Below are 258,618 nucleotides of genomic sequence, written 5' to 3' on the forward strand. Positions count from 1 at the left end.
AGTAGACCTCCAGAGCACATGAAAGCTGGTTGTAAGACACCCCCATTAGGCAAATACACCCCCATTAAACCCCCATTAGGCAAAGAAGCCAATGTTCAGAGCATCATTCAGGCCTTGGAATGTCCCTCTGTCATCTCTCATTAGTAAGGCTAAGTGGAAAGGCATTTGTGTGCCTCTTTTGAAGACTTCGAAGTATGTAAATACAGTGCATGTTTGAGTTTATGATATGAATGATGGAGAGACTTGTTCCCTGTCTGGATACCCTCCAGACATAAAAGCAGCAAACACAGCAGGCTGAGTGCTTTGTCTGTCCAGCACAACTGCCCTGGAGTGCCATTTGTCATCATACAGAATTGCATGCTAAGGAATAACATAAGACATTGTGTTCAGTCCCATCTATCTATTGCAGTAAGCACTAGGAGGTTTATATTCCTGAAACCTAATCTGTGCACTTTAGGTTTAGCATTGTGTACAATACTTTAAAATTGTATTAAACTATTAGCAACACTGTATTTTTGCAAAATTACAGTTTTTATTGGCTGAAAGATTTATCTTTAGAGTACTTTGCTGAAGAGTTTTGTGTTCAGGGAGTAAGGGAATGGTCAGCTTTCAACAAGTAAGAAAGCCTATTTGCTCTATACTTGAAAAAAGAAGGTCATCTGTTTAATCCATGGGACAAGCCCCAAGAGAATTAGACCTTCCACAAGGGTTCCAGCATCCTCTATTCCACTGTGCTGCTACTCTAGACTATAGTTTAGCAAGGCATATGTAACAGAAATGACTTATTTTTTTTAAACTGCAGGTTTTAGATTCTACTTTAACTATAACATATTTTATCTTATTTTTAGCCTTTAGACATTCACATATGGACAACTGACAACCCCTTGAGAAACTAATGTGGGCAATTACTGAAACTGGAATCAGATTAGCTACTGCAATTATTGATACAAGACACTATGAGGTGTTCTGTGATACTTTTCTGTGAAAAACAGAGGAGGCTGTGATAATAGAAGGCTCACACTTATCTTAAAATGTTGTTCTGCTGTCATTATACAACTCAGCAAATAAGTGCTAAAATAAAAGTCCTGAATACAATTTACACAGTCTATAGAATTAAAATAAATAAATGCATATATAAATGAGTTTCTGTGACTTGATGTTTACACAGAAACAAAGCAGACAAGTGCATATAGACAAGGAGGGGAAGCTCTCCTGACTTCTTGTTACATTTATGCCATAAACCAACACAAATATCATATCCTCAGATCCTTATACAAACAACATGCTACAAACCCAGTCACATGACCCATCACAAGACCTGCTACTTCCTTCATGTGATATACTGTAGTTGTAATTAACAACCACCTATTTGCAATTATCACAATTCTCATAAAGAATTACATCAACATAATAAACAATAGTGTGAGTAATGTACTGAACAGTGACAGTGTCAGTGTCTGTCTTCCAATGGCCAGTGAATGTGGCTTGGAATGGCCTTTGTTTGGTCTGGAATATTTACAACAAACCACCAAAACTGGGTCCATTCTTGAAGCAATCCATAAACAGGGCTGCAAGTCATCCTCTGTGATGGCATTACTGGAAATCAACACAAGCACTGACATAGAAACTGAAAGAGAACACTAAAAGTACTCTATCTTCTTGACACACGTCTATGCTCTGGTATCCTGCATAGCATCAGTACATGATACATTACCTGTCTGTTGATTTTTATTTTCTTTTACCCTGTTGGATTTGTCGACTTTGTTTAATAAAACCTTGCATTTGCATCCAAAACCCTGTCTGCACCATCTGAATGATTCGTTTATGGCAGACCTACAGAACAGAGGAAACACATTTATAGCTCACTTTTGGCTGATGTGATTAATGATAATGTTCACAATGCTAGTGTGGTGTTTGTGTTGGAACCTAAAACCAAAGTGTGTCCAGAACACATAAAAAAATCTGCAAAAAACAAATACCAACACAGGGGTCATAAAATGTGACCTAATGCATAATAATTGTAACTCTATTGCTATGTGAGGATGGCAGGGTTCTTCTTTCTAAGTCAAATAACTTTTCTAGATTTCTGTTACAAATCTGCATTGGTTAGTGCTTTAAATATGCCATGGTAGTATATAAAATAGAAATATATTTGGGTTAAATATTGATTTTGTGCTTTCTTTTCATTCAGAAACCTAAGGCAGGAAGTGTAATTTAATCATAGTGTGATTTAGCAGCAGATCACATTTGTTTAGCAAGATCAATGGTAAGGGGTCCTTAAAAGGCTGTCAGTATTTGTTTGAAGAGGTCATTCAGAGAAGGTCATCCTGCCTTATCCCTCAGTAACCACTCAACATTGAAGCGCACTCCTACATGGACAGCATAAACATGCATATCATAATTAAATATGAAAATATATAAATATGTGATACAACAGGATGAATGATTTGATGATGAGATGTTTAAATAATTAGACCTCATACCTCAGCAGAGACCTTTGCCTGATTCTACCTCGGCTTCACTTTCATCATAAATTAGAATAAAAACAAATTTCACAATTGCATGAAAAGCTAGAAATGAACTTTCACTTCAACAGATGTTTTTCTACTGTAGTTGTTTCCATGTAGAACTGCTTTCAGAAGTAAGGGTTTAGTTATTAAAGAACTCTTGAGAGTTAAGTGTACATATATTTAATTTAATCTCTATCATTAATTATCAAACCATTTTTTTAAATCATTTTTTGAAAAAAAAAAACCAACTTTTAAACTCTCACTGGATTCAGATCTGGGGAGCATGAGGGCCTGTTAATCGCATTAACACCTCTATCACCAAACCTTCTTGGTTGCAGGTACTGTCTCATGCTACAAGTAATGATGAGGACTCAAACAAACAACAAACTAGATTGAAAAAAATCAGGAAGTATAAGGAGAGAGCAATTGTGGCCACCACCTGCAAAATTTCCTTTTTTGTTTTTGTCTTGCTGTTGCCTCTCCCGTGCATCTGTTGTTATTTTCATTTGCTCCAAATCAGGTGAAACACTCACAATCACTTATGCATCCTAACTGGACAGGCTGATATCCCTGATGCTTAATTGACTTAGTGCTATGTTGTAATGATTAAGTGTTCCCTTAATTAGTTACTCAGAAACACTTCCAGATCATACCTAATTTGGCTTTAATATTTCTGTAAGCAACAATAAATATTTAAGATGGATGACATTACATGACCGTTATATGAAAAGTAATTATCCTAATCAATTAATTTTCACAGTCAGTTACACATGCTACACCGAGGATTTGTGTGTTAAGAATAATGAATACTCTCTCACTCTCACTCATTTTCTACCGCTTATCTGAACTACCTCAGGTCACGGGGAGCCTGTGCCTATCTCAGGCGTCATCGGGCATCAAGGCAGGATACACCCTGGACGGAGTGCCAACCCATCGCAGGGCACACACACTCTCATTCACTCACAAACTCACACACTACGGACAATTTTCCAGAGATGTCAATCAACCTACCATGCATGTCTTTTACCCGGAGGAAACCCCCGAGGCACGGGGAGAACATGCAAACTCCACATGCACAAGGTGGAGGCGGGAATCGAACACCCAACCCTGGAGGTGTGAGGCGAACGTGCTAACCACTAAGCCACCGTGCCCCCCTAATAATGAATACATGCTACTTATTGAATAATTGTTTAACATCTCACTGTTATTCAGAATATATAATTAACACCAGCATGCATATATTCATGACCTCCTGGTCAAAATGTGAAATATTAATTCAAAACAAAACAAAATAAAACTGTGGGGAATGTTCCAGTAGAGGGCAGCAACTTACAAAACACATTTCGATGTTAAGGGAACTAGTTCCCCTTTCCTCTGGGATACTGTTAATTACATGTGCCAGCAAGGCTTGGGTGGACTGGTCTCTTCTTAAAGGCTGTGAAATAATTTTGAGGCTCCGAGCTAAGACATCATCTTTCCAATGTAATTAACTTCCAGGGTGGCCATACATCCAAATGAAACACAAGGTAAGCGTGAACATTTAAATTTTTTTTTAAATTATAACCATAAACAGGCTTTCATGCTGACAGCTTTTCTTTCCTCACCAACTTTATTACAGTATCACCCGTCATACTGATAAAACAGATTTCGTTAAGGTTTTTCCCTTATGTGTTTCATTAGTCAGTGGGTGTCTCGTACTGACTTGTGTGCATGTGTTTCTCTCTTCCTTGTTCCTAGGTGGAGCTGTTTCCTATCTAGGAGTGTTGTGTGCTAGAGGATGGTTTAAAAGAAAGTGAAAATTAATTTATTTATTTATTATTTATTTCTACCAGGGAGTCCTGGCCAAAATGGCAGCACACAAAAACAGTTCAACACAAAAACATTTCACAACAAACAACACACACACACACACAAAAAAGTCCTGTCCTGCACTCAAGAAATGGAAGGAGAGAGAAATCTTAAGTTTTATACCATGTGATTGACTGTTGTAGGGTATATTGGACTGAGCTTTTGTGTGCAAGCATGTACTGTAGTAGTCTTTTTTGAGGTTTTCTCACTTGTCTGTAATGGGCTAAGTACTTTTTTGTTGATTGTATCCTTTTCGTCGATTGTATCTTTCTTGGTTTTAGAGCTAGTAACCTTAAGAAAGCAAATTGTGTTTTATTGTTCTTTCTTTTTCTTTTTTTTGGAGGTTAGTTTAGGTTTTGCTGTAGAGATAGTGGTGAGTTATATTTGTTGTTTTGGTGTTTGCTAACATCTGGACCAATGGCTTTGTCATGTATTAGTGACTGTAATATACATCTATCTTAATATATTTGTTATTGGATGGCAATCTAATGTGGGGATCATTTTGTTTTGTCTTCTCCCCCACCAAGAGAGTAGCAGTAGTAGAAATGAAGCTTGGACTTGTAGAAACTCAAGTGCAGTGAAAGTTATGAATATACTGAATGTTAATCCTAGAATATTTCATCCAGCAATCAGCTCTCATGAGCTCTGTGTTGCATGTACAGTGACTTTCTTAGCTCTGTCATTGTTAAACTATGGTATACCGCTGGCTGTAGATTTAGACATGATGTGTTTTCAGGACTAGATTAGGCTCTGATTGAGTTCTAAGAGAGAAAACAGTGGGGTTTGAACAAGTACACACTTATCTTCTATTGATTTTCCTTTGTAGAGAAATCTTCACTCAGTAGTATACATGCTGAGATATCAGCCCTCCTGTAGTTGAAGGAGTAAACAGAGGTCCTCTCTGAGAGAGATGCAGTCTCTCTGCATGGTTGCAGTCAGCTCTTGTGTACAGTGGGGTCCTGTTATTTATTTATTTTTCTTCATGATCAGTGTTGGAGTGAAAGCCACTAAATTATGGTTTTGGGCTTACTTGTCCCTTAGTATGAAGGCTCATTGTAAATCAAAAGGTTTGTTGTATCTGAACACATTTATCCTAAGATGAAACATTTCTATCTGATAGGAGGGACTGCTTACAGGATGACAAGCTCCTATCCACAGAGCACATGGTCTTGATGATTATGAAAAAACTGTGGAAAAAACTATATGCTTTGCCCTTTAAAGTCACTGGATATCATCTGAACACAACTCAACTGAATTCTCTGAGAGAATTGAGACTGTGTTAGAGAGCACTCATCTTCAAAGCACCAACTCAGGGAATATCTTCATCACTCCAGTAAAGTTGCAGATATACAGTACTGTATATGCCAAGGTGCACTGAAGCTGTTTTGGCAGTTTGAGGACCAACACTCAAAAAGAGATGTTTCATCCTTTAATTTGTCACCCATCTATATATTATTGTTTGCAATGCAAGTCTACCTAGATATAATGAATATTAATTAATTAATAAACTATTAGCGAAAACTTTAATATAGAATTTATAATATCACAATATGATCTCCAATAGTTTCACATTTATTATACAATGATGAATATCTTAATTTTTTTTTCTGCACTACTTGTGTGACTAGTTTTATACTGGCTCTGTTTTGTTTCTAACTAACACACAGTCATGGATTCAGTGGTAAAATGCCTTTACAACCACAAAATGCTCTGAACAACCCAAAATGCTCTGAATTTGGATTCTAGTGTCATGTAAACCTGATACGATAATTTGAACATGTCCGTGTACTCGACGTGTTTCAGGGTCAGTTTCTCAGCGAATTTTTTTTAGTAAATGTGGAAATGTTAGTAAATGTATTGCAACAGCTATATATGGTTGAAATGAAAATAAAAGCCTCTTCTTCACTCAAAGAATGCATAATATGCATACTCAAAAATTAAGTATGCATACTCAAAAATTAAGTATGCATATCAGCCAAAGCATGTGTACTTATTTTTAAGCATGCATACGTAAGCATATACTTAAGCGTGCATACTTCCACAAGCCATCAGACTCCTCAATAACTTAACTGAACTGTACTGAGCACAACACACACATGCACATCAACTGTATGGACTGTACAGACCTACACCAAATACACACTCTAACAATATACATCCATCAAACTGTTTACATGCTGTTTTGCACACTGTTTTTTCTCTTTGCACATGCTGTCTCACATTTCAGTTGATTGCTGTTTTGCACAATCCTTTACAATACCTCAGGGACCTGCTGCTATAATACTAATATAAAGTGGGAGAACTGTGTTACGAACAGATAAAAAGAACTATTTCTTTATCTTCTTAATCTGAACCATCTGCAAACTTTTCGGCTTTCTTCATAATATGTATCAAACATGTCTCTGTAGTTGTTTTCACTTTCATTACACTGTTCATTCGATTTGGCAAGATTTTTTTTGGCAAGATCTTCTTCATTGAGCTTTTTGTACAGTATGTGTTCTCCCCTTCTGCTGTTGTGGATTGTCCCAAAATAGTTTATACCCACACCTTTATTATCTCTTTTGAAGACTGTCCTGTGCTCATCTCTTATTGAAACCTTTCTCTTTTTTTTAACATGCTTAGTACAATTTGACTTATATATACAGAAAATATAGTACAAGAGTAATGACGTTTAACCCCAATGTCTGTGGTCACCCAAAAGAGGATGGGTTCCCCTTAAGTCTGGTTCATTTTAAGGTTTCTTCCAGCTTTTCCTTGACATGTTGCCTCTAGTTTGCAGTTTCATTGGAGAACTAAATCTATATCTGGATTACAATAAAATGTTTTGTAAAAATGTCTGTTAAAACGCGCAAGTAAAAGGAATTCAATTCTATGGATTTAATTACCAGGAAGTAGCCGATTTAATCGTCTTTTTGTACCACAACACTGCAAATATTAAGAATTGCCTGCAACCAACCATTGTCCAAATATCCCTCATATTAAAGGAGCTTCCCTATAACCATACAAGCCGGTTTCATACACATTTCTAAAAGCCTCTTCCTTCCCTCAGAGAGGAAGAGTGCAATTTAGTCAAGGTCACTTGTTTCGGTTTTAATGGATCTGTTTTAGACTGAGGCAGATGTGCCCATGTGATGGGGCTGCCAGATCCTCTTTCACTGCTGTAGCTGTCATCATCAGTCAAAGCCTTTCCAGTTCTGTGGTGAGGGCATATAAGATACCCACACAGATGTTCCTGAAGAGCTTCTTAATCTTAAAGGAAATGCTTATCCAGCAATGTTTGATGCATTGCTGGATGTGCAGAACTGCCTTCAGTAAATATATCAGTATTTAAAAAACACTCTAAATGTACCAAAAGAATTTCAATTAAATGCACTGTGATGTGGCTCAAACATAAATAAAATGTACTGGGCTTGTAATGACTATTAATCTTTAAAACTGTACACAGCATTTTTGCGCAAAAAATTTGCTTGATCCTTGATGTGAAATTTTAATGACTCTCAGTCTTTAAATTCATACTCACTGAAATGATTTAAGGGCATAATTTAACAGAGCAATTTAACACAAAAACATGGACTAGCACAGCTACATGGGGACTTTTAAAGGAAAATTGGTTAAAATATTTTTCTCTTGTAATTTTACATATTATTAGCATTTAATAATTAAAATAATATGTGAAATTGCATATTTTACATATTATATAATAAATTTAGCAACAGGGTTGCAAGCCAGTGACTTCTGTGCCGGTCCCAAGCACAGATAAATAGACAGGGTTGCCTCAGAAAGGGCATCCTGCGTAAAACGTGCCAAATTTAAACATGCTAATCGTCAGTGGAGTGTTGTGTGAAAGAAGATTGACAGCAAGAATTAAAGGAAAGGTGTACAAGACAGTAGTGAGACCAGCTATGCTGTATAAGTTAGAGACTCTAGAAGTGAGGAAAAGAAATGAGGCAGAGATGGATTTAGCAGAGATGAGGATGTTGAGGTTCTCTTTTGGAGCGACAAGGATGGACAGGATTAAAGGGACAGCTCAGGTTGGTTGTTTTGGGGACAAGGTCGGAGAGGTTAGATTGAGATAATTTAGACATGTGCAGAGGAGGGAGAGTGCTTATATTGGTAGAAGGATTTTAGAGATGGAGCTGCCAGGAAGGAGGTCAGGAGGAAAGCCAAAGAAACGATATATGGATGTGTTGAAAGAGGTTAATTGGAGAGTAGAGGACGCCAAGGATAGAGTTAGGTGGAAACAGATGATTCGCTATGGCGCCGAAAGTAAAATAAAATTGCCATTTAATAATTATTTTATTAAATGAGCCAAGGTATCTTTTGTAATTGATGTAGATTCTGTAGACAATCAAAGATCACTCCAGCAAAATTAACATTAATTATTTTTACAAATACCTTACTTGAGTTATCATTTATGGCAAAGTCCCAGCTATCCATGTCACAACACAGATCAAATTGCAACAATAAATATATATTTCAGACTTTAACAATTACCTGCAATACATTTTTTGCAGTTTTGTTATCCACAATTATAAATGGCTTTATCCACAAGTACAAATGTCAGCATCTCGCATATATGGTTGTAACTTCTAGGTTAATAAGACATGATATAATTTAAAGAATGATTCTTTTGTGTTTCACATAACACCGAGATTAAAAACAAAAAACTTTACATTTCACCCCAATGTCATCATCCAAATAGGATTAAAAAAGGTTGTGTAACATCATACCAAACTTGTTAATCAGATTTGCTTCATCCACGTCTATTTTTTTTCTTCTCTATTTAAAAGTCAGGATTTGTCATGGGTGTCAGCATTGCTCTAGTTACGATCACAGGATTTATTTCAACGCTTGAATAAATGTTGAGGGCAGTAGAAATGTGTGCACGCCGTGTGAAATTTATGAGAGGTGCTTGACTCTCACAGAAACCATTTCACTCTGTTAACTCTGCCAGAGAAAGTCATCGCCCAAACTGTAATATGCTTCTGAATGTCCTGTCTGTACTTGTTAGCCAGGTAGAGAACAGATTGTAAAATCAGTTTCTAATAAAACTAACTTGAGTTAAAGCACATTCTACCTTCTTCCAATGGAATAAAAGCATCATATATAAATACACATATATACTAATATTCTGTAGACTAACAATTTGCTTTCAAAATCATCTCAGTTGCTGATTAAAACATCCAGAGTATCATTTGATCGGAAAACATGGAATCAGCCTTAACTGTATGTTGTCGGCATCTGCATAATGGCTCTGGTAGAGGATGTTTTAATTACAGATATGAATAGAAACTTTAAATTTGCATTTGTTTGATAGTTATGGGCTTAATTACAAGAAAAAGCTTCTTGAGCTAAGCTGTGAATTAGGACTGAAGTACAGAGAAGTTGCGTTGAAACCTTAATTGCTCATCAGATGGAATAAACAAGCTTATAAGCAAGATTTGTGTTTCTTTTTTATGTGACATATGGTTTTAAGAAAGTCAACAGCAAATGTTTTCTTTTAGTGGATCAGCCAAATATAATACTTAATTATGTACTGCTTGGAAAAATCTTTTGCAATTGTGACAAGCATCACAAGAATTTTCACTGACTTCAGTTTTATAAACTGTGCAATATACAACACAACTGCACACATGTTCATTTTAACATTAGGGAGATGTGCTTATCTGGTGTTTTTTGGCAAAGCACAATAAAAAGCTGATGGGCCTCCAGGTTTATAGAGGCTTCACTACAAATCCATGCAAGTTTAAATCCAAAGGTTCTCATGTTGTTTTATTCATGTTGGGAAAGCCAGATATTTGTGTATTTAATGCATAGTCCATTCTTATGGATCTAAATTCCAATGGACTTGCAATCTATGTTAAAAAATCAACATATGAGAAAATGGATACATCTGTGACGTTTTCTCGTTTTTTTCTTTCTGTTTTGTGTTTCTAAATGCCAGTGTTTTGAGTTTTGATGAAGTTCACATGAATAATTTATTCTAGTGTGCATTAAACATGCATGGATTTATTACTTAATATAGATACTGAGAATTTGATGGTCTGTATTCAGTTTGATCACCTTAGTCTTTTTCTATATAGATTTGATGAGGCTTCTATGTATTTACAGATCTACTGTATTGGCTTCAGGTCCACCTGCTTATGATCACTGATCAGGATAACACAATTGCTGAAGACAATTGAATGAAATTGATAATCAGATATAAATTATTTAAACTGTCGGACATGGTGAGGATGGTGGGTTCATATTTGTTCTCTCTATGCACCGAACCAAAGCTAAGCATCTGCATACTCCAGCAAAACTGACTGAATGTCTGCTCCTGGGCTCAACTGAATTTATTCAGCTGGGAATCTTCAAATAACATTGTTTGTTTGGTTCACTGCCTAATCTCTGAAATTCACATACAAGAGTTAAGCTGTTTTTAGTATGCCATTTTCCTCATCTCTCTCCATCTCTCTGTATCATTTTGTCCAAACAGGATTATTCCACTTGGCCACAGATAGTGGGGAATTCTAATGAAGGCCAAAATTATTTTGACACGTGTGTGACCTAAATGATAAGAGAAAAAAAGTTTTATGTAATTTCTGCTTCACTGCTGTCACAACTTTACCATGAATGCATTTTTATTCTTAAGTTCAGATCAGACAAAAATCTGAATTTGTGCATGTATATTTTATAGAAAACGTCCCATTCTTATCTGCATATCTTGGTATGGGTATAATCAGAACTATTTTTAATAAATTTATGACAAAAATATTTAAATACATTAACAAAATAAATAAAAAATAATAAAATACAAAAAATACAAAATACATTTAGAATTGAAGACCAACTATATTTATATATAGCTAGCTTTAATGTTGTTACGTAAACGGATACACCACCATCATTTTAAAGATCTGACTATCTCATTTCACAGGTAATGTGAAATGAGATGTAGTTTGAAAAATGTATGAATATTTGTTCATGAAAGAGATGTTTTTTCCATATTTTTTTTCTAAATTGAAACAAAAATGCCAAATCAGATTATGACCTTTTTTTTTTTTTTCTTTTGCAGTTTAAAGAACAGATTACTGTGTTCAATGTGTTTTTACAGTATAAAAATCGTGAAACATATCTACGTTTTCAAATTAGAAAAAACCTACAAAATTTCTATTTGTTTTTTATTTTTACAACGCTGTACTACTGTTAATGCTACATTGGTCAATTAACCTATAGGTTATAACACGAAAAACACCTATATGTGTCTTAATCAGTAGAATAAACTATGAGTGACAAAAATCCATGAATGCTGAGAGATTTTGGAGATGAGTAAATGGGTCTTACTGAAACACAGGCACTTCTTTAAATGACAAAAGACATTCATATAAGAAGAACATGCTCATATAATGTATATACATTCATTCTGCAAAGATATTCTATAACATTGTGCTTTTGCTATCAACGTGTGTTGCACAATAATACTGTGTGTATTTCTGTAAAAAAGAGGGGTTTGGATGGAGTTTAATGACTTTCATTCAAATGTTTTATTTACCACAGTTTGATAGAAATATATTTAAATATTAGTTTAAATCAGCGTTATTTTTGGTAAATATATGCCTTACCTACTGTAGGAGAACAATATAGACTTCTGTCTGCAGAGGAAAAGGCTGAGATGCAGACATGGACCTGGAAATAATGTTTTTCAATTAAGGCAATATATATTATGTTGTATACATTGAAGTATGTTGCACAGCTACACAAAATAATCCACTTTGCTTTATAGTTAAAATTCAATAGTGCATTTCCATGTTCACATACATAGTTCCCCTTGCTTAGGTTTTTTCTCATCCTACAGAAACTTTATCAAATTAACAATATATTGCATGTTTTTTTTTTTTTTTTTAAATATAACGTTTTGCACCCTTTCTGATATAAAAAAATTTAGTGAGCTTCAGTTGAGAAAATTGGAAGTTTTAATGCCAAACTTGAGCTACTGTAAGATATCGTCATAAACAAATTATTGGTATTGCAGATATCCTGAAATTATAACACTACCGAGTGACAGGATGCAATCCAGGTTAACATACTTGTTTAAAAAAAAAAAAAGTGTAAAATTTTCAAATTTTAAAACAAGTGTGTGTCCCATACATCAACTCACTTTTAGCTTTCATTAATCCCACCCCAGTTTTCTCATTAATACTTTGTAAACTGTGATATTGTACACACAAATCATACATGCTTACAAGCATGTTAAAAGTAGATCACACACTGGAGAAAGTAGTAAATATTTACAAATAATAAAGTTCTTATTGATGTCCTCTGATGCTGACTGTAGAGAATCCCTGCCCCATGGTCTTCTCTTGAGCCTCTGGAAAATACTAACACTGTATTTTCCATATAGTCTGAGATGTCTGTATTCTTTCTGGTAGTCAGTAATGTGATTTTCCAGACTGAATATTTTGACATGAAGCATTATGCAGTTTTGTCCTGTTGCTCCACACGGCAGTATTGTAGTTTACAGTGTTGTGTAGATGTACACAAAGATAATAACAACCAAGTTGAGGATCGTCCCAATAATGCCTAGCATGGCCAAAATGGTTTCCTCCTTGCTTTCCTTGTCTTGAATTCCTTTTTCCTCATCACCATGAGAAGTGTTTACCATTTTCTCTGAAGTAGTCTGCAGTTGCCTTTTCAGTCTGATCTGTTAAAGAAAAACACAAAAACACAAAAAATCAGTAAACCATGTCAAGAGTACAGAATGCTAACCCACTCAGGAAGTTGTACTTTTGTCAAAAAAGAGCAATTCTCATGTAATACATTAATTAATTAATGTTAATTAATGAATTAATTAATTACCTTCTCCAGGGCCTCCACATCTGAGTGCTGATTATTTCATTAATTTTCTCTTAACTGACATTTAATACACAGTTAAATTGATAATTTATGATAGTATGTTATCTAATGCAGCAAATAACATTAATTAGATGGTTTATTTTACTGTGTATCTAAAATGTATGTTTAGTATGAAGGCTATTAATAACTGCTCATGTGACTATAACTTGTTCCTTTATCATCTAATGTTGTGTGATCGATTTAGGTTTTTTGAACAGGTGTATAATGCAGTGTTTATGCTGTATATCTAGCACATAATAATAACTTTATGCTGTAAATCTAGCACAATACAGCAAGGCATAATTTATAAACAATTTTAATACAGGTTTCATAACTAGTACTGGGAATTTGTTATCTATTTCATTTTTAATTTTTAAAATAAATAAATTGTTAAAAAAACGACCAATTTAATCAGTATCAGAAATCAGAACAAGTATTTTAAGTACTGTTCTTGCTTAGTTGTTTCATGCATGCTGCTCAGGTTTTCTTAAAGCTTTTACAGTTTGATGATTTATTCAAGGCAAGAAAAAGATTTTTTCATCAAAAATATATTAATTTCCAACGTCCACTGAATAATATATGCTTACTGGCTGAATATGTTTTGGAACCAAAGAAAATATATTGAATACACATGTACAGTTTACTTACCAGTTCTTTCAGCAAGGTAAAAAGTTTACAGTTTTTAAATTAATTATTTACACTCATGTATTTGTCCTTAACAACCTTGTTGTGAATTATTTTATTTTATTTCAAATTATGACTGATACACAAAAAAATAAAAAATAATTCAAATACACTTCAAGTACATAATCTTTTTTTTTTTTTTTTTAGTAGTAAGTAAACACATCTTCTGTATTCCTACACTACGTCTTGACATTGCAACAGGCAAAATGTTGTCCCGAACATTCCATTTACATTTCAAGTAACATCAATCAAAGTGTCAGTTCAGAGTCTAGTTTATTTTGTGGTTTGTGATGGAAGCAGTTGTAATTAACACACACACACACACACACACACACACACATACACACACACACACAGATTGCTAAGGCTCATTTGCAAATACACCACTGGTGCACTTTAACTGATGCCATAATTAATCTATGGTGGGATTTGGTCATATTTCTTAACCACATTCTATAGCTTTGCAGCCAGATTTATTAATAATACAAATGGTTATAAAGACATGGAGTTTACCAGTTTGTTATGTGATGCACCCTTTCAGTAGCTGTTTTGATTATAATATTTGTTGGTACGTAACTCTGGAGTATGGGAGATAATTGTTTTGATTTAATTTAGTTTAGTTCTTGTGTTTATTTATCATTAAGAAGGTAGAGAATTTTTCCACCATAGCACTGCTCTGCCCTAGGGCATGTTGTGGATGATGGACTCGGCTGGCCGTAAACTGTGTGGTCCTTTTGTTTGCAGCAATTAAAATGCTGATATGTATGAAGACAAGTAACTTTTAATTTAAAAAATCAGTTAAGGGCAAAGTTACAGTGTGCACAAAACTGTTCTTTTTTTTTTTTTGCAAATGACAGATGGCATTACAAATATATCATATTAAATTGATTCCTCACATGGATGGACCAGACAATCGTGGACGCAATTGTCAACTAAGATAGCATTTTAAAAGAAAAAAATGAATTGATGTAAAGATGAAAATTTTCTGTCTCTCAAATCTGTCTGACAGTGTACATCGAGATCTGTCTTCACAATCGTCACATCACACTGTATGATTGTCGCTTGATAAAAGTGAATAAACTTAGTTAAACTTATAACTTATAACTCAAAAAGGTACTGAATCATCCCTAATATTTGTACTATATAAAAAAAAACACCCCACAATTGGTAATTTGACCATAATTTAAAAAATTCTCCACTAAAACTGATTTTGCATTGTTGACCAGTAATTATTCTTAGAAATGAATCTCGGTGAGGCACAAAGGAATTAACTTTTTATGATAAAACCATCATGTAGCAAACCTTCAGACAAATAAGTTTATAATAAAGCACTGTGTGTTCAACCATGACAGGTTTTATTTCTACAATAGTAATAATATAAATGAATGTGATGAATGCCTGAATGTGTTGAATCATGTTTCTGGAAACAGTCGGGAGAAACAAGCACACGGTAAAACCATATAATGTTGTGGTTAATAGTTTAATAAATAGGTAATTTCTTATTTCCTTTTCAGTGAGAATCAACCGAGAAACAGAAATGAAACAAGGATTTTTTGGATCAGATACTGGAAATCTTGGGAAACTGTACATTGATACATAAATGCTGTATAGCCAGAAAATGGCTGGAAAAAGACAACTTGAGCAAGAACTACAATCATTCGTTTTCACCCCACAAGTTTCTTAATGTTTTTACCTTGGTTTTATTTAAGGCAGTTAAAGGTTAATTATGTAACTTGTTTGAAAAATGTATTTACTTTGTAAACAGTACTGTATATGAACCATATGTGTCACATATGTGTCACACACATTTCATGTATATACAGTATAAAAAGCTCTAGTAAAAGATTTCTAAGAATAAACTTGATTTCCCCACCTTTATGGAAGGTATGACATGCTTCAAGAGAGGTTGAACCTGTATAGCAATTCCCCAAAAAGAGGAACAGATCTGTGCACCGAAGCCTATCACAGCTGGAGAATATTGGGGCAAAAAAGCATAACGGAGAAAATGACAAACCTGGAAAAACAGTTTACACACAGGCTGAATGGATTTTTCTGGAGCACTGAGGTGTAACATTTGTTGCCACCTGAATATTTCTGTGTATATAGAATGTCTCAGGACAATAACCTGCTCTGTCAGAAAAAGTTGTTCTTGGCATTGGATTAAAATGGAAGGAAAATATATGTAAACATTTCAGATCATTCAACTACTGTATATGAAGCTAAATATAAAATATTGTGATCATAATTTTAATTTGCTCACAGAGCATCTAGCAACTCATCACTTGGCTTTCAACTGAAAGGGCAACAGTAATATTACATCAGTCAAATAAAATTATTTTTATTTTTATTTATTTATTTTCAATTAATTCATATGTATTTTATATTGATTTTGTGTTTTACACAATGTGATCAGTGACACAAGCTACATTTAGTTTCTAGTCACCACTTTGGCTTGATTGCACTTGTTCAGTAATGAGCAGGCATAGAGTCTTCAGCATAAGCGTGTCGTGACAGAATGTATTCGCTCTTACCTTGCACTGCATCAGGAGGAACATAGCATGGGGCATGCTGGGGGGGATTGCCTTCTTGGATTGTGAAGACAACCCAGGCAACTAAAACACAAGTTAACTCCACTCATTCTGTATCTGTAAAGAGGTTCCAGTGTTAAAGAGGTTGTCCACTTTCAGGGTCCCTGTGTTCGGTTGCTTCCTAAGGCAGCTCTGTAATTTCCTGCCCTGTTTCATTTCACTTGTGCTTCTGTTTAGTTGTCAGCAGTTTCTTTAGCACAGCTTGAAACCTTCTCCCCATCATTTCTTCTTCTTCTTCTTCTTCTTCTTCTTCTTCTTCTTCTTCTTCTTCTTCTTTTATTTGTAAGATAAATCCCAGTTGAAAATAATTTAAAGCTTGTGACTGAGTGAAAACAATACCCAGAATGATCTCTCTTGTTCTATCTCCATTACCAAGTCAGAGAAAGTCTTTTCTTTTCTCCATGGCACAGACACGTTGTTAAAACCTCAATCCAAATTGCTCTTCTAGTGCAGAACTAGTTTCAGACTGCACTCCGTGACTTGAGCATCAAAACTATGAGACTAGTTAAGTCACTTTAAGAACCAAAAAGCAAAAGGATGAACAGAGTAAAAAAGAATGAGAGAGTAAATCGTCCTCTTGGGTGATGTGCTGTGAGCTGTGTGAGGAGCGTGTGTTGTTGAGGGAAGTGTAGCTCTGGTGCTGATGTTCCTGCTGCTACACTCCAAAAGCAGCCGGCATCCCCAGCTCCCTCTGCTGTGAATATCAATGCAGCCTGGGGTTGCCTGGCAACAAACGCAGGAGAGCCACGGAAAACCCGGGGATGCGAAGTGTGTGTGACAGCGGGGTGTGTGATGAGGAGGAGGGTCTCCTAAATTGCTCTTCCTGAATTTCCCTATTCCTTTAGAATTATCTCAGCCACCAGGATAAGCCAGTCATTAGTGGACAGCTTAATTGGAATAAAACGAAGCACTACTGGGGCTAGAACTCCTGTCTACAACCATCAAGTCTAAGTGAGGCTGGAGGTTATAATGGATATAATGAGTCAAATCTTTATATGAGGTTTTAACAACCTTATCCTCAGCACAATACATTTTCTTCCACAGGGAGAGAACATAATAACTTTGTTCTTAAAGGAACATCCTACTAAAGGAAAGTCTATCTCCGGCTTTTAAACAGTCACTATACTGTGGATCAGCACAGCAGGTTTTATCCTCTAAAAAAACAATTCAGGAGATTTCTCCCATTAAAATGTTATTGACTTAAACTGAGCTGCAATAATGCAAATGGAACCTATGAAAGAGTAGATTTTTATATTTTGTGTTTATTTAATATAAAAAAAAAGTTTAATGCCGATACAAATATAAATTAGTATATATAATAATATATATATTAAACAATTATATAATATAAAAAAAGATTATATATATATACTGTACATACATATCTTTTTTTTTTTTACAGTTACTTATTACTTTTTTAATAGTGGAAGCCATAAAACAATTCTCTCTTTCTTTGTCTCTCTCTGTCTCTCTCTCTCTGCCTCTCTCTCTCACACACAAACAAACAAACACACACACACACACACACACACACACACACACACACACACACACACACACACACAGACAAATACAAAAACAACCAAACCTCTCCATCAAAGATATTTCCTTTCCCAGAAACCTTTGTGTTTACTTAATTTCCACTTGAGTTTAATGCTAAGACTTTAGAGCAACACAAATGGATGTTTTTTGATTAATGCTGTCTGCACATCACTGATCAAATTGAGGTTTCTGCCCCATAAAGTTAATACAAATTAGATAACTTCGTAGTACATGCCTAGTGACCCTTGATTTGATTACTTCCTTGATGTGATTACACAGATTGTATGTCCACCATTTTACATGGACAATATTTCTTTCTGTGGGTAGGATTTTTAGTTGAGGTAAAACAAAAAGAAATTATTTAAGGTTTATGTTGCTTTGCAAATGAAATGGCCTGGAATGGACAGCAATTAAAATAGAAATATTCGCCAGACTAAAATCACTTCCATGCATAATTTTATTGCTTGCTCTCACACATCCCATGCCTCTAACTAACTTACTCACAGATCTGGCTTTCACAGGGATATTTTCTGTTACTAATTAATCAGACAGAACAGTAAAATCATTTTTGTCATCTATTAATCTAATCACTTACAGTTTCCTAAATGCATGTTCCATAACAATGAACAAGCTCTTACTGCTCTTTCTGTCAGATTTGCATGACAATTTGATGCATGAGGCCAATATGCGAGCCTCATGGATTACATTTTGTACAAATAGTGTATGTCAGGAGAACTTGCTGATAATATGATAATATGACTCCTTTGAGATCTGTAGGAGAGAGCAGTGGGACTCACCTGACAGTGCCTTTGATGACCCACACGGGGAAGAAGAGTTTGCACGTGTTTGCGAAATAAAGACAACAAGATCTTGGTGATGTTTCGCAGTGATGCGATTAGTCCTTTCCAACCAAGTTGAAAAGGGCATTGCGGACATTAAGTATTAGCTCAGGAAAGGAGGGGGGACACCTCTAGTTCTACCATCCACAGCACAATTTTCAGTTGACCAAGGATAAAAACACTGACCTTGCTGTAAAAAGCTACTATAGCGGTTTTAGGCCCTCCTGCGCATCGATAACAACTCGCACACAAGCTGTAGTTTTTTATTCATTTGGAATTTTTTGCCTAATCACAAAACCCTGGTGAATTTTAAGCACTGTCTTGCAATATGTTCTGAAACAAAGTCATACTGAATCTTTGGAGGTCATTTTTTTCTTGAAATTGAACAGAAAATTCAGAATGATGTCAATAAAATGTATAAACCTTGAGTGGATTTGGGTACTGTAACATATGATGTATGAACTTATGTTTGTCACTGCTGCCATTTTCCCTCATTAAGCATAAACATGATGTGTGGGTGCGTGTGGGTGTGTGAGAGAGAGAGAGAGAGAGAGAGAGAGAGAGAGAGAGAGCAAAAGGAGTAGCAAGCCCCTGTTCTCTGTCTCCTTCTCAGCTGACCTTGGCAGAAGTACATCACTTGATGGCAGGCAGAAACGCATTTGAATGATCCACTAGAATTTGTATGAATCCTGACACAGGCAATGAAAGTAAACAGATCCTGAGTAAATGTACACTTTAGTGTAATTGATATGTTTCTCATAAAATGTTACAAAACTTCTAGAGACAAAACATTATTGAGAATAATGAAGATACTACTACTATTATTACTAATATTTACTGTATTTCAATATGCATTACTATACACATATGATAGAGTTCCGATAAAAAACATGAAAAAATGTTTATATAACATGTCTTTTTATTTCTTTATTAACTATTCACTCCACTATTTAAGGGACAAAAATTGAGTTAAGTAATTAATTTAAGTAATTAACGGGGTCTTAAAAAGCTTTTTGAAGAACCTCAGATATTTAGATTTGGATTTTGAAATGATTTGTAAAGATCAATTACTTTTGACATATTTGCAATGTAATCATTATTTCAAATTTGATGGCAAAATTACTCAGCTCTCATTCGTTTCCCCGTCACTAGACAGAAAGTGAATTTCACTGGATAACTCTGGATGACAGTGTTAGCTATTTAATAAATATACTGGACGATTTAAGCCTAACATCCAAAAGTGTGAGAGGACATAAGTTTTTATACGTATAAGCATATGTCTTTGTCTTTATATGAAAGTAAGAGGATCTCTTTTATTACTTATATGATTTGTGTGTGTGTGTGTGTGTGTGTGTGTGTGTGTGTGTGGGCAGTGCCCTGCGGCTGAATTTTCTTATCTTGTAACCAGGATCCACCGAGGATCCGTTGTGACTGTGATCAGGATACAGTAGTTACTACAGATGAATCGCTGAATGTTTATCAATACACTTATAAATTACCGAGAAATCTCTTATTATTTGTCTGCTAGTCATCTTTTGAGAGGTATATTTGATATAACTATCTATATAATATAATTATATCTATACTATATAATTCTATAAGTTCTTATAGAATTAAATGTTTTCCTTGGTGGTCCATTTGCATTAGAAACTATTATAAAGCACCATTCAAATACTCTGTCATTTATTCATGAAGCCCATGTGTCAGGCAAATGGATGACTTTAATTGTCTCAGAATAATGAAACGGACATTTGTGACACTGTTACGAAGCACAACATTCTACTGCTTTCTACAGTACTCACTGTTCTCAGGTCTCAGATCTTGAATGTGCTCATAGTAAAAATGAACAAATAGATTCCAAAATAATGCTAAGAATTTTTAATCATTGAACACACAATCATAACTGAATAATGTTCTCTTTCATCTTTTTAATGTAAAGGCAAAATCACATATATTCTCAAACATTACTCCATTTTTTGAGCCTTGAATAAATTCTCCATCATTGCTCCATCACTGAATGCTTATAAATGAGTTACCTTTCAAATTAAGTCTGACCAGACATTGTACTTTGCCAATAAATACATTTTGCAATAAAAACAATACGTTAAAAAAATTATATATATATATATATATATATATATATATATATATATATATATATATATATATATATATATATATATATATATAAGCCATCATTAGTTCCATAACGGACTCCTTGAGCACTACTTGGCAGTGCACAAGTTATGAATGACAAAATATTACCTTTAAGTGCAAATGTCAAAACATGCATAAATTCTTTAGTTCTTTAGTACTTCTGGTACTGTATGTGTGGATGAATGTCTAGTGAAATGTCAACCGTATTACAGACCAGCAGGGACTTATAGTGTCAGGGACGCGGGGATAAAAACGAACCCAAATGCAGGACTGCTTAACAAAAACAAGGATTTATTAAATAAAACAAAACAGAAACACGGACTCAGGACAAGACGACAACAAAGACACCAGAACAAAACCAAAAAAACAACATAGTATTCCTCGCTGCTCAACTAAATAGACAAGACAATCAGAAACATGAGGAAAAGGTGTGCAGAAGCGGGCAGGAAGAGACAAGGGCGGGGCAGACACGTGAACACAGAACGTAAACAAAAAAGCACATGGCCAAAGTCCGGGCTGAGTCCTGACATATAGACTTATTAAATGGGAAGCTATCGTCCCACACATTTGGGTCAACCTCAGATAGGCAAATTTTTGTGTATGCATTGTTTTATTCTTTATTCTTTCTGTGAACTTCTCTTTAGCATATATTTATAAGGATGGCTTAAAAGGCAGGAAAACAAAGATCAATAAAAAGTAGTTAGTGTCAGATGACTGAATGAATGACTAAATGTGTATTAAATATATTTAATTGCAGAGTTATATTTATTTCATTATAATGTTATGCACTATGATAATATGTGCTGCCTGCAACTTGTCTATTTTTCTCTGTCATCTGTCTCTATCACGGGTGTACTGGATCTAAAGATTGTGTCAGAATGATAGTGCTGCTGGAGAAGGAAAAGCATGCTTATGACCTTTTCTATATTTGGCCTGCTGGGTAATAAACATGCACAGTTCACCATCTGCCACATAGCGCCTTTTATATGGCAGCTAAATGATCATTTCTAAAATTATTTTTTTCTCCCTTCTGCTCTTCCCTCAAGCTCAACTATGCAACTTTAATGCATCCTGTCATCACATGTTGAATACAGACGTGACAGGCTCAAAAAAAGAATCTAAAGAGATTTGAATATCAGTCTGTCTTGGCCAAAATAGCTGTATGGTAATCTGTCAGTTTCCTAATGAACATCACTTGTTGGAGATTAGATATTGACATACAAAAAACATAAAGTATCTTGCAGTTGGATTAGTGAAAGACCAAGGCAGATCAGAAGATCCATGGTATTAAAATGCAATAAGAAATCTAAGCTAAAAGGATCTTTCAAAATTCTGCCTGAATCTGGGGGCTTAACAATGGTCCTTATCCAAAAGAGGAAAGGCATATTCTCTCTCACTTGGGGATTAGAGGATCTAACTTTGGCAGCAGTTCAAACCTATCCTCTAGATCTCGACCACGTCAATAGCTCAATAGGTGGAGTATCGACTTGTGCATGAGACACAGCCACCCATCTGCTTTTTGCCAGAGGATATTTGAGGATGTGGAAGACAACGAGAGGGTTTTACTCCCATTGCCAAATCTCCAGCATAGATGCACAAAGGCACCACACTGGTCTGGCAGGAACCAGAGAGGCCTATAAGCGAGAACCTCTCTATCTTAAGGTCTCAGAAGAAAGGACAGAGCTTTGATCTGAAATCTCAACATTTTCAAACACATTTAAAAATGTCTTTCTTCTGAATGACATTGTGCAATGAAAACTAATGTTTAGCATTAGCATTAGCATTTAGTGTGTGTGCCCTGCGATGGGTTGGCACTCCGTCCAGGGTATATCCTGCCTTGATGCCCGATGACGCCTGAGATAGGCACAGGCTCCCTGTGACCCGAGGTAGTTCGGATAAGCGGTAGAAGATGAATGAATGAACTAAACTGTAATTTAGGCTTCTAACATATTAGCAGATAACAGTATTTTGTTCACATAATAGCAAAACGTTTCTTGAGTCAGTCATTGTTGAAAAGCAGATTACTATGAACCATATATAATCATCTTTTTCTCAAAAGACTGTATAATTTGCAGAAGTTGAGGCAACTTTGTGAAGAGTTGAAATTCTAAACATGCCGCTTCTCTTTCCCTTAATAGCAAGCTTTTGCAACTCTTGAAACTTGCTGCTCTATTTGCAAAAAAAAAAAAATGTTTTCATCAGCACTTTTAAAAGAATTCATTAACGCCTATGGGCTGTGATGAAAGTCATATCCTAGACCTATAATTTCACCGAATCCCATTAAAATGTTTATCTATTTGGAACCAAGAAGTGCTTGTATGTTACCTCTCAGCATTCTCAATTAAGGTCAGCATTTCAGCATACTGTATACTATCCTCCCTGGGAATTGTTGTCAGTGAACATTAATGCCATAGGTTTCCTGATTAATGTCATACATGGCCTGCACCTAGTGACTATTAGTACTTCAATATTACAATAATCCTAGTTCAGTGTAGACAGAGGGAAAACAATGTGCAGACATGAGCACTAATCATTAACACTAACAATTAAAATCACTCTTCATTGAAGTTTTGATCTCTATTGATTTTCTCTTTGTAGGCTAGATCAGAGGTGTGTTGATTACGTTTAAAGCCACTAACTGACTCTAGTAGCCAAATGAAACCCTTTACATATTGCATTCATGTCCCATTGTTGCTTGGTGCTTAGATAAAACACGTCAGAGCATTTGCTTGCATTTTGCTAACTTCTTTGGGAAAGGGATATAAAAAAAAATCTAATAATAATAATAATAATAATAATAATAATAATAATAATAATAATAATAATAATAATAATAATAATAATAATTACACTCATAACCAAAGCATATAATTAGAAAAAGTTTGTACTCGGATAATATATCTATAGTTAAATATTATATTTTGAAAAGGTACAGTTTATCTGATGTATATCATCATAGAGCAGAGATTTACTGACTATGCGCATCATTGGTACATCATTGGAGAAAATAATTAAAGGATTAAGCTCACCTGACTTCTTCTCACCAAAGGCAACAAAGCAATATACTGTATGTTAGAAACACAAAGTGATCTCTGTTAATAAGATCTTGTATTACACCAAACAAGTTTAGAATCAGAATTATAATTAACAGGAAGACAAGAGATTAGTATTCACAATGTCAAACACCCTGCTAATCTCTAAAAAGAATTCTCAGAGCATCTGAATTGCTAAAGGAGAGAATGTTCCTGAGTGTGGTGCAAAGAAAGAAAACCACAGTGAGATTCTTTGAAAAGGTTGCTATTGATTGTAGTTTAGATGATACATCCATTTCCAACAGTTTGTCTACAAAGGGATGGCTGGTTATTAAACAACAGGAATGACAGTGAAGCCTTTCGATCACTAGAAATAGAACCAGTTGGAGTGACATGTTGAAAAGGTGATAAATAGGAGCAGAGATGAATGAAAGACATTTCGTAAGAAGTGAAGTAGGATGTGGATCATGTTGACAGGTTGCATTAGATTAGGCTGTGAGTCAAGATTTAGCCTGGAAGGCAGTTGACATGAAATAAGTAGTAATCTTATTTCTATTTACACAAAATTTCCAACACAATAATAGAACAAAGAAATCGAAAAAATGTTCTGATAAAATAAGCAACAAGATTTAAATCAGCTTTGTTTTTTACCTGAAATTTTAGGTTAAGCTGTAGACATGTGACAATGATCACAAAGTAAAATGTTAGAAAAGTGAGGGACAAAAACATGACCATTCTGGACATTGTTGTCAATAAAGTGGCTTTATTAAAAACAGAGCAAATATGTATGAAGACAAGAGGATAGGAAGAAGAAGGATGTAAGAAAATTCTTTAGTTGCTGGTTGAAATAATGGCAAATGACTGCCAAAAGCTATAGTTAACAGACGCTAAAAAGCCCTGAACACCATACAGTCAACAGAACTGACAGAAATGCAATAAAATGAATGTAGGATTGACAGCAGCATAAGTCAAGTTGAAACACACCCATCCTTTTAAAACATAAATCTTAGCAAAGTGAAAATATTTCTTTCTATGTGATCATGCAAGTTATATGTTGGTTTAATCCCATTTCTAGACATGCATCTCTAGAAATAAATGTTTGCAATGAGCAAATAAACAAAAATACATCAAAGTTCTCATTATCAAAATCATCATTAATATGTACTGTAATTGCTATGAAATCAGCTAATAAAATCTGCCAATAGAACATTAAGACAATTTAAGTTTGTAATTAGAAAAATGTCTTAACAAACAGCCTTAATAATCTAATATTTGTTTTCTTATTTTGTTAATAAGAGTCTCATCATTTAATAATATTAGACATATTCCCTGTGGTTAAGCTATTTACGCTTGCAAAGATATTTTTTATAGTCAGCACAGAGCACCTAGAAGAGAGAACCGATAAGAGAAACTCCACAGACAAACATTAAGTTTGTATGAAGATGTATGGAGTTATGCATGAAGGATTCAATTTATGACTGCAGAATTAATAGAAGTTAATTTCTTCTCCTCATGATGTTGGTTGTAATATTCACAGAAAACACTTTAATTGCAAGTGTTTGTAAAATGCTTAATTGAGTACTTGTATAAAACTTAATAAAATTGTGCCTATAAAGCCTAAGAAGTAATGGTGTCCCTGAATCAAAGTCATGCACTAGTGTACCCATTAAACTGATGCAATACAGCAAATAAACCATAAATCATACTAACTTCACTGCATGTGGGCAGTTCTGAGAGTTTTCTCATAAATCTTAGTTTGCTTAACAAATAACAGGCTTACATTTAAAGTCTTCTGTAAATTTGCTCGGATGTGTCTGATCTTTGTGACAACTTTATGTAATGACTACAGTAATTGATGCCCATTCTGCCGTAATTACATATAAATGACATAATAGAGCATAATCATTCTCTGGCCTAGATTTACAGAATTAGAGCTCTTTTTATCCTTACAGCATATGAATACTTGCTTTGTAAGCACATCTAAAATGTTGGTAAAATCACTGTTTAACATTGCATTTCTAGCACTCTTTGTCAATGCCAAGGCCTCCAACTATCACTACCTTCCCCTTCAGGCACAAAATCAAGTTTCTGGTTCAGCAATCCTGATGATAATCTGACCCTGGCTGGTTTAGGTGGATGAGAGAGTCCATACTTTCAGAGGGCAAGTAATGAATTCTCTGTCATTTTAATGCACTTCACCTATGAAATGAAACAAAATGCAGACCGGTCACCTGAGGAAAATCTGAGTGCTGAAAATATTTACTGATAAGTGTAAATTTAAAACACTAGCTTATTGATATATCTTAATATATAACACTGATTTTAGATACTTTATCTTCCATAATGATCAAAGTAATGCAGCCTTTCTTCTTATTTTTTGCCATGAATCCTCTGTCTTGATTTTCAGTGTAGGTGTGGAACCTCTTAGGAATTTTCCTTGGAACAAATTTCCACCCTAATCTTCCCAAGCGTTACCACTCAGAGACCCTGTTTGTGATGAGTACAATCTCCTTAATTCTGATTTTCTTATATAAATTTCGATAAAGGGGTCACGGTGGCTTAGTGGTTAGCACGTTCGCCTCACACCTCCAGGGTTGGGGTTCGATTCCCGCCTCCACCTTGTGTGCTTGCATGTTCTCCCCGTGCCTCGGGGGTTTCCTCCGGGTACTCCGGTTTCCTCCCCCGGTCCAAAGACATGCATGGTAGGTTGATTGGCAGCTCTGGAAAATTGTCCCTAGTGTGTGATTGCATGAGTGAATGAGTGTGTGTGTGCCCTGTGATGGGTTGGCACTCCGTCCAGGGTGTATCCTGCCTTGATGCCCGATGACGCCTGAGATAGGCACAGGCTCCCCGTGACCCGAGGTAGTTCGGATAAGCGGTAGAAGATGAATGAATGTAATTTCTATAAATCATTTTTTCTATATTTGTGTACACATGTTGAGTAGACAATGCTAGAAAAAGGCAGAAAGACAGCATATGAAATGCCAACATTTGCTTTCAGATGCAGCAAAGTTTTCAAAAAAGAATAAATTTTTAATTCCAAGTCGACTGCTAGAAAAAGTAATTAAAAAATGTCCTATTAAAAGTTATTAGATTGGTGCAGTAGTGCTGTGTAATACATTGTTCTGTACATCATAGGCACACTGTCTGTATTGTACTGGAAATTTGTTTTGGAAATTTGGAATTGATTTAATTCTTAGAGATAATTTAAGATCTTGCAGGCTATAGAGTATTTCATGATTTAACGCTAAACCAAATGTCATTACGTGAACATGGGACTGCGCGATTCCTGCCCAAGTAGGACTTTATCAACACTTTGTTGCAGTTCTCATTTTTACGATTAGACACAATAATACCATTATGGAGTTTAATGTGGCTATCACACTGCCCCACGTCTTCTCAAAAAGTGGGTGAGCAACCACTGAATAAATGCTGTATATTCTCAAAAACACTTTTTATTACAAAGCTATTTTTTTCGTGATGTATATTCGATCCTATCTAGTTTTAGATATAATACTAGTTGATACATTTTGTTTATTATTTTGGACATATGTGGAGTGGCATTTTTAAATTTTCCTAGACTGTCCCTGTCTTGGTGTGTCCTTGGGTGACGCGTTTTCTGGACGCTAAACTCCAGTCCCAACAAACATTATGTGACAGACGTTTCGACAGTAATAGCTCTGTGGATGTTGATGCAAGAAGACACAGTGGCTTCATTATGCATTTGAATCGAAAGCTTTCTCACAGACATTGTAACAACAAATAAAAGGGGCACAATAACAAGGTGACATAAGTTTTTTCTCTAAAAAATGTTTATCGGAGGTTTTTAGCAATTACATTATTATTGTCTTGACTGTGCATCTAATTCTTCTGCGGTGAAACAGATTACCCAGCAATCATGGTGTTCAATCAAGCATGTATAATAAGGCTTTGTTGTGAATCACAAATGTACAGCCCAGATGAGCGAGTGAGACTAAGGTATTCTGTTGAATATTTCAAACTGGAATTCAAATTTAATTATTTCTCATTATTTTGATTTCTGTGATATGGCTTTCCTGAGATGGGAAAAAAGAGCTTGAGTGAGAAAAGACTCAAATGTAGATCATGAGCTAGGTCACACTTGGAGCTTGTTTAAATAAAATCTAAGCACGGTGAACTGTAGCTGAACAGTGGTCTGATTAGGCTAGGTTTAGAGAGTGCCCTGGCAGAGCATGTGCTTTTCCTGTCATTGCATCCTGACTGGCCCGGACCAGCGCAACGATAGCGGGATGATTAATTATGGTACTGATGAAATGTGATAGCTGTGGAAATGTCAACGAGATGACACCACTCGTCAGTATGATGCAGCGGGGAGGACAGATCACACGCAGACATCTGGAGGGATGTGGAGCAGCAGGCGCTTTCTGCCTCCGCACCGTCACTGTTTCTGTCCTGTGTTGCCTATGCTTCTCTCTCTGCTCAGCTCATGTTCCTGAGAGAATGCTATTTATACAGCTAATACCACAGCAGTCACTGCACTGACATTCATAAGGCTGGTTAATCTGGCTGAATCTAAATCCATTTGTTGCATTGTAGATGTCCCTCATAAGCATAGTTAATTCAGGAAAGGATAAATATCTATAGCATTCAGTGGTGGTATATTTGCTTTTACAACAAATACAAGCTCAGTACCTTTGGAAGTCTGCTTTTAGCTTCTGAATGTTGGCAAATCTTTTAAAAGAAAACAAAACAGGAAACACACAAACCGTCCCCAAAGAATTTGGGAATTCCACTTACCAGAATAAATTAAATCAATGTGATAGATACCAGAGGAGCTAAGATTGTGTCCAGTTGTGTATTTGAGCATTCTGTGTGCCACTTTAACTGTGTAAAGCCTATTTATATTAAACACAGTCTCTTTCCTCTGCACTCATCTGCTCCATTTTGGAAATACATCTGTGTCAAAGGTATATAAAATATCATTAAACATCTGTGGATGAAGCAATTTATTTGCTCAAAACACATCAGAGCTGCTTAATTCACCATGGACCTCATCATAATATCTGAGCAAGATGACTGAGGAAATAAAAATTAAATGTACTTTGTATGCAATGAGTAAACTGAATGTCCATATGGACTTCTGCTACAAAGGATTTATTTATTAATTTTTTTGGTAACACATTGGTATTTTTTGTTGTGTCACAGGTTAAAAGTTTGAAGCTTTCAGTCTCAGACATGGGCTTTTTCATGGGTTTTAAAAGGATTTTCTAGCTTAATGAAGGAGCTAAAGTTTAATTTGTTGTAAAGCAAGTAGACAATGCAAGATTTGAGCTTCATTTGCAATTTTAGTAGCTACACTTCTTAGGCAAGATCTTTTAGAAAGCATGCAATATTCAATTCATTATTTTTGGACATGTGGAGAAAAAAACACTGCAGTCATTACATCAGAATATAGCTGGTGGAAAAAGTAGAAGGCTGCCTACACACAATGGAGCTAAACCTGGCATTCCTGGAAAAGAGCAGCATTGCAGCACTCAATCTGCTTCATTTACAGCCCTCAATCAGCTTAATACAGTCTTGTAAAGCTCTTGGATGACAGTCTAATATGCTGAAAAACTTGATACTTGCCTTATGTGTACATTTACAGTTAATTGTAAGTTAATGCATAATTATTTTTGTATCTGTGCCTAGTTTGCTTTTCTACGACACAAGCAGATTTTATCTTTTGATTATTATCAAATCTGAGCATTTAATCAGTGTGTCTAAATAAAGCAGTCTTTTCCAAATTGTTGCTCTAATTCCTTTGACATTTGTGAATAAACACATATCTGATTCCTGGTCATAAAATGTTATATCATCGGAGTCCACACATGACTGTACAGCAGGATTCCTTAACAAAACCCAGTGTAATAAACAAATCCATAGCTTTTTGTTTTGCTTCCTTTGTTTTTCTTATTTAACCACTGTTAATTGCTTCAAGTACAAACCGGTCTAAAATATAAGAATGTATTAAAATAAGAATTTAATAAAATACATATAAAATGATATTTTAATTAAAAATAATTTTCTAGACTGATCCAGGTTTTAAGTAAAAATAATAAAGTAAAGTTTAGTTAAATATCAGAGCAATAATTCTGCATTATCACCTTAATTCTCTTTGCTTGGTGACAAATTAGCCAATAATGAGCCATTATTATACCAAACCATAACACTGCAAGCCATGTAGGACTAATTGAATAGTAGCAATTAAGAAGATGTGATAATGAAACCCTGCTATATGATTGGCATTAGGATAAGTGGAATATTGAATGTCACAAATCACAGCAGAGTGAAGAGATGCTATAGAATCCCAAAAACAAGAAACTAAGTTAGTTATTTGGCCAGAATGTGTGTGAATGTTGCTTGACCGGTGAATAAATTGAAAAACAATTTGAGTAATAATTGTATCAGTGCTGACTAATCAGTAATCTGGTGATAACATTTGTGACCTCTAGTGGCAGGGTATGAAATAGCTGGTAACCACGTGCAAAATATGGTTTACAAATGTAATGCAACCTACATGTCTCTGCAAACTACGTGATTATAGAAATTAGATCATATTTCTAAAAGCAGAATTGAGATTTGTTGTACGAAGCAATGGAAAACAAGACATAATTAATGAATGCTGTTAGTAATGGACCAGTAGAAATATTGGTATCTTCAGGTATCTGAAACGTTATTCTTCCCAAAGATATTCTTAAAAATATATCTTTTTAAAATAATGAACTGACAGCTCCAAAGTGTTAAATTGGGTTAAGATGTGGTGAATGCAAAATTCATATTATATTTTTAATGCTCATGTATCGCTACATTTATGGCATTTGTCAGATGTCTTTTACCAGAGTAACTTCAATTTCATCTCATTTTATACAACTGAACAATTGCTGGACCTGGAGTTTTAACTCACCACCTTCTGATATGTAATCCCAACACCTTAATCACTAGACTACCATATCCCACCAAAGCATTTAATGAGACTTTATGCCCTGTGGATTGGGTGGGTGTCATCATGAAGACTATAGAAATGTTTTATTATTGGATTTTATATTGCTCAGTAAGAATACTTTATTCACATCACTCATTGAACAAATGGATCCAAACCATACCAGAAATATATCCCTTACAGCATAACAGAGCCCCTACATTTTTGTTTAATATGTCACCAACCTGTATATTTATTCAAAATAATTTTTCCCCCTTTGTAAATTACTGTGTAATGAATTAAGTCCATTGATAGCCAAAAGGGTTGCTGTTAATTTGGACTACTTTTAGCTCTTGGGAAAGGATGACCAGTTGTAGGGTGCAGTTGCTGTGGTTGTGGTGAAGTATTGATGTTCATTAATCATGCTGTAAAGCCACCAGCTGCAGTTCTGTGAACAGGAGCGCTGACCAGGGAACAGGACGTCTCCTCATCCTCTGACCCAGCACAGGGTTTGTCCAAACACAGCAACTTTTAGACATTAGAGAGGGATGCCCTGTAGCTGAAACAAGTTGCATATGAGCCTTGAAAGGCTAAACAGACAACTTGCTTAATGAAAAATAAAGCAAGCAAAGCAATATGGCTTCTTAAATTGTCTCACTGTGTCAGTTTAATTTTCTGGTTCTGGATCTGCTAAAGCAAAGCATCTGCTCACCAAAAATCTTTTATTACACAGAAATGACAATGTATATTACTCATATCTAGTCGCAATGTGATAAGCAACTAATATAATTAGTTAGAGATTATCTTTTGATGGATTTGTGTTTTATTATGAAATGTTTACAGAAATTTGTGATGATATTTTTAATGGTATCTTTGTTTTTTAATTGTATTCATTTTCAAGAAAAGTTCAGTACAGGATTTTGCCAGCATATTTTCCAGGACTTTCCTGGTTTTCTATGACAATCTATGTTACCTATCTATGTGCGTGTGAAAACAAATGCACACAAATACGCACAAACAAGCAAGCAAGCAAACAAACAAACAAAGATCTTACTAAGTATTTTTTCTGGAAATATGAATTAATCTAGCAAACTCTAATGTCTCATTTCTGTCAGGTTCACAATCTTACCCCAATGTTATTAAAAGAAGAGCCAAGAGGATGGAAATACACTCTAGCATTGGTGTGCCCAGGTCTAGAATAAAACAGACTTTACTAGAAATTGCTTTATATAACGAGGCAGATAACCTGTGGTAAAGAGACATCGAGCCTTGAGGAGGAGAAAAAAAAGTAAACTAAACAATTATTATCCACATATCAGATGCAAAACAGTGTAAGAACATAAAATGATGAGGGTGAAAATCCAGTTTATCCATGAAGAAGTTTATTCCAGCGTAGCAGTGACAAAATGCATGAAGTACTTTGGGTTCATCGGAGTAAAGAAGAACGCAGGACAAATCCAGCTCAACCATTTTATACTGTTTTTCCTCTTTCTAGGGTTTTGCTTTAAATGTGAGCATAAGAACTGAGTGTATCCAACATGGGTGGGTCATACATTGTCATCTAGCCAGTTGTCTTTAAATGTTAATCATGGTCACATACACCTTGGCTTGGTATTGTTATCACCCACATGGTCAGGTGAAACTATTGTTTAAAGAGTAATCATGGTCACAAATGCTGATTATTTAGTGATGGTCCTTGATGTCCTGCTGCTGCTCCCATACTAACAAATGATCACGGTTATTCATTTTCGAGTTTGAAACGTATTGACTTGTGATATTTAAGCCTTTTTGGGAATGAGTTATTTCTGATGTGTATCTTAAAATGGAATCTGGGTGCCTACAATCTGTAATTTCTTACAACACCCAGCAGTGCTTGAGACTATAGATTTTGGTAGGACAGGTGAGCATTAATAACAAAGCCTCAAATCAAATAAGATAAAGGGGCTGTCTCACTTTAATTAATAGGTTACTATCTAAAGTAGATAGAGTAAAACCATAATAAGGCAGAATCCACAACATACTGTCATCCAGCATACAGTCTAGCAACTCAGTTTGAGCTGTTTCTGTTCTACCTTCAACCGGTTCCCTGGCTAGTATTCTGTTCTCTTACCACCGCAGTCTGGCTTCGATTCCCAGGTAGAGAAGCTGCCCAGACACTGTGGCTTTTGCACAATTCAGTGCACTCTCAGTGGTGGTCCAAAGCCTGGTTAGAAATGAGAGTTCTGCATCAGGAAGGGCATCTGGCATAAAACCTCTGCCAAATCAAATATGTGGATCAAATATGCAGATCTGCTGTGGTGACCCCTAACTTGAGCAACTGGGAAAAAAGCTGAATAAAAACTGTGTCGAAGGTAATACTTTACATGTATTTCTGAAATATAAACATACTACAATATCTACAATACTACCACATTATACCCTTTTAAAATTATGTAACATGATTAGGATTTAATTAAAAAGCAAAAAGTAAAAAGACCTTCTCAAAACATTCAAATAAACAAAAACAAACAAACAAAAAAGAAAGTAAATTAGAGTAACTAAAGCTTACACACAAATGTATTTATTTTTTAATTTTTTTATTTTTAAATATGTGTAAAAGAAGTGTCTTGAAGGTGTCAAGACACTTCTTTTACACATATTTAAAAATAAAAAAATTAAAAAATAAATACATTTGTGTGTAAATGAAGGTGTCAAGTTCCTATAAAGATAATAATTCTGAAAGATTAATATACTATATATTATATAAAGTTAAGTTCACACTTATCAGAGACCTGATTCCAAACACTGCCTTACTATGTGGTTACTTACCAGCTCTACGGTTTTACCTGTACAAAAATAAGTCACTGGAGACCTCAAGCATGAGTAGAGTAATTTACTTGAGTCTGTTGCTGTTATGTTATGAACATCATGAACATTCATTTATTTTGATAATTGTTATTAGTATCTTGTGCCTTCTGAGACATGAGTCTAAACATTTTAAAATAACGATTTAACATTCATTACCATAAAATGGTTTTATTTGGCTTATGGGAAAATTTGCACACATCACCACCTGCTGGAGATTTGTTCATGGACATTTTTTTCATAGTGACTGAAAACCTTTAGCTAGTCTAACCTTTAAATAATAGATACAGAAAATGGAAAAATACACAGTACAGTCTGAGGACTAGTATTAAGTGTACCTCTGTTGAATCATCTTATAAAATCACCATACATTCAATGACAGCAAAAGAAACCACTGGATTTGTCTAAAAAGAAAACATCCCCAAAGTTACATTTTTGCCATCTATGTAGTTTATTTATCTAAAACTCCTGTTCCAGATTTTTCACACAATTGAACTAAACTGCATTCAACAACAACAACAAAAACTTACTCTTCCTAAAGGGGCATGTAACCATGTCTGCTGTTTGCTTCACTTCCTGCTGTGACCATACAGCGACATTATGCTGCAGTTAGGGCAAGGCGCTGTGCTTGTCCAAGATGCTTCGTTCCAATACAATTTGGGCACTGATTATTGTTCCATCATCCAACTCCACTGGGGCTTGGCAGCACCAAAAGCTCACCATCTTGCCATTCTTGCCATGATACAGTATGCATAATGTTTGGATACACATGAATTTATAAATTCAGAAATTTGTTGTTGTTACACTCATTGTTACACATCCATACATTGTTACACATCCATACAAACAAGATGTAATGTGTCTGTTCTAAAGACACAGTCATCCATGGGGCTCTAAAAAAATGTATAAACTGATAAGGCTTTTGTTCCCTAAAAAAAAAATTAATTATTGTGACCTGCATCACAAATACTGTATAACTATATATACATTTTATTCAGCTAAATTGATTGTTTTAATTATATTTTCCTGCTGGTCATAAGAAGTACCCAAAATGAATAACTGTGGGATGTACTTCTGTAGGTACATAGCCTCCATGGTGAATGCCATACAATCTCATGATTAGGTGAATGTAATTTAACCATACTATTTATAACACTAGTCTGTCATGGAAAAACTCTCATACCTTTAGTTTGTTTATGATATTAAAAGAAATGAATTGTATTTTAAGAATTTATATATTTTCATATTTTCCACCTCTTTGGTTTTATTCTATATTGATTCTCAGCTGATATAAGTACATTTAAACCTTTTGCTCTATTCTTTGCTTCAGCATGTTGGGTGACAGAAGGCTCTTTTTCTTTGCCAACTACCTGAAGAGAATGATGTTATGCTCATCCTCTGCTCTGTGGGGTTCCTGTTGGCGACATTTCTCTGCTGATTTTAATCTGCCTTATTTTTCACAAGAATTTAATGTGATCAATGTTTTATATATATATATATATATAACATAACATTGATCACATTAAATTCTTGTGAAAAAGAAAAAGAGCCTTCTGTCACACACACACACACACACACACACACACACACACACACACACACACACACACACACACATATATATATATATATATATATATATATATAGAGAGAGAGAGAGAGAGAGAGGTTATATATACAGTATATATACATATATTTTTAAATGTATATGAGTATGTTTAAAAATGGCAGAATACACAATACATATTTATTGTAGTCATATATGTATTGTATGTATTGTAGTCATATATGTGTATCTACAATCGTAACCATATATGTATGTCACATATGGTTAAGATTTCATGGTCAACTTCTCTGAATGCCTGATTTTACAGTTTATTTTGAAAAATTGTGTAACAATTTTCACCATACTATCACATTCACTATTATATTCAGTGTTTTTATTTAACCTAAATTATATATGTAAAATAATTAACAGGTTAGAAAAACAAAGAGTTCACATTAATGTAGTGCTTAAATATGAAAGTAACAAAGTATGAGTAATTGTATATACACAATATTGTAGCAAATTAGTTACTTGTACAAATTGCCTAACTGCATTACTTGCTAATATGATGCAAAAAACTGAAGAAAACTTCCTCTAATACTAAGATCAGTTTTGCCCAATCCTTGAGCATTTTTATAGTTTATAATTATTTCTAAATACTTCTTTCACACCAATAGGGGGTGCTGCAGCAGCATATTAGCAGTGTTATTTCTGCACGATAGTCTAAATAAATTAGGCCAAAGAGTAAATCTTGTAATATGTCACAATAATTTCCTTTTTGTAAGTTGTTACAATTCACCCCTGTTTCTGCCAGCTGCTGAAACTTATTTCTGAATGAGATGTGTTAGATATGTGTTATCTATATGTGTTAGTTTATAGCTATGCTTTTTTTTTGTATAAATGTCTCCTAACACAGATCTTTACATGACTGGTTTATTGAGTGCTTATACTGTTACCTTGATGTGTCATATTAATATTTTATTGTGTAATTGTGCTACATAAAGGCAACATTGTGTGATTTCCCACGGACCCGATCAGTAAATGTGATAAAATTTACCCAGCTGACAATTTTAGGTAAAAAGAAACTTTTCTGTATGGTTCATATCAGCAAGTCATAATAACATCACATTATAAAAAGGTTATTTTTTATAGCAGTCTAACCTTCTTATGACATTACTGTAACGTTTCCTGTAACATTCTCAGATAGATAGGGTATTCAGGCAATATAAAATGAAGCGTATATCTAGTTTTAACAGTTTCCTTCTAGACACAACAGTCAAAGCACCAAAGATACATATGAATCTTGAATTTCAATTGGGGAACATGTCTTTGGAAGAGGATTTGATGTTCCATAATGTTCTGATTTGACATTGACCTGATACAACTGGATTCTAGTAAGGTGTTAATAAAGTTCAACCATTAAGTAGATGAAACTGGTTGACAGCAAGTAGTCCTGTTTTAAGTTCGGGAAGTTTGCAGTGCCCTTTTTCATTGTGCCATGCTTTGTTATGCACTTCTCCAGCAAAGCTTTACCATCCCATAGAAACAACTTGCCATTGCCAAATATAAACTTCTTACTTCGTGAACATTCCACAGATTCCTGTGTTTTAAAATCCAGCCTGTGATCTCAGTCCTCAATCAGGTCTTTTACATACAATCAATTAAAAAAGATCAAACAGTCTTACATTCCATTTAAATTTGTCTATACAGTTAAATGCCATACTATACTGGAGGTTAATTGTTGCATAGCCTGAAATGTAGAATATTTTTTTTCTCAGCAGATTCGGATATCCTGTGTAAAATACTTACAATGGACAATATGTTTGTAATAGCATACCATAGCATATTATCAAGTTACATCACACCGAAATTACAAACAACAGATATCTCTTGTATACAATATATGGTTTTACACAAATTGAAACCATAAATGTTATAGGTTTATATGGTGATATTCTGTACATCGCTTTTAATTTCAAAGTAACTTGACAACATTCTTGTTCAATACACATAATTTGGTTTATGTGACCTTGAGTGCACCATGATTACAAAGAAAAGTTGTCCAGTAAAAAAAAACTTTGTGATCAAAGTTAAAAGCACACTTAGAGGATATTTGCTTTGTAAAGGCTTAGGCCTCTATATTTAACAAGACAAAGAAGCACTTGTCTTGCAACATTACATAAGAAACTTGCAGCTATAATTAGAACCATTTAATAGAAAATTATTACTTCAACAGAGGACACTGATTATTGCTGTGAAAGTGATGATAATGTAGAGAAAATTAGGTTCAGATATTTGATTATGTTTTAGTAAATACAGTGTGAGGACATTCTTAGTTCAACATAAATACAAAGTCTGTCTTATAGCAATGCACAATTCCCATAGCAGCCATTGGGCTGCGTAAATTGGGTCATGGACACTGAGATTCCTGAGTGACAGGTCAGTTTTGAGTCAGTGTTGGACAGTTCATTTCTATCCATTTGATTTTATTACTATCCTCCAATGGTGCATCAGTGAGCCTCATAAGGAGGTCTCCACACATGAACTGTTTCTGTGGAAAGAGCGGTGATTTTGGCAGCTCTCACTGCAGTGGACAATGAGAACCGGAAAGTAAAGCGCATCTTGGTAGGCTGGAGGGTCATCCTCAGTTGTGGCGATATGTCCAGAGAGACAGCGTGTGTTCTCGCTGGGGCTCTCAGGCTCATCCAGGCTGCCACTCCTCCAGAAACAGCTGCGGCGTGAGCCATATAGACGGCCCAGTGAAAAGCGGCTACTGCTAAATGGAAGGCGAGGGCTTGCATTGCAGATGCTTAAAGCACTACGGGAGAAAACTGAAGAGCTGCTGATGGCTCGATGGCATCGCTCACAGTTTTGCCTGAAACCTCCTGAGCGCTGCGCTAGGTCCATCAGGCCCGCCTCTGAGTAACTGGGCACCAGCTGTTGGTTGGAGCGGATGTGCCATTCTAGCTCAGTGCTGTCAATGGTGTTGACCCTGGGAATGCGTCTGCAGTATGGATGCTCTTCACATGGTGTCATTGGGATGTAGTCTGTTCCGAAAAGCTTTTCCACACGGTAGTGGGCGTAAGCTGTGCGATACTCTGTCAGCACCCTCAAAGGCCATGAGAATGTCAGGAAGGCAGCTGTCCAAAAGACATAGTTAGAGATGTACCAGGGGTGGTTGTCTGGATTTGAGAAGGCAATCATGTACTCTTTGAAGTCTACATTCTTCAGGTGCATTCCCTCCCGGGCCTCCATATAATCATCAAGACCTTCATTGTCAGTAAAGAACCTGGCCCGCTGAGTAAGGTAGGAGTTCTCAGACTCCACATTAGCAAAGCTAAAGCACTTAGTGAACCTTAATTTGGTGATAGGTGATTTATCCAGGCCAACTAACTGCTTGGAAACATCCTTCACTCCACAGTGGCCATAGTCAAATTCTGCTTCAGCCACATGCGTGTTCACCCTCTCATGATACACCTGAGTGGTGGTGTAGGCATCACCGTTGCGGTAGCGTGTTACCTGTCGCGTTCGCCGGACATAATGGTAGCTAATGGCTTTCCACCAAATACAGGGCTTGGCCTGTTGCATCCTCTGCACCCTTTCATAGATTCCTTCTACATCCACTTTGTACTGTAGCTCGTTCCTTGCATGGCAGTGCCAACACTCCACCAAGTAAACCACATAGAGCATGACAAGGAATGCTAAAGGGATATAAATGTAACCATCAGAGCATGGACTGTCATGGTATATCATGGACTTTCCTTTGTAGGCACTGTCGAAGCTTAGCCGGGTGACCTTGGTAACATGGCACCACACCATGGCTCCCATGCACCCGTACATGAGCATGGAGAGCAAGAGGCATTTCCAGAACACTTCTCTGCACAGGGACTTGCTCAGAGACTGTTTCAGAGGCCTTTGCTGCATGTAAACATGGGGACAAAATACAGCACGAAAAGATTTACACAGGGGAAACAATGACTCATTAAGCTAGTTGTAAATAGCAAGTTGCAAGGAATTACTCAAGGGTGAATGCTGATATTACATAATAAATTGCAGTGGAAACGGTTAATTGTTTTGCATGGCAGTATCAGAACATTGCTGCAAGATTACATTTATTGCTGCACAGAATTGATGGAACACATTTAATGCAATAAAGGATTATCATCCCAACTGTACCAACACAAACACAGGGGTGCTACAGGATAGGCTCAAAATCATGATTTTGTGCAAATGTCATGCATTTGCTCATGTGTTTACAGCAGTGGTTTCCAAAACGAATAAACTTACATAAGGTGACTGTCCATATTCTAAATACTGCACGAATGACAATGATCTTGGTCTGTGCACTAGTAAAATGTGCTATTTGCTTATGTCTGGTACAGCATGATGATGGAGGAATCAGTCTGTTTTCCTACCTCCTCTCTCGGGTTGTCTGCTTCCTCCTCTAACGCGGTCGCAGTGCTGCTTTCACTGGCTGTCGCAGCCGAGCCTGGCGGGGACATGATACAATGATGCACCGAGGATCACCGTTCAGAGATCAGAAAAAAAATATTAGGTGCTTAATCGTTTTTATAAACGCGAGACGATTTCGTATTAATAAACGCAAATCGATATTTTCTGGTCTGCTTCCGTTTGTTTCCAGTGTCGCTGTACAGCAGTGTCAAATCTCCGCCTGATCTTGATTTCCCATGACATCTCCAACCGAAACAAGTGGCACCAACTGAATAACAGGAACACACTTAAAGGACATTACGGAGAAAACAGTAAACATGCGCTGGAGACCTGAGCGATGCGTGTTTAGATTGTAGGATGTGGTGGATTCAGGATGCAGCCTTAGTGCGCCGCCATGTCTCCGGTGTGATAAAGACGACGCGTTAAGACGGATTTTAAACGCCATTAAAGTAACTACAGCAAGATTAGCCTATTAACCACTAGTGCTGATTTACTAGGATTTACACATAGCAAACGAAGGTTACCAAGGTTAGAGGATACTTAGTTATTCGGCGGCAGGTGGAAGATGGGGAGCACGACCTTGTGCATGGAGGATGGAAGACTCCACTCTTTCAGCCGACAGCAGATGTCGACAATTGGGCCAAATTCAATTAACGGAATTGCCTGGTTTAATCAAACATCCGTTATTTTATTGACCTGAGATGTAAAACAAGACAGGTGTTTTTTTATTTACCATCGCCATAAAAGCACCATCCTAACACCCTTACACACTTACCCTAACACACCCCTTTTTATGAGTTTGTGTTTGTATCAACAAATTGTTTACAGTCCAACAGTCCAACAGCAAAAGTCTTAGGCCCATGTAAATTAATGCTGCAAAAAAAATGATGCCTTACAAATAATAACATAAAATATTTACATATTTACAATAAAACCTTTCGTAAAGAGCTGAAACAAAGTAAATATATATTTGATGTAACTATTCTGTCTTTAAGTGTCAGTAGTCAGTGGTGCACATTTATACAGTTTTATAAGAAGATGCACATTTGTTGTGTTTTTGCAGGTGATGTCTGAAAACTATCCTTGTATGTTACTTTCTTCAATGTTTTTCTGTAACATTTTTAGGCTGAAAATAAAATTTTTAAAGATTTTAAAAATGTTTTTAAATGCTTTATTGGCATAATACAGATGTCATAAACTAATTTAGAACAAAATGACTGTTTAAAAAAAACAATTAAAAAAAACGTTGTATGAAAGTCAAAGGCAAGACTTGTGGAATTTATTCCAGAGTTTGTTTTGTAAGTCTATTTAGTAACTAACTTTTAGGACTTAAGAGTTATAGTTAAACTCTTAAAAAAAAGTTCAGCAATTATTTACCATGAATTAAAAAAAGAAAATGATAAGAGAAAAAGTGGTTATGAGCTATAGCGTAGTACTTTTTACTTACATTCAGCAAATATAACAAATAGCCAACCCAGTAATTATATATCTTCTAAGTGCATGGAAAAACAGAAAAAATCAATAGCTCTCATAACTCCTTTTTCTCTCTTTAACATTTTTGATTGGCAGACCAGTTTGAACTTTAAAACTCTGAGTCAGTTAAAAAGATTTGGTGATGTAATTTGCTGAAGTAGAAGTAAAATTATAATTGTCCACTAGATGACAGCATCACATTGTGATTGTTTCAGTTTTATCCCTCCATACAGGGGGTACTCAGATATCATTTAGAGGTCTACATTTCCACAGAAATGAAGGTTTGTATAGGACAAAAGAGCCTAAATAGATCATGAACTCATTGAGTCAAACAATAAGCTTCCTGAAGAGCAAGGCTTCCTTGACGCTCAAGCAACTCTGTATGGCCTATGAGACGACCGTCTGTGCTTTCACTGAGAATTCTGTGACATTTTTAACCTGGATATTTTTACTAGGAGAATTCAGGGACATTTTTGAGAAGTTGTAGCCTGTCTCACTCTGCAGCTGCATTATGGCTTCATAACTGTTCTCCCCTCTTGTGTAGCTATGGAAGGTTTATCAGGTTTATCTTCACAAAACCTGCTTTTAGATGATCAATTGCATTGTCTGTTGGCCATTGTCAATTCCACCAGCCTGTGACATGGACATAGCCTTTGTCACAGTATAGTTAGGTTGTTAATAAGTCTTCAGCTGGTCCTGCAGCTCTTCTTTTTGCAGTGAAATCAGAACAGGGAATTCAACTTTTTTCTCTGCCATTTCATCTTTTTATTTTTTATCAGTTCACTCACACTGTTTCATTATTGCGGCATCATAGAAAGCTTTCTTGTGTTTCTTGTGTAAGAGAAGCTTCTGTTTCTTGCTCTCGCTGTGTCAGTGTTTTTCCACTATTTTACTATTAGCTCGATTTGCTTTTGCCTTTTTTCATTTTTGTGCTTCTTACGTCCACGTTCTGTGATTTGATTGAAATTTGCACTTGATGTTAAAACTCTTACCAGTGGTCACAGTTACACCACCAAATAAGCCCATCTTCTCTTTGCCAGAATGAACGAACAGTTTTCCTTCCACTCTTATTTACTGTAAATGAGCGTTTTTCATTGTGTTCCTTTCATATTAACACAACATTTTACTTTTTTGATTAACCAAATAAACTAAACAGCTTTTGACAAACACAAGCTATTAAACTAGCTGCCTATCTCAGGTATTTCTGTTGCCATAGATACAGTACTGTTCTTTTTTTGTTTGTTTGTTTGTTTTCCCACAAGATGTTTGATTAAAGAATCTGAAAAGGACAAGGCACATGCGGATTTCACATGGATTGGGAGGTGTTTGATCAATCTGACATTTCTCCTTTGTCTGTCATAAAATACATTTAGGTCTGGACTATTTTCTCTTTCATTTTTATAAAAATAAAAAAAGTCCATATAAAATTGTTGCACCCTTGGAATTTGGAAATGGTTATGATGATAGCAACTTTCTGTAGCTCTACGTATAGCCATCATTCCAATACAGTGCCCTTCTTAAGTGATGGCAGCCTTCATGAAAATGAGCAACTATTCATTCAACTTTCAATCTCTGCTTTATCCTGGTCAGGGTCATAGTAAATCCTCAGGCAATCCCAACAACACAGGGTGCAAGTCCAGAGCATTTAACCCCAGATGAGATGTCAGCCAATCATGGGGCACCAGGCACATACACATTCATACCTTGGGGCAATGTACTGTAGCATAGACAACCTGCCTACCTGCATGTTTTTGGACAGTGGGAGGAAACCAGGGAACCCGGAAGTAATCCATATGTGTAAGAACAGAACTTGTATAACTCCACACAGGCCTGAGATCAGAATTGAACCCAGGACCGTACTGTTGCTCTCTGTAAAACAATGGTGCCTGCATAGCAAAAACTGGTGCAATAAGATGCAATAAAATTAATTAATTAATTAATTAATTCATTCATTCATTCATTCATTCATTCATTCATTCATTCATTCATTTATTCATTCATTCATTCACAATTAGTATTTTGTAATGCTTGCCTGAGCATTGAGTTTCTGCCTGTAAAATCTAACAAATTTGGTAATATGTATAGTGGTCCATAACATGAAGTCTAATGGACTATGGAGAATTCAACAAATTCAAGCACCACTAAACTGTCACTGTTGGGTCTTCATATGAAATCACTTAACAAGTGGCCTGAGGAGATCTGAGAAGTTACCATTTTCTTCCTATAATTTTTTTTGAATTTTCCGGGAATTGGTATGTTCAGTTCTTGAGTCTTTCTTTGACTAATTTCTGTACCTACCTACCTTTTGTCATTTGCTAGGGATAGAAATTCTGTGATACAAATGGGAACTGAAAGTTCCCAGAGATCAAATCTGCAGGAGAATATAGTTCAAAGCAAACCAATTTCTGAAGTCTGCATTAAAGGAAGAGGCAATAATTCATGGTAAAAAATTTGGCATTTCCCCCCATTCTATTTTTTTATTTTTATTTCTGCATTCTGATTTTGCAGTCTGTACCAACTGACATCCAATTCCTTCATGGAATAAGACATATCATATTTGTAAAGTAAATCTGGATATATACATTATAAAAGAGTCAAGTATGCAATTAATTGCAGAATTATGTAAGTAAGCAATGAATATACAAAGAATATATTTGAACTTTTTTATTGCCATATAAAATACATTGAGTAACTCCTTAACTATAACACACCCGTAGTAGAAACAGTAGTAGCACAATATGTTGTCATAATTCTTGCTTGCTTAGTTCTTGGGCAAATACAGAGCCTGAGTATATAAACCTACCAAAATGTACTGAACTGATGTATTGAGTATGTTATACAGTATGACATAAATGTTTGTAACTCACATTTTGTGATTTAAGAGCTTCCGGTATATGACAATAGTCAGGGTGACTTTACAGTCAAAAGCATTCATCATTCATGTTCCTGAGATCACATACAATGCAGCACATACATCACATATTTTGTGTTTAGTTATTAATAAAAGAATTGCAAGCAGAGTAATGTGATAACACAACATCTCTCTTGAGCATGTGGTAATATTTTGTTTTATAGCATTTTTTAAATTTCGTATAACAAAAAAACAATATTTCTTGTGTAAAAGTGTTACTAAGCATGATCCACTACTTTAAATAACAATTACACATTGAATGCATTGGCTAGCAGTTCACTGCCTTTTAGAATGTGAAGAAAACAGAACACCAGCCAAAAAAGCACCTTGTTAAGTGACTTTTATAGAGTAAATATGTTCTAATAATATCTTTAGATTGAGGTAATATCTTTCTAATGATTCATCGAGTGCTTGTTCTTTGAAACAATTACATGCTGACCTCTCTTTTCATGAAAAAAAAAAATCACTTGAGATTTATGGAATTATTCAAATTGAATTCATGCATTAGCATAAAAATTAAATAAATATTTTGAGTTTTACAGTGTGTGATAAGTTAAAAAAAAATTCAATTTAATTTTCCCTTTGTAAAATTTCCCCCGACACTATAAAATAATGATTTTGAAAGGAGATGGCATCCCCATATGGGAACAATGTCTCTAGAAACAGCAAGGCAGGAAAATGTCACACAGTGACATTTTCTACAGTGGAAAATGCTGTACACATGAATATAGCTATAGGTCTTTTACAGCAAAAGCACTTTCCTCATATGATTTCCACAGAGAACAGAAGCTTACAAACAGTTTCCAGCTAATTATGGAATATATTGGTGATCTTTCAGCAAAAGTTCCTTAAATGGACAATGAGTCTAATCTTTGACTAACTTAACGCATAGGATTTGTTTAGTAAAAGGCCATTTCTGATGCAGAATGATGGTAGTTTAGCATACAGCAAGCTGAGCCTAAGTCTGCTCCTCTTTCACACAGTTTTAAATGCTTTGCCAGGCAGCTAATCAATACAACTATACTAAATGCTACAATACTGACTCATTCTCAGCAGTGAGTTTTCATTATTTACTGGCTGCTCACTCATGTAATAAGTACCACAGATTGATATTGGTTGAGTCATTCTGTTCTCAGCTATTGTGCAGCTGCCAGAAGTCTTAACTCGTACCGATTTCAGGATGATTTTTTGGAAGCCAAGTTCAAATAGCACTCAGTCACCCTTTTGTGTCTGATTTTCTTTCTTTGTTTGGTGTGAAATTGAACTGCAGTGTCATTTTTTGTGTATTTGCTGTAATTCCAGCTGAAAAAAAACTTACCTTCTTACCCTTTAAACTGAGATCGGTATCCGGTGTATGTATAAAATGTCACATTTAACATGTTATGTCAATTATGTTATGTACAATTATGACATTCTAGATGTCATGCCAGAGCCAAAACATTTCTGTATGTCATGTTTTCTTGTCAATCTGGAATGATAACTTCTGCATTGAATCATATTTGCATATTCAAGGTTCAAGATTCAAGTTCTTTATTGTCAATACCACCATACTGTACTGTATGTGCAGACATACAGTACAGAGGAATCGAAATACTGTTTCTCCTTCTCGAATCAAGTGTTTACATTAAAAATACAATGTAGAGAGTTTGTATAACAGATTTGTATAGATATAACAGCAGTGTACTTGCAATAAACATAAAATAAATAAACCGAGTGAATATATCTCGAAAATCTGAATGAGTAAATGAGTAAATGTAAACAGTGACTTGTAAGGTGCAAATATTCATCTAAATGTATGTAAACATTCTGAGAACTGAGTATGAAGGCATTTGTAAAATGCAAGACATATAGCAGTAGTATGACAGTAGTGCAAAAAGACTGTAATGTAATGGAATTTACAATACAATATTTGCATCAAAATGCAGAGAGAGGGTTTATGGGTAAGAGATGCACTGACAAAATGATGAGCAGTCCTGCATAAAAGCTCGTCATACATATCTATAGTGCTGTGTGTCAACAAGTCTTCTGGTAAATGGCAATTTATTTATTTTGTGAATATGATTCTTTAATCTTTAATCAAGGGGGCACGGTGGCTTAGTGGTTAGCATGTTCGCCTCACACCTCCAGGATTGGGGGGATTCCCGCCTCCGCCTTGTGTGTGTGGAGTTTGCATGTTCCTCCTGTGCCTCGGGGGTTTCCTCCGGGTACTCCGGTTTCCTCCCCCGGTCCAAAGACATGCATGGTAGGTTGATTGGCATCTCTGGAAAATTGTCCGTAGTGTGTGATTGCGTGAGTGAATGAGAGTGTGTGTGTGCCCTGCAATGGGTTGGCACTCCGTCCAGGGTGTATCCTGCCTTGATGCCCGATGACGCCTAAGATAGGCACAGGCTCCCTGTGACCCGAGATAGTTCGGATAAGCGGTAGAAAATGAGTGAGTGAGTGAGAATCTTTAATCAAATATGGCATCAAGAAAATGCAGCACTATAATGAGCAGGAAGCATCCAAAAAAGTGCTGATGTGCAGTAAGGTAAGGGAGAGAAATGTCATGCTGTCCAGCTCCTTTATCACTGCTGTCGGCAGGAAATGCATACTCACACATAACCATATTTTGTTTTTGTAGAAGAAGATAACTTCAAAAAACTAGTCTTTCTGTTCATGTTAAACTAGCTAATGTGTCCATATAGTATATGAAAATTATATTTACTGAAAACATAAACTGCATTTTAGAGACAGTAAGCAGTCAATGCTTATTATACTATATTCTCTTTCAGGACATAATTTATACATTCGTCTTTGACCCGTCATTTTAAGAAAACCTCAAACTGCATACAAATTTTTTTTTCACATTTCCTTTAATCGGTGGGCTACACTATGGGCTACATTTCTTTATGGTGTTTTCAGAGTACACAAAAAGTTTGTCAGTGATCTGTCAGCTCAATTTCCAGCTGGAAAAATGCTGACCTGGCCACATTTTCATTTGTGGATAAGTTGATAGACTTATTGATATACTGTGCTACATTTTTGGTAGGAATGGCACAGGATGACAGGTTCGGCTACAGCTTGACATCTTTGAACTCTGTGACTACTGATAATGCATGCAATTAGTCAGTCTGGTTGTAGTGATGCCAGTAAAAAAAAAAGAAAGATAGAAGTTGGAAGATACACAAGCTACCTAGTACATTCCCAGATTGTTGTTTTGCATTTACATGTTCTGTTTTTGGTTTTAGAAATGTTTTTGACAAGCAGTTATACCTAAGGATTTGCACTTTAGGGGTAAAACCTGTCTACATACAAGAAATGTGTAGATATAGCACACACAAAACTATGCTAAGGTAACTCCCGGGGTCATACCTGTATTTAAAAGGTGGGTGGTCTGCCGTGTAACAGACAGTAGGTCTGACCTGATGTGTTATGAGAACAGATGTCCAATGAATAACAAGTAAAACCATGGTCTGTTTAGCTAGTATGGAACTACAGTCCAGCAACAGTATTTGCATAGTCTAAGGAATGTGTTCCAGAGTCATCCATAAAAGTGACAGTGGTGAAAATCATACATCTGTTGATTTGGCCAATCATGCACCAACAAATTCTGGCCCAAATACTTGAACCGTACAAAGCAGTGAGTTGTCCGTTTGTGAGCAGATTGACTTCAACTGTGATGTAAATGTTCCAAATGAACTGAACCACCGTCTTGTGGATTGTCAGTCTGTGGGCATAGGCTTGCTGTAAGACAGTGCATCCATTGTCTGATTATATACCAGCTCTCATTTTCTTTACACGTTCAGCTTTTTTCTATAGCCAACCATTTATCCATTGGAGTTGCTGCTGTCAACATATATGACAAATGAAAAAACTCTATATCTGGGTGATTTGGCTACTCATATATTCTGACTGCCTATATGATAGAGACAGCTCTGTCTTCTGCTCATTTTATAATAAAACTTTATAATGTTTGCATAGTGGAGTACACACAGACCCTCTGTACTTCACGAATGATTTAGAGAGTTAATCCTCATGAACTTCTTTAGGAAATATTTTATAAACATACAGTATGGTTCCCCAACTAGAAGGATCCTGGACTGATACTGTATGTCTCTCTGCTTATGTGGAATCACAAGCCCAACGTCCACAGCCTATAAAAGTGGAAAAGTACTCCTTTTATTCTTTATACCACCCTGCTTCAACCTAAGGTCAGTGGTCACATTCACCTGAAGCTTTGTTAACCCACAGAATGCATGCATGTTAGAATATCAGTGCATCTCCTTGCACCATGTCTTCCCAAAAACTCCAAAATATAGAAATCAACAACAACAACAACAACAAAAAAAAAAAAAAACAGTTTGCATTGAGTTGATTTTTGTTTAAAAAATGGTGGTAATGGTTCAAGACTGCTCATATAAATATTAACCATATTTAATCTTATACATGTATTTTAATACCAGATGTCACAGTGTGTGTTGATGTTAGCTACAAAATAATTAATTTTGCTTTATTAAAAGCCAGGTAAGCCACATAATTAAGCTTGTAAGTTTGACTAAAAACACTCAGATAGATGTGGAACATTCTGGGTCAACTGTGCAAAACCCATTTACTTTTTTTTTTTTTTTTTGGAAGAGTGTGTTCGTCACAGAAGGTGCAACAAGCCAACAACAAGTGATGGTGTTCAGAGCAAACCTCCAGTAGGGCAGGAAATTGGTCTCTTGGCAGCAGAGCACAAAGCTGCAAATGGACAGCAAGTGTAAGGCAGGAGCGAGACCTGAGGTAGCAAGGTGCTCCAGCTGAGATAGGACGAACTCTAACAGCCTGCTGCAGCTGATAAACTGCACAAGCTCCTACACCAATCAAATCCCAATCACTGCTAATGGCCATGCAGCCCTACAGTTTAAAACTGCTCTGGGTTTATTTTAGGACTGCAGACTAATCTGTTGGATTCACTGAACCTGCTTTGAATAATATAGTTCATTTGCATTCTCTTCCACTTAAACAGCTCTGGACACAATCAAGTATAACAAGAACCAAACAACTGCTTCATCCCTCAGCAGTATATTATTTATGTCAAAGAACTAATGATCTACATAAACGGGTATAAACTCATTGGGGATTTCAAAAAATTAATTTGTGTTCATTGCTTTGAGATTCCCTCCTGTTTTAGTGGTCTTTCAATCTCTCCAGAATGATCAGTTTTAAATGCAAACACGCCCTCGCTTAGTGAGATTCATTTAATCTTAGTTAAATGTGGAAAAAACCCTGCTTGCTGTAAATTTTACAATAACTTCAAGCTGCAGTGGAGCTGTAGTAGCACTCATGCACAGTTGTACAAGCAATTTAAAAGAATTAAAATAATAACAATATGAAATCTGTAGTGTAGGTAGATAAAGACCTTTCTAAATAAAAGCTTGGTTTAAAGAGCAGTCTATGTTGAAAGGAAAGGAACTAGGTGTGGACTACCACTAACACATTTTAATAGGTGTTCCATTTGGCTGGGTGTCCTTTTTGGAGCCTTTTTGGCCTTAGCAGAAGTGTATACTTCTTGTCAGACCATGTGGAAAGACTAACAATAATGAGCATATTGCTTCAGCTTTAAACAATCTACAGAGTTCATCTTTGGTTTTGTACCTTTAAATTTTTATTCAGTTAAAATCTCTCATATAGGTTTCATAGCAGATACCCACTTAAAAAGCATGAAGGTAGATTACAGTGCTTTTCACAGCACACTCATGGGCTGTCAAAATCCCCCCTAAAATAAAAAAAAACGTGTAAACCCTCTCAACTATAATCAAGCACCACTTTTTAGCTGCTTGTTAATGGATCCCACATCGTATATTCCACACAGTGTTATAGAGAGTGGTATTAGTGAAAGAGAGATAGGGAAAATCAGATGACAAAATGAGCAATGTTCATTTAAACTAACTGCCAACATTTACAAATCCAGTCTGCATGGTGTTTGATAGCAGGAGCAGCAATAGAGGGAATAGCATTGCACACAATGGACCATGATGAGGTGCCGGAGGTAGAGAGAGAAAGTGATTAGTCCTTGCACAACTCTACTGAATTACAGAGGGGATAAATACCTCCCTAAGAAGTATAAATGTAATGACAGAAAGGAGAAGAGGAGAGAAAGAAAACACCTTTAATTTAAGGGTACAGAGAAGCTGACTTAGTGATGTTGGAAATGATCATGATGCTTAGCAAAAAGTAATTACACGATTCCTTTGTGGCATTTATTTACAGTCTTTTAATAAGCATTAATTTATGTTTTGAACGATGGAATGAATTCATTCCAATCCAGTCTTCCACGAATCCCCAGTGTTTACTCTTTTGTTCTATTAGAGCTTCTAACACGATTGTCTTAATGAGAGTTTGTAGAAGGAAGATGACCTGGGGAAGATCTGTAACAAGATCTGAATTAGGAGCTTATTAATGAGCTAACATTTTAGCGTTAGCCACAAATCTAATAACAATTACATAACTATTGTTACAAAATAACTCAACACAATTTTGTAACACTGGAATTATCTCAGGCACTAAATGTTCAGCCAATAAATCCAGACAGTCACAAGCATGAAATAAATAATAGAACTAATAGCTTTTGTTCTAGTGTAACTTCTACACTGTTTACTTGGACTTTATATAGAGTATTAGGATTTTGGGGACTTTGATGGTCATATATTATCAAATATATATTCTGTAATATATTTAATATATGATACATTTAATAATATCTTTTTTAAATTAAAAAAAAAGTGTTGTAAAAATCTTTTTATCTTGGCAGAATATTACTTTTTATGCCATAATGTATATGAATTTCTCTTATATACTATGGTACAAACATATCATAGTGGCAGTCATTGCATATTGCGGTGTATGTTATAGGATCATTTTTAGAGCAGTTTGAAATGGTAACTCTCTAGCTCCTTTGCTGTGCATTCTATTTATGTACAAATCCTGAATTCTAATACTTCAATGACCTAAAAATCATATACTGTACTTCAGACCCAGTGTCTCTACATGGTGATGGTACAGCAGCTGATACAATTGGTCTCATGACTACCAGTAGTGTACCAGAACCCATCACCTTTGGCAAAGATCTCAACAACCTTTATGTGTTTTGACACCTCAGATTTCTCACCAGATTGTGTGAGTCTCCTGGACTCCCCAGCCTCAGTTTGAACACTTTCCTAACCAGGAAGGACATCTATTTACAGCTGCTGCAGCGCAAGCCAAACAGGGCAGCACTGTTGGAAAGAATCCCTGACTGGTTGCTAAGAACCTGTGCCCAGAAGCTTTCACTCATCCTTCACTTTGTCTTCTTCAACTTGCAGCTCAAACTGCAGTTTAATGAAAAACATCAATTATCATCAATGTTGCAAAGAAAGTCCACCGATCAGAACTGTGTATCAGTTAGCCTGTAGCTCTTACCAACTATCATCAACTTTCCTGTCCTTAAACAACCTTGCTTTTTGTTATTTTTCACATTTGGATCCCTATAGTTTTTCAGATTCTAAACAGAGACACGGATGACAGCGTGACCTGACTTCATATATTCAAAGCTGTAGTAAAATCACTGACCAAATCAGTAAGAGTTAATAACCCACTGACTCACACATTTATCTCCAGCATTGAAGCACTGCAGGGCTTTGTTCTATGAATATTTCTTTATAAATTGTACAAAAATAAATAATAAATTATCCCTGAGTACTTAAATAGATGAACTCAGGAGCAGGTAACAAAAATTCTAGCAACTTCACCAGATGGGGAAATTATATTTTTTTTCTGTAATTCACTTGCTGCCATTGATGGTGATGTTCTACCTACCTCATTTTTGCAGCGATAATAAGCCGAGCCCATGTTGATGTAAATGACCCAATAGTTACATTTACTCTGGCCTAATCTTTTTTGCTCAAGGCCTGTCTGTACAAGAGAATTGGATTTGCCAAAAGATAAAATACCTGCTTCTCTAATAATGAAGATTTGCTACTGATGTTAGAAGATGAAACATAGCTAAACTCAGAGGTGTGTAGAGTATCCAAAATCTGTACTCAAGTAAAATTACAAGTACTTCTGGAAATATATACTCAAGTAAAAGTAAAGATAACAATCTTATTAGTTACTTGAATGAATGTAAAAAAGTTTCCATTGAAAAAACTACTCAAGTAGCTAGTCACTAGTTACTTCTGATCTTCTTGATATAAAAGCGAAAGCCCAGAATTTCAAACTACTCTTCTTACACACCTCACACACCTCTTCTTAAAAGTCTCTTTGTTCTGCTTATATAAAACATAGGTTGAAATAAAGTAACCTATCTCAGTCCAGTGATGGGCACATTAACATCACATAACCTGTCATTTGCAATAAAATCTCAAACACACCCAGATGTTTTTCTAACAGTTAACTCTGTCTTTATTTTCACATTCACAACACAAACATGTCAGCATCTGCATTTAAACAAGTTAACAGAGAACAAAGGAGAAGGTGTGTGTGCAGAGTGTGTGTTTGTTATTATGTTTGTGTATGAACTTGTTTATGTGTGTTTGTGCTTCAGTATGTGAATGCTCTATATTTGGTAATATGTTCTTTCTTGAGCAATTAGCTTTACAAAATTTTACTGCTGAACCTCAGTAGTAATTGGCTCTCAAGATATTTACAATGCAATAAAATACAATCCCGTTTTTATATTGTATGTAAGTTTCTCACTTTTGTGAAGTGTCCGGATTTGTGATTCAATGCAAAACGTCACAGTATGCTGTTCACTTTATGGAGCTGGACTTCTTGTAACGTACTTCAATGCGTTTTGATGCACAGAGCAAGCACCGCATTATTAAACTCTTCTTTTTGACATCTTGGAGTGAAAACATAAACTGAACTTGAGGTCACGGGTGATCTGCCTCCGACAAATTTGAAAAAAGTTAACGGTGAAAAGAAATGATTTCAATAGCGCTAGAAACCACTAAGTATGGAAAACCTTTTGTGAATTCTTAAAAGAATCCTTGACTAAAGAGATTTTGTTTTTATATTATGTTAAAGGTGAACTGCTAATTTATAATGAGTCTTTTCAAATTAATTTTGGTTCCTGAAATATGATAAAGTTGCTGGGTTCTTATCTGCATCCTACTGAAAAGGTACACACAAAAATCCTCTCGGTAATGAAACCAACCAATTAAAAACAAACGTTAAGGTCAAGGTACTCTACAGCCTTTATTCTCTGCTGGCCTGGTGTCTTACAGTTTTTTCCCCACCAAACCAGATGCAGCTCAGGTTGATAATTAGCTATAGAACTGGGTCTATGAATCACTGTATTGCTGTACTGCTATTTATCCTGGTCAGGGTTATAATGAATCCAGAGCCTTTCCCAGAAACACTCAGCTCTATATGCGAATACACCACTGATAGGCCACCTGTCCATCGCAGTGCACCACGCACACACATCCCTAGAGGCAATTCACTTAATCCAGTCCAACTGCTGGCATGTTTTTAAAAGGTTGGAGAAAACCAGAGATCCTGGAGGACATGCTAAAAACATGAAAAACACAAACAGAAATCCATGCTCTAGATCGAACTGTGAATACTATCCCCTGCTAGATGTTTATTAGTTCTTTTAAAGCATACCAAATGTTGCACCGTATGTTTTCATGACTGCTGTAGGCCCACTGATCTCACATGTATTGATCCTCCTTTAATCCAGTCACGTGGTGTATATTGATCTTACCAAGGCATTCATGTGGAAAAATAAATATATATATAAAGTAAATATAACCACATTTAGTGAATGAGAAAATACACCTACAGTACATATCTTATACACCTACACACCAAAACCTCAACCCACCACAATAACAGCTCTTTTAATGCTAGAATTTTTTGCTATAAAAAAAGCACAAGGCTCAAAGGCTTTGTCTTCTCTAAGTAAGGTGACTTTTTTGGAAGTGTAATGAATATAATGCAGTCTGTCCCCATTCTGGACAGGAATAAGGCACAGAAGTAGAATAAATTAGTCCTGTCTGAAAAAAAGACTTATTTTTAGACTTTGAAATGTCCTACTCCATATGCAAGCATAGGTGCTGTTTTATATTGCAAAAGCTCTATGAGAAAAGGCTAGCCATTTGTGACCTGTCACATTAAGGACATGTGGAGCAGAAATAGGAACAGAAAAGGCTAAACAGAGCATACTGGGTTCTTTGCACATTCAAATGTTTTATTTCAGCAATAATACAGTTTGTTCAACACTGTTTTGTGTGTATTTACATTCTCTGCAACATAGCTTTTTATGGTTAGATCCTTTGAGTTAAAATACTGAAACATTCAGTGAATGAAATTTCACAGTGGATACCCTGACTAACACTACAATGTCAGCAAATGCCAGCCTGATACACAGAGATTTCCCATGGCTGTATAGATGTGGTTTCCTTCATCCATTATAAATAAGTTCAGGATCTAAGCTCCTGCATTTTGAAAGGCTTTTCTTTTTACCCCACTCATTGCTGTTTGATGTTACATATGTACAAGGTGTTACATCCACACGCCAAAGAATGTGCTTCAGATGAGAAGGTTCCATTATCAGCAAGGTGTACTAATTAAAGAGTTGTTTCTTGGGAATTTGCACGTGCCTTTATTCTGTCTGTACTCTCAGAGCGTAAACCAATACTGGAATATAATCCACTTTGTAGCTGCTTACTGGAAATGTTAATGTGTACAGTCTCCTTTTCATAAACAGGCAGAACACAGACTGTGTTTGTTAAAATAGTTATAAAATAGTTGTTACTAATAATGTTGGCTAGTTATTTTGAGCCTTGAATTCTACAATATTTGAAATATGTTAATATAAGTCGTGGAGGTATATATAAGTTTATGTGAGAAAATAGACCATTATTATTTTTGTTACGTATATACTGTATTTTATGAAAATATTCTTAAATAACAGCACATCCAGAACTGTTTTTCCCTTATGCATTAAAACAAACAAAACAATGTGTAATATGAACCTGTGATTTGAATTAAAATTCAAACTGCTGTTAGAGCTGTAGAGCTCTTATAGAAAATGAATCAACACCTTCTGTCTGATTTGAGATTTCAACACCATTAAGAGAATAAATTATACATCAAATGTGTTTTTTTAATGGTGTCTCTCAGATATCTTGACATATAATTGAAATAAATTATTAGTTTTTTTGCTAATAATTTATGTAAAAATATATATGAATAATAATAATAATAATAATAATAATAATAATAATAATAATAATAATAATAATAATAAATTAATATTAGCAGTAGTATTGTATCAAGAGCAGCCAATATAAAGAAAATGTTCACCACAGTAGAGAAAAGTATGAATATATATAGCCTTGCAGAAATGCCTGAAATGGAAAAAAGTTCTATATAGAACAAGTTAAGGCTTGCAGCCCAAAACACAGTGCCTGACAGAGTTTAAAAAATGTTGCTTTATTTGCATGTAAAAAAAAAAAACAGTTTTTGCAGTATTTTGCAGTCCTTTATGCCTGATTTATGCATGAAACATGCATCACATCCCACAATATATACGCCATACTATTCCCTCATATTGTTGCTTAATATTTGAAATTATAGAGCATACAAACTCTGATGGGGGACTTTGGCTGAAGATCTAACCGTTTGTATCTCAACTGTACAAAATAAGATGACGTTCTAAAGACAGTAGTTCTATAGTTTTCTCATGGGACAAGCAGGGAAAAGATTTGAATGATCTGGAAAGGACACAATAAATAAAGATAAATCAAGATATTACTTCCAGCTGGTGCATGGGTTTCAATTCTAAATTATATTAGAACTTTGTCTTTTTTAAATGATGCAAAGGAAAAGCTAATGCCAGCTACTAACAAATTACATTCCTGATAACAGTTTATGGACTGCAGCAAAAACACAGTTGTAAATGGTCATGTTTCCACAATGTATTCTTTTGATGGTTGTGTCTTCTATATAAACACTGTAAATATACTACATCTACTACTACTACTACTACTACTACTACTACTACTACTACTACTACTACTAGAGATCTAGTAACTTTCACTGTGATGAAGAAATGAACACTGCAATAAGACCCTAGAATTGGCATTCTGCTAGTAATGATCAAAACAAGCTAATAAAATATTGTGTTTTATGACCATTCAAAATGAACAATGCAAATACAGTCTGCAAATACATCAAGATGTTGAATGGCCATTGCAGATTGGACATTGCAGTATCCCCTTTGTGATGTATCAGTGGAATTGCTGTATACTGTATACCATTTAATTTTCATTTTTAAAACCAGATGAGCCACCTTCAAATTATAGCATGCTGGTCACACTATCATACTTGTATATATTAAGTATTCTTCATTTGCTCTGTAGCTTCCTTTACATGCATTTGCTGCATGGTTTTTGAAAGGAAAGCAATACTCAAGGATCATTGGGTTACATATCTATGTATTCCTTAATGATATTTCAGGAGTAAATCATGCATGAAGAATAGATCCTTTTGGATTTATGGTGACAAAGAAGGTGTCAGCATTAAAAAAAAGAGTGTAGGATAGGGCTTAAGATGAAGAGGACATCAGACACCATGACTAAAATACAGTATTTGACCAAATTCCCACCACATCTTGCAGGAACTGTAGACTGTGCAGCAGCAGACAGCTTTATTTGGAACTGCCTCAAAGACACACCATAGCCTCTATGAATAAACTTGAAGTGAATTAATAAGACTGCAAGAGTTCTAGATTTTCAAGTTTTCACCACATACTGTGGTCTATATACTGTTTCAGTCTCTTACAAAAGAATGCCTGAACACAGAGAAATAATGCTATCATCCGTTTTTTTAATGTGTCCTATGCCAATCATAATGTATTCATGATCATTGCCACCACATTCAAAAGAAAGAACTCCCCCCTGCTCCAAACAACTCTTTATTATGGGTATTTGTAAGGGAACCTGCAAGGAAATCCTCACAAAAAACTGTCAGAAAACATATTCTAAGTATTCATGAGGACCCTAGAACTTATGCTAGGGGACTGGGGGCACAAAGCAAAGAACACACTTATTCACACACTGTGGACAATCAGCTACAATGCACGGATTTGAACTGGGAGAGGAAACCAGAATACCCAGAGGAACTCATTGGGAGAACGTGCAAACTATGCACACAGGGCAGAAATGGGAATCTAACCCCAAATCCTGTATGTGCAAAGCAAACCATTAGGCCCAAAGTCACATAATTGACACAATTCTTGTGAAAATAAGAGAGTTTATGCATTCATAAAAAGTTTGAATGTACAACTGTTTATTTCAGGTGTACTTCACTAGAAGTCTTCAGAATGAGAACTCTCCAAATTCACTGAAATATTTGCATTATATTTCTAATTTATAGGTTTTAAAATAATAAAAATATTAATTCAATACTTCAAAATGTATAATTATAAGAAAACAACCAACAACTTGGTGTTGTCATACAGCCTATCACCAATCATACAACTGTTACAACCATGATTATTCTGTAGTTATGTTTTAAATGTTTTATTTCTCTTATACCACAGCAAATTTTAAACTTTAACTGAAACTATTTTTACTTTTATTTCACTACCGGAGATATAACACAAAAAAGCAACTTATGTTGATTTGTGAGGGTTATTTAGGGTTGTACTGACTTAAAACAGAGTAGCTTTACCTTCTAATTGTTACAAAGTGCTGACACCTTCAGAAAAATGATAAATAAACAACGTAGAAAGGCCGTCATTCAAGTCACAAAACAAATTGTTACTATAGAAATTATAACACAGAATGAGTTCAATAATAAAAGTGGGTGCTTTGCCTTGCAGTCAGAAGTGCAAGAGCCTGTACATCTTTCATATATTCCTAGACAATCTATAAAATCTCTTTAATAAATCAACTTTAAGTAGATGAGTGTCCATGTAATGCTTCACAGCCTGAACCAGATAAAACCCAAAAACTAAACCAATAGCTACAATTCTCTACATTTGAAGATAAGATAGATAATAATCTTGCAATAAACATATTAGCATGCTAGGATAGATATATGTATTCATATTATTTGCACTTTCATTTTCACACTTGGATGAAAAACCACCATGACAAAATACATGACATGTTCTCAAAGTTTCTTCCTTATAGTGATACATGAACATAAATAAATCTACAGGTTTATATCTGATAGATACTGATTAGAAAGATGTCCCACAATAATCCTTATGTATCTGACTATAGATTATACAGTAGCATTATTTAACCAGCAGTGTCAACTTTTGCATCTTACTTTGTCTATCATCATAACAGCTTCATATATTTCCCTGGAGTATGAAGACAGTGCAGGATCACAGCAGCACTTCCAATAATGCTCTCTAAATCTAAATCTAAAGCCAGAGAAGACCTCTGTCCTGCTGTATTCCTCCACTCTGTGTTTTTCCTGCTCATTAAACTCTCACAACATTGATGTAATGTTTAACAGTGAGTAAAACGAAAACATGCTCTCTCAAAAGGCTTAAGAAATTCTGTTTTCACTGCAATTCATCAAAATGCTATGACATTTTTTATGGTTGCAGAGGTGTACTTATTTAGTCTTGTTGCAGCTTGTCACTTTCTAAAGTGTTTTGTTTTTTAGTAGGAGGATTGCAGACAGGGCACATCCATACAATTTTTACAGAATTTTATTTTATCATCAAATGAAAGACATTCTTTTCTGCTCCATAATCTCTAGAGATCTTCAGAAGTGACACATTTTGGAACAAAATGTTTGTACTAACAAGGACTAATTTAATGAAGAAAAAGAAGACGACGAAGAAGAAGAACCAAGAACATTTTGCTTCACATACACAAACTCATTAATACTGCTTTCAGAAAAAACATCTTTAATTATCAGTATAAACACCTTAATAGACTCATAAGACAAACTGATTTAAATGCATTGGCAACACTCACACTTTATATGAGCATGACAATAAGGCTATAGAGGTTATTTAATTAAGAGAGCACTGTGCAAGAACATTAAAGCTGCTCATGAAGCTTCTTATTGCTCATTATATATTCTCACATGCATACATCAGAAGACATCATGCTCACAACACACAATGAGCAAATATAATGCACTTTTCTTACACTATGGCTATTGAGCCTACAGTATCTTGAGTGCACAAAATACAATGGCACTTTAATTAATTCTCAACATTGTGAACTCTCAAATCGTGTTCAGTTTGCTGTCTTAATTTTATGTCACCATTAATCCAAATCTCTATGTATAATATTCACTTCTTAAATGCAGATTTATTATATAAATGAATAAAACGATATGTGCCTACAGTCCACTCTGAAGCTTCGCAAGGCCAATTCATTTGTTTGTGTTATACACCAAAGGTGAATAGGAGATATGAGTTTAAAATTTTCAGCCTTAATTTCCTTGTATTGACATATAAATATGTTAAACAACATAAAACATTGAACCCTTTGTATTAGACCACCCACTTTTAGGTCAGCAAATTTGTAAGAACAGATATCAATTCTCAAAGTTAAAGTAATAAAACTTCATATTAGGTTACATGAATCCCTTGCTTGTAGTAACTGCATCAATGGTTTCTGCTTCTTTCTGCTTTTCCTTTTTCTGCTTTTACTGAAGATTACTACAGTTGCTATTTTTTTCTCGCGGGTTGAGGGATGTGAGGGTGGTAGAGGGTTCTTCCTTTGGTCTCCTCTTCGGAGTGCTTTGTTGTGTTGCGGGAGTGTTGTGGGTAATTGTCTTGCTGCATGATAGTTCCTCCCAATTAATTTGGATTCATTTCTCTGTAAAGTGGCAAACAAAATCTTCTTGCAAATGTCAGAATTCAATTTGCTGCTTTCATTAGGAGCTGCATCATCAATAAAAATTAGTAAGCTTGTTTCTTAAGCAGCCATGCAATCCCAAACCAGGACTCTACCACCACCATGTTTCACAGATGAGCTTGTATGGATCATTAAAACAAATCCTTTCTTCCTCCACACTTTGACCTTTCCATCACATTGTTAGAACTTAATCTTGGTCCCATAGCTTTTGTGGCTCATATCTGTATTTCTTTGTGAATTCCAATCTAGTCTTCTGATTCTTACTGCTGTGGTTTGCATCTAAAGGGAATGGCCCTATATCACTGCTCTCTAAGTCTTTTTCAAACAGTAGATTGTGAAACCTTCACTCCTGGCCTGTGGAGGTGTTTTTTTTTTTTTTTTTTGGTGGTTTTCCTTCACAAATCTCACAGTGATTCTGTCAGCAGTTGTTGTTGTTTTTTCTTGGCTGACCAGTTCGATGTCTGTTGCTCAGTATACCATTGGATTTTGTCTTCTTCATGAAATTCCAAATTGTATTGGCTATGCCCAAATGTTTCTGCAATTCCTCTGATTGATTTTCCCTATTTTCTCAACTTCAAAATGACTTGCTTTCTCTCCCATAGACAGTTCTGTGATCTTCATGTTGTTATATCCTTTTTAACAACAAATGCAGACTTCACAAGTGAACCGAAATCTAAAACCAATAGTGGATGTTTAGAGTTATTTATAGTGTAAACAATCAATCTAACAGAAGCCACATGTTCTGTATATGCTCACCTAAAAATTGAGTGGTCTTGTACAAAATGCAAATATAAAATTAAAAAAAATGCAAATACCTTGCTATGAAAGCTGAAATTCCAAACTTTCTTTACAGATGCATCTTTTCTTGTCCACAGCAAAAAATATTAATTGGCTTTGCAGTTCTTAGAGTTTCGGAGTATACTTATTCTTCAATTCACTCTTTGAAAAACAACCGACTTTGAAAATGAAGAAAATGAAGCAGCCAGACAGAGGAACCTATGGACTGAATATACTAAAATAAACATCATTAAGTATGGCTAATTCCTTTTATACCTCCTCGGCATGCTGATCAAGCTTTGCCTTATATTCAGAATTTATTGGCCACATTTTAAAGGGTATAATTTAGTATTTCGTTAATCTGTCAAGTGATTGCTGATTAGCATATTGCTAAGCCAACCAAGGCTGTATATTATGACCCTAATGAAATGTGATGAATAAAACATCTCTTGACTGAGAGATGTTATTTGTAAAAATATTGCTAATTGTCAGGTACACCCCACTGATCATAGATAACAGACAGATAAATTACTTGAGAGCATATTTCTCAGTTTTTTTTTGTTTCCTTAATGAGGAATGCTCCTGGCAATATTTCTCCTTTATTCTCAAGAAACTAAAACAAGACCCATAGTCTGCTAAATATTAGATGCACACACCCTCCCTCCCAAAGCAACAATATTTTGATCCCAGATGAAATTGGTGGTCTTTCACAAACAGACCCCTGCTGACAGTGTAAATGGGAACTCGCTTGGTGAAGCCCTGGTCACATCCCACAGCCGCTGGTTTTGAGAGGCTGCTCTGAATCCCCAGCAAGCCTCATCTATATTGCTTGAAATGAGAACAATATATAAAAGACAACAATGAGGCCACAGGAATGGAAAAAATCAGCATCTGAAGAAAACGTGAAAAGAGTATTAAGTTTCTCTGCTGCATTTCACAAGACTTAACCTCAGGGGTATGTTGCAAAATCCACAAAGGTCTACAGGAAAGTGAGAATACTCTCTCCAAGTGAAAGGAGGCACATTTTAGATAGAAGTACTAATTGTCACTGATAAACCTTTTAACTCAGTTTAGATTTCTGATAATGTCCTGTTCACTATACATTAATAAAATGTGAATACATGTCTTATGAAAAAGTGAAGATAACAATCCTATTCCATCGTAAATAAATGCACTTTTGTTTAGTTTTTCAGAGCTGTGCACGGTTGCTTGATATTTTCACTGCTCTTAAAGATACATAAATATTCTACTGATGTCCATTTGTTGAAGAATCCATTTCTTCAGGAGGGTTTTTGATGCAAGTCAAGTGTTTTTATCAGTATAAATGAGTTGGGAGCAAGAGGCAGGGGGAGGGAGGAAAAAATTATGCTTTCATGCTAAACTGTTGATGCGGTGTTCCCTGAAAATGTGAAATATCTTCCCCAGGGTGACTTGCATCCTGACATGCAAGGAATAACAACCATTGCGGAGGAGGTGAACAAAGCTGCCTCACAGGCTCAAGCGAAGGTGTCTCCCACCATCTCAGTTAACTGCTCTGTCATGCTGCATTCCACCGAGCATATCAGGATGAGCGTGGTGCAAATTTAGGCCCCGCTGCCTCCTTTTGCCCTTGCCAAAGTTGAGCCTGTGTGGTGTGCAGAGGCCCTTCTGTTAGCCACCCCATGTGAAATGAATGTTTATCAGCCAGGCTGTCTAAGCAGCAGTGACTGGCTCTTTCTGAAGCCAGGGCCGCTGGATCTGCCTTTGGCCCTGTTCCCAGCCACGCTTTACCTCCCACATCACATTGCACAGAGAAGGAGCTGAAATGCACTTTTACCACTCAGCATGTAGGTTGCAACATTTGACACTTGTTAAAGGTCTTTTGAGAAATTCGATGTATGGCATTATTTGATAGTTTTTTTTAAGCTAATCAAAAGTGAAACTCTGTCACACATTATTTATATCAAACAAAGCCCTAATTAAATTATGCTGAAATTACATTAAGCTGTAGGAAAAGCTTGAAGTCATTACATCAGTTTAATAAATCTTAATAATTCAACATAATCTACACTGAGATTCTGATAACTATAAAGTGTAAAAACATTCGAATAACAACAAAAAAAAAAACAGCTTGACTGAAAGCTGTAAATTGATATTGCATTAATGAGATGTGGGTTAAGACTGGCTTACATTATTTATTATTTGTAATTATCATCATGTTTAAGGTCAATGTCATAATTCATCCAAATAGCCACAGAAACAGTTATGTGGTACATCTGAAATTGTTGAGAATGTTCAGCGTTCAATAAATCTTAGACGGCTCATTTACGCACAGCATCCCTCTGTTATTAGTTCTGCAAAACATATATAAAAAAACCCACTGATGTACTGTGCTGCTTCATTATCTACTCCATGCGTTTTAATGCAGTTCGTCTAGGAGCTGTCCAGTACAAACAGTGCTGATGTCCTCTAGCAGTACCAGTCAATCTCTTCTCTCATTCACTGCCTGTCAGGTTTCGCGTCACGAGAACTGATGCACCACCTCAGAAAGCATTCGAGGTTTTTTTTAAATACCAAACCGACGAATTACTTCGACTATAAAGAGAAACGGGCTATATATACAATATCCAATCAAAGTTCGTTGCTCCTTAACGCATCCAGGGAAATGTTATACTCCCCAAGACTTACAGACGCACGGCACTACATCATGACGACGTTATAAGCGCGCGTAAAGAGTCGAGGCGTCGGTGATTACAGTAGTGAGCTGCCATATACCCTTCACCAACTGCACGCACACAACTTAGGACAGAAACGCATCGACCCAAACTTCCTGTCTTATTGGAACTATCTGGCGTTTTACAAGGCGGAAATTAGTACTTGTACGTTTATGTCACTACTTCTGGCGGCTCGCGAAAAAAGCTGGAGCTGTTCTCATTGCGCCCTGAGAGGATATTTCGCTTCCTGTGCCAACTTGGACGTTCCGAGACTGAATCGTTGACGTGAGCGCGATGTTCGGCTCCCTGGAAAGTGAGCGACCCTGAAGCTCGTTTTCTCTCTCTATCTTTATCTCTCTCTATTACCGGATAAATGTGCGAGCGACGTGCGTTTGGATTGAAGCAGCGGCTGCGCTGGAAATGAACACGGCCGGCAAACGTCGAGCCGATCCGCTCGAGCGCCCCGGCAGCCTCTGGCACCCCACATGGGTGAGGAAACCTGGGCTCTCTTCCTTCAAACACACGCTACTGATCACTGAGCATGTTTGTTTATTAGGCTGTTGTAAGGGCTGTGTAAACTGGGCAGAAATTGGATTGCTGTATCAGTGGCTGATCCAATATAAACACATAACGCGACTTTGTAATGCATAGAGAGCTGATAGGATACGTTAATAAATACGCATTAATAAATGAAGCTAAATGTGGAATTTAAACATGACGAGCATGTGAGGGCAAATCTCGCTTTACGAGCGTTACAGAAAGCACAACGGAGAGGCTTATCTTATGTGAACATAGCTTCATTCACTTATTGGCTTCCGTACTTTAATGCAGTTATTTAGAATCACGTATATGGCAGTATGAACCTTAAAAGTACCACCATGTACTGTAAGTAAAAAGTGTTTGAGGTAAAGACACACAATCAGTTAAGATGAATAGTAATATAGTATAATTCTTTGGGGATGGTGGACTGTCTTTTTCTGTTTTGTTTTATTTTTTCTACTGTGGATTCCTTGTCATATATATATATATATATATATATATATATATATATATATATATATATATATATATATATATATATATATAATATGTATATGGTCATTTTACATTCTACATCTTTGTAGATTGCAGACCAAAGCTGTTTGTGTTGTGTAGCTTTGTTTTTCATTTTCTTCTTCGGAGAGATATGATGTGAAAAAGTATATTGACTATTTTCTCTTTTCTCTTTTCCCGATTTCTACAGTCGTCTCATAGAATTGTACTTGCATTACAGTTGAAGTGATGATGAATTTTCCCCATAAAGCAGGAAACCACATGCTAATAATTGCCTTACTATTAATAGCGCTGAAAGAGTGTCTCATTTAGTATGACATTGTTAGGGATGCTTTTTTTGCTGAATAGGTATGCTGTTGGTGTTGGCAGCACTAAATGAACTCAAACAAATCTGTATAGAATATTAATTTATTTCATAAGATTTTGCATAATATCCTGCTTAAAAAATCCTAATTTTCTTAAGTAATAATTTTTGACAGAGTAAGCAAGAACACACTTGCCAAAGAACAACTCTCCTTACCACTGAATACAGGTTAGATAATAATAAATCTGACAGTGGTGATAATAAGCTCTGAGCTTTAACACTTAAATGTCAGAAACTTCAGCAAAGTCAAAGCAGCTAATTCCTTATGAACCATAACTGTAAGGGGGATTTTCACACATTTCTCCTAACAGCTGTGCATGGAAGGGAGGTGAGATGTTGCAGAGGTTTACATATGGAATTTGTAATTGGATTTAACAAGAGAACTTCAAAGGCCTTGACCTGGGAAGGGAAAACACAATAATTGCATAAAAAACATCATATTCTGTACCTCTGTGTTTAAAGCCTATTTTATATGAAATTTTATATCTTTATCTGAGCATGGTGCTTATGTATAAGACTCAATAAAACTCAGATGGAAGTGCCAACAATTAGGCGTGTGTTATATTCAGGTCATGTTAATGCAGCAGTTGATCAGATTCAACTTGCTAATTAGACATATTTCCCAGGATGGTATTTCTTCATAAACCGTCACTAGATTTACATGATCTATACTGGCTGATGAGATTTACTGAACAAGTTGTTGTTGCTAAAGACTTTTATTTAAATGGTTGTTCAGTTATAAAGGGTTATATATAATATATGCCTGTATTACTAGGAGGATGTGAGTAATGGATTATTTAAAGCACAACTACTTGTGTGATGGGCAGATCATCTTTCTAAGAAATTATTATTAAAGACAATTTGTCACACTCATGACATGCAAATTTGTATTTTCGGATATTGAACTGATTTGATGGCATTATTATGGCCTAATAGATCTCCCATTAATTCACATATTTTTTGGTGAAGATTCTATTTTAAGTGTAATTTTTTAAACATCTTTTTCCTCTAAGGTCTATTTACCCATTTTCTCATTTCTACAAGTGCCAGCTGAGCTAATGACGGTCATAAAAATCATTGCAGTGTTTTTGTGCCCTGTATTATTTTGCCATTTAAATTGTGCAAACAGTACAGATAATTTTCAACATGAATCGTATTATGTTATGCAAGATGTGATGTACACGTACACAGACAAAGACACAATAGAATAACAGGATTTCTGCAAAGTATAGCATTCACTAGATGAACCACCAATTTAAATAGGATTGCACACTATAATATTTGTTGATACCTTTCGCAGCAGTGGCCTTTGCAATACTAATACTGCAACAGTGTGTAATATGCAAAAGGGCACACAAACAAACCATCATTTTTTATTGTGTTCTGTGAGCACTGTAACCCACTGTAACCTCAGAGGGTCCAGAAAAGTTTTTTGTGAGTGGTTTGATAAATCATAGCACTAGTAAGATAAAGAGAACACAGAAACACTTTGTTTCACACGTTATGAAGGACTTCTGCCCAAATCTGTTTTTTTTTGTATAAACTCTTCTAGTTCTCTGTGTAACAGAACAGAGCACTGACTCTATTCTCAAGAAAATATTATGCCAGAGTATAAAGAGCCAACACACTATACCGAATGATGGACATTTTTAGAACAGCATGTATCCTTTATGCTTTACTTGTTAATAGCACATGCATGACTTAACATAAATGACAGGGAAAACTGTGTAATGCGTTAATCTATATTTGAAATTCATGTTCATCACTGTGACATTAGTCAAAGACCTTAAGTATTACACTGCCTTTATTAGAACTATAGTCTAGAGTGTCATACACATGGTGCATTAAATAGAGGCAGTACAATAATCACTGATTATTATTAATTACTAATAAGAGTACCATTAACTTCCCAGAGTTGCTTATTTCCCTATAACTTCATGTACTACAGAGTGTTATTCCTTGTACATGAAAGAATTTCTCCAAGGTTGCTCTCACTCCCTCACTTCCATGGTTGCATTGGAATTAAAGCCTGAGGTGGGAATATACACTGGATAGGATGGCAGTCTATTAAGGGCTTCATGCACACACACCTTCACACCATCATTTACACCTAGAGGTAATTTGTGGATCATTTACAGACAGTAATGTTAGCTCGGGTATACTGGGAGGCAGCAACACTACCCGTTGTGCCACAGTGCTGCCTCAGTGATCATAGTATTGATTTTTTAAAGACATATGACATGTCAAATTCTTTATCTATTTAAAATAATTCTTCATCTAATTTAATAATTAGTTCCTCTGATCACTTACTTAAACAGCTAGAAATAATCATTCATTTTTCATGAGATTCTTCTCTTTTTTCCTCACTCTCTAAAGTTAAAAAGACACAATTGCAGTTTTTCTGATAAACCACAAAGCCCAACTTTCACTACCCTATAGTCTCTCCCATAGATGAAAGCATAAAGGAACTTCTTTACCTCAAAGTACCACTAAAATGTGCTACACTTTTTCCATCAGTATATCACCATTGCGGCTTTCCATTTAAAGTGGCATTTCATTTAATAACTTTTATTTTGTAGTACTTGCAGACATCCTGCTCAGTGAAGATGCATTTTGTCCTAATCTAGAATTAGTATGCATGACTCATTTGAATCAGCAGATGCATGGGCTGTATGATTAAACTACCATGAGGAATTATAAAAGATTAAATAAATAAATAAAAAATTGTGTGTATGTTTTACCTACAAGTAAATGTTTTAATTTCCTTTTTACTAGCTGATGGGCAGTGCATGAAAAAGTTACAAATTGATTTGAATGGTTCACTTTTTGTTTGATTGTTTTGTCTTTGGGAATTTGAGAGTTTGCTGAACTGTCCACTGCTGATTGATAAAACTTTTACAACCATAAATTCAGTGAACACTTACCCTGGGACAGGGCTGAGAAACAAAATAAAAAATTTATTGTTTAGCTTCAAGCTGATTCAAGCAGAACAGGACATTCTTCAACTCCAACACCAAAATGACATTTTTAAACCATTTAGAGAGCAATAAAAAGGCCAATATTGTATTTACATGCAGAATAATAGGTTTAATATAATTAAATAGGGCCAGGGTCACATATGGCAATTTCAGATAAGGACATATTCACATATACTGTCTTTGGAATTTTACTCTATACAACTATGAAATATTCATTCATTCATTCATTCATTCATTCATTCATTCAGTCAGTCATTCATTCATTTATTCATTCATCTTCAGTAGAAACTTTTTATTGGTTAGTGTCAGGTGGACATAAACCCTGTCCCAGAACAATTGGTGTGAGGCAGGAATACACCCTGAATGTGATGTCAGTCCATCACAGCGCATCATGCACACACTCATTTACAGCTAGGGTGTAGAAACATTAGAGGAATCTCATGCAAACACTGGAAGAACATTCAAAACTTGTACTAGTATCACAAACAGTAACCTGAGCTCAGGATTAATCTGGAGAGTCTGGAACTCTTTAGTGGCTACACCACACTACTGTTTGTGAGACAGTTCACCATAATGATATATCAGTATAACTGATTATTAGCACATGCTAAATTTAAACAGTAGATCATTAAGTGTGTTGTTTTAATTGGTTGTCCAAATCTTTTAATGTCACGATTGCAGATGCAGACATGCCACAGTGCTTCTAAGCTTGCTAATGATTCTCCACTTATTCCTGAGATCAGCTGTATTAATGTGGTTTACTGACCCGATGTAAGAGCTCCACACCTTCATTATTTTTCTCCACCTCTCCGTTACCTTTTTATTCTAATGCATAGTAGACAGTTTAAAATTTTAATACGTGCCTGATACATTTTAAGCTTTATTGTGCCATGTCTCTTGGTCATTTTTTACTAGACACATGGCACCTTTTACAGTAAAAGAGAACAATAGCAAAAGGGGAGACTGTTAGTGATTAAGATGACATTTCTTTATGTTTTAGAGGTCGATATTATTAAAATGGTGCTGATGCTTTTTTAATTATGCAATGTATGCACATCGTTTGTCTTTATCACGAAGAAGGAAGGCTAGATGTTTTTTGTTGTCTTCAATATATTGAATTAAGAAAGAGTTTCTTGTTAGCATCAATTTTCAAACCGTTTCAGTACTAATTACCTTTGAATCAACTTTGACAGCTTTGCTAAGCTAAAGCTGTTTTGTGTTTTGCAAAAGCACTGTAGCATGTCTTAAATATGGTTCGATTAAAGTCACATAAAGAGTATTCATTCAGGTACTTACTGCGTGTCAAATGCCATTTGGCCAAAAGATTTAGTAGTGTTATGTTGTAAATGAAGATCCCTGGTGACCATCCTAATAGAAGTGTACCTGGAAGTTGAGATTAGTCAATTTCTTTTCTAATCACTTTGAAAACTCCCTTCTGTATGATTCTTAGAAGAACGATTATTCAGTCTCAAACTTTATATGATTTCTGTCCATTCTGTGATTAGCAACATGGACAATCACAGTTGCTGCACAGAGCCCAGAATTACAGCAGATTCTGAACACGATTTACACCTCACAGATTCAAGTAACTGTACGTCTTTGATCTGTGGAAAAATACTGAGTTTTAAAAGGTGTAGTAGGTGTGATGCACTACAAGCTGTGATTACCTTTCCCTATCAGTGACTTTATGGATTAGAAAGAGTGTTTTTAATCTTGCACTACATGTTATATTGACTATTTATCACCTGTCCCTGCTGTGGAAAAAGGCAATATTCTTGGCTGAGGATCTGTGAGAAGCGTGCTTGGAGGAGTAGAAAATTATCAGGGCTGATCTCCAGGCAGCAGCTGACCTCCAGTCTCCTTCGCAGTAATGCTTTAAATGAGGCAACCCTGTCATCAGATTCTCTCTCTTTTTTTAGAAGGGAACAATTTTTTTTGACATACCTGAAGCAAACTTTCCTGAAAAAGTCAAAGGGCTGTGTGCTTTAATTTTTTTAAAACAGGTCAGACCTTTTCCTCTTTAGTAATGAAATCAGGAATATCCTCAGGCAGGACTTCAGAGATAAAAGCAGAGCAGAAAATGTCAATAGATGCATACATTTACCGCTTGGTTGATTTTACCACATCCACCCCTCATCAACTCCCATGCTTCTTATGCTGCATTTCACAGCTATTGAAATGTGTAGTAATGGAAACTAGTGCACACGCTATGCATCAGCACAGAGAACACAGCATGGTCTTTTCTCTTGGGCCCTGATTCTGCAATTTTTTTCATCTTTATAAACTTTTAAGTGAAACAGGTGATACATCAAACCTGACAAATGCTGCAAGATGTTTCATCCACAAACTGCATTTACTGTGTGCATACTGTATATTCTGATAGCATTAATAAAGTGACTATAGACTGTTAATTAGTTACCATTTGTTAGTTGTAATATGCGCACCGGGGTCAGCGGGGCAGAAGGGTACTCGTAGTTCATCATCAGAGAATCCTGCAGTAATGTACTGACTTAATTTTGCTTGCCATGCAGTGTAAATCTCAGGAGGCTAATGCAGTCTGGTGCAGATCCCAAAGTGCAGAATATATTTGTGTTCTCAAAGATTCAGTCTATGATTCAAAACTTTGATTAATTATCTTGTCCCTCTGGAGTTAGAGGTGAAGCCACTCGACCTAAATGTGCATGTCTCTTAAGAGAAATGGCCCCGGTGCCAGGCAGAGAACTAGTCCATGACAATCTAACTATATGTCTACACCAATTAATGTCATGCTCACGTGCGTCAGATATGCATACAATGTGTCAGCTAATGGTTTATCGCTTACCGAATACTTAACACACTTTATTTTTCAATAACTCGGGTATTTTTATATTGTATTTTTCACAGTAAGGTCAGTAAAGAAGACAAGGAAATATGTCCACAGGGCCATATTTATCTATGCATACTGTAAGAGTGCCTCTGCTTTAGATACTGTACTCACTGACATCCTCAAGACAATTACAGACTCAGGAATGAAGATCTACCTTCATGACCAGTACAGATCTGTTTGTATTTTGCTCACGTATTGAGGAATATTTTTCAATTTACCAGCTACAGTAATGTGTGCCTGGGATTAATTTCGGAGTCTAACTAAATTAACCGGAAAGCTTTACGCTATCTGTTCTTAGCACCTTATTCTTCTTTAAGAGGTACAGACCTGAAAGCTTGTTTTACTTAGTATATATTTAGTTAATCCCTTGAGAGCATTGTCTCTCATCTGGAAGAAAAAAAAAATAAAAAAAAATTCTGAGGCAGGAACTTTTCCAGAGATGAAAAATTGCAAACATGTTTGTTCTATGGAAGATTTTCTTATTTACAAATGTCATTCTCACTAAATTAAGATATATTTCAATGTTGTCAACTTTGACGTTTCGGCTGTTGAATATTCTTTGTTTGCATTTGGAAGCCAAGAAATACTGTGGCTACAACATGTTGGATCAGCAGCTATTGAGACTAATACAATTTAGAATGTTGCATGGAGGTTTCAGATATGAAAAAAAGTCTTTTTTAAAAGTTCTACACATGACTCCTGTAAAATCATTCAACTAACATTCAAATTTTTTTTGCTTTTCTGTTTACAGACAAAAACCGGACTCGCCCTTTTGTATGATGAAAAGACAAGTAATACTTATGACATCCGTTTAAAGTTAACTAAAGAGATATTGACCATACAGAAGCAGGATGTGGTCTGCATAGGTGGTGGTGCACATCACTTAAATGTAAGTACTGAGGCCTTGAACTGCACAAAAAGATTTAATTTCACAGATGCTTGAGCTGCTTTAGATTATTTCTAAGAGGCAAACATGCCACATTTTCAGCTATTTTAACACTGTGTACAGGACCAGTGTGGTGTAATGGGAAGATGGTTGTGTTACTGACAGATTACAGAGGATCAGCAGAAGTAGAGGCATTAGACTTTTTTATTTAGCATCTCAGTCAAGTGGTGTATTCTAATGTGTATTTTTGTAAGCATGGCCATCTTTCATACCACACACCAAGTGGTTTATTCTCTGTGCCCTAGAGCCGTCAATGTACACTTACAGAAACACAATTTCATATGCAGCACATATATTGAATATTAGCCACAAATATTTAAAAACTCTATTTGCATCAGCACTGTATTATCTAGTGAACTATACAAGCAACTCCTGCTTGCTTTATTTTCTTTCAAGATTTCTAAATAACAATTTGCGCCACATATGTCTTATAATTCCCGAAATTCCTAAAATCTGTCCAGTTTTTCTAGACTTGCTTTTGTTGTGCTGTATAGTTAGTGTGGACTGATCTCCTGTCCTGTGTATTTATTGTTATGTTCTGCATTATTTATTTATTGTACATATCTGTCATGCATTAGTTACACACTGTATAGTATCTAGTCCTGCTAGTGACTCTGTGTTGTCTTGAATATTGCACTGCAGACCTAGAGGAACAATATTTCCTTGTTTTATCTTGTTTCCCTGTTTACATGTCCATATTTCATTGTTGACTTGTATTTGAATGGGATGACAAAAACATACTTGGAAAGTATCATTAGGCTGAGTGTGTGAATAAGAAATATCCTGTTATGGTTATTGTTGCCTTTGTCACATGTGACATTCTGATAATCATGATGCCTTTATAATCCTACCAACTAAATTCCCCTTTTTTAAAGCACAGAACTGTTGTACTCCGGAGACAGGCAACTGGTGGTCTTGGTCTGAGTATCAAAGTAGGTTCATTTTCTCTGCTTTTTGAAAATACATAATTAAATAAGTAAATAAATAAATATGGTAATTTAAAAGTGTTATTATTATTGTCAGTATTTAGAGTTGCAAACAGATAACGTGGAGTTAATACTGAAATTGTGCATAGAGGTATTCAGAGTAATTGAACAGTTGAGAAAAGGTATAAAAAATGTAAAAGAATCAGAGTCAAAAGTTAAAAGATTTATAAAGTCCTTTTTTTTGTTGCATAATATCTCTTCAAATGAGTAGTCCATCACCACAATGTTACACTAAAATTAAAGCTGGTTGGTGGGAGGGATTCTCTCTCCTGTCACTCACAGAGACACTCATATCTTTCAGCTAATGTATGTGGAAAAGCGTAGATAGCATTTAACCCTTCTCAGGTAGTAGTTGTAACAGTAAGGCAGGTACAGTAGATAACTAGTTAGTGGTTGGGTTTATGGCAGGTGACTAAACAAGGGAGAAAATGGCCCCATTTTTTTGTTTGTTTGTTTATGTCCTGTTCATTCAATTTATGAAACTCTCAACAGCAGATGCATTGTTTAATACTTAGATTTATGCTTTATGAGGTTGTACTCTTAGCAAAAAAAACAGTACTGCAACAAATGCTCTTTCATAAGTCGAGGGTGGAATAATATGAGTGGAACTCATATTGTTAAATTATAACAAATATGCAAAGATTACTTAACTACCAATATTTCTACAGCAACATATCAACAATACATTATATAAGATTTTAGATGTGTTAGAATTGAATGCTTGCCTTCTGATTTATATGTCTTTTTTTATTGTGTATTTCATAATTTGTTACATGCATTGCAAGTATGACATTTTTCTGTACAGTTGACAGAAAAAATGTGATATCTTGCTCCAGGCAATGTTTTTTATTCCCCAATTTTTGGGGGATTAAAGAGAGTGCATTTTTCTTTTAAGTGGTTGTTTGAACATTATTGAAAATCATGACTGAATACAGAAATATCTTTTTAATGCTGTTTTCAATGTTGAATATAACCCCTTATGTATGATGTTTTACTGGGACATATCTTTTTAACATACTTGATTTGAATTTTCGTTATAGTTGTTATAGATTTATATGTTATAATTGATTGTACACTGGTTATTTAATGTGAGACATAAGTAATTTATTTTGACCTTCAAATGATTCATATGTTAATACCTTGGAACATTTATTTATTTATTTATTTATTTATTTATTTATTTGTTATCATTTAAATCAGTCACATACCAGACACACGGTGTTCTATGTGCATAGATCTGTTTTGGAGATCAAAGAGAATGCTATAGTATAGATTAAAATTTATTATGCCACCCAGAAGAAACTTGGATAAGTCGATAGAGCTGAATGATTTGCTAGGATATGAAGTGTAGCTTGTGTATCAGTGGGTGGTTGTTTTACTGAATCACCTGGAGTGAATTTTTTTTATTTCAGGGAGGAGCTGAGCATGAAGTGCCTGTGGTCATTTCAAAGATTTTCAAAGATCAAGTAGGTAAGGCATTATTGAGTTTTCCTTCCGATTTTTGTACAGATAAATTAGCTAAGGCTCAATGATTACTATACGTTACCCTCCCACTATCAACAGTGATTATTTTCTTTCCTACAGAATATATGATTTACAGAGTCTGACATCTAGAGCCAAAAGCCACTTAATCTCTTGAGGCAGACTGTTTAATAAGTGTGTAATTAGAGGCCATATGCTTGTCCCTAGTATAGTGATGCATGTGCCAAGTTGTGGACCATATGATCTCTGAGCCATGAATGCCTCATATATAAGCATACAACATCAATGGACTACTTCATTAGTTCTCTCAACCCAGAAATAATATTGCCCATGTCTGTTTTTTCTTGCTATCCCAGAGGCTCTCTCATATGCAGGATCAATAACTTTCAAGAAATTTCTGTGTGCCTTAAAAGTAGATTGGATATAGACTATATCATGTATCATGTATGTTTTCTATGCCTCAAAAGAAGAACCCCTTAGAGCTTTATGAAAAGAAAGAATATAAATCAATGAGTGAAATAATTACCCATAGCATCAGATCAGCATGATGCCGCATGCAGAGTTGCAGTATTACAAATATGCTATTATTTTGTCACATTTAAAATCTTAACATTTAAGAGTTTTCACAAAAACCTTCTGCTTAATGACTTGATCTTAATAACTTTAGTAAAGATAATGTAACCAGCAGGAACTTTGTCTAACTTTGGAACCACGTGATTATATTTCAAAACACTAATGAAAATCAAATGTATTTGTTATTTATGATGAAAAATGAGTTGAATTTCAGAGTTGTAGGAATTTTGGATTAGAGCCACTTTTATCTAGCACTCCGCTAAAGGCTATATTGGCAGACTTCTCAGTCACCAGGGCTGATTGCTATTTCCATCACATTAGCACATATGAAATGACTAATTGTATCCTAATGTCTCCATTAACCTTTGACACCTTGTGTCTGGCCTGCAGCTGATCAGACAGGGATGCTGTTTATCGGCGACGCCGTGTTACAGGTTAGTGAAGCGAACGTTAGCTTACTCTTATTCTCCACAATGCCCAGGGGCATAGGTGCATGTCAGAGCAATGTGCTCTCTGCATCCTAATGATGTTTCTCTCTGATTCATTTTCTCAAGGTCAACTGAAGGTTTAACCTTTGAACTCATTATATGAATCTGAGGAATAAAAGTAATGACACTTTTTTTTAAGTGCACCCTTATTACCACAAGCTCAAATAGAAAAGAAGAAATTTATTTTCAGTTTGTAATGCTATACCATTCATTCTTTAAATTTGTAGTCTTGTCCTATATTGCCCTAGGCTAATGTTATTCAGATGTTGAGCTTCGGTTGGTAGATGTGATATGCAACGTTCTCTACAATCGTCAGTGATCTAAACATTCCTATCAACTGTTTATGAAGCACGACTTTGAAAGAAATATGACATTTGAATATGATTTGACATCAATCTGAAATTATGTGAAATTATGCACACTCAAATCCTCATATTACGCTCACGCATATTTATGAACAAGAAGATTATATTTATTGTAGACAAACTTATACGTTGCTCTAGCTTTTAGATACGAGAGTTTTACATATTTAAAACAAAGGTGAGTTAAAGACAAAAAGAAAATGTTTGCAGAATTTAAAAATGTAAGTATATTGTATGAATGTAGGCCGCAAAACTGATTTTTATTTTTACTTTGTAAAGCATGTTTACATCTTTGCTTCTCATGGAGAGAGGGGGTGTATGGGTAAGCTACTAGCTCCATGACACACTGCTTGTTTCTAGGGAGCTGTGTGTCATCCACACCTTAGGCAAATTCTGATTGGTTGCAAGGTAGATGGGTTTGGTTGAAAACATTGTAATGAGAGGTGTTGACTTTCTTCCATGGGTTTTATATTCCAAGTTTTTTATTTTAACAAATGTATCAGAAGTGTAAACAATAAAATTTTCCCTTGATACATCAGATACTTTCTATCTTCTGTAGACTAGCTGTGTATGTATACTTCTTAACCCCTTTCTGAAAGATTAGTCTGTTAAAAAAAATTATACACAGTAGCTCTGGTATTTCTAACCAAATGTCTATAATAAAGCTATAACATTGGACAGTAAATTAACAGCACAAGTGAATATATCTGTTTTCCTCTGCATTTCATGTTTGTGTCACAAGGTGATATGATCACTTTATAGAAAAATGGATATAATTATATTTACTACAAACATGACGCATATTCAAACAGGAAGCATATTCAGATATAAATTATAAGACAACTTAATCCTGTAGGACTACATAATATTCTTTCTGTTGTCTTCTTACTTGCTTATTTACAGTAAAGAGATCACACATAGAATAGCAACTCAATTTTAAAACATTCTAAATCATTTAACATACTGTGATTGCTAGAATTGTGGATTTGAACAGTAGTTGAAGTATTTCAATTTATGAATCGATACTATTCATACACCTGATGCTGTTAATACAAACAAGTGAAAACACTTCATAAATGCTTTCGGGGGGGGAAAGAGACTTGGTTTATAATAGATCGTGCAAGGCTTCTTTTCCCCTCAGCACATTTCAAAACAAAATTACACCCATGTCTATTTATTATTCCTTCAGTGAAACTCCAATCTCTCCTTTGTTTTGTTTCTGAGGCTGCTCTATTTTCTGAGCTTTGCCCTTTTCTGTAAATTCTGGTTCAGCTCATGGGCCATTTCTCCATTATGTACACACTCACATTATAAACTCAAGTATGAATGTGGACACACAGATTCAGGTATCCACTACATGGTCACAGAAGTATAACATAAATCAAATTTGTAAAGTAACCAAGATGTAATGCTACACATTTTAGTATTACAGTAACTGCCACTGGAACTGCACTGTGTAGTAAACTGTGGACTAGAGTACAGTTTTCTGGACTGCAACCAGCTTTAACCATAAAAGTGCACAAAAAATAAATCGTAAGTGCTTTATAATGAAGAAACCCTTTCTTTCATACAGATCAATGGCATCAATGTGGAGAAGTGCACACATGAAGAAGTTGTAAGTATTCACTCATCAAAGTGCTATTACTCCTGCCCTGTGGTGTTGAAATGACAAGTGATGGAGCAATAATCAAAGGTGCTTGACTTGAACCATGTGCAATCTTTTTATATATAAGAAATATTTATATTTTTCATTCTGGTACTTCACCGTAACAGCTCTCTCTCTCTCTCTCTCTCTCTCTCTCTCTCTCTCTCTCTCTCTCTCTCTCTCTCTCTCTCTCTCTCTCTCTCTCTCTCTCTCTCTCTCTCGCTCTCTCTCTCTGTATTTTTTTCTCTCTCTCTGTATTTCCCACTCCAAACAGATGGTCTTTCCTTTCACATTCAGGAAGTCAAGAGACATGATTAATGATTTTACTCTCAGAAACCACAAGCTAACAAAGCCAAGCTGTTTCAGCTCTAAAAATCTCTTTGTCACAGATTGACCACTGATATTTGGGGGATTAGACTTCATTATTATGTATTATGACTGACACGGTCTCTTCTGTATGGTAAAGAAGAGACAGTGTCAGATTGTAAGCCTTGAATATACTAAGCTTGATGAAGACCATGTTTGCCACAATAAAAGATGTTCTTGTGTTCTAAATAAATTACTTGTCACTCAGATGTACAGACAGGCAATAAATGACAGTTAAATATGATGCCACTGTTGGGATACTATGGGAGGCATACTATGGTAGGCCCATTTGTCTGCTTAGAGACTTGTTTACAAATCGATACACATTTATTCTGACTGATCACCTTTATCCTATGATGAAACATTTCTATCCTGATGCAAGTACGCTCTTCCATGATGACCCCATCTCCATGCACAAAGCATGAGTAAAAATAGATTTAATGATGAAAAGGATGTAAAAAGTATTGTATGGCCTTTGGTCAGCATCCCTTTGGAAGACTTTGGACTAACAGTGCTATCCACTATCATCAAAACACCAATCAAGAGAATTTTTTTTGTAAGAATGGTGTGATCACTTTAGTACATTTGCTGAGTCTTGTGAGTGCTTTGTGAGTTTCAGTACTATGGTTCTGGAAGCTTGTGGTGGCATTTTCACACCTGTATGTGGGCTGTCCCCAAAATATTGCACACAATTGTCTAGAATGTCTTTATATACTGAAGTTTCAAGAGTTTGCTTTACTGGAACGGTGCCTACTCCTGTGAAGCTCCATGAATACATTGTTTTCCAAGGTTGCTGTGGAAAAAAACAAGTGTCCTGCACAGAACCCTGACCTTAACCCCATTCAACATCTTTTTTCATGTGTTAGACTACTAACAGTGTGCCAGGCCTCCTCGCCCTAAATCGGTGTCTGAACTCAGTAATACACAGTGACTGAATAGGCACATCCCATAATCCATGCTCCAAAATCTACCTAAAAGCCTTCCTAGAAGAGTGGAAGATATATTAAAACAGAAATGATGGACTAAAAGGGGGCACGGTGACTTAGTGGTTAGCACGTTCGCCTCACACCTCCAGGGTTGGGGGTTCGATTCCCACCTCCGCCTTGTGTGTGTGGAGTTTGCATGTTCTTCCCGTGCCTCGGGGGTTTCCTCCGTCCAGGGTGTATCCTGCCTTGATGCCCAATGACGCCTGAGATAGGCACAGGCTCCCTGTGACCCGAGGTAGTTCGGATAAGCGGTAGAAAATGAATGAATGAATGATGGACTAAATTTGGAATGGGATCTTCGTAAATCACATATAGGTTTGATGGCCAGGTGTCCGATCATTTTAGTCTTATAGTACATTATCAAAAAAAGAACCGTACTTCAGCAACCACTAATCCTAAATAGTTCATTAACGAGAACCATTGGATGGTTAGGATTAGTCTGAAGGTTTGGACAGAAGTCAGTTTAAAGAAAATATAGCAAAACTGCTCTAACTTTTTATATTTCTATATAACACAGTGTTTTGAAACACAGGGGAGTCTAATATGATATAAGTAAGTGCAAAAACCTGAATACATTTCCAAAGCAAGAGTCAAAAAGCAGGCCGAAAGCAGAGAGTGAAAAACCTTTGAGAGAATAAACCTAGAAAACGAAACAAACAAGAAGGACAACAGTCGTGGCTTAGAAAGGCAGGGTAACTGCATGTGATTTGGAAGGACATTTAAAATAATTAGATGCAGGTGCTGATGCTGACAAGGGAGCATGAACCAAGCAAAGCAGACAGAAAAACAGGAAACTAAAAGAAAAAAGTAATTGTGAGAGGTTTGAATACTTAATTAAACAAAACGATGTTGTTAATATCATAACATAATAAGAGTATTATCAGAAGACTTTTGCAGTATAGGGCCTGATATATAAAGATTAAATCAGTTAAACAGTTAAACAGTTGAGTGAATGTAATACCCACTGCAGTCACTCACTTATACGCTGATGATTAAAGGGTGGTAGAAAATCACAAATAGATCACTTTTAGGTCTGGATATGGAAATGAATCGGAGCTGAATGAAACTAAGTCATTTGGAAAAAAAAGAAAGAAAGAAAAAAAAAACAGAAAAAATGAAATTGTTTTACCACAATTAACCTTTTTACAGCAATAAATGTTAACAGAATAGTTTTCATTCTAGCCCATCCAAGGCATGAAATCAAACCGATATACAGTCATTGTGAATTAATTATACTTATGATCCTCTTTATAAGCTGGGAGGTACAATGGCTTCTGGCAGTTTCTAGCAACCAATTGGATGTAATAATAAATGATAATTTGTGAACATTGAACTGAAGGATGAAAATTAAAGTAACAAAATATCAATAACAACTATGCAGTCAAGAAACCTAAGCCAGTTTAAACATTTATTTACACAAAAAAAGGCAAACAGACCTCCTAATATTCTTTAAAACACTGCTCCAGAGTTTAGGAAATATACAAGGAAAAAAGCCCATTCACCAGGTTGTATGTGATCCCAGGGATTAACAGTAAGCCTGCATCAGCTGTGCAAAGTGGTTGGGAGCTGATATAATGCTCAAGAGATCAGCAAGATATGCCTTAGCAATGTCATTAAAGGCTTTATATGTCAAAGGCATGACTTTATACTCAGTGTGATTTGGGATGGGCCCTTTGTAGGAATGCTTGACAAACCACTTCTTATTAATCATAGACAGAAAAATTGGCTTGACTAGATTTAGTAATTCCTCTGTTTATGGTTTTGATCAAAGACTTTTAGAAGATTCTCCAAAGAAGATAAAATGTATTGGTAGGTTCTGAAAAGCATTAGGCAGTTGTTTAGATAAAAGGAGTAGTGTGAATTACTTGAACACAGGCATTTCATATATTTGGACAGTAGTTTTAAAGCATGTGCATAGTGGATGATGCAACGTGAAGCTACCAGAGACGGCGGGGGTAATTACGTGTCTGAGCAGCAGTTAACTGGCCTCTCAGATCATGCGAAAGCTTAGCTGAGGGTACAGAACTCTGTAATTATTCAAAGACGCTGTATTGAAATCCATCATGAATTGATTCAAATGTTGAAGTACTTTTAAACCAGTTCAAAGTGGCATTGGAATTGCATGCGTTTCCTTTAGTGTCATCTTTTTATCATGTCGACTGTCCTGCAGTGTTAAGAGGATATTATTCTCTAAATCCGTCTCCCACAGTGCTCTCACTGCCTCTCTTCTCTCCTTGTCTCTCACTTTCTTTTGTTTTCTGGGCAGGTTCATCTCTTGCGAACCGCTGGAGATGAAGTTACAATCACTGTGAGGTACCTCAGGGAGGCACCAGCCTTTTTAAAGCTCCCATTAGGTGAGTTCGCACTGCGCACCTTCACGAGCATTCACAAGCTCGGCAGGGGGTTATAACAGCTCTAAGCTGCTGTAGAGCCAAGACCCTTAAAGGAAGTGTAGTGCTGCTACTGGATTTAGTTGCCACACTAAATGTGTTCGTCTACAATCTCTACTATGGTGTCTTTTAAAATGTTTAAAAAATGAAACGTCGCTTTGATTAGATTTACTGGTTGAGTTGCTGGTTTTACTAATTACAAGTAATTACAGTAGAAAATCATGCAGACAAGCTGTGTGGTTATAATGGTGCTTCTTAAACAGTCTGGGATTTTTTTTCAGGCTCTCCGGGACCATCCAGTGATCAGAGTAGCAGAGCATCCTCACCACTTTTTGACAGTGGTTTACATTTAAATGGGAATTTAAGCAACACAGTAAGTCCATCTCTGCATACAGTCTTCTGTCAATTTAAAACATCAGAAATGAGCTTGAATTACAGGTTGTAAATACTACACTAAATAAAATATCCACAATGAGTGACTTGCATATTAATCAAGAATCATCATATCATCTTTAGTCTGAAATGAACTGAATCACAAATCATGTTTGACTATTATAGTTTCAACTTTACAATTTTCACTTTAATTAACAGTTTCCTACATTACCCACAATTCCTTTGGACTGGCTGTTGATAGTGGTGCCAGTGGGAATTAGGTTTTGCTGTATTTCTAACTAAAGTGTCCGATGCATCAGTGCAGTTGTCTTTTAATTTTTACAGCTTTCATTTATACACATGCACAAACACAACAGATTCCAAAGCTTCAACTTCCCTGCTAATACTGCTGTCAGTGCCATTGTGCTTGGCATTTTGTAGATCGCTAACTAGCTGAGCTAAATCTCTGCCATAAATCTTTGTGACCGCATTGTATAGCTGCAGAGCATTACTGAATTTCTCATTAAAATGACACAAATTGTTGCTGGAGCTAACAAGGGAAACCGATGATGTTTCTGTTATGTTTGAAATCATTCAAGAATTTTACTATTAAACATAATTGAAACTGCACTACCAATGACCCCCTGAGATGTCGGTGTAACAGACAACCGCTATACAACGCCAACCAAACAAATTACCACCAGAATTACTAAACATATCATTTATTTCATGTGCAGTCAAATGATAAGAATTATCAGCATTGCCATTTTGTTATGTTCTGTTTATACCCATGAGACGCTTTTTTTATGGCTTTTGTAAATAGTAGTGAAAATCATGAGCTGGCCACCATTTCATGCATGAATCTTTTTCCATTGTTCAGAGGTGTGAATGTGATGGCTTGCTGAGATGCGAAAAGAATTAGCACACATATAGTATCTCAGAAGACTATAATTTCTCAGCTCGACAAGGCTCTAGCTGTGGGACCAAACACCTCATCCATCCCATAATGTCACATACTAATGTTATGTAAATCTCAGTGCCCTAACCATGTGAGTTCATTTCATCTTTGTTTTGTAAATGGAATTAGACAAGCATGCTACGTAGTAAGGCATAATACATAGCAGGCCATAGAGATTGCTGTGCTGGTGTTCCTATCGGGCAGGGCAGGTAGGTGACAGCTTATCAGGCAGCTTATTATCAAACAGAGAGTGTCATGTGAAGGTGAACATGCCATGCCTACATGACTCAGAGCCTCAAAGCACCAAGAGTTTCACCCACATGAGTAGAAACACATGAATGAACATGTTGAATATGTATTAATCAGCTCAATCGCCAGCCCCGTTCTTTAGAGGTACTGTATGCTCGTCCTTTGAGAGCATGAGGGTGTGTGTTTTTTAATGAAGCCGTCTGGATGAAATATGCTCGACATGACAGACAAAGAAGAATAAATGGATGGTAGGCTCGTTTCTTGTTTCTCTTGTTACTATAGAGGAGATGTGAACTCCATGTGATCTTTTGCATCAATACAACATTTGTCAGACTGTATATTTATAATCGCACACTCCAGTGTCACCCATATGAGGATGAGGTTCCCCTTTGAGTCTGGTTCCTCTCAAGGTTTCTTCCTTTACCGTCTAAGTGAGTTTTTCCTTGCCACTGCTGCCTGAGTCATCTCAGACTTGCTCATTGGGGATAAATACATACACATTTAAATATATCTGATATTAATCTTGTATTCTTTTAATCTTTATATTATTCTTTATATTAACCTTTTGTTCTCTGTTTATGTTCTGTAAAGCTGCTTTGAGACAATTTCAATTGTAAAAAGTGCTATACAAATAAACTTGAATTGAAAACTTGAATTGAATTTTCACAGAAGACAAATGCTTTAAAAAATCTGCACATCTGGGCTACTCCTTTATTAAACTGTCAAACTATCCAGGTAGCAAACACGGCAGGTAAAGATTAGAATGCATTTCTATTATTTATGCTGACTCTTTTTTCTCGCTCTTGTTTTCTCTAGTTTTGTGTTCAAGGAAAGTTTGTATTAAAACAAGAGCTGTGGTTGTCTAATTGCTGACTCAACAAAAGTGTTCTTTAAATGAGGGTTTTTGTTAATCCTCCTTTACTCTTGATGCTTCCTTCCCTGCAGGTGATTAGAATTCGCAGAGCTTGTCATTCCCTGTATGCTCCTCCGACATTGAGTTGATTGACACTGTGTTGCTTTCATAGCACCCGGGGATGAGCACTGATTCATTTACATGCCTTCCAATAATTAGTGTTGCATCTCTCGTTGCCTCAGAAATATTTTGTGGTATGGCAGGCAGCCTGATATGAAGGACAACAATGTCAGTGGTGCTGGGAATTGGTCCGTGATAGAGAGCAGACACTTTGTCACCATAATTCATTTTGACATGGTGACCATATTTTATTCCTTGTCATCTCGGACTTTAGCACTGCACGACATGAAAGTCAAATCAGGTTTAATTATCCAGCATTGGTGTGCATCAACAGTGTATCTTGCTTGAGAAAGTGCCTAAGACATAAGCTTAATTGGCAATAGCACCAAGCTTTGATTTGATCACAAATGTCGGAATTGACTTAGACAGCAATTAGAAATGTGGTGTGATGAAATAGCTGCACAGTTGTTGCATGTGTATATAACTGCATATAGTCTTATTTCCTTAAAATGTTGATTATGGATGTGGAGTCTGTAGTGTATAGCATGGTGTTGTTTAATTTAAAGCTCACACGTATGACTTCATAGGGATACGAGTTATTTTCTATGATGGAATATTTTTCCACACAACAGAATGGCATCTTGTTCTATCACAGCTTATCAGTGTACCCATGCTCTAGAGCTAAGTCAGCAGCAGAACTTCAGGTAGCTTCTGGTTTCTGGATGTATTTTAGGGAATTTAATTTGCAATTCATGACAATAGATTGTAGAACTGTCTAGCAGTATTTTTTTTAACCCTTTATACTTCCAGAACCGATCAGAACCCCTGACTCATATTCCTCATTATATGCAGTACTGTGCAAAAGAAAAACTCACCAAGGTTGTCTGAGACCAGAAGCAAGTGTGACAGCCAAAGCTTGCAAAAGAATATGGCAGGTTCTCCAAGATACTTGGGGAAAAAACTTCCAGCAAAATCTATACCCAAGTTTAAAAGGATGCTTTTTGTTGATTTTTTTTTTTCTTACTTTACATGTTTTAAATGTAGAAACTTTTCATTTCTGTAAACTCATTAGCATTGCAGAGTTTCTTTACTTGTTCTATTTGCATATTACTGTAACCTTCTGCATTAATTCCACTGTATTTCTAAAAAATTCATAGTAGATCCTGGACAATCTTACTGCATAGTTTTTCAATAATTATTTTTTTTCCCTTGTAGATGCTTTTTTAAATTAAGAGTACTTCAGCTTGAGAACAGCTCTTCAGTTTTCTTAGTTATTTAGTGATGAAGCAGAGTATTGGGCTTTGTCTCCACTTTTGAATCAAGTTACAGTGCTAGAGTGGGTCTGCACAGACCCACAATCTATTGGTGGCTTTTCACAGATATTTTTTTTCATGGAGATAAACAAGGCAGGGGAATTAAATCCAAAACATGCAAACCAGCATCACATGGATATGAAATGATATTAGTTTTGAGTGTTATGAAGAGGCTGCTCATGACACAAAGTGCTTCATAGCCTGAGATTCTTCCTAGTCTGGGATTTTGATATAAATGTTTTAATGACTAGCACAAACCAATTTGTTTCAATCTTTGTTGTCTTATTTTTCTTGAAAAGCTTCATGTTTTTTGCATATTTATTGTAAATATATGTGTTGTCCTGATCTTCAAAGTGTCAAATGGTTCTCATTTAGTAAATACTCAGGAATAGTTGTACAGAAAGAAGGCGAGGTTTATTATCTAAAGGCAGCATGCGGCTTCATGATCCTACTGAAGCGTGCGACCCAGTTGTTGTTTTCACTGATCAAAGTGCACTGAAGTGGGGTTAAGATGAACTGCCCCTCCTCTCATGCTTATCCTTTTGCCTGTCTTTCCATTTCTTTTTTATCTCATTTATTCTATCTAGGCGCCGTCTTCACCCTCCTCACCCTCGGGTAATGAACCAAAGTACGAGAAGCGCTGGCTGGACGCTGTCTCCCTCCCCCTGTCAATGGCTCGAGTCTCTAAACACAAAGCTGGAAGCGATAAATTAAGGTGCAGTAATCCGTTGTGATGCAATTCCTGATCCAACGTGTGGCATAACCTGGTCGGTTTGTTGGTTTTGCAGACATTTTTTGTCTAAGTGAGCTAGTGTTAAATCCAATATCTATGCAGCAGCATGCTGTGTCTGAAAAGGTCACTGATGCAGATCACAGATTGAGGGGCACTGAGGTTTATAAGAAATAGCACTAACTTTGATAAACTGCTGTTGGATTGTAGGAAAACAACCGACTATTTCTTCTGAAGCGGAACTCCCAACAAATGAAGTAGAAAAATAAATATTTAAAATGATTGCATTAAAATTTTAAGATCGTAATGTCAATATGTGAAATCTATGCCTCATTCATACTTAGGAAAACTGCCTCTGAGTGTATTTATTTTGTTATCATGAAGTTATTTTATTTAAACACCATCATACATTCCTAAAGCAATCTCTTATTATTGCTTTGCTCTAAGCATTTGGTGCTTTGGATGCCTACTTTTCTGCTGTTTGACACTAAGTTTTAAATTAAAGTGACTTATGGGATTCACGAACTGGAATATAGACAAGCATATACTATCATGATTAATTATTTATGAATTGATTTGCATTAGCATTGGATAAGGCTTGATGCTATCTATTATTATTGTGTTATTATTTCTTATAGGAGGACATTTTTCCATTCATGAACATTGCATATTAATCAGCAATCCTGTTTTGGAAATATACCTTTATACAGAATCCAAATCTAACACACCTGCTCCACATAATCACGCTACTCAATTACATGTATCAGGTCTGTTGGATTAGGTTGGTGATCACTGCCCCAGGCTGTTTGTAATATAATTGATATAATGGATCTTATTCAGTTGTTTTGCAACCTACTGTAGCTAGCTTTGGCTTAAATTCTAATATCCAGATTTTCTTCATTACTAATAGTCTTGGAAACCACATATATTCGTTTGCTTCAGATTCTTCTCATACTCTTCATATAGTGTCATATCCCCAGAAAGAGAGATTCATTGATTTTTATCATTTTAAAACTCCCTTTAAAGCTCCCTAGAGAGTCCAAAACACCTTTTTTAGACCTGAATTCTTATGCCTTTCCACACCCATTCTGAACCTATTTGTTTCCACTCATTCTGTCGTTCATTTCTCTGTTAGAGCCCTTTCTCAATGCATGGTAAAGCCCAATAAAAATGCACTTCTCCTGACTAATGGATTTTTTATTGTGTTCTGTCACTCACACAGACAGATTCTTGGTTTCAGAGGACTTGACTGCAGCCTCCTGCTAGTTCAAGCAGAACATTACATTCTCAAGGCAATTTCTCTCAGAAGCAGACCAAGCAGAGAATCGTTCTGCTGTACTCATGACCTGTATTAATTTTAATTATGGCACTTTAAATAATTATTTTCAGAGAAAATATAGATATGATACAAATGATGGCATTTGTTTGTTGGAGTATGCAGTATAGTCAAAAATTTAGATCACAATCAAGTTTAAATGATCAATTTCATTTTTATATAAACTTTTTGAAACATTAAACATTTTCATTGTTCTTTATTTCTTTGATTTCCTAAAGAACAAATGCTGAAAAAGAATAGCTTATTTGCTATGTCTTCTAAACAAGAATATCAATATGTAAATCATTTACATACAGTAGCTGGCAGCTCTTGTGCTTTGCATTTCTTCCTATTTCTGAATGACATGGTCTATTAATGAATGTTGGCAGCAACGTTTAGTCAAGGTTATCCATATGCTGCCTATTATCTTATTATAATTTCACTTGTTTTTTAATTATGTTTATAATATTGCACAAAGGATTGAAGAATATGATACTGTATATTAATATAAATTATACTGACAGTAAAACTCTCAAATCTAATTAATTACTCTATTAGCTTTTGTGTCTATAAACACTAGATTACATGGATACTGTCTGACTAATGGCAAGACTTTTGTGCTGCTAAGCAATGGTGTGTTCTCGTTGTTGCACACAGCCGGTGTGGAAACTGCAAGAAAAATTCATTTATATTATTCATTTTATATTTTTACAGATTTATTTTCTCTGAATCTTCTGAATGTTTGTGTTGTTGTTTGCTATCTGACTTTTGAGAGTTCATTCTCTCAGTCTTTGAAGACCATCATGATAAATGCAGCTGCTCAACCATCATACAAATGTTTTTTGCCTCTATAGTCACTTCACTTTCGGTTGAATACATCTGACAGCCGTCATTAAGCAGTCAGTCCACAAAATCAAAAAGTAATTCATTTATACTAGGTTGCAAACACACATCAATGAAATGTCAAAGCCATCACATTAGATGCAATGCTACCATATAATATATGCTTTTATGAACACATTCCAGTTCAATAACATTTGAACAAAAATAGAAAGAAACCACCATATCTGAATGTCTGTCATTAATAATGAATATTTGATTTAAAAAAAAGTAAAACAAAATAATTGTTATCCTTTTACCTCTTTACCATTTATTTATTTATTTATTTATTTATTTATTTATTTATTTATTTATCTATTTATTTATTTATTTATACTCGTTTTTCTCTCTCTCTCTATCTTCTAACCAGGTCAAACAGTTTTGAAATATTTGCCTTAGATGGAGCATGCACAAATATTCTACAGTTTTGCACTGCAGCAGAAAGTACAGATTGGCTTCAAGCAATATCAACCAATATTAATGATCTGACCCAGGAGTATGTGAGTATTGTATGCAGAACCCTGATGAGTATGCTTGATGAGTAGTGAATGTGTTCTCTTCTGAAAATATTAGTATTAGACACTGGACGCTCAGATAGGTGAATATAACACACACACAAGACAATTACAGCTAATGCTCGGTTTCCACTGGCATGGAATAGAGGCTGGTGATAAGAGAAATTGTTGATTATAGCAGACAGAACAGGTAAAAGCAGCCTGTTATTATGCTTGTGCTGAACCCTAGACACAGGAAGTGAGCAATAACATAGAAAAGGCAAAATTACAACATCAGGGTCAGTTCTGTGTCCTACCTTTTTAGTGCAACTAGACAGCAGAAATGCCAACATTGCCACAAATAATATATAGTTCTGTTGCATGTGAACTTTATTTTCTGCCCCGTTTCTCATAATCTTGTGTTCTTGTTCCGTATTCTCCTGTTGCAACGTTCAAAACCAAGACCTAAAATCCAACAAGAATGTTGCCTAATGATCTCATTTCCTGTGTGGCGTGTTAATTAGAGCACTGATGATCTAGTGGGCCTTTTCTATAGCCGAGCTCAAACATGTTCTGATTTACTGCCACACAGCTGCTTGGCTTACATGCAATTACTGCCCTTACGTCAGCTAATTATGGATCCAGACACTGATTGCTAAATGTACAATTTAGTGATGATTGTATGTGCAAGTGGCAAATGGAACTCTGACTTTTATTGTGGTGACCTATAACCCATAAATAGTGTATGACATTGTCACTTATGTCTTGACAGGTCCTGACCACCTTATATGTGACGTTGTCACTTACTGTATGTCTTGACAGGTCCTGACCACCAGTCATTGTGGCTGAGTTTATTACATAAGGAATTTGCTTTGTTTTTGTTAAAGAACAAAGATGAGTTGGGGAGAAGAAGACAGGTTTTAGAGTTGTGAAGGCTTTTCAGTTGAATATTGTGGAAGATTTTATGAAACTAGAAAAATGCAGTTAAAAAAATGCTTTATCCATTACTGTTTTTGTAAAAGCTACTGTTTCCCCCCACATCCTAGCACAAACCGTTTGCTTGCAATTGAACCTAGAATTTCTAAAATAAAAAAAAAGTCTTTTTAATAAGCTAGCTTAAAGTTAAAGCCCCTGTCATAGGCTGGTACTATTGTCAGAGCTACTGCTATAGAAAACCACAGTTAAAATCTCATAGAGATTCGTAGAATTATTACATTCTGACCAATTAGATTAGAGAATTCCACACTGCAGTAGTATAAAGAGAGATTTTGAATTGGAGGAACTTGGAGAAGATTGTGTTCATTTGTTGTATTCTTTGAGAAAATTCTCTCTTTGACTGCACATCAATGCAAAGAATTTACATGGATTAATGGCTGATTTCATAGACATAAGAATACCTGAGTGTGTATCTGCATCAAATAATAAAATCATATGATAAAATGAGCAAGGCAAAAGTTCTGAGCAATTTAACACATTCTTTTTCTAATAATATAATGTAACTCATTCAGTTTTAAGGATTCTTTGTAGCTACACAAACTTTTCTATTATTCTTTATTCTAGTTAATTCATATTTTTGTAGTTATTATTTGTATGTGCTAAAATAAGTAACTTTGTAATGAGATCAGAGTGTAAGCTTAGATTGATAATCACGGCTTCATAATAATGAGACAAATTGTCAAAATATTTCTTTGTTTTTCAGATAAAATCTGCAAACAAATACTATTCTCCTGATGAGCAGGTATGCCTTTATTACAGTGAGTTTCTACTTATTCTCTATATATCCACAGTGTTGACATGTGGGTCAAAGACATCAACTTTTCCTCTTTCACTATAGCACCCCTAGCATTCATAAAAATGCATTCAAGCATTAAAGTCTATGATGTTAGAACAGTAATGTGCACCATTACTCTCGTTAGCAAGTTTGCTCTTTGGAACTTTTGCTCTTAATGTGTAATTTATTCCTGTGAACAACTACAGACCAAAGGAGTAAGTCTGGGATTATATGATATTAGATTCCTGTGAATTATTTTATTTAAAAAAAAATGCTTGTAAAATATGACTCATGGAATTGTGAGAACAAAAAAAAAAAAAAAAAAAAGAATATTGTTCTCCCTCAGATTGCACCCTACAAAAGCAAGGTTAGGAAGGAAGGCTCCAAGTCATCAAATTAGTTTCTTCTATCCTGTTTGCAATAATTTTTTGTGTTTTAGTTGGGGTTTAGTTATATATGCAGTGGAAGTTGGTGGTGGAAAATGCCGATGTTTGTGCAGTGCTCAAAGTGTGAACCTCTCTCTGCAGTTTGAGCGAAATTGATTTTCAGCATGCGAATGTTTCTCTGTGCAGATCATCCATATGGGTTGGGTGTATGAGCACCTTCACAGGAGCAATGCCAACCAGGTTCAAAGCTACAAGTTCCTGGCATTGAAAGGCTCCTCTCTCTACATTCTCAGGGGCCCTCCTGTAAGTACATAACTCTGTGAAGTAAAAGTCCAAACACTTTCTCTACCAATTATAAATCATAAAGTGTACAACCCCACTCAAGGACACTTTTAGGCCAATAGGATTTGGCAGTCAATCTTGTGCTTGGCTGTGTTCCTTCCATAAACATCTTTTAGGCAGTGCTGGTCCTTTGCAGATGTCAGCGCATCCTTCATAGTCATATATAATGAGTCCATTAGTTTTAATGGATTGTACAAAAGAAAAGCTATTACCACCACTCATAATAGGGCATAAGTTATTTGTGACAAATGTTTTATCATTTCATTTCTTCCTCTGAAATGCAGCATAGCATTGCTTTCATATTCATTTGAAATCTAACACTCTCTACCTCAGTAATACAGTACAGTGACAAAATGGCTTAGAACATAATCACGTTTTAGATTTATTATTAACAGTGGCATAGATAAACTGTGAATGGGTCTTATATTATGGAAAAAAAAACTGTTTATTTATTTCATAAGTTCACCAATAAATCAGTAAATCTTTGTCAGTTCAACTCATGGTACACACTCAGAATTATTTGTTAAGTAAGTATTTCAGCGCTGTGGGTCATGCAGAAGGATATTGAACAGATATGCAGATAAATTTGCTGAGCTACTGTTTCACAGAATATCAAAGGATTGTCTAAAACCTGAAACTGCTAAGCACCATGCAGAGATTCTTTCACTGCACCATGAATGTTGTATATGAACACTCAGTGCATGTTGCTTTTTTCCCCAGGCTGGTGCGTCAGAATGGGCTCAAGCTGAGGCCACATTTAACCTCTGTGAGGTTCTCTTTAAGGTTCATAAGGTAAAGTTCTATGTTTATTATTAGCATTTTATGCCAGCAGCATCATGTGCTATTAGCTGTTCTGCTCGTGAGCAAAAAGGTCACCATAAATGATCATGTAGTGTATAATGAGTTGGCCGTGATTCTCTGCATAGCTGTGGATAGCTGAAGACTGCTGGATTCAACCAAAGCTGTGCGTGGGCCTGCAGCAGGACTGTGAGCTGCGGGACAGCGAGGGGTTCAGCTTTAGTGTGCTGGTGGGTCATGGCCAGAGCCACTGCTTCAGTGTGGAGCTGGGTACAGAGCTAGCACTGTGGGAAAAAGCCTTCCAGAGAGCTGTCTTCATGGAGGTACAGAGAACAGGGGTGAGTGCCACGGGTTCATTGGAAACAAATCTAAAGCTGACGTTTAATAATATGTATTTTGTTTAGATGCTTGGGGACTTTATAAAGTTTGTGTCTGAAACAAGCAGAGAGCTGGCATTATTAAACAGACCTTGAGGATAAGAGAGAAAGATATACTGCTTGATAAAAAATGTGTGGCTGCATACATGAACAGTAAATGTTTTTTATTTCTATGCTGTAATTGTAAATGTAGAGACATTCTGATCCAATACTGGATATTAGTACTTAGAGGCCACAGTATTCTGAAGCGTACTATAATGCTGAAATTTTCTGATGCAAATTTCAATGTCATATTTTATACTGTAGTGCATTATGGTGACAGCCAAGAAACATATCTTGTATTTACAAATTAAAACAATGATTCATTGACAAATAATAAATGTGCAAATGAACTTTTTTTTGCTTTATAAAATAAAGTACAAAGGCCATAATCTCCACTTACTGTGCATTCTAGGCTTTATTATTATTTTTTTACACAATAGCTCAACGAAATACACTTAGGACACACAGCTACAGTGAAATAGCTTCAACTACAACATTGATTATAATAGTTATATTTCACAAGGCCTTGTTACTGCATTTAACTCTACTACTTTACCAAGTGCTGCTAAATCATGTTACAGTCTTAGAAAGAAAATTATACTTTTGCAGTAATTGCAGTAATTATTCAGCAACCTGTTTGCTTGTGCTGTCTTAAAAAAGAACTGTCTTGCAAAGAAAGGCAGACACAAAGCTAATTTACTTGATGGTAATAAATGCCTGTTTACGTGTATTTCTGTCAAAATTGTGAGAGATATAATCAGAGTATGTTCTAGTAATTCACTGCTTAACCTAGCCATGCAATTACATGTTAAGTTTGTATTTTTCCTAATTTATATGGTCTGTTATGCTATTTTAGGTACAACGACCTCTTAACATGAAAACATTTGTATTACCAGTCTACAACACAATCATTCAGAATAAATGATACAGTTAGTTTTTCTTTTACAAGTGAACCTTTTAATTATCCTGGCAGACCAGAACAGAAGTGTGGAACTTGAGGCAAGCCTGCCTTTCCCCCTGTGATTTGTTCCTTTTTGAACATTATTATTGCTTTAATTAAATTTCACTAAAGAAACTGTTTTGTAAGACTTACCCTCACTGAGCCGTTAAATTGACTCTACCGCACAAAGGCTGATGGTGGCGGCGGTTTACTGGCAAAGTACAGCAGGATAACTTTTGTAAAGTGTGAGCTGCCTTAAATTCAGGAGTTGAAGGATGTAATCCTTAACCATTCATTAAGAACATTGCTCTTTATGGCCAGGACAAGCACAAGGTCAAGCACAACACATTCTATAGCTTTTAGCATTTTTTTAGCATTTTTTTCACATTATTTTATGCTACAAGATGTGAATAATTTGGTATATAGAGCGCCAAGGTTGGAACTCTCACACTGCATGTGAAACAGTATACGGTGTATTTCCAGTGTTAACAGTATTTTAATGAAATATCACAGAACTCACATGGACAAATATAAATGGTCTTTTTTTTTCAAGCAGTAAATGTTAGCCTCTTTAGCCGTCTAGCAAATCAGGACATATCACTTAGAAATGTAACATTTTAATATGTTACGAGAACATAAATGGGAAATTATCTCAAACTAGCCAACCAAGCTGCATGCGATCATGGTCTGTTTTCATCCAAATTCATTGAGGCATGCTTATTAAAGTATATCTTCTGATGTCAGGTCAAGGATTTAAGAAATGGCCAGCAGTGCATGATATAATATTCCTTGTTCTCAAAATAGAAACAGAGGGTGAAAAAAGGCAGCTCGAAGCCTTAGGGCTGTGATGCTCGGTACTCTTAACTAGAGACATTTATAAATAATATAAAGAAAAGAAGCTGTCAGAAAAGATTAAAATCCATATAATACAGCACAAACACGAATACGGCATGTGTAAACCTTTCCTTATTCCACATTGTGGTTCTGCACCAGTGTGCTTTACAAACCCCAAGAGATTGTCTGAATACTTCTCCGTAAAACTTTTTATTTTATTTTATTTTGTTTAGTTTTTTTGTGAAAGAGCATGACAGATATAATAATCACATTATATACTGTGGAGTTTTCAAATGGCAAAGTCACAGGGAGTTCAAGAGGATGATTCCTCCAAGCTCTTCTTTCCTTTTCCTTTAACTGTGTGAAAAGATCCCAAGGCAAGTTCCTAAGTGAAGCAGTTGAAAAGTTCACATTAGATTTAGAAGTTGAACGAGGAAAAAGCTGCTCTTTCAGAATGTATTAATTGAGATTAAAGACTTAGTGCCCTTAATCCAGCCTACAAAATCCCTCTTATCAGTATGCAAAACTTGAGTATTCACTGATTCTGCTGTATGTAGTGTCCTTATTTGTATATAAATATGTTTAAGGATCTCATTAAACAACGCATGAGCCATGCTGCTGTGTAAACCCACCACTTTCATCAATTCACTAACGTTTATCGGGTGTAATCAATTTAGGATTTTACTGCGTGATTTCATGGCTGACTTAAAGAGCAAAGTTAAAGCTCCATGTGGTTTGGTTTCTGCCGGTCATCAGAACTAGTTCAGTTGTTGATGAGTTTATTCTGCATGTGTGAGCATGCCCAGTGTGAGGATTATCCCAAGGTATTTTGCAGAGAAGGCTTGCATGTGGCTTTCTCAGTGCTTTATACAAAATGAAACCAGCAGAAGGATGAAAAAAGCACCCAGCCTTATTGTAAACTTGCATTGTCCAATGAGGGGCTAGTGAATATAATGGAGAATTTCGATTAGTGGGTTATCCTCTGTTCTCCAGCCAATTAGTCAAACCTCCTGTGGTCTCTAATAAATGCTCAGTAGTTCATATTCAGCTTAGGCTGTAATTCAATAGGGTACAGTCTGAAATAAACATGAGCTGCAAGGAAAAAAAGACTATTTTTGTTTTTGTTCGGGTCCTTTAAACATGATGCAGTCGCTGGCTTTTAGGCGAGCACATTACACAAAAGGTTCTTCAGTGCACAGAAAAATGTTTTTGTCATCCGCTGAAGTTAGATGAGGTTCAGGTATGCTATGGTTATTGCAGCAACAAACATGCATGGTTCCTACTGTAGTTTTCAGCATTAAGAAGACTGTCAGAGTTTGCCCAAAGGGCTAATCAGATCTAAGCTTCAGTCAAGCTGGCGGGTAAATCCTAAAGCACTTCTCACTGTGTTTTTTGAATTCCCAGAAGAAGCTCTCCAATTAGCTCTGTATAGTCTGCACTTTACATGTCACAGACAGTGCTCACACAAGGTGACATCAGGCTTTTCCTGTCAGATGAATGTCTCCTGCCTCGTAAAGCATGGAGTCGTGTCTAGGAATGAAGCACCCTTCAAGTTTTTGCTGACAGGTTCTGCGATCAAGGCTATTAGCAATTGTTCCCTGTATTAAGGAAAACATGGACATAAAGTGCACCAAAATATGGCATTATAAGATGCAGGATTTAAGGATGTTAACATACCACCTCTAATGGAAATGTAGGTGTTCTGACATTCAGGATGATTGCTTTCCATTTGCAAAGGAATAAAACCATTGGGCTGCAGAATGTCAAATACGCAGCAGCAGAGAGCCGCTGGAAAGGTTTGTGTAGTGGACAAATGCTTTCAGAGAACTACAGCCATATTGGAGCTTAAAAACCTATTGGCCTTGTGACCTAGGATTTATAGCTATTAAATTAACACTAAATGAAAAGGTGTTCAGGAGAATGCGTCATAAAGCCAGCATGAATTGGCATACATTCCATATTAGTCAGTGGTACGAAGCTTCATTAAAGAAGTAATGGCTTGTTAATTTTAATGTCTTCACATTAAATGCCACAGACTTGTTTTTGTTACAGGATGATCAGCTCACTCAGTGACCATAAAATCTCCACGACTGACGCCTATTTGATTTAACCCGGCCACTAGCTCCATAGTCATGCATACAATTGTTTCCTTGCAGTGGAGAATATTTAGAAATGTAGGGCATGTAGAAACTGGACTCAGAAACTCAGTAGCAGCACAGCTACAACGATAAAAAGTGCTTATAGGATCAAAACACAATGCATATTAATCATTTTGGCTAAACACAAATGTCCATTTCTCTGACTACAGTAATTATGGAGTGAGATGTTATTAGTCAACAAAAGAAAAAGCAACACTGTTATCAGGGTTTTCCCTGCTATCTTCAGTCTGTTTCCTTTCATTCCCATTAGCTTGTCGATCATGATTTTGCTGGAATGCAAGAGAAATTCTTAAATAAGGCAACATCCACTGGCAGTGTCCTCCAAGACAGATTATAACTAAATTGTTCAGTAAGAACAATAACTAAATCCTTCTCTATTGACTTCATAATATATTCATTAGATTTCAAACCCGTTGCTTTTTCTCATTCCCCTCTCTGCTAAAAAGACAAGCGCTGGGCAGCTGTTGCCATAGCGACTAAAGTCTACCTGTCCTTTATCTGGGGAAAGTGACAAATATTCCCCAATTTACATCAGCATGAATGAAACAGTTAGATAATATGAGCCAGGTGTAATGACCTAGTGTTCTGAAGTACCTGTTATATGATGTGTTGTGTTTCTCAATTTAATTTCGCCTGCTTAACATTAACTGCTAACTTCTTTTTCCACTTCATAGTCAAAAACCTACATGTGCAGTAGCCAAGGGAAAATACTGTGCTTTACAGTCGACTTTGAATCCGGCTTCTCCTGCTCTGAGAGCATTTCAAAGGTAATAAGGACTAAAAATATGCTGGTCTTGACTCCATCTTTACTCTTGGTGGCACAGGCCTGTGTGCGACTGGAGGGTTTAACATGTGCTAATTTTGGCCCAAAAGGAAGGAGATAGTTCAGAGCCCTCAAAGCCTTCATAGACATCAGCTTGTGCTGAGAGTAATGTCTAATTAAAATACATTTCCAGGCAACTTTCCCCTTATTATCAAAACATGGCTGGATGAAATGACTCATTATTAGATCTGGATTATTATAAGCTTGACTTATAGCCCAGTCTAAATATTATTGGCCTATGCAATGCTGACAGGCTGTTCTAAATCTGGCCTGCATTGTTAATGGTTTGAAACTAATTTGCATAGGAGTGAGTGTGTGTTAGCTGATTGGTTTTGCTCTATAAGGCGGCCACAATGACTGGCGATGACGAATATGCAAACGAGGCCCGATCAGGCTTTTCAGCAGCTCTTAATGAGCTGCTTTCACTACAGGCTCCAGCTGTCCATCTTTGTTTAGGACTTAGGATAGCTCTATGCTCATGGGCTGGTACATAAGTCCATTTGTAAAGTCCCTCTATATGAGCCAGGCAATTAATACAATCCATTTTGAACAATAAAAAGAAGGATGTGGAGTGAAAAATGGTCACAAATACAGTAAGCATCCAGTGCCAGCTGATGCAATCATGACTACATATTTGTTTAGCATGTGACATTGACATATTACTGCCTGAAGAGTATACAAACACCACCTTTATCCTTTATCAGCTGTCCTTTTCTTGATTAATGGCTTCCTCTCCTGTTTTAGAATCAAATCTACAGTCCCACACAGTCATAGAAATATTTAATGTTTTATACAGGAGAAACTGGGGTAGGGAAGTCTTTCTGTGATTAGCAGTTTCACAAATACAACAGCGATTTAATATCCTGAACAGAAACTCCAAGACATTTGGCACCTTTAACCTCGACCTTGTATTTCAACGTCTCATTTATTTATTTATTTATTTATGCTGATCTACCTGTCATCCACAGAAAGTCATTTGGAGATATAAATTTTCTCAACTGAAGGGCTCCTCAGATGATGGAAAGACAAGAGTAAAACTTTTATTTAAAAATTCTGAAAACCAACAGATAGAAATGAAGGTAAGTCTTGTATTTGCAGTACATCAATGCAATCTGTACCATCAGACATCAAATGACACAATTTCTGTTTAAGAATGATCTATGATTATTCATTTTTTAATCTTTTTATCAGATCAGAATGAAATAGCTTGTTAAACACTTGTTTCCCATCTCACGGGTTCTTTTCTCTTGGGGTGCAAAATGTAGGTCATATCGACTTTTATTTTTTAAATTGTTTACTGCACATTACTGTAGAATGACCCAAAATCCACCATCCAGCTGATATTCCACAGTTGCCACTGTTGACAAGCAGTTACTGACTACACAGTTGATATTATTACACCGTCACATATGCCGATTAAACCTAAAATTGCATAAATTCTTGTTTTCCTGTCCTTGTTTTTATAGGCTATTGGTTCTAGACATTTAAATTGTTTACCCTAAATGCTTTAAAAATCTAGCAGGGAACCTGGGAAAAATCACTATTACCCAAGCCAAGAATATGCAGCTTGTGTCAACACTAAATCTGTTTATGATCATAAATTGCTGATGAAGCAAATGATCAGTGTCTTAGGTGATCCTTAATGTTCAAGCACTATGTGTGGAGGTTTAGATTTAAATCTGTGTTGGTGTGAGCAAAAATAACTAACCAGTTTAAACCTTATGTCCATTTATGCAAAAAAAACGATGGAACCATTACCTTTATGGCGTTTGTCAGATACCCTTCTCCATGGCAACCATTTTTCTCATACATACTGAGCAATTGAGGCTTAAGGGCCAAGCTCGTAGGCTGGGCAATGTCAGCTTGGTAGTCCTGGGATTTGAACAACCTTCCACTCAGTAGTCCAACACCATAACCACTGAGGTACCACTTCCCTTTGATTCTGTTGTGACCATCCAATTTTGGTGTCACTGACATTTTAGGCTGTAATGAGACTCAGTATCTGACTTCTTATAAATGTCTAGGAAGTGAGAGTTATTGCTATTATGGTACTGATGTGCCGAGGAGCATTTCAGTTTGTTCATAGCCTTTCCATTTTGAGCTAATGATAAAATCATTAAAGTCACATTTTCATATGGTTTCTGCTCCCTTTAATGTCAGACAGTTTGTTCATTATTAAACTTGTGTGATTTAGGCTTACTGTTAGTGTTTTGCTAAATGTTTTTATACTTCATCAGAATTAGGTCATTTTTAGTAAGTATTTTAATTATCCTCAATATATGCAAATGTTGAGGATACTTAAAATACTTACTAAAAATGACCTAAGTTTGCATTACATTACATGCAAACCATAACAAATGATCCTAGAAGATAAACCATTGTTTAATACATACAACTGCATTTTTTGCAGATGATGACATTTTGTCGTTCTTTGTTTTTTCTCTCTCTTTTTTCCTTGACCTAATCAGGAGCTGGAGTTTGCTAATCTGACAGCAGTTCTTCACTGTATCCACTCTTTTATCGCTGCCAAAGTGGCCTCAGTGGATCCACTTTTTGTCAACAATCAAAGCATCACACGAAAGTACATTTACAACAGCTAGAAACACAAGTGTTGTAAAGAACATGTACCATCTTGTCTGTGGTTTCATCTACTATTTTATGCACAATATCTATGAATATATCTAGTTCTTGTTATTTTTGTATGACTCTTCTAAACTAAAATGTTAAAAAAAAAAGAACTTTTGGATTAGATGATATTTTGACATGCACTGATTAATGGTTTGGTACTTGATTATCCTATCTTTACTGGTCTGCTTAAAATGAACTCATATTGATCATGTAGCAAGGCAAATTTTCACATCTAGTCCATGGCATTATGGGTTTGTAAATGCATGCATTGCATTTAACACTTTACAGACCATTACGGGTGAACCTTGGAAGAAGTTAATACTGTAATATGAACTTCTGTCCTCGTGTCTTTCTCTAAAGTTCTTGACCGATGATTATGAATATCCCAAAATCAATGTAAAATCTGTTAAAATCTATTTTTCATGATAGCAATCTCCATTATTATACTTTGACCTTGTTTTATCAAACTGCTGCACAGTAACTGCAACAAAGCCTCAACTTTTAGCAACTTTTAGCATGAACGCATCATTTTGTACTGAAGTGTCCATGAATTTCACCTTCTCAATAGAAAATTCCTTAACAATAACACATTTCACAGATTTGTAGTATAGCCGTTTGATTAAATAGTAATTAGATCATGTAAGGTCGCCAACTACCTTCATACAAAAGTTTCTTTCTCTTTCTAATCTGTGATCAAATCGAAGGCCCATAATTTGCCACATTGTTCTGTATGGTGTTATTCAGTACCTTTCCAAATAAAGGAACAGTTAATTAACTGTTGACAAAAAGGTGTATGATCTCTTTTGTGCCCAGATTTCTTTTGTGTCCAGAGTACTGATAAAACTTTTAGATGTTTAAAACTGACAGGCCTCTTTGTACAGTCTCTGCTCATTGTTCATTGCTGTACCAATAATTATTGCAATTATAGTAGATAAACACTAAAGTCCTGTGCAATGTGATATTAAACCTAGGCTACATTAATTGTTCATCGTCAGACCTGACTCAAAATTTCAGCAAAATTATGTATATCATTAAAAAAATTATTTAATTGATCTCATTTCTAATATTTTAGTTAGCATTACAAGATTGGAACAAAAGGACCACCTGAAGCAGTTTAGTGTGAAGCAAAACCCTTCAGAGAGATTTCTAAAGTAGCAACACTCAGTTCTATTCAAAGAACTCCAGCAGACTACTGTGCAAAAAGAAGACAACTACTTGAAACTGAAATTTTCTGAATAAAAGAAGGCTTAAATGAGCTGTGTTAAAATAAAACAGCGTTTTAAATTTGCATTACAAGCTCAAAAGAGATGACAAGACCTTGCTTGGTTGCTACTTCAGAACAAGCCCCTTACTGTTTAATTATGCACAAACCTTCACACAGGAAAGGTTCCTGACTGAAGAGCTTGCAGTGCACTGCTCAGGCATTATGTCACATGATGCAAGCTATGCGACGTTAATGTGTGATTGTAGAGGTACTGATGCAGAGTAATCACAGTTTCAGTTAACTTCAACAATATCTAAAAGGGATGTGAACACTGAATTCTTTAATTCATTCAAGGTCTTAGATATTAAATGTGTGTGAATTTGGATGGATTATTCAGCCAATGACTCTGCTATACACAAACGTAGCACTTAGAAACACTATACTAATACTAGGTAGAGTCTCCTAATGCTTTCAAAATAACCTCAGTTGTTTATGGCAGGGGTTTCAGATTATATTGGAGACAATCCTTGTTATTACTGTTGACATGATTACATATGACACAATTCCTACAGGTTTTTTAGGTGCACTTCTATGCTGCTGGGTTCAGATCCAGTGACTGGAAAGCCAACCTAAAGAACACTCAGCTCATTGCTCTGTTCAAGAAACTTCTTCTGCTTTGTGTCATGGTGCATTATAATGCTGGAAATAGGCATCAAAAGTTCGTAAATTGGGGCCATGTAGAGATGATCATGGTCAGCAACAAAATTCAAATAGGCTATGGTATTCCAGTGATGACTGATTGGTATTAACAGGCAAAAAAAAACCATTTCTCACATTACATATTACTCTACCTCCACCAGCCTGGAACGATAACACAAAGCAAGTGGGTCCATGGATTCATGCTGTTGGTGCCAATTTCCATCATCTGTTTGCATCAACAGAAATTGTAATTCATCAGATCAGGCTACATTTTTCCAGGTTTCAGCTGTCTAGTTTTGGTGAGCCTGTGCATACAGTACTGCAACCTCAGCTTTCTGTTGTTAGCTGACAGAACTGGAACCTGGCATTGTCTTTTGCAGTTGCAGCCCTACTGCCTCAAGGTTCGAAGTGTTGTGCATCTGACATGCTCTTCTTCTCACTACAATTCTACAGAGTGTTTATTTGAGTTGAAGTGCTTTTCTGTCAGCACCAACCAGTCTCTGTTGATGTCTCATTAACAAGGCTTGTCTGTCTACAGAACTGCTGCTCACTGGATGTTTTTTATTTGCTGCACAATTCTGAGTAAACTCTATAGAATGTTTTTTTGTGCAGCTCCCAAGAGTTCAGCAGTGAAATACACAAACAAGCCATCTGCTACTAACAATCACACAACGGTAAAAATCACTGAGATCACATTTTTTTCTCATCTACAGTTGACATGAACATTACTAGAAGCTGATGCCCTGTATCTGCATTACTTTATGCATTACTCTGCTGCCAAATGATTGGCTAAATATATAATTGCATGTATGTGCAGGTGTTCCTAATAAAGTGCTTGGTGAGTGTACATTAGTCAAATAGACCAGGTTTGGCATCCAATCAAGTTCATCGGTACAAAAATAAACATCAATAAATCAATCAATTGTGGCAACGTGTCATCTGCGGTTAATTTCTCATGCTACACAATGAAATTAGCACTATAACTACTATAAGTAACCAGACTGCAGTGTTGACCTTGAGGGTGAAAATCCCAAGCCCTTCATCATTCTTAGTAAAATGCTTCAATATGCCGTTGAAAATTTGAAAAAGCACTTTGAGGTAAGTTTTATTAATATATCATGAACTGCCTATATTTAACTAGCTTTTTTTTTTTTTTTTTTTTGCTAATGCCAGGTTCTAGAATCAGGTAGACTAGAATCAATTTAAGTAGTTGAATGTAAGTGGTTAAGTAACAAGTCAAATTCCAGCTAATGGCAAATGATTATTTACAGGATATAGAATTATTTCTGATTAATTCCCTGACATTGTGTTCATTATGTATTTGGCTAGCTTATTAAAGAGTAAGATGCAAAAGTATCTTTAGTTTAGCTATAAACAATTATTGATAAATAGATAGACAGACAGACAGATAGATAGATAGATAGATAGATAGATAGATAGATAGATAGATAGATAGATAGATAGATAGATAGATAGATAAAAAATAAATGTAACTTTTTAGATGAAAATATGACAAATGTGACGTAAATGTCAGTAAATGTCAGTGTACTGTGTATATTTTTGAGGCTTCTACCTACGTAAGCTGTGCACTTGAAGAGCAGCAGAAAAGAATGGAAAATCAAGTGGCTTTTGTGTGGAGTCAGCAGGGTATGACTATGTCATCTCAGGAGGAGAAAACTCTAGAACATACAGTAGACGAGTGAGTACACATAGTGAGCAAGATACCGCACAGAGAGACATACAGTAAGAACACTTATTTTTATATTTTTTTTATATGAGCATAATTTGCGCTTATTCCTGAAATGCTTCTGTGTTAAATGACCCTTAATGTTGAATATGATAGTTGCAAAAAAACAGTAGTAAGTTTAAATTGGAATAATGATAAAAGGCTCTATTTATGTCCTATTTATTTTTTTTGGTTTTAGCTCTGTAACAATGTTGAACTCCACACCCAGGCTGCTACTTTGCTGCATTTTGTTTTCATGCACATCTACAGACAAAACTCCTTCTGAACGTAGGTCATGTTTTATTCATCACTTAATATACAACCGATTTATGTCCATTATACATCATACTTCATTTTGCATATTACCACTGCAGCTAAAAGCATAGTGCAAAAGCAGAATCATAAATAATCACACGAGGTACACAGAGGTTTAAATCAAACTGTCATTAACTCAGGTGTAACTCAGATAAGATGTACCTTTGTGAATATTCTTGGTAATTAACTAAGCTCTATATTCATTCTCCAGCAGATGCATTTTAGATTATTTGACCTTTTCACATTCAGATTCTTTCAGGGAATAAAGGAGTTACATTTATCTACAGTATAAGATATTCTTAGTTATATATACTGGAACAGGCAGGATAATCATTGCATTGAGATTATTGTGAAAATAAATAATAACAAATTCGGACAAATATATAGAAGTCTGCATGGCCAATAATTTGAAAAGTCATAGCCAAATTTGATTATATGTATGCAATAGAAAAAAATCTTAAGGCATTAGAAGAGTGTTTTGATTCCTAAAGTTGTTTTGATGTTTGGTTAGTTTTTATTTTGTTCAGGATATGTATCTTATAGTTTGAGTGAGTATTTAGGAAGCTTTGCTTCAGTCATGCATGCCAAAATTGTGAGTAAATTGTTTGTCAGTTTTACAATTAAAATAATAATAAAATATTAGATTCAGTTCATCGCAAAGTTTGCTTAATACTTTAAAACCCATTACTTACACAATTATTATTATTATTATTATTATTATTGGTTGTCATGTCTCATAAATACATTAATTTTCTATACTTTTACCATAGCCATTAATAGTTTTAATAGCAGTTATTGAATAATATGCTATAAAGTATTATACAGTATCATCAATAGTAAAAACAATAAGTATCATCTTTGAATTTCACAGAAAAACTAAACAATTCTGAAACTCTGCTGTTATCCTCAATACAAGAGAGTCTTCAGATGGTCAACAGAGCATTACATGAGACAGAAAAGAGGTAAACAGAACATTTTGCAGAAATTAAAAAAATTAAATGAATAGACTTACAGTGCCTTTGTTTTTTTTTTTAATGGCAGGAATCACTCTCAGCCATCCTACACGCAGATGTTTGCATTGTCCAGAGAAGCAGCAGCAGCAGGAAGTAATGAAATAAATGCAGCAGAAGTCTTTCAAACCACTCTGCAACTTTTAAAGAAAAAGGAAAGTAGGAGGCAGAAAAGATCAGTCTCGGCTTCAGGTAAGATTCTGTTTCAAGAAAAGTAAAATCATACATTATTATATGTCAGTAAATTTTGAAATTATGGAAGACTTGTTCATATTATTTCTTAAGAACTACCTCTCACTATACTATACCAATACATAACCAAAAACCTATTTAGTATTCTAGAAAAAAAAATATTACTTTGCTTATAAGTATAAGAAAACCTTTATTAAAAGGTTATTATTATTGTTATTTTTTTTTTACATTTTTTTTTAATAGATCTCTTTATAATGTATCCCATATGACCATATGAACTGATTTCCCCTTGTGGTACTGCCATTTCCTGATCCTGGTGATGTACCTTCCACCAGCACACTTCCTGCTGCTATTCCAACAATCCTGCTCTGGCTAATCAAAAGGACAGATTATGCAGAGCAGGTGTGTTGGATTAGAACTGGAAATGAATTTGTAGGAAGGCAGATCTCCAGGTTGGTGATCACTATATTAAATTATACTGTATTTTGTTGCCAGTATATCTAAATTCCCACAATTTCAAAAATGTGATTTAGTAAGGAATGCAACTGAACAAGGATTACAGCTATAGGAAAACAATCCCTGATGGTATGGTGTGATGTGATGCAGCACTACCCCTGAAGTAAATTTTTTTTTCCAATAACAACATGTCTCTGAGTGTTTGAAACCTTTTAGAATTCGGCACATTAATCAGACAATAAAAAAGCAGCATGACATGGTATTTTGAACCGGAATGTACTGAAAACTCCCCCAGGAAAAAAAAAACAACAACAAATCAATCAAACAATCATTCTATAGATATTAAATAAATGGCTAGTTTCATAAAGCTTTACCATATCAATGTCGGCGTTCTTCTTCATTAAATACCCACTAATTTCTTCTTTCATAGTACATGTGACATGACTGTCAAACAAGTCCCTGTCAGTAAGCTGTTACTGTAGAAATTATAATGTATTAACACAAGTGCATTAACATAAACATGTGATTTGTGTTACAGCCAACACTATAAAAAAGCTGTGAAAAAGAAAACACCTAATGACCAATCGGATATGGGAATTTCACAGCACTGGTGTATAAGTGCAGGAGAATACACTTCTTGCCAGAGCAGCATTTAGCAGGAGTGAAATGTCAGAGTGACCATGTGCACACTTAGTTATAAAGGTGTTACATTAATCCCAGTAATGCATGTTTAATGAAAAAAGGACCACTTACTCAAAAGAATTGGAATATTTGAATTTAAATGAGTCAATTAATTAGCTCATTTTTTAGAGTTCCTTTCCCTGGAGGAAGTAAAGCTGATAGCAAACCTGTCTGGGTGTCCTTCACCCCTACAGCCAGCCAGCTGTCCCATAGGAGGAGATTCTGAGAAATACCGCACCATCTCTGGAGTGTGCAATAACAGGTAGCTAGCTACTCACTTAATAATTCATCCATAACACATTGCACAATGCCCATCTCCCAAGCTTATTTGAAACCATATTAATCAGTGCTGTGCTTGCTCTCATGCTAACCAGACCCTGACATTTTGCTGAAGCAACAAGGCCAAGTTGATAAGATGAGCCATGACAGATAGGATAGGTCAGGGCTTGTGGAGCAGATAGAGGCTATTTTATTTGCAGCATGAATGTGAAAGCAACTAAAGAACACTAAGCAGTGTGAGAATCATGCATTACTGCACCAAATGTGTCCAGCTCACAGAGAGATGCTTGAAATCAATATTTAAAGCCGCTGCTTTGGTGTATGACATTACAGGGTTCAGGCCAAGCTTCACTGGCTCAAAGGCACACTGTATCATTATTTACAAACTAGGTTTCTTAATGAACATATGGTATTGGAATTATTGGAACATATGTTTGAAATTATTTATGACATTGGTCAATCTGTATATCACCTGCTTGTGTGTATGATTATCATATTTTTTTTTAATAAAAGCTGAAAATTAGCCCAACATACAGAATAATTACTTGTTCTCGGATTATTAGTTACTCATCTTGAAAATGATTGTACATAGATGTAAATATTGAATTGCATCCACAAAAGATATATATATATATATACATATATATATATATATGTATATATATATATATATATATATATATATATATATATGTGTGTGTGTGTGTGTGTGTGTGTGTGTGTGTGTGTGTGCGTGTGTGACTGTATTGTGTTGTAGTTTTATTGTGCTATAGTTTTATAACTACTATAATGTAGTACATATAATTAGTTACATGACTAAGAGTGTCTCTCTTTGCAGCACAATATGCAAATACATTTGATTTCTTTAAAAAAAATGAGGTACTGTATTCAATGAAACATACAAATGCACTTTGTTATTCAGAAATAAACCTCTTTGGGGAGCAGCCAGCACGGTCTTGGCCAGATGGCTCCCAGCAGAGTATGAAGATGGAGAAAGCCAACCAAAAGGCTGGAACATTGGGCACCAGTACAGAGGCTTCCATCTTCCCCCTGTAAGCTACAGACACTCATACACACTTAATCATGAAACAGAAACATGAAAAACAAGAGTATTAAGCTCACGAGTTGATAAATATCACAATTAAACTGTAATTTAAAAAATAAAATGGTAATGAACTATAATTGCAAGCCCCAGTATTCACTTAAATGTTCAACTTAATTTTTTTGTCATTACCCGTGCACAGAATTATGAACACTTTTAAACACATTTTACTCTATTCTGGATTTCTTTATTTTTTTGCATCCTTAAAGTTTCCACCCCAGCTGTTCTATCACTTTTGGCACCTGGCATCCAACATCAATTTTATATAATGTGTCCCCTCAAGGCTCATCCTGTAAACAAAAAATTCCAAAAATATATCCCAATGGGTCCATTTTATTACATTTCCAGACAGATTAGGCAGTAAAAATTCATACCCTTGTCTTCATGGCTGTTAATTAAACATTTATTAGGCAAGGTGATCATAAATAAATAGAAAAATAAATATTCAGAAAGGATTTTCTCAGAACTCAAAGAGATTGAAACTATATATATATATATATATATATATATATATATATATATATATATATATATATATATATATATATATATATATGTTTGCGATATAATATATGATTAAATTTGATATTTAATAAAGATCAAAAGATTTCAAATAAATGAATAATAGACCTCCTTGTGATCTGCTTTTATGGCATATGTTTGTCTCCACAAATGTAACACATTGACTTTGATCACATACAAATTGGAAGTATTTCTCACAGGAAAGCAAAGAAAAGGTGAAAGTGGAGGCTGATTTCACTTAGTAAACTCTACAACTCAAAAACTTTGCTTCAATCCTGTTGAATTTAGACAACAGATTCAATCTCCCTTAGCAATACATCTGAAGTGTTTCATCCCCTGAAAAATCTTAGTGGTCTTTCTAGTCATCTCTTAAGTAAATGGAAGACTTAGTGTCCACATTAAAATGTATGAGACAGGAAGAATTATTTATTTAGAACTGGGCAAAGGCCTGACAACTGAAGAGTGAGGCTAGAAAAACAACACATAAAATTACTAAAGCATTTCGGTGTAGGAGCTGAGGACATTAATCACATTAGTCTTGTCTGATTTAAACATCACATCAATCATATTTTAAGGTTCGGGAAGTCAGCAACAAAATTATGCAAATCTCCAGCGAGTGCTGCTTAGAAGATGAGGCGTATTCCCAGATGCTGGTGGACTGGGGTCAGTATATAGACCATGACATCTCCTTCACTCCTCAAAGCACAAGCAAAGCTGCATTTTTGGAGGGAGTCAACTGCCTACACATGTGTGGAAATTCCAATCCTTGCTTTCCAATTCAGGTAACATCCACACATAAATGTCAGCAATCAGACAAGCAAAAATGCCACAAGATTGTTTGAATCAAGTATTTTCAAAAATACCTTGTTTACCTTGACCTTGACCTTGTTTTTTTTTTTTTTTTTTTTTTTTACAAATGCAGTGTCAGTCTGTCAGAAATAGAGGTGCCAAAATGTTCTCTGAAGTAGACTTTCTCAAAGTGGTCTGTGAAGTGTAACCATGGGGTCCATGCTTCTTTGTTTGCTTTTTTATTTTTTTGTTTGGTCGAAATCACAGTCCATTCTTATTAAAGTTGCAATAAATATTTTTTGTTATTGTTGTTATGGTCACTGAAATGTGTTTTGTCAGTTGAGAATTTAGGAATAAAGAGCCAGAATATTGTTACGATCCTTTGAATAACGAGCCCGTTATTTAAATATTTCACAAATGTTTAAAAGCAATTTCCAAAATTCCTATGCTTTACAGGAATTTCAGAAAGGGGCCAGAATGAAGGATTGCAATTTTACAGTTCAGCATCCAGAAATCATTGAATTGCCTGACAGAACCTTATAATGTCTCAAAATGTATCTCAAAATCAATGAATATCTCATTGATTGCTTCTTTATCCCTACCAAACCACAAACACTTGTGAAATAGTGACTCTCTCCGGACAAGGATACGTTTCAGAATCCTTCGGGCAATGCCTGCTCATAAAAATACAGTAAGAAATTACAAAGCTAACTAATCTCAGTATCCTCAGCCAGAGGCAAGAAGGCAATTGGTGAGGATACACAATACACTGGAATTTCTTTGTATTTGTTATTGGGCAAATATCCCAGTGTATATACAAATATTATGATATTCATCAGGATAAATGATCAATATGAAACAAATTCAAACACATTGCTAACACATATGTTAGTGATGGGCACAGTAGGATGTGGGTCTCCTGCTGGTTTTAAGTAAATGCCTTCCAAAAGCTGTGGAAAATACAATCTATAAATCCATGGCACAGCTCAAAATAAATAATTCAGTCTATGTTGGCTAATTTGTAAAGATGCAGCTATACAGAATGCAAACAAAACTCATCATACACAGCTATACATGTATTTCCCTGAGCATGCTGTAGAGATCAAAACTAAGCTCATCTTCAGCATGGTAGCCTGCAGCATTGAATACTGCCCCTGAGCAGCAGAGCTATTTTAGGAACGTGCAAGCTGTGTTCCAGAGAACGACTTCACAGCAAACAAACTATATAGCAAAATGAAACGAATGTGACTGGCCAGTAATCTTTGACTGAAAATGGCCTTTTGTCAGAAGCATTGCCCTGAACCTCCAGGCTAGAGTTATTCTAACTTGTCTGTGGGCATGGAGCTCATTTACAGAATCCTCAGCTCTGAAACTAGAAAGGATTAAACAGTTTAAAAAAGGAAATAAAAAGATTTAGAGAATTATAACAACACTGCTGCTGTATGGTTCATTACATTTATTTATTTATGGTCAAGCTATAGGTTATATAGGTTATAGTTTATATATATATATATATATATATATATATATATATATATATATATATATATATATATATATATATATATATATATATATAAATAAATAAAAAATATTATAAAGATGTGCTTTGGATACAGTACTTTAGCTGCCCCTTTACCAAGTGCAGATATAATACAAAGGATTTTTAAACATTATTGTCAGTTTAATTTACTCTAAATTGAGAATTGTTTAAGGCAGTATTTACTGGGCTGAAGGGTCAATATAGATAGTTCTGTGATAACTTTGGTTTAGGAAGTTTAGAGACGAGACAATTGGATATTAAGAAGGAAAAAAGAACACATGGAATACATGATGTACTCTCTGTGCCCTTGTGTTTAACTGTGTGTTTGTGTGTGTCACAGATTCCTCTGCATGATAAACTATTTGGAAGTAAGAGCTGTCTCCCATTTTTTCGCTCCGCACCAGCCTGCCTAAATGGCCTGACACACACTCTACACCCACAACAGCTGCTGCAGAGACAGCAGATGAATTCAATCACTTCCTTCCTCGATGCTTCTACTGTCTATGGACACTCTATTGAATTACAGAAAATGCTCAGGAACTTCTCAAGCTCTGAGGGCTTGCTCACAGTTAACCGTGAGCACACTGATACAGCAGGTCGTGCTTACCTGCCGTTTGTCAATAACCCTACGTCTGCATGCTTTCAAGAGCCAGGTACAGGCCTGAGAAAACGCCTGGAGTGTTTTCTTGCTGGAGATAGCAGGGTGAATGAGATTCTGCCTCTGATTGCTCTTCACACAGTTTGGGTGAGAGAGCACAATCGCATTGCCACACAACTGAAACAACTGAACACCCACTGGAGTGCCAACACGATCTATCAAGAGAGCCGGAAAATCGTCGGAGCTTTGCATCAGGTACAAGAAATTTACAACAATATCTCCTACTAACAAACAGCTTGGCTGGTGTTTGGAAACAATCGATCATCTCTGCATCTTGGCTGTCGTGCCATGTGGTGGGAGAAACGTCCTGATCGTATAGCAAAACTGGAAATCTTACAACGTTAATTGTAGCAGAACTCAAAATAAAACTCAAACATTAATATCAATTTAACATTCATTGAGTAATAATTTAAGATTGGGATGAAGTTTAAGCACTATTGCTCAGAACTGGAAAAGCCCTGGGGTATAATTAAATCAAAATTATCTTACTGCTGAAGTTGAACAATGACTGCAATGAAACATGACTTCTCAAGTTAATTTATGTAAAATACATTCCATAAATTACTTATGCTTCACAAACTTGACCTCTAAAGGGTGATTACTAATGATGAAGCTCTCTAGATTTGGGTCCTATTCTCTAAACTGCATAAATGTACATGCCTTAGCTTTACAGTATTAAAGAAGATAAGAAAACTGTGCATTACGTACTTTACTGTATATATCACTGGAACATTACACATATCCCTCAAGCATTAAGCACAATTAACAAAACTTCACCAAACTGAAATTATGCAATAGGGTAGGACATTGTGCCTTCGTTCCAGGTGAGGATTTTCAGTTTCAAAAACACAGCAGCAATGGCTTATTTATAGCTATAATTTTACCAATGCTGATAGAAGGAACATAGTAGAAAACCTCATGCTAGACAATTGGCCATCTTTACCGAGAGCAGTGTAGGAGGAAAATAGTTTCATCTTTGCTTGTGCAGCTTCAAATCTTTCTCTAGAGATTTCAACATAGATCAGTGCTCACATGCTCTGTAACCCATACTGTAACTGCAATATGCTTCTTTTATGCTGCCAGAGTGCTGATTCTTTTATATGTATTATTAACAGTACCCAGGAAAATTAACTACCATATAATTAGCAAAATCATTTCCATAATGGATGCTGAAGCTCTTTTTCCTTTCTGAATGTATTGTTCCATTAAGACCGCTGAAGAATTTCAAATGCTCTGAGTGCAAATAGCAGTGGCAGGTGGCATGAATGGACTAGTAGATCTAAGACCTGCCTCTCTCTTTCAAACAAAAAATACATTTAATGATTTGTTTTTGTTCAACCTCATCAAACCTATTATGTCTTAAGATGTATTATCATGAATCCTTTTTTGGACCCAGGCTCAACAGCACCACCAGCGGTCATAAGATGAAAAATTTGCATGAAGAAGCAAGACTGGGGCTGATTTCTTTCAAAACAGTTACAGCATGAACACAGTAGGATGACAGAATTGAAACACTTGAAATCATGAATGCTTTAAAATATGAGTGTGTTCATGTGTGTAAAAGTTTGTCCCATATCATTCTTATTATGCCATCAAGGAGACCTCATTACCTAACTGGCCAACCTTAATAGATTAGTTGTCAAAGCTACTAGATTTTAGCTCAAATTTAATATCATGGCCAGCCTTCACTGGCAAAAGGAAACATGATTCACCACACTCAAAAGAGAATAATTTTTTTGGATTAAAGGCTGTCAGCCACAAACCTAATGTCTGTCCTCTTTGAGCATTCTACTCTAGATCAAAGAAACCTTGCCCACAAAAGGATCTATAAGGTTGAATGCAGCTCATGCCCCTTAAATTAAAGTGGCAGAGAAAGACACTCTGAAGTGCTATGAGACAGAAGTAGATGGGATGCGTCAAGCAGTGTGTGCACTGTTTTAACAAAGTCCCAGAGGGACTGACTTCACAAAAAAAGCAATAAAAAATGGTTTCCGGTGCCTGGTGGTGAAGCAGTTACATTATAGTCTTCATGAATAGTGAGTTTCAATATACGCAACCCTGCTGCTAAGGAGACAGTGCAGGGAAACCCTTTAGTCAGACAGACAGTCCACTGAAACAACTACAGTAAGGATTCTAGAGGTCAGCTTAGCTATTACTTTTTTCTTTTCTTCTCTCTCTCTTTTTTTTTTTTTTTACAAGTTAACTTACACAAAGAGTTATAAGGCCAGATGGTGTTTTGAGGGATAGCACAGGGGAAAGAAACATACTATCTTATCTAATCTCACACTTCAGTATTTGCCAAATTGCTATTTTACACACAGATTTCCAGTTGAACACATACAGCATCCTAGATAGCAAACATTATGCAGACCTCGGTGAACAAACCTGGAGCTGAGCTACTCAAGTGTACCATCTGAAATTTCAGCCTTTTTTCCTTCGTCTCATGCCACTTACATCTTTACGCTTTTAAACCTGGTAAGACATAGATTGTATCGGTTGAAGTGCACTGTATTAGTGATTTTCCTCAACTTCAACTGATTTTCCTCTAAATAAACCTTAGATCTTAATCAAGGCTGTGTGCTCTCTTTACAGATCATCACCATGAGAGATTATATTCCAAAAATCATAGGAGAAGAAACATTTAATCAAACCATTGGACCTTATGATGGTTATGATGATGCGATAAATCCTTCCATCTCCAATGTTTTCGCCACCGCTGCATTCCGCTTCGGCCATGCCACCATCTCGACACACATCAGAAGACTGAACGAGAGTTTCCAGGAGCATGATACCTTTCCTTCCTTAAAACTACATCAAACCTTCTTCAGTCCATGGCGAATAATCAAAGAAGGTACATGTTTGTTCTGCTTTTCTTGTTGATACTTCTGTATACCTCAGTCACTATAATTTTCAGTAAACCAACTTCAAAGAAAACGCAGAAAATGAAAAGCAGAAACATTTTCTCTGCCTTCATTATCATTCTGATTCATACAGATAAGGCAGAAAACAGCAAAACTGAATATATTAATGTTAAATTTTGATTGCTCATATGCTCATATGCAGGCAGCCCACAAGTCCAAGAAAACTAATTAAAGGAAGTACTGTATGATATTCCCACTTTGGTATGTAACTCATGGATCCATCATCACAAGCAGACATGTTGTTCACTTCCATATCTAGAAGGCATTTTCCAGACTTCTGTATGTATTACAGTATATTGCAGTGAGAGCTCTGGAGGGTTCCCCTCTGTAGGGGTTGTTATTAGCAGCCATTTGGAACACAGATGAACGAATGTGTTAACATAACATAATTTAATAATCAACATTCCAACTAAGTAACAAAAACTTCCCCAGGCTGCCATGCAATATTCAGGAGGTACAGTTCATGTAGCCTGATTTTTATACATATTTTAAAAGCTATGGGATGAACAGTGACGAAAATAAAAAACCTATATGAAAAGTATTATTTGGCATGCATTTTTATTCCATTTACAATTTAATTACAACTGAAGCTCAATTGCACTTACAATTTAATATTACTAATTCCAAAGACAATAAAGTGAATGTACTTTATAATTAACTTATTATTTTGGCATATTCTTACTATAGTTGAGTTTTTCTGAAATTGATATTTTACTCATACTTACAACTTTTTACTCTTTAAATTTTTATATAGACCTTCAAATCTTGTATCTAATTTGAGAAGAGTTAAGTGTTCTTTTTTGTATATAGGGAAGGTTCGTTTTCTTTTATAATATTGGATTAGACTAGCAAATATTCCTTTAACAAAAACATTAGTTTAGGCAGCAAGACAAATTTTACCAAATGGTAAATATTAGTAATTTGCATTATATTTTACTTTCAATTATCAAACTTCACTGTAATATTTTCTCCCAACAGAGTTTTTATACTGATGGTATTCTTAGTCAATAGGCCTAGTCAAGCCTTATTGATGTATTCATTTATAGAGACTTTAAATCACTTCTGTAAGTCTCTCTGGAGAAAGGCATATGCCAAATGCATTAAAAGTAAATGCAAACATTAGTCATGTACATTATCAACAAAGTTACAGAGACTGATTTTTTTTTAAGACAATTGTTTTAAACTTAAAACGATCTAAAGGTTTCTTGTCAAAAATGTTGAGGAACCTTTTAAAGTGATCATTTCAGTTTGGAATGTCCCTACAGTGGGTGTGTTCCCTTCACTGTTTTTTGGGAAATGGAAGAAAACCAGACATGAGGAGAACATGCACAGAAAATCGATATTAACCTGAGGTCACGATTGAATCATGGACCCTGGAGCTGTGAGCCTGCAATTACCCACTGCACCACTGTGACTCCCCTATGCAATTACAACAACTTTAAAATAGTAAATGGAAAAACGGTGCTCTATTTGCTGCTTTAAAAATAAATACCTTTACATATTTTTTTTATTAGGAAAGGCATTGTTAATACGGATGTTGAATTAGATTCTAATTCTATATTTATTTTTACATACTGTATATAGTTTAGTAGTTTGTAAATATAAAACAGTTTAGAATAAAAAAGGCTTTAAACACAAACGTATGATATTTATATCTGTATGTAACAATTGAAAACAGTGATGAAAACAAAAACCTACATGAAATATATTATTTGGCATGCAGTTTTATTCCATTTACAATTTAATATTACAATTTAATTACAACTGAAGTACAATTACACTTACAATTTAATATTATTAATTTCAAAGACAATGGACATGCGTGATTGTACTTCATTATTAAATTAATATTTTGGCACTATATAGTTGAGTTTTACTAAAAATGATATTTTACTCATACTTAATTACATTTCCAATAGAAAACTTTACTTTTTACTCTTTAGATTTTTATATAGACCTTCAAATCTTTGAAAAGAAAAATGGTGCTCCATTTGCTGCTTTAATAATAAATATATTTACATATTTTTTGATTAGGAAGGGCATTGTTAATGCAGATGTTGAATTAGATTCTAATTCTATATTTATTTTTACATATAGGTGTAGTAGTTTGTGTATATAAAACAGTTTAGAATGAAAAAGGCTTTAAAAATAAAGGTATGATATTTATATCTGTATGTAACAATTGAAGTATAGCCTCTCTGGCTGTTTCCTCTCTCAAGGAGGACTGGATCCAATATTACGAGGTCTCATAAGTCAACCAGCTGCCAGACAAAACCAACATCATCTGATGAATGAGGAGCTGAAGGAGAAACTCATGGTGCTCACTATTCCAGAGGCACTTGATCTGGCAGCTCTAAACCTCCAAAGAGGACGAGATCACGGCCTGCCAGGTGAATGCGCTGCCAACAGAAGCACACACAATGTAAATTAGAGTCTGTTATACAAATTACAGACTGTTAAATTGTTAGATAAATGACAGTAACTGTACAGACATGCTTCGAGCAACACTTAAGGCTAAATATAATATCATCGCTTTAAAATGCATTTCAGGTTACAATGACTGGAGGGTGTTTTGTGGATATGACAGAGTGCAAAGCAAAGCAGATCTGAAGGATGTGATACATGACAGGGCTTTGGTGGAAAAGATAATGGATCTGTATGGGCATCCTGATAATATTGATGTGTGGCTGGCAGGTCTGCTGGAGGATTCAGTACCTGGCACGAGGACAGGCCCTCTATTTGCATGCTTGATCGGAAAACAGATGAAGATGCTCAGAGAAGGTGACAGGTAAGTAGCTTAGTCCATTGTTATTGCAAGTGGTGTATAGTATATTGGCTTGGAAGACATGTAAAATTAGACATAACACTCATTCCTTCCTGCCTAAGTCTTCAAATGTTCACTGATGAAGACCCGAGCACAAAGCTGACGACACAATGGCAGTTCATTTTCTTGATACAGTAAAATATCAATACAGTAAAATAAATGACCTGTAATTGAACTTATACTTACATGGAGAATTTGAAAATGCCTTTCTACAGTCACAAAATGATGTGTCAGCCAAAGCCTAGATGCACTGTATGTGTTTCAGATTCTGGTGGGAAAAGCCGGGTGTGTTTTCCCAGCAGCAGAGACAAGAGCTACAGAGACATTCACTGTCTCGAGTCTTATGTGACAACAGTGGGCTGACAGAGGTTCCCATTGATCCCTTCAGTGCAGGAAAGTACCCTGAACACTTTCGCTCATGCACCACCATACCTTCAATGGACCTGGATGTATGGAAGGAGGACCCAGAAAAATGAAGTACATGTTAACTGAGAAATTACAGCACTATAAGTATATAAAGTATCCTCTCTATACTAGATGGCTGAATGTAGCTACCTGGTGGGGTTAAATTTAAAAATAAATCTAACTAAGGACAATGACAAAGTAGGTTAATTGATTTATTGATGCTGTAGATAGAGCTAAAAGGGATGTAATACAACTATACTATAACTAAATACAACTTTAATGTAATACAACTATGGTTAACTATGTTTACTGTACTGTATATCTGAATCTAGTAATACAGATTTGGTTGATTTAAAAATGATTGTGTTGTGATTAAACCTTTCTTACTTTCTAAACCTGGCCTTAATGAATGACATAACCTTCTCAGCTACGACTCTGTTATGAGTTTTAAGTTTACTCAATGCGTAAATGCCAAAACTAAGCCAAGCAATGTATTTTGAGGTCAGTTTGTTATGAAACACATACAGTTTATATGTTGATAAACTGGGTGTTTATGGAATTTCCCAAATTACTCTGCATCAGTGTGAGAGAATTAAGGAAGAAGGCACAACATTCCTTTTCCCCTGTTTGGTCTGGGCAGTTTTTGCTCGATTGTCAAGTTTTCACTGATTTTACCTCAATATTCACAGTTTAAATCAAACAAATTCTATCATGTTGTGTGAAAATATAATGAAAATAATATTCCCCCTCTATTTCTCAGCCTCTCTGTCATAGTTCTAACAGGACAAGCTGGGAAATTATTATTCTGAATAAATAAATACTTTTGAAATGACTCATTGCTACAGACCCACTGACAGAATAAAGCTTAAAATCATAAATATGGCTTCAATTTTATAGACACTTATTGGCACAGTCATGCAATTGTTTATGTTCTGTACCTATTTTGTGTGGCTGTATTACTTGATTCTGCAACAACTATAGAAATATAGTTTTCTGATAGATATCTATCAGCAATGATAAAATTATATATGTAACTGTAATTGTTTGGCTCTTTTTTGATATCAACTAATGCTACAAAGATAAGCTAAGAGAAGAGAAAAGAAGAGAAGATATACAGGGGGGAAATTTCTAAGACAAAATGTGCAAATATAAAGTAGAAACATGGTACAAATATACATTACAGTGTATAAATACAAAAGAAAAGAAGCATTATGGTGACTGGTTCACTGGGAGCAGCTCTGATTATACAGTCTAATAGCAACAGGAGGAACAGACCTTTGGTATCTCTCCTTTCGACACTTAGGATGTAACAGTCTGTCACTGAAGGAGCTGCTCATAGATGAAGCTGTTTTGTACATGGAATAAGAGTCATTCTTCATCAATGATGATAGCTTAGCTACCATCCTCCTTTCTCCCACCTCATACAGTGTCCAGGAGAATCGCAAGGACTGAGCTGGCCTTGCTTATCAGCTTGTCCAGTCTCTTCCTGCCTGCAGTAGAGATGCTGCTGCACCAGCAAACCACTCCATAGAAGACAGCGTCAAAAAAGCTCTTCAGTAGTACTCCCTGCACTCCAAAAGAACTTAGTCTCTTCAACAGACTGAGTCTGCTCTGCCCTTTTGCCCTGCAGAAATCCACTACCAGTTCTTTGGTCTTCCTCGCATTTATCTGGAGGCAGCTTCATTGGCACTAATCCACAAAGTTTTGGATCAGTCCTTTGTATTCCCTGTCATCATCCTCTGTGATTAGGCCAACGATGGCAGTCATCAGAGAACCTCTGCAGGTGACAGGTTGCTGAGCTGAACATGAAGTCTGCAGTCTAGACGCTGAAGAGGAACGGAGCCAGGAACGTTCCCTGCGAGGCACCAGTGTTACAGACTTCCATGTCTGACTCACATTCACAAGTCCTCACATACTGTGATCGGTTTGTCAGGAAATCCAGTATCAAGGTGGATGATGGTCCACTCCCATGCACTCCAACTTATCTCTCAGAAGCTCAGGCTGGATCCAGTAGTAGCATAGTAGACTATATCCAAGCACTTGTGCACAGTGATTAGCCTTGATGCATCATATAGTGGCTGGGTAATTAAAATACTACAATATAAGTGGTGAAGAGATTAGGAAATGTTTCTTGAGTGTAATAAGAAATAGATAAATGACTATCTACCTTTGCTTGAGACAAAAAGCAAAAAGCTAAATTGGGGAATTAATATAGACGTAATTATATATAAAGTTTTTCATATATTTTATTGACCATTTTGAGATGCATCATTATTTTAATAAATATTTAATTCCTACATTATATATTTGAATTTTATATATTTTTGACTCACTGAGTAGACTGTTATTGACTTTTGTTGCTTTGGGGATCACTTTAGCCTCGTATCTCTAATGCACAACTAAAGAAGAAAACACCAAACATGTCCTGACTGATGGACTACATATTGCAGTAAAGAGATATCTAGGTTAATTAAATTTTTGGCTGAACTGCAGAGGATGACTTCAATGTGCGGTGCTAAAAATCTTGCAGGCTTCCAGGTGAGATGGAGAATGAGCAGTTAATTTCCAATCCAACACAATGAGTGTTACTTTGAGAAGGTTTGCTAATCCTGAACAATGACTGAGCCAGAAATGTTTAGGAAACTAAGCTGGAACTCTCTCAAGACAGTCTAGAAACATAAAAAGACAGAAAGATCAGTTAAAAAAGATTGAGATTGATTGAAGTTTACACCAAGTTTAATTAATTACACCATGTCTAAAATATGCTCAGTAATATTTGTGAACAATAAAGGAAGGTTGACGGCTGCTTTTCGGATGACCAGTCTAAAGCTTTTAGGTGTGACCTCGAACAAATTCCTATAATCCGTCCGCTTGTTATTGAGCGTCTTGATTACAAACAGTTCCCATGATCCTCAGTGTGCGCTCTAAATGAGTTTTTCATGGGCTGGCAATCTTTTCAACTCTGGAGTTCTGCCTGATGACAAATATTGATCCATTAGAGAAATGTAGCTCTGCCAGAACAATGAACGTCTTCACACTTGTTGCACAGAGAAATTAATCTTTGTAATGAGTAAATAAACAGTTATCTATGAATAGATTATAATTTAGAGCCTAGAGCACCAAACAGATATTAGCCTATAAAGCATATGACAGGAGCTGGTTCCTAGTCCGTATTCTGTTTGTACAAGCTGCATTTGTCATTCTCCATACTTCCAGATATGAAAAGAGAGGCAATGTTTACTTTAGGCTGGTCCTGTGACCTTAAAGGTCATGACATGCTCTAGCCATATCTCTAGTGTTTATTCAATCTACCGCTCAAACTAGGCTATGTAATAGGGTGCTGCTGCGATGCTGTGGACTGAGATAATGTCCTTAGGAAAAAAAAGAAAAGGAAATGGATGTCACTGCATACAGCATTGCCCAGTCCTCAGACCACGGAATGCACACATACATATATCCAAAAATAAACAGCTCTCCACTGACACAATATCTTGTTCCTCCTGTGTGATTGCCATTACATTTCCAAAGGTACACAACAAATAACATTGCATGCATCTTTTTTTGGGAAGGCTTAATGATTAAGTAGAAGTATCTGTTGAATTCATTCTTTAAATAATGACTTATTGCCCTCAAAAGTGTATATGAAAAGTTAAAGTTTCACATGCATCACATAAAATGTTACATATCAGTCATTCTGAAAGCTTTTGTCCATTAAGGGTTTATTCCTGCTTCATGCTCTGTGATCCTGGCTTAGGTTCCAGATCCAGTGTGCACCTTCAATGTTTTAAAACAGCTCTGTTGGTTGTATTGTCTGCTATTTTCTACCATATGTAATTTTACTGAGTTGAGTGTTCCTTGATTGGCCCATAATTCCCCTTTAGCTGTTATATATTTTTATGTAACTTCTGCTTTAATCAGGACTAGTCTGTCATCACTTTCACAAACTAGCATCCCATTTTGCGAGTGCTTCAACTAGCTATATTGTAATCCTAAAATCCCAACACATTTGTTGTTTCTCCCTGTGCCATTACACTCTATACAGTGTGTTCCATTCAGCTATAGATATACTGAGTGGAACCACTCTATATAACAGAGTGAGTGAGTATATAACACTACATTTTAGTTTAGTCATTATTCTATCACAAGAAGGATAGTGTAGCTAATCTTCTCTCTATATTTGCACTTTGTTGTGATTCATCCTGTTGTCAGTGCTTTATTAAAGGAGGAATATACACATAACCATAACATGGAAAATGCTATCACTTTAGTCATTCACATGCAGTTTCAGTAATACAGAATACTCCAAAAATTACAGAGCATTTAAAATTTTGAAAATTGAATGTTCAATATACATTTTAAGAATATTACATTTTAAGATTGTGCAAATTTATGATATTGACCATTTAATATCTTTGTACAACAGATCAGCTCTTACTTGAGTCTAATCCCTACCACTGATGCACATGTTCAGAAGACACTGATGTATTTGATCTAACAGGTATCATCAAGATTTACACAAACTTGCAGAGACTATAGCAGCTCAAACACATACTGTTACTAAAGTAAATGTGGGGCATATCAGATACTAATTAATGAATCTAACCTGCATTAAATGTTGGACACCATTGTATATGCTATATGTAAATACATAGATTTCTGTTATAGAATTATTGTATTTTGAGAAGAAAATACAATAATTCTATAACAGTTCCAGAGATGGCAGATTGAACCATGTGTTTAATTTGCACCTTTGAAAAATACACACAATTAAAAACACAGCCTGTACATGAATTAAATTAAGTAATGGAAAGTCTTTAGAATGCTTTAAAATTGTTTTAGTGGAATTGTTGTTTGTGTGATTTTCCCTCCTTTCTGCAGACATAAATGATTTGGACAGCACAGAAAGGCATGCATGATGGAGTTTATCTGACTGTCCAATGGTGTCATCATCAGAATGAACTGAGGATGCCTCAGCTGTGTTTACTCAGAGCTCCTGTCAGAGAAAGGACGTGCAACAACCCGAAGCAAAAACCAAAGCAAAATCATGGTTAAGTACATGTAAAATATATAAACATGTGATGAATACTAAAAAACCCCACAAATTTTCTACAATATACAGTGCCCTAGAATTCAGCAACTCAATACAAACCCCTATTAGAAATGGATGAATTGTCTTCATGAGTGACTGCTTTTCGTTCTCTCGCATGGTATATCGCTGTATTCACAAATCTGCGGCAGACGCACAGAGGTGCAGAATGTTCTCACTTTTATACTCAATTGATTGAACATGCTCCAATGGATCAAAGCATCTAAAGACATTATATTGCCTTTTCTCATATCTAGCTGAAAATGAGCACAGAGATATTCAGAGATGTATTGGCTACATTTACATCGTAATCACGAGACAAGGCACTGGTGTGACAAACAGGTACAACATACCTATATACAAAAAGTGATATCTTGACATGGTTTTGTTTCTAAAATTATAATATTACAGCAAACAATCGAGGAAATGCTTCAGGCAGCTCCTTTTGAGATTCTTTGAATTAAGTAGCGTCTTGAATTACAGGTGGACTTATTTCACTGTCTGATACTGTAGAGTACAACTACAGGCCATTCACCTTAACGCTTTTTTGCATGCTTTCAGAAGCTCTTTTATTTACACATCAACCAGTGAATTAAGAGCTAAGATATTTTATAAGCAAGATAAGCAATAGAAAAAATCTGTTCCATATTTTAGTAATGTGCACAACAAAGTAAATAAAAAAAATATAAAAAATGAACAATTAAAACCACATATCACTGAAATCTTTGTACTTCCAACAATTTATTCACTTGTAATTTTATAAAGTTAGCAGAAATATTTACATGACATCATAGTTCAGTATACACAGAAAATACTAAACTATATAGCTATGTGTAAATAAGAAAAAGTTTAAATTCAGTACAGAATCAATACAATCAGAATCAATCAGAGGTAATTGCACTGTAAACTGTAGCTTATTATCCAAATACTACTTAACATACCAGATCAATGTGTAACTGACTTTCACAAAAAGAACTGTCATTGTATTTGTCATTGCTCTTTAGCTTTTTACTAAAGAGCAATGACAAATAAATAACAAGATTCCTTTAGTGCTTGTATTCACTGTTCCACATACGATAAAATGGTAAAAAAGCAAACAATAAAACACTGCAGTGTACATATTATAGTGTTGTTTAAATGAAAAATGGAGATTTCTGTGAAACCTTTCTGTATAGTTTAGTTTATAAAGAGTAATTGCTTGAGAAAGCTTCTAAATGAGAAGGTATGATAATGAATAAAGCAATACTGAGACCCATAAATCATCTCAGTCTATTCATGTAGTAAATAGAGCAGATCTGTTGCTTCTTGAGGTAAGCACTCGTACAATGTTTTAAAAGAGTAGAAAATCCTCAGTGACACATTTTAGGCACTTAAAGCAACATAGTTTATATACATCCCAACTTTTATATTAGAAAACTTCTAGAATTCAGTACTAAATAAGAGACGTTTGTTGTGTTGTATTGTAGGGCAGAAAACTCATGTTCTTCATGTCTGCATGGGTTTCCTCTGGTTTCTTCCCCAAACAATGCCAGTAGGTGAATAAAATATAGTATGTTACAGCATCTAATCCTGCATATACCTATAATATAGTTTTCCAAAAGTATTTTTCAGCCTCATAATGCAATTGAGGCCATGGTTTAATTTTTCACGTCCTACACATTTTTGAGGTTATCAGTCATCTGAACATCTGTCTAGAAGTAATCACACCCTCCGGTGTCACCAAAATCAGGATGGGTTCCCCTTTGACTCTGGTTCCTCTCAAGGTTTCTTCCTTTACCATTCAATGGAGTTTTTCCTTGCTACTGCTGCCTGAGTCACCTCAGATTTGCTCATTGGAGATTAATACGAACACATTTACTGTAAATATAGCTAATATTAATCTTAAATTTTGTATTCTTTTAATCTTTATATTATACTTTATATTAACCTTTGTTCTATGTTTATGTTCTGTAAAGCTGCTATGAGACAATGTCAATTGTAAAAAGAGCTATACAAATACATTTGAATTGAATTGAATATAACACAATCATGATCATAAGTGACACTAATTTGAACACAAGGTCAGCATTAAGGTCAGCTGTACGTAAAACGAACCATGAGACAATTATTCTTCAAAATAATATAAAAAAATAAAAACAGCTCAGGAGTGATCTATTTAACCTCCGCATGCAGTGCAGTATGTGATGAGATCTCTGTATAAGAAAATTAGAGTAATGCGCATGTAATCTGTCATATATCTTAAAGTTAAAAGGTCTTTGAACAAATTACTCAAAAAAAAAAAAATAATAATAATAAATAAATTTCAACCATTTATTCTACTTCTTTATGCACTTATTCTTGTTCAGGTTCATGGTTAATAAAGAGTCTATCCCAGGAACACTGAGCTGGAGGCAATTATACACCCTGGATAATCAGACCATTTGACCTAAAAGTTCTAGTACAATTTATAGCTGCACTAGAGAAGTGTGCCACAGGTGCACCGCTTGAAACTCTTCTTGAAATAATGATTATAACAAGCACTCTCATTCCTTCAAAAGCACCCTAATGCCCATCAGAACACTTTATGACATTTGCATTTCACAATCATCCTGTGATCTTTTCTCATTCCTTTCATCACGAATGAGGTTTCATTTTTAAGCACATTATTTTTTATTCTACTTACAGAATGAGCTGAGTCAAATTTATCTCACAAAAAAAAAGAAAAGTTTCAACGCTTAAATGTGCCATAGTTGAAGTGATAATTGCATATTAGCCTGCCGCCTACCCCCAAAGGGAATGGGCAGAATATATATCTTCATGTTTGCATGAGTTAAAATGTCAAACTTTAATCACCGGGCAAAAGAAATAATGATGAAGTGCTTTGAACCTAATTGAAGTTTCTCTTCCTGCTAGTCGTGCGCACATACTGTCATTTTAGAGCACCTAGTTCTTCAGTTCTGTCTCTCCCACCATCTTGCCCAGACAAATGAATTCACTTTTTTCCAGCACATACTTCTGACGGACAAAGTGAGAGTAAGAGACAAGGAGAGGAAGAGAGGGATAGGGGGTGACAGCAGGTCACCACCATTCACCCGGCTGATTGTCTACCTAATCCCAGTTCAAACAGCTGAAGAACGAATGCTTCAGAGATCAGCTCTCTCTCTCTCTCCTTCTCTCTTCTCAGTGATACTTCACATAGACTTCCTGTTTCTCATCTTTTTTGTTATTCACATTATTGACATTACTGGCTTATGAAATATTTATAGCACTCAGAGAGTGTGCCACAGTGATATACTTGACCTTAAGCACTATGGAGCAGGTGTATTTTATTCCAAATAATACAAGCAAAAATTTATGATTAATGGTTAAATTTGTTGTAATATTTGGTCAATTTCATCCCACCTTGTTGCAGTTATCAATAAAAAACCTAGTTTTTGTGTCAGCATCAGGATATAGTTTAAGCTCTACTCGCTTTTCAATATAGAAATCTCAGACTCTTGCGTATCTTTTGGGGGTGTGGCTTTAGAGGACTGTATACAGCAATCATTTACCTAATTCATGAAAATAAAACCTTCATTTGTTTGCTGTTGTGAGAAAAAATGTTTAAACGGTTATTTTAAAAAAGTAATATAATTGTCTTTACTTCAATTCAAGCCTAAGCATAAAAGCACACCACTGTGTGCCATTTCCAACAATCACCTAATGCCAAATAGAGCATTCACACATAAAGGATAGAGACCTACTACAGTGTAATAGCATAGCAGAGCATTCCTGAAAATAATAAGCTGATTATAGCAAAGGTAAGGTCAGTTAAAAGACACTCAATTACTTTAAACATACTTTTACCAGCATGTATTTATTCATTTTTTATCTTCTGTAAACTCTTTGTCCAGTGACCCAGTGGATCTGCTTCCTCTCATTAACACTGAGCATGAGACTGTATTACAACATGGATGGGACAACATCATTACAGTACAGTATGTATGCCAGTCCACACGCTTAAAAAAATTACAGGGACATGAGTCAAACACATGAAACTTATATAGATTGGACCTTTGAGCTGTGAAGCATCGATGCTGTTGACTAGACCGCAGTGCCGTCCTGCTGGGAACCCTTAAAGCTATTGAAGAAAGGAAAGGAAAAAAAAGCTTTTTTTCCCTCTTCCTTTCAATAGCATTACAGGTGGATGAACAGCTCATCAGTTCTTTCTGTTTGCACTAAAGAAATGTTTGAATTCTCAAATGTGTAAACATGTTCCACATTTATATCTTGTTTAGGCTACTTCCTTTTATTTACATGGTGATGTATATATATATGCTATCCATCGAGTAATATCAGCATTGTACAAGACAAGGTTATGCACCTGACAAATGTAACTTGGCGTTAAATAGGATGCTCGGATGCTGGCCAGACTGTGAGATTTCCTTTTGTTTCATGTCCATGCAAAACACAACACTACCAAATGCACTGGGCCAAGCCTGTGGGTTACTTATTCAGCATGATGAAACATGCGGACACATTGAATGGTCTGCAAAATCACTAGACCTCAATCTCATATGAAACTTGTGGGATTATTTGGAACATACTGTACAGAGAAACACTGAAAGAGACTTACAGTACCCAGACTTCAGATAGATTACACAGCGGTTAGTTAAAGAGAGGAATACAACTGACATGACACTGGGGAAATCTTACCTGAGAGGATTAATACTAGCAATAGAAGGTGTATTAAAAAAGAAAGGACACATGCAAATATTGTTATGTCTGGGGAGGTTATCTATTGTCTTGCATTGCTGCTCATTTGCATAAACAGAGTGGATTAATCTGATATAATCAGACTTTAAGTCAGTAAAGACAGATGTACAGATAGACCTGCAATATTTTGTTGATTTCTGTAAACTTTAATGCATAGTTACTTGATTTTTAATTAACCTAAAATAGTTAAGGAAGAAAGCAAGTAAGGAAGTGGCATGAACCAACGTTCTAGTTCTGTGTTATTATTGGGCCATCAAAAGCTTCAGTATACTGTACATTTTATGATGATGGGTTTTGAGCTAGGTTTTGGATCATTATTATGTTGTAGAAGCCAATCTCTTTTCAGAGTTAGTTTCTTGAATAACTTCATCATATTTGCTTTTAGAATTTGCTTCCAACACAACTCCAGTGCCAGTTAAACCGTTCTGCACCGTATTCTCTGTAAATGGAATTTTGTCACATCTCTTTTAACTAGCATGTGCATTGTACAGTAGGTCTAATGAAAAGTAATGGCATTTGAGTCCAGGGACATTTATAAAGGGATAAACAGCTCTGGGCACCACTGTCTATTAGATCAAGATTCATTTGAATTTTATGCAAAGAAAATAAATAAATAAAATAAAAAAACAACAACAGAAAACACCTCACTTTGCTATGCTGCAAACAGAAGACAAAGTTGTTTGCGTCTGCAATAATTAATTGCAATGTTACATGATCCACAGATGCAGAATGTTTCAGCTTCATCATATAAACCACAAGGGAGGTTCAACCGATCACAGCCTGTCTACAAAACACACATGGGATCAAGCAAGACAAACATTCTGTGCTGCTTGAAGCCCACTACAAACATTGATTTCTGTGAGAGACTTGGATGATTTGCTTAGGGGGAGTGGCACACATTAAAAGACAAAGCACTTGATAGACATAAAGGGATTTTGCACAGTCCAATGTCAAATCTGTGCCTGTTTTTTTTCTGAAAAGTTCAGGCATTTTGCAGAGAAGATGCACATGCCAGCATGGTTGGTAACTGAACGTTCCCTGCTCAATATTGAAGAAACCAGTCCTGGCAAGAAGCCCGGTGATTCCTAAAAGCCTAGCTACATGTACAGCCTAACAATTATGTTGAGTATGTTTAGTTCTGCATTATACTGTAGATATCCTGTACAGTACAATTACATCCTTGCTCTTTTCACTTTTCTCTGTACAGGTGGAACATGTACTCCAAATATAAGGGAGCATATGAAGAAAAGGTCTGAAGAGAAAAGTGCCCATTTGAGATCAGGACTTTAGATTTAATAATTTAATCAAATTAAAGATACCCAGAATTCACAGAATGCTGTTTAAAGCAAAACACACAATGTTATTACTTCCTCTAATAGGCACAAACAGTACATTTTACACAAATGTCTACATGTTATACAGTAATGGATTGGTGTTTTTTTCTATTCTTTTGTTTTTCATAAGACCTTTCATTAACACTATGTGGTTCTGATAAATCATCAATCATCCATTCCATTTTTATTTTGGAATTTATTGTTTCGTTGCCTTTTTTATCTTAACATTACACCTCTCATTTTTTTCAGCAAAAAAAGCACAATTTATGTTTAACTTGAAGCACTGTATACCCAAGACTAGAAGAAAATGTTGTTGAGTGAGTATCAAAGACAGGTAAGCTAGAATGACAGGTCAAAATGTTCCCCAAGATACCTGCATTTCAACCATTACAATGTCAATCAATCAATCAATCAAGTAAAAAGGCAAAATGAACAGCAGCACACAGTGACCCAAGCTCCACTGGCTTTGCAAAGACAGTTACAGGACAAAATATTTCATTCATAAACCCAACCAATTCTATCAGTCCCTTAGAGTATATGCAAATCTCTGGACAGTTTCCTCATGCATTAGTGACAATGTACAGTCTGAATGACACATGCTTTGCAAAGTTATCTGCTGCATTTTATATGCTGCTGAAATATAGAACACTGTGAGAGAGGACATCTGAGGAGGGAAAATGGAAGGAGAACGAACATGAACATGTGAGAGAGAATGCGGTGAGAGGGAATACAACTGTGAGAGGGAAGACTGCAAGAGGGAATGGAGTAAAGCAGAATACGATGATGGAGAATACAGAGTGTGAGAGAGAACATGGTGAATGGTCCTAGTTGGAATTGATTTAGAAAACCAGTTATTGTTAATTGTATGTGTGCAGATGCCTAGTCTAGACAAATCTATTCATCCATATGTGAGTCAGATGTAAAAAAATAAAATAAATAAAATATATCGTTACGAGATGAAAACAGCAAATCAGTCACATTTGACCGGAACACAACAGGAGATCAAGGGGCATATATACGCCTCCACACATGAGCAGAAAAAATTCATAGAGGATAAAAGCATAATGAATGATGAAACTCAGGGCAACAAGCTTATTAGAATAAAGCTAATGGCTGGAGGACTGCAGGCTGATTAGTGCTGCTTTATATAGAGTCAATCAATCAATCAAGCAATCAATAAATAAAAAAGTATAATAAAATAAGAAAACAATTTGTCACAGCTACACCTGATATTCCATCTTTGAAGCCTCCTTACAATATTACTGCTTGTAATTTCCTCTGATGTGATATGGTTTAAAACAAACGTTACGTATTCACTTACGTAAACTTTGGTCTAACGTGAAAAGAAGCATCGAAACTGACATCTTTCTCATGGGATTCTTTCCAATCAAGCCAACAGCACATATTCATGTTTTCAACCAATTACAGTGCACATTCCAGATGTTTATACAGTTTCTATTCAAAAATATTATAAAACAAACATGCCCAAGGTTAAATTACTATGAAACATCTAAAAGTTACTTGTGTTTATTGTAATGTGTCTGCGGGCTTGGGAAAAGCCTTCATCAAGTGAAATTATTACATATTCTATGTGCAGTTCTGAAAAGTACATGTTTTGACAGTTGAACTATTTCACTTTTTCAAGCATTTATTCAGCAGTCTTCACATAAAAGTGAAAAAGCATTTAAATATTCTATTTCAGATCCACTAACAGGCAACACACTGTCTAAAAGTGTTGCTTGCATTTAGTCAAGCTTGCTTAGCAAGTTAGGCTCAAAGCGTAGGCAACGTTATAGAGTAAATTCAAAATGTCTGCGATTAAGGTGAAATATATTTTTTGTAGATGTCAAATATTGGCTTTTTCTGCTTTTACAGAAAACGAGTTTTAATCATTTTTGACATTTTTCCATTATTCGGGAACAGAAATTGTCACAGATTGTTCACATATAAAAGCATATTTCAATTCAAGGATGTAGTTGTCATTTACAACATACAAATATTCCAGCCATACAAATGACAAAAGTTAAAAATTTATTCATCCCTAGAATAGATAAATACTTGCCTGGAAACAGCAGAAGCTTGTCTATGAGGCACCATATACAGCAGCAGTTCAACAAATATACTTCATAAAGTCCTCAATCACAAATCAATACATTTTAGTCAAATGTTTAATTTATTGGTACAATGATTATTTATTTATTTATTTATTTATTTGCTTTTTTAGAAAAGTATAAACCAATGCTCTATTGATTTCTTCTTTTGGTGTGTTGCACAATCACTTGGCAGCATGCTCACTGCCCACCTTTGCCTCATAGAGTTATTATTTTAAAAAGCAAAAATAATATACAGTAAAAAAGATCCACTGGTCAGGAATCACATTTCCTGTATTAAGGGAACGAAACAAAAGATAAGAGTTAATGAGAGGGTTGCCAGTTTAGACTACTTTTTAAAATATTCTGTGGCCACATTCACAACTGGCATTGACCTGCATCCTGGCAGATCTGATCATAAGTGGAAAGCTTCAAAAGTTTAAACGTACATTGTGATCTGACCATATAACATTTGTAGAGTGAATACAAAAGCATCTTGATACGTCCTGGACAGCACCAAAGGAAGACACAAAACAAGTATTCATTGGATACTGTTTAAAAATTGTTCTTAATAAGAGAGTTCTCCAATATTAGGCTAACTGATTATGGTGATGCTAAGACAGCAGAAATTTTGCAGCTAAAATCAGCTGGTTTTTGGAGCTCATCTCTGGTTCATTTTTTAATCACAAATCACTTTTGCATTTGAAATATTTAAAATAGCCTGTACAGGGACATGAGATAGAGCATTACTGCCAGAAAGAGTAGCACAAGTATGACATAATTAATCATTTATAAAATCTGATCACAAGTGTTCTTCCCCATGGCATGTGGTAGCCTAGTGGTTAATGTGTTGGACTACTGATCAGAAGGTTGTGAGCTTGAACCCCAGGTCCACCAAGCAGCCACTGCTGAGCCCCCGAGCAAGGCCCTTAACTCTCAATCGCTCAAATGTAATGTAAGTGCTCACAGGAGGGATTCAAACTGCATTTTATCTGTCAACTAGAGACTGCTAGGCTCATTGAAGATGTTAAATCCAGATATTTACATGTATTGGCAAAAAGAGTTGAACAGGTATAGCAAATAAAGTTACAGTTTTTAAAATGTATTTATAAAAGGTCACTGTGTAAATGCAGACATGCATTTTTATTTTATGATACATTGCAAATACATTGAGAAAGGGGGGTTATGCAGTGGATAATAACCGTACATCAGAAATGTGTGTGCACCAGTGACCTTGTTTCCCCATACAAAGGCTGAGAAAAATAATAAGAAAAATATGTCTCCCTTTTCCATTGCTCACATTTTTTTGGCTAGTTTCTGTTCTTTTCAGTGTTGGAAACACTTATCCTGTATAAATTCGTTTAAACATAGGTATGTCTAAATCATTCAAAACAAGTGCATTTTGGATGACTGTCAACACTTAACTGCCTATTACTGGGTTACTCTAAAAATACAGTAGCTTGAAGTCTGTAGCAAATATCAAGTGTGATCATCTCCTGAATTCTCTTTGAGGCTATGTTGTTATAAATGTCATTCTGTCCCACGGAAATCTATGATTACGAGCCGCTCTAGCCTGGAAGAAACCTTACTGACTGAGACACACTCCAATGTCGGCCTTTCAGCAAGTGACGCTTGTCAGCAACTTCATTTTAAAATGGCCAGAACAATCAGTTAACCATAAAATGGTACATCTTTGTAAGTGTACGTCCAAAATCTCAGTCTTTCTACAAATCATACAATTCCTTAAGACAGTTTCTCACAGGCTCATAAAGACTGCAAGTGGTCTCATAAATATTCATAATCGCCGCTGTGTCCCCTCCCCTTCACAAATTTTGAAACACTTATTTTCAGATGTGCATGCTGAATCACTGTATTTAAAGGATGAGACATTGACAATGACATGTCTAACAATGGAAACCCACCAGACGTAAGATCGGGGAAACTGGATTCGAAAAGGCTAAAAAAAATTAATAGAAAAGTCTGTATTCTTAAAAAAAAAATGAAGTGCATATATTAGTGTGAGAGTAAGATGAAAATGTGGCTTATTGTTAAATACAAGCAGAAGAAAGAATACAATTTTCAAAAGATAAATCTATACATTTCTAATTCGGAGTATGTTGGAGTAGATCACTGTACTGCTGGTCAATAAAGCAAGAGATCTTTATGTTGTACTCAGCAACTCTGCATTGAGTTAATATTCATATTCCAGAGATATTTTAATAGTACTATAAACAACATTAAAATGAGAGGGTTCAGTAAAATTAACCTCTACCCATGCCCCAATAATTTACACTGAGAGCATTACAGATCACCTATAAATACAAAAGAACAAGGGGTGAGTAGTAGTATAGTGGTACACAACATGTACACATACATTATATATATATATATATATATATATATATATATATATATATATATATATATATATATATATATATATATATATATATATATATTCACCATTTAGGCAATATAAATGTATAAAATATATTAGTATAAAAATACAGTTATGAAAAGATATATACACAAAATGTTTTATGTGAAAAAAGACCAACTTTAAAAACTATAATACATATACATGTGAAACCAGAATGCATTTTTTTTTTACACTTCTGCAGCTGCTTGTGTGTGTATTTGTTCAGAGCTGCTGTTATCTCATGTGGTTAGAGAGTTTAGGGCACCACTGGGACTTCGACCTTTTTCACCTCTGTGTTCTTCATGTGCATGTGCTGTGTCATTTTGGCCTAAACAGGAACATCATATGCAGCATTAGCACAAACAATAGATGTGCACACAACCCCATACATCTTTACTTTCCTGCAAGTTTCATTAATTGTTCTTTGATCATTTAGAAGACCAAAAAAAAAATCTACCCAAGCCTGGCCTGGTGATTTCTATGACAGATTCCTAAGTGGAGTTCCATAAGATTTAATTCTCCACAGGTTTTTCCATCAGGTGCTGCTAAGCCTGGTGCTGGAATAATTAAAAATGTTGTGAGAAACACTTTATGCCAAGTTGCTCCAAGCCAAAATGAATTTCTTTCAAAGAAAGAGTATTAAAAGATGCAAATGAACCTCACGAGTTAGTCTTGGCAGTAGCTTTAGGATCAGCATGAGCAATTTATACTGTATGATCTCTATCTGTATCCACAAAAATCATAACTCTCTGCTCCTTACTGAGCCCATTTACGGCATGCATGCTGCACAATATATTCACTGACAGCTTTTACTGATTGATTATATGATTTCTGACACCTTCAATAATCAGGACATTTATAGGAGAACAGTTTTCTCCCTCTGATCAGCTTGATTGGTTCAGCAGTCTGCAGGAGTGTGAGAGGTTCACTAAAAACTTCACAGGCATGATGTATAGCAGTTTTATAGAGAGAAATAAAAGGATCATGAGCAAGGAGAGGTATTGTAAAATTGATTTGTGAATGCGAGCTCCTACCCTGGCACGGAGATGTTGAAAGGTGTGACTTCAGGAGCTAGAATGGAAAAAGAACACAAAGTAGTAAAAGCACTGAAAGAATTAGTGAATAAATAATTGTGTGCATTAGAATGGTCAGATCATACTGAAAGATTAAAATAGAAACTGCAATACCTCAGCATTATATTTATCCAGCTGCTCGAGTTGTTCACGCTGGACCGTCTGGAGCTGATCAAGCTCTTTGGACTGGTTCAAGGCAAGCTGTCGATACATGTAAGAAATTATTTAACACGACCAAAACAAAGAATTAAGTTTATCCAATTGTTTCATAAGACTTTTATATACCTTTTTTCTTTCTATAAGAAACTTTCTTGTGTTGTTGCTGTTCAGTTCTCGAACTCTCCTGCAGACACAAAATGGCCCAAAAAAAAAAAAATGAGAAAGTTCAAATCACAGATTTATATTAATGAGCTCCTTTGAATACTTTACTGTTTCTATAGCAACAGCTCATTCACAGGGATTGGATGGCAGACGATCAAAACAATCTGAGGTTAATAATGCTGTTGTTCTTCGGCTGCTCCCTCGTCAGGGTTGCCATTGAGGATCATCTGATATTTCTATATTTAATTTAGCACAGGTTTTACACCTGATCCCCTTCCTGATGCAACCTTCCAGCACTGACATCAGCTGGGGTTTATTCCCTCCCTAGGAATTAAACCCGGCCTGTAGTGGTGAGAGAGCTGGATCCTACAGCTGGACCACCGTGGAGCAATCTAAGGCTAATAATTAAAATTTATAAGTTTACCTTATAAAGTTTTCTGTTCTTGGATATTTGTTTACCATTTATAGAAGGAGTCTCCAGTGTCAGCATTTTTAATAATACATTTACTGGCATAGGAGAAAATTAAAGAGATCAGGGAATGGCTGAGATTTGTAATTAATAAATGATAAAAATTAACCGATATGGAATGCAGTTGATCCACAAAATTAAATGGCATATTATTATAAAATATAATAGGTATTATAATGATCAACTCTGTTACTGATTATGTCCCTACCATTTCTGACAGATGTATTATGAACAAATTTAAAAAGCAGACATGATGCATGCTAACCATTTATGGACACTAAATTGGCACAAATAAACTTTTTGTGGCTATCCATGACTGCTTGGGACATTCTCATTAACAGACCCATTACCGCTCTCTCTCAGCCTTGTTTTTGATGCTTTTGTCTTGACTGATGGCTTTACTGTTCTCCATTGATGACTTTGCTTGGTTAGCTCTCATCTCCTTACTCTGTCTGGAAGAAAACACAAACAAGCAACAAATGGAGTCATTTGTTAGATCAGGAGTAAAATCGGAAGAGAATATTATACCAACTTGCCGTAGGACATCCAAATTCCATTAACATTCTTTGCCACGTTTTATGGATAATGTTTTCTACCCTATCCCATAATAAACGCATCTGCACTGAAGGAAGAAGTGATGTATGGATCATAAAAGCATAATATATAAAATTGGCAAGACAACTTAAGAAGATTTATACAACATGATAAAACAGAGTTGTCGTCTATTTCAGTGTTGAGTATTTTGGTATTTTAATGAACTACAACCCTGGAGTGAGAATCCTGAGCAAAATCCCGAGGTTCCAAGTCAACTTACAGAAGTCAATCTCATTTTGTGAAAAAAACACCCACAGAAAGCCTGAGCAGAGAAGAGACCCCAAAGTAAAGGGGCTGACCTGAGGCTATTATTTGAAACTGTAGGGAGGCATGAGGCCTTCGCCAAGTTTGTGAATAAGTGAAGTAACCCAGGGATACATTGTACATGTGCAATACTGCAGTATCTTAGCAACACTTAGAATTGACTGAAAAATGTTACATAAACATCACAGCATGTTTATTCAGCTTGCACGGGACGCTTCAATAACACTACAGTCCGTGCATTTCTTTCCGTACGGCACATTTGAATGGGAAACATTAGCAGTTATAGTGGTGGTATTTAATACACTTCTAAAAAGTTAAAGTTACCAGAAATCCCCTTTCGAGTGGTACTTCATTTGAAGAACACACTATCCAGGTAAACCTATTCACATTAATGTCTCACCGCTCATGGAGGTATGTGAGCTGCTGTGTCTGCTGTTCCTGTGTTATTAGCATCAACTTTCTGAGCAGTTCACACTGCTGTAGCACATGCTGGTCACTGAGGTCCTGGACCTCAGCACTGTGAGTCTTCGTCATCTCAGCCAGTTCGTCTGCTTGAGCAGCGACCGTATTCTTCACCTGTCGCAACAGGACAGAAGAGTAGTTCACTGAGCACACAAGTGCTGTGTAAAGTGAAGATCAATCTGCTTTAGAGAGAAAGGAGCAAACAGAATTCAGCACCTTTATTTTGTAGTCTGCGGTAATGCTCTTTATTCTCCTCTCCATTTCCCCGCAGGTTTCCAAGTTATATTCACTGAGGAGGGATGAAGAATGAAAAAGAAAAAACAATATTAAAAATACATTCTGAACTGCCCCATTATATATAAATGTATTGAATATCTAGGATTGTGGGTCCTATGCTGGATGACACTTCTTTATCGATCTACCTGACTTTCTTGCTACACCTTTCTAAATGCTTTTCCAGCACCCGCTTTTCTTTTTCATGTTGTGTCGCCATCTTGTCCACCTGTGAACAATGTGATCTCTGCAATGTAGCGTATGTCTGCAACAGGAAGAAATATCGTGTCAAACATTAAGGACATTTTGTACTTTGCCTCATGTTCCTGAAACCGCATCTCATGAGCATCTATTACAAAAGCAAGCACAGTGTGTTCATAATGCACCCATAATCCAATTACCACAAATGGGGGAAAAAGGTCTTTAGTCACCTCTGTATGCTTTTTTGTCAATGCATTAACTTCCTTCAGCTGCTTTTTTACTAGCTTTATATACGCCTGGAATTTAAGAGGAATAAAAAAAAATTATGCAGTGCATTATATGAAATAAAATAAAATTAAGAAACAAACATTCACTAATGTTATAGAAAAATACATTTCTTTGTACCTTCATCTGTTTCAGGTCATCAATGGTAACTTGAGACATGTTTACAGGTGTGGGAGACACTGTTAACACACAAGTAAAAAAAGTGTATAAAAAAAACTACATCCAAGGTGTCCGCAGATAACGTTAGTATACATTTATTAATTATTCAAAGCCTCTTGAAACGTAGCCCTGTATTCACATGCCATTAAAATATGTTATTTATGGAGAATAAGATAAGAGATTTCAGTGAACATAAGTATCATTAGAGAACAGCTTTTAACTTTTTCCTCTGCCTGAATTGTCCTATAGATTTGTGTCTCTGGATATGCAAGCTGAAATGCTGGCTTCAGTTTAACACGTATCCCTGACCTTGAGTTAGTGACCTGGATTATTCAGTAGATGTGTGCTGTCAAGTCAAACTTCTCCAAAACATTAGATTCCTTAAATCTGCCATTCATTCTTAACTTTAAAAGCACCTGTTAATACTAAGGTCATGAATTGGGTTAAGAAAAACAGAAATGAAAAAGAAAGTAAAAGGGAACAAAAGCAATAATACCACAAAAATAATAATCAAAAAAAAATAATAATGAAGAAGAGAAAGAGGTCGAAAGAAAGAAAGCGTGTTTTAGAAGAGAATAAGAGGATGGAGGCAGAACAAGAAAGAGAAAAATAGTTTTCAAAACAAATTTGATTGAACAAGAAAGAAAAGACGAAATTCCTAAAAGCTTAAAATTTATGACAAATAAATGTACACACCCATCACTTTAATAAGAAAACCTGTACACCTGATTTACACAATTATCCAGACATATAGCAACAGCATAACACACAAAAGGCACACACAACTGGATAGTTAAGGCAATAAAGACCAGGCAATGTTTTCCAATTTCCAGCTGTCTAGCCGAGGCGTTCTTGTCAATTTATTTCTATAGCACAACTACACACAAAACCAGTTGACCAGTGTGCTTTACATAAATGCAACAAAATAAATAAATAAATAAAATATCAATAATAGATTAAAAAAAACAAAACAAAACATAGAAAACACAAACACACAATACAGTATAATATATTTCATCCTGGACCATATACAATATATGGACCATATACAGTACCATATGCAATATATTTCATCCTTCTTGCCTGTCAGGAGTGGACCTCATTTCGCCTTCAGCTCAATATTCAATGTGTTGTGCATTATGAGATGCTTTTCTGCTCAGCACAGTTGTAAAGAACGGCTATTTGCATGACCATATGATTACTGTCAGCTAGATCCAGTCTAGTCAATTTCCTCTGCCTTCTCTCAATTACAAGGCCTTTTCACATGCAGAACGGTGGCCCAGTAATTAATTTTTATTTATTTATTTTTTTTAAGAACACCATTCTTGTAGTCTCTAAAGACTGATATGTATGAATGCCCCAGCAGATTAGCAGTTCAAACATAGCACCAACAACCAGGCAACAATATAAATAACTGCGATCACATTTTTTCTCCATTCTGATGTTTTATGTAAGCATTAAATATAAAAGCATGCAAGTACAGGTCAAGAGTATTGTGTTGCACTACACTGCTGCCAGATGATTGGCTGATTACATAATTAAATGCACGAATGACTAAACGTACAGGCATTCTATACAAGAAAATACAGTATGATCAGAAATAAAAATGTATTTTTTATTAAGACCAATTAAGACACTGTGCACGATACAGTGAAACACAAAGAAGTGCCTGCTGATGTAATTCTGAAAGTATAGTCACAGTAGTTGAAATGTATAAATTTGTACCTTTTCTTGAGGAAATGTTCAGATTTGGTCCTGATGATGCATCACAACTCTTCTGAGGTGACACAGCCTTTAGATGATTTGTCTTTCCTCTTTTAGTTCTCTTCGGGCTGTCATTTGGCACCTCTGCTATCTCCCACTGCACACAACCACAGAAAATCAGTCTCATGCATGATTACACTTGCAGAAATGACAGTTTTTAATCTCCATCACTTCATCACAAAGTGACTCATTTTGACTAAACTGACTAAAAAATTAGTAATTTCTCACCGAACTCAATGACAAAAGCTTTTTTACATACTTCCAAATGCTGCATATGAAATATAACAGTGACTATAAAATGATAATGACATACAAAGTTTTAATTGTAGACCTTTGTTTTATTAACTGTTTTACTCTTTTAGAGGATCATACATGTACTAAAGGAACAGACATAACAATGTAACTGCATAATAACTGCTAATGATTTAGCAATGTCTTTCAGCCTCACAATAAACTGCTTTAGCAGCATCTACATGACTTCATGTGGTCGCAAAAGCAAATAAAAAATAGCAAAATAAAAATATTACTTATATATTAAAAATCCTTAACCAAGTCATGGTCATGATTAACACAATGCTAGGAGCAAATCCTGGATAGGACACACTATACATGACAAACTCATTCATACCTAAAGGCAATTTAGCAAAGACAATCCACACACTGGCATGTTATTAGGAGGTGTAAAGAAACCGGATAACCCTGAGAAAACCCCTGTGTAATTACCCACAGTGAATTACACAGGAGTAACATGTCTACAGAATTAAATGGCATAAAAACTTCACATGAAATACATCAAGAGTTCACATGAACTGAATATATTACTCCACTCAGAAAAGAGAGTAGTTAATACTGTATAGATTTTCTAAATTAAATTGAACATCTATAAACTGGACCATCTAAATAAATGGCAAGAAAGGATGAGAGTTTAGAGAATGTGTAAATATTAAGACCAATAAACTGTTGCCATAGTGTTTAGAGTCAGTTAACAGACTGGTCACATGACAGGTTTTTGACTGTATTATGCATAATAGATTTTCTAAATAATACTACCAACAAATGCTCTAATTTGTACTTGTATCAGCAATATAAATACAATTATATTTCAGCTACTTATTGTTTCATTTAAAATAGAATGTGCTAGAGTAATGAGGGAAAATAACATACAAATATATTATAATAGAATAATTTTATAACTGTGCAATTATTTAGAGACTGTTTAATCAATGTTCTCTTCTATGTTGAAAATTATTGTAGAATATATTAATAAAGTAGAGAAAATGATCACTGTATCACTGGGTGCTGTATTTATGGAGATGCTCACCGTTTCAATGCCCATGGCTCTCATTTGGTCTGTTCTCTTTTCACAAATGGATAAAAACCTTTTCGGATCAGAAAGAGCATCCACAATGGCTACAAAGATATGATTAAAAGAGAAGATTAAAAATCTTGAAGATTAAAAAGTTATGGATGTGTGATATGATATTTTAACAAGAACATATTAATAAAGCTAATTAATAACTATTGGTTTATGCGACTATTGTTAGTTAAACTTCAGCAGCAAGAAGTGTTCCTGGTGAATTTGTTTACTGAATGCATTTTCAACCAACTTCTTAAAAAGATAAGAATGGTCGCTCTAAGAGAACTTGTGAAGCTGAAATTACCTCCAAATCCATCAGGTACATATGTTTTGAGGATGATGTTGCAGAAGATGGTGGGTAAGGTAAGGGGATTGTTGCACTCGTTTCGTAGGGAGATGTGTCTGTAGCCAGCCTGCAGACCGTCTAGGGGGAGAATCCTCTGACCAATCAGCTTATTGTTGTCATCATACACCGCTATTCTGAGCACTGCAAGGTCCGGAAGGATTACCTTTGGGTTGGTGGAAAGTATATTATTCACTGTGTGTGTGTGTGGGTGCATGAGGAATTTCAGTGATAAGCAGAAATTCAACGTTCAGTGGAGCAAAGATATGAGGACAGTGAGGCAGAGTGGCATGCTAACACACACAGCTGCTTTTCTGCCTGTAGTCCTATAAAGCATTCTGAAGATTAAGTTTAATGATACCATAAAGATTTAAAAATGAAACAGTACCAGTCTGAGACTACAGTATGTAAATAAGACATGGTTGTGACAACACAGCATTACTATGCAATAACACCACAACAAATATTACCTTTCTAAAAACAAATGGTTCCTCGTTGTATACAGGGTTTAATCCATTGTTCATCACCATCCTAGTTCGAAACTCCTTGCGAATGGTATCTGTGGGCAGGCCATACATATCCACCTCCACATAGGTGCCAATCTTCTTGTCAGACAAAAACTGGCCTGAAATTACCTACATCAATGCATAAATGTTAAACAGGAATGAATTATTTTCAGAAATATGAAGACTGAGCTGGTTAATGCTTCTAACTAGGAGCTAAAAAATCATCACTTATAAATGAAGCTAAAAGAACATGACATTTGGACGCTGAACCAGAGGATAGCAGGTACTTTCATGCATTTCCTCAAAAATCTGACTCTTTCATGTTTCCTCTAAATTCTGACTCTTTCATGTCTTTTCTCCAAACTCTGTCATCATGAACCTACGCAATTCAGCCCGAATATTTTCAGGACGTACCCTTGTCTTGCCTAATCAAAACCTTTTTGAACTTGTATTAATTTGCCTGCCGTGAAATAAGCAAAGATTTTAAGCCATAATATTTTTAAAAAGTTGAACCTGGACACTGCAAGTGGCTGCAATCACTCCATCCACAGGGGTCTCAGAGAAAGGGTCAAATGTGCGGTCTGGCCGACGCATGAAGTCTGGCTTCAGCAAATAACTGCAAAGGAAAAACATCGAACAAGCTGACAAAAGGTAGTTTATTTCCATTATATTCCAATTGTGCCATTACCTCTAGTCCCCTTATAAAGCAATGATCCGTTTAATTATTCCACCATTGTCTCATATACAGTACTGTATATAGCACTGACGGATGTGTAACTCTTACAGATTTTAAACTACTTTGCCTTGACCTATGTGTTAATATTATGTTTAGGATTTCTCACTACCAGGACATCGTTACTTAAATAATGCTATATTTTAGTTCATTATTATCGAATACCTAAACTTGGTGACATGCTTTTAAGGCACTTTTACCATCCAGTGTATACTCTGTATTAGAAACATATACATCACCTTTACCCAATAAGGATCATGCAAAGCACAGTACAATCTTCTAGCTTGATGTACTATGTATACTTTGTCAAAAACTGCAACAGTTTTAACCTCACTGCTAAATATGAAAATATTTCACAAACAATTCTTAAGAGACATTTCTGATAGACAATATGGCCAAAAGTGTGTATACACCTCACCCTCATCCCCACATGTGGTTCTTCTCCAAACTGTTGGAAGAACACAAATATATTGAATGTCTTTTTACGTCTAGCATTAAATTCTCTGCTTTACTAGAACCACAGGCTCAAACCTGCTCCCTCATGATAATGCCCCTGTGCACAAATCATGTTTCATAAAGACTTTGCCAAGTTTGGTGTGTAAGATTTTGACTGTTCTGCAAAAAGACCTTAACTCAACCTCACTGAACTCCTTGGGGAAGAACTGGATCAATAACCTCCTCCTTCTCATCCAGGACCAGTGCCTAACCTCACCAGTGTTTTATGTTTGATGGAATAAATCCATACAATTCCAAATCTTGTGAAAAGTCATCCCAGGTATTATAACAGCCAAAAGAATATTACATCTAGGAGATGTTCAGCAAGCACAGATGGGTGTAAATTATCAGGTGTCCACATACCTTTGGCTATATATATATATATATATATATATATATATATATATATATATATATATATATATACATTTTTTTTTTTTTTTTTTTTGATGCCTGCATTATAAAGTGAAGACAAAAGGATCCAACACATGCTGACCACATAATCAGACAGAAACCATTTAAAAAAAATTCAGGGCATAATTACTTTTTTAGTACACAGAGCTTAATGTAATTACAATGTAAATGGAAACATTTTTATATAAAGATAGCAAAATAGTGGTTAATTTGGTTCATTCCCAAATAATTCTTTTTAAATGCAGCAATGAAGTGTGTATTTGATGTTAACAGTAATCCGAAGTTCACATACCCACATGACCCATTGTACTCAAACTTTCCTTGGTTCAGCTGCATTGCCAAATCTAAAAAAGTCAGAGGATGATTAGACGAAGACGAATCCTTTTTCACATAATGATGTACATTGCAGTACGTGAAATTTTTTTCTTTGCATAATCCCTTGTTAGGAAGTTGAACCATATACACATATAACTGATTAAACTCTTTAAAGTCGGTACAATGTTTTCAGAACAGTGATAGGACATGATGTACAGTATGGACCAGGCTTCCTTTAGCTCAACACTTTAACATTTTGTTTTAACAGAAACTTTGTGACATTTCCATTGATTTCCCCAAACCGATTACGTTGTGACTCTCAAACAGTCTGGCATATTAGGTCTCAGAAGACTGCAGTAGTACAAACAGGTTTCTGATTGCTGAGCACATTCATCTGGACTTCTGCTACTTCTGAAGAAACTTAGAAATGTGAAAGCTCCAGATGTCTTGGAATGACATAAAGGTTTCTAGAGTGAGTGCATGTGAATATTCAACAGGATGGCTTCTCCACAAACCACAGTGTCACTGATTAGTAATGTGCGGCAGTGCACTTACACAATAACATTTATATGAAAATAACCTTCTTTAATTTATGCTTGATTTTGCTGATTACTGGTATATCAATATATATGGTATTTGTAAAAATGTACCATAGGGATACTTGAGTGGAAATGAACCTGACTGTTCTCCCTAGCCACAGTTTCTACATACATAACACTGCTGCACAACTGCAGTATGCCTAAAGCACAGCTCCAGAAAATAATGGAGGTGGATTCACATCTCTGACTGTATGTGTATGCAGGGGTTGTTACAGCAAGTGACAGTGGTGTCGTTTGCATTACCTGGGGTCTGGAAGTTCAGTGCTACCATCTGGCAGCCGGCATTCCAGAATATCTGAGGCATATAATTACTAGAGTCCACTCTGCCTCCTTTGGGGTAGATCCGACTCATCTGGCGCTTGTTGTAACTGTTCATCTCAGTTAGGGCAAAACACAAAGTTTTTTCAAAAATTTAAGAGGAATTTGTTAGGAATTGAATTGTTTTTAGATTAAATACTTTGGAGAAAATTAGCAAAATTAGCACAATTGGCAAATTTCCTAAAGCCTTTTGTTTTTATAGATCACAAAGATCCTGACTTTAAATCCATACTTTTATAGAAGAAAGAAGGATTCTGAACTCCTTTAGTGATGCTCCTCCAATTGATGCAGTCTTTCTTTTGTATGCTTTTTTGCACGTTTCAAAAGATGATGGGCATTTATTCTGTTATAACATTTCTCTATTCCAATGGCCAAATAAAAATCTTCAATCATTTTAAAAGATATAGACAGACAAACAACCCATGAAATAAATGAGTTGTCTCATTTATATAACAAGTGAGCACTTACTCTTCACTGAACACTCTTGCCTCTTGGCATTATGATAATATATTCCAAGGCATAAGCAAAATTCGTAAACAGTCAGATGCATAGATTTAAATCAAACTGAAACCAAAGGGAACATTTTCTTCACAGTAGCATAAACCCTATGCAGACAGTTATATGTATCAATATCAGGAAATCATTTACTGTATATTTTGACTAGTTTTTATTTAAATTACCTATTCATCTATGGACAGGAGACTCCCATGAGTTTCATCATCTCCAAAAGGAACTAAAGTTTCAGACAAAACCAATACGTCACTCATACAGAACAATCTTTGGTGAAATTGGAAACAGATCAATGAACATGCCTGTGTGATAGAAATGACATGGAGACACTTAGTGTAGACTCTCACAAGCAGATGGGCTAAAATCTAAGCAGTCAAGCTTCTGCAACGGGTTTCCATAAAGAACACCCACTACATTATAGGCAGGAACAAGCAGAGGAGTTGCTAAGACCTTGCAGATATATGCCAACTAAATTACCTCCACGGTTCAGCGTATGAAAAGCAAATCTTAGAAATGATGGCCTCAAAATGGCATGCCAAAAACAACCAATCAAAAGCAGACAGGTGACCACAATGCCAATGAATCTTAGAGATTCAATTTGTAAGTCAGTCAGTCAACCTGCTTGACTCATATAGATTTGCACAGAACTTCACAAGTGTAATACTTAAGATTACTTTTTGCAGGAGTCTAGAGAAATCTAGATCAGTCCAGCACTGCTAGTATGTCTTTCCTAATTAACTTACGAGTATTCAGTGTGAATACAAAGGGTAAAGAGGGGGGTTCCAACACAAAGTATATCAGCAATTGCTGGTCTCATAAATCTGGGCCAACATGGAGTAAAGACAATGAATTTCAAGTCAATTTGACAGAAAATGCATTTAAAGTGTATACTAGCATCAACAGTATTAACCCATTGATTTTAAATACAAAATCGGTTAAAATACATACAGTACAAATAAGGTTTCTCTAACAGAACTATCATGTTTATCAAGTTAAAGCACTTTATATTGATATATTAAAAAAAACAGTAAGCTGTTTGAAGAAAATTGTGCTAGTGAGAGTAACCTTTTTTCCTTTATCCATGTCCATTTACAATGCCATTACTTATGGCATACAACAGATTCCACTTATTATTTGGTGAATGTCTGTTCTATTTAATTACCAGTTCTTCAAATAATCAGTTACTGTAAAGCTCATCATGCTGCTGATCATTGTATGTACCGGTCTACAGACAATGTACTTGAGCCAAAATGGTCAAGACTGTTTGATTTGTAAATATATTTTGTAGTTATGTATGTGGACATAACATCTCACATCTAGCACCATAATGGCTGATGTGATACATGGAAAAATTCCCAGCAAAGCACCTTATTTAGCATGATCATCATTATAATAAAACAAAACATGGGCTAAACACAGTTTTTTTGTTTCATTTACACAGTTTTCTACAAATCCTATGAATGTTGTTTTGAAATACAAGTATCTCCCCCCTCAAGTCTCTCACTATCTCACTCTGTAGTTCTCACCCAGAGGCTGGATTAAGAGATGCAGACGCTGCTGGATGGCACCTATCTTATCATTGGAACAGTGCTCAGAATATCAATACATTGTCTTGTCAAATTTCAGATGTTTTTGAAACAAAGTATTATTTTATTATTATTTGTAAATTAATACTTTTTTCTTTTTTCCACTGACTTATTTTAAGACTGACCAACATATTCAGTACATTACTTTGAGATGTACTGTGCCAATAAGTTAGCTGCAGTGTTTATATACAGATTCATACTATATTTCATTTCATCAGCACTATAATGTAGATTTTGTTAACAGTAAAACAATGTTAATTTTAAAGCAATTAAATGCCAGATGTTTACTGTTTTTGTTGCAGGAAAAAGTTGTCTATGTGATTATTTAAGAAGGTTCGGGAAACATTCCCAAACTATTTCTTACTAACCAGAATAGTGAAGTGAGAATACATTATAAGCACTCATGCAGCTGACCAATAGTTATCCACTCTGGTGTAGGGGAGTCTCTATTTTGGCTTAAGAGCTTTAATTAAAAAGGTTTTCATTATGCACTTGAAACCACAATTTCCACAAATTATTACTCAAAGACCATCATTAGAGGACAAGCTGTTGGGGGAAAAAAAGGGTAAGGATACTTGACAAATTCAATGGCGTTGGTCCGCAAGTATCCCAATCCTACTGACTCGCTGAATGAAGACATGTTGTGGTGGATGTTTTTCTCTGGAAAAAAAAATGCACAACTATAGTTTTAGATTGTACTGTTAATACTGATACTAATACTGATTTTGTTCTTAACATTATCCTATTTTATTATTCAGTCTTGGGCAACACATGCTACAGTTGACAGAAACCAAACACTCTAAAGCATGATAGAAGATAGAAGCTAGAAGCATATTATTGAAAGAGCACTGCTCAGGGGTGACAAGCAAACTGGGCCAAATACAGTGCACTTCTAAAGAAAACCAGTTCCAATCTGCAAGATATCTAAAACCGAGTCAAATGTTCATCTTCTAACAGGACAATAACATTAAGCTTACTGTCAAAACTAGACTCAAATGGTTTCCACCCAAGACCCTGAATGTGTTCAACAAATAGCTTACATTATTCTAAAGAACAGGCAAAAATATAAGGACCAGATGTGCAAAGCTAAAAGGTAATAACATTAGATATCGTCGCTGTCGGGCGGAAACCTCGTATGTCCAAATTTGGTCAATTTCATATTTTTTCACATATCGATGCTATTGGTCAGTCCCCACGTGGGTCTGTTATTTTCACAAGTTATTAACCAATCTAAAGTCTTGAAAATAGCTTGAGCGCAAATCTCATAACTCCATTGGACACTTCAACTGTCCACCTCTTCCTCACTCCGCGGGAGAGATTTGCGGCATATTTCTCCTTAATAAGAGTCGCAACGAATCAACACGTCTTCTGAGGTAAATGTCTTCAAAACACTGGGCTCAAAGAAAAAAAAATCTTGACCCCCGCTAGTTCTGTTGCTCGTCTGAGGACAGGAATTTAGCGCAAGACAATCCACTGCAACGCGGACTAAACCCTGTGAACTGCAGATAAGATACGGCGTTTTTTTTTATTTCCTGAAAAATAACGGTTTTGGAGATATGAGGATTCCGTCCGACAGCGACGATATATTGTCTAAAGCATACTTGGACCATTTCAATTTCAGGTTGTAACAGCACAAAATATGAATTCTCATGCTATGTTCTATATACAGTACATATAGTAAGAGATGAGAGAGAGATAATAACAGAGATATAATAATGCAAACTTGCCTTCAGCTTCCTCAAAACCTTGGAATTTCACAGCCTGAGCATAGTTTACAATACTAGAAAGGTACGGGTGGATATTAGTAGTTGCTGCAACATATGTGTAAGACTGGATCAAAGCTTGCTCATCAGCCACATTTGTTTCACCAGCCTGCACAAGAGACTAGAGTTCAGATTTAACAGTAAAAGGCATAAATGAATTTAACAGCAAAAAAATCAAACAAGAGCCAGTTGATCTTTGACACAACAAAGAAAAAGCAACAAGAGACCCAAATAAAGTACATTTGGACTTCAGTGTATATCAAACTCTATTAGTGTCAATATTTCAATACAACGGATTAAAAGCAAAATCAGAAGAGACAAACAAGATCTTATTTAAGTTTTAGCAGTTTGTTGGCACTGACTTGGAACATCTTGAACAACTGACAGTTGCAAATTTTATTATAAACAATCATTTTGGCCATTGTTCGTAAAAAATTGAAGCTGACTTGCACAGGACAATCTTCTCAGAAGCAAATTGGGGAAAAAAAACATATACAAAAGAAATGCAGTACAACCTTTCTTGCCCCAAGCATATTGCCTTCACTATTATTCGTCTGGCTAATGACGAGGTTTCCACATATCCGTTCTGGGTGAGCCTCATCTGCGAGCTCTCCTACTGTATACGCATAAAAAGATAAGTGAAATATTTTCTCCCAAAAATGAAACCATCAAATACTATTATTCATTAGCACAACACAGGAGACTTCGGAGGTCTCAAAGGAGACCACAGGGAGATATGAAATTTCCACATACCATTATATTTCAATGCATTTAGCTAATGGTCTTACAGCAGTTAGAGATGGACTACTATACTTTATAATGAAAGTGTGTTTTGTGCATTTAAACAGCTGGAGAACCAGCACTTCCCACCAGAGCCAGGATCTTCCTCATTCTCATCCTCTGACATAATAGCGATCGTCTCTCCAGCTTCCATATGCTTCCTGAAGTGATCCAGTTGCTCTACCAAACAGCAATCATACTTATGCCATTAGAAATATCATTGCAACTCATCAGCTAAAAATCTATCCATTCTAGATAGCTACAATATAAACATGCATTTATGTGTATATATATATATATATATATATATATATATATATATATATATATATATATAACATTAACATATATATATATATACATTAACCTCAAATGTTCAGCAAAACATATACATACTCTTTTCAACTTCAGGTTTTAATCTTCTGTTCTTAATGAGGATTTTTCCTTTAAGATCATTTGGTGAAGGCAAAGCCTGTCCGGACACCATCTAAACGGCAAAGAAAAGCATCTCTATAAAGAAGATCATTAAACATTAATACAAATCATTGGTCTTCATTAACACACATACTGGGAAGTCTTCTAAAGGTTGCTTAAGGAGCATATCTCCAAAAATGTCTTCACAATATCGGGCCAACTTATACTGTTGATGTCTCCTATAAAACAAATAAAAACAGACATTAGAAATGTAACGGTCTGAACAAAATTCAAAAGTGTGTTTTATATGAATGTGAATTTAGAGACATGTTGTAGAATTAATTACATTGAGATATGCAATCTCTTTAGTAGGAGCATCAGTTCCCCTGCTTATTCATGCAATCATCTAAATCGGTCAATCATGTAGCAGCAGATACAGATGTAGGTACAGAGCTTTATTTAAAGGGCTGGTTTAAGTATTTTAGAAGAAACTGCTGATCATTTGGGATTTTTACTCCCAGCATCTCTAAAGTTAATCAGAGTGAAAGGAAGGTTATATGATTATGAGGAAGGCTCAAATTATTACTCTTTACAACTGTAGTGATTAGCAGTCAAGAACATTTGGATGGGTGGATGGCCAGGAATCTGAGGCTAAGGTGGGCAGAAAATAAAACCTAAATCAACAGGACATATCTGCCTGCAGTACAGCAGAGGAGCTTCTCTGATTACACAATTACAACAGTTGTAAAGAATAATTTTTAGTTACACTCAACTCTGCTGAACTGCCACTCAATGCATGCTGGTTTTATGTTTCACAACATTCTGTGTAAACTTCAGAGACTGTTGTGTGTGAAAATCCAAGAAGATCAAGTTTCTGAACAGCAATAACCACAGTCATAGTCAGAGATCACATTATTTTTTTGATTTAAATATTAACTGTAGCTCTTGACCTGTATCTGAGGGATTTAATATTTGATATTTGATATATATATATATATATATATATATATATATATATATATATATATATATATATATATATATATATATATATATACATATTAAAAATCCTGAATCTAATCATGTGGCAGCAACACAGTGCGTACAATCCCTCAGATACAGGTCAAGAGCTACAGTTAATATTTAAATCAAAAAAAGAAATGTGATCTCTGACTATGACTGTGGTTATTGCTGTTCAGAAACTTGATCTTCTTGGATTTATATATATATATATATCATACTACTTGTAAATAAAAAATCTGGCCACTCGATCTAGACTAGTGCAAATAAATGATCTAATATTTAAAAACCAAGTTGAATGAATAGAATTAATAAAGTTATATAATAAAATATAGTATGAAATGTGTGTATATGATAGTTTTATAAGCATGATGTGCAATTAAGCTACATGTACAGTACAGTAGTAAAGGTGCAGATTGTGCAAACATACAGGTGAGTTACATGTAGTAAGAGTAGTGAGCAGAGTTTAAATGAAGTAAATGAGTCTTTATGGAATCTTGAGCGATTTATGAGATGGACATGAGGAGTCTGATGGCCTGAGGGAAACAGGTCCTCCTGCGTCTCTCAGTTCTTGCCAACAGACTGCAGATGATTGCATGATTAAGCAGATGTGCCTATTAAAGTAACTAATTAGTGTAGACCTACTAAGCATTACTATTTTATGCATTTGATTTGTAAATAAGTTATTAATGTATAATATGAATTTTGAAGCCATTCACTGTCTTTTAAGACATAAAACATACGTACGAGCAATGGTTCTCAAACGAGAGAATCACTGGGAAGTCAGAAGTCACAAATGCAGTTTCTTTGATGGCCTGAATAACGTCCTGGAAAGTGCAGTTCATTTGATTTTAATCAGAATGTAGTTCACATATTCATATTATCCTCTTGGTTTAAATAAAGGCAATGACATGCGATTGTATAATTTGTATAATTCTGATATCGCCTTATCATAAATAATCAATTGAGTACAATGAGCTCATCTTAAGATGTCTGTGATGCTTTTGGCAAAGATATTCACCTTGAAAAGCACATCTGTGCACATGGCCTTGCCATGAGTAATAATTGGCTCCTGGTCCTCTCCCTTTCCATCCCAGCAGTCCAGCTCCACACACCTGCAGGAAAAAGACAAGCAGTTCAAAATGTACACTTGCAGACTTGGAGGTGCAGTAACTCCCAAATGCTGACATCTGTTTTAATGCCTGCAACCAATTAAATAAAATATTAAATCTCTAAAAGCTGTGTTATTAGGGTTTGTATTAGTGCTGGACCTATACAGACCTCTCACTGTAAACTTCATTCTGTTTTATGGTTCCATTTAACGGTTGATTTTATTTTCATATATAAAAAACAGACTTGGCTGTTGCAAGGCAAAAAGATAAAACATTCTCAACCCAGAATTATTACAGGTTAAAATAACCTGAAAAACGTTGTTTACAAGCGATTCAGTGTCAGTTTGATTACTTTAGTATTTAGTTTACCTTAGATTTTAGAATACATAATTGGGTCAATGTAATGTCGTCAAGTATAGTGATATGATATGTGGGCACATCTCCCAGCCCAGTGTTGGAGTCGGACAGTGAATTCATGTGTGATCGTGCACCTGCAGCCGGAGAGCAGGACCTGCCGGTACATCTCCACAGAAGACTTCCCTCCAAACTGTCTGCCATTTAGGTACGTGTTGTGGGAGGAGTTAATGAAGTAGTGTGAAAGTGGGTGGTCCATCTCCTGATAGAGCTCCAGTCGGTCGAGAAACACTGGAGCGTTCTCATCAGACATGAGGTACCGACAAAACCCATCACACGACATCACTCCTGACAGACCAGAGAGTTTAGTTTGTGTGTACCAAAAACATTATCAAGCAGCATGCAAACTACAAATGAGAAAGAAATATCATGGGAGTTCGAACTCAACAGTCCTGTTAATGAGTGCTAATGAACTTCAGTAGGGAAGAGAGAAAAATATTTGCTTCATCACTATCCAAAACTCAGTGATCAATATACAGTAAATAATACAAAAATTCATTATAAAAGTTGTAATAAAAAGCTTCTAGTGTTCATACTGTGGATGGTTTCCAACATCCTTTACCTTTCATTCTAAGCTTCTCGTCAGTCTCGTAGGTATCTATGATTTGCCTTGCACGTTTGGGGTCATAAAACGGAAAAAGGATCTCGTTAAGCCGAGGGTCCCGTTGGTTCTATGTGCAGATAACAAGGGTTTTTTGTTATTTACAGGAGCAGCTACAGAGTCTCTGGCTTGCAGTAAAAGTCTACAGTAATGCCATTTTTAAATGGAACCTCATCAATCACACCACATGAAATCTAAAGTAAAAAGGTATGCTTTTTATATATGTGCTTAAAAAGTGCAAGAATATGACAAGTAATCCGAAGAAATCAGTGTGAAAAAGGTATATGTGTATCAAGATTACAGTACTGTTCTGTTGGTTTTGGTTTGTTTTTTATTAAAAAAGAAGGAAACAAAAAGTGGGAGAAGTGTGATTTAACAACTTAGGAAAAAAGAAGCCAAGGTGGGTGTAAGTTGATGTGTGAAAGCCTCTTACTTCATTCAAAAAGCTGACTAATTGGTCCATGTTTAAAAAATCACTTTTATCTCCACAGCTGAAAAGATATGAGACAATATATTACACAATATAACTGGGACATCATTTCTACTTGAAAAAAAAAGCACCACAGTATCTTTCCTCTAACACGGTTTTTCTTTCCTCTTGTTACAAGTTAATATTTAAAACTCTTAAGGCAGACAAGGTGACATGAGTTATTGAAGATTATTGTAATAATAAAAGGCTTTTGGTTATCTACATTGCTCGGCTGATTAATTTAAAACATATGCAAATTGAAACCCGGTCTTTAAGTAACATGAAATCGGCTACTCACAGATTCTTGAACAGTGCTTCAATGTCAGTTCTGGGGCAAATCTTTTGAGTGAGGGAGTAAAACTTATCAAAGGTGAAAACATCAGGCTCAATTTCATCGTTCTGTAAACAGCAAGAAAACAGGAAGTTGTCTGTTCTAAAATATGTAGGTTTGTACTAGTAAAACGGGTTAGGTTGGACACTGATAGCATACATGTTAATTAATGCTATCGGCAAATCAGTAAATCATGATTTAAAAATCCAGCAAAAAGCGTTTTAATGAACATTTTTCCACTTCACCTTTCCACTAGGCAGACCAAGGTCTTTTAGCACCTGGAATATAACCTTCTCGGTTTTTCCAGAAGCAAAAGTTCTTGTTATGCTATAGAGGGGAAAAAATCTATTAGATCTGAAAATAACTTTGCTGGAGGTTCAAATATGCACAACACTGGACATATCACATTGATGCTTCTCAGCATGACCACTTCACAAGCAGCAGGAAACTCGCTACGCATGACTCGTTTATTTGATGCAGAAATCGCATTAATCAAATAGCGATGCATGTCTACTGTACCTTCTCACTGGGATTTTTCCGCTCACGTTGGTCAAAGATGACAGCTTCATCCAGCTACCGTGAGAAGAATGTCATTTAATTACAATCCACATACCACTTGAGAAGGTAATTAACAGTGACTGAATCACATGTGCGATAATGTTTGATACAGAGCTCCGTGTGAAATCATAACCGTCAATAAATTACAGGTTTTTATTCTCTAAAATAGTTTTGGTAACTTAATTGGTCTGATGTGTCTGTCAGTGGCACTTTGATACTCACTGTTTCTTGAGACAGGTCATGGGACACACATTGTTTGTACGGGTGTTGTGAATAAGTAACCGCAAGCTGTCAGTCCATTGCTGTGAACAGAAGCAGAAATGTATGGTTAAAATTAGCATATGGCAAGAGACAACTTCTCCAGCAAGCGTCGCAGTGCAGTGAAAATGACAAACAAACAAATAAGCAAATAAACATAGTAATATATAACTAACCAGACAGGAAAAAACCCACAAATGAACACACAAGAAAACTGAAACACTAGAAGTCAAAATGACCAGATAATTCAGAAAATATCATAAATTTTTAAAGATTCAATATGCTTTTTTTTTTTTGCCTGTTTGTTTTCAACATCGTTTATTAAAAAGTCAAAATAAAATATATTTGCGGCAGAAGAGATTTCTATTTCAGATCTTATGCGACCTAAAAAAATAATATTTACATTTCAAGGCTTGATAGTCTGCTTTCGTATGTAATAAATTATGCCACACACATTTATAGACGGAGATATTTTTTCCTTGCATTCTTCATCCATTTCCTCCATCTCATCATTCTCAATAACAGTTTCATGAGGAAGCTATTTTTACTGAAAATACCAGGAGACAGATGATGTCTCTTATGGTGCTTAAGTGTGAGGACTTTAAATGTACTGGTACTCCAGTCAAGTACTCATCCTTCTCCGAAAATGTTCTCGAGTGTACAGGGAGAAACAGATTACCTCAGGATGGGTTTTGTGACTTTCTGTGAGTGCTTAGGTTACCTTTGCAATGCTAATGGTAGGTGCCACAATGTACATGAAGCTGAGGTTAACCAAATCGGTGCCACTGCATATGCAGATGATCCTCCCATCCAAGTCACTCTCAGACTTCCCAGTGCTCTCAATGGCTAATAAGATCTTTGGATCCTTCAGAGGCAGAAAGCACAATTGAATACACAACATGCAGAGCTATGGATAAAATAAGTACAATGTAGTAAATATATGAAACAAAAGTGTTTTAGACCAGGGTTGCCCAATATACAGCCCAAGGGCCTTTACCGTCCCCAAAAAGGTTCTAACCTGGCCCATACAATTCCTTAAGAACCAGTGCCAGCGACCATCAGTCTCCACAATGCCATGTTCCAAAGGGACTTTTCAAATTAATTTTTACAATAAGATAGAATTCATTCATATTCATATACATAAATCATGGCTCACCTCTTGCTTGCTTTGCATGTCTCTGTGAGGTTGCCTCTGCACTGTGTTTTTGAGAATATGTGGAATTTTACATACATGTTGAATGCCAAATTTATTATTTGGACACAATGTTTTCCTACTGGACGAGTCATTGCTGCTGCAGCACCCAAAGCATTTTAACCCAATTGAAAGGTTTGAAAAAGATTCTATTCTTTATTCCACTAGGGAGCTAAAGAGAAAACAGAGTATGTGTGTATAGGCAGTTGTAACTCAGTGATTGAGGCTTTTGACTACTGATCAGAAAGTTGTGAGTTCAAAACCCAGCACCATCAAGATGACACTGTTAAGGCCTTAAGATGCCACCCTTAACCCTCAACTAAATTTAAGCAATATCACTCAGTACAAAATGACTGAGTGTTATTTTGCTTTTAAATAACAGTTTTATAAACAAGAAATTATTCTAACTATTTTAAATTATTCTATTCATATTTACTGACATTTCAGGCACAAAATGGCCAAATATTTTGTTTAGAATGCGGTCTGTATAGAGTAACCACAGCTGGATAGAATATGTGAGCAGCCATGCAACACACTGACAGCCTGTATTAAGTGTACTATGGGTTTTAATGTGATGATATACTATTGCTAGAGCTGGACTTCTATGTCACAAACATGAGACAAGTGGAGTGATGAACAGTGAAATACACCAGTGCTACTAAAAAAACATTAAACTTTGTGTAATGGGGTCATTACCTAAAATGAGTTTGACACCACTGATTTAGAAACAAAATAATATGCTGAACTTCAGATTTAATCTATAATTTGAGCACCAAAACAAACACATTAATGTCTTTACCTTAGGTACATTTGTGTTCCGAATGCTGTTGATTAAAGAGAACTCCAGAACCTGACCTTCCTACGGGCAAATATTAAAACATCAATAGATAATGGAAAAGCAAGAGGCAGTTGTTCAAACATTCTGTAGTCCAGAGAAAGTATTATGATGTACTGTATTAGTCTAACAAGGGTTCTAATACCTTTCCTTCACTTTTCCACATGATGAAGAATGCAAAGGCATCCACTTTAAAAAAGCAGTGAGGCTCAAAGACAAATGGATCCTATAGGGAAAAAATAAACACGGGACAAAAACAGTATTTAGACACTAATGGGCAACTAATATATGTAATTAATCTATATACAATGTTCAAATGAACAGAACAGAGACTGAATTCTGCAACAATGCAACAAGCAACAGTGCATCAGTAAAAAAAGAAATAGGAATGGTTTTAACATGGCAAACAAAATGAAAACTTATTAACTTCAAGTTAGTCCTGCTTAAGCTTGACCACATCTGTCGAAATCTTTCAAGCTTTAAAAGACAACCTGAAATGCATCCATTCATAAAGTTTCATTAGTTATAATACTGCATCATAAGCCTTATGGCTGATGAAAAAATCAATCTGTAAATAAATCCTGCTTCATATCAAAGACAAAAATTTGAAATTCTCTGTGCATGTATCCTTCACTGCAATCTTATTATTCTGTTCACTAGACAAGAGCTTCATGAAAATCTAAAAACCCTCCAGGAGGAAGAACATGGTTAAAAATGTACAGGTCTTAGATAATATGTTCTTCATTAACATTCAACAACAGTCATATATTGTGCTTCTGGTATAACAGATGTAATTCCAATAATTTCAATTAACATACTGTTACCTGAGAGGTGCATATACATATGCAACCTGTAAGAGATTTATCTTATTATCTGGTACAAAAGCTACAGCTATATTTAGAGAAAAAAAAAAACAAACAAACAAAAAACAGAGCTAATGGGTCGTTAAGGGCAACCAACATGCACAGTGTGATAGAATTTACAGTCAAAGAACATTTATAAAATGTTAATTAAAAATTGCTCCGTGTTTAGTGCTAAAATGTTATTGTAAACACAAACTGTGATTGGCCTCTTTTTGGACTGGAATTTGTATAAATCTGAATTTATACTGGTTCCAGTGACAAATTTTGACCTTGTTTCTGAGGTACTGTGGGAAACTCTTAAATGGGCAGTTTGTCAAGTCTTGGGGAAAAAAATAAACACAACTTAATAAGACAATATAAACTAGCAGATTAGAATCTATCCATATCTATCCCTGATTTAGAGTTCCTTGTAATGCACCAACGCAGTTTGGAAACCGTTTAGAGGATATTTATTTAGTAAATAAATACCACTCCACTGAATTTCTATCAGTTGAGAAAGAACTCCCAAAGTGCTCTATGGATCTCATGGGAAATCCATGCTAGGGTTTGACAGCTTTAGCCCGGTCACTCACACGCTGTACGTGAGAATAACAGCCTTCCAAAAATATTCAGTCCAAGATAAACTAGCATGGACTGACCAGGAATTCTCAAAGGACCTTTGAGAACGCAGATGTCCTCAGCAATAGACGACTTTGAAGCTGTAGCATCTATGAACGTCTGCTTTAAACTAAGGACCTTAGATTATCAATGCATAGATTCTCAGTCAATGTGTGAGTGTACAAAACAGGAACTGCTGTTACAGCATAACTAAACTGAACAATAATGTCACTGGATAATTAACCAGCCGCTATTTAAGTATTTATGTTGAGTATTTTACGTACTTTAAGTTTATTTTCACAGGAGATCATAAAAAGGGTAATTTGCTTTCTACATTGACAATGAGGTTAAATCATTAAAAGTGACATTTTAGAAGTTCTTTTCCAGACATCAAGGTATCTTAGAAAACAAGCAGCAGGCAATAAATATCTACGAAAATGAAACTCAAACATTGTCAAAGCAAATCAGCATGAAAGCAAAATAGAAAAGCAAATCATTTCCTTACCTCATCAAATCTATCAAAATATTCCCCCTCTTGCATAAAATGAGGCACCAACCTCATCCAGTTAAATTCATATGCTTTGGCCATTTGTCCTACAAGACAGAGAAAGCTGAGATAATAAGAGAGAGAGAAAAAAAGGAGTGAATAACATCACACAGGATCCCTCATGAAAAGATACAACCCAGGGCAAGCATCCATAAATACAGAGAATGGGAGGTGCTATAAAAAACTGCTAGATTAATAATAATAATAATAATAATAATAATAATAATGAATAAAACTGAGAAATTATTTTATCAAATAAACTGAGAAAGAGGCTTGAAAACAGTATTTGTATATATTTATAATTATTATTAATATTTATTTGCTCTCCATTTGTTGTTGCCTTTCATCATATTTTTCTTGGGGTATAGATATGAGGCTGCACACATATCTTTGTTAGCCATTATCACTAGCTACATACAGTGTGTTGTAGCTCAATCTAAAAAGTATTATGTGCATCTGAGATACATGTTCAAAAAGAATGTGTGTCAAAATAATAAAATATAATGCACAAAATAAAAAAATATTATAATTATAATATTATGATGCAGTAATAGACAAGGTAGGGCAGGTCTATGATAATTATATTTGCTGTGAGAAAACACACATGTACGCATATAAGTTCAGCAATCAGTCTTTTAGAGCATTCAGTCATCTTGATATGACAATTTTATTCCACCATTCCTTGCAAGAAAATTGGCCAAATCTATCAAATTGCAAGGGAATCTCCTGCCTCTTCAAGTCATTCCACAGGTTCACAATAGTATTTATCTGGACTCTAACCGGACTATGAGTGAATTTCTTACTTTATCTTTAGCTGTTCAACTGAGGACTGCAAGTTCCGTGCCAAAACTGGTATGTGGATCTATTCAGGTCCCATAGCATCAAGCAGCCACCACGATGCTTCACTGTGGGTATAGCGTCCTTTGAATGATAAGCCATCTTTTCTTTCAGAGTTATGCCCAAAATGTTCTACATTTGTCTCATCAGACCATAACATATCAGACCACTGTCACATGGTTTGGGGTGATGAAGGGTTTTCATTTAGCCACACTAGCCCACAGCACCAGGCATGTGAAGTATACAAGAGATTGTTGTCACATGCAGGAAGTGACCCAGAACTTGCTAGATTTTCCTGCAGCCCCTTTAATGTTACCGTACTTCCGGAAAAGCTTTCTTCTTGTCCTTCTGTTTTTGGAAGGACATCAAGTTCTTGGGACAGACTTTTCTTCACCTGTTAATGATGGCCTTTACAAAGTTCAATCTAATGTTTTAGAAATTCTTATTATACCCCTCTCCTGGTCGATACCTTTCAACAATAAAATCCTATATATTCATGGCATCAACAGTCTGATGAATCCAAGATGACATGTCTATGTATGTATTTTATGTATTTTTATTATTTAATGTGACTGAGTTAGTCTTACATTTGATTCAAAGATTGAAGGTATAATCCAATATAATTCAATATAAAAAAAGGGATAAACTGACTGAACAGTGAGCATGATTTTGATCTTGAGGAAAACAATCATAACTTTCTGTGAGGAAAGAGATTAAAGAAAAGCACCACATTTAAATGCTTTGTCTTATATTAAAAACCATAAAACACTCAGTTAAGTAGCAATACCGTTACATTCAACATAATTTGATGAGCTCTAATGACCTTAAGTGAATATATATGTGTGTGTGTGTGTGTGTGTGTGTGTGTGTGTGTGTGTGTGTGTGTGTGTGTGTGTGTGTGTGTGTGTAACTAACTAGCTAACTAGACACCTGAACTATGGAGCTCCAGTACCCTGACTTTGTGTTTGAATACGTTTGCCTCACACCTCCAGGGTTGCGGGTTCGATTCCCGCCTCCGCCTTGTGTGTGTGTGTAGAGTTTGCATGTTCTCCCCGTGCCTCGGGGGTTTCCTCAGGGTACTCTGGTTTCCTCCCCCGGTCCAAATACATGCATGGTAGGTTGATTGGCATCTCTGGAAAAATTGTCCGCAGTGTGTGTGTGCCCTGCGATGGGTTGGCGCTCCGTCCAGGGTGTATCCTGCCTTGATGCCCAATGACGACTGAGATAGGCACAGGCTCCCCGTGACCCGAGGTAGCTCGGATAAGCGGTAGAAAATGAAAGAATGCATAAACTGTTGGGGTTTACAAAAGGCCCACTTTTTTGGTGCTGAGTGAAAAACAGCTCCTGTGTGCTCATTGAAATGGGCTGTGTGTTGTGGTCAGCAAGCAGCATCTAAGAAGCGTATCAAACAGAATGGGCCAATAGGGGTCTATTACAAACACTTCAGTCTGTCAAAATCATCAAAGCCTATAGTACCAGAGAGCCTAGCTGATCGTTATGGAACATGTATGCTGCTCACTCATGCATGTGTACAAGTCCTCAGAGGTATCGAATTAAGCTGTAAATAATGCATGCTGAAGTAGCAGCTGCGGCTCGCACTTGATAAGCTCCAGACCAAAGGAGTATGGACTGACGATTACTTCACTAACCTTGTTTCTTTGACTTTCCCCTGTCCTTTCTGCTGGAGAGACCTGTTTCACTACATTCTTAATAGTAAAGGACACTGGTGTAGAACCCTGACAAGAAACTCTAAAGAAGAACTAAAAACTGCAGATATTTCCTCATGGAAAAAATGGGGGGGAGGGGTGTGGGTTACTAAATCATCCGGTAACTCCCTCATGTAGGGTCAGTACTGATGTAATTTAGTATTAAGACAAGATAGATAATAAAACATATGGTGGCTGGTGTACACTTACATTTTCTAGTTCAATCGTCTTGTCTTCTTGTGAAGAACTTGCTGACCTGGCTCAGCATTGTGCTGAAACGAGTCAAACAGAGCAAGATGGCACATGTATCACTCAGTGCTGTGAGGAAAGGTCAAAATAACCCTCATCAAGTTTGTGTTTATCTGCAAGTAAAACAATTGGTTGGAGGTTTTGTTTTCAGCGGTGGTATACTGAAAGCTACTGTATACTAGCCCAAGACACGGAGGTAGCTGGATTTAAGCTCACACAAATCGCTGCAATTCGCCAGGCACTGTTTTATGAAGTCGTTCCTACTGTTGGTCACCATAGTAACATTTGTGGAAAAACTAGCAATTTGCATTTGACAACAAATCAGATTTCTTGCAGATAAAATAAAGCATTCCGGAGGGAGATTTTGTGGTTGTATATAAACTATAAACCAGCGTATATTATGCATCATAACCTAAAGGATGAAAGAGAAGCAGTGTGTGCTCCTTGACCTCAAGGGAATCTATCTGTGAAAGAGCAAGTGCCTAAATGTCTGGGTCCATGATACAAGAGGCCAATCACTTGAGCTCTACTGTCTTCACTCCTGTTGATAGTTGCTGCAACAAGTCACTCAATAATTGTCCCCTTGCTGGACTTGGACACGTTTAGTCACCAATGCTGACTATGTCACTGTGACTCACTGCACTTGTGAATGTAGCATTAGATGTAACAATTTTTAATTTTGGAGGTGTAGGTCTGAATATGTTTAGCACAGCCACATAAGCAGTGAAATAGACATAAAGGGGCAGGCTGCTACAGGAAAATAATCAATCTGATAAACTGATGGCAGCACATCCAAAAGTTTTTTATTCCTCTTATACTACAGCAATCTGCAAATATAAACATTCATTCATTAATTCATTCATTCATTCATTCATTTTCTACCGCTTATCTGAACTACCTCGGGTCACAGGGGAGCCTGAACTACCTCAGGCGTCATCGGGCATCAAGGCAGGATACACCAGGGACGGAGTGCCAAACCATCGCAGGGCACACACACACTCATTCACTCACACAATCACACACTACGGACAATTTTCCAGAGATGCCAATCAACCTACCATGCATGTCTTTGGACCGGGGGAGGAAACCGGAGTACCCGGAGGAAACCCCCAAGGCATGGGGAGAACATGCAAACTCCACACACACAAGGCAGAGGCGGGAATTGAACCCCCGACCCTGGAGGTGTGAGGCGAACGTGCTAACCACTAAGCCACCGTGCCCCCCTTAGACGCAAATATAAACAATTTTATATATTTAAAATTCAGACCATTAAGTATATCATAGCAAATATAATAATTTTCTCATTCAATAGCCACTCTGTTTTGCTTTTTTGCTACCTTCAAGTGAATAAGACAAAGTAAAGCTTGTACTGTTACCTACTTTCTAACAACTCACCATGTAGGAAAACCGAATGGGACAACATTACTTCTGTTGAAAAGATCTGAAAATTGAGACTCTGTCCAATAATTTTAAATAAACATCTCCTTGTGTGAAATGTCCCAATGAGAAAGAGAATGTTAATATAAATCTGTGGTTTGTCTTTAAGTGAAAACTATTGGCAGAAATGCTGTTATACACAATTAATCACCACTTTCTGGCCAACAATTCAACATGTTGTGGAGTAAACATGAATATTAATAATACAGAAGCAAATCTAAATGAAATACAGAATAAATATTAATAACTCAGAAGCTGTGTGAAACTACACTGATATTCAGGTTCATGACTTTTTTGTGTAAGACAATTTGTGATGTGAATACAATGTCCTAGAGACATTTTTTGTCCAAATAATTCAACAGAATCAGAAAGCTAAACTGACTCAATCACTTGGTGATGATTAGAAATAATTAGAATATTCTGAAGTTATTATTTTTTGCGTGTCGCTGCAGGATACAAGATGTGTGAGACTACAGTGATGCTGGACTATATTATATTTAAAGTTTTCCTCCAAAACCCACTTTTACCAAAACAAGACTTAAACGCAAAATGTTGGGTTATGATAACGGTAAGATTAAACACTAGTGATGGCTTGCAACATAATTTAATATGTTCATTTCATTCATTTAGTACTGACACTGGATGCTTACATGAAGCGCTCTTCATCCCAGTTAGCGTGTAATGTGAACTTTAGGGCAGATTAGTAACCAGCCCAGCAAAAGAACTTGCTAATAGCACAGCTTTGGGAATTAGCGAAATCCCTTAAGAGCTAAGTGTTGTTACAAAGCCTGCCTTGCAGAATATATTAGCACCAGACGTGCTGAATGAGTTCTAGGTGGAACTCATTCAGTTATTGGTGTTGAGTCCTGCTTCTGAATTCCTCACAGCAAGAAAGATACGAAACTTATAGTTGCACACTGATGTAACTAGGCACATGACCTCAGTGCTCCATGAAAAAAAGATTATTTGATTGGCTAGCTAGTGGATTAGGAGATTTGGCGGAGTCTATAATGGAATACATGGTCCTTTGATCGTTCTTGCACTCCTGATCAAAGCAATGCATGTCCTGATACAGAAAGAAAGAAAAAGCAACAATCGCAAACCATAATATGGATCAAGACATACTACACACTGTGGGCTAAATAACTGTCAACAGAAAAATGGCCTAAAAATGATTTTCTTTTGAACTTTTGAAAAATGTCTTGATTTATGCACTATTAATATTCAGCTATTTGGTGGCTTATGTAAACTAAAGTAAAATTTCATATTAGAGTACAATCTTTATAAAAAGTCATAAAATATATCCATCTCATCAACCTGTATGTGACTATTTATCTGGCATGGTCCCATCTCTGTGACCACTAAACATCTAAACTTTACTAGTGTCCAGCTGACTTGCTGTCATGTACACTCACGTCCTGGTGCAGTAAATCTGCTGTACAGATGCTGCACATTCTTGATTCAGAGCATGTGAAGCTCTCTGTGAATAAACAACCCCTACACTGTTTACCCTTTGGGTTTTCCTTTAGAGAATCATAATCCATGCAACAAAACTGAAGTCTCTTGTTTCTACAAGCAAGCAACTTTCTCTTGTCAGATCCTGCATCAGAAAGGGGGGTGTGTGTGAGTGTGAGTGAGAGAGAGAGAGAGAGAGAGAGAGAGAGAGAGAGAGAGAGAGAGAGAGAGCGGGAGGAACAAACAGACAGGGTGGAGCAGATGTATGTAAGTGCCTGGTACAATGTCAATACTGACTATACAAATCTGATACTGGTATAATGAAGGTCAATAGACAGATGCTGCTTCACATACTCTTAGAATAGTCTGTAGAATAGTCTGTTTTCTAGTACTTGCATTCGACTAGACTACTAATATGAGCTCTCCTGATCAATTCTACCATCGTCCTCTATTGTAAAAACACCCATAAGGCTAAACAATAACTGAATGCAGGTTATTTATAATAAGGCGGCATCATATACAATCAAGTGTTGAAACCTACTTCTCCTTCCCTAATGAGAATTAAAAACTCAGATTATTAGAGATTATTAGAAAATCCAAATCCTTGTGCAACACGTGAAACTTTATAGCTGGAAACTAATATTTAACATGGTGAGCACATAAGCACAGCTTTAAAGCAAGTCCGGTCCTGTTGCCCAGCACAAACAATACATTACAGAACAGTCATGTTTATTGGCTAGACATTACAAGTGTGCATTATCTATAACAGTGGTTGTAAAAGAGGACATCTGTGAATTATAGCTCTCTTGGGATTTTATTTTTAAATTAGTTGCACTGGAAGATCCACAGTCATGAAAGTTATAATGTTTATTCTTGAGTTCATGCAGTTATTAGTCTGTTTCCCTGGTCTTTGGGAATTGAATCATTTTAATTAAAGCCCCAACAAATAAACAGGCCTGAAATAACATCCACTTGTATCTACTGACAATTTTCTTAGTGAGTGGAAAATTCTGAAAAAAAAAAAACAAACATCTCAGAACCAGTGCATAGCCAAAATGTTACTGTATAGTACACATTTAAATAATCAGCTTAAATATTTGGATTACATTCAAGACAATCCTCTGGATCTCTGATAACCACAATCCCTGGTTTCATTCTGAGCTTGGGTTAACATCCGTCTTTAGATTTGCATGTTCTCCCCATGTCTACATGGTATTCCTCTGAGGCCTCCTACCTCCCAAAAACATGTAGGTATGTGGATTGGCTAAACTGACTCAATCTCTTGGTGATGATTAGTAATAATTAGAATATTGTGAAGTTATTATTTTTTGCGTGTCGCTGCAGGATACAAGATGTGTGAGACTACAGTGATGCTGGACTATATTATATTTAAAGTTTTCCTCCAAAACCCACTTTTACCAAAACAAGACTTAAACGCAAAATGTTGGGTTATGATAACGGTAAGATTAAACACTAGTGATGGCTTGCAACATAATTTAATATGTTCATTTCATTCATTTAGTACTGACACTGGATGCTTACATGAAGCGCTCTTCATCTTTCATTCTGAGCTTGGGTTAACATCCGTCTTTAGATTTGCATGTTCTCCCCATGTCTACATGGTATTCCTCTGACGCCTCCTACCTCCCAAAAACATGTAGCTACGTGGATTGGCTGCATGAAATTGCTTCTAGGTGTAAATCTCTGTGTGCATGGTGTGCTGAAACGGACTGGCATCCTATTCAGGATATATTCCCACTTCATGTTAGCAGGAGCATGACCAGGATAAAGCAGTCTTTAAAGATTAACAAGTCAATGAATGGATTATGTTCATAAATCTGTACTGTGTTGATGGATAAAATTTTGGTTTCCATTTTAAATGCCTGCAAAAAGTTAACAATTACAGCATATTAACACTGATGTGCTTCATGCACCAATTCTAACAATTGCAAACCAGCAGCAGAAAACAATAGCAAACACAGGACAGACTGAATGCTCTGTCTCCTCTGATAACACTAGCAGGAAACATTTGCATATCTTGGGTTCCTCTTGGTAATGGCTGGAACTGCACTGCCAAGTTCAGTTAGAAGCACTAACTTGAGTTACAGAATAACTTATACTCATGGAGGCTCTTTGGGTAAATCATTCAAAAATTAGGCAAACCAACCAGGACCATCATTAAATATTGTGATAGTAACCTAAACCAGAACTGCAGGTTTAAAGGAAACCTCTACCTCCTTTATCAGCTTCTCCATAAAGAAGACTAAAGAAACACCTCACAAACACAGCATGGAACCAGCTCGCCTGTTCTCTGAAGTGGCTGTCAGACGTGCACTTTTTTTGTTGTCGTTGCTGACATTTGAGATAACGTGTAAGACTTTTTAAACAAGGATGTGAATTTTAATTATAGTCAGAGATGAAGGCTGAAGGCGTGTGTGTCACTCCAGTCAAAGCTGTGCGCGTAAAATTCACTCACCCGCCGTGCCGCTGTCTCAAAGGGAAACTCGCCCTGTGCGCCCTGTGCGCGTCTCTGTGTGTGTCCTAATGGCCTTGTCCTAATTTCCACACTGGCGCCTTGCTGAAGTGAACTTACTGTATGTGTTGTAAGAGAGACCTGGAAACAGCGCCGCTTATAGGCAAATTGGTTTAGTGCACTTGGGTGAATTGTGTTTTTAACGCTGTATTTTATAGTAGTGGTATTTCAGTACTCTATCCTGGTATTTTCTGGATATCAACAATAAAATAATACTGAATTCTCTAATTGGTGTACAGAAAAACAATAAATCTAACAAACACTGTGTTAGAAAAGTGTAAATTATGTTTTTTAATGCCATTTTTTGCCAGATCCCAAAGGACTGTCACCTGCTTTTTTTTAGGCCATTTTGACCAGTTCCACACGTCTCTTAGAAAACATTTGTTTTCTCCAAGATATTTCAGCTTGACCAATAGCACCTGCCCCAGCAGACATTTTCAACACATTCCGCAAGAACCAAAAGAAAGTCTGACCAAACCCACCTGCTCCCACAGAACATCTGACCAATTCCAGGTACTCCTAAAGAAAGTCTGACCAAACCCACCTGCTCCCACAGAACATCTGACCAATTCCAGATGCACCTGAAGAAATTCTGACTAATCCCACCTGCTCGAGCACAAGGCTAGGCCAATATCAACTGATCCTAAAGAAAGTTTGACCGAAAGTCTGACCAAAAGTTTGCAGAAAGTTTAGCTTGACCAATCCTACACACTCCTGCAGAGTTCCTGTTATTATTGTTGGCACCTTTCTGTGATATTTTATGATAGACTTGACATTCAGTTTGCAGGCACCACAGTTCCAGGTGGGGTAAACCACCTGACCTCCTGCCTGAGATACAGGACTGAGAGGAGCTCTTAGCACAGTTGAAATCTCCATTGCTCTCTTTCTAAGAGACTTTATTTATTATTTCCGCATACCGCAATTTTCCTGTCATCACTGAGCCCCGAAGGCCCTTCAGGCAAACTCTCCAATGTGAGGGGGATCAACTCTAGTAGAGGAATTGCATACAAGATTCGTTTTGTCCACATGTGCTAGAGCATCCACCTGCGATCCATCAGAGAGAAAAATAGTAGGCAGTACATGTTTTCTCTGGATGAGAAGAGATCAATCTGCCAAACCAATCCCATGTCTTTTTCACCCCCTGAGGGTGGAGCCACTATTCTGTCACCAGCCAGCCATCCCTGGAGATAAGCTCAGCTCCCAGATTGAGGTGGCCTGAAACATAAGTTGCCAGGAGGGACAGCAGGGAAAAGACAGCTCTGTGTCAATAGCAAGTAAGACTATTTAAAAACATTGACAGGTGTTTGTTCATGTTTATGTATGACACAAATGTGGTCCATCCTAATAAGGATGTGATGATACCTAAAGGGGAGGCAAAGATGCCTAAAGGCAAACCACAATATCACATCCAAATGATGTGGGGTTTACTTTGTACTGTGAACTGCTTTACTTATTTTTATGGGGGAAGTGGAAGCTCAGTGTTTAGGATGCTGGACTTGTTTGAAAGGGTCTGAGTTCAAATCCCAGAATCATCAAGCTGCAATAAAAATGAGATACATACTGTACAAATCTATAATATCTACTAGTCATAACAAAACCCGTTAAACTAAACCCGTTAAACTATTTTAGCAAGTGAATTTATATGATTATATAATTTTAAGCGTTAAGTTGATAAGTGAACTAAAGACAGAACAACTTTAAAATTCTAGCTTCAGTAGAAAAGCTTTAAAACATATTGCCAAATAAAATGAACGCGGAAGACGGTTTCAGCAGCGTGTCCATGCTCGAAAGTCCAGCCGGTATCCCCTGGCAACTGTGTACTATACTGCGCAAGCGCACTAATTCAGGCCTGAGAGTGAAGTGCTGTCGCCCTCTGGTGGACAAACGTTATTTAATCTTTTTGTTTTCTTACTGGTTAATCTATATTGAGAAAACATTCACTATAGAACATTTCAAATACTTGATGTTTGGAAGAGTTGATTTGCCTAAAATACTGATTGCCCCTCATTGGTAAACCTGCACAAGGCTTGAAAAGACTTGTATTGTGTAGGCTTATATTGGCTAATTAATATCATGGATGGATAGTAACTGTTACATAGCTGAATTAAAGCAGCACTCTCACTCACTCACTCATTTTCTACCGCTTATCTGAACTACCTCAGGTCACGGGGAGCCTGTGCCTATCTCAGGCGTCTTCGGGCATCAAGGCAGGATACACCCTGGACAGAGTGCCAACCCATCGCAGGGCACACACACATTCACTCACGCAATCACACACTACGGACAATTTTCCAGAGATGCCAATTAACCTACCATGCATGTCTTTGGACTGGGGGAGGAAACCGGAGTACCCGGAGGAAACCCCCGAGGCACGGGGAGAACATGCAAACTCCACACACACAAGGCGGAGGCGGGAATCGAACCCCCAACCCTGGAGGTGTGAGGCAAACGTGCTAACCACTAAGCCACCGTGCCCCCATTAAAGCAGCATATTGCTTGTAAATTAATAAAAAGACCAAACCCCTGAATATATTATTTTATTTGTTATATGTGTTGGCAGCTAAGGTAGATGCAGTAGATTTGCTTGTTACTGGTTCAGTGCAGTTGTAGGTTAAGGTATCGGGCCCCAGAGATGCTTCAAGCCCAGTTTTAAACCATGATATTCCAACCGATTCTTTCGTATTAATACATTTTCCAACATAAAAAATAATGGATGATGGCGATGAAAGGCTTGAAGTTGCTTGAAGTGACTCGTGATGAGATTCACAGGATTCTGTTTAGCTTCCTAGGTTTCTCCAGTTTTCTTCCACCTCCAAAACACATGCAGTGTAATAGAGCATAATTATTAATAATTATCAGATGTTCATCAGATGTTAAACAATAATTTTTATTAGCACGGTTGCAGAAAAATAAGAGTTCTTTCAGATTGAGCAGTGAAAAGTTATCAGAGGTTTCCTCCCACCCACTCGTCCAAACCAATAAAAACATGCATGGACAATTTGTTCAATTTGTTTATTAATTTGCTATTAATGATTAAATGTTGATTCAGATAAATACAAGTTAAGAATTTAGAAATTATGTGTTATGTGAAAATTACCCACAGTCCACCTCTGTGATTATTTTGAAATATCTAAAAGATACACAGGTCACACACACACACACACACACACACACACACACACACACACACACACACACACACACACACACACATATGCGCACACACATTTGACATTTGGATTTTAATTCTCTGTGATAGAAAAGATCATTGTATACTAAGCACAAGCTAACTAAATAATTACTTAGACATATTTTGCACTCTGCACATTCCACATTTCACAAAAATGTTTTATTAAAACCATTGCACAGCACAAACACAACTTACATTCAACATTACCCACCTTTTAAAGATGCAGATACTGTTGTACCAATAATACAGTTTCATGAATTCAAATGATTGTAAATATTTCTTTTCCCTAAACTCTAATGTCTGTTTTGTTGAATGGAATGAATGTTTGAAATAAGTAAAGTGGCACTCGATAGCATACACTGTCAATAGTATGACATTTAAACAATTTCAAAGGAAATTTTTAGTATAAACAGTTTAAAAGTGCGTGCACAGTTTATACAAAAAAGAAGAGCTCTATACATCAACACTTTGTTTTTACATTCCACATCTAACACAGAGAACATTCAAAGGCACAGAACGTCACTTCAAAACGATCAAAAATGAGTCCAGTCATAAAAGTATTTCAAGTAATTTTACATCGCAAAAAAGAGTTTGGTCAAAAGAAAACAACAGCACAGAGTCGTCATCTAAAAAGAAAAAAATTGTACAATGTAATTCAGTTAAATAGCTCTTATGTGTAATCCCACAGAATATTATTTACAGATAGTGAGTGTGAAAATCTAATTTTAATACTTGTTTGATAGCATTTATAGATGCCGCAATATTAACATGGACTTTACCATGGCTTTAATATATTGCATGGCATCTAAGAAAATTAATCTAGACCGTCCTATACATTATGTATAGGCATCAGTTAAGAAATCATTTGAATGGAGTTCTCTTCAGTTTCATATTTCGAGAGATCATGTTTGACCTGTCAGTAGTGGGCATTTGTTTGGCACTTTATTTTAGTTGTCCATAGCAATCATGTATTGCAACAAATACAAAGCATGAATATAATTACCATGAACAGTTACATGAATAAAACCTAGATCTATCCTATATGTTACAAAACCTATATATATAGTGAGTGAAAGTGACAGACGTGCTTTAATCAGAGCTGAACACTGAGAAACCACCAGGGGAAGTATGGGGAAGCATATTCTAGGAAAAGAATCATCACGATACTTCACTTGGCATCACTGACCCCATGCTTCAAATCCTACACCGAACCATTGAAATGGAAACACACCGAAAGAAGAATCTCACTCAAGTAAAAAGATTGCATAATAATACCAATACCTCATGAAATCCAAAGTGCATTTCCATATATCTTATATTATTTACACCCCTTCTGCATTAAGATATCAACTTCTTCACTTCATTAATTCAGTAAATAGGTTATTCTACTTTAATATATATATATATGTATATAACCGGCAAAAAAAAAAGCTATAATATTTAAGCATACTATAATGAAATAGAAAAGGAATGCAAAATAATTGCTCTTAATAAATTGAATGAAAAATATTGGTTAATAACATTGTTAAATCTATTCGTTGATAGACATTTCGTCCTATGTACTAAAAAAAAGGAGAAAACACGTACAGTATGTTTTTAGATGGTCTAACAAGCTACAGAGCTGCATTTACAAATCGCACAAAATGATCAATGCACCCAACTCATGCATTTCTGAAAAACTGTTACTGTCCTGTAGCGGATCTGCTTAGCACAAACTGTTTTATTTAATCAGTCTAGATGAAATAAAACAAACAAATCAGCAGCAAACTGAACAACAACAAAAAGTAATAATCCACATGTGCAAGCCACCTGTGCTTGCAAATAAAACTATTGTAAATAAACTGCAGGTACAGTAAAATGGCCACTTAAAAACACATCTGAAAGAGAAATTAGAGCTACAGTAATGTCTGTGGTACCTGCTCTCCATGTCCACACTCATACAGAGCTCCTTTAAAACCGCTTACATACTGGCCATGAAAGTGTGATTAGGATTATGTAAAACACACCATATTAACTACAACAAAAGTGAATCTCATGTCAAATTAATTTGACACAAAAATGTGATTATTACCCATATGTAATATGATTTTAGTAAATTGTGCACATCATAAATAATAGGTTCATGTGGTTCAAGCATTCTAAGTGATTTCTTGCCTGTTATCCCTTTGCCCTCCACCCACAGACATTCTCCAAAAACGCATTAGTGACTAAAATGTCAAATCTCCCCCCCAAAAAAACAACCAATGACAAAATGAATTAGGAAGAGTGGCTGTAGCATTGTGAAATTCTTAATGCTTCACATCATTAGTCTTTCCTATCATCCTCCATATCGTCCTCAGACTGTGCTCCCTTATGGCTGATTTTTTCCAGGGTGCTGGAAGAAGTCAGGGACTCCTGATCGTTCGAGTCAGTCTTTCGCTTTGTTGTCTCCTGCACAAACTCCTGAATCTCCACTGGCAGCCGACGAAACTTGTCCTGATACTCCTGATCCAGTTCATTCTGAAGCTGTGAAAAGATCATACCCATTACATACTCAATATCTAGACAGTGTTAAAGCGTCTCTGCAGAAAATGCCAATGGCTTTTCACAGCATTTACACTTGACCTAACATTTACGCAATAAAGCATGAATCAAAATGATCTCTTCCAAGCTGACACCCTAATCGCAAACTTTACAGTCTGGTAAAGGTCACAATCAACGTGTCAAGACAATAATACAGCATTTAATAGTATCAGCGTTTGAGAGGGTGAACTTTTTGCCAGACATGTAATGAAGTGCTAATGAAATCAGTCTTTGGAAATAATTAAAATGATGAAGGACTTCTTGATACAATGCTATAGTTATGTTACTGTAGGAATAGCCCTAATGGCACACAAGAGGTTGTCTTATTACTTAGGTATTATTTTGTTATATTTATACTTAAGTATTACTGAAAATACTTGTACTATTACAGTGCATCCAGAATGTATTCACAGCACTTCACTTTTTCCACATTTTCACAATTCTACAAACATTACCCCATAATGACAATGTAAAATAAGTTTGTTTGAAATATTTTCAAATGTATTAAAAATAAAAAAATGAAAAAAATGTGAAGAGAGAAAAAGAACAACCATCCAGAATAACAACCGTCTCTGCAGCACTCCACCAATCAGGCCTGCATGGTAGAGTGTCCAGACAGAAGCCTCTCCTCAGTAAAAGGCTCATGGTGGCCTGCCTGGAGTTTGCCAAAAGGCACCTAAAAGACTCTCAGACCATGAGAAACAAAATTCTCTGATCTGATGAAACAAAGATTGAACTCTTTGGTCTAAATAGCAAGTGTCATGTCTGGAGGAATGTAAAATTATTGAGCAAAGGCTGTAAACACTTATCTACATTTGCAAAGTTGTAAAAAAAAAAAAACCTATGGAGTAATGTTAGCAGAATTTTAACATAACAAAATGTGGAAAAAAGTAAAGTGCTGTGAATACTTTCCAGATGCACTGTTTTCAGCACTAGTTCTTTCCCAGACCACAAGGTGGGCTGTGCCATGTCTTTTCCTAATGTGTTTTCCTGCTTCTTGTTTCCTTCTGCTCTGTATATGTCTGCCCTGTTGTCATGATTATTGTCAGTCATTATTTGTAGATAATGTTAAGTTGTGTGTGAGCTGCAAGGGTGGACGCAGTGTTATCCAGGTTGTTTCCATGTCACAGTTATGATTTGCCTTTGTTACGTTTCATGTAAGTTTCAGGTAGATTTTGTGTTAAATAAAAGCAGTGCACGCAAGAAATCCTGCATGTGGGTCTGATCTGCTAAATGCAGAAGATCGACGCAACTGTGCAGATTCGGGTTTGATCCCTGCAACCAGTGGCGTTTGTCAGTAAACAATTGTATGTAATTACATACTGCTTACATTTTTATTTTCCAGACTATTTTCTTCTGTCATCTAGTCAATGACCAAATGTTTAAAGTATCCAATCATGTTCATCAATACAGAAAAAAACAACTTCTGAGTATCACTATCTACTGTCGGTAGATCAGTATCTGCTGTCAGTATTTACTTTCAATAAAAGTATTAGTATTTTCATGCTACACAGTGTAGTTGATGCTTTTTCTATCTGTATTCATCTGAAGATATCCAAGCCACAAATGTGAACTAGAACATTAAACAAAGACTCGTATAAAACCAGGGATCTTATTCACCTACCCATAACCCATAAACTTAATTTAACTGAATGTTTTAATGCTAATTTGCTAATGTTAACTATCTAAATTGACCTTTGTTAGCCTGTGCTGTTTCAGCTAGCTTTATGCTAGCTACATCGAACTTTTAGCTTGTGTTTTATGTTGATTCCAGGTTAATCCATTTTTGTAGGTAACATTACTCTCTCAGTTAGTCAAACTCTAGCTAATGGTAAATATTGGTTATTGGTTATCATTCAGTCACTTGTTATTTTTAACACTCTACTACAATTAAAACTAGCAAAAATCTTTTACTTTCGCTCAAGTATATTTTTTTGGCTAAATATTTATGCTTACTCTGGCACATTATCTATAAGTTTTGACCCTTCTCTTTATCAAACTAATTTAAATAAATGTATTTCTTTTGTGTGATTATATGATTATATGTTACAAAAACTCTTGCGTGGAACACAGAGACTATGCATGCATGCTACAGAGACGAATCAGTGTCAGCAACTTCACTCTGAACGACAAGATGAATCCAGTTCCAAGGTTTGATAATGTTTCTGTCAACTATTTTTAACAGCCAATAAGGTACATTTTTATTAGCTGTAATTAGAAAACTTTTGATTAACTGATTTATTAACTTATATTTTATTTATTTTTTTGTATTCCAGATATACTTTATAGCCGTGCAGCCTAAGTTAGTAAAACCTGTGCAAGATTCAAATTAAATGTCCCCCTCGTTTTGTTATTTAACATTTACTAATGTTGATGTATTTATCAGATAACATTATCCAGCTTATTATACCATTATACAAAATACTGTTATTTCTGAGCTACTTTTCAAATGCATAGCAATTTGTTCATTTTCAATGCTATAATTTAGTGAGAGCTGCACTGGGAATAAATGTGCTTGTGGGAGCCCTGAGGCCTACAGGACTCTGGGGAAAGAGACACATTTACAGAATACAGAAAAGCTCCTGAACAAGCTACTGAGTCTCTGGGACATAACAGCACAATTTTTACAATTTTTAACATTTTTCTTATTGTACAGAAACTCACACAGAAACTTTCAGCCTAATTAATGATAATAATTCACAATTGTTTAATAATTAATGTAATTCATTAATTAAATTCTAATGAATGATATTGTTTAATTGTTGACATTTGTGATTTTGTGTAGTTATATAAACTTATATTTTATATCTTCAGGCTGTATATCATGTCTTAAAATAAAAACATTTTGGTGCATGCTTTGCTATTTTCCTCTAACAGTATTAGAGGAAATATAAATATTCCTCTAATATTTAATGTTATTTGTCAGGTCTGGTGGTATAATGTAACTGTACTAAATGCTGTTTGTCTGGTCAGTTTGTATAACTTTAATGTTGCTTGCGAAAATATTGGTGGTCTGTTGTCTACACAGATACACTTTTTAGCAAAAACAGCAGTAAATTAAGTGCCCAAACTTTCACTAACAGAAAGATTAAGACTAAATACTGATATCTGTAGTCAACTCCAGTGCAGTCCAGTATGGTGCCTTGCAAAATTATTCACCCCCTTGTTTTTTTTGCTGTCTTGCTGCATTACAACTTTGAAATTAAAATGGATTTTTTTTTGTGGGTGGTGTTGTACCATTTAATTTACACCATTTAGAAGTTTTTATTGTTTACAGTATATTATTTTATAAGAAGTTAAATATTTTATTGTGACACAAATAATAAGAATATAGAAATTTCGAGTAAGCATAATCATTCCACTTCAAAACATTTGGACTATTTTATTAGGTCCATTACATAAAATCCAATTTTCCAAAAAAAAAAAAAAAAAACAACAGACAAAAAACAATGAAAAACACCAAGCAGGTGAATACTTTCACAAGGCACTGTACTGTATGTATACATCTGCAGAATCATGATGCAACATATGCCTCATGTGCTGTAACAATTCATAACAGTGGGTATGAGGCATGACGGAGGCCACAGTGACTGTCAGATTCCATCCACACACTATATAAACTGAACACTACATGCTAACCTTTCATACAACAAATTAAATAACTATAACCATATTTGATATTTGGTTGATAGCTGCACAAATGCAAGGAGAACTTTACCATATATTCAAATATCATCTCAATAGTAACACAATAGTGATAGAAATCTGTATTAGTGATACTGTCAATAGTGGTACAAATCTGTATTAGTGAATGTATGGCCAATGTATTCGCCTTATATAAATGTTTCTTTTGTTAAATTTTGCTTTCTTTAGATGTGCACCGTTACAGTGTGGCCTGCTGGGAGCACATGGGAGCGTATTTAGACCTTGCCTTCAGTTTATCTGAAAGCACAAGATTTTTGGATTGCCTTTTTATAAATTTATTTTCTCCCTCTTTTGTTTAAATAAGTATACAGTAAAATAAAATGGAAATTCATGCCTGAAGCAAATCCATGTGGACAATGTGTTTTAAGACAAAGGAGATGTCTAAACCCTCAGCAGACCCACAAAGTGATTAAGGAAGCAATGTGGTCATGGATAGTCACTACAGTGATACTGCCAGTAGTGACACAAATCTGGAAGTAAAAGTCTAAGCTAAGTACAAGATCAAAACTGATGTGCGTACCTTAGGTTTTTCTTCAACAATCTGTTGCAGAATGTTCTTATGGGTCTCTGCAAGCTTTTCATGTCTTTTGGTTTGAGCATCTTCCAACTGGCCAAAGAATATAAACAACAGAATATAAATCAGGTTCAGTGCATGTTTCTGGCCATGTGCTTTCAATCACCTCTGTGTGTAATAGCTCTTACCCTTTTAATGTGTTGTACCACTTCATTAACATATGACCTGTTGATCTCTAGTTTTTCCCTAAAAGCACAGGTATTGATTAAATAAATCATATGGACAGAGTATTAATTAATCTGGAAGAACAAAGTGATAAAGTGTCTGATTCTGTGCTAGAATATATTCACTGACCGGTGTGGTGTCTGTCTGGAACATGTCTAGTACAGTGTCTCACAGTTTCACAAAAACTATAACATTCAAATTTTCTACACTTGCAGTTATTTATTTTACGAATAATGTTCATGATTAATATTCATCATTAGATCAATTTGTATTCGGATAAGTGGTAGAAAATGAGCGAGCGAATGAGATCAATTTGTAAAACATAAGAGAGTGTAGGAAACATTTGGTCTTTCACTGCCATCTACAGGGCACTAGCTGTCTCGCTACAATGACTTCATATTTAGCTCAGAATTGCCTTTTCTTTTTCCTGAAACTTGACTCAAAATCTTTACTTACTCCTCTGTCAAGTGTTTCTCTTTCGATTTGGCTTCATTCAACTTCTCCTGCCTTTTTTTGTCCATTCTCTTCTTCAGCTCTTTCTTTTCTCTGTGAACATTAAAATACCATTAAGGCATAAAGGAAATGATTTTTGTCCATTCTTTTTTTTAGATCTGTCTTTTCTCTGTGGACATTAAAACATCATTAAGGACAAAACGAGAGGCTGCTGATTATTAGGATTTATTCAGATCAAGCTTACTTTTCACACAAGTCTTTCAGTTTCTTCATTTGGCTGCTTTGATTCTCCTCAGCTAGCATCGTTAGTTTCTCCATTAGCTGTGAAATGAGTTTGGCAAAGTGTAGTTATATATAAGAGATTTAACTTGTACTCATTGTCCACTTTAATAGGAACATTTCTCATTTGCAGTTATCTAATTAGCCGATCAGGTGGCAGCCATCTGGCATCACACATCAACAACCGTGCCACAGTTAAAGTCACAGAGATAACACTTTTCCCCCGCTCTGATGTTTGATATGACTATTAACTGAAGCTCTTGACCTGTATCTGCATGATGTTAAGCACTATGCTGCTGCCACATAATTGACTAGATAAATGCATAAAAGTGCAGGTGTAAAGGGACTAATTTAAAAGTTGACAGTGTAAGTCTGTGCTTACTGTAGGACAGCGGTCTCCAATCTTATCCACAAGGGCCGGCGTGGGTGCAGGTTTTCATTCCAACCAAGCAGAAGCCACACCAGAATCTACTGAAAGCCAAGAACAGCTGATTAAACAGGTGGAATCAGGTGTGCCTTCTGCTTGTTTGGAATGAAAACCTGCACCCACACTGGCCCTTTCCGGATAAGATTGGAGACCACTGCTGTAGGAGATGTTAGCCATTTACTGTACCTGCTTGATGTGTTCTTTTTTCAGGTACTTCTCACTGTAATACTGTTCCTGACGCAGGTTCAGGAGCTGCTGTTGCTGCTGTTCTTTGAGCTCAGCCAGTTTTTGTCCACTCTCCTGATCCAGAGTCGCCAGCTCCTGCTCAAAAAACGAGGCGCCATGCTCCGGACTGGAGGACAGACACCTGAAGAACAGATCTTAAATCTGAATTCCATACAATTCTACACTTCTCAGCCATAGAGTAAATACCAGCACTTTTGAGGGGGAAATATTGAGCAGAGAATGTAGACCTACCTCTTCTTACCATCTCGTTTTGCAGACTTCTGCAGCACAGCTCTTCTGCGGAGGTAGTCATGCTGGAATTCGTTATATTTGGCTGTATGTTCCTTGATCAGTTCTGTGGTTTTTTTGTGATGTTTCTTTACAAGCTCCTTCATTTCTTTATAGTGTCTTCTCTGCTCCCTGACAAACACCTTCTGCTGCTTCAGCTCCTCTAATGTCTGAGCCTCCATCTCTAAGATGGGACAAAGTTCATAAAGCTAAATTTATTAGGCTTAAAGGAGTACAATCATTAAACTTTATTTTTGTTTATATTTGTTTATAATGTATGAACATTTAATAAAAAAAAGATTTATTAGTCCTAAGAAAAAACAACTATTTGATTAAAAAAAGAGAAAACGTTATTGGGGTTTCCACAATATTGCTTTTAATTGCATTATTCTTGTCTTATAGAACTATACATTGAATGTAAATAGGAATGTTTGTGGTATGTAATACAAACAGTGACTGACCAGTGAGAACACTGTGTATAAGGTCTTCAGTCTTTGCTGCAGATTTAGCTGACCCTAAAACACACAAACACCTGTACATAAAAGTTTTGTGAACATGCAGATGGACTATTCTCACTCTCCTGCTGTAGAAAACAATATACATTTAATATTCATATAATTCAGAAAAAGAAAACAACAGATATAAGAAATCAGTCTAGCTCTCAGTTGTACGTAGATGAGGTGGTAATAAATTTGTTGCTGTTACCAGTAGACTGTGGTTGTGTATTGAGCTGTGACGCTGGTTTCGGCGTCACACTCAGAGTGTGACTCAGACCGTTCTCCACGGGTGCAGGTTTGGGCTCACTCTTTGCCTCTGACGCCTGCTCAACACCTGACTCAGTCTGACAAACAAAGGTTGATCACAACGATTCATGCTGAAAACAACATTTTAAAAGGAATTGAAGCTTTTGAACAGAACAGCTTTTTATTTGTGGATTTTTCTTAAATGCACAAAGGTAATTAATAATAAGGTTCCACATTAGAAATAAAAACATTTTAAACTGGGACGGGTTGGAAGAAGGTGGCATATGCAGGCTAAAGGTCATGGTGCAACACAACAGCGCTCACCTTTCATCAGGAAATGGCGAGTTAAAATCCCAATGATGCCACAGCTATCCATGGCCTATAGGGTGCACAATTGGCTGTGCTCTCAGCTCTCAAATAGAGATGGCATCATTTCTATCTCCTTTCAACTGCAGCAACACTAACCCATCCTAAGCATATGTGAGCTTACATATGAGGAAAAGATACAAGTGTGCTACTCTGGCCTGTGACGTAACATGAGCTGGAATTCTGAAAGATGTGGCTGTCATATACAGTAGTTCCACATATCTCAGAGTAAACATGTGTTAGCCTTCTCCGTCCTCAGCTGGTGGCTGTCATATGACAGTGGCGTGATAGTGGGTGGGAAATGGCAGATGACCAAATTAAGAAAAAAACAATATATCGTCATTTGTAACTATATAAAGCCTTTTAATTTAATTTAAAGTTTGCATTACAGTTATGATGTCAAATAAAAAATTAAAAGGCACAACAAATTGCAAGCTTTAATATTCTGTTAAGCCACATGATCACTCAGGTGAACCTGCAGTGAACTATGTAAATCTGGATGTAACAAAGTTGTTCAAATTGTACAGAAGTCATACCTCTTTGGCATCTTTCTCCTCCTCGCCTTCTTCTAATGTCAGAGCAGCCAGCTGCTTGGATCTCTGCTCCATTAAGTTGACATATCTAATGGGGTTAGACAGGGCCTCTATGACATCTGTTCCAATAAGAAACACACAGTCAGTCATCACAAGCATGGCAAAAAGCATTCACAATTGCATCACTTCTGTGGGGGACTGAGAGCTCCTCTAAACAACAGCGTTAAATGCTGTTGAAAAGCCTGGAGCCGATTGCACCTGTAAGCCCCAACGGCATAAAACATCTGAAGTGAAGTCATATGTGCTGAACAGGAAGCACATGTCCTGTTCAGCATTTCACAGCTTCTGGATCACACCTTTACCTCAAGGCTGCATTGCTAAAACCTGTGTGATCATGATGGAATTTCACATTTTTGCGATAGGTTAAAGAAAAAGGGCAGGTAATTATTATGTGCTAATTTGATACTATTTACCTGCAAAGGTGTCTGGCACATAATCTTTCACTTCAATATACACAAATATAGCAGGAAGTGTGAGCGATTGGTTTTTCTCATTCCTCAGTCCAATATACCGGTAACCTGTAACAGCAATAAAGCTTGTGTAAAAACTCTTTCATCATATAATCACAAAGTTTAACGGTTTAACACAGAAGGCACACATCTACCTGGTCGAATGGCTGATACTGGTATTAACCGATGGCCTATGAACTTTCCACCTTCCTCAAATACAGCTATTCTCATTGAGGCAAGAGTAGGAAGAACCACCTTTCAAAGAAGGGAAAACAAGAGTAATATATATAATTTTAAGCTACATGCTTTATGTGACTGTCTTGAGTGAGCTGCAATACCTTTTTAAAGACGATCGGCTCTTCATCCCACACAGGGTTCACAGCGTTGTTCTGGGATGTCTTTGTTTTGAATGCTTTCCTTCTCGTGTCAACTGGGAGCCCAAACATGTCAATTTCCACATACACCCCCACTTTTTTGTCAGTAAGGAACTGTCCTGATATGATCTGATTGAGCAAAATAGTAATTACAGCATTCACCATATAATATAATATAATATAATATAATATAATATAATATAATATAATATAATATAATATAATATAATATAATATAATATGTTGATGTCAAGCCTGATGAGTCACTTTTATTGACTTTATGATCATGTTACTAGGACCTATACATTTCGTGTAAAATGTGCTTGATATTTTTATACAAACACCAGATTTTAAAGGCATACTTTTTTGTTAAAATGTAGAACAATAAACTCATACAAACAGAAAATAAAAGTCTTGCAGTAAGAATGCAAAAAATGCATCTTTCACTACATTGGTACTATTAGGAAACTTAAGCATGTTAGTGTTGGATATGTTTAATCAACCCCTCTGTCACTTGTGTAAGGACACAGTACCTTTAGTTTGTGGTGTTGTGTAACTTGAGAATCACATGGGAATCAATGTATTGGAGAATATACCTAAAAAACCTTACTTTTGTCTAAACCCAGATATGATAAATTGAAGTGATAATAATGTTTCAGTAATTTAGTCATTTTTAGTAGCGTGTGAAGTGCTGGGAAAGATGTTGAGTATTTTGTATTGCAACACATGCTGCTTATACTATCCTAAAATAAATAGATATTTACTAGTCATTTTACAAAAAACAGTCCTCGAATACTCTAAACAGAAGTCAGAAACCTTTACTTGTTAGAGTCAGTTCACAGGACACTTACCTTTATTGATAAAGTATTGGCTACAATGCCATCCACAGTGCTTTCTGTGAAGGGGTCAAAGTGCTTATCTGGTCGCCTCATGAACTCAGGCTTAAGCCTGTAGCCACTCTTCCCATTATACTCAAACATGCCCAAGTTCAGCTGCATGGACAGATCTAGGTAAGCAAAAGAAGACACAAAAAACATCCAAAGAGATATATTTTCAGTTTTTGAACCACAATGAAATGATGTTCACTTTGTGAACCTAAACCTTGTTTCTGCAAAGCAGCAGTGCACAAGCATCAGCTGTGGACAGAGAGGAGGATAGCCTGAAAGTTTATGATGATACTCATCTTTTGTTTGGTCAAGTAAGTTTACTTACATGTGTTTTGTTTGTCTTTTGAGAAAAGCACTGTGAATTGAAGAATGAGAGCTGAGCTGAGCTGGGCAGCTTGTGTTTTATGTGTGTTGATGAGAACCGAAGAGATGTAGAGGATTTAAAGGAATAAGTAAAAGGTAAAACTCCTTAAATAAGGTACCTGTCTTCCAACTCCTTCCATCATACACAGTGGGCTTTAAACTCAGAATGAGGTACCAGACACCACTATGGAAACCTCCCCACTCAGTGAGATAGTTAAGTCCTTTGGCAGCCTCCACCAGATGCCACACCAGGCTCTCCTCAACCTGCACCATGACCACCAGTGAGGCTATCACTCAGGAGCAGGCTGAGAAAGGACATGTGCTCCAGGTGCTGCAGCAAACTGCTCCTATAGCTGTAGCTCCTCCATCTACGGCTGCTCCAGTCAATCTGGCCATGACACTCATGAAGACGTACTCCATGGACAAACGTAGTATCTGGAATGTATGTGGCAAACATACAGGCCTAGGGAAACAGCCAATCTTTCATTGAGTTCTTCTGCTTTCTTTTAATTTTCCTAATTCTCTAAGATTGCTTTGCAGTACTTACAAACACTCAAATAGTTAAATTCAGCTCAGTACTTGCTCTCTTATTCACAGCATTCTTCTGAAAGGACAAAGCACAAGTAAGTATATTCACTGTGATCACACACACGTGAGAATTATCACGAGTTACTTGCCAGTTCAACCAGTCTCCTATCCGCCCACATCCGACACTCAACAACACCTGTGTTGATGTACATGTTATGTACTTTATGACTTATAAGTTTTACCTGAAAGCTACCTAATGGGAATTTAATGCTTTCAGTAAGACCACTTTTAGTGACCGGGACTTGTGCCAGGCATAGGGGTGGTGTATGCAGAAGACTGTCTGTCAACTGATCACCATTTGGTGGTGAGTTGAATTTGACACACAGGGCCTTTATTGTTGTTTATGTGTGCCTGATAGAAGCTTCTGTAAGAAACAAATTTACGTCCCACTTCTAAAAGGACTTCTCCCCTTTTGCGCATGAGGTCAGGAAGAGTGAGTCTGAAATGACATTGTGCCAGTCCACAATTGTAGAGGCAGCTTTAAGAAGGCTTTCTGTGTCTTTTATGGTGGTAAAGCTAGAAGTAGACAGTGATGTGTGAAGCTATTATGCTGAATAAGGAGGATTTCTGATCAAAAATAATCATAGAAAACTCTCATGATTCAAAATCTGCTGCGCAAATGTGGGCGAGTGTTGACCTCTTCTCTTCCGGAACAGTAGATCAGCTCATCAGTGTGGTCTTTGCACATTTGTGAGGGGGTGTGGGAGTATGCTAAATCAGTATACATGTTTTTGGTGGATTTGGAGAAATTCCATGAGCATGTGCCAAAACAATTTGCTGTGGGAGGTACTTGGGTCACCACTTCATACAGTCTGGTATTTAAATGAGTGTAATGGCAGTTGTGTCTGCACTTGGCATTAAGTCCAAACCATTTAAGTTAGGTTTCCGTCAAACGTTTCCATTATCAGGGAATAGAAGTAGTATCCCGATTATCTTACAGGTTATGTTGTATTGACACCATCAGGAGCAGACCCCCAGCACTCACTTGAACACTGCTGAGTGTAAATTGGTGTAAATTGGCTAGGATCATAAAAGCACCTTCTAGTCTGACAGCATTGTTCACTCCCAGAAAAGGGTGGTACTGTATGCTCCTGTCAGGTGAAATGAGAGATTATTCCCATGGTGGATAAGTTGAAGTTATAATTTACAAGTGATGAAGAAAGACAGTGTGAATTTGACAAATAGATCAGGTCTAGGGAAGCAGTGTTACAGCTTGTTGCCACTTCAAATCAGGAAAATGAATGAAATAATGCTCATATACAGAAGATGACTTATGAAACAGACTGCCTTTACCTATTGTCTGAAAGTTTAGTGCCACCAGCTGGCAGCCTGCATTCCAGAACACTTGAGGCATATAGTTGGAGGAGTCGACTCGGGTGCCCTTAGGATAGATTCTACTGAGCTGAAGCTTGTTGTATCTTAGAGAATTCAGTTAAGAATATAAAGGCTTTCTTTTAACAGGTACAAACCTTTCAATGTTAAGAGATAATTATCCTAAACGTTTACCATATAACAAAGGTTAATCCTCAGTTGAATTAATAAAATAGCTTATAATTATTACTCCTTTTTATAGTTCTGACTATATTCACATACAGTTTAAAATGTACATTCATCATCATGTTTTTTTTTTCTTCAGATAACAGCAGAATGGAGCAGAATAGAAAAGATACTCCACAAACTCCACAGGAGTCTTAGTGAGCTGCTCCAAGGCCTTTGTCTCCACAAACGATGACATCTGATAACTGCGGTTGACCTCTGGTAACAAAATGATAGAAAAAGCATCAGCATCAGTGACTACATCATAGTAGCGAATTAGGCCAAATGAATGAGCCCAAATTTACAAGTAATTTTGCTCACTTTTTGAAGTCTCAAAGGAGTGGAACTTAGTGGGTTGGATGTAATTAACTAGAGTGGACATTTCTTCAGTTGCGAAAGCCTCACATCCAGCTGTGCCCTGTAGAAAGTCCATATGCAAACAAATTAGCTGCTAAATCAAGTCATTTCAGACTTGATAGGAATGTGATAAATAAGCCCACTTACCTCATCCATTGACTTCTTACAGTCATCATCGTCATCGTCATCATCTTCATCATCATCTGCCTCCACCTCTGCTGAAGCTTAAAAGATCAATAAATAGGGTTTAAAACAAACAAAAAAACATTTCTGGCTTAAGCTTAAGCCAGATAAGTCATGTAAGTGCATATCTGCGAGCATATCAGGGAATTGTGTGTGGAAACACAATTAATGTTACATGTGCAGTGTGGAATCAAAATACTAATGAATCCAGAGAGGTACATAAACATTTATAAAGCAGTCAGGTTTCTAGAATTGAAGTGGTTATTGATTTGGGGAATTTGGAGGCACACACTCTTTGAACTCTATGTCATCTTTCTCTAACCTTTTCTAAATAATGCTTGCAGGCAAAGTGACATTGCACAGTATCCTGCTGAAATAGGCAACTGCCATCAGGGAATGCCATTGCTGTGAACAATATTTAGGTATGCATCAAAGTAACAGCCACACGAATGCCAGGATTCAAGGTTTTAACAGGGTTTTAACTTTCCTTCTTCCCAAAGTCCATTCTGGTGCCATTATTTCCCCAGGTAATGATAAACACACACCCAAACATCCAAAATGACATAAAATAAAGCATGATTCAACAGACCAGGTCACCTTCTTCCATTGCGCAATGATCCAATTCTGATGGACAAGGTTAGGGTTAGGGTTAGCATGGGCATTCTGCCCGGTACACAGCTATGCAACCCCAAGCTGTGATTCACAGTGTGTCCTAAAACCTTTCTATCATACCCATTATTAATATTTTCAACTATATGTACTACAGTAGCTCTTCTGCGGGATCAGACCTGACTAGCTAGCCTTCTCTCCCCATGTGCATCATTGATCCATGGACGCCCATAGCCCTATTGCCAGTTTATTGGTTTCCTTCCTTGGACCACCTTTGTTAGGTACTAACCACTGAATACCAGGAACACTCCACAAGACCTACTCTTTGGAAAAGCCCTGACCTACTTTTCTTGACACCACAATTTAGCCCATGTCAAAGTCACTCAGAACCTCATGCTTTCCTATCCCACCCCTTGAAAGGTGTGATATATATACAGTATTATGCAATAATCAATGTTATTCATGTTTTAATGTTATGGCTGATAAATGTAAGCAACTGTTTACTGACTAAACAGAAGATGCCATGAAGAATGCGTTCCTCCTAAAGTTGAAATTAAGCCACCACTTGCAGTCCAAACTATAAATGTATATTAGCATAGTTATCTCTATACTTCACACCCCACCAGATGGCACTATAAGGATAACAAACAGGAATGAAAACATAGGCACCTGATACAGGTGGTGATTAGAACAGTCATCAGTATTCTTTACTTCCTCCTTATGCATTAGACTAAGCCTTTACTGACATGTATATTGTGTTTACCTGCAGGCCCTTTGACATGCGTATTGTGTTTACCTGCAGGTCCTGCACTGGGTGAGGATGGCTCAAACACACTTGAGGAGTCACTGTTGGTGTTCGAGGCTTGCTCAGACAGCTTTTTCTTTGTGCTCCCATCAGGTGGTTTGGGGTGAGACTTTTTGTTTTTGATGAGGATCTTTCCCATGAGTTCCTGTGGACTGGGGAGTGGAACCCCTGAATCAAGCTAAAATACACACAAAAACAATCTTCTTACATTGATGTATTAATTGTACACTTTTTGAATGTCTGTAATAGTGTAAAAGGATCCTTAAAACCAGGTACATACCGGATATTTCTCAAGTGGCTCAGTCAAAAGGGCATCTCCAAAAATTGATCTGCAATATTCTGCCATCTTGGCTTGTTGTTTTGGACTGTAATTACAAACATAATTATATTTTTGACAAAAATTAAAAATAACATTCTTAAAATTCAAAGATAAAAATGTATTTTATCAGCCCTGATCATAGGCTTCTATTGTGTTACTTTAAAAGGTGTTATAGAGAGCTGCCACTTTATGACACATTTATCTGATACAGCAGGAAAAGTAGCAGCAACAGTGTGTGGCATTTCAAGAGGGACAAGTGAAAACAAATTGTGCATTACAGACTACGCTATAATCATTCTACTCCTTGTTGCCATAGTTGCACACAGCTCTTGTGTGTGCAGAACATTGGCACTCCAAGGCCAAAGGTAAGAGAGACTTGTCACATGCAGGCAGTGTGACGCTTTCACTCACGAGTCCACATGATTCTCAAAGGACAGGATGATGGGAAAAGGAGACGTTTTAAAAGCACATTCGGCAATGGCTTCAATTACTTCCTGAAAGAAAATAGATTGATTATGAATAGGTTTTAGAATATAATCACTAGCTGAGACATAAAAGAAACACACTTAAGTTCTCCAATCTGAATGCAGTTCATTTCAGGGTGATATTGCATTCAGCTTTGCAATTACATTAAGAAGAGTATTAAGTTAATTGGCTTTGTCAATTGCCATTGACTTAAAGTCATTTTGGGGTAAAACCAACAGAAAACCAGTCGCATCTGGATCAGTTTAAGATGTAACTATGTGACAGTCCAAAGTGTACTGTGTGTACAGTTTATTTTACCTTAAAGGAGATCTCAGAGGTCATTGTGAAACCATGGGTGATAACTGGTTCCTCCTCAGCTGTCCTGCCTTTCCAGCAGTCCAGTTCCACACAACGACAGCCTGACAACAGCACCTGCCTGTACATCTCCACTGAAGAGTTTCCTGCTAGCTGCCCCGCTGAAAAACACACATACAGTATACAGTACATGAATTCTGACATGATCATTACATTTGACTAAATAACAGACGGCTGGTTCAAGGTCCAAGTACAGCTTATGAGAAGTATTTATCTGTAGTTTAAGTTTAAGGAACATCTTCTGTTCATTAGTTACCAAACATCTCCTGTTGACTTAAACAATTACGCATATGGTTCATGTACCAAACCATTTCAATTTTTTGCAACATAATTCTGAAGATTATTCAGGGTAATCAATTTGCACAAATATGCTAGGAATAAATGCTAGCATAATCCTGTTCCAAATTATCTGGACAGATTGGTCATTAGAAAATATTTATCTAATTCATCAAATGGAAGGTCTTTGCATCATTAATGTGTTTGATTTGATCACTTAAATTTGTGATCACTTAAAAATTGTGACAATTTAGAGTTTACATCATATCAAACATACATCTTAATCACAATGCATATGTACATTACCCCTTTTTTGTCATCTTAGTGTAACCTGGTTAGCGTTATCAATAGTTATGTAGACTAGAACCCAGACAGGGATACTAATATAGTTTTGTTTGAATATGTTCTGGAAGAATATGTTCCAGTTTGTCGCTTGCATACTTAGGAAACCTGAGCTTTTAACCAACTTGTTTGTTCAGTAAATTATAATTGGTTTAATTAGTTTTATATTTCTGCACTTACAGAGGAAAGCCTCATATAGTTAATTGGTTAGAGAAAGAATGGGAGTTTAAGACATTTTATTTCCTTGCAAGTGTTTCTGTTGTTTTCTATAATTTTAATTGTTTCCCGCCAAAGCTGGGTGTGATAGTCTCTATTTGTGCATGTTAGTGAGTTGCATAACTCAAAGGAAATTTGACTGCAGACATTTATCAAGCTTGTTTAGTTCACTGTTGGAAGAGAGACTGCATGAAGGACCAAATAGCATTCTAAAACCCAAGGTGGTAAATGCATATTTCTAAATTTAATTTGTGTTTTATTTTGCTTTTGTTGTAGATGAGTACATAGTACTTGGTTAACATTATTTTATTGAACTTTAAGTAGACATTTGTTATTCTATCCTTATAGTTTTTCGTTTTAAAACTTTGTTAACTGTTATTTAATTGTTTTGAGTTGATTACAGTTTACCATATTGTAATATTTAGTTTTTTTTAAAAGCAGTTAAGGCAACTTTTAAGCCTTTTAGTAACCTGGTGCTCTGCTCTGTAAACTAAGTGTAGGTGATGGGTGTACTACATTAGTAAATCAGGGCCTAAATGTCTTGGTATACTGTAGTAATTTAGATTTCTTAGCCTTTTTTATAATGTACAGTATGAAATATAAGTTTGTTTTTTTATTTATAATGATTAAATAAATGTATGTAAAGTGTTATATATTTAAATTTTTACACTTAAGTAGATCAACTGACCTAAATAATTTCATGCTAGAAAAAATGTATGATATGGTGCTAAGAATCACATTTTTCTCTTTTAATAGCTCATTTACAACCTAGACAGAAAATAATGGTTAAATTGTGATTAATACTGAGCTTAAGAGCAAACATACCTGTGAGATAGGTGTTATGAGAGGAGTTGATAAAGTAGTGTGAAAGAGAGAAGGTCATGTCTTCACTTTGGTCCAATTTCTCAGGTGGTATTACTCCATTCTCATCACTAATCAAATACCTGGAGAATCCCTCAACTGAAATCTGCCCTGTAAAACAGTTTGGAAATTTCCTTACACTATGTCCATGGGCTAAATTACATCATTTCAGCTGATCTAGCAAGAATAACAATTCAGCTCGGGATATGGTTGAGGTGACAGACCTGCTACAGTGTACTAGCAGAGAAGCTGTTTCCACACCAGTTTTGCACCTAAAGTAACAACCTGTCTTATCAGTGAAATATATGCTGGAATTGCATTGGCATTCTGCAAAGTCATCAAATTAATCTTGAACTGTAAGATCTGCATTCCCTAAACAGAGCTTGCGCTTGTAGGGGACACACTGGAATATGGATGTCCCCTGTGATAAATTCTCAGCAGTAGTTTACATTAATTAAGGTCATTCGACACAGACATATAAAAGTAATTAACCACAGTTCATATCAACATTACATGAAGAATCTCAGTCTCAAAGGGACTGCTGCTGTTATGTCACTGTGAGGCAAATATCTTTGGCTTCCACATGGCAGAAACAAACCACCTGGCTCTCCCTGGAAAAAAGGAGACTAGCGGATTTTAAAGACTACAATTACTGTGCTTTGCTGAAAGTTAGTAATTGTCTTGTCAATGTGGAGAGTAAGCCGAAAGTGTGCAATTCAGATAATATTTTTGGCTCCCTCTATTCACATTCACTTAAGGACACAAAGATATCTCTGACGTCTGACTCTATGAAACTGTGCAAGAAATGATAGATAAAATCACCTTTGACACTGGGTAACCTATGGTCTATGGGGACAATGACTTCTCTCACCATCCCTGTTGCTAAACCAGAATTATGTAAGGATAAAGCACATATAACCAAGTCTGGAAATGTGTGGTGAAAGACTCGAACGCCCCATAACCATTTCCCCTGTTTCAGAGCGTGGGCTCAAAGAATAGCTCATAATCTAAATGACAGCGAGGTGTCATGGTAGCTCTGCAAGGTAAAGAGCTTGATGATCACTCTCATCTATCCTCATCTCCAGGCTCTCTGGGCTAAACATGTCTTATCAATCAGCTGTCACAGGCTAACTGCCTCTCTCATACGATCATTCCAGTGATCAGATCCCCCGGTTGTGTACTGGATTATATAAATAAACTGGCTCAGCTGCAGTGTTGGAAGGCATGTTTGAGTCGATCTCAGGAGTCACTGTTGCTATGGTAATGAAACGGAGGGATAGGTAGAGAAAATGTTTTGTGCACCGGAAAGAAAAAAAAACGATTTAATATTACACAATTTGCAATTCAAAGCTACGTAGAGGAGTTGAAGACGGTGAAACATTCTTGAGGAAGAACAAATGACTATGAAGCGCTATTGTGTGGGTGTCAATCACATGACTGTGCTAAGCGCTACTGTGGGTTTGGGTTCCAATTTAAGCAATCTGACAAAGGGAAAGAGGTGGATGGAATAAAGGCATTCAGTAAGAAAGCACAACAGCACAGAAAATCATAACATAGCCTTGTCAGCATATTGTATAGTACAATACAGTGCACTATACTACGGAATAATGTTAGAGTATAGTGTATTGTAATCTAGTCTAGAATACTGAAGTATAGTACAGTATAACAAAGAATGGGTATTTCTTATTTTTTCAATATACGGAAAAATAAGTACAGTCATTTCTATGGAAGCTAACTTATTCAATAAACAAACACTTAAATGTGTATCATTACAAAATATATCCTGTATAATAATATATAGTTTTATAAAATACAGATGTTTAGGCTTGTTATTTTGTGACTTTTGATTTGCCTTTTGCACTATTGCACAGACACTTGTTGCCTGTGGGATAGGTGTAGAACTGTGAGAGTGAGATGAAGGCAGTAGGAGTACAATAAAGTTTAATAAGTCGTTTGCTGGGTGAATTTAAACACGAAAACAAGGTACTCAATCACTTATCTAAGTGTCACTTCAATTTTATTATGCTAAATTGTAACAACTGAGATGAACAATGGGGTTTTTGTTAAACAGAATGGTTTTTTGTTATACAGCCTATAATGCCTAGAAACAGTCAAAAATGTTATTGACTACAAAGCAATAAAAGCATCTGACACCTTTGAGTGGCATCTGCTAGGTGTCAGTATAGAGCAATAACATGAGAAAGACCACTGATTGGTGGTTGCAACAGGTGGGGGCATGCTGTAGCATGGGTCTGCACTGGGAAGGAAGTTCATTGGGGTAAGTTAATGGGGTAAGGACATGTGATTCTTTTTCTCTTCTTAACCAGTGAAGTATTCATATGTGCTGGATCATGATATCCACTACTAAAATACCATAAATAGCCTCACCAAATAAAGGCAACTCACTGGCTATGCTTTATGAAACCCTAGTGGTTTTCTGGACACTACTTCAGAACAATTTGAGCAACATAAAAACTACTATAGTTATCTATAGTCTTATGTTTTCAAGAATTATATTGCTGCTTGAAAGTTTGTGAGCACTTTAGAATGTGCTATATTTCTGCATAAAAGCTAAAACATTAGATTTTCTGAAGTCTTAAAAGATAACAAATAGAAAACAATTAAATCAAAAAAATATATGAGGGAAAAATATTAAACTTAGCCATTTATTTATTATGGAAAATGTTCCAATATTTCATATCAGTGAGTGGTAAATGTAAGTCCTTTTCTTTCAGTATCTGGTGCGACCAACTAGCAACTAAAACCACAACTAAACTTCCAGTAACTGTTAATTTTCACCCATTCCTCAGTACAAAACAGCTTGGTGGATTTCCTCATATGAACTACTTGATTCAGATCCTTCCACTACATTTCTATTAGATTAAGATCAAGACTTTAATTTGGCCAATCGAAAACCTTAACTCTATTCTTCTTACCTGTATACTGTACTTCTTACCTTCTTAACTGTAAGCCATTTTTTGGTAGGATGACTTGTGTGGTAGAGTTGTTGTCTTCCTGCATGTGGTAGAGTTGTTGTCTTCCTGACATTAGAATTCGCTCGTCTAATTCATAAGTCTTTGTTTCAACAATAACGGCAAGTTGCAGCAAAACAGACCATGATACTACCACCACCCTGTTTCACATATGGAGTAACCAAAAAGGTTCTATTACGGTCTCATCTGTCCACAAAACCTTTTTTCCAATAGCCTTCTGGCTTATCCACATGATCTTTAACAAACAGCATATGGGCTGCAATGTTCTTTACGGCGATGTTTTTTTCCCCTGTCATCTACGCCTCTTTTATTCAATAACGTTAATTTTAAAGCAATGTGAGAGAGGCCTGACGCTTAGAATTTACCCTGGATTCCTTCATGACATGTTACACATCTTAGCCTTAGAGTCATCTTTGTTGGTAGACCAGTCTTGAGGAGGGTAACGGTGGCCTTGAATTTCATCCATCTGTACACAATCAGTTTGATGTGGATTGTTGTTGTCTAAATTCATTTGAGATAGTTTTTAACCTTTTTCAATCTGAAGAGCATCAACGCTTTTTCTGTGGTCCTCAGTTGTCTCAGTTGTGCCATAATTCACTTCCATAAACATGTGTTGTGAAGATCAGACTTTGATAGATCCATGTTCTTTAAATACTCACTCTCTGGTATGTAATATTGGATCATTTTTCTCAATAAATAAATGACCAAGTATTCCTCTTTGTCTACATGTAGGACTTGTTTGCAAATGATTCCATATATATGCAGATATACAGAACATTTTAAAGTGTTCACAAACTTACAAGTGCCACTGTATATAACAGTCTTCTACAAAGCCTGGCTTTTGTAGCATCGCTCATGGCTACCTGTCATCCCAGGACAGTCTAGGCTTATGTGACATGACAGCATATCAACCAGCTGTAGGAATCAATAGACAGCTGAGACAGTCGGAACATGATGGCTGAGGACCGTTAGTTTTTAGGACTGACCTTTTTGTATCATGCCTGGACTGGGCTCAAATTTCTCCAAGAGGAGCTGTGTTTGTTCTGTCTTCAGTGGAGGGTATAGGATTTCATTCAGACGAGGATCCCGCTGCTTGTTGTTAATGAACTCAGTCATCTGCTCCATGGTTAGATAGTTCTTGCCTTTGGCTCCTCTATAAATCGGATAGAGAGAAGAATTTTCTTTTCAGAAATATGGTTCTGTACAATGCTTCTCAAAATTCAAACCCACAATAGAAATACATAACAGAAAGCTATTTCACTTCGAACCTTAGCACATTCTTACTTACAGATCTGCAAAGATTTGGTTGATTTCAGGTCGGGGACAAAGATTGGCAATGAAGGATTTGTAAATCTCAGGAGTTAGGTCCTCCAGAGGAATGGAATCGTTCTGTATGAATAAAGACTAGCAATTAACTGCTGATCAATAGTTACACATTTATCCTTGTTAGTTCCTGAGCAGGATCTAAAGTCCATTGCATACTCAAACTACTTCCAGTTGTTAGCTAGTTGGATGCACATTACCAATCAGCTTCTTGTCAAAAAGCTTCCAAATAGTATCAGAATCCACCTCTATTGTTGAAGTGAAGCACTCATTTCATTGAGAAATCAATACAGGGACTGCCACAGATACTCCTTTGCATCAAATCAAATGGCAACAAAAGTAATGTCCTTGTGTTTTGGTTTCAGTTTACAATTCTATGCTGCCTTCCTGTGCTATCAGACTTATCCTGTTTCCCACTTCTGAAGAAGTAATTACAAGTATGTCATGCTCACATGCTTTGTAGTCAGAAAGGACATATTTCTTGTTTTTTCTTTTGTTATTATTTTGACACCATAACACATATTACTCAGTCATATTACTCAAGCTATTTTCATAGTGGAAAGAATCATAATTCAAGATTCAAAATTTTTTAGGGTAATTCTCTGCTATGCTGAACGATTAGGACTCTCATCTGAGAAACTTGGGTATCAAAATTATTTCTCATTTTCTGAGTCATAATTATGACTCGGGAGGTCGTTCATGTGCAATTTTCCAGTGGGGAAACTCAATAATACAATAATTATGATTGCACATGAAGGCAGCATTATCTTTGCTCCTATCAAGTCAGTTGTGGACTGTTTCCACCTGCTCTGTGTTTAATCCTTACCTTGGTTCCTCTGCTTATACCCTATTGTTTCATTGTCTCACTGTAAACCAAGCCTTGCTGTCATGTTCTAGTTGCCCTTTGGGTTGACCTTTGCTTGTTAAATTAACTGATGTGTCCTACTACTATTACCTTGTGGACATTTACGACAAATTTTTGATTCACCCATATAAAGCAAGCACTGAGTTAAAGTATTTGTGTCAGAATCGTTACAGAAACATTGAACAATCTTTGTTGCTGACTTTAACATAGTCAAATAAAACAGTAATGCAACGGAGGAACTGCCCCATGTTGATGCCTGGATGATATGTGTTTCTCATTACTTTAGATATGGATTGCGATGTCATTCAAAACAATTTATAAATAGAGCTGTTTGCTTTAATGTCATGCTGTCCAACTTAAATAATAACTAAAAGCATCACGTAGCCAATTAAATTAATTTGTGCATTCTGTCCAAGTCTGCAGACAATCCAGTTAATTTGCCTTTAACTCAATTGACTCATTTTAACAAATGTAATAATAAAGTTGTCAGAGGGCAAGCATTAGTCCGTGTTGCCTCAATGTTATACATTTTGGACCAGTAAGCATTCAAAATATGCAAAGGAGCCAAAGGAACCAGGAGGCAGTGAAAAGCTCAAGGTCGATTCATGTTTCTGTGGTCAAGAAAATGATGAGATCAAGGAAAAAAAGAGATTAAAGGCTCATGCAGTGTGTGAATCATTGAGGCAGAACTGGGAATGCCTTCTGCATTGTTAGAGTGATGAGAACATACAAATGATTTTGGAGTAGAGAAGACGCTTGTGCGGTGTGAAAATAATAATGTGCACCTGTTTCAATGTGATGTGATTCATTATGGATTCATATATAAATAAATTTGGATTTTATTAAGAACAGGCATTGCATGAACATCAACTAACATTATTAAATAGAAAAAGGTTGAAATCTATGCATGCAGTATGCTTCTATGCAGTTAATCATAAATACAAGGCGATCACTTCCTGGTAGAATGTGCACTCATGCTTTCTCTCAGTAGGATCCTGGAGAGATTAGCCAAACATATGCTTACCCTGCCTGATGGAAGATTACAGCTCTCCAGTGCTGTTTCTACACGCTTCCTGTCAGTTGAAAACATGCGAAATATGCTGCAAAAAAGAAAATTTACAAACCGGGATTATTTATTATTTACACTTTAAATATGGAGATGGAACATCTAATACCCGGGCTGTGGCTTACTTCTTTACAGGAATACGTCCTTCTTGGTTTGGCTGCAGCTTAAGCCTTGTGTACCTGGTTTGATGAAGCAGTATGTTCAATGAAAGAAAAGAAATGTTTATTTAATAATATTTAGTTCTTGTGATATTTAAAACAATTGTGAATTAATACATACTGCAAACTGTATGTTTAGTGCTTTCATTGTTCATAAAATTACATACTAGATATGTAAATCAAGACCTTTTTTTTGTTAATAGATAAATGTGTTTGGATGCCTTGACAGAAATGTATTGTGAAGTCAGTTTGGCGTGATGGTGCCCTAAGGCTAATGCTAAAGTGTGAAAAGCTCATGGCAACTGTCATGTTTCATCCAAAGCCATGAGGGATAAATGTAGACGACATGAGCCTATCTGCGGGTGCTTACGCTTTTTCCAGACTGGACTCTCGATTCATGTTCTGAGCCAGCAGGTTGGATGCCAGACTAAACAGCTCATCTGCCCACTCCTTTACAGAGAACAAAAGACAATAATACAATGCTTAAAAATGCCTGATAAATAGAATGAGAAAAAGAAAGAAATTTTGCTTAGAAATATTTCTTTACTAATGAAAAATTTGAATTAATGGAATGATAGACCTTAGTCACTAGAATACCTTTGCCACTTCCTCTTGGAAAGCCATGAAGTTTAGATATGTAATGTTGACCATGTCTGGCCCTGTGACCACCGTCAGCATCTTGTTTTCTATCCGTCCCACCAGATTCCCAACATCAAGTAACTCTCGCAGCTTCGCTTCCTGGTCAAAGATAAAAGCATGACGTCTTTATCTCATTTCAGAATTAACTGAAATACAATCATCATTAAACTCATGACAAGGTCATTTTCTGTTTAATATAAGGTATAAGAGCTGGGTATGTTTACTAAAACACAATACAACTTATAAGTTATATGTGTTATAATATGTGACAATATTTTAGACTCTTACTATTCACATGGAACAGACTTGTGCCAATAATTGGACATGTTATATACTGCAATGCTCAATACACAATTTTGATATTAAGGACACTCCATAATACAGCGATCTATGATGATTCTAAGACAAATCTACCCGACTAGTTAGGCAAACTAAGGGGAAAAATTCCAAATTTAGAGCTGGTGTCAGAAGCAAATCAATCATTCAGTTCACTGAGCCAGTTTCATGGAAAACAAAATAATTGCACAGAATTTCACTCTCAAAAAACTAAAACATCCATTGCTCGATCCATCTATTTGGAAGTTAAGAACCATTACCTATATAAACAGCCATTCAGGAACACTATTTCACAGTGAATGTATTTTCTCTACTGTTCTGAATAACGAATATAACGAAATATGTACTAATGTGAAAATTTCCATGTTTTAATTTCATTACTTTTTTCTTATATTCCCAAAACGTATATAGCAAAATGATATCTCTTTAGCAACATGTAGCTAATTAGGACATGTAGCTAATATAGGATATGACACTTCCTATATCACATTAGTCACTAATACTAATTTTGTTGCCATTCTGCCATATGAGTGCATAAGCGTACTTCATTCATTCATTCATTCATCTTCTACCGCTTATCCGAACTACCTCGGGTCACGGGGAGCCTGTGCCTATCTCAGGCGTCATTGGGCATCAAGGCAGGATACACCCTGGACGGAGTGCCAACCCATCACAGGGCACACACACTCTCATTTGCTCACGCAATCACACACTAGGGACAATTTTCCAGAGATGCCAATCAACCTACCATGCATGTCTTTGGACTGGGGGAGGAAACCGGAGTACCCAGAGGAAACCCCGAGGCACGGGGAGAACATGCAAACTCCACACACACAAGGCGGAGGAATGATAGACCTTATCAATTATAGACCTAGCGGAGGTGGGAATCGAACCCCGACCCTGGAGGTGTGAGGCGAACGTGCTAACCACTAAGCCACCGTGCCCCCCTATAAGCGTACTTGTAGAACTCATTATTTCTTCCTTGGGTTATTTTTCAAAATTCTTTAAACAAATCAGTTGACATTGCAATGGTCCTTTCTATTCAAGAAGCAGAGTATTCTCTGTTCAATGCATTCCCCATAGTATTACTTAGACAGAATGGCCACTTGATCCCATTATTGAGGAAGGAGGAGATGCATGTCATTCCAGGAAGTCTAGCTTCACTCATACTCTGTTACAGTGTGTGTTAACATAGGTCATGGCTTTGCAGCATATGTTATCTATATTTACATTTATGGCATTTGGCAGAAACCCTTATCCAGAGGGACCTACATTTAAGGCAGTTTAGTGGACCTATGATTTGAAATAACCTTCCAGACAGATTCTCTGCCACTCGTTAGGGGTGACATTGCTTGCTAGTATATTACTGTTTTTTAAACCCTGGATAAATGGTTCTGTGTCTTTCAGAACAAGTACCCCAGTAAAAAGATGGCTGTCTGATGGGTATTTATAGCAAAAACTGTGACTCTATTGGACACTCACAGAAGACAAATGCACTGTTTAATGCTTTATATAATTTACTGTAACAATCTGATTATGATTTGTTATTAAGGCTGGCCAATAAAGCCATTCAATTATTTCCAACTTGTTCAAGGTTATTATATCAAATATTATCACTTTTAAATTATTTTATTCTGGCCCTGACATTTGATTCTACTCTTTATCCATGTTTCCCCCCAGCTTTTCCCTCTGCAGCATGATGTCCCACTAGTCAACAGGTCTGTTGGACCCTGCTGCACATACATCAGATATCACAAAATAATTATTGTGACATGTAATAACTTTCCAATTGAGAAGGTTTTTTCTTTGTGCTGTCTGAGGCACAGCGAAACAAATGACTAAACAACATAAATATAATTCACAAAGATAACTGTACAGCTGAACAATATGGAAAATGTTTCACCATTCTACTTTTACAACAAACTGCAGGTTTATACAGGAAAAGGTCCTGCATTTTGACATTTTTACATGGTTACTTACTTCTGTCATCATTTTGAAGACGCTTTAGCACTCTCCAAAATCACATAGTGACCATTCAAAATGACATTAAATAATTCAGTTCAATTTGCTACACAAGGCACCAGTGCACTTTGGTCATACCGATTACGTTTGCTCCTACTCATTATGACTCATAGCTCTGTTCTGGCCCATGTTGGCATCTTTGATATATTTGGACTTGGAACGCAGTCCAATTTTACACTTTAATTCAATGCACTTTGCTGAGAAATGGCTTGAGAGATTTCATTTCTTGGATTTCCCTGCCCAATGCTAGTTCTTGATACACATTTGTTATTTTTATACTGTATCTTTCAGGATTGGTAGTGCCCACACATTCTGAAGGGCTTTCTCCATGCACCGTGGAATGTTAACTGAGAAAAACATTTTTTTTTCCTAATTTAGTTTAATGCATGCTAGAACTATCCTGTCAGGTTTATGATATTTATCTATGCTGTCAGATTAACTAATCCTCCACACACTATTACTATCAAACAATTTATAGTAATAGTGTGTGGAGGACTAATTACTATGTTCAAATTTAAATGGAAAATCATATTTTGTCATTATAGACATAGAAAAACATAACAACCAACCAACAGACTATCCAGGGCTCCAGATCTTGGGAATCCAATTCCAGTGACTTCATGAGTTATCATTAGAGCTGCTGAATGGCTTTGCTGAATGTGGAGTTTGATAACGTCTAGATGTAATAAATTGATGACCCCATGTTTTAACTTCCTTGACATTTTAAGATGAGCACTCAGGATTAGCATACTGTGTGGCTGAGAAATGCTTCACATATTTAGTCAAAAATGATCCATGCTGGAAGGAAAACACAGTCTCTAAAATTCTATAAATGTAAATATGCATGTGCACAACTGAAAATGCCAACTATGCAATAAGTAATAGTTGTGGGGCATCAAATAATTAACTATTTAAAAGAAACCCTACATGATAATTCATTCCACCTTTGTAATGTTATGCTATTTCTAGTTGCTTTTTTATGTACATCTGACTATTTAATATAAATAAACATAACCATGCTGTACTTTCTAACACATCAGTGCATATACCTACAAGAATAAACACTTTTTCCATTCAGTGGTGTTACAATCCAATCCCCCTCCCACTAACCTGACCCACCACCCCCACACACAACAGATGTATGGTAATGATGAGTCTCCTCAAACATTCTCTCTCTCAGTTCTGTCCAAGTGAGAATGGTCTAAAATGCATATTCATTATACTTGGCGCACTGAGGAGGAGGACGTCTTGGATGCGATGAGTCAGCTGTGAATGCAGGGAGGGCTGCAACCTGTCTGCAGTGAAACACTGTTGTTTGTATTGTCACCTTGTCCTCGCTCAGCTCCTCGCCATGTTGGATGCCCTTTCTTCCCACCTCATTAGCTCCCTTTGCCTATGGCTTTGGTCACACATGGGGAGCTGTTCCACAAGAGTTTCTATGGCAACAATCCATCAAGACTCTGCTGCGACTGAGAACAGGATTTGGCCAAATGTTTAGCCCACGGTCTAGCAAAGTGAAGCTACACTGTGCCTCTGAGTTGGCCAGGACTGCAGGCTTTGTACTAAAGGTTCAATCAATATAAAAACTCCACATGCCCCTGTTAAAATGGCATGTTTTTGTGATGTAAAAAAAAAAATCATGTCAGAATGTTTTCTACTGTTAATGTGAAATTGGAATTAAGTGAAAAACAAATAGGAACATTTTAGGGAAATATATAAAAAAAATAAATAAATAAATGTGTGCACACCCTTTTATAATTGGGATGTGTCTGTATTCACATTCAATCTGATGTTCAGAAGTAATTATCATGCAGCTGTCTTCATCATCGTGAAATTATTCTGATTAATCCCAAATAAAGATCAGCTGTTTCTGTGAAATTTTCTTCACATCTTTTTTGGTTTCAACTAATTGGTAAAAGCAACGGTCCAGAAAGAGCTTACAAAGCAGTCATGCTATCTCACTTGAAAGGTATCCTTGTCCTGATCCATATCTATCCTTGTCTTGATCCAGATCTAGCCAAACATTACAATGATCACACTCACCTGACCTCCTGCTTCATGTTTTCTCCCAGTCACTGTCTATGAAAATGGACTATTAACACAAACATGTTTTTTTCAATTGTTTTCCTTTTCTTTGACACTTATACCCTCTATCCTAATAGCTAGTGTTTCTCCCTTTCTCTGAAATAACCTCATGAGGCATTTCTTTTAGCCATCTACCAGTTTCTGACATTGACTAGAAGAAGATTTCCCTCACACTTCAAGGGAGAATTATTTTAGCTGTGTGATGTTTGAGGAGTTTCTTGCATATAGTCCATTTTCAAATCACCCCACAGGGTCTAACTCCTTTTTCTTTTTTAGATCTGGGCTTTGACTTGGCAATTCCAAAATCATCCAATTCACTTTAACTGTAGCAAGAGCTTGCTGTAGGTCCCGTGATGATATTTTAGGGGTTTGGAGACTTCTTTAAGCATGTTGTGGGCTGCTCTTGGGGTGAAATTGCTTGGATGGCCTGACCTGGCTATGTTTGCAATTGTTTTATATTTTTTCCACTTGTAAATTATTTTTGAACTGTGCAATGGCTGATTACAAATTCTTTTGAGATCTATTTATATCCCTTACCAGACTCATGAGCATCAACAATCTTCTTTCTGAAGGCCTCAGGGAGCTCTTTAGATCTCATCATGTTGATACTCTCTCACTACAACAATTAAGAGCAAACCAAACTAAATATCTGAGGTTTAATAAGGCAAGACTTCTTCAAAATGCTCTGTAAAAATGTTCTAATAATTTGCACCTGATGTGATACACGTGTAGGTAATGTTATACAATTTAAGTACAGTTAATGTACTTTAAGTACAGTTTAATAAATGTGGGGGTGTCCTTACTTTTTCCTCACAAGAAAGTGGACTTTTTTTAAATTACATTTATAGATCATTAAAAAAGACTTTTCTTTAGTTTTATTTGTTGAGATATATTACTTGAATCTTCCTATATTGTTAAAATGAAGATCAAATGCCCATATATTTAGCTACTTAAATATATATATATAGCTATAATATATATATATATATATATATATATATATATATATATATATATATATATATATATATATATATATATATATATATACATATATATATCTTGATCATTTAACCTCCCTGTAAAATAAACAAAAAAAACAGAAAAACAGAGCTATATAAGGCTCTGTATTGCTGATCATTTAACCTCTCTATTTCTCACACAATTCCGCCTGTGTATTTGGATTTTATTTTTTTTATTTTTTTTGTATTATTCCCATTATTTCTCTCTAATCTGGTCTTCCCACCTACCAGCCAGTTTGTTCCTATTATACAGCAACTACCAAGCCTGGGGGTAAACATTTTGAATTGCAGTTTATATTGTATAGCAGGTCAGTACAACACATTTGGAAAGTTATCTGCCCTCTTTTACATACATGAGATTAACAGACCATCATGATTGGCTAGCATCACTGAGATTGACCAAACAGATTATGCCGTTCTACCATTCCAGAGAGCAATTTTACTTCCTTGAACTCCCAGCTATAAATGGGTAGACAGGGTAAACACCATTCTTATGTACTGCAAGGTAGCCAGATTTGGGAAACTATAAAAATATTATGTTAGTGCTTCTATCCATCTGCCTCCAATCCCTGACAGCAGCAAGATCTCTTTTTACAAGCATGATCAGATCTCAAAGACAGCCATGCCAAGAGTCCTAAAGCAAGACCTGAGTTGATGTGGGTGTGCAGCTCTGAATGAAGGTAAGTAGATGGTGTATGCCAAGCTCTTTGAGGCCTGGAATGTCAAGATAAGAGTTTTGAATTTAAGGCAGTAGATGTTGTGATCTCATTTAGTGTGACACATGAAATAGTGAAATAGTAAATATGTCTAGAAATAACTAGAGCTTGCACGAGAAAGGAAGGACCTTGGCACTAGTCCTGCTTTTTCAAGCTTTAGGTTTAGATGACGGCTCTTTTCCAGCAAGGTAAAAAGCTGTCGGAAAGACAATCTGGAATCTTCTATGAAACCTGGGAGCTGGATGGAAGAAAACAGTAGTAGGAGAATCCCTGTCAGCATATCATCCTGCCTGATGATTTAATATATTTGAGGGACAAGATTGGATCAAGAAGTGAACCCTGGGGAATTCCAATAGAGAGGATGTGAGGTGATGAAACTAAAGGACTAGGTCTCATAAGTAATATCTCAGAGGCTTGCAGAGTATAAATGAGCCTGCTAATGCTATGTGCACATCAAGATTTTAGCTCCTATCTTCCTGCTGCCAACAGATTATTGATATCTGCAGCAGCTGCCCCAGATTGGCACCTAATCTCTTTGCTTGTCCTTTAAGACTCCTCAGGAAGTGTGAAGTACAGTGTTGTGATTACCCCCAGTCTATAGACTGGTACAGATTTCTTAGTGAGCTGCTTGGATAACACATGATAAAGCTACATTCTAGACAGCCAAGAAAAGTAAATAAAAAGCCTCTATTTCAAATAGATGTATGACGTTTTACATCACGTATCAGCACAAACTACTACTTGGAATATAATAATAGTAAAAATCAACAAAATGCAAAACCTATGGAGAAATCAAATAATAAATAAAATTGTAAGCTGCATATAATTCAGACAAAATAATGAAAACTATATTTTTTACTGCTAAATTTTGAAATTCATCTATTTTATGTAACAATGCACTATTTAAAGTCAGTCTATGAAATTGAACACAACTTCTCTGTTTGTATGTCATATGAAATCATGCTTTGGAATTTTGGTATGTGGTGTGTTCAGAACTCATAAATGTCAACAAGGGACTTCCCATATCTAATTTTATTTCAAGCGGAGCATAAAAGAAGTGATGAGCAATGGTCAGTAAGGAAACTCAGAGAATGACCAAAATAAAAAGTCATGCCAAAGGCCATGACACATTCTGTGTGGAACCAGGAGAGGAGACTGCTATAGCTATGGTTATTTGATGTTATATCTGAAAATCTCCAAAAATCAACAGTTTTGTTGCTAGTTTCATTTCTGCAAATTGTTCTAGCAGTTATTTTACTAAGACTGCAGGAATTTGGAAGCTGTCACTCTTTATCCGGGAGCCCTCAAGGTGACAGGTCAAGTAACGTCTAAGCCTCATCAACAGTCATCCGCTACTCACTATTATGCCAACATGGAAATAGTATGTGAGTGTTAATTGCTGTGTAGTGTGAGCAGTACAGCAGTTTTAATATTTTGAAAGCCATCTAGTGTCCACTAGGCATAGCAAATTATAATTAGCATCTGACCGATTTCAGACACTCGAGATGAGTGTGTCTGCAGGAGATTCGATGAATCACAGCATCCAAATGTTCCGACAAACAGAATTATTTTTGACCAAATGTAGGGCCCGATAATCACTGTAAGACATTTCATGATGGTTAAACTTTGAAACAAAAGTTCACCTGCTGTAAACTCAACTCAATCTTTAACTTTGTTTCAACTCACAAGTAAAGACAATGGTTCAATTTTCAAAAATGCATCAACTTAAATTCAGTATCCAAAACTTGTCATGTCAAATGGAGTTAAAGAGAAGAAATAAGTTAACATAACTTAAAATGGCTCTCATTTTTTACAGTGTAGGCATGTATACATATACAGTATGTGGCAGAATGACGAGGGTGGAATAATGATGCAATGACACCTCACAGCTTTATGGTCTCGAGACTGAGCTTAATGTCTGTTAAGCATGCTGTGTTACATGTTCTACCTGTGTCTGCATGGGACTCTTTGGGCTCTTTGGTTTCGTCCCACCTCCCAAAAATACGGAAGTAGGTGGACTGAGTATATTAATAAGTGATTTTGTGTTTGAGAAACGAATGGATAAAGAGAGGATGGTGTTTTGTAATATTGTGCATCTATTCAACCAAAGTAAATTGACTGCCAGCCCTCTACAGCAAAGAGATTAACTGTATGAGTGCACAAATTGTACCTTTGTACCAAACAGCATGAATATAACAAATATAAAGCACAGGTTTGACCAAGAAGAGCAAGTAAAAAAGGTACAAAAATAAATTAGGAGTCTTAAACCCTTGGTCTGTTCTGCTTTGACATCCACACAAGCTTTTGGTCTCTCAACTCCTCTAGAAGCGTGTCAACAGATGGAGCAGCCTGATTTTATGGCAGTGTTGTTGAGCTGATAATCCTCCTTGAGGCAGTTTTTGCTTGAGGAAAAGTGGGCAGGAATTAAAAAGGAGTCTCTTCCACTCAGATCAAGGCTCTATATTCAGTCCTTAGCTTGCTTGCCTGAGTATGGATGCCTTAGAGCCCAGGGAGAAAGTTGCTGAAGAAAGTTATTGTGTGCATAAAAACAAGAATATAGTTTAAGAAAGATTTTCTGTTTACATTCCTGGCACTTGGGAATACTGTTTCAAGAAAGCCATATGTTCATTACCAAAAGCAGCAGCACTAACAAAGTGCCAGTGGCTTTTCAACAGATGGCTACAAATAAACAGCCCAATGCTTAATCCTAGAATGGGGTTTGTATCACATTCTTAATTTAACACTTATATATGATACGTTTTGGAGATAATTGTCTTATCTTTGCAACAATTTATCGCATTCAACAAAATAGCACAATATACCCCACTGCTGAGATTGCAATTGTCAGTGTTATAAAAATTTCATAACGCACAAAATTAGAAAGAAAAACAAATGTGCCAAAAAGTAATAAAGATAAATGTTCCCTAAAGATGACTAGTTCTTGTCTCTGCTTAAGTTATATATCCTTTTCCTGCAGTGTCAACAAGTTTAATAGGCTTTTTAATTTTCAAACTTTATGACAGTTTTTATAACAAGGTAAGATCACAAACAATAGAATGGCATTTATGTTCCCTCTCTATATAACGACAATGAAGCTGTGCTGTGCAATTGAGGGCTGATAATGCATTATAACCAAATGGTTTTCTATTACGGTTTTACTGTGCCTCCGGGAATAAGAGTAGCGATTAGAGATGGGGATCTCATTGCTCCTGCCTTGAGCAACCACTCCATTTTCTTTGTAGCCAAGATTGCTTTTGGGATGATCGATTGCATAAAAGTGAAATATTTTGTATCTTACTCCATCTGTATGTGTGTGTGTCCATTTTAGTCTTTAACATATGTGGAGACAATGATGGAAAAATTCTTCCACTAACTAACTAGCATCTCTCAATCATACTTCATATGTCAGGTGCTGAGTAATACATTGGATTATTTCAGAAACATTGCCTCAGAAGAAATCTCAAATCACCTGACGTGATTCATTCTTTCTTTTCAATCAGCTTCGACCTTGGTGCGTGTCGCTGGACGAATGGCTCGTAGTGAGCTGCAGGCACATTCACATGAATGTGAAGCTTACAGATTTATTCAGTCAGCTTTGACCCAGGCACAGTAAATTTCCCTGACTTACATTTAGCTGTGTCGTCTCTTGACATCTTGCAGCTCTCCTTGAGAAATCTCCCTAAGATGATGTCTTTGACAGACTGATGCAGCAAATGAGGAGGAATATTGATGAACCCTATTATATTCTGTTTCTATTGTATCTATGTACTGTACATATAAGTGTATCTATTACATATTCTATATTTTTATATATACACACCCACACCTATCTCTCTCTCTCTCTCTCTCTCTCTCTCTCTCTCTCTCTCTCTCTCCGTATATAAATATATACGGAGAGAGAGAGAGAGAGAGAGAGAGAGAGTGTAATATGTAAAAAGATAGATAGATAGATAGATAGATAGATAGATAGATAGATAGATAGATAGATAGATAGATAGATAGATAGATAGATAGTCTATACACTAAGCTTTAATACAATAAACTCATCATGTTTATTACATAGTTACTAGTTATTACACTTTTTTTAGATGCTTTTTAAATGTGGATCCAGATGCTTGCCTCTGGCATTTGGACCCAGACTGCATATCCCATTACTCTCACCGAGTGATTCTTATCACCCACAAACGTAATTAATCTATAGTTAGATTGTCAGGCAGGACATACAGCAGGTGGAATAGGTAAGGCTCTTTTTAAGAGGTGGTACTGAAGACCTAATGAAAAGAATTTAGATAGTATATTCTGAAAAATAAATCTAAGAGCTCATAATGCTGGTTGGAGATACTTACCTTTGGCGTTTTAGTACATTTCCCAGTTCTTGCATCTTTGATATAGGTGATATCCAACAGGTCAGTTTCCTGTCATAAATAAAGACACCAAGTAAGATATGGTTTGTACATGCATCATATATTTTACATAAAATTATATAAAAACCCAAAGTAAGCCAAAGGCTGACCTGAACAATAATAACATTCCATAAAAAGATTAAATGAAACAACACAAAAGATACAGAAAAGAACAGTGTTAAACATAGTAGCCAATTCAAGTGATTATGGATCCAACAACCGACAATTCTAAGCCAAAATGCTCCTGAAGAAAACATGCAATTACTGAGTGCTGTTTCCTATAGCCTTGAAAGAGGTGATCGTTATCCCTTCAGACAACTACAGCAAAACTGTGTGCAGTCTATGTCTGACTGCATCTACAGAGTATGACTGAAAGCACTGAACTATACTGGGGTAGTGTAGTCAAAACATTAAATAATTCAATAAAAATTTACTGAAGGTCTTTGCATAATTGAACAATATTATTCAATTACAATAACAGAACATCAATCGACTATAAAATTGATGGCTAAATAACCATTGTTAGGTTCAAAGATTTCACTCATAATAATGTACATCAATATAAAATCTATATATAAGAAAATATCACTACAAACAGAATAACTAAGAGGCAAAGCAGTAATATGACAGTCTTTAAGTTATTATAATAAAATTAAAAAAAAAGTCAAAATATAATTTTAGATTTCTGACTTAAAATATAGAAATGTTTTTTTTTTGAAGAAAGATTAATTAGGATTAATTCAAATTGGAAACATTTCTGTATGATCTGTTCGGATGAAACACTGGTAATTCTGGCAGTTAAATCTGGAAAAGTCATTAGAATTAAATGTGTCTGGTTTTCTGTTTGTCACATATTGATATTTAAGTCCTGAATAAAACCATTTATGCAACTTCTGTTTTCTCACAACTGCCAAAAATTAAAATGTACTAGGATAACTTGGTGGTATAGAGGGTTTATAAAATTTGTCTAACCTTTGAAATGTCATTACTTATCTATATGTGTACTGCGCTGTATACTGCTATATGGTATTTTATATATCTTGCATAAATATTGATCGCACAAATCTAAGCATTTTGAGATACGATGAAAAAAAATAAAGAAGCATTGCTTCAAACTGTATCATTAACAGTATAAATATAAAACTAGAAGTCATTCTTTACATTCAGGAAGACATTCATCTTCTCCATGAAGACACAAATTTCCCCAACAGGCATCAGGCATCAGATAGTAAATGTGTGACATTATATACAACAACATATGGGCTGATTCATGAAGTTATGACAGGTTGAAGGTATCTATTATGTCATCTATGTATTATTAATGGTAAGAGCATCAATAATTTATCTAGATAAATAAAATGTGGCTTTATTTATATGTTCATGCTCTCTTTTGTTGTCTTCATCATCATCTGGATTACCTCAAATTCACACACAGCTGTAAGCTTCAGTAGTGCCATGGCAACAGGACAAGAAGGCAGCCTATTGAGGAGACTTTGGGTCACAGACACACTTGAAAGAAGCCGGTGGAAGGTGTAATAACAGACAATATGATTTGACCTAACAAGACCAGTGTATTCCTTCTTTAGAATCCACTTAGGCTGAGTGATAGACTTAGTGTGCTGGCAGTCTGTTGGATAGCGCAGTCAGTCTACTGACTTCCTAGGCTGAGAATAACTCACGCAACTGATGCAATTGCAGCAGTCCACTGCTACTGTGTACTAAATGAATGTCATGTTTGCTGTGCCTCTCACTGGCGACAAGCCAACCTGCAGTCCTCTAAAAATAGAAACCAGAGTATTGATCAAGAGACCCTTGGTTTGCATAACACGACTGCACGCTATTATTTTCCTGCCGCTAGCAACTGGTTATGATTTCCTCACACATTCTCTACAACAGCAAACATGTATAATAAGTCATTGTAAGCTGTGATTTGCAGAATAGATTGCACTATTATTCCAACACACATTTATGTCAGGGAATCCAGTCATCCCAGAACTTGATGTGCTTGGCTTTGTCCTTAAAAGCAAAATTACATAGCGTGTAGTCATTTAGATCTCATTAATGTGTGCACATTCATATTCATTAGCATCTGGATACTATTATCCAGTGGCTCAATTCAAAAAGATGGATCAGACATACAGTTGTGGAAAACATCAGATCAGTTATATTCCATTTGAAATGATACTATACAAACTGTATTGGGTGCAGTTTATCAATGCATTGGAGTTTACATTTCCCTGATAGACTAATTCATACTGATTTTGTGTATATGTGAGTGGTGTATATGTCTGGCTTAGTTGGAAACTGGAGACAATTGTTTGATCCAACAAAAAATTTATGCTGAATTCAAATGTGAACGATCACGCAATCTATCACCTATGATTTCTGAGAGCAAAAATAATTTGTATGAATTAATCTATAGAGATGCACTGAAGCTCATTGCAATGCTCTTAAATATGAACTGATATCTGGTTGAAACAAAAAAAAAACTGCATAAGGTATTTATAATATAATAAGGGACTCTGTGTTTTTTTTGTGGAGTTTACTGACAGGTTTATGTAATAATAATTTCAAATCATTTCCTAGAACTATGAATTTCCTTCTTTTATAAAAAGCTGACCTACAGAGATACTGCCTTATATCTTTTCTTTACTCAATCTTTACTATATTACAAAACTCTTTTTCTTACAAAACATTTTTACCTACAGTGAACACGGTTAAGGTCAGCACAACACATGCGTGGGTAGCCTTGAGGCAAAATGAGGAGACGAATGCTCCCTTCTGAAGACATAAAGCCCATTCTCTAGATACAAATGAAAGATTTTTGCTTATTTATTATACATATAAAAACATGGGGTCAAGGGAGGTGACTCGTGTTAATTACTGTAGTGAGAGGAGAATTGTGAAAAGAGAATCAGAACAAATCTCTTTAAATGGTAGTCCATGCTTTCAAAATCAGTGCGAGTTAAGACAAAACAAAACACTATATTTCTTTTTTTTTTCTTTTATCATGTTTGCAGATACTCTTTGAAAGGAAGCATCATAGCACCCTTATTACATGATGCACTGAAACCTGATGCACTTGCAAATCTATTTGCATCATTTTGAAAGCAATTACTGCTGAGTGCAATGTATGAGAAGCTATTCTAATCACCAGACCATCTTGTGATTCAGCTTCATGAATTAAATGTATGAGTGTATGGTAGCGATGATTAATATACCATGAGCGAAGATGGTGATTGTATGACTGATGTGACATTTCAACTCTTAAAATTGAAAACAATATATTTTTAAATTTATTGTCAACATGGAATCTAAAAAGCATGCCTTTTAAATATTCCAAAATAATAACTAAACTCAGGCAACTAGCTCTTTTTACTAAAAGAAAAACCCAAAAAAAAAACCAAAACAAAACAAAAAAACAAGGTTTGCTGGCAATGGCAGCATTTCACTCTTAAATCAGTAACAGGGTTGAAAGTAACCGAGGTTGTTAACAGAAAATTAGCAAACACTCAAAATCTGGCTGCCATTCTAATTCTAATAATGTACATGACCTTTACCATGTGAAGAACACTAAAAAATATTTGAAGTTTTACCCTGCATACAAGTTTGTAAATTAGCACCCAAGCAGGTTTACAAAAAATTCACATTGGACATTTTGAACAGTATCTAAAATATTAAGAATTATTCTTTGTCCCTATCAAGACTTTTTATGTTTTAAATATTTCTAGCAAGATCATTTATTACTATAGGATAAAGGATAAAGTTCTGATTTCTCACAAGACCTGGATATATATATATATTAAAGGGCATGAGATAGAGATGTAAAGGGTAAGATCACTTTCTATTATTTAACCTCACAGGCCGCTGATTTCAGAGATTGCACTGCTGAAATAAAGACACCAAAATTATAACTACAACAAGCAAGCACATTTTCTGACAGATAAAGCAAAAAAAACAAGAAAAAACTTATCAAAGTATTTGAGAGGTCGAATACTTTGAACCTGAATGCAAATCACATTTGCCATGCCTGGTTTAACTTCAGAACCCAGAACCGCACAGACCTTTATGCTACATGACCTGACTGCGATTCTGAAAGTGCTTCAGTGCTTCACTGGTCACAAATGCGTATGTCCTCTGCGGTAAATAAACTGACCTGGGCCAGTTCTTGTCCACTGCACAATATTTCTAAACTTTCAGCTTCCAAAGTCCGAATGTGACAAAAATGCCTTTTTTTTTTTCAAAAATCTACAGTCAACATTGTTTTAAATACTAAAAATACACATGACGCTGGTTGCTTCTCCTGTAACATTATGTCTACAACCTTCTGTGTTTCTGTGTTTACCAAAATTTTACAAGACAGCAGTAATTATGACAATTCATGTATCAACATATCAAAATTTATTCCCACTGCACATTAAAAACTGTTTCAATTCACCATTAAAAATCATTAAAAATCATTAAAAATTTTAAAATAGTAAGCTGTCTGATTCAATTTCTCTACTATTCCTGTGACACTGTTTATTTGAAATGAGGCCCTCAATAGGGAACTTTCAGGCTATCTGGTGGTAAGCCATCCATCTGGACTATGGACACTTTCTCCCTTCAGGCAAATTTTCACTTTTCACTACTTTATGTCTGCGTGTGACACCGCAATCTAGCTAAATTTAGATTTCCATATTATTCGACCTCTCAAATACTTTCCAAGTATTCGACCTCTCAAATACTTTGATAAGTTTTTTCTTGTTTTTTTTGCTTTATCTGTCAGAAAATGTGCTTGCTTGTTGTAGTTATAATTTTGGTGTCTTTATTTCAGCAGTGCAATCTCTGAAATCAGCGGCCTGTGAGGTTAAATAATAGAAAGTGATCTTACCCTTTACATCTCTATCTCATGCCCTTTAATATGTATATATGTCACATTCCCACATGTATGCTTACACCATGACATCCAGAATAAATGGGTTCAGTATCACTGCAAACTAAAGCAATAACATGGATGTAAGTTACATCATGATGATCATACTATATATTGAATCATTGTGATGTAAATTAATCATCATACTATTGATATATACTAGATCATTACATACTGTTTCATCATATACTGAATACTATATACGAAATCATCATATACTGGAACTGAAAATATGTCCACTGATGACACATATTTTACAATAAATTTTTAAAATGGATGAATTGAAAAAAATAAAATAAAATCTTACCTTATTCTGATCAGTCCAGTACAGAAAGTAGCCCTGCGGATCCACACGTAAGGTCACTGGCGTCACTGTTGACGAATCCTTAATAGAACAAAACAAATACTCATTTCAAATGGTCCCGTTCTTCATGTATACTTCATGTTTCCTTGTATAAATGTAAATGTATCTTTAGATTACAATGCTATAACAGCATAAAACTAAAACCTGCCAGCTACTAAATGCTGCCAATTATTAATCATCATAAAAATCACCATGGAATATCACCATTATAATGCGATTTAATACACTGTCTGGTCTCTGAGTCTGAGCTGCATGAAAATTTGAAGTTTGAGTCAGACCTTGCATAAGTGTTCTACATATTCATGTTAATTTTTAATAACTTCCATTGGTGCAAGTTCCCAAATCCTGGCACCCTGCATAGAGCTCACCTCCTCCACAATGACTGGAAACTGCAATGTTATTTTAGACTTACATATAGCTTATCAGAACTAAATGGATTCTGTGAAGCAAATGTCTGTCTATCTCAAGAGGGAAAGAGACACTTTCCCTCTTTATTCAGTGCCAAATGTCGACTGTGGCTTGGTGTATCCTTTACAGCTCTCTAATTGTGTTATTTTAGACCAATGGAGGATTTGCCCACATGCACAAGCACATCTAAGTTGGGTGGCAGAGCGCATCTTAGCTAAAGTAAGAGAGCCAAGAAGAGGAGGATTAAAAGCATGAAAGTTGCCATAGCAACAGACCAATATTTTCAGTTTTATGTGTAGCCCAAGCTTTGAACTGCCTACATTTTCTGCGTGAGCATACCACAAACCTTTATTTATTGTCTCCCTTCTGGCATCTTGTAAGATTTTGCGGGTGTAGTGATGAATAGGCTTGAACAGCATTTGACGTTGTGCAGCTCACCATAAGCATCTGCCTCCTCTTGTTGATCACAGAGAGATGTGAGCATGCATGAATGGGTTGCACTATCTGCATCACATGTGTGAAGGTGCTATTTGCTGGATTGTTCACTTCAATGTTAAAAATAAGGCTTCTTATTTCATTAATTTGTTGTATTTGAGCACATTCTCAAAGTGTATGTGTGTGTGTGTGTGTGTGTGTGTGTGTGTGTGTTTCTTTTAGATATTGTGTTCTCATAAATTATGGATAACATCAACTCCTAGGGATGCAGTACCACTTTTTCTACTTTTTCTTTGGTACAATATGGATATTATAGAATTGGCTCCAGCTCTGAGGGATGGTCGATTTCTGACATCCTCTTAGAAATTGAGCTAATTCTCTCTAAGCTTATGCAAAACCCTGATGGCATGATGACTAATATATTTTAAGTCATGCCTTATGTTTACATGCATGATTATGTTATATCAGTCAATGTATCATCCTTTCACAACATTATTCATCGGATCAAATTGGAAAATATATGAAAGAAGCTTCAGGCCCAATATTAAGATGAATTGGTGCATCATCAAATACCTGGTGCTCTATACTCTATTGTAATATATTGTACACTAATATTAGCTAGACAAGTAATCTATTGTGTACATTTTTTTGAAGTAGTCTATCACAAGCACTCTATTGTGTTATTTATAGGAATCGGTCAGTGGGACAAGGTACAGTATAACCCACTATTCCAATCTATGTAAAATTGTTTCAGAATACACGTAAGCTTCTTTCAGTGCAGCTCTGGAGTTAAGTAGTAGAGTTGTCATGTCTTTTTTAAGAACCAACAGGTGAGCAGATCAGCATCCTCATCCTCACCGCTTCCCCATCATTAACAGTGCAGCACTGAGGGACTGCATTACACTCCAATAATTACTCAACCGGCAGCAGCCTGCTCGTATCTCCCAGTCAATACCACAGTATATCTTAACAGATATGCCATTATTTCTGAGATGGAAATAAAATAAAATCCACCTGTGTCCTCCAGCCATTTGTGAATAAGATACATTATAAAAAGTAATTAAATACTGGGATTTCAATAACCTTGAAAGCAGAAGCAACAACCGAGAGCAGTGGAGCATGCTGGTGCATTAAAAAGGACAAATACACTGATCGTTTAAGTGCATCAACCTGTTTATGAACGTTCGGGATTCTGCATGGGTTCAGAATACGCTGAGGTGGCGCGAGCTCTCTGATAAACGGATGGCAGAGTTGCCCAAGCTATCTTTCTTATGTTTAAATTTAAAACTTATGTTTTGATGAGAGAATTTAAGTTACAGCTTTTATAAAACGTAATCCATTGAGGGAAATCGCTGTTGTCCATGACTTACCTCGTCCCATTTCATAAACCTGCTTCCTTTCTTCAGACTCTCCGGTACGCACACCGGCTTGAGCTGTAGCGCGTGAACCCCGGGCTGTGCACTGGCCATTCAGCATGCACATTTATCTCCAAGAAACGAAAAACAAAGGAGGGGAAAGGACGGAGAGCGAAATCTTCTGTCTTCTTCCAGAGCCCTGACAGGGCTGTGCGTAAAATGACTGAAGATTAGGACCTCTACATGCGCGCGAACATAATTTATATATTTTTTATATTCTGATGTTGTCTTTAAATACTGTGAATTATCTTGCTGGGAATTCCGACAGACTGCGGAGATGCGAGAGGTAGAAATGAGCAGCAAAAGAAGAGCGCTCCTGAATGATGGCGAGTAAATGGGAAGGGGGGGCTGGCAGCATGAGTGGCCTCCGCACATTGACTCATTTGCGGCACTTCAGCGCTTGAACACTTTGCTCGCTGGGATTCAGCGCCTCCTAGTGCGTTTGGACAAAGGCAAGGTGAGCAAAGCCCGCAATTTGTGCATAAGGGACCCAAAACAAATAAGTCGGACACGCAACATGGTTATTCTTATATATCTAAAACATTTCCCCAGACCCGTGTGACATACGGGGATGTTGTAGCCTAGTGGTTATGCGTTCAAGTCCCAGGTCTACCAAGCTGCCATTACTAGGCCCCTGATCAAGGCCCTTAACCCTCAATTTCTCAGTTGTGTAAATTGTAAGTTACTCTGGATAAGGGTGTCTGCTAAATGCTATAAATGAGATTGCACTGACCCCACTTCTTTTTTTTTCTATATCAGAGTTGCTAGTAAAGCACCAGATACTGATCCAATACTGAAATACTTTCTGTAACTGAGTCGACTCGTTACAAGATTCTGTTCCCACAAATCAGAGGATTGTTTGTTGTTCAATGTGCTTCACAACCCTGATTTGTGCTGTGCATGTGGTTTTAAATGGTCACAGTATGACAACCTAATCTAAAATATAAAATGCATTATAACATTTTTTATGCTGTCACTATAATAAAAAAAGATTTACTGTAAATTATGTCATATGTGTGGACATATGACCTTCACCTATACATGTGCATTCTCCAATTAGTACCTGTGTTCACTTTACTTAATTAAACTAAAAGACCCACACTAGTCCAGCATGACATTGCCCCTATGCATTAAGAAATGTTCATGAAGATATGATTTGCCAAGGTTGTAGTGGAAGTCAAGTGGCCTGACATCAGTGCCTGACATCACTAATCCTCCCCACAACCACCCTCCAAAGTCTAGTGGAAAGCCTTCCTAAACACATGGAGGAGAATATTAATGCAAAAGAGAATGAACTGTCATAAATATCTGAAACATTGAGTATCTGAAATGGAGTCCTGATTTCAGGTGCATTTTGACTAACATTCGATTAACCATGAAACAGTGAGACCACTGAAGAAAATTGTAATAAAGACAATTTCACCTTTCATTATATTCAATTAAAGCATAATTTAGGAATACAACTTATAAAAAAAGAACAAACCATATCATGTGTTTCAAATAGATTAATCAAATTAATAATATGAATGTCCACTATCCTTCGTTTGTTTGTTTGTTTGTTTGTCTGTCTGTCTGCCTGTCTGTCTGTTTGTATGTCTGTCTGTTTGTTTCTCTTTTTGTTTGTTTTGGAAACTTGCCAGATAGGTTGAAAGGATGAATAAGTGAAGGTCATGTGTTGACACTAAAGGTGTGCATTGGGGCATTTAGATGGTTTATTCTTTCAGTTGTTTGCTAGTACAAACTGCACACAAATGCTGTTATTGTTCAGTGCTGTTCAGTGCTTGCATTTCTATGTTTGTTTTTTTTAACTATAGTGCAGAGATACCAAAGTCGACAGTAATGTAGGCCTTTTATATTTATGAAATTCATATGAATATTAATGGAAACACCTTATTTTTACTGAATTTCAGACGATACATCGTCATGGATACTACATAGATCTGTCGCTGTTGAATAATGAGAGACGTCAATCATTTTTCTAGCCAATCACAGGCAGCTGGGGCGGGGTCTGTGAAAACAACTGGAGGATTCAAACTGAAAGTGGCGCGTTTGGTGAATCTTAGGCGGGACATTTTGCTGACAAACACGACATGGGAGCCATTACAACCAACCAGATACTACCATATTCGGTGCCAAAGTAGCCAGAAATCTGCGTAAGGCGTGTAATACACCTTATTAAACAGAGGGCGAGGCAGTTCAGGTCTCTGACAGTCATACGTGTGTGCAGACAATATGGCGGGACAGAAGCGTCCACAGCAGCTGCTGCAGCTTTTAAGAAACATGTTTTGGTTTGTTTCACTTTTCCCTGTTTTAATGAATGTCAGTGCTCAAACCGAGAGCAGCGTGTTGACAGTCGCTGACTCAAACTGGACACTTATTCTGGAGGGCGAGTGGATGTTAAAATTGTGAGTAGTCCAACAGATTATTATTATTATTATCATTATTATAATAATTCAGTATTAAATGAACTGCGAGTTTAATAACCGACAGCTTTAGATTATGACACCACGCCCACTGTGGTACCTTTTATCTCCTGCACAGAGCGGAAGTCATGTAACATTGTATCATTGAGACATTTTACTGCATACTGTATATATAGTATACACTGTTATATATTTTTACTGCATACTGTATATATAGTATACACTACACACTGCATTTATATTCTTATTATATTGTATACTGCATGTATGCATGTATACACTATTTATGGGAGAGCTAGCATACAGTGCTAGCTAATAGAATGTAGCTAATTTTGTTGCCTTGCTGTTGTGGTTGTATAATTCTGCACACTACTTTCTGGTTTTATCTGAGAACCTTTCCAGCTAGAGGTAATGGTGCTGTTTATGTTCCCACAGCTACGCCCCGTGGTGTCCAGCGTGTCAGCACATTCAGAACGACTGGGAGGCTTTTGCCAAACAGAGCCACAGTCTGGGGATATCAGTGGGAAATGTTGATGTCACACAACAACCAGGTGTGTCATTTAGTTTCCTTTCGGTTTTGCAGACGGCGTGGAAGTTGAAAAATTATTCAGGTTTATAACAGGACAATAACACAGGCCTCTGTAGTAGCAGCAGCAGCTCAGCTATTGAACTGTGTGTTGCCAGATTGGTATATATAACCCTTTTACTATTTAATCAAAGTTACTTCTGTCTCAATTTCGTTACAAGTTAAGATTTATAGAAAATACTTATTTGTTTAATTAAGGCATAGCCACAACTTAATGTTTACAGGCCAAAAGCATGAGATGACCATGAAGTACTATGCCTCGGCCATGACATATCAAAGCCATGACTATGAATTGTGTAAAGCCTGATTTACTTGGGAAAATGGTACAAATCTGATTCAACAAAGGTGATTTGTGTTTTTTTTTTTTTTTTTTTTTTTTTTGAGACAACAAACTAGGTATTTCAAGGTCCAGTATTTCTGCAGCAGAGCAAAATTGCACATTGTAAATTTACATTTAAGATATTTCACAGATGCCCCAAATGCATTAAGATTTCTTACTTAATAAAAGTTATTTGAAGCCTTTGAATAAATACATGCTGGTGGTATTTGTTCACTAAGTCACAGACCAAGAATACCCTCAGTCTAAAAACCCTCAATCTCTTTGTTGAGGTAATATAGTAAGAAAAGCGTCCAGGATGCACTAAATATTTATTTTTTTCTTTTATAAATTCTTTGGACTTCAGTTAAGACCAGTTATCTTAGAATCTGTACACAGGCTGCCAAAGTAACGTCACTGTGACCAGAGACACCTAATGACAAAGTTCTGGCCATGTCAGGTATTTTTGAGGTTTCTTAAATCTTTACAATACGCATAAATGCCATCAATAGGAGGATAACATACGATGACACAAAACTTATGGGGCAGCTGCAAATATGGTATTGGAAATGGCAAAATGTAACAAGAAACATACTAAATTAATTGTTTTTGAAGATTTCCTCAAGTTCACTGCATGGATTGATAAATTAGCAGAATGTGATAATCATATTCATCACATAATTTTACATGGAGATTTTACACATCATCACATTATATCAACATCACTGTTATAGAAGCAGTCAAGATTTGATTGGTTGATTGATTTGAAGTTATAACATTAAAAGAGTACTGTAATTACGCAGTGTAATAAAGTCTTTACATGAGTCCCAAATTTGACATAATATGTTGTGGGAGCAGCATACTTAAAACTCTTGTTAATTATTTAGCAGGAGTGTATTTACTTATAGTGATGCTGGCAAAAATGGTGTATCCACATCATTGTACATTAAGTCTTTATGCAACATTTTCTAGGCTTAGGTTCCTGCAGCTACAATGCTGATCCAACTGATGTGTATCTATCTTTCTTATTTATTTTAAAATACAAGCCTTCTACAAATCACTATGTTGAATTAGGACTCCAAGTAACTCAACTTGTGTTTTAGCATACAATGAACCAACACACAGAATTTACCTTATTAATGTAGCACATTGTGAGAAATCACAAGGTTTCACTGTCAGACACTTTAGAAAGCAGATGAAGCAACTGTGACTAATTTTAACCTTCTGAATAATCACACTGTATTAGTATTTGTAGGTCATGTTTGTTGCAAATGAAACAAGTGAGAACTGTATTGAGTCTTATTGTTGCCGAGCTTGTGTTTTTGGCTTATGTCATAATGGGAATGAGAATTTATAACACTATACTGTATATTGTCAGTGTATTCTGGTACCTGGGTGTTGAATAAGCATTCCCCTTGTTATATTACTACATGCTACAGGTTCTTTAAGTTAACAAATCACCATTAATATAAGGCTTATTTGGGGAGTAGAAATGTGGTCTACCTATCAGTGTGTGCATCTCTAAAATAGAAAGCTCAGGTCAACTGCATGTTAAAACCAATCTTTCAAAAGGACACTGAATAACCTTGGTAAAGACTAACCTGGGGGAGGAGAGCCAGGGGAATTGGGGAAGGACGGGGTAGGTGAATAGTTAAGGGCATTTGGTATACAAACAGCAGCCTAAAGATGGCTATTTTACTTCAGATGATTTCAGACTACCTATAATAAAAACCAAACCAAAAAAAATGTGTGTGTGTGTGTGTATATATATATATATATATTATAACCTATGTCTTAAACCTAATTCTACTTATACATATACTGTGTTAAAATATGTGCTAATTTACAATAGTGCTGGTCTTGACTAGTCTTGAATCCAATTACTCAGAAGGTGTTGATTGCATTTTTTACTAGCCTTACAGCTCTGCCGGTAGTGCTGGCTGCCTGGAGTTGTACAAAAACCCATTTCTTCTAATATCTTATTGTTTCTATAGTAACACATCATCCAGTGTGTATTGTAGAGGCTTTGCATAATCTCTTTCTCTGTGTCTCTCTCTGTCTCTCTATATAAATATGTGTGTGTGTGTGTGTGTGTGTTGCTAGAATATTTCTGAAATTTCTATATTTCTGCATACATATAACCCAAAACATTATTTTATATATCTGTGAGAGGCAAAATTATGTGAACCTCTAGGATTAGTATTTACTTTCAAGGTCAAATTGGAGTCCATCTATCCGTCTCCATGAGTGCTTTATTTTATTTAAAGAACAGAGATATATCAAAGTCTGATATTCATGACACGTGTTTGTGGAAGTGGATCATGGCAAAAACAATGGAGATTTCCAAGGACATCAGAAAAAGAGTTATTGTTGCCCATCAGGCTATAAAAGTTTACGAAATCATATTTAAAGAGTTTGGACTCCACAAATCTGCAGTCATATAGATTCATTACAAATGGAGGAAATTTAAGACCATTGGTACATACCAGAAGTGATCAACCAACAAAGATCCCTCCAAAAGATGAATTGTCATTGACATGTAATTGTCTGTTGGGTCAGAAAGGAATACAGGGTAACTTCTAAGCAACTAAAGGCCTCTTTTACTTTGGCTTATGTTAATGTTTGTGAGTCTGCCATCAGGTGAACACTGAAGAACCTTTGTGTGCAAGGCAGAGTTGCAAGGAGAAATGCACTACTCTCCAAAATAATATTGCTGTCTATGAAGTTTGCTAAAGATCATGTGGACAAGCCACAAAATAATTTGTGGAGGAATGAGACCAAAATAAATCTTGAGAAGCATTATTTTTGGAGAAAGGAAAATACTTAAATCCACCATAAGATCCTTATACTGTCTGTGAAACATGATGGTGGTAGTATCATGCTTTGGGCCTGTATTGCTGAATCTGGGTCAGGACAGTTTGCCTTTATTGATGGAACAATGAATTCAGAATTATGCCAGTGAATTCTAAAGGAAAATGAAAAGACCATGTCCTGGTTCATGAAGTGTATACCAAGAAAAAATGCACCAAGACAATGAGCCCAAGCACCCAAGTCTGTCTACTAAAGAATGAATAAAGAGGAACAAAGATAATGTTTAGAATGGAAAATTCAATGTCCTGAGTTTAATCCAAAAGAAAAATTGTGGAAAGACCTGAAGCAAGCAGTTCATGTGAGGACACCCATCAAAGTCCCAGTGTTGAAGCTCTTCTGTTCTAAGGAATGAGAAAATTGGATTGAACAAACAGTTACTAGAATCTTTATTTACAGTTATTGCTGCAAAAGGGCTCACAACAGATACTGAAATTAAAGGTTCACATACTTTTTCAAGTCTCAGATCATAGATCATATTTCTCAATAATTTAAAAAGTAGTAAAATATATATACACACATACACACATGGCTCATTTGTTTGATTGCATTCACGCTGTTTACTTAAAAGAATCTGAAGGTGTTGCAAAATATTTCTAAAGGGTTCACAAACTTTCAAGTGACACTGCATATGTATCTGTGTGTATATATATGTTCATTTTCTGAAATGCAGTGATGTAATGGGACACACACCTTCCAAAAAGTTCAACTTTTGTCTTGTCAGTCCACAGAATATTTTCCCAAAAGTCTTGGGGATCATCAAGATGTTTTCTGGCAAATCTGAGATGAGCCTTTATGTTCTTTTTGCTCAGCAGCGTTTTTTGTCTTGGAACCATTTTTCCCCAGTCTCTTTCTTATGGTGGAGTCATGAACACTGACCTTAACTGAGGCCTGCAGTGAGGCCTGCAGTTCTTTGGATGTTGTGGGGTCTTTTGAGACATCTTGGATGAGTCGTCACTGCACTCTTGGGGTAAATTTGGTCAGCCGGCCACTCCTGGGAAGGTTCACCACTGTTCCATGTTTTTGTCATTTGCGGATAATGATGTCTTCCTGAATTTCTTTGGATCTCTGCATGATGTGTAGCTTTTGAGGATCTTTTGGTCTACTTCACTTTGTCAGTCAGGTCTTATTTAAGTGATTTCTTGATTGTGAACAGGTGTGGCAATAATCAGGCCTGGGTGTGGCTAGAGAAATTGAACTCAGGTGTGATAAACTATAGTTAAAGGTGGGGTCTCCGTTGTTTGAAAGCCAATGTTGACATTTGAAATCACCAAAACAAACACGCCCCTAACCCAAATGGGCCCCACCCCTGTATTGATAGCTCCGCCCATACATACATACGCAACCCAGGCAACTAATGGAAAGAAATGTGTCTTTATCATAGCTGAAGGGAAGAACAATACGATTGCAGATAAACAAACAAGCAAAAATGACACAAGCATAATCATGCAAAGGACGGCATATATTAGTTCTGTGAAACAAAGCAAAACCAACGTTACTTACTTATCGAGAAGGAAAAAAGCAACCTCAGCGTCTTAAGTAAAGTTGGCCCCATATTCACAAATTCGAGTTTCCCGAGTCAATAACTCCTGAGCTAAATGCTGTTACTAGCAAAATGCGGTTGTAGCTGCCTCTCTACATTACTACGATAGAAAAGAGGTATTATATGTGTAGTAACAGCGTTTAGCTCGGGAGTTATTGACTCATCTGTGAATATGCGGCCAGCTTCCCGCTCCTTTAGTTCTCTCCAATGCTGGAAAGCTGATTGCGTGTGCATATTTTTGGCCATGAAAGAAAGAAGACTTCTTTCTTTTAGTGTGTTCTTGCAAATAACAAACCCAAGCCACACTGTCTCTTTGAGGCTGCCTTTTACACACTGCTTGCAAAAGACGGATGTCTGAGGAGACCTCAGCTGCTGGGTGAAAATGAGACAGTTCACTATCAAAAAAACTGAGTTACTTTACTTGAATTACAGCTCCACTATTGAAGCAGTATGAAACTCCCACACTCGCGAGATGAGCCTGTAGGACCTAGAGCTGCATTACACCCTCTGCTATATATATTTCTGTAATAACTAATTCTCTCTCTCCTGCCCTGTGTTGCTCTGTTCTGCAGGCCTGAGTGGGCGCTTTCTAGTCACCTCGTTACCAACTATCTTTCAGTAAGTCTCCAGAGTTCTAAGTTTGAACATTGTATGATGTTGAAAACACTAAGCACTTTTATTTTAATTGAAAAGAAGCCTGCATCATTTGATATATTTGATATAATACGATACAATACAATATATACAGCAGAGAAAGTGTTTGTGTTTTTGTAACATTCTGTTTCATTTTGCATCAGATGCATTTTTAGTCTAATGAAGTAGTTTTGCCACAGGATGCTTCACAAACTAGACCAGATAATTAACAAAATGATATATACACCAACCATTTTTATTACCAAATTTGACCCATTTTGTTGATTGGGTGTTGCACAAATACTATTTAATGTACAGTAAATGGTTTGGGATGTAGCCATGAATTCTCCCCCAAATGTGTATTGCTTGGCACTCACAGGCATGAGTAAATCTTAATTTTAGCAGTTTAATAATGGAAGTAGAGCTCTATCTCGGTTAATTTATGTGTTAAATAAACAAATTGTCAGGTAGAACACAATGTGTTCATAGCTTGTATATACAATACATCACTAGATCTCTCCTTAAGAGAGCAATCAGTCATCAGTCTGCTTTGTTTTTGGTTAATATCTGCTTGACTACCTCTCTGTGGAATATAATCATACCTCATTTTATAGTCTGTGGTCAAACACTCATCTCCTGTCTACTGCAGTGCTAAAGATGGAAGTTTCAGAAGATACATGTCATCACGGGCCTTTGACGAAATCCAAGCATACATTGTTCAAAAAAAGTGGAAAGCTGTGGAGCCGCTGCCCGGATGGAAATCACCATCATCGATCTTGTAAAGAATACATTCATCTCTCTCCATGTCTCTTCAGTTAGATGTGTTCAGCACTCAATTGAGTCATCACATACCAGAGATGTTTCGAGCAAATCTGAGGCTGTTTGTGCTGTTGTTAATCAATTATTGTTTAAATATATTTTCATTTTTATTTCAGAATGTCAGGAATGGCTGGTCTGTTCCGCCTCTCTGTTTGGATTCGGGTATGATACATTTTATTGGATGTTTGTATAGGAGGTAAACAACAAAGACAACAAAGGTGGTGTGATAAGGATCTCTGTGTTGTGGATTATTTTCCTATAACGGCACATCCTGAGGTGTTTTTTGTTCCTCCAATATTACAGCAAATTGCTAATGGTTACATTTTGTACCAGAACATCTGCAAGACAAATTTGTTCCTTTTATCACTTATATTATGACAGTCATTGCCTCAGTTTCTCTTGAAGTTAATAACAGAGCGGAAAATGCTGCTGGTCTTGTTGCCAAGACTACAGCTACAAAAGTCTCTGTCCTTAAACTTCCCCATGGTAGAAAATACAGAAGAACCAGCTGACTGATACAAACCACTGACCTGTAGAGTCTTACCATGAACGTTAAATAAATGCTTTCTTACAGAAATTTCACCATATCAGCAATTAGATATTGTTTTATAATCTGTTTATTAGTAGCTTCATATTATTCAGAACATTCAATATGCAATTTCTTTTAATTTGTTTTAATATAGAAAAATTGCTGTTATAGAAAATTAATCAACAAGCTTTGGGAATCAAATACAACAGTTCTGTGATATAAAAACTGAATAAACACTAAGAAACTGACAATCATCTAGACCTTTAATTTGTGAATATTAAAAACTTGTACCACATTTCAAGCTATCTATGTCAATGAATCATCCTCACTATCTTTTTATTCAATTCAGCAAATCCACACATACCTAACCACCACTCTTGGCATTCCTTCATGGAGCTCTTATCTAATCTTTGCCATTGTCACGCTGTTCCTGGGCCTTCTTCTTGGCCTGGTAAGTAAAAATGACCTAAATCCAGCTTGGTGAAAGAATGAGTATGATTATGATTATTTTAGTGAACGTGTTTCAAGCATAACTTTTTCACAATCCTGTAAAAGTTAAAGGACCCTATAAAGGCTTTAACATTTGGAAGAGAATGTACATGACTTTCTCAGTTCTAATGTAATGATGGTTCTATTACCACAAAGGGATAATGACTTGCAGCATTAGGAATTATGTAAGAAAATAAAGGTGTTCAGCAAAAGTGTTATACAACTGTTGGTTGTGTAATGATTATCTATTATACTGCACGTTTGGGAATAAAGTGGGTGGAACTGGAACCTTGCATTGTATAAGAACTTTTGTCAGTACTCCTAAATCTGCTGTGCATTTCTAACAGATGCTGGTACTGATCGCAGACTGCATTTGCCCATCTAGATCAAAGTACAAAGAGGATAAAACTGGTAAGATGGATAAGATCACTAGTGCCATACAGTATGTTAAAATTATAGTATAGCTGTACCTATTGTCAGTTTACCAAATGTGCCATATATCAAGACTGAACTAGACCTAAATTAATATATATGAGAAAATAGGCAAATGAATCCAGAAACAAGTGCAATCTGATGTTAAAACATTTCTTTTGCTTGTTGATTTTATTTCCAGAACGGGGGTGTCAGGAAAACTTTTATTTCAGGTAGACTAATTCATTTGAGCTTAACGTCTCAAAAAATGAATACGAGATGAGCGTTTTCTATATGTAAATTTCTTAAAGTAAATCCCAAAAAATAACCCTTAATATTTGGTCACAGAATCTCTTGCTTGCAATAACGTAATCAAGGTGATGACCCAGTAACCTGACCAAACTTTAGCATTCTTCTTTTGTCATTTTGCATCTTTCAGTAGTTGTTTATTTTGGGGGTTTCTTCCTTAGTCTCCTTTCAGGAGCTGAAGTGCTGCTCACTTAGTTTAAGCTGATGATTGACTTGATCACTTGATCAGTTTAAAACCCCTGATGAAGTGCAATGTTGTGTTAGCAATGTGTTTTGTGTCATTGTCTTGGTGCATGATCAAGTGCCTCTAAATTAGATCTGATTCAATTCTCTGTAATTTGGCAGACAGAAGGTTTCTGTAGACGTTGTAACTCATGGTAGCGGCAGAATGAATTCAATCATCAATAAAGATTTGTGGTCCTGTTCCAGAAACAGTCATGCAAGCCCAAGCCATGACACTACCTCCACTCTGCTTGACTTATGAGCTTGTATGTTTTGGATCATTATCACCTCCTTTCTTTTTCTACACTTTAGCCTTTCCATCACTTTGGCAAAGATTCATTTTTGTGTGATAACTTTATCTCTGTATTTCTTTGTTAATTCCAGTCTGGCCCTGTGTAGGTTGTTGCTGATGTCACTGACTGTTGTTTTTGTTTTTTTTGTTTGGTATTTTTTGTTTAACAGCAAATGCGATCTTCATGAGTGAAACTCAGGGCTGAAACCAAAAGTAGTCAACAGTGCAATTAATTGTTAAACAATCAGCTTGCACACCTGGGTCTCAAGAAAATATGGCAGGCACATATTCCAAAATTGTGTGATGGAGAGTGGGATATCTTCAGTGTATATCAAGAATGGGTTTTGCCTTTCTATTACTATCAGAGGCACCTGTATATAAAGTTGCTTTTCCCCATTTTTGTATGACATTCAATATTGACTTTACAAAGCTGCCAACATATACAATATAGAATTTGATAGCAGTAACGGGTGCTTTACTGCCTTCTAAAGCAGCATTTAGAACATATGAATCAGATTCAGCCAGCAGAAAGGACATTTGGTGTAATAAAAAGACATGCTTTGGGCCGAGCACTTTTGCTCTGCAGTGCACTTATCTAGATAAACTTTGACTTGTGAATCTATGTACCAAAAAACAAGTAGTTGAGACTGTGGTCTCTTTGGTTGTTTGTGTTGGGGGTGGGGGGGCGATTTAGAAGATACTATTTAGCCGTCACTGCAGACTTCCTTTTGTTTTTCATCTTTGTTGACAGGTAAAGAACGTGGAGGATTGTGCTGTGAGAACATATAATATTTTTTTAGTATTATACTATACATACAGTATATACATTATATGCTATTTTAAATGTAAGCATATAAAGTAAGCTTATACACGCCACTAGGTCTGTGTAAACCCAAACTGTCTGTAGCTAAGTATCAGTGTTTTGTTATTAATACTGATAGCATGGAGCCATCTGGTTCTGTGATTAGCATGTGTATCTTTATAATCAATTTGGTTTGTTACCGATGGCTGCAGTGTTGTATAGTATATTACAAAAATGCACTTCTACACTTTATCTTATCCACTCATGTCTCTGCCTGTACAGTTGTACTTCAGAATGACGAAGGATCTGAGGATGAAGTTGACGACACTCTGACAGAGGAGAAGCATGTATCTGATCTGGACAATGAGAGTGAACGGGTGTCTGGAGAGGAAGAGCTCACAGAGGAGGAAGGAAGCCCAGGCACTGAAGCTGCAGCTGGTAACGTGGAGCAATCTGCTGAGACCTTAGTGCGGAAAAGGAAACCTCAGGGTCCAATCAGTCCTGAGGCCACATAACACTTATGCACAGGCTGGAATTCTGAAATGCAGTTTTACACTAAAATACAGCAAGTCCACAAAGCTAAATGCAGCACTGTAAGTGCCGAACATGTATCTCCACTTTCTTATCTGTTTTTCCCAGCCAAGCCATGTTTCTGTCAAACCCCAACTGTGGATTCCAGTATTTTTGTGTGTAAATTAGGAGAAAACATTTGTATTTGCTTATAAACAAAACTTTTGCCAAGGATACATCACACAGCAAGTGGCTGTAATGCTCTTAAAATGAAAAGAAAAATTATTTAAAGTATATATTTAATTTTAAGATTGCTCCAAAAACCTGTTTAATATTTGTATTTTGTAGTTAGGAGGTACATGTACAAATAATGCTGCAAGTGGAATGGGTTTTTGTTCACATCGTTGTTGATAGTTAAAACAAAAGCTGATATAGATATATACAAGCACATGCTTTTACATTCCAGAGCCTGAAACTGCTTTTGTAAAAGTTTCAGTGAAAGTGAAGCCATCTGATACAGAAGGCACTGAAGAATCCTCATCATCATCATCAGTGTCCATTATAGATTGTAAGCTGGATGCTCTACATCAGGGGTATTCAAGTCTTTAGCAGTCCCATTTTTAGAGACCTATTTAACTCAACAGATTTATTTTCCAAACAGAAACAAAAAACATAGCTACTTTATTTAGACTTGTACAATTTTGCAAATTTATTAGAGCCAGATTTTTTTCCCCTGAACTGTTTATTAAAACATTAGAAAAAACATTAGTCATTAGATACTGCTTACAATATTTATTGGTGTAATAACTGTGGTAATGTTGGATTGTAGTTTCCATTGCTGTACCAAAATAAGAAAATCACAAAACCCCTGAGTGTGCTTTATGAACCCCTTTGAGTCACATTGAGAAACTTGGCTCTGTATGACTTTCTCAGTGTTTTTTAATGTGTGCATAAGTATTTAAAAACTCCTAATCACTGATCTCTGCTAACAGGTTCCATGCACTCATTAAGACTATGTAGTTACAATATGCAATACTCTGTATACAAAGGTGTTTTAATGGTGCTGTCAGGCCGCTACTTTTGTTGTGTGTAGGCTTGTACAATATGGATTTTTCCCAGCTTGCAATTTACCATTTGAGAAATCTATGATAAACTACATCCAACAGCCTTAAACAAGACAAGAAACCAAACATTTCCACCAATTCAGTTTTAAGGTGAATAGGGAATGGTGTAATAATGTTCTCAGTGGTGAAATCAGGAAAAGGTTTGCTGCTGTTGAGCCAAATTCTCCTCGAGTCTCCTTCATGTGCGTGTGTTCTGAAGTAAGCCTAGCAATGCTGCAAATATACCCAAGATGTCTATTTCTGTTATTCTCTTGGTAGGTTACAGTACATATTTGTACACCATATTTACCAGATCGACAGCAAAAAAAAAGCATAACAAAGAGCATGACAATGCTGAATTTTATTGAACGATATGAAGACTTTGTTGATGTGGTGTTCTGCTGAAACTGACAGAATCTGACTCATCTTTATCCTTTTAATAAAATGTCATGTTCCCCACAGAAACAATAGAAATTCAGTTAATATGCAGCATCACTGTGCCTACTCAGGACCACGCAAACCTTTCTGTTTTGCTGATAAATTTAGAGTTCCTGATAAATGTGCTGTAGTTAACTGATGTTACGTGTATACAAGTCTAATGCTAGCTGAGTTAAATATAAACTGATTCATTTTATTATACATTAATGAAATTAAAATCACCTTATGAGCTGGGGGAAGGGGGCAGGGCTGCCAGAGGCAGTTAATAGTGGAAAGTTAAAAAAAATTGGCCAGAAAATGATCTGTTCTTATTTCTAAATTATAACTCCTATTCATAAATTCTGACTTTAATTTACATTGATCCTAGAAAAATGTGTATGTAAAGGTTGGCAGCTATGTTACTATAGCAATGTAATATCATGTATCACCCAAGAATTGTATGTTTGAATGAGTAAAGCTTAAAATAGGCAGTATTTTAATTTGTTGGGTGTTTTTGGAGGTTTGTGTGTTTTGGATTTGCATGTTATTTTCTTTGTGTTTTTGCAGTATATTGGAAAAAGTTATTTTTAGAGCAATGAAAATGGAAACAGCTGATCATTTGGTAGCACATAATTCCAGCAACATTTTCCAGAAATTAATTCATTGCCAGATTATATTAGCCAGATAGTGTTTACGTGATGCTTTGCCAACCTGTCACATGCATTTTATACTATTGACTGTTAAAATTTGGAATATAAACTGTTAATCATGTTTTTGTCTCGTTCATTTGTACACTTACTGATGGCATTGCAGTCAGTACAGTACTGTATGGTCCACATGGAAATACTGTTAATATTTAAAATTATGTCATAATGCAGGGTCAAGTTTTATTTTCTTAACTAAAAAAGGTCATTGACTGAAAAACAAATGTAAATCAAACATTTGGCACCTTTTCTATTTTTTCCTTTGATATAAAGTTCGATGAAAGTTTAGATAACGTCCTCTGAACTCATGATGTGTGGGATACAGAGATGAGAAGAACACTGCAATACTCTTACATAAAGCTGCAGAGGAGGCTATATAGCGAGAAGGATCTTTACCGCCAGGAATATTAACAGCCTACAACCTACACAGCAGTGTGGTGCAGGATGTGCACAGAGGGAACTCTTTCCTCTTGAGAAATATATGCCTATTAACCCAATTACGAATGACTCCTTTTAATCACACATTTAATCAGACATAATGGGCAGCTTGTCTAGATTGCTTTTTCCTTTTTGCATGAAGATCTATGAATAGCTGCTAATGCAAAGTTGCAGGGTTCATCCTTTTTTATTTATTTTTAACACAGAGAACACATGGTATTGATTTTTATTCAAACCTTTTGCGCTGTTCAACGTGTGCATGGACGCTTTACATTTACCTTACAGCTACATCGACCCTCAGTAGATAAACATTTGTGAAACTCCCCAAAGTTTTTGGAGTTAATTATTTATAGGTGAGCTGTTGATTTCTCTGCAATGTTGCAGAGAGAAAGAGAGACACAGATGAAGGGTCATTTTTTCAGGAAACATGTCAGACAAGCCAGTGTGTGTGAGTGATTTTGAGCACCAGGCTAAAAAAATCTTACCCAAAGCGGTATTTGATTATTATTTCTCTGGAGCAGATCAGCAGGAATCACTAGCTGATAATGTAGCAGCTTTCAAAAGGTATGTGATGGTGTAATGTCAAAGCTTTTGCTCTATCCAACATGAACACAAAAAACACAAAAAACAAAAAAAATCTGTTTTGTATGCCTTGAACATGCAGATGTAGATATCTATGAATTTTAGCTGAGATTTTCTGTGCTTCAAAAAGTAGTATCTTGAGTAAGACAAATGTACACAAAAATCCATTTCGTTTCCTTTTTTTGTTGTTGTTGTTAGTAACACTATCGTTTGACTGTGCAGCCTGACTCTAAGAAATAATATGAAATGATTTATGAAGAATTTAGAAAATAATTTTTTTGATGTGCTTTGATACACAGTAATAAATTATAAAAATCATAGGTTTTTTGGTGTTTAAAAAAAGCTCTGTGACTTTTCTGACAAAGAACGGGTAAAAACCACACTTTAATAACCACCCAATAAGCCTGTGCTGCTTAGGAATTCATACAAGTTATTAACTGGAAATCTAGTTACAGTGTGTTCATGCTACACCGCACGTGAACTTCTTGTAATAAAGAAGCCATATAATCAATCAAACGAATAGACTTCTGTCATAGCATATAATAAAAGAAACTTTTTCTGAAATTATTTGTGAAAATTCTGCATCTTGTTTTTCCACAGCATACAGCCCTTTTCTCAGCTGTAATTACTAAGTCAAGTAACACTGTCTCATGCTGTGGTGGAAGTTGTGACGCATCAAGCATGAAATATAAAGCAGTATGACTAAGATTTAGGAAACTGATTTGAGACACCAAGTTAATGACACAGTGCCAACTCACTCACAACAAACAGCAGAAATAAACCTTTAATCCATTTCACAACTTCTACAGTATAGGTTTAAGAGGTCAGAAAGGTTTCTCAAAGAACTAACTTTTCTCTTTACCCTGCTGTTCTCTCTTGTGTGGGCAGTGGGATACACTTCAGAGTCCAGCTGAAGAGAGGAAAATGCCCTAAAGCAGTGTCAACAAAAGCGAAAAGCCTGTCATTATGCCGATAAACCTTGTGCTACGTTATTTATAGTATAATCAAGAACAAACTATTAAGCTCAGGGTCCAGGGAGTGATTATGTAAAGTTAAAGAAGCTGTAGTTAGTCAGCTCTAGCCTGATCACTCTGACTACATCAGCCATTAACAGTGACAGGCAACAATTAAGAGCTCTGTGATGGTGCTCTATTTTTTTTTTCTTCACATTAATGTGTCTGCTTAAAACAGCCCAACAAATTGAACCTGTGTATCCAAAATATAGCTTTCTTCATGCTTTATATAATGGCTGTAACATCACACTGGAAAAACTACAAACAAATACCAAAGCGATGAGAAAGGAGATAAAGAGTGGCTTTGGATTTACATGGTGCATGAGATCCAAGGTGTATTCCCATTTCGTTCCCAGTAATCCCAGTGTAATGCCTGAATCCGCTGTGACACCATCAATGATGAACACGAGAGAAAGGGAGACTGAGAGATGGTGATGAAAAGACAAGATAAGGAGAGGAAAAGAGAAATATAGGGGAGAGAAGAAATTCTTGAGATGAGAAGAGAAACGTAGAAGAGAATAGTCATCTGAGCCTTGATTAAAAAAGGAGAAGCAAAAGACAAGAGAAAAGAATAAGAAGAGATGATGGGAGAAGGAAATGAGAAGTGTAGGGAAGAAAAGAATCATAAGAGAAGGAAAAGAATAAGAAGCCAGGAGAGGAGATGAGCAGAAAAGCAGAAGAGGAGAAGAAGATACACAAATATGGTGGGAGATCAAGGGAAAATAGAAGGCAAGAAGATGAGAAAGAGAAGAAGAGAAGACATATGAAATGAAAACAAATATATAAGGATGGGGGAAAAAGACAAACTGGGATCGTGTCTATTTGCACTGGTAGCTTTAGGGCATAAATAAAAATGAATAGTTGGGAAAAATGACCATATGAACAGAAACTAGAGAAATGACCATATGAAGGATCTGATGTAGTGCAAAGTAGGCAGCTTCTGCACTGAGAGACGAATTACACCAAGTCTATGATTAATGTTCCCCTGCCTCTTTATCATCAGCATGTATTTCCTGCTTCCTGCTCTAGGTGGCGTTTGTACCCACGCGTGCTTAAAGATGTGTCCGAGGTGGACATGTCTACAACTGTGCTGGGACAGAGAGTGAACATGCCTGTGTGTGTAGCAGCCACTGCAATGCAGAGAATGGCGCATCCTGAAGGAGAAACTGCTACTGCCAGAGGTGAGACATGCCACTAGGACACATCACAGTGAATGGTGGACACCATGTTGTAATAATGTAACACACCACGGGGTGGAGCTCTAGGACTGCGTTAGACATGATGTTACAGCAGGGACTATACCTCTTCCCTACACAAAACAGGGATGAATATTTCACACATTAAACTCTTTCACACCAAAGTCTATCTATGGTTTGAGAATAATCTCATCATTACACCCATTTCTCAAATTAAACAGATGAACAGATTCTAAAGGTTGCTGGAAACCTTTAGTTCCAATAGTTCCAATCCTAAGCTTCCTAGCAAAAGATTGCAATTTATCTGCCATTAAAAATAATTCCACAAAGTAAAATATAACAAGGGATATCTATATCACATTCAAAAGAGATTTTTTTCAATATTAAAGTGTTAACATAACTTGGCAATTTTCTTCTATTCTTATATGAAATAATGAAAGAACATCTGTAATAAGTGGCATTTTTGCCTTTATTTTTTTGTCTAAATGGCAAGATCCAATCTCAGAAGTTAATGTGTGACACTGCAAAGGAAGTTGCTTAGAAGCAATGTTTGAATAACTGTGTCACAGGTGTATCTCTGCTGACAGCCCTTTCACTGTCGTTAATGGTTTTCTATTTTCCCCACAATGCCATATGACAATGTGTTGATAGTGGTGCCAGTGGGAATTAGATCCCGGTTCATGTGTACACAAAGAGACAGATGCAGCAGTGCTTAAGTCCTTTAATTGTCCATTTTTCTCAGCTCCCCGTCTGGTACAATGGTACAAATGGTACAAACGCTTCAACTTACATGCTAATATCACCATCAGTGCCACTGCTTCTGTGTTGGGATACCGATCAACCTACAAGACATGTCTTAAGATTGGGGTAAAAAAGAAAACAGAAGCATGGGGAGAACATATGCACACAGGACAGATATTGAAACCCCAGTCCAAGAGTTGCAAGGCAACCATGCTAAACACTAAGCCACTGTGGTCTCCTGTAGTGGAGTAATTGTGGTATATAATAGTCAAGTTGTATTCACAAATGCTTCCTTACGTTTACTTCAAAGTCTTGCTGTTTTATAGCAAAGGTTTTTACAATGAAAGTAACACATAATGTTATTATCTTTGTTATTGTCTCTTTCCTGTAGCCTGTTACTCCGCTGGCACAGGTATGATGCTGAGCTCCTGGGCCACCTCCACCATAGAGGAAGTGGCACTAGCAGCCCCGGCTGGCCTGCGCTGGATGCAGCTCTACATTTACAAAGACCGATCACTGACTGAGTCTCTGGTTAGGAGGGCTGAAGAGGCAGGGTATAAGGGTATCTTTGTCACAGTGGACACACCTTATCTTGGCAAGCGTCGTGATGACGTGCGGAATCGCTTCAAGCTGCCCACTCATTTGAGGTAAAAGTGGAGGCACCTACGCGCAACATGCTCATGTGCCATGTACAGGGTTTCACAACCTGTTCTGAAAGTGCACGTGGGTGCTTACTGCAGGGCAAACTGCACACAATGCCAGTCTACTAGTTAAAGGAATTTAGCAACTGGAGTCATTCAATCTGTTCTGCTGTTCTATTCTCCTTTCACTATTGTATATAAACTCTATTCTATTTAAACTCTATCTCAGATGTTTCTGAAATTCTCAGAACAGCTCATTTGGCACTAATAACCAAGTCAATAAGATCACATTTTTCCTCATTGTGATGTTTGATGTGAAGCTCTTGACCTGTATCTGCGGGAGTTTATACAGTGTACTGCTGCATCATGATTGGCTGATTGGATAATTGCATGAATGTGCACGTGGTTCTAATAATTGTCTTTTATAAGTGTAAAGTAAAAGACAATTTAATCATAAACATTATCAAATAAAAATAATAAAACCTGACACTAATATAGCGCACTATTTTGTCTGTCCAGAACCACTATAACTACAGTTTGCCTTGGAACATAATCATTGTGCTTTAACAACATGCTTTAACAATCTCAATATTGTTGTGTTAATGTATTAATCAGTTTAACATCTTGTGCATCCATTTCCATTCTTTGTAGGTTATGAAATATGTACATTTCGTTCAAACATTCACTTAACCCTTTTGCCTCAACACATTCACCTGGTCCTTGAATTTGAACTTCCTGAAGGGCATGGCTAAAAAAAAACAGGGTTATCTCATTTTTTTTTAAAGATTTTACAGTTAATGATTGGGATAGCCATGTGATCCTTAAGCCAGTAACTTTTTTCCAGAGGCCAAAAAAATGGATCTTCTGCTTTGAGTTTATTTGGGATGTTACACAGCACAGTAGATGTAGAATGGCTTGTATGAAAGTAGACACTACTTTTTACTAACAGTCTTGGTCTAGTATATTGATTTAGATACTGTGTTATACTATCAAAAAAGCTATAGAGAGTCACAGTACTGTTCCATACAGAAACCCAACAGTGTCCTGACTAATCTTATAGCAGACGTATGGCAATAAAACAATTTGTTTGTTTATACTGATTGAAAATGTCAGATAAGTTGATTTCCAATTTGCTATTCCAATCTGAAAGCATTATTGTGGGTAGTAACTGCAGATAGAGTTTGTTAATACTATGCTAAAAACCTGTTAGCATAGTAAAACAAATAATATTAAGGAAAAAACAAATAATATTAAAAAAAAACATTAAAAAAAGAAATATTGTTGCCTTAGATGACAATTTTGAACACATTTTCATAGTTTCAATGATAAAAATGGTTACTTTATCAGTTATTTTGGTTATTTTGGTTAAATGGTTACAGTTCATGCAAGTAAGTGTCTAATGCTGATAGTCTTGTGAGATTTCTTGAAAAGCCCATCTGAATTTTGGCCCCACACAGACAACTTTGTTTTCCTCTTGAAAATGAACCGTGGTCCCTGAACAGGTTTACGTATTTATAGAACAGAAATCTGGCTTTTAAAACTAGGGAAACTTTTCCCCTCACATCTTACAGTAGATTAGTAAGTCGCTCATGGGGATTAATAGGAACTGGTTAATCTTCACTACCCCTCATTACATTAGGCTAATGAAAACAACCTGATGAAAGCAAAGGCTTCCTGTCCTGTACTACAAGGTACATTATTGCAATCTGAAAACTAAAACGATGCATGGTACTCCTTTTCCACCAGAAATGACAAGATGCAGCCTTTGTATGTTTTCCTGAATTCTTTTTACGATGTAGCAGCAGCATCAACAAAGTGCTTTTGATCAGCAGTGCTACCTATTGGCTTAATTCCCAACCTGGCTTTTTAAACACTGACCAAAAACAACAGTCTGCAAATAAATGTGATTTTTTTTGCAATCTTTCTTTTCCAGGATGGCCAATTTTGAAACGCCTGATTTAGCATTCTCATCAAAGGAGGGCTACGGGGAGGACAGCGGCCTGGCAGTGTATGTGGCTCAGGCCATAGATCCTACACTGAAGTGGGAGGACATAGCTTGGCTAAAAGGAATCACTTCCTTGCCTCTGGTGGTTAAAGGAGTTCTGAGAGGTGAGTGCTCCAGCTGGGAGGAGTGATTAGAGTGTCTGCGCTCATCAGTCTGTGGCCTTTGGTCTTTGGAAACAAGCCACTGATGTACTGTCTAAAGGATTTGCATAATCCGATCAAAACGCAAATGATATGTGAGCTGCATGTCAGCAAGGGTGTGTTAATTAAATACAGTGTATACCTTATTGGTAGGAAAATTATGCAGAGACGTTTGCAGCTCCAACATGTAATGGAGACCATATGGCTAAAACCGCTGTTATCTTTCTTTGCGATCAGCCTTTAACTTTCAGATATCGCTCGGTCTGGAGCTAAAATCACTTTGTAAATGGAGTTTGAGGGTTATGATGTGGAAATAGAAAAAGAATGGTCTTTATGGGAAATGACACCATCTTCAATGGCTCATATACTCGGAACACACACAAAAACTTTAAACAACCACAGCTATTTTAATAATTTCTTAGGCAGCATGAAAGGAAGTATTAACAGTTCAGGGCAAAATATTATTGCTTTCTTTAGATATCCTTTACATGTATTTTTACCTATATCTGATTGGTCAGAAGGTGATTCATATCTTAAACAGCAGCTTTAACAATAAATTCAAATTCAATATTATTGGTTACATGCACAAACATATACAGTATGGCGTGTTGCAAAATGCTTTTTTTGACTGACGCTCACATAAAAATATAATAAAAATAGAATTTACATAAACCAGAATTTAATTCTATGCAGATAGAAAAGGAAAACATAAAAATATAATAAAAGGAATATAAAGAACAATAGTACCAACTGTGATTCAAACAAATAAAAAATAATAATAAAAAATAAGTGAATAAAAAGAAAATAAATAAATAAATAATTCTTGCTTCTTTAAATCAGATTAAAAAAGGTTTTCTTACTTAAACAAGAAAACGTGTAATCTGCCGCAACACACACAGCAAGCCATTGTTGAACCTTTTCCTACAACACCCCATTGTGTTTTATCTCTCACATATTATGTGAAGAGAAATGTGTATGTTTAACTTAATCCCAGCATTTTGTTTATACTGAATCTGTGCTGCAGCGGAAGATGCCAGAGAAGCTCTAAAATATGGTGTTGATGGGATACTTGTGTCAAACCATGGAGCAAGACAGCTTGATTGTGTTCCAGCCACTGTAAGTGCCTAGTGAAAGAGTAAACACTGCTTATTCTTTGGAGATCTCCAAGCCACATGTTATCTCTTCAGTAAACAACTGTGGTCAGAAAATTACATCTCAGTTAGTGTTGCCTGGGTGTTGGTTCTTCAAGGTGTGACACTGCAGCATGACTAAAAGCTCTGATTGTAGGTATCACACAATTCTTTTGCTGTATTTTTATCCAGTGTTATTGGTTTATTCCAACATAGCAACCTAAATATACTGTTTATTAAATGTCAAAAGGTTTATGGAAACTAGCCTTTTTTACTGCTCTGACGTCTTTGTGGGTCATATTTTCTAGCACGGTATGCAAAAATAAAACACAAGTAAGAATAGTTCAAGTAAGCTAAAATGTGATTACTAGATGTACAACACAATGTGCCTGCGTATGAGCTCAGATCGATGTCTTGCCTGAGATTGTGGAGGCCGTGGGTGGCAGAGCTGAAGTTTATCTGGATGGAGGCATCCGCACAGGTACAGATGTGTTAAAGGCCCTGGCGCTGGGGGCTAAGGCTGTGTTTTTGGGAAGACCCATCCTGTGGGGTCTGGCCTGTGAGGTAAGACATCTGAAAATATGATAACAGAACTTTTTTTTTAACTTTACTGTCATCACAAAAACTACATTTTGCTGTTATTAGGGTGAGAAAGGGGTCCGAGATGTGCTCCAGTTGCTACGAGAGGAACTTCACCTGGCATTAGCTCTTACAGGTACTGCTTTCCAGTTCATCCACACCATGATGAAGTTGTGACTTCTACTCCTACTACTTCATTTTCTATATTATAATTAGTTGTTAGGACATGCTGCATTTAATATTTAATTTTTTTTATATTTTTTGTGTTGTACTGCAAAAGGATCCCGATCTGTGAAGGAAATTGATAGGAACCTTTTGAGAAGATCTGAGCAAATCCCAAGGATCTGATGACCTGCACAAAGCTCTCATTAAAATGTTGGAATTCTGAATTTCTAGAATATGACTTAAGGTATAAAACAGATACCAAGAAGTTATTAGAACATGTTTATATATAAACATATTAATTGACATACTAGGAGTCATACTTTCTTTTTTATTAGCCTTCAGATATTACGCGCAACAGCAATATTGAATTGAATTCTGTCAGGTAATTATACACAGCATTTTCTTGTTTTGAACCAAAAAGTTCATACTTATATGTCATACAGTTCTTCAATGTCATGCTGTCCTTATTTCCTGACTATATTAAATGGGCCAACGTTGCTCATTCTGCTTCTTGTTAATTTGTAAATTTTTATGTAACACTAAGGGAAATTCATAGCATGTAGGCTATCTCTGGCCTGGTGCTGCAGCATGTCTCTCATGAATATGTAAACTCCCTTGACTAGGCCCACAAGGCAAACGAGTTTGTATGAAGTTCAGGAAGGTCACCCAAACACTTTGGGATTTCTTTACTAGCTCTTTCCATGGCTGAGCCACTGCTTCTGAATGAAGCCATTATATGCATGGTTCGGTGCAGGAAAACAAACTTTGTCAGGACTCTGTTCATTAGCACCTAGCACTTTGTTTGAACCTCCTCCGTTTGCAGGGGCCACAGTGGGGAACTTTTCCCTCCTGCCGAAATCAAATGAAATGTACAGTTTATAAAGGAAGCTCAGGGGATTTCCACCACGAGTCTGGGATTGGGATGAAACAAAAATCCTCCATCCAACATAGGACAAATTTAAGATGAGAATGTTCTTTGTTTTCTAATGCAAACATGACAAGCATGGAGAAGTCTGTCACCCTTTTATTGTTTAGATATGTTTGGCGGAGAGCGATTTTTAACATGGCTGTTGGTTCTAACAGCAGGAGTGATGGTGTGGTGGTTCAACTGAGGAAACATTAATCCTTTACCATGGCTGGAGATCATAAGTGATTATATTACACAAATAGGTGACAAATTAAAGGGGAAAAAATGGTGGTGGAGTCCTCTTTAAGAAAATTGTCACCGCAAATCAGTGAGGTGTTCTGAATGTAATAAAAATAATTTAACCTGTGGTAATATTTCAATCCTGAAAATGATGTAAATCATTTGTTCTTTTGAATCCATATGATAACGAACACGCTGTATTAGCAGGATCAAAGCACCAACTGAGGTAATATCCTTTTAAAGAATGGCGTTCATCCATCCAGCAAAGACTTCTGAGCTGTACTGAAGCTGTTCCGGTGGCACATGGTTGCCAAACATCCTCCTAAAACACTTTATGTTGTTTTTTGTGTATGTGTGTAGTGCTGTTGGCCCCAAGCCCAGCATGTATGGCTTTAGGTTTTTCCATAGTAAGACCTAAGCTGCATGGAACAGGGTGTGCCTTGTTGAGTCTTGTGGTCGTAATGACAAGACACTGCCTCAGTCTCACAGCCCACAGACCTACAGAGGCCTCAGAGCTCTGTTCCACTCATCACTCTGCACCTGTGTGTACTCCAAGTGCCCTTCTGCTCTCAAGCCACCGGACACGTCTCTGCAGCTCACTCAACTCGAGCGTGACAGAAGAGAGCATTGGAAATCTTCCTTGAGCAATGCTCATACGTATATCAGTTAATTAATCTGATTGATAACAAATGTTAAATATTTATGACTCATTACAGCTCATCTGCATAACAGTTATGTATCATTTAGAAAACTCGTCATTCATTCAGCATGGAGAGACTCCAGGAGAGGGCAATGTTTCACTTCTTAGCCTCCAAAGAGATCTCATACTGTAGCAATCAAATCTATGCTCTTTGTGTACAACTTTGTAGTGTGACCTTATCACATTTTCTGACGTTGAGGTCTTGAAAGAAAATCAACACCAGCTTAAGGCAGATGAAAAAAACCCAACAAGCCTGCTTAAATGTGCTGAGCTACGAACATGACTCAGTCAGCATCTGCTGTATCAGATCTCACTTCTGATGGTAGACACAGTGCACTCAAAAGACCTGGCCTAGGTGATACAGCAAAATGTTAATGGCCTGGAAAACTATATCACTGTACAAGTTATTTCCGCTCATACTCTTCTCAACAGTCATCAAGACCAGAAAAAACACCAAATCATGACATTAACCCTGGTTTTATTGCACCTGATGTGAGAGGAAAATGAAGCTGACAAAACATTAAGGCATGCATACAGACATTAGGTTATGTTTTATGAAGCATGGAGCTGGTGGCAGGTTTGTGTTGTTTGTCAATGGGTCTGAAGGAGATTCTATACTTTAGCTCAGAAAAACATCTGCTCACCTCCTTTGTATCCTTTGTATCACCTCCTTTGTCTCTCTACGTATAAGAATGTGCAAGATTTTTAAAATGACCATTTAAGTTGTACCAGGTGAAGAAATATGATTACAGGGAAAACAGATTTGATCCAGAGAAAAACACTCAGTGTCTTTTAGGCACTCAGTGACAATTGCTCTAAATTGTTCATTTATTTTTGTGCTGGTCCGGTGACAGTACATGTTTTCAGATATGGACCTCACAGCTGCAGCCAGTTAATAACAGCTCCATGTGCAACATTGTAGCAGTGCAAGAAACAGTGTGTGTGTGTGTGTGTGTGTGTGTGTGTGCAATAGAGAGAGAGAGAGAGAGAGAGAGAGAGAGAGAGAGAGAGAGAGAGAAAGAGAGGGGGAGAACATCTGTTGACATCAAAAATTGTAAAACCTTGGATTTTTTTTCTTGCATTGTGGTATTTTACTACCACGTGTCCCAGTCCAACATCTGGCCCTGTTGTTTTATGAAACATTTCCCACAGATCGTTCTGTTTTGTTTGCCAATTCGTGCACATTTAGAGCAAGAATTGGGGGAAAATAATCAATAAGACATGAAAGCAAGCAGATTTTATGTGACCTATTACTCTTACATGTGCAGGTCTGTTTGATATCCATCTAAAATCTAATAATGTCTAATATCTGTGTATGATCATGACTAACACTATTTCTTCTTCTGGGCTTGGGATGTGGCCTGTGGTCAGCAGATGTTCGGCAACAATTTGCATTCCTGTTTGCTTCCCATTTACCAACAGATGTGCAGATGGTCGAAAAATATAAGTGTGTGTGAGTGTGTGTGTCTGTCTGTCTGTCTGAGTAAGTATATGTATGTGTGTTTTCCCAATTCAATCTGTCTGCCATTAGTTTAGCATCTGTCCATAATACAGGTGGAATGCTTTCATGCAGCGCAACATCCAGATACTATTAAAGTAGGTATATTTTGATCTGTTGCTATGTTCAAGAATCTCACAGGAGTTCCCACAAAAAAAATGTTGTAAACTGGAAGGAAACCAGATCCCACTTATTCTTTAACTTGTAAGGATCTTTGTTATTATCAGCTATCTAAACTTTAGGAAATTAAGTGTGGCTTGGAATCCACTCAAGATTGCAAGCAGGAAGAGGACAATTTAAGAACCAGGTGAAGTCATAACACACACACACCACAAACTGTATAGCTAAACAGTCGAGCAGCACATAATTGAGAAGACGAGTCATTCAGTCACCCCCACTGATATGAGCATATAAAATGTTTCACTAGCCAAGTTCATTTAACAGGCTATTATCAGGTGATGTTGGTAATTGAGTGTGTGGCCTTGGCGAGCGTCAATTTGAGGTGATGCAGGGAAAAGATAAAGTCTACACATATGACTGTGTTGGAATGGTTGAGTATGACCTATATGCTAGCTTGGGGCCATGACGCATGACTATTACCTGAGTTATGGTTTGGCAGAGGTACTGTCGCTTCAGTGGAAAGCACACAACATGTATCCACAACAACAAACAAAGCCGGGTGCAGACTGTCTGCAAGGAAAAACTGAGTAAATTGTGTAGACATTGGCTCTACCTCCATTCTGCATATAAACAAGGGAAGGTAAGCTGCAGGAAACCTAAAATCAGAGACGAGCTTAAAAAAAAAAAGGTTTTTACAATTAGATATGGCTTTTTACAGAATATTGTAGAAAAGAGAAACCAAATAAATAGTTAGTTGGTTAGTTAGTAATTAGTTAGTTAGTGAGTTAGTTAAAAGAAAACAAAGTAGCAGTTTTATATAATGTAATGGAACTTTTAAATTAATAAATAAAAATATATTTTTCCCTCTAAAAAGCCATTAAACATGTAGATTATTTTATTTATATATATATATATATATATATATATATATATATATATATATATATATATAACAATTTTTATTCAAAATCCTATATTGTTAATATATAATATATTTACAGCCTATAGCCTATATATATATATATATATATATATATATATATATATATATATATATATATATAGTCATTAGCTATTCGCAAATATGTTTTGAAGTGTTATTTATATTCCTGAAATGCGTTTAGTATAATAATCTAAATGAAACCATTCAGATTATTCATGTTAAACCAAATTAAAATGATTTGCCAGTGAAAATAAACAGTACGTGTGCATGTGTGTGTGTGCGTGTGTGTGTATGTGAGTTTGTGTGACAGAGAGAGAGAGAGAGAGAGAGAGAGAGAGAGAGAGAGAGAGAGAGAGAGAACCTCCTTATTTAAGAGCCATTAAACTCAGAATGTCAGAAATTACAGTGGTCTTGCACCTGCACTCCAACCTTCAAAGTGGGACTCTGCCACATCCTTAGCTCAACAGCATGACTGTGTCTTTCTTACGTAAAAGCTGGCCATTTACGCACAGGTGTATGCGTCTGACAGATTGCACAGCCTTGAGCTTAATGCCAAACAAACAAAACCCTCTGCCAACCTGGCGAAGTAACCAGCATCCCGTTGCACCAGCATGCCTGAACCCTGGACTGGGTTAAGGATTTTTTTTTTTTCACTCATGCTCTTTTCTTACATTTCTCACAATATGCAGTAATTGCTCTATTAAAGGTTTTATGAAAAAGCCACACATAAGCATAGCAAACAACTCTCATCAATACCAGCAATTACACAAGTTCGATTTACCGTAAATGATGTGGATGCAAAGAAAAAAATGTCTCTTAAAAAGTTTGAATAGAGCTCAGACAGGGCCGCAGAGTCCTGCATTTAAAACTGACTGAGCTGAGTCAGCCACTGCCGGCTTTGTGTACACCATAAAACCATAATTCAACTGGAAAAGTAAGGAGCACGCCAACAAATATTCAGAGCGGAGAAAGCAGATGCACGACATGGGTAGAGTTTAGAGTGTGCACGTACAATCTGAGGCTGTTACTGATGTAAAGTAAAGGTACAGTAATGCACCTCACCGCATCGACCCATTCAACTGCTACTGCATTTCACTTCCATTTAACAAATTCCACAATAATGAATCCCATCTGTTCCAATAAAGGACTTGCAGAATTGCTCTGCATCTTGGCAGCTGGCTTTAATGGCATGCTCCGTGTGGTTTATTAACAGTTCATGCTCTTTAACTGGAAGAACACATTTGACATCCATTACTGCGGAACTCATTTCTGTTTTATTGTATTTTCGTGTGCATGGTAGCAAACCATGTTAAATGGTACAGCAAAACTGAGCCAGACAGCACACTGTGGTGGTGACTTGATGGTCAATTAGGTAAACCATCTACAATCTGTAATGACCTTTTTTTATATGCTAACACTGTAAATTTTGCAGTTGTATCTTAGATGAAAAACATGCTGCAAACCTAAATCAGAAACCTGCGAAAGTTAGAGTATGTAACTGTGAAGGAAAAAGAAATCTCGGGAATAATAGTTAGAGAAAGCAAGAAATTGTTTAAAGCTGTAAAAACTACCACAGAGTGGATGTTATTAACTGACTCTGACAGGTTCACTGTTAGCACACAGTATAGTTATGAAAAGTGATGAAATATTCATATGCTCCACTCAGCAATGAGACCATTTCATTTAATCAGAGGTAATATTAGAAACACACACTGATCCAGTGATCTGAATTGAATAATAGAACGACTGAGTGCCATCATCTGAATGAAAAATAAAAGTCACATAAGTAGGAAGATTTTGACAGGTGCAGTCTAGGCACACTCTCCAACCTGCTTCCTATTAACATTTCATTGTGTTGAGTCCCTAAACGTAATTGGTCAAGACAGTCCAATCAGAGAGCGGGGGTGTGACTTTTAGAAACCTTTAGTCCTCCATATGAGATACATTATAGCAGATTCAGTGAGAAGGTCAAGATCGGATTGGAAACGGCAACGAGTCAAAAGACATTACAGGAACGTTTTGTTTAATAATGATTCACTGCTATTACCCTCAGTGAGGATAGGGTGCATCTAAAGAATTATGCTTTAACATTCACAATGACTTCATCATTTATGTCTAACTTGAGAACTTCTCATTATGAGTAGCTCTCAACAGTAGGATTGGTGGCGAGGAACACCGCCAGTCCTATCAATAGTTTTATATCTTGATGTAACCCCCAGCTGAGGATTCAGATAAAAAGGTAAATTACCAGAAAATGTCCAGATTTACCATTTCTTTTCGCTCAAAGGAAGTTCTGTTGTCTAACAGTGATGGTCCTGTTTCATGTTTCATGGAGGTATACACTGTTTCATGATAAACACATTTCATGGGACAGTTAACAAGGTCAAAACATCCCATCAGCTAATGCTATATTGGACAAAGCTGAGCCAGGTTTTATTAACATAACAGGACTTTACACAGATGTAAACACACATACACACAAACACACACACACACACACACACACACACACACACACACACACACACACACACACACACACACACACACTATTAAATAGATAAAGCTACACTTCACCCTGAAACATCCCACCCATAAACAAATGTTTATAGATACATTTTAGAAGTTCTGATGCTAATTTGACATTTGGAGCTGTATTTTTGTTATTTTCAGGAGACTTAAACAGCTGTGTGTCGCTCTTATGTCGCTGATATTTAACATAATAGATAACAGTCAGATTTAGAGAAATTCAACTCAGAATTTTTTGAATGCAGCAAACTCTGAACTCATCTATGCAACAAAGTTGGTGCTGAATTACAGTTGAGGAAGTGAGAGAGTTGGACAAACTAAAGCAGGAAAGTGCTGCTGCATCACTTTAGATATACACTATATGGCAAAAAGGATGTAGACACCTAACCATCAGACCTTTTTGTGCTTCTATTCCAGATTGAACTCCTTTCTCTTATAATATCCTAATATTCATGGAAGGTTTTTCACTAGACTTTATGCTGTAGCTGTGGGGATCTGTGTTCATTCAGCCACAAGATCATTTATGATATCAGACACTAATGTCACTTGGGGAGGCCTGGCAGGACACAAAACCATGACTTCATGGATCTTGTAATGTTACAGCATCAAAGCCATTGTAAAACTTTATGTGTAAAACTTGGTGGCAATAGTTTTGGGGAAGGTCCACTATATGGGTGTTAAGGTCACATGTCCACAAACCTTTGCCCATATAGAATAATTCACTATATGCAGGCATTTAAATGGCATTGTGGGTAATTCAGGAACCCATTAGCCAAAGAGACAGACCAACTTGTTGATAAAATAAATATGTTATTTTCGTTAAAGTAATAATTAGCAAATTATTCAGGGAGTTTTTCCAATTAATGCCATTATATCTGTACACCCAACCCAAGCCTTTTTTTTAAAAAGAACTGTGGTTGAAAAAATGTTTACACTTCTTCAATATTCTTCTACCCTTTATATTTGAGTCAGTCTCTCTCTCTCTCTCTCTCTCTCTCTCTCTCTCTCTCTCTCTCTCTCTCTCTCTCTCTCTCTCTCTCTCTCTCTCTCGGACACACATACACACACATCATGTGAATTTGTCAGCTTGCATAGATATATTAACTACTTTGCTTTCACTATTCAAGATTGCAAAGTTATGAAACTGCTTCCATGTGTGCAAATACAAAAGCCTTCATGCTGACATGCTGTAAGTGAATCCCTGCTCTTTGTATTTTTGTACATTAAAGTGGAGCCATTTCAGGAACAAGAGGTTCTCAGGTCTCATGTGATTGGTTTATTTAAACTTGTAATATTACAGCATAGAGGTGGTAGACTGCCTTAGAAAACAAGTAGCTCTTTAATTGCTGGTGGATTGAAAGAAGTAAAGAGAGGAAAGGTCTTGAGAAAATATAAAGTAATTGCTTTAAGAAGCACAGATTTCAACTTTTACTATAGGGATTTGTGGTATCGTTAGTTGTCTGTCTTTGAATGATAGGTGACTTTGATTTTAGATTAATATTTTGTATATACAGAGGTTCAAATAGCCATTCCAGGGTATTTGATTGGGGGTTATCCAATACCTTTCATTACATTCGAGCAGCACTGAGTCACAAAGAACAGCAGAGAGGAAGGGGACAGGGGTACCGGGGTGCAAATATGGAGAATCTAAAATGTGAAGTACCTGCACCTGGACCAAGAGCATAAAGAGTCACATTCATGTCCATGACGCAGTGCTACTGCTAGGTACACTGGCACGGTGATGCTTATATTACTCCTTGGCTTCTCAAATGAGAATTAACCACTTAGAATCCCAAGATCCCTTCCCTTGGTTAATCCTATTTGATATTTTTTATTAGTTTCACTGTAGTTGAAAATGAATTACTGAATTAAGTTTAATAAAGATTTAAGATGAATAACTGTGGTTGACATATAATGAAAAAGACTTAATGATGTGTTTCTGTCTGTCCTTTGAGCTGTGTGATTACAGTGAATTTATGTTTGAATGTAAACCCATCTTCAGTTAAACCTGAAATTTTGTTTACAACCTTTGTCTATTTGAGTCACTTTGTAAAGTGCAAAGAAAGTAGAGTCACTGAACTGAGATTAAACAGAAAGCTTGATTCCCTAAACCTGATGAACTATCATATGTGTTTACATATGATACGTTGATGAGCCTGGAAAGTGGTGTCTCAGTAGGCAGTGAGCTTCTGATTAGAAGATCATGAATTCAAATCCCAGCAAGAGCAAGCTGTCAATTTTTGGACCCTTGAGACGTCAACAACTCATTTGTATCCTCCCTGAACTGTAAGTCATGTTGGATAAAAGTGCCGGCCAAATGAGGTAAATGGAAATGTTTGAAAAGAAAAACTAGGGTGAAGAGACTTCTTCTTAAATGAAAGTGAAATTATAGACCAGCCAGTGTTTTAGTATGTTATGACTAAATATTTTATCCTTTGATTGCATCCTATGCTTAGAAATCTTTATTAGGTATTTTCAGGCTATACTTAAAATCCACCCTGTAATACACCTTTATAAACATTTTGTACTAAAATGACAACACTTACAATCCAGTATAACTGTAGAATGCTATTGATTATAGTTTAGCATACACCTCCAGGCAACATGCATTTATCCTGAATGCAAATCATACATTTACTCTTAATTGTTGCTGCTAAACATACCCTTGATTTATTTGGAAATTTAAAGACTAAAGACTAAAAAGCATGTAACGTAGCAAAGTGGCATAATACTTCACAGGAAGTTCAGCTTAGTTAAAGGGGTTCTGTTATGGAGTATTATATACATTGTCTGGACCTCCCATCACATGCTGTGTGAAGCATTAAGATCTTTAGGCCTTGCAGAGGCACACCAGAGCAAAGCACAAGGAACATGGCTTGATGTGGGCTTGAACAGAGCTTTCTTGTAAATCAAAGAGCTGTTTTCCTTTGATGCTAAGAGCTCACTAATTAGTGTGTGTGTCTCAGAAGCTCAGGATTAACCACTTCCGGAGCCTTTTGAGATTTATTACTCATTGGACCTATCTCAGGTTTAGGAGCACTTTAAAACCAGTTTACTTTTTGACCCACCACTGTGACTTCCCATCACATCAAATTAGCAGCATGTCTGAAAGAGGGCATTTACTATGAAGGTGTGACTCATCTGTTACTGTAGATGGGAATTGTAAATGTGACATCATCTACAAAGTATTATACTCTAAGGTTTCGGATGATTATTGGCTACAGAAAATGTAGCAGTCTAAGGTTACCGGTTAAAGGAAATTGTCAAGACATAAATATGAAAGAGAGAGCTGGAGAGAGAGAATAAATATGTGTCCACAGCTGCACCTATTAATTCTTGTCATTCTCTATTTATAATGTATATAGTGGACCAAGCAAGTCTCACAGAAAAGTCTCAGGAATTCTAACAAAACAGACGATTTTTGCTGAAAGAGCAATGTGTCACGATGCCATTAATTATTTATATATATGATTTTGTACATATAAGGTTTCACATTTAAAACTAAAACAGTATAGATCAGGAAAGCTGTGAGCCAGAAAAACAGGCCCCTGTCATTCCCCACTCTCTTCAGTCAGGGTTCAGCAGTAACTGCCAAAGCCCAAATGAGCTCCATCACACACCTGCAGCTAGAAAAATCTAGCAATTACCACAGCATCTCGCCTGATATACTGAGGAAAAAAACACTCGCCATTCTCTTGAGAACCTTTTAACCTTTTCCAGTGAACATAAACTAATTACATTCCTGATGCAGTGGAAGCCTCAGGACAGCCATGAATGGGAATCACCATTGACGACTTAATTAGCGTTTGCCAATCTGGAACATGTAATTCCACTAGAGCTGTTTTTGTGAATGCCTTCTCATTATCTCAGTTCTATGGTGAAGTGCCCTGCTGAAAATGGCACTTGCTCAGATGGAGGTGGGGGCCCAGGAGGGAATGGGCTGACATTCATATTACTCAAAATGTCAGTTTCAGGCCTATGAGAGCAAACCCCCGGCTGCCCCTTCCCTCCCCTTGCACAATGGAGGCCATTCTTCTGTGTCACTTAGTGATAATTTCGGCCCGTCAAAACAGCTTGTGTTTTAGCAGCGATGTGTTAATGGGCCCACGGCTGGGTGTGAGAGTGTTCCAAGCCACACACATCAGATGGAGGTCAGAGGTTAATGTGGACCCTCTGATTCGGGCAGCTGGGATTTTTGCAACCTTTCCTCCGAGACGGAAACAAGGGCAAAAAAGGATGGGCTTGATAATGTGATATAATTAGTCAGACAGTTTCTGGGTCAGAATATTGCTGGCCGAGTGTGAGATATGCAGCAAGTGAATGGGAGCAGATGGGCCACCTGGGCCTCAGCAGGAGCCAGCAAAAGGCCTGGGCATGTAAGGCCAGCAGGTGGGCTTGGAGCAGCCTGCGTCGAACATGAGCCACCATGCCAAGCACTTCATTAAGATTGTGAACTAGATGAATTGTTCACTCTGTGGGTCAGTATAGCTTCTTAATCCCAGGCATGTGGTTCGGGGGCAATTTACAGCTACACAATCAACAACTTTACCTGAGAGTATCAGCTATGTCAACTGAATATTTCTTACTACCAAATAACATCTTTAAATCTCTTTCAAACTTGAATGACCCTTTTTTCTTTTCTAATTAAAAAATAACAATAAATTAATAACCTGAGCAAAGTAGTTAACCATTGACTGTATTCTCATCATGTATTCTGCCTGTTGTTGGATTGTAATGGGTTCTAGAGGAAGGACATCTTTTAGATAGAATCTGCAATTTATTGGTGCGTGTGTATCCAATTCATGTGGTTGATATCATTTGTATATTTTAAACACGCTAAAAAGAATACCCTAACCAACACAGCTGATTTTAATGGGATTTCTGAAACTCATGTTCATGGTTAGTGTTAAAACCTTCGATTCCATCTGGTATCACTCAAGATTGTGGTTAGAGTATTGTGTAAAATTGAATGCATACATGTTTTCTTTGGAGTTACTTTATTTAATTGTAATTTTATTCAAATTTAAAATCATTCCTCCAGGACCATGGTGCTACAGAGGGCTATATAAGATTACACAGAACTACACAGGACTGCATTCAAAAGTGTGCAAACAGCCTAATAGTACTTTCAGTCATTTCTAAAACCGAGAGTATGATAGCTTAGGGGAAGAAACTGTTACACAGACTGGACATAAGGGCCTGAATGCTTCGGTACCTTTTGCCAGATGGCAGGAGGGCGAGGAGATGTGTGTGAGGGGTGTGTGTCGACATCCACAATGCTGGTGGCACTGAGGGTACAGTGTATGTTGTAAATGTCTGTGATGGAGGGAAAAAGTGAGCCTTGTGATCTCAGCTGTCCTCACTGTCCACCACAGGGTTAAGCGAGGTGAAGCAGTGCAGTTTTCTCCAGTGATGCAGGTGCTCTGGATGCTCTCATTAGTCAAACTTTAAAGTGAACATTCAATAGATTTTTAGGCAAGGATTTGACAGGGTTTATATGACAAGTCCTATAAACCTTATGTGTTATACCCTGTAAACCTAATAAGAGAGTAGAAAAAAGAGACGATGAAGTGAACAACACTTTCCAACAACACTAAATAAAAAAATACAAAAAATCTACAGCTCACTACACACTTCTTCATGGCACACAAGACACTTTAACTCTACAGCTCACTACACACTTCTTCATGGCACACAAGACACTTTAACTCTCTGTATATATATATGAGACTGTTGCACTTTATACATTACAGTCTTTTAAACTACTGTCATACTGCTGCTATCTGTCTTGCACCTTATAAATGCCTTCATACTCAGTTTGTTTACATATATTTGGATGTATATTTGCACCTTACCAATTCACTGTTTACATTTACTCATTCAGATTTTCGTTTAACATGGCAAACATGGTTATCATTACAATTAATAGTGTTTTGAAGAAAGAAAGAAAGAAAGAAAGAAAGAAGAAAGAAAGAAAGAAAGAAAGAAAGAAAGAAAGAAAGAAAGTACATTTGTAATTTCTAAAAAAATACATTTCTAATTGTACTCCCAGTCAATACCAATACTGAGTATTGCATAAAAGCATCTGCTAAATGAATAAACGGTGGTGTGGCAGCTAGCATTGGCATTTCACAGCTCCAGGGTCTCTGGTTTGATCCTATGCTTGGGTTACTCTCAGTGTGTTTTGCATGTTCTCCCCATGTCTCTAGTGGTTTCCTGCAGGTGTTCTGGATTCTCTGGTTTCTGGAAGGTGAAATTGGCTCTGCTAAATTGCCCCTAGGTGTGAATGGCTATGTGCAGGATGCCTTATGGTGGACTAGGATAGGCTCTGGATCTGCCGAATTAATTGCCAAAAAAAATTATAAAAACAATCAGACCAAATCACATGGTTCTTGTTACCTGTTATATTGTTGATTTATATACATATATTTCTTCATTACCCACTAGTAACATAAATTGCATTATTATAAAACAGATAAATGCACTATACTAATACAGTATACTAATACACTAATACATGGTCTAACAGTATGCATTATTTTCTAGTAAAAATAGGAATGTATTAACATGTTGTGTACCTCTTCATCTGCTTTTCCAACAGAGTATACACATAGCTTAGTATAATGCATGGAAACCTGCCAACCTGCTAGCTAGGCCTTCCTAAAAGACAGGAAATGGATCTTCAAGCACTATTTTCCTTCATTAACATTCTCAGTATTGTTAAAGTCCACCTGGTTGTTACAGCCTGAACTCACTGTAAAAAACAATGCATAAATATTTAAACAACACAGACTAATGCCACATCACCAGGCACAAGGCTCAGCTGGAAAAATTACAGCCAAGGACAATATCTGTATAATCCTTCCTAATGCCTAATTGTCATTGTTCCTGACAGTAGCAAGTTACAGGTGAATATGATGTGAACAATGGTGTCATGGTTATAGTCGGGGTGACAGGGGTCATGCGGCTCTGGTTTCAGTCTGCCCTTTGCGACAGGAAAGGGGATACGTCATACACCTGATGGCACACAAAAATGAAGCCCAAATGCCAGCAAGTTTATTGTATTTCAGTGCTTAGCCACCTATCATCTCTGCTTTTCATGTCCTTATTCAAAAACTGTTTGTTATATGCCTCTAAATATTTTAGATTCAGCTCTGCCAACGATTCAGCAAAGCCAAATGTTTTTACAGAACTTCTAATGACCCTAGCGATTAGTGTTGTTTTCATTAACCGCTTTATGTTTGCTTCTCTTTGTTCAGACTCAAGCTGGAAGCATCTGCTATGTTTGGATGTAGCTGATTAAATCATAGACTGTGTAGCATCATTAATTGTTTTAGACTAGATTTATGCAACATGTCATTGAGCACAGAAGTTTTTAAATTACCAGATTGGGATTTTGCCAAAACTCTTATATATGAAGCAGGTTCAAATGCTGAATGCCATTTTATGTGTTTCCAAGACAAGCCATTGAACATTTTGCCTAACAAAGCACAGATTAAACCCTGACTTTGGTGTCACTAATGGACACATGGTTTTAGACGAGGACTTGTAACATTTATACCACAGCACTGTTGTAGTTCTAGATTCTGATTGGTTGGAAGGTGTTGGATTAATTTTTTATAACAGCATGATGCTGAAAGTAGATTCCAACTGTAATGCATAGTATGCCAGTTCAAATACATTTCCATTACTGCTATTTTCTACCAGTATTATAAAGTGCACGGAAACATGTAGGGCAAACACTCCATAAAGTCTAAACCTAATACTGAATTTGTTTTTTAAAAAAAATAAAACTACACACATGTATAATTGATGATATGGTGAGGTTCTCTGCAAGGAGACATTTATTTGATGTTAATAAATGTTTTTATACAGTCAGTGGTAAAGTCCTATAAACCTTATGTGTTATACCCTGTAAACCTAATAAAACCTGTAAACCTAAGAGATGATGGTAAGTGAACAAGAGTGTCCACAATACTAAATAAAAATATAAAAAATCTACAGCTCACCACAAACTTCTTCATGGCACACAAACTTCTTCATGGCACACAAACTTCTTCATGGCACACAAGACACTTCAACTCTCTGTATATATCTGAGACTGTTGCACTTTATACATTACAGTCTTTTTAACTGTCATACTGCTGCTATCTGTCTTGCACCTTATGAATACCTTCATACTCAGGTTGTTTACATACATTTGGATGTATATTTGCACCTTACAAATTCACTGTTTACATTTACTCATTCAGATTTATTTTAAATAATATTAAATAAACTCGGTTTATTTATGTCGATTTATTACAAGTACACTGCTGCTACATATTGCACTATATGTAACTGCTCATATTATAATACAAACTCTCTACATTGTATTGCTAATGTTAACAATTGATCGATATAGAGAAACGGTATTTCGATTCACTTGTATGTCTGCACATATGGTGGCATTGGCAATAAAGAACCTTGAACTTTGAACCTTGAAATGTCACTAAAGAAAGTAAAAAGTAAAAAATGCTGTGGTAAAAGAGGAAAAGCATACTTTGATATATTTTATCATTTATTGTAGCTTGCTTGATGTAATTAGCAAGATCGGAAATCTTACCTAGCAGATGCAGGTAACGACTTTAATGTCTGAAAAAGACATGCCACCAAACACTAACTGCCATTTGAACTGCTCCTAACACAAAATGCCGAGCATCCAAGTACAAAAATATCTGTAAATTCCTTCTCCTCTGAGTATGCAGGTCTTACATAAACAGTTTACATCTAGGAAATTATTCTTATGGCTCATTTTGTGCAGTGGCTCATCAAACAGGAAGGGCTGAGGCACAACCAGAAATTACCATCTAAACGTACTTCCTCAGAAAAGACATCAGTGGTGTTTGATATTTCCTTTTACAGGCAGCTGGCAGTGCGCTCGTGTCCTCCCTCTAGCAGCTCCGTGTTCCAGACTGGAGCATAGAGAGGTCTGCACAAGTAGATCTTATCATCTGCATCACTCAGCCTTTGATCAGGACATTGTTGGCACGAAGGGAAACATTTATATTAAGCAGTCACTTCACAGAGGGTATTTTAGAGTCCCTACGACTATATAGCTCAACAGAGTGACATAATTTACCCAACTGGGGTAGTGCTCGAAGTTGGTAAAACACATAATATAAATCTTTTAACACAATGGCAACATCCATCCATCTACAGTGCATTTTCTATTCTGCTTATCCTATGCAGGATTGTGGGGAACCTGGAGCCTACCTCCATGGCTACAAACATGGGAATTAATGCTGTATGGGAGAAGGATTTATAAATAGACATTTTGATGAAGATTGTGATGATATTTGGAAATATTCCCAATCCATATCAGTATGTAACCATACAAAGGCAATATAGTTCATCATTTTTCATAGGACATAAACATATCTCACCCAGGTGCAGACATTAATAATCATTTAAATAAATCTCTTTCACCTCAGTGCCTTAGGTGTAAGCCACAGACAAACTCTCACCCACAGTTTCTGGTCTTGTCCTTATTCAGTTAATAGCCTCTTGGGAGGAGTTAAGGGGATCTTGACCTTTACCTTTGACCGTGGGCCTTCTTAGCAGAAGTGTAATATCATCAAATAAGAAAACGTTGCACAATATACTTACCATTGTTCAAGGAAGAACATCCTGATGAACTGGATTGCTGAAAAGCCACTGATTATGAAATGCTGATACAAAAATGATAAATGAATTATTACAACTTTAAAATGTAAATTGTGTAATTAATGAAAGTATACAGCTATTTTATTGAATATAGGAGCTTTTGTTCTTGCCACAAAGTCAAACCTTTCTGCAGCTGGCTTTCCAGTGTAGATAATCATAATCCAACTAAGAAATATATTCTGATATTGCTCCCACTTGTAGCTACTGAACAGAATGTAATGTCTATATCAAAATGAGCTGATCTGTAGCTCTTGTTACTCATATACTTGTACTTGAGCTTCACTGAGCTTGTTTATGTTAAATCGAGTTTAAAGAAACACTTTTGAAAATGAAAACTGTAACTTGTAAAACTCTGTCTTTGATTTTGAATATAATAATGTGAAAGTTAAATATAATATTGTGAAATGCTGCTGTCATAGAGAACTAGATGTGTACTATGCACTAGTCTTTCATGTACTAGAAAATGAATAATACAATCGTTTTTTTGTGTTAAGTAGATTTTGAGTTTTTTCTTCTTTTAAAGCATAGTGTAGTCTCTAAACGTCAAATAAGGGATTTTTCAGATGATTCAGATGATTCCTGTAATGTAAATTTTGACATTTAAATGTTTGTTGTTTTGATGTTTTCAAAAACTTATTATAACTTCTCTGTACATGATTAATACCAGAAGAATTGTCAATTTTATGAGGTAATGAAACTATTTATTTACATGTAACAATTTCTATAAGTTTTGATGGACATTATAAAGTCATTATAAAGAAAGTCAAAGACACTACGGTGGTATAGCTTGTGTAGAGCCAAGTTCCTTTCCTCTAACTATGTAACGCAATGTTTTCTAATCCATTTTCCTCATGGTGAGCAGTAAATTAAACTGAGGGGTCAGTATGTGGGGTGAGAGCCTGTTAATTCTTTCTCTTAGTTTGTTTTTCCTCTTCATCACTTTCTCTTTCCATCCCTTTACTTGGCTTGCTCTCAGTGTTTCTTGCACTGATACTGTGAGTGGCAGGTGTGATAAAGTCAGAGAACCCGGGTCGTGTGAGGCTGAGGGAATAACGTTGGGGCAACAGGGAAGCAGTCAGTTAAAAGCTTCACAATAAAAGCAAACTCCAGAGGACACTGAGGCCATGCTGATCCTGGACAATGGCAACTCAAACCTCTCCCTTCACCCGTTGACAAGATACCGTAATGGGAAGGTAATCATCGAAGAAAAGCACCATCAAATATTCAAAAGCGGCCCTAGCATGGGGTTGATTAAATATCGACTCCTCTGTTCCGCTGTCATGCTCCAGTTTGACTCCTCACACAATCCCCGCACCCTTGGCCTGTTGTCATGCAGGAAGGCATGCAAGTCTTCCCCACCTCCCCCCTTTAAACTGTACTTTTACTGAGCTTTACTTAACATTTTCAGTTGATATTTGTATTGTTCAACAAAAAATATTTGTTTAAATATTAACACCACACAATTTAATATATTATGCAGTAAAACCAGTAAAAAAAAAAAGTTGCTTTACATTAAAATAAAGGGTTTTCAATAGTTATTCCATTGAGTCTGGCTCATATTGAGTCTTTAAAATTAATCTATATCTCTAGGATTCTTAGATGCAATTTATGCAAAACAAACAAATGAATGAATGCAATCACATGAGAGGACGCTTACTATCTCTACTTATTGAGTTTCTACAAAGAGAGAATTAGAGAGAATATTCTTTTCTTCTACTCTTACTTGGGCTTTTCTACTGTTTTTTTCTTCTTTTATTCAACTAATATTTTTGGGAGAAACTATCAATCTATCTCGCTATCTGTCTGTCTGTCTGTCTGTCTGTCTGTCTGTCTATCACATCAATGCCAGAACCAGCGTCTAACACTACACTACCCTGCTACCCTGACTACACTACACGGCCTATAATCATGGCTGTCACAGACTAGAACACCCAGAGAAAACTCCCCATCCTGCTGATTACACACACCTGGACTCAATTACAATCACAGCCATACTCACAGTACATAAAGACTCTGAGTTCACATCCTTACTGAAAAGTCTTTGTTCACACCAGTTGTTACCAAGGCTTAAGATTGGTGTTATCTACCTGGTTTACAAATTTTTGTCAGACTTTTTCCACCTGGTTTCTGATCACGCACTTGTCTTGAGAATTGGATCTATCTGCAAGTTTTAAAAATAAAGATACTATTGTCTTCATATCTTCTGCCTGACTATCTATCTATCTCTCTATCTATCTATCTATCTATCTATCTATCTATCTATCTATCTGTATATTTATAAGTACATAAGTAATAACTGGTTTGGATTCAAATATAAGGATTTGCTCTAGCCATAACACTGAGCATGAGGCAGCAACATAACTTGAAGATGATGCCAGTCCATCACGGTTACCTGTTGTCAGGATTGAATCTATGAACCTGGAGCTGTGAGGCAGCATTGCTACCTGCTGTGCCACTGTGCCTTAAGCTGCAAACATGATCCTGTGTCTATTCATTTGAGTATATTCTAGCATTTTACCATGTTTAAAGCGGGACTAAAGCTACTCTGAAGACCAACGGTAGACCGGTACTTTAATCCTGATATATTGCCTGCTGTTTCCATTATTTTGTATATTTCTAGAAGGATTTAAGTGGTTTCAAAGTCAGAGTATGGGCCCTATGATTAAATTAAAAGTGTATATGCTTGTGTTTTTTCCGAGATCAAATCCAGCACAGCTTAAAGTAACGTAATATCCATATCGATGATGCTTGTTTCATAGCCTGTATATATGATTTATATCTGCATTTGTACATGTGTGTGTGTGTGTGTGTGTGTGTGTGTGTGTGTGTGCGAATTCTATTGGGAGAAGTGTACTATAGCAAAACTGTAGCAAAACAAAAGGCAGCAAAAGATTTTCTTTTGGCTCCTGAGGTTAAAGTTAAGGTTAGGTTTAGGTGTAAACATAGCATTAATTATGTCAATGGAATGTCCTCACAGGAAGAGTAAGACAAACGTGTACATGTGTACATCTTTTAACATGCAATTTTGGTCTGCAAGCTCCATCATTCAACCCCCCACAACTTAAGTCTAAATCAAAGGCCTTATGCAATATATTGAACTCTCCTATAGCCTTATAGCCTATAGTCTTTGATTAAAATAAGCATTTTCCATAAAATCCCACAACGCAGGTGCTTTTCATACTTTATTACATGAAAATAGTTTCCAGATCTCAAGACAATTTGTGTTTGAAAATAGTCGCTTTGACCCCAATATCTTAAATGTGTTACAGGTTACGAAAACAGAAGTTTTCTGTTCTGTACATGAGGAATGAACATTCTGTGATTATCTGTGATATGTTTTCACATATGTTCTTCAAACATTCCCATTACTGATAGGACAGAGAGATAAGAGGGTACAGAGGGCGAAGGAGAAAAACTGTTAAGTGTTTACACTGCTTATTCTAGAGATAGAACTAATCTGCTATTTTTCCTCTGCACAGGCCTGTTGTGTGGTGTAGTGTTGTGGTGTCATTATTCTCTACAAGCTAAAGAGGGGATAAGGATGAAAATGCAAATTATTTTTGAAAACAGTCATAGATATTTTTCTTTTACAATTTCAGCTTTATTATTTATTTCAGTTACTGTTTGTAAACAATTTTTAGAATTACATGGAATCCCACTCTCTTCTTTTCTTTTCTTACCCCTTGCTTTTGTGCAAACACTCTGCTAAGAGTGTGTATGTTTGCTGTCTCTTCTGTTGCTATCACCACGATCGGTTTGTTAACAGGATGTTTAGAAATCGTACATTCATGAAGAGAAATCCTGGCCTGCTTGAAGCGTTGACCTGCGGACTAATTGTCCAGCATGTTCGTTCTCACAGGGTAATGTGTTTTAGGAAGTGGGAGGTCAGAGGGCCATGCTGACACATTGTCCCCTCCAGTGTGAACATAAACATTTTAGAAGGGCTTTGGACTAAATTAACTGCTCTTAGGAAAACACTGAGGACAGACTCAGATTTGTCTGTGAGCCTGTGTGGTTTCACAAGTGTCTTGAACATTGATCCACTCCTTAAAATGATACTTGTAAAGGGCATTTAAAATAATTAACAGGGTAGAAAGCAATTATTTTAACTAAGCTTGATATCCTAACTTATAACAACAAGCCATGTAACAGTTTTCTCATATTGTGCAGTTACAAAAATAACAGTCCTTGATATATAAACATACACAGTAAAAGTGGATTATTGATGGAAAAGTTGACCAAAATACGCATGCAGTAAGCCCATATATTTGATAAATGTATGCGTATTGGAGTCATCTTTTTTTTTTTGAGTCAACTTATATATACAGTATATATACATAGCAATTGGAAAGGCTCTAATGTCAATGTCATGGTTTATTTCTTACCTTCTGTTTATCAAACATATTTCTATGTAACTGTATCCCAGAAGAACTGCCACATCTTTTGAACACATCTTTTGGTGTCAGTTTAAAATCACCTCACTTCCTTTACTTTGACTTACAGAGAGCGGTGTGTGACTGATTTACCACAAAACTCCTAAAGTAGCTGTTGATATAGTGAATACACACAGGCTTAAACACCATTCTGCTTCTCATGTGTGTTTTTCCAGTCGTTAAGCTGAATGGTTTCACCTCCGAGGGAAGCCTATCATATCTCACACTGCATGGCTTGTGAAAGGATAAAAAGACAGTCTGAGGAGTAGACATCTTGAAGGCCTGGATGCAGTTAGGCAAAATGAGAGTTTTGGAAAAACCTACGGTGATTCTGAGGCAAATAGGAAATGACATACTCTTAAAAATAAGTAAGAGAAACACAAAAAAACACACAAAAAATGACATCATAAGTTACTCATGATGAAGCACAAACTTAACATACTGGTTCTTGGCAGGAGAAATCATTTACAAAAGATTTTTACATATGCTGAGGGGAATGACTGGAGTCTTTGTCTTACAGACAGTTTAAAAAATTAGGTGCTGAAGTGTACTGTAGGATGATGTAAATCCATTTCCAATTTCAGTATAAATGTGTGTTACCTATATTTTTGTATTTAAACACTTTCCCAGGATGTCCAGGTTTAACATTTACCTCAACAAACCTTTTCTATTTGTTGTTCTGACTAAAACGATGCTTGATGCAGGACATTAGTAATAAGAAAAAGCTGGTGTGAATGGAATTAGGTTCTTTACTTGAATAGAAACCCTTGAAG

General features: G+C 36.2%; 8 protein-coding genes across 13 annotated transcripts; 4 read left to right on the top strand and 4 right to left on the bottom strand.

Moving 5' to 3' along the window:
* Positions 1-12,691: 12,691 nt before the first annotated feature.
* On the bottom strand, positions 12,692-13,026 carry LOC132851947 (protein TUNAR-like). The gene has a single exon (XM_060878925.1). It carries the CDS (start codon positions 13,003-13,005, stop codon positions 12,859-12,861), a length of 147 nt encoding a protein of 48 aa, XP_060734908.1. The 5' UTR covers positions 13,006-13,026; the 3' UTR covers positions 12,692-12,858.
* Positions 13,027-37,744: 24,718 nt separating this feature from the next.
* tmem151bb (transmembrane protein 151Bb) lies at positions 37,745-39,909 on the bottom strand. Its single transcript, XM_060879536.1, has 2 exons — positions 39,823-39,909; positions 37,745-39,325 (listed from the first exon to the last, which is right to left on the bottom strand). The coding sequence occupies exons 1-2, from the start codon at positions 39,907-39,909 to the stop codon at positions 37,928-37,930; spliced, it is 1,485 nt and encodes a 494-aa protein (XP_060735519.1). The 3' UTR covers positions 37,745-37,927.
* A 23,718-nt stretch (positions 39,910-63,627) lies between these two features.
* Positions 63,628-100,023, top strand: sntg2 (syntrophin, gamma 2). Its single transcript, XM_060879369.1, has 17 exons — positions 63,628-64,044; positions 71,568-71,705; positions 72,638-72,694; positions 74,161-74,218; positions 75,194-75,237; positions 77,227-77,268; positions 80,917-81,004; positions 81,322-81,413; positions 85,493-85,620; positions 88,200-88,329; positions 90,023-90,061; positions 90,667-90,783; positions 91,543-91,614; positions 91,749-91,958; positions 96,647-96,739; positions 97,764-97,874; positions 99,264-100,023. Exons 1-17 carry the CDS (start codon positions 63,976-63,978, stop codon positions 99,393-99,395), a joined length of 1,620 nt encoding a protein of 539 aa, XP_060735352.1. The 5' UTR covers positions 63,628-63,975; the 3' UTR covers positions 99,396-100,023.
* A 2,359-nt stretch (positions 100,024-102,382) lies between these two features.
* tpo (thyroid peroxidase) lies at positions 102,383-116,882 on the top strand. Its single transcript, XM_060879770.1, has 12 exons — positions 102,383-102,424; positions 102,892-102,973; positions 104,239-104,329; positions 104,409-104,569; positions 105,836-105,968; positions 106,908-107,037; positions 108,185-108,391; positions 110,282-110,794; positions 113,192-113,450; positions 115,740-115,910; positions 116,071-116,308; positions 116,610-116,882. Exons 1-12 carry the CDS (start codon positions 102,383-102,385, stop codon positions 116,818-116,820), a joined length of 2,238 nt encoding a protein of 745 aa, XP_060735753.1. The 3' UTR covers positions 116,821-116,882.
* Positions 116,883-132,502: 15,620 nt separating this feature from the next.
* On the bottom strand, positions 132,503-165,485 carry LOC132852545 (1-phosphatidylinositol 4,5-bisphosphate phosphodiesterase beta-4). Of its 5 annotated transcripts, none has more exons than XM_060879790.1 (38): positions 165,368-165,485; positions 159,961-160,022; positions 157,166-157,254; positions 155,346-155,426; positions 155,165-155,224; positions 153,895-154,038; positions 153,138-153,217; positions 152,877-152,930; positions 152,603-152,684; positions 152,325-152,425; positions 151,991-152,048; positions 151,519-151,627; positions 151,034-151,244; positions 150,452-150,545; positions 150,178-150,257; positions 148,565-148,649; positions 148,393-148,483; positions 148,087-148,176; positions 147,732-147,832; positions 147,181-147,325; positions 146,029-146,113; positions 143,283-143,407; positions 142,418-142,469; positions 140,997-141,099; positions 140,448-140,612; positions 139,939-140,143; positions 139,599-139,687; positions 138,239-138,374; positions 136,475-136,533; positions 136,300-136,365; positions 136,018-136,133; positions 135,812-135,884; positions 135,534-135,709; positions 134,626-134,727; positions 133,771-133,828; positions 133,600-133,686; positions 133,447-133,483; positions 132,503-132,740 (listed from the first exon to the last, which is right to left on the bottom strand). In XM_060879790.1, exons 3-38 carry the CDS (start codon positions 157,247-157,249, stop codon positions 132,652-132,654), a joined length of 3,573 nt encoding a protein of 1,190 aa, XP_060735773.1. In that variant the 5' UTR covers positions 157,250-157,254; positions 159,961-160,022; positions 165,368-165,485; the 3' UTR covers positions 132,503-132,651. The 5 variants fall into 5 exon arrangements, 4 of the variants coding, with proteins under 4 accessions (XP_060735773.1, XP_060735772.1, XP_060735774.1 ...); XM_060879791.1 differs by having other exon boundaries at positions 132,504-132,740; positions 147,732-147,829; positions 157,166-157,271; XM_060879788.1 differs by having other exon boundaries at positions 132,504-132,740; positions 157,166-157,271.
* A 3,273-nt stretch (positions 165,486-168,758) lies between these two features.
* Positions 168,759-213,486, bottom strand: LOC132852337 (1-phosphatidylinositol 4,5-bisphosphate phosphodiesterase beta-1). 2 transcript variants are annotated; one of them, XM_060879485.1, is made up of 32 exons: positions 213,120-213,486; positions 210,850-210,927; positions 205,571-205,639; positions 195,002-195,142; positions 194,775-194,854; positions 194,372-194,425; positions 194,205-194,280; positions 192,281-192,381; positions 191,979-192,145; positions 187,964-188,110; positions 186,248-186,405; positions 185,876-185,958; positions 185,426-185,510; positions 185,137-185,323; positions 183,696-183,772; positions 183,513-183,609; positions 183,326-183,410; positions 182,949-183,073; positions 180,669-180,823; positions 179,782-179,946; positions 179,599-179,698; positions 179,408-179,512; positions 178,938-179,053; positions 177,998-178,133; positions 177,754-177,807; positions 177,257-177,476; positions 176,966-177,146; positions 176,318-176,394; positions 176,077-176,166; positions 175,584-175,641; positions 175,402-175,488; positions 168,759-171,119 (listed from the first exon to the last, which is right to left on the bottom strand). In XM_060879485.1, exons 1-32 carry the CDS (start codon positions 213,216-213,218, stop codon positions 170,919-170,921), a joined length of 3,654 nt encoding a protein of 1,217 aa, XP_060735468.1. In that variant the 5' UTR covers positions 213,219-213,486; the 3' UTR covers positions 168,759-170,918. The 2 variants fall into 2 exon arrangements, 1 of the variants encoding a protein (XP_060735468.1); XR_009649114.1 differs by lacking the exons at positions 168,759-171,119; positions 175,402-175,488; positions 175,584-175,641; positions 176,077-176,166 and having other exon boundaries at positions 177,267-177,476.
* Positions 213,487-215,173: 1,687 nt separating this feature from the next.
* tmx4 (thioredoxin-related transmembrane protein 4) lies at positions 215,174-228,207 on the top strand. The gene is made up of 8 exons (XM_060879488.1): positions 215,174-215,569; positions 216,023-216,138; positions 221,473-221,518; positions 222,183-222,311; positions 222,469-222,514; positions 223,231-223,332; positions 223,718-223,781; positions 225,689-228,207. The coding sequence occupies exons 1-8, from the start codon at positions 215,397-215,399 to the stop codon at positions 225,919-225,921; spliced, it is 909 nt and encodes a 302-aa protein (XP_060735471.1). The 5' UTR covers positions 215,174-215,396; the 3' UTR covers positions 225,922-228,207.
* A 760-nt stretch (positions 228,208-228,967) lies between these two features.
* On the top strand, positions 228,968-237,280 carry hao1 (hydroxyacid oxidase (glycolate oxidase) 1). Its single transcript, XM_060879487.1, has 8 exons — positions 228,968-229,142; positions 231,203-231,354; positions 232,502-232,757; positions 234,685-234,860; positions 235,921-236,012; positions 236,432-236,590; positions 236,672-236,741; positions 236,886-237,280. The coding sequence occupies exons 1-8, from the start codon at positions 229,006-229,008 to the stop codon at positions 236,951-236,953; spliced, it is 1,110 nt and encodes a 369-aa protein (XP_060735470.1). The 5' UTR covers positions 228,968-229,005; the 3' UTR covers positions 236,954-237,280.
* The last annotated feature ends 21,338 nt before the right edge of the window (positions 237,281-258,618 follow it).

This window comes from Tachysurus vachellii, chromosome 10 (genome assembly GCF_030014155.1).
Source record: "Tachysurus vachellii isolate PV-2020 chromosome 10, HZAU_Pvac_v1, whole genome shotgun sequence".
Taxonomy (NCBI): domain Eukaryota; kingdom Metazoa; phylum Chordata; class Actinopteri; order Siluriformes; family Bagridae; genus Tachysurus; species Tachysurus vachellii.

Excerpts from the sequence above, each read along its gene's own strand:
- tmem151bb (XM_060879536.1), bottom strand. The coding sequence starts at position 39,909 with ATGTCCCCGCCAGGCTCGGCTGCGACAGCCAGTGAAAGCAGCACTGCG. Across the intron at positions 39,326-39,822 it reads CAGACAACCCGAGAGAGGAG|CAAAGGCCTCTGAAACAGTC; the intron begins GTAGGAAAACAG and ends GTTTACATGCAG.
- tmx4 (XM_060879488.1), top strand. The coding sequence starts at position 215,397 with ATGGCGGGACAGAAGCGTCCACAGCAGCTGCTGCAGCTTTTAAGAAAC. Across the intron at positions 222,515-223,230 it reads GCCTCTCTGTTTGGATTCGG|CAAATCCACACATACCTAAC; the intron begins GTATGATACATT and ends TATTCAATTCAG. Across the intron at positions 223,782-225,688 it reads GTACAAAGAGGATAAAACTG|TTGTACTTCAGAATGACGAA; the intron begins GTAAGATGGATA and ends CTGCCTGTACAG.
- LOC132852545 (XM_060879790.1), bottom strand. The coding sequence starts at position 157,249 with ATGGCCAAAGCATATGAATTTAACTGGATGAGGTTGGTGCCTCATTTT. Across the intron at positions 152,685-152,876 it reads GGAAAAATCCCAGTGAGAAG|CATAACAAGAACTTTTGCTT; the intron begins GTACAGTAGACA and ends TCCCCTCTATAG. Across the intron at positions 150,546-151,033 it reads GTCCTGCTCTCCGGCTGCAG|GTGTGTGGAGCTGGACTGCT; the intron begins GTGCACGATCAC and ends TTTTTCCTGCAG.
- LOC132852337 (XM_060879485.1), bottom strand. The coding sequence starts at position 213,218 with ATGGCCAGTGCACAGCCCGGGGTTCACGCGCTACAGCTCAAGCCGGTG. Across the intron at positions 210,928-213,119 it reads GGTTTATGAAATGGGACGAG|GATTCGTCAACAGTGACGCC; the intron begins GTAAGTCATGGA and ends TGTTCTATTAAG. Across the intron at positions 185,959-186,247 it reads CCTCTGAGATCTCCTTTAAG|GAAGTAATTGAAGCCATTGC; the intron begins GTAAAATAAACT and ends ATTTTCTTTCAG.
- sntg2 (XM_060879369.1), top strand. The coding sequence starts at position 63,976 with ATGAACACGGCCGGCAAACGTCGAGCCGATCCGCTCGAGCGCCCCGGC. Across the intron at positions 77,269-80,916 it reads AGTGCACACATGAAGAAGTT|GTTCATCTCTTGCGAACCGC; the intron begins GTAAGTATTCAC and ends TTTTCTGGGCAG. Across the intron at positions 91,959-96,646 it reads TGGAGGTACAGAGAACAGGG|TCAAAAACCTACATGTGCAG; the intron begins GTGAGTGCCACG and ends TCCACTTCATAG.
- tpo (XM_060879770.1), top strand. The coding sequence starts at position 102,383 with ATGCTTCAATATGCCGTTGAAAATTTGAAAAAGCACTTTGAG. Across the intron at positions 113,451-115,739 it reads ATGGCGAATAATCAAAGAAG|GAGGACTGGATCCAATATTA; the intron begins GTACATGTTTGT and ends TCCTCTCTCAAG. Across the intron at positions 116,309-116,609 it reads ATGCTCAGAGAAGGTGACAG|ATTCTGGTGGGAAAAGCCGG; the intron begins GTAAGTAGCTTA and ends TATGTGTTTCAG.
- hao1 (XM_060879487.1), top strand. The coding sequence starts at position 229,006 with ATGTCAGACAAGCCAGTGTGTGTGAGTGATTTTGAGCACCAGGCTAAA. Across the intron at positions 234,861-235,920 it reads GGTTAAAGGAGTTCTGAGAG|CGGAAGATGCCAGAGAAGCT; the intron begins GTGAGTGCTCCA and ends TCTGTGCTGCAG. Across the intron at positions 236,742-236,885 it reads CCTGGCATTAGCTCTTACAG|GATCCCGATCTGTGAAGGAA; the intron begins GTACTGCTTTCC and ends GTACTGCAAAAG.
- LOC132851947 (XM_060878925.1), bottom strand. The coding sequence starts at position 13,005 with ATGGTAAACACTTCTCATGGTGATGAGGAAAAAGGAATTCAAGACAAG.